The 239,582-nt window shown below is 42.7% G+C and overlaps 2 protein-coding genes across 15 annotated transcripts; both read right to left on the bottom strand.

The window, feature by feature from the left end:
• Positions 1-15,173: 15,173 nt before the first annotated feature.
• Positions 15,174-126,817, bottom strand: FGD3 (FYVE, RhoGEF and PH domain containing 3). Of its 7 annotated transcripts, none has more exons than XM_056337109.1 (19): positions 126,435-126,810; positions 66,211-66,381; positions 60,291-60,459; positions 58,530-59,127; positions 50,862-50,951; positions 49,497-49,633; positions 47,632-47,788; positions 43,490-43,628; positions 42,590-42,648; positions 39,464-39,610; positions 38,806-38,898; positions 38,284-38,363; positions 37,828-37,858; positions 37,219-37,320; positions 33,149-33,211; positions 27,091-27,213; positions 24,953-25,105; positions 22,327-22,467; positions 15,174-16,153 (listed from the first exon to the last, which is right to left on the bottom strand). In XM_056337109.1, exons 1-19 carry the CDS (start codon positions 126,580-126,582, stop codon positions 15,929-15,931), a joined length of 2,826 nt encoding a protein of 941 aa, XP_056193084.1. In that variant the 5' UTR covers positions 126,583-126,810; the 3' UTR covers positions 15,174-15,928. The 7 variants fall into 7 exon arrangements, with proteins under 7 accessions (XP_056193084.1, XP_056193091.1, XP_056193086.1 ...); XM_056337116.1 differs by lacking the exon at positions 126,435-126,810 and adding an exon at positions 95,945-95,963; XM_056337111.1 differs by lacking the exon at positions 126,435-126,810 and adding an exon at positions 95,491-95,509.
• Positions 126,818-142,975: 16,158 nt separating this feature from the next.
• Positions 142,976-239,320, bottom strand: BICD2 (BICD cargo adaptor 2). Of its 8 annotated transcripts, none has more exons than XM_056335479.1 (9): positions 238,825-239,320; positions 189,248-189,460; positions 167,087-167,239; positions 163,890-164,342; positions 161,890-162,909; positions 160,668-160,819; positions 148,382-148,592; positions 146,699-146,774; positions 142,976-145,165 (listed from the first exon to the last, which is right to left on the bottom strand). In XM_056335479.1, the coding sequence occupies exons 1-8, from the start codon at positions 239,062-239,064 to the stop codon at positions 146,727-146,729; spliced, it is 2,490 nt and encodes an 829-aa protein (XP_056191454.1). In that variant the 5' UTR covers positions 239,065-239,320; the 3' UTR covers positions 142,976-145,165; positions 146,699-146,726. The 8 variants fall into 8 exon arrangements, 7 of the variants coding, with proteins under 7 accessions (XP_056191454.1, XP_056191457.1, XP_056191453.1 ...); XM_056335482.1 differs by having other exon boundaries at positions 148,427-148,592; XR_008821348.1 differs by having other exon boundaries at positions 146,699-148,592.
• Between the last annotated feature and the right edge of the window lie 262 nt (positions 239,321-239,582).

Here is a 239,582-nt window from a genome sequence, read left to right as displayed (position 1 = left end):
GGACATACAGTGTATTACACATCCCCTACATTAGTGACTTAACCTGAATTTACGGCTAGATTTGAATTTATATGCACTAGCACCAAAAGACCCTACCCAAGAGTCTAGACCAGGCATGCTTGGTGCTGTTGAGGCACGTACATAAGGGTAGACAGCCCAGCGACAGAGGCAAACCAGAGGGTCCGTGTTCAAAAACAAAGAGGTGAAAGAGAAGTAAAGACTAGAAGAGTTGTCATAAGTCACCGAGCAGGCTGGAAACATGCAGAGAAACTGGCACTCTCTGGCCTCTTTCTCCAACCTCCTCCACTACACCACGCCAACTCTCCAGTTGAGCAACACCTGCTTAGACCCACCTTAAGGCTTTGTGCTGTTACCAGAGTGATTTGTTTCCAAAGACGTTGCCTAAACCAAAGTTAACTCATAATCAAGTACTTCCCCTTCCAAAATGCTTTGAATACTTATTCCAACTGAAAAATCTACATATTAAAAAAAGCTGTTTCTTCGAGCTTGCAATTATAAAATGAATGGGGTTTCTGCATCAGCAAAGCAGCACAAATGATGCTCTACCTTGGTCAACTCCTGTGAAAACTGGTGAAACTCATCTTCTTTCTTTGGAGTAGTTTTCTGAAAAGATACAACTACCCTCACAAAAATACCTGACAGTGCAGCAGGCTGTAGGAAAGCTTAATGAAAAAGGCACTGCCTGTTCTTCTTAGCTGGAGTCATACTGACATGAGATATATTTGGTGATAGAGTTCAATTTCAGTAGCATGGTTTTGAGATAAGAAGAGACATTATTAACAACGGTGAAGACAATAACATAAGGGAAACCAAATCTCTTGTCTAACAGTTTGCCACAATGTCCTGAATATTTAGTATTTATTTTAAATATGTATGCGTTGCTTCAGTTCAAGTTTACCCCAAAGAAAAGAATTGCTTTAATCCTGTAATTTCAAATGCAGATGTCTTAGAGCCAGCTATAGAAATAAAAGTCATAAAATAAACAAATAAAAATCAGATGTAAAAGTTCTGTAGTTTAGGACTTGGGTTTATATGAAGAAAACCTCAGCAATATTGTTCCTATCACATTTATCCCGCTGTAACTTCTTCACAGTCTTCCACACTGGCACGCAGTGCAAGTGGTAGATGGAACTGGGTTTTCCTGCAGGTCTAAATGTAGCAGATGCTGTTAGGAGGAACCGCTCTTTGCTTGATTAGAGGACACAGAAAGATCTTCCTTTTTGCGGTGGTGTTCAGATAAATATTATAAAGAAAGAGAAAGGCATGCAGTGGTGGGGAGGGCTGGACCCGCTGGAGCTCTGCTGTGCCGCAGCCCCCTCCTGCTAGTGCTGCAGCCCCGGCTCTGCTGAGGAGAGGGAATGAGGAGCAGATGCAGTAACACTGCACTTGAGTTGCTACAGCCAGAAGTTTGGGTTCATACATGGGGAGCAGACATGCCGAGAAAGAGGAGGCAATACATCCCCTACCCCCCCCTTAATTTTTCAGAGTACAGCTGCACTGTCAAGGAAAGAAAAATGACATGAAAAAGAACCCAAGTTTCGTTGTGCCCACCACTACAACGTCTGCTCTGCTGCTGAAGGTCTGAGATGAGTGCTGCGTTCACCAACTTGTTCTTCAAGCCCGGGGGGCCACGAACACTGGATGCGGAAGCACCATTCCTATCGCTTGGCTGTGCCCAAGAGAGTGGGGGTGAATTCAGGCAGAGATCATGGTGTGGTGCTCTGTAACCCACCACCTGAGCTGGGCTGGGGCACCTCCAAAACACCTCCAGAGGTACCTGAGAATAAGGTTGCTCGGGTTCAACCCAAAGGCACAAGCCAGGGGCAACCTCTGGAGGGCAATTCACCGTCCTTCCTGCACCTCGGTGCTGGGGGGCCGCTGCGGGAGGGGGGCTGCCGGCAGAAGGCTGTCGTGTACGACACGAAGAGGTAGAGTTGACAAGATTTACTCCCCTGCATTTCTCTAGATCCAGCTGACCCAGTTTTCTTCCTGAAAAAAAACTGGCATTATAGAATTGTTGAATCAGAATCATTTGGGTTGGAAAGGACCTTGAAGATCGAGTCCAACCGTTAACCCAGCACTGCCAAGGCCACCACTGAACCACGTCCCTCAGCACCGCATCTACACAGGCTTTAAACACCCCCAGGGATGGTGACCCCGCCGCCTCCCTGGGCAGCCAGTTATCATTCGAACAAACCTGGGCAGCAGATGTCTACTGCAAGTGCTGGTGAGGACGTCACAAAATGCCCATTTCAGTGCTGCAGAGAAGAAACGAAGCTTAAAATCCATAACCCCTCCCCAGCTACAGAAGAACACTGGAGATGAGTTCCTGTTGGTCATTTCATAGAGTTTTAACTCCAGAGTTGCACAGAAGCACCTTTGTAAAACAATGAATTGTATTATTAATTTACCCATCAGCACTTTTTTCCCCTTTTGATCATATGCTTCCCCCTTGGGCTTGTTCAGTCGAACAAACTCCTGTTCCCCATGGGACAAAACCGAACTTTCTTCCTTACTGGGCAAGTCAAAAGCACACTTGGAAGGCTGCGTGCTGAGGAAGGCTGCTGACCCAAGGCCGGGTCGCACAGCCCAGAGCCGTGCCGTGTGAAGGCACGGGAGGACGCACACCGTGTCCGACCCTGCTGCGTGACCACGGGGTCTGCCATCGTGTCGTTCCCACCCCGCGGTGCCAACTGCCTTGCTCCTGTGAACGCACCCTCTTATTTCTAGTGGAGATAAGAGGGAAGGGGACAGCTGGGGGTCTTTTGGAGGGGCTGCTAGATAGCCACTGGAGAGAGTATCTCTGAGGTTTTGTTTCTATATTTTTGTTTGAACTGGTAATAAATTCAGTCCCAAAGGGTGGTGTAAATCTGTGGGATGTACAACGCTCAGATCAGGGCTTGTGCTTCGTATGTGAAAGAAACATGAAAGGCAAATTGTCCAAGGATCTCAGCTTCAGCCTCACGCTGCATTTCATACATCTCACAGGTTATTACAGGCACATACAGAATATGCAGGATTATTTGGGCTGCTCTTACTGCAACTGTGAATTTTCCAGATTTGCAGGCAACCAGCTGAGTACATGGCTAGCTCTATGTTTCAATTCTGGCTCTGAAAGACCACCTGGGAAAATATCTACAAGTTTTTATTTTATGATTTTATGTATGAGGAAAAAGCACCAGAACCTGCCAATGAGGAAAGTGAGGTGTTTTTTTATCTTTTCAAAAGGGAAGGGGGGAAAAAAAAATAAAGTGTTCCCAGCTTACCCCATCAGAACAGAAATCTGGAATTGATGAGGGAAAGCTATATGTGGTTTTCTGCATTTATTTAACCCACACTTCACCCCCCCTGCTTGGCTCTGACCATCCCCAAGCAGACTCTCACCTATCTCCCTGGGGATGGGAAGGTGGTGGGAGCAGCCAGGGGGACTCAGCACCCCACGTCTGCTCTCCCCGTGCCAGCTCACTGGGTTTGCAAGGGAACAAATTAACATGGGATTCACTCTAAAGTTGTATGAGGGATTGAAAAGGGTAGAGAGAGAAGTTTGGGCTGTTCTTAAGGCTTGCTCATGGGCAAAACTGGCACACGGACTACTCCACAGATACTCTGAATTGTATGTTTATTCCTGTGCAGGTTAGTAGTTCTACTGCCTGAGAACATTTACCCTTACAGTTAGGCATCCACTTTGCTGGGCTGCAGAATTTAAAAGGCGCGATGAAAAAAAGAAAAAAAAACCCCAAACCCAACTCTATAAAACTAGGGAAGAAAAAAATTGTATTTGACAAAAGAAAAATAGGTCCAAAGGGAGGTCAATGAGAATTTTACCACTAGATTTCTAAGCAGCCAGGGTATGGTTTCAAACTGTGAAAACATAAGTAAGGGAAATACCTCTATTTCCCCCTATTTCAGAAAACAAAGCCATTATTTTAACCTGAACCACAGGGTTCATAGTGACTGCTTCCTCTCCCAGGCCGGTCTGTTATCACTGTGAGCAGCCTGCACAACCCCCTGCATTCTGCATTAACCAAAAGCAGCGTTACATTGATGCATTTCTTAATAATAGGCAATTGGGTCTACTGGAAATGTTATTAAACATACTATTTGCAGCATTCTCCGGAAGAATACCAACTATTTGTGATTAAAGCAGCCTGTATAGATCTTATTTTAACTTTACTGTAGTTGTGACCTAATCCACCCAAGCCCAAATCTCCCTGCAACAACCTTCATGCACAAAAGGAAACTTGAACAGAGACATGGAATACTGAATTCAAGGTCTTACTGTAGACAAGATCAGCATGTTCTTTGCACAAATGCAAAAACACTACAAAACTGGTGAGGCTAAACTACAGACTGAATCCTAGCTCTGTTCATGAAAATATGGTACTCATTTCTTCTAGGCTACTGAAAATAAATTCAACCTAAATTGCATTCTAAATTAGTGTTTCATTATGCACAGTGTATACAGCAAACTCTTCTAGAAAAAGAATGTAATGAAGAGCTTCACGCTTCTCAATTATGGCTATTATCCTTCCATTGCTAGCTCTTTCCTTTCTTTCTTTCTTTTTTTTTTTTTTAAATATATCTGATGCTTGTGCAGAACTCTCTACTAAGTCTGCCATTACAGAAAGTGCTAATGCTGGCAATTAAACCTAAAGATTGTTGACAGTTACTAGAAATCACCGTTTAGATTCTTGGCAATTCCTGTACTGAGATATCATTATTGGTGAGCTCGTAAGACGGCAACATTCAAGAACATAGCCTGGTAGAAAACGAAGAAAATACCAGCACCTGAAACAACTTTATGACTCATAAATAAGTAATACGCTGGATATCTTACACTTGTTCATTTATTATTCACTTCTGTGATGATTCTCCTCTCCCTAGTACAGCACACCAAAGATGAGCACTACAACAAGCTGCGCAGAGGGTGCCCAAGTGCTCGCTGCCCCTCTGGTGACAGAGGTGGTGGCCGAGGGACACGGCAAGGATGGCAGTGCCAGCTCCCCAGCTTGGTCCAGTCCTGTCGGCGGCGCTCCCGGTACGCACCAAGAGCATCATAGCCTGCATCCAAGGCTGGTTTAATTAGTGGACCAAATCGTATACAATTTTAGGACATAAGCCAAGTGAGTGAGCTTATATAAACGGTGTCACCAATCGGGCGTGTGAATTTGCAGGAGCTGCAGGAAATGCTCCAGGCAGACAGAAGGGAGATGCACACACTCACCCCTACACATCCCACTGTCTCCCACACCGCTCCCAGCTGCAGCCAGGGTTTCTCATTTTCTCTTTATTCATTGTCCCTTCAGCCCCCAGCAGGGTTTAGTAACTGGCTGAACTGCAGCCAGTTGCTTTCAACTTGACTATGTAGAAACGGCACGCGTATGATGTATTTTCATAGGCATTGGTGATTGAAACAACAATAAAAGAGGTTGAGCTTAAACAGCCTGTCACAGTCTGTATGGTGGGTTGGTTGTGATTAATATCCAAACAACGCGTTGTTGGTTCTCACTAGATAAAAGTAGGATAAATCCATAAGTTCGAAAAAATGAATCCACTGTCAAAACACAAACCCAGCAACTACTCATTTTCAAGGATGACACTGCTGAATAATAAATGACTTACAGGCATCCAGTGGGAATTCTTCAGAGTTACTGTAATTATGGGTGTGAATATCACAGCACTGAGATGGGGAGTACCACTTAGCACCAGTTAAAAGCTGCCAGCTTCACAAGCACATCTTGCTTTTGGCCACAGGTACCCAAGTCAAGTACACCGTCAAGGTTCTTCCTTCAGCCAGGTGCTGCCAAGCAGCTCAGTCTTCCAGGGCGAGTTCATTAACAATCTCTTATCAATTTGCAAGCGATTATTTTGTGGGTGTAGACACAAAAGATGTGGGAAGGGAACCAGCACGGCATTTAAGGCTCTGGAGACAGACCTCAGGAAGATGCACGTGGTTGCAGCAGATGAAGTTACGGCCACTGCCCACCCCAGCGGAAGGTTACCATCTCCACAGCCTATTCAAGGTAGCAGAGAAAAAAGCCCCAAAGTACAAAACCCCAAAGCTTTCTGCCCTCCTTTCAGCCTGTGTCTGAAGTGTGCTGGCTCAGCTGTGCCAGGGATGGGCACAGGTTTTATCTAACTGCTGGCTTTTGCATCACTGTGGCTGCAAGGTGGTTAATAGCTCCCTGCTGGCAAGTAAAACTTTCAGATGTTGCGCTACGATCCACAACAGCTCAGCTGCCTATGGCCCATAAAACACTAACACCCTGCAGAGCTCAGCCACATGTTCCTCCTTCCTATGCAGCGTTGCTGGGAGAGCAGGAGTCAATAGAAGAATGCTTGGTGGCAGCATCAGGCGCAAAGTAACACAGGTCAAAAGAGAAAAAAGGTATTTTTCAACGGGAAGAGTTCCTGTTTTACAACATGGTTAAGCATTTGTGTTGGCATGAGGCAGGGAGCAGCATCATGTATTTGTCACCAGGATGTTGATTTGAGACCTCATTAGCAGTGACAGAGCACGTTTAATGAACAGGGGTTCATTTCTTATTTAAGATGCTAAAGCAGCACTTTACCGTTTGAATCTATCACCCTGAGGAGCAGTCACTGCCCCATGGGGGGCAGCTCTGGAAGATCTCTGAGGACATTCACTTGTCAGCAAGTGCAGGAGCGGTAAACGAGCGACTCGCTGATGGGGAGAGGGTAGACAAAAAGAAAGGAGGCTTGGTAAGCAGTTAGCAGCAATGGGGGAAAGAACTGAGACAAAGCAGATGGAAAATAAAAGTGAGGAAAAGCGGGTGGCCGGAAGGGGATAGAAGCATTCTTCTCTTTCTGTGTGCTCCTGCTTATCCTGAAGATGTTTATTGCGTCTTCTCCACTGATTTGTTGCTAGAATGCTGTTTTCTTCTCCACTTGGCAGCCTAGCAAGAATGTGGCATGGTTTAGGGACCTCTTTGTCATCATCTTTGTTTCCTTTTTTGTCTCATCAGCAAGTTTACATTTTTTTATATTTGTTCAGATTGCTGTGACTGACTTATTTTTAAAGGAACCAAGTTTTGCCTAGGGAAGCACCAGTTTTATCAGTCTCTGCACAGACAATCTTGCCCTTCAGAGAGGGCTCCAGCTCTTAGCTCAGCAAGGCGCCATCTTCCTCGTTTGCCTTCACTTTATATTTAGAAAGATCTTCTTAAAAGTCAGTCACCATCACCACATGTGGCCCCTATTTAGGCAACAATAGCAAAGGGCAGCAAAGGATAAACAGGAAAGGGCAGATGGGGAAAGGTGAAGGAGGAGTAAGATCAGAGGCTGCTTTTGAGGAACCCAGTGAACACCAGTCCCTGAAAGCTGGCCCCTGGGCACAGAAATCCAACAGATCCCAGCCCCTGGGCACAGAAATCAAACAGATCCCAGCACCAGCTGCCACACGTGCCTGAGCCGATGGCAGTGTATTTAAGGAGGTGATTAAAATTGTGCTGCTCCACCAGAAGACAGGTTGCATCTCCCTGCACAACGCTGCAGTCACAGAGTCCAGGCACATTCTGATGTGACTTTGTGCACCCACTGCACGTCAAACGCTACTTTGTGAGTGAGTGTTTTAATGTGGGTACACTTCTGAAGGCTTAAATTCAGCCCCAGCTCCGAGTAAATATGTCTTGCTCCCACTTCCAGCCGGTATTTTTCCCTTCAACCCAACAGGCAAATAAGGTGACGCAACTTATTTCCTTTAAAGTAGAATTTTTAAGGGAGGAAAGGCAATCCAAAGATGTAGGAGAAAGGATGAGCTGGAAAAACACAAAAACTATTAAGTGCATCCAAAGGATGGGGCAGGAAAGGTGGCAGGAAAATGGAAATTCTTCAGGAATTGCCATGTTCCTCTAAATGGTTTTGTGTGTCTAATTAACCTTCAACTGCATTACTTGGTGCCTACCACCTTAATGCCCACTCCCCCAATGAAAACAGCTAGTAAAACACACCTTAGGAGATTGCGGTGAGATTTACAATTTGCTCGGGGCCAGACTTGCCCCCCCTTTCCCCAGGGCACCACCGGGCTGAAGCAGCTCTTCCCAACGCCTTTCAACAAAGAGGAAAAGCTTCTTCATGGGCAAATACACTCTTTGTATTTTTCAGTAAGCATCTGTCCTCAGGAGCACTCTCTTTTTTTTTTTTTTCTTTTCCTTCCCTGTTCAACTTAACTCAGTTCTTCTGTAGCTCTTTCTTTCCGTGAGTATTATTTATTGACCCTTCTTTCACATCCCCCGGGACTTGCTGCTTTAAAAGTCACGCGTGGTTCTAGTAATGGCAGATGATCACCAGACTACAGGAAAGGACACAGTCATGGTGTGGTTTCTTACCCTGCATTATATTCTCTAACGTTACGCTCAAACGTGTGCCTGGGGACTCGGGCTGTGCGTTAGCACCAGCTCGCGCACCCTCCCTCCTCTGACTGCCTTGAAGCCCCAACTGTGGGCACAACGGCTCCATGAAGACTCTTTCCTTCTGGTTTATTTAGGCACCGACTACTGCAGCAGCTCCAGACGCAGTGTGACAATTGGCAAAAGTAAGGACAGGGGAAGGGCAGCTGCTAGTGCAGAGTTATCGCAGCGAGCCTGCTCCTGCTTGTGCCCTGTGAATTGCAGCCACAGTCCTGCATGGGCATGGATTTGGGAATTCCTCCGCGGGCCGTGTGTTACCAGGTCCCGATCCCTCCTCAGTTCTGGAGTCACGCACAAGTACACAACCAGTAATTCAGCAAAACCACTTGCCTACTCCCCTCTCTCAAATCCCTACCTGCAATTTATTTGATTACATCCTATAACAACTCCATTTATTAGCTTACAGCAGAACTCTTTGCTGCTGAAACTCTTTGGGTAACCAAAGTGGGAGCAAGACAATACTTTTTTTTTTTTTTTTAGTTTTAAAATGAAATTACCTTTTCAAGCCAAAACCATTCAACCTTCTCCCACTCTCCTGAAACTACCTCAAAAAATATTACACTGCAAAACTAAAGACTTAAGAATTGGGCCATGTTCAGAATACCCATTGTCTGTAGATGTTTAATTTGATCTCCTTCCCTGCAAGTGGTGCGATACATATTCAGTGCACAGGATGAAGCCGCTCCAGGGAGGATGAGATCCATGTAACTGATGGAAGTTCCTCCCTACTTTCTCATTTTGTACGACCGTAAGATGATTACAGGTGTGTCCTATCTGCCTTGCACCAGAAACTCTTCCATTAACAGCAACAACACAGACCGGTTGCTTCTGTACAAAACGGACGCACAGGTCCCACCGCCTCACTCGCTCTCAGGCGAGCAGAGCACCATCCACTTACCTTTACGCACAAGAGCAATACGGCAAGTCCCCTTCCTACCGGTACACAACAGCACACGTGGACACAGCACTGCCGTACGCCACGACAAACCTAGGCAGACATGCCTCTTACGGCTGATTAAATCAATCCGATCTCACCCTGTCACTCAACATGAATTCAAGGAGAGCTTTTATCGCCCAACTCCAAGAATCTGATGCATCTTGACACTGGTTAACAGAGGGATTTGGAGCTTAATTACCAAAAGGGATTTCCTCACATGAATTGATGAGCACGTAGTCCGTACTCTCGCTCTGGGCACTCAGATTCTAGAAACAGGACTAGGTCCTCCCAGGTGAATTGGATGTGTGCAGGAACAGTAAATTTTTTAGCAATGGGCATATCTCTGGCACAGCCTAAGGAACAAGCTTCAGATTTTCTCTCTTCTGCAGTACACAATTTGACTATCCAAACCAGTACTTATTGCTCCATCTCCCCAGCTGCTGAAACACTACCCACCTAGCTCTGAGTTGTACAACAGATGCAATGAGTTTATTTCCCTTTCATGTTGTTTTCAGTACAAAAGTTTTCCTGTTTTAATTCTGTTGCTGAGTTATTCCCTTTTTCCATGACGTGGTTTCAACAGCATTTATTGTCATTAAAAGAGACTTCTAAAACCTCAATGTACAGTTTTCCTTGGGGAAAAAAATTAAGTGAACAATGCAATGGCACTGGAGTTCCTAAGACACCTTCCTATCTACGGATGCCTGTGGAAACATCCCAATGACTCCAGACTTGCCCAAAGCACCCAGACAACTATAACTTAACACCACAGGCAACTTGAAAGTGTTGAAAAGTAAAACTTCCTGAGATCCCTTTACAGCTCCAGTATAATCTGAGTCAATACTAGGACTTTTATCAAAGCAAAAACGTGCTGCCCAATGTGGAGAGTGACATTAACAATGCATGCACAAGGCCAATACGCAATGTTTAATTACTCTTACCCAATTCAGAAGTCAGTTGGTACTTGCTATCACCAGTTTCACACCAAACACTGCTATCTTCAGCTTGGAATCTGAGAGCACCTTCTCCAATAGAAGTGGGACAACACTGTATTTTCCAATTTAACCTCTTTTTGAAAGTTATAGAGCACTATGGCACAAGACCAATACCTGATAGAGCAAACGGCTAATTCTTGTAACACAGTGTAAATGCCTTGACGGATTCTTGCCCATTCGGAGATGCTGGAATAACTGATTATTCCTTTTCAGACTTAAATACACCAGCTACAGATCGTATGAGATCTTGATCTGACTAGACAACTAAGATACTCCCATGTCTGTAGAGTGTCTGCCTGAAACATAAGGAAGTTACTCGACATTTGCAAGGAAAACAGGTCCACCGGACAAACACATTTTGAGACTTGCAAATTAAAGCTTTCCAAAGCAGCAAGCACAGTCTAGACATAGGAACACGGAGCCTCTTTAAATTGCTGGGATTTCCATTTGCTTCCTCACCAAGCTGAACATAACTCACCACTGATCAGTGCACACTGCATGCACACGCTGCTCTGAAACAAGCTTTTAAATAAGCTTTCTTTGGGGTGGGACACCCTTGGGGTGTAGGGGGGCAAAAATACTGGGAAGAGAGAAGGCTTTTTTGAAATCTACTGTCAGTCAAACCCAAACCAACACTGTAGGCCAGATCTAGGTTCATTTAAATGCATCCGTGAAGTTAATACAATTTATTCCAGGTGAGGATTTGTGGTTTTGAATTTTGAACCACTTTGATAAGACCTGTCTGAGTAACAGTCTTTTACACTGTTGATACTAGCAGCAGTTCTAAGAAGGCTAAGTTTATTTTGCTGCATTTGAGCAAGTCATGCACATAAGCTGGTTACAGCTTCCCAAAACCCTATTTCAGAGACACCAAACAGAATTCTTCCTCTAGTCTAATCTCCTGTGATCACAGATCACGGAGTATCTGCAAGGACAGACAGCAACTGCTTTCTGAAAAGCCTCTTTTATTGCTATTTCATTTTACAGCAAAATGCAATTGCTCTACTCCACCAAGCTCCCCTGGGCCGCAGAGTGCCCAGCCAAGTGAAAACCCAGACAAAAGCACCAGCCCAGCGAAAGCCCTGGCCATGCTGCACATGGATTGAAGAACAGAAAAAGAGAAACGGTAGGTGTGTGAAAAGGGAAGGTGCTTGTTTACAGGATATGCAGTCATTTATATTTAGCAGCTAAACGCTCCATCCTGCTGGTGAAAGACAATGAGGGAAGTAAAGCCACAGCCAGATCGGTTAACCACCAGCTTTAATCTACACTTTCAGTATTGCGGGGCAGCTGTTTCTGGGAAACGATGCTAGGATTCATTTAAATGAAGAAGGCAAGAAACCCCCTCGTCGTTTGTTACCTCATCCCAAAGAACAAGAAACAAATACTGCTGTCTTTCGTCTGAATAAGATCTACTAAAGGAAACAGTCGTGTCTTGGAGCTCACTTTATGCCTTGAAAAGCACCTGCTAAACTGATGACTGGACTTTTTTCAAACAAACCAGATAAATGAAGAGAGATACTCTATTGATTTCAGAGCTGGATCAAAAACAAGATAACACAGTTCTTTCAGAATAAAATAACACTTTCAGCTTTATCATTTGACATTAAATTCTTTCCCATTGACAGCCAAAATGCTGGAAATCTGGTGTCCTGTACAAGAAGCAAGAGATCTTCTCCTTTCCTAAACCATTATAAAAAAAAAATCCTGACATTTACATTGTCCTCCTCCGAGCTACCCAGTTACATATGATTGAGCCATTCATGTTATTGATTTACTGGAAGGATGACCGGAGCAACAAAACTTTGTAGACATAAGAAACCTTTCTTTATATTTCATGTGGCGCTCTCTCAGAGAGAAATACACCAGATGCACCTCTGAGTTCATGAAAAACATGTTTGTATAGGAAGTTGGTCCAAACTGACATGTTAATTTCAAAACCTATGCAAATTCAACAAAAACCCCATGCGATGATCAGAGAAAGTGCTGGGAGGCTTCTGTACTATATTTGTTCTACGTTAACTCAATAGCTAAGACACAATAAAAGTTTCCCTTTTTTTTGCATATGCAATTATTTGTGGGAGTAAGTACACATTAATAGATCTCTAAGATATTACAGACAGAAATGATAGTAGAAAAAGTAAAGGTTAAAGCTATGAAGCTCTTTATAGCCACATGCTTGTAAAGTTTATTTTAATTGTTTCTTATACTAGTCCCCATACTGTGTAGGCTTTCACGCAGGCTTTGCGTTGTTCTATAGGCAGCAATGGAGATACTCCCCTAAGTTAGGTGTATGCATCCAGCTTTGCAAGATCTTTGGCTTTCCATCACTAAAGACTGATCGCCACCTCTGTCATCCCACTGACCAACATAACAAGTTTCTCAGTTGCAACCCTTCATTCAACAGGTCATTTAAGTAAAATATTCTAGTTTCATCAACAGAAACTAAGAATGAGGCTTGACTACAGCTTCATATAACCAGCACCCTGATTCTGGCAGTAATCAAACCCATGTGCTCAGGGAAGAGCATTGCGTGAGAGAAAACATTTACTGATGCTTTCCCCAGAGCACTCCAAAGCCATATCAATTTGCCAGCCAGGGACCAACTGAGGTTTAGAATTTGAGTGCACAGCTATAAAATTAAATAGGGAGAATGCAGATTTTGGAAGCTCGGGGACCCCTGCCTGGCCTAGCTGACTGCAATTTTGGCATGCCTGTTTATCATCATGTGAACTAGGCTGCCACTGTCTCAGGCTTTCTTTTGTGTTTATAAGTTAAAAAAAAAAAAAAAAAAAGGGTGTGGGGGAAAGCAGCTTATTTCCTTGGTGTGGCAGGACACATGAACTAACCAGGATTGAAGGAGGTCTGAAGTGATTATTTCCCGTATTCTTAAAAGATGTGCATTCAGATACTTTGAAAGATTCATCTCCCAGAATCACGTTCTCAGCCTTCATACCGCTGAATTCATTTATATAAATGACACACATGTCCCAAGAACAGGAAAGAATAACCCAAAGCCTGAACAACGCCTCAACACGGATGAGCGGTAACTCACCCCAACACAATGCAGCTTCAGCTGCGGCCAACAGACTGTCCTTCAGCTCCACCGGGAGCTAAATCAGGCTTTGAAAGTTGGAGAAGTACCACTAACGTTGCCAACCATGACCGAGGGAATGAGATCCCAAGCTCTGACACCATCACCCGTTTCCTTTCAGTCTCTAGGCTGGGCATTTTCATGGTGTATCAAACAAGAGCGGACAGAGCTCTGGAATCTTCTGCAAGGGACTTGTATTAGTTTTCTAGACAAGGTTTAAGTTGCTGGCTTGAAACTATAAAAGCTCTTGATTGTTTGGGGCTTAGTCATAAAGCAGAGATTCCCCAGGCACGTTCCTTGCCACAGCCCCTGAAAGTGGAAAGACAAGCTGGAAACAAGGCTGCTCCGTGAGAACCGTACCGCCAATGCCCACAGGTGCCATCATGTGTTAACACTGCAGGCACACTACAAATTATTTTTTATATTTATTTTTTTTAAAAGAAGGTGAACTGAGGAATATAAAGTCATTACATGTGTATTTTGACATAGTTAAAAAAAAGAATGGAGGAAAATTGCAAAAAATGTATGCTAAAGATTTTTTCTTGGTTAATAAAAATAGAAAATGAAAGATATATTCAGATGCATTAATTTTGTTCTGGTTTACCATTCTCCCTTCCCATTGCTCTCTTGGTAACAAAGAAAAGGAACAAAGCAAGTGGAGTAACAGAGGAAAAACTTCAAAACAAAACAAAAACCCAGCAAACAAACAAAAAACCCCAACCCTGAAAAACAAACAAAACCCAACACCAACAAAAATCCAAACCAGAAATATTACAAAATGACTAAATTTTCAAGACAAGCATTCTACATCTTTACACTTTCAGGCAAGCTTGGGGGAGAAAATAACACACACTGAGGTTTTTTTCATAAACTATATGATAAAAATTACTCTGCAAGAAATCTTTCATGCTAACTGATTCGAGAGGGCAGGTAGGGACGAGAGGGAAGATGCAAGTCTCATGAAATTTTACCAGTAGCTAATAAAATACATGGCCTCTGATTTTTAGCATCATGGACTTCAGGCATATGATGTATTTCACCAGCATAAAAAAAACCCCAAACCACCAAAGCCCAAGCAAGGAAGAAAACCAAATTCTTTTCTGTAGGTAAGAACAATACTCACTGATGCAGATCGCTAATTTTCAACAATCCTAACAAACTCTGGCTGTATGAAGCAGTTCTTTCTTTCTACCAATATCAGAAAATGTAGAAGGCTGAAGAGGAAACAAAAGTTAAACCAAACCATTTAAAAATACAGTACTGTGACAGTTTTTATTTAATTTTTATCAGTACTACATGCTTACTATCACTAGGAACAGACATGCCACTTTTTTTTTTTTTCCATGTTTGTTTTTTTTTTTGTTTGCTTTTTTTTGGTAAACCTATATTAAATGTTGACCTAAAGCTTGCTGTGCCTTGGAAATCTGGCTCAGGAGTTACCTGCACGAATGTTTATTTAATTAGATAAGCACTTAAGTCTGAAAATAAGACAAATACAGGTGAACAAAAAAAATTAAATTACAAATTCAGTTCATACAAATATCTCTTATTCTATGCACTAAATCCTGTTAATTAGCCGAGATCTTTTAAAAATTCTTGAAATACTTATGAAACATTATTTACAAATTATATAAATAAATCCTAGGTCACTTTTAAATTAACCAATACAACAAAAAAAGTCGCCTTTTTGTACTGTGTGTACTAAAAATGTTCTTGTTTATTGATCACAACCCAGTTTGCAGTATAAAATGTTTGTTCACTTACATCAAAATGGGTTCAAATAGAAGGAAGGAAGGTATTGGTTTCAAAAGAAAACAAAACAATATTATAAATGCTTAAAATCAATGAGGCTTCTTAATGTTATTTTCTGCACAGTTTGCAGTCATTTTTAGAAGTCCCTTCTACAGTATTTGTCTTGTGAACAGGTCATCTCAAAATAGCAGAGACATAGTTTTAGCAAAGAGAAAATATTCAGTACATTGCTCACATTTCACAAAGACCTTTTACCAGGAGAGAAAGGACAGAGAACGGAATGTCAGTGGCCAGCACAAGCCTTTACAACATTTAACTTAAAGGCAGCATTTATAGAACTAATCACAGACTATACACATCCTGCACTGAACAGCAATCAAAAGGACTGGAAAATATACATTTAGGAAAACAAGAGACTGATGGTTTTCCATTAGCTTTGTTAAAATTAATGCTTTTCTCCTTGTCTTTTGTTTTAAAACCAGCATCGACACCACCAACAACTACAACTACCTTTTCCTTTAACATAACACATGCCAGGTAACTACCGTATGTGAGAAATGTACAATAAAAGGAGAGAAACCACTGAATTTCCTATGCAGACACATGAAAATATAAAGCCATACAGATTCCAAAGTGCCATGAATACCAAATTCAAGTGATGGTTTATAGCGTGTAGCAAAGAAACTAAACAGAACTTGCTCTATGGGTTGCCAAGCCCTTCAGTTACATCTTCAGTTTCCCCTTTGGCTGCTTTGGTGAGAATTTCCATCCATTTCATCTGCAGTTCTTCATCTTCCGCACTGAAATACAGAGTTTGCTGGGACTGGCAAAGCTTAAAAACATGCTTCACTTCAAACTTCTCACCAGAACTTGGTAAACTGACTTCGTATCCCAGCAAAGGAATAGGACGTAGGCTCCGTCCATCCTAAAGAAGAAAAATACAAAAAGTCAGCAACAAGCAGTATTTGAAATGGGAGAAGCAGGGGTATGCTGTGCAGGAAAAAAGATTTCCTCTCCGGGGGATAAAAAAACCACCTGTTTCAAACAGTTTAGAACTACCTTCGAAGTAGTAAGACATGTCTGGAGATGCATTACCCTACACCTGGGACATGGCCAGCAGGCACACACGCTCTGGCTATGTCACAACTCTCACCAAAGTGGGGTGTCTGGGTGCGTGCCCCCGGCTGAGAGCTCCAGCCTGCCACCCTGCCCGCCGGGGGAACACGCGCGCACTTCGATAAGCACATTGATGCAGTTCCAGAGTACGTGTGCGTTCAGCTCCTCCTTCAGTACTACAGCACAGAAAACAGAGAAGAGGCAATATTGACTGCTTGACTCAAAACAATAAAAGGCAATGACTTATCGGTGCTTTTTATTCTTCTTATTTAAGAGATTCCCTTTTGCAGTAAGAATACAGATCCAGCAGTGGCATGCATGGATGGGGATTCTCCTATAATTTCACATAACTTATGCATGTTGCCTTTAACAAAAAAAATGTTGCATTAGGTACAGGCAATTCAATCCAGCTGAGAATAGTTCAGTGCAACCCCTCTTGAACCTTGTGGGACATTTGTAAGGTTGATTCAGAGGAGAGAAATAAGCAGAGCTGGACACCGAGAGACACAAAGGCCATGACCAGGGAAGTGACTATGAAATACAGAGTTATTTATGATGCCTTTCAGAGTTGTCAAGGAGGCTGAAGCTCAGATTGTGGAACACACCTCTCTAACAGTCACATCTTGAGCATCAGCCAGCCTCTACTGAGTTCTCGGGGAAGATGTACTTTAGCAAGGCAAGGTGTGCCATCACCAAGCCACTCGTTCCAACTGATGCCAGCAAAGCATTTTCAAAGGCGGGTCTCCAAACTCAAGTTTAAACCACACAGACATCAAGCATCTGTCAGAAGCTGTCGCCTGTCATAGCAGCTACTTGTGTAGCAGCCTCATACCGAAGCTAACGAGGCATCCCACAAAGAGGTGACAAAGTCACTCTTGTCGCCCCAGACCGAATTCAGATGATTTAGTAATCTGGAAGGGGACCACAGCTCTGAGAACAATGGCAAACCCCTCTACTTTTCTAACACGTCAGCTAAAGTAATTCATGTTTCAGAGCTGCTCACATCAATGCAAACACATACATTAACTAAAGGGCAAAAAAATACAGAGTCAAAAATATGTCTACAACGTTTTATGAAATCAATGCAGGGTTCCTGATTTATTAATCTATTACTTGTTATTATTACGCAAAAAATGCCAGAGTCCATCTGCTTGAAGACCAAGCACTATTCAAGGAGATTTCTGGTGGCTTTAGGTCAAACACTAAAGAATTCAGTTCCTATTTGAGTGTAAGCAGTTGTTTTCAAAGTAGTATACAAGTTCTAGATCCTGCCACCACAGCCGCATCCATATAAACAGGGAGGTCTTGCACATGCAGAAGTTTGAACTGGCATGTACAGAGTGGCTCTAGACCTGCATACATGGCAGTGCTGAAGCAAGCAAATATGGGACTGATGAACGCAAAATGCACAAGAGCACATGCAAGCTCAACCATGCCTGCTTCACCAATCTTCTTTTAGAAAAAGACACTACGACTTGTCACATGTGAAACTGGAGGCTGCCCATGACGATGAAAAATGGTATCATTTGTAGCCAAGAAGTGCAGTGCAGGAGCAAACTGATGTTTGAATTGTACACGTTACACCTACCCAACGTGTGCAGACACAGGCAAATTAAGCAGACTGCCTTTGGTCTTGCTTCCTCCCTTTTCTTAATATGATGCCTTTGCCACTTTCTCTGTACCTGCCTGATCCAAAAGGAAGGCATTTAAATTATTTCTGAAAAGCTCCACTACTGACAAATTCAGGTGAAGAACTCGGCCTCAAGTCATAGCACACACCCAAACCAGGTCACCCTGTGTGACCAGGAGCATCTCTGGACTGCCTCTGCCACCGAGCCCTTCCCCTCCTACTTGGAGTTTAGCAAATCCAGAGGCTATGCCGCACCCACAAGGAACTCAGGCCCTACGTCGAGCACATAAGTAGGATTTACAGGCCTTACGGAGAGGTAAATTTCATGTTCCATTTTCAAGAGCCTACTGGATTTGGCTGGTTGAATTGGTGGATGTTTTTTAAAAATACTTCTGTATGCAACATACTAGGGTTGCATGATGTCAGTATTTCATCAAACCAAACTACCCAGCGCTGAAAAGAGCTCCGCTTTATGGTTGATTTCAATCATTTTCTTGAGACACTGAGCGATACACAAAAGTCTACTAGATATGTGACATTGTCAGTAATCACAAGCATTACCGACTCTAAGCAGTATAATACTAATGGGTTATTTATCTAGGTAATTACAGCAGCATTTGTTTATTGCTCTAGTAGAGCCATTCCAATATCCAGGGCTTAAGATTTGGGAACGGACAGCCCAGTTCCACCATACAGGCGGTTCTATTTCATGCACCCCTCCACACAGACATCCCTCTTGCACTGGGTGTCAATTTGAGGTGTATAAGCTCTCTTAGGCAAATATACAGAACAACAGTTACCCACTGATGGACCACTACTATTTTTCCCTCCTACTTTTGAGTAGGTTTAGAAAATCCCTGGGTTTTCCACCAAACTCCCACTCAACCCACTTACGATCTAATCCCAGCCTTGCACAAATCATTGAGAGACTCCCATGACGCAACGGTGAGCCAAGATGCAAAGCTCTGCAGGACCACGTAGAAGGACAGGCAGAGCTTCGTGCAGGGCCAGCTAAAGCTTCACCTAAATGTGGCCAACAGAGAAGCCGCAAAACTCTAAAACCTGAGCTCAACTTCAAACTACCAGCTACTCCCTTACTTTCTAGGAGTAACTCACCTTTACATGATGAATGAAATATTTTTCTTCAGAATTTATAAAGCAAAATCTTTTCTTGGATCAAACCTGGTAATCATTGTATACACTAGCTCTTGCTGTACTAGATTTACCCTCCGTATTTCTCCAAAATTCATTACTTCTCTAGCTAGCTGGGACTCCTTAATTGTGCCTTTCTCAGTTAGGTGTGAGTTCGTATCAGAGCTGTGGAGGTAGCTGAGCATTTTACAAGGCCAATGGGGACAGAAGGTCCAGGTGGAGCCCTTGGAAAGACACATTTCTGTAAAACTGCTGAGCCTTAAGCCTGAGGTAGTCTTTGCTTATATGCAAGCTCTTCTAATTCCACTCAGATACATGTGACAAACAGCTGCACAAATTCTGTCTCAGTTTGAGGACAGATAAAATTGGTATGATTTCCATACCTAAATAAGCTGTGAATTTTATCCTCATGCATAAAGCCTTATGCAAGACTTAAACCGTGAACACTCAGGGGATTAATTCATTCTCCTGGAACAAGGATCTAAAGCAAAAAAGCAGTTTTCTTGCTATTTCAAAGCCTGTGAGTCTTACTTATTTCCATCTGCACCGGCATCCCTTCTTCGGTGTGAGGGTTGGGGGTGCAAAGAACAGAAGCTGTGATGGCTTTTACTGTATCAGAAGCTCCAGCTTCAGCTTGGTTTACTCCTTTTTCCCAAGAGGTGCTATTCTTTCTGTTCTTTTTGAAAATAATCTCCCAACTTTCAAACTCCTACAGTCATGCTTCGCTTGGTCTGTGTTTCAAGACCTTTAATACCATTGTTGCCAGTATTTTTCCCAGAAGGCATGTCTTTTTTTAGGCACCGAAATGCTTCTTTGCAGGCCTAAAGATGTCTGTGAGATAACATCGAGGTGGCTGTACAAAACAGAACACCTGGAAAAGTAACATCCGAGCCAGAGTGGTGCCCGACTGATTCCAGATGCTCAACCACTAGGAAAGCAGCTCTGGAAGAGATTTTTCTTGGAAGCCTAGTGTATACTATGCAAACCAGAACTAACAAGAACGTTGCGTTAGTATCAAAGAATGGGATTTACTTCATATTTTTTTTTCCTTCAGTCAGATGCAAATTGAAGAAAGTATCCGAGGGAGAATGGTAGGCCCTTGAAGAAGGGATTAATTTTTGTTGTTTATAGTGTCAGCCTGCAACTGGTGACTCCCAACAGTAAATCCTGGCTTGATTATTGAATGTAAGAGCTCAGTTACTGAATGTAAGATAGATCAACCTTGCCCTGTATGCTTTCTTGCAGCTTTACTGGAAGATTTCTCTCACACCTGGAGGGCGCTAACCACTAAATTTAAGTGTCATAAAAATCAACAATCAGTGCCCAAGGCACTGCTCTCTCCTAAAAAATAGCATCTTACCAGTAATGTCAACAGAGTCTAAAGATCAAATATGGCAGGACATGGAGCAGAGAATGTAGCATCTGAAGCACAGATGCTCCTCCTGCTTCCAGCCCTAGCTTTGCATGACTGTCAGGACGGGGCCCCGGGGAGTTGAGCATCATTCTGCTATGCTCTAAATACAGCTGATCTACGTCCCATGGGTTATTATTTGTGTTGTCCCGAGACAGTTAGTTGGGCACTAGAGAAAATATCTTTCTAGGTCATACTGTGTAAGAGGCATTGCTTCCTCTCAACTCCTTGTTCTGGTCATCTCTTAGATGACACGTTGCTCCTGGGTGAGGAAGACCAAAGAATCTAGACCTCTCCCCGTTCCCACTTGCCTTCCCCAAGCTTGCCTGTGTGAGAGACTCTACTTTGTACAGGCTACGGAGCCTGCACTAGTCCTTTCCTAAGGCACAGCTTTCACATCAGTTGAAAAGTTAATGCAGCGAAGCCATTCTCTCTGCTTTGCTTTTTGAAGCTTTTTTTCCTTTCCCCAGACTCTGACTCCAGAGAGATGTAAAGATTGGGTTTGCTGCACTCAGTTTGTGCTTTGTCTGAGGCTGTTTGCTTTTCCAACTTGTAATTTCAGTCATGCATCTCCTGTTGACTAGGAGGAGAGTCAGGCAGCTCGCTGCCTGCAGGAGGAATTGGAAGCTTACCCGAGTGTGGGGTTGGAGTCCTAGATGAAGCCAAGTGGGCTGTGCCTGGAGCTCCAGATTCAGGCTTTCAGTCTCTTTGAACGCTACGCTTAAATCATTACACACGCTTGTTCAAAACCAGAGGTGTTCTTGCTGACAAGCAGCAAAATGAACACACTTCTAAGGACAACGTGTACTTCTTGTTGAACATTTGCAATGGGGTAAGCTTTACTTTGAATAGCTTTATAAAATCATTGGTAGTCTTTAGTTCCCAGACTGCCCCTAGCTACAGCCATACAAACTGAGGTTAATAAAAAGCAAACCCTTCACAGCACTACAATTATAGCAGGGTAATGGTAGGCTGAATTTGGACCCGTTTCTTTTTCTGTCTGACCCAGGAGATAAAGCTGTACACAAATGTGTCAAACACCACATAAAAAATTGGATATGGGGGATCTCATTCCAGCATTGTCATTCTTTACCTTCAGCACTGAGGAAGCATGACTGATACTTCTATTTTGCATATTCTGTCATGGAAATGGGCATTTCTGTACTGGACTTTCACCACACACAAATGCTAGTTAGCTTCAACAGCACACTTTAAAAAAAATGCTTAACGCTAATTATTTCAAATAAAGATAAAAAATCACATGATGCTATGACAAGGAGCTTTAGCAAACACAGTCCATTTTTCAGGCCGAAGAACTTCTACATTCCCACAAATTCCTCCATCCCCTTGGCCCAGAACTAGGTTTAAAAAAGAATAAAATCTTGAACCAGCAATTGTAATATTCAGACTGCTTCACAGCTCTATACATTTTAGAGGAAAGTGCTTTCCCTAACGACAAGGTAATAAAACCTTTGACTATACCTGCCTGAAACCTCAAAATAACCCCAAAACATAAGCAAATTATCCTTGTTTTGTCCTTTGTTGTTGAAAAATGGAAAAGCTAAGCTATGAACTTAAATATTTGCTCACAACCATATCAGCAGTAACTACAGATAACAAGGAAATTTGAAATCTCTGAGGCTTTGTGCTATATTCAGAATACCAAGTTAATTTCTGTTGTTGAAACCAAGCCAAATCCTTTGACCTATTTCTCAGTTTGACATATTTAAACTTAGGCTTTTTATTTTCTCTTTTTCCTGTGTGTTAACCCTCATGAATGCCATTTTACCTGGCTACTTCCTTGCAGATACAGAACAAGAGGTTCAGTCTTGGGGATGGTCACCCACATTCTGTACCAAGTCTTCCCTTTTTCAAGGAACTGGAGGTAGCTGCTGAAGAGGCTATTTTCGGCTGCTAAGATGCTTTGCTTCTGGATGAAGAAAAAAAAAAAAAAAAGAGGGAAAAGAAAAAAGAAAAAAGAAAAAAGGGCTGTTTCCACTGATGCTTACATGGGCAAAAATACTTAGAATTAAGTATGAAAAATACTTACAAGTTGTCCAGAGTCAATTAATATTGTAGGGCAAATGCTGGATAGCCCATAGCTGAACAAAAGTGTAGTCATTATTATATACCGTCAAGAAATAGCACAATTCCACATAATACAGGCAGATGCTGAGCTACTGTTCCCAGCGGACTTGAAGTTAAATTCCACCTCCACCAAGAAAATTGAGAACAGTAATTAAGATGATGCAGCTAGTTTCTTGCTTAGCAAAGTAGCCTGGGAGATGATTTCAAATTAATGCAAAAGGTGTATTAATGGATACTCTTGTGCATGGATGCAGAGAGGTGTGAGCCAAATCAGAGAGCACTAAGGCAAAAAAAAGATTGAAAGAAATTTTTGTATTCTGATAGAAAGCAAAAGAAAAGTAAAACTCCTTTTCATATCAGACTCTACACGGAAGTCTCCTGGGAATTTCTGGCATCTGCTAATAACATTTGTAAAGTGGCAATCTCCTCAGCTGCTGTTAAGCTTGTTAAGAAAGTTTAATGTAAATAGGAGGGAAAGAAAAAGACCAGCTCTCATCTTTCTTTTTTATACACCTAGTTTCTTGCATTTTACCTGATCCTTTGAAGATTTAGCAGAAGGCTAGAAGCCTGAGTGTATGAGGGAAAGATGACTCTTTTCCTTTGGTTTTTGCAGTTTTCTGCTGTAATCTGCTTTCTAAAGTAAAGCCATAGGTCACGTTTCACTGGTTTGCTTTTTGGCTTTTCAGATTAACTCTGGGCTGGGTAGCTGTAGATTTTCACTTTACTGGCAAGCAGCTCTGCTTAAACAGTGCTAGAAAGTTTATTATGAGATACCACAGACTATACTGATGCATTCTAAGCACTCATCATCTGCAGTCATAGCTGTAGTGTGTATCTGCAGTTTTTGATGGTATCGAGCTCCAGATCCAGAATCTTCTCCGCACTCTGCAGATGTGGTAGCTCAGGGAAGGGCAACGTGCATTTCTAGCTTTACCCTACTTTGTATTTCTGAGATTCTGGATGTGTTTGGGTACAAACCTGACAAAGCACCTGAGCAGCAGAGTTCACTCTGGGACACGATGCTAGTATAATTTTACCTGTGTAGGTACATTTAGTAGCCTGGAAAGAAATATAATGTGCTGGGAAGCAGAGCAGGGCAGGGTCTAAAAAGACTATTTGAGGAAGCATTTATTACAGGAGCTCTGATATGCACTGGCAGGTTTACGTTTCTTGCTCAGTCTAGCTCTTTTCCATGCAGTTTTGTTCTCATGAAGGGTATAACAAGGCTGAAGGCAGTCTGATGGCACTGAGGGGTAGCTTCCAGAAAGATGTTTTTCAAGGTAAGGTGTTTTTCAGTATAGGCCACAATTGTTCCCTAATTTTCCATGCCATGCTCAAAGCAGAATGGTGGTAGGTCAGCACATCAGGGGGAAGGACGATTTGCAATGAAGTTAAGTTCTCTGTGTCTCAGTGTGTCTTTCCAGAATTTGATGTCCCTGTGGGTCCACTTTCAACAGAGATGAATGTCCTCTTTTACATATCTGTGACTTCTGGCTGTATTTCACAGGTAAAATAAATGAAAACCTTTCTTCAAGGTGGTCCATGAAAAGCATGGCACGCAACGATACTCACAGCTCTGCCAACAGTCTAAAAAAAGCATTGGTAAGAGAAGGTTCAGTTGTGGGTGAGGATAAAACAAATCAGTTTGCCAACACGTTTCTTGTTCTTGTAAAAAATAAGGGTAGGATGTGCTGCTATCATGGTATAAAGCTTGTTGACATCTGTGTCAATTGTGAAGCAGCAGTTTACACAGCATCATTTCTGGAAGTGAAGTCTTGGAGAAAAGAGTCTGCCTTATAGCAGGTTACAGAAAGTTTCTGTGAATCCTGACAGTCTTTCAGAAGGATGCCATACTTTTGCACAATCAACTAAGAAAAAATTCCCTTCAATAATATTTTGACAGGATGTGAAATAAGGAGTGCAAAAGTATCTTCTAGATGGTGTAAAAGTGAAAAAGCAAATCTTATTTTGTCAAGTTCTGCCAGTGGTTATTGCGCACAACTCAAGATTTGAAATGCCCCACAACAAAAACAAACCAGAAGTTTTTCCTCTTTTTTTGGTTACTTTGAAAGCTGAAACCTAGCTGCAAAATCTGTGTGCATCCCTGTCTGATCAGCATCCCACAATGAACGCTTGCCATTTACAAACAGCATTCAGGATGCATGCACATTCCATACAAATTATAGGCCAGAGGGTCAAATATCATGGTGGGGGGGAAAAAGGTAATAAATTTTGTTTTAAATAATTACATTTAAAAAAAAAATAATAGAAGAGAGAGACTCACAAGGGCAGCTAGCACACCAAAAATTCTTAGCTAAATACTGTACCTCTACAGCTAGTCTTTTCTTTTGTTCTCCGACTGCTTCCACTCCAGGGCTGCATGGGCTTGCTGGTAACTGCAGAAAACACTCTTTACACACTCGATTGTGACGGCTGTTATCTGCAAGTGTTTTAAACTCAGAGCATTTTGCACAGATCACCTGTATCAGAAAGATGGTGCTTTATTAGCCATCATTAAGACATAACGCTTCTCCAAAGAAAATGGCTTGCAGAATGGTTGTTATTAAAGTTAAATCCGGAAAACTAATGTAAGCATAAGATAGAGTGACCAATATAATATTTACTTTCTTTACCTTCATCAATAATTATTTTTTTGTGAACCCATGCTGCATACCAAAATACCTAATTAAAGAAAACATACGCCTTTTGGGAAATACTTTATGATTAACACCACACAAGTATGAATTTCTTTTCTTATAAGCCTCTGTAAGTCAAAAAGGGCTTAGGATGACAAAGCAATTAGTGCTTTCTAAAGCCAATCAAAAAACGGCCTAGGAAGGGCTGATTTCCAGACTAAAGGTGGCTGACTTCCTCATCAACTAGGCATCAAGTTCAGCCTGACAGAACGGAGGAATCCAAAACTGACCGACCATTTTAAAAGCACAGTCTGATATATTATCCATTTAAAACTCTTTGTCTGATGCCAAATTAACAAGTTTTGATTCCTTTCCTCAGCTGCCAAGATCATACAAGGACACATCAGTCCCACGAAACCAGCGCTCGTGAAGAACAATGGATCTGCAGCTTGGGAACATGTTTTCACACTTAAGCTCTGACGCTACCACTCGCTATCGCACCGCTGCTCCAGGGAGAGAAGCTGCTCCCCTGGCATGCAAGGCAGGGGCAGGCAGCCTGGATCAACATCCATTCCAAATTTACTGCACAAGAATACACCTCAAACAGCCTTCAGGTACAAGTACATATAATCATACGCTTCACTGCAAGACGCTAATTACTGTACGAAGGCAACTGCCTTAGTTCAGCAAGTGTTAAGGGAAGCCGGGTTCTATGAAGAGAAGCAAGCTACCATTTTTAGAAACATGACAGTCTTTCCTCGAGAAGAATTCACTTCTTTAATTTGAATGCTATTGCCACATCACAGAACATCGCATAACCAACAAGTGTTTAACAATAAATTATTAATAAAGTAATTTTGTTATCTCACCGTCCATGGCGGGAAAGCTATTATGTAATTCCTTTAATAATACTGAGCTTTGCAATGGAATATTTTAAACCTCCAGAAATATATTTCATTATTTTAGTAGTTATTAATAAAAACAAACCCAGAAGGTTGAATAATCCCAACTCCAGTGCAAAAGTATCTCCTCCACAGTCATTTTATTTCAATTGCTGAGACTGAGTTTTCTTTAAACATCTTAACTATATATATTTGCGCCTCTCTTCAGCTGAAAATTTATCTCCACTTCAAATGAATAATGGTATTTAAATAACATTAGTTACATTAGGAACAGTGAACCATGAAACTCAAGCCGCAGAAGGCAAGTTTCACGTCATCTTACAGAAATCAATCTCATCTTGGCTGTGGTTGTGATTTGCAAAAAAACACCTGAGAATTCAGCTCTCAGCACAGGGCACTGGGGAAGAGCGGCCAAGTGCCTTCAGTAACCTGGCCTTCAATCTCTAGGACTGGGTTCTTTTGCCTTTTCAAGGAGGAGGACATCACTTTGGTGCAAGCAATTCTCAACAACTTTGCTTTAGGGAAAGAACCACCCACCCATCTTTAATATTGCATATTCAGCTGTCCACCCTAGAAAGAGCTGCTGTGTGAATGAGGCTGACAGCAGGCCATTCTGTTTCTGCAAACAAAATACAGGGGACAGCTCCCTCCCCAGATACACACACCTTCCCAGGGAAAGTACCACCTTTCTTTTTATCCACTGAGGCACCGTATTTGCCTTTAAAACAGCCCCAGACTAGGCAAAACCAGAATTTTGCTCTTTCTTCCCCTGATTCCCAGGGAGCAGAGCAAGTGGAAATATCTGCTCTGTCAATGACCTGCCACAAATGAGAACATCTTAGTTCCTGCACTGAAAAAAAAGAAATAAATTCTCTTCAACAGTCTCTGCAGAAGAAACTAGAAAGCTCAGTGCATTCTGATACTTACGGCCCCACACTGCTTACAGTGGTGTCGCCTTTTAGTGATGGAGTTGAAGCTTTCGCTGCAGCTCTTGCAGGTCTGTTTCTCCTTGTCTCGCTTGGATTTGGAAGATTTCCTACAGGAATCACTCTGAAATGAAAAGTAAAACTAGGTGATTTTTTTTTTTAAAAAAAGATTACTCAACAATTCAGAGACCTACTGACGAAGGTGGTCTTTGGGTTTCACACCATTTTAGGAAAGGATTGACATTGGTTCTGCTGGCAACCCACAACTGGCCGGCCGGCCGAGCCACCGGGGGTTTCTGGGCTTGCATTACGTGACTGCAGATTGCTAAAGCTGATGCCTCAAGTCCCTCCCTGCCCACTTGTGCCATGGACCGACCTCCCCTCACTGTCTGTTGGTGAGGATGAGGAGGAACGGGCAACGTGGGCTTCTTCAGTGCTTTCCTTCTGGCCCTCACCTCTTCCTCCCTGCTGCAGCGCGACTTGCTTAAGGTAAACGTTGACTTTGTAAGCGCGCTGTAAACTGCTGTTTGTGGGGAGAGGGTGCGAAGGTTTGGGGGGAAGCAGCTCGGTCGAGGAAGCAAGTGGTGCTGACAGTGGATTTTTGCACGACCCAACTACAAATGCTTAATTTAGGAGTTTCCTCAGGCTCCCTCCCAGCCTGTGATGATAAAGCTCCTCAGGAAGACAGAGACGCCTACGCCAGGGACCTGCTATCAGCTGCTCTTGGCAGAAGACACTTTCCATCAGCTGTCTAGAAAGCCAAGCAAGTTCAGCCTCTGAAGCTATGCACCTGAGCTGTTACATACAAGTCACTCAGTACAGCTAAACAATTGTACAATTTTCTGATAAACTGAAGACCACTAACATGACAACGTGCAGTTCACAAAAATACAGCTTCCCACAGAACTTCAAGCAGACCCTCTGTTTTGTTTTCTTTTTTGTTAAATACATAAATATTGTTCCTCATTCCTTGTCAGCATGGTATGTGCAGCTCCTGGGGGGTAAGCCCGGGCCACCCCCAGCAAGGCAGCATCTGCCGGGACACCCAGCCTGAAGGATGGGGTTGGAACACGTTCCTCTGGCACAGCTCTTCGAACACAGAGGTTCGATAACTCTTCATTTTTGTTTGCTTGACACAATCGTTCAACAGACTAGCGGGACATTTCCTCTAAACCAAAAGTGCAGAGGTATTTTACATTTTTTTCTGAAAAACCAACCAGGCAAAGATCAGGCCCATTGTAGGTTACACAGATTCTGGGCTCCTCAACACCCCCCATCTCCCTTTAAAGCACCCATGCACACTCAGTCACAGCTTAGGCCCACCTAAGACAGAACAATTGGCTCAAATTTCTCTTTTTAAGGCAGATGCAGGCACGTGAGGGTGGGAGGAAAGGCAGCAGCAATTACAATTAGCAGAGGCTGCCCACAGATCACCATGCAGGTGCCACCAGCGCCAGGGAAATGCTGTCATTTGCCCTCAGGTCTCACCTTAGTGATTCCAACTAACCTGCAGAAGTCACTATTACAGGTTTTCAAGGCCAATTAAAAAAGAAAAAAAACACTATCAAATTTTAAAAGCTGACACCACTCCCATCTTTCCTTGGGTCTCTGCCCTGCCATTCCCAGGTTACAGAGGGAAACAATTAAATTGTCTTTCAGCAGAGCAATTGAAACCACCCGGGCTTGTAATGGCATTACACAACAAAACCAGAACTAATTGCTTCTAATTGGATCGGATCTTTTAGTTTTTATTATCTTTTCTATAGCTGCAATAGCAACGTTTCAAACTTGTATACAAGTACATAGGACGTTTTGCAATTCAACTTGGTGAAGCACAGTCATACAGATTCGTTCATTCAGGAAAATCACTATTATACCACCATACATGTCCATATTAATTGCTCAGCAAAACAGAATGCTTGCAAATCCAAGTCCTCCCACACACATCAGCGGAGTGCTGTATTTCACTTTTCTTGTGAAGAACCAGATGTAACCAGTACAACATTGAATTACACCAACTGAACAATGCCTCAGATGAATCACTGGTAAAAACATTCCTTTCAGACTTTACTAGACCCCTCCAAGTAAGGCGTATAATTAGGGTGATTTGAAAAGCTGTTACTGATCAACAGCAATTTACAGAGTGACTTTTTTATTTGTATCGCATACACTGGCTAAAGTCATCTGTTTTTCACTCTGATCTTGATGCTAAAGCTATTTAATTTTTTAGAAGACTGATCTTCCTTCCACTGGCCAGGGAGGGTTCCCCTTAAGTTGTTAGATCAGAGCACTTCCTCACCAGCCAAGCTTATTTTTTTCTTAATAGTTAAAATTTGCATATAGCATAACCAGTCTTTTGATTCTTATGTTCACAACAATTTCACTAGTGTTCCTGGAATAGCAAGAGCATAAATGAAGGCCTCCTGAGCTGTGACTGGAAAATAATCTTGACAAATGTTAAACAAAACCAGTTTTTGGCTTTCAGTTGATATCTACACATGCCTGCAAAGGAAACATGCTGAAGTTCCTCTAACATGAACTGAAGGGACTGCTTGGTGTAGAAATTGGTTAATTTGATTTGTCCTTCGGCAGGAATATCCATCATCACCCATACGCATGTTGCTGTAACACAGATAAGGCTCAAGTTGAATACTTCCTCTAATGGATCTCGTATTTGGCTCCCTCCTCAATGTGAAACAGTCTGGATACTGTTCACTTTCAGAAATACATGACCCATATTTGACAAAGGAAAGAAAGCAGACTGGGTTTATATTGGGCAAGATTTGTTATGACAGTTTTGCATAAGCCGTTATTTTAGATCATTATAATTTAACTTGTGCTGTAGCACACAACAAGCATTTAATACTAACTTCACTAATCAAAAAAGGCCCTGCATAAAGAGGTCTTTAAGTGTTTGAATACCAGCAACATTTCATAATATTTCTCAACATTATGAGAATACAGTGAGAACACAAGAGTTTGAAGGATTGCTATTGCAGCTGTAGAAAAGATAATAAAATGAAAATGTATTTTCCTTATGATTTGGCAAATTCCAATGAGCGATTACAGAAGAAAGACTTATTCAATATTATGTTATTTAACCACTGACACTGGAAAAGAATTAAGTAGCCTTTTTCTTTCCACCCCTGTGAAAACCATGAGACTTCACTGCATGGGCAGTCCCCCCATCCCACCCAGCGATGGCTCAGGAAGCTGACTTTGCCATGTGCTCTTAACTGTACACCATCCGAACAGAGAGGCTTTTGTAGAAAACAAGGACGTGCATTGTAATCCACAAACCTTGTTCGTCAAAGATAAACTTAACAGTCACTTTGCAACCCTGTCCTTTCTTACACAAGCTGTGTTAAGAGGGAAGCTAATACAAAGCTGCCCCAGTTGAAGCTGGAATATCTTGGTACTAAGGCACTTGAATAATTGTCATATTTCTCATCCGTCTCGGTGTACCCAGCTCTGTTTTGAAGCTGGTTAGTCTGACAGGAAAATACTTGCATAAAATCTGTTCAGAGCCAGGATCTACAGTAAATCCTTTCAGACTGGGCTGTTTTGACCACTAATTTGCTTTTACTCCATAGCTGCATCTAACTAAATCTTGACAGTTTCCTCCAACTTTAACATTTTGGTGGAACAAGAGCCTATGCCCCAGTGAGAGGTACAGCTCACACCTAGAGCTAAGGGCCTGCAAGGCTAAGGCTGCGGCTGGCCTGCTTAGGAAAGCAGGCATCACATCATTAGTGGACCACTGGAGCCCTGGTTTGCTTCTGAAAAGCTGGGAAGAAACACCGAACAGGTGGTAGGAACCAGCACAAAACCCAATGGGCTCAGGAGACTTGTTCTGACATTTATTGCTTGCTACATATTTCATTCTGTCTGGGTCAGTAGGTAGAAATTAAGCCTCAATGCTGTACATGCAATATATACATGGTCTGATGAGACTCTTACTATGGGCGGATGCAGGAGCCACAAAGGGGTTTCAAATCTTTTTCTTCTCATGCTTATACAGCTGCGTATTTTCCATTTACAAATTACATATTTAGAGACACCCGCAATGGGGCAGAACATCAGCAGGTGTTTCTGGAAACGCTGAATATACATGATAAATTAATTTAAATTAGGTGGTATATTTTGTACTTTGTAATGCAGCAAAATTGTTTAGTTTGTTTCTCTCTATGCCAGTAGAGGTTACAAGCAAGGTTACATGCAAGACAACCTTCCACTAGCTTGCACTTTCCTGGTGCATATAGGTCGAGTATAAAGTGTGCTACCGGTGCAGCGCAGCAAACTGTTCCCACAACGCTGCACAGCAAGTAGGTTATGCTTCCTGCAGGAGGTTTTCACTGTCTGGTTACGCTAACGAGCGAGACTGAAGAAAACCCCAGCAGACTCTTCAGCAGACTCAGCAGAACCACAGGAAGATGTTCGTTTGCTGACCACCACTACCACCAAGTGGTCTGCATGGGGAAGCTGTTAAGCATAGAGTGCACTTGCTCATGCACTCATGGAGATGTTTCTACAGGGACGTCATCATTAAAAATTGATATATTCTAAAGCTGCATCCAACAGCTGAATTCACTGCTCACGCTGATGTTATCCATTTGCTACAATACAGCAGAATGAGATCCCAGAATCAATACTACACAATTTTGGATATTTTTAGTTTGTGTTTTTGATCAGCTCCGTATTTTTTTTTTTCTATCTCAGGAACTAGATTTTTTTTTTCAAATACACAACTTAAGGAAAATTACTTCATGTGTTAAGATATACCATGCGAATCACTGACACAACTATTTATAACCAACTACAAAGATCTAAAATTTATTACAACTAAAATTTACATTTCCCTAAGAAACTTCAGACCAACAGTATGTTTTATGTGTTTGTTTTTAAGTACCATATAAAACATCTTTTTCATTAAGCAGCTAGCTCACTATAGCATCTGTAACTCAGGAAAAGGGGCACTAATCACAAAACTGACTACAAATAAATAAAAAATCGCTTAGGGAAAATACGAAGTGCAAGCAGACAATTAACAGCAAGGAGTACACTAATTACAAACACTGATTTTTAATAAGCTCTGGTTTGTATAGGTTAGGTTGCTGGCTTGTTTAACAGCTTTTCATTGATGCTCTGTAAACTCTGCCAGTAGGTTACATGCTTGGCCAGAGGTCTGGAAAAGCCTGCAAAGTGGGTCCTTTGTAATTAAAAAGGCCATGTTAATACATAATATCCTATAGTAAGTCTCAGCAGGTAAGGGGGTTTTTTTAGTTGTTGTTTCTTCTTGTTGGAGCTTTTATCAGTGAACTCAGCTGACCCTAAGCCATTTCCTGAAAATCTATTATTCTTAGACAAGATTTTAGAAGGCAGAGAAAAGAATGTGAAAAAATAAACCTTATCAAGGACTCAAAATGAGTTTGCCTCAGCAGCAGTCACAGACGTTGTACAGAGCAAAATGAAAAATACCTTTGAAAGTATATTTTGCTTTTGCAGCGGCCAATCACTTACAGGCCAGAGATGTATGAAAGTACTATCATCTCCTCCTCTGTACTGGCAGAAACATGAAAAGCACGCTATGAAAGAAGTGTTAACCAAAATTTAGTTCCGCAGATGAAATCCCGAGTTACATATTATGACAGTGTTAACCAGCTAGGTTTCCTTGTTTCTCTTTGCCCTCCTCCCTGCAAGCATTCACTGTAGCTATCAGAATTGAAAACAAGCAAAAACCCCACAAAAATCCCCCAGTACCACAAATGTAACAACCAACCCCTCCACGTAGGTTCCCCATAACTAGGCTCACAACATGCCAGCAGCATTTATCTGGAAGGGGAGGATTTAAATTCACTGACGCTGCAAACACTGCAAGTAGTGGTGGGTATCACTGTGCCAAGAAGTTAAGGACAGCACAGCTGCAGCAAGGGACAGCAGAATATAAACTGCTAGACTGAAGTATCTCCGATTTTTTTCCCTGCTACAAAAGAAATACAACCCGCAACCCCCCTAGCCCCACCTTGCTCTACTGAAAGTATTAGCTTCAAATTACTTACCCCTCCAAACACACCACCACCATCTGCTCCTGGCATCGATTCCACCGAGCTGGTGCTTGCTGTCTGAGGGGAACAGAATGACACAGACCTATTTCAACACGGACACTCTTCCTAAACTATATTAAACACTGAAAAAGAAAACGCAGCATCATTTGCTTTTAGCCCCTCAACTCTTTACTTGTGAATACACTTTAATTGCACATGTGCTCAGCCACCCTCAGATACTGGGCTGACTATGAAGTGTGTGACTTTACAGATGGCACTGGGCTGCCAAGCCTGCTTCCCACGGCAGCATGTGCCTATCCCCCACAAGCACTGCAGAAAGCAAACGGCCACATTTGCTGTTACACCGCTCCGTTTGAGCCCTGCAAGCCAAACAAGCAAGTGCTTTGTGTAGTCAGCAGATTCAGAGAAGGAAGAACATTTATTCCATTCAAATACTACGCCGTTAAGCTTTTCTTAATTGCAATACATCTCTTAATCTATTAATAAATGCAAACTGGCATCTATATGTATTCACTCTCTGTACGTATTCAACACACACAGAGAGCAAACAACAAGCTTGCCTACAGTAAAATCATAGACTACATCCTAAAATGAAAACAATCTCACCTGTCATTAATTTACTGGGAGATTGCTAGTTTACCAGGGATTCTCAAAATATTAGAATCTTTAAGATACATTCTCCTGTTATTCCCATAGGTCATTCTTCCTTTGTAAATTAGACATCTCATACTTCCAGGTCATCCAAATCTCCAGTGCATTTTTGCACTCTAGCTTCATCCCATTTGAAAGTCAGAAGCTGTAATTTCTGTTACTGAAAACAACCCAAACTGCAGCTTTAAGTGGCCAAATTCAAGAGCTATTCATTCTGATACCTAGTTGTATCTATTTATATACTAATACAATCAACCAGCTCTTGAGAACAAGCAAATGAGCAAATGCATCCCCTGGGGCTAGGGCTGTGCCATCCCGGCGCATTTCCTCAGGGAATGCCACTTAATTAAAGGAAAGCATCATGGACTTGACTCTAGCCAACTATTTCTGCTTGTGCAAAAACCCAAGAACCCTAGGGTCTTCACATCAGCTATTCGCCAGTCCTGTGGAAAGGGGTTTCTTTCCAATGAAATCTCAATCAACCCAGGTATTTAGATCCTAGTAAAAGGAGCACCTGTATGCTGTGACATAAGGCTTGGGAAAGAAAATGCAAAATGTGGAGAGAAAATGGGATCTGAAGGAGAGATCGAGAAAAACCCCAGCAGGTTTAGGATAAAGAGTAAATTCTTCTAGTTGCCTGTTCAGATCCCTGTGCCCTTTTAATATTTATTTGGATTAATGTGCTAAAAATCAAGTACCCTCTACTCTTAACCTGGAAAAGATTTCCAAAGGGCTTCTCCCCCTTACGTTACCATTACTGCTCAAAACGTGTAGGATTTGGTTCGGAGGAGGACAGTTAATCACGTTTGTCAGAACCACCCCAAAGCTAGGAGGAGGAACAGAAACAGGGATGGGAAATAATAATGATTTAATGGCGTCTAAAAATCATGATCTGACTAACAGAAGCATTCACAAGTCTCAAATCTTAGGGATGCCAGTTCCACAGAACTGAGCTCGCTGTGGCACTTTTTCTTGCTGGTCTTCTAATAACGCACAAACTGCGTCCTTCCCACACACCATGAGCCTCCAGCTCCCCTGAGATCAAGGAGTGGTGAAAGAGGTCCTTTTCTTTGGGAACCTTATCAGGCAGCTTTAAAAACAAAACAAAACAAAACCTTTAAATGGCTTTGAAATGCTGCAGATGAAAACGGAAAACAGGGAAATGAGTGTCCTCTTTCTGAACGAACTAAACACAAAGGCCCACAAAGGGACCCTGAAGCTTTCTGAAAAAACTTGGAAAGACCACGGCTGCAGTCACCCTGCAGGGGAATGACTGGCAATGACTCCCCAGTCACCTCCTGACAGGTGGGAGTTTATTAACTTCTGTACATTATTACACAGGCATAATCTTAAGAATCGGGTCAAACGTCAGGTCTCTGCACCTCCAAAAAACCACAAGTCTTCTGTAGGCAAATTACAGGCTGAAGATCAACCCCTAATGCTTGTACGAGGTTATGTAAGTCAGCAGGGAAAAGAAAAGCATGGTAAGAACTGCGTGCTAAGGCACGCACTGGTCATGCAACTGCAATCAATCATAAGCACTGTAACATATCAAATGTATGGCCAAGGATGGAAGAAAAGCAATTTGGCTATTTTTCTACAGGCTTATTAGAACCAGAGTCCAATTTCTGGTAGCTGTTACAGATCCAGCCCAGAATCCATGAATGCATATCTATTTCTTGACTCATGAGAGAAAAAATAGGAAGATCGTTGTCATTTTTTCCTCTAAAGCATGCTGTCCAATATTCCATACATATGATGAGAGATGCATGGTGGATGCTGCCTACAGCAGCTTATTGCTACTAAGAACGCTCTCAGTATTTGTCCAGTTTTCCTTACAGAACTACCTTCAGGTCTTTTTAACTGGCAGCGATTTCTGCCACATTTAGCTGCGACATTCGTTTTCAAAGCTGATTATCTAGGTAAGCTAATCTCCTAAAAATGCACGTTAGCATTATGATGGAATAAAATAAATTAAGTTGCATACTGCATTTATATTACAGCCAGGAGATAAACCAGATTTCTGCTCTGCTTGACTTTTATGGCTACACCATTAACACAGAAGCAAAATAAAATGGAATTTACAAAGCAAGACAATAATAATAATAATAAAGTTGAACAGACACTGTGTCTTAATTGGATAGAAAGAAGTGTGCTTAGCAGTTTGCTTATTTGCAAAACATTTTTTTTCCATCAAAGCATCCTGGTTCTGAAGGCATCCATGAGTTAACTTAAAAATATAGGCATTAACTGATAGTTTTCCAATTTTTTCTGAGTAATTGTAGCTGATGAATAGCTCAAGATCAGTAAGCTACACCGTATTCTGAAAATGGCTCATTGCTGGCTGCTATCAACAACAGGATCCTAGACTCTGCAAAGGTTTGCAAAGATCTCTGCTGTCAGCCTGATTAATGTTGGGATGAAAGGAATATCTAGCATCTCTCCTGAGCTCCCTGGGAATCAGTCAGATAAAAATCCAGCAATACGGAGTCACTGAATCAGATCTGGGAAAGGAGAGGTTTCAAAAATGGTTAGGTACCAAACAAAAAAACAAACCAAACAAAAAGTTTAGGAAAAGTGGGGGAGGAGGAAGATAAAAGGGCGCCAAGTTTAATCTCTACAGATGGACCTTCTCTGCCTGTGCTCCAAGATTTACCACCTTTGACCACATCATCAACACACAGGCAGCTCTGCATGAAATTCCTAAAAATTTCCCCCCTTCAGGCTCTCTCCTCTTTAGCTTGTAGCAAATGACTGTGGCTAAGGTTATCACCATTATTTTCAAGTCAAATGAAGAGATATTATCATCCTTATGTGAACACTTTAAAACCAAAATTCCTATCAAACACAGCACAGAGTAATAAATTACAGTTGCAGAGAAGCAGAATAAACTTACAAAACTATTTTGTGTATTTACTTGAAAAGCATTCTTTCTCAAATGTATTTAATATCTGTAAGATAGTATTTTTGAAAGCATCAATTTTTTCCCCAACTCTTTAAAACTTTTAAAATAATTATAAAATAAAAACCAGGAAATAATCCCAAAACACAGCTCTGAGAAGATGGGGAAAAGTAATGAAGAAAACCTCCCAGGCACACAAACATCATTCCAGACAGCCAACTGCTCGTGACATTGAAGAATTACACCTGTTATGCTAAATGAGCCACTAGTCTGGAAAACATGACTGATAGATCTCTTGCACCGAATTACCCTGGGTAATTTATTCCATACCTGCATGGTTGAGTAACTATGACTGATATGCATTTGAGAGCCAGAGAAATTGAGCCAACTGTACCGTAATGTAATATAAAAATCAAGAACAAGACTACACTATTTTAGTTAGCTGTGTTAAGTCTAGCTTAACTGTTGGTAAAACTGTTATAGCAAAGGAGAACTAAGCACTCATACTTACTGAGGAATCGGGAAGATGCTCCTCCTCTTGAGAAAAAGAGCTATTGAAAGCTCTAAATGTCTCGCTGTTCTGTTTGTGCTTTTCAATTGTTGCTTGAATGACCTGAGACAAAAATTCCAGCAAAGATGAGAAGCATCACAAAGGAGGCTTGGAAAAATTCTCTCATAGGAAGATGGTTAGGATTATAATTTTAGTGAAAAATCCTTATGTAAACGAAATGGAAACTTTAAAAACCTTAATACCTACGAGTGCTGTTGTTAACTCACTACTGTTTAACTTAAAAAACTACGGTTGTTGTCAGTGTCTCTGCAAAGACAGACTGCAAGAATACAGAGGGCCAATCTCTGACATCTCAGTCTCCCCTCTCGCTGGGCTGAGGACTGCAGGGAATGGGAACCTGTTCGAAGCCCCTGTACACCACCTGGGGACAGTGGGTCTGCGGTGGGACCCTGACTGGGGCTCCACATCTCTCCATAAGCAGCTTTGCCAGACTACCCAGCTTCCTCGCACAGACTCGTTCATTCAGAACCCCCCAAAACCAACTTAAAAAACCAGAAGGTGCTGACTGCATGATGATTTCCACCCATATCGTAATGGTTTTGTATTAACCTGAATCCATTCCCTCTTCTCCTCTTCTGTTCTGTTAAAACAAAAGAAAAATACAGAAAACATCATAACTCTCCTTCCAATATTTTCAGTAAATTCAATTCACATCTGCACAGCTTTATATCATCAAGATTTTAGCTTTGCTATCCACTATTTTATAAACATTATTAATAATCATTGGCCTCAATTATTACCAAATACCAAAAATGTTTGAATTATTAATACACTGGAACCTACGAGCACTACTGTAAACACCATAAACATTCAATAAAGCAAATCAATATAACATTAACACACTCTGACTTAGGACCATCATATCCCCTTGCATACGTAAGCTATGCATCTTTGATGCTCTTCTCCTGCTTTAAAGCTATGTCATACTAGCACAGCCATATCCTCTAGATCATAAATTTCTACATAAATATTCAGAAACCTCAAAATACAGAACAAGCACCATACCTAGCTTGTAGTTCCAGTGATCTCTTTTTTCCTGTTATTGAAAATGTATGAGCCACGTTCTGCTTGGCAATTTCTTGGACCTGTAAAAAGAACACGTCAGCTTCTTGCCTAGTCTCTGTCGTCTTTCAATCATTTTTAATGACTTAAAAATACTTGAAAAGTTCACTCAGAATACAGTACAGAGGTAGAAAAACAAAGGATTGTTTACATAGTTACTTGTCTTGCTACAAAACTTCTGAATCTGTATCACCAACCAGTCCCCTACAGCAGTAGGGGAAAAAGGTATCTCCTGTGTCAGCGAAGCGACAAGGGAAGGCTTTCAATCAAAGCATGTACAGCGTCACCATTTTTTTACTTGCCTTTGGATGATGACCTCAAAATTCCAAAAAAGAGATCCAAAGCTGGATTTCAGAATTGCATTATATTCCTCCATACAGATATTGTTATATTTTTGGATTCAGAGGGGGTCTGATGCTGTCGAGTGGGGAAGCATTAAAACAAGGGAAAAGAAGAGGTGCAAACCTGTAGTCCTGCAATGTCCATCTTCTCTCGAACACTGAACTTCTGGCCTATCAGTCTCAGTTTTGGCACACAGTATAGCACCATGCTGTTAAACTGTAACAAGGGAAAGCTTGAAGTTAAGGCATCACACACCGGACAGAGCTTGCATTTTGACGGCTTAGGACTGGGGTGTGTTACTCTAAGATGTACTTCTCAAGAGGAGATTTAAGGAGCAAGCTAGGCTCACATATCGTTTGAAAGAAGTGAACAGACAGAAACATGTCAACCAGTCACTTCCCACTTCTCCCCCTCTCTCTGGTACCAATTTGGCTGCCTTGAAAGCAGACAAGGACTATTCCCCCCATGTCAGTGAGAGCTGGCCGTCTTAGGCAGCAAGGTAGCACAGCCGGACCACACTGCCTCAGGCGCTTAGCAAAACACCATCTTTGAGGAGAGACATGGGAAAGACCCCTTTGGGCCTGACCAGCCATCGGCACAGGGCACAAGCATGGGAAAAGGAAAGAAATCCTCGAGGAAAAAGCATCAAGAGAAAGCCGCTGCTCAGAGGAAGGACTAACTGGGCTCAGTTGGTGAATGCTCTTGTCTTTCAGCTTAGGAAGACAGAAATGTACATTTCAGAGCATATCTCTGAAAATAAGAGGACAACAAAAACACTCACCAGGAACAAATATCTATCCTGCGCGGTGCCATTCTTTGCTGAAAGTTTCTGAATGTGTCCTTCTTTAATGAGCTCATTGGCTGGGTTAACAATATCCTCTTCACCACCGAGTCGTTCATAGACTTCCAAAAGCTTGTGCATCTTTTCCTGCAAGTACAGAAACCCCGGCAATGTAAATGTAAAAAATTATTCCACTTGGTCTATTACCCACAGTATCATTTCTGTGGTATGTGTATGTAAGTAGGAAAGAAAAGTCTTTCACTTCTGCTATAGCTTAGCATTTTCAAAAATTGATCAATACCTGCTCCATACTCTTCAGTACTCTTCCCCTACTCTGTACTAGTCACTCACGAGTCACACTTGGATTGGGCAATTTTAATGATGTTTTGAGGTCAAGCTATTTGATATTTTTAGATATTCCTATTCAACAATAAAGATTTATCTTTGGAAGCAATGGCATCTGGTCCAATAAAATCAATGGCCAAGCTGGTGACTAGTATATTGCCCAATTGTTTCCAAATTTATTAACTCAGCTTCCACGCCACACCTCAGACTAAGATTTCTGCTACAGTATGATCGTTTCTCAGCTTCTGAGATGCTTCCCCTCTTGCATTGTTGCTGACAGAAGGGCAGGTAAGTCTCCATCAGGAAGCACGGTCATATTCTAAGCAAATTCATATTCATGGTCATTTTCTAAGCAAAGTCTAAAACTGTAGCTGTATGGGGAATGCTGCAATCCTACGCAGGGACGTCCACGGCAAAAAGCACCTCTGAAACAGGCCAGGACAAACTGCCTAACATACAGTTTTAATGTCACTCAGACATCCTTACGTCTTGTTCAAAACTCTTTATGAAGGGATTACTTTTTCTTTTTCAGCAAAGCACTCTTTCTACTTAATATTAAGTCATCCAAATATTAAAGTCCCTCTGCACGGTATTCAAATAGATAAAGGTAACTAATTCACCCACCTGCAGCTTCAACTAATTCACCCACACAAAGCACTGCAGCAGCTTCAACAAGTCAAAGTAAGGAAGGTGTGTAAATCTTGCTGCTGAGTTACAGCATTTGGAAAGGTTTGGCTTTCACCCACAGAAGCTGGACTGGGGTGCTCCAAATGGCACTGTCAGCAAATGGTCAGAAAGTGAGGCCAGAGATCTACACCGTGACACCCAAATACATGACCAAACACACCTCTAAATTGTACCTCCACCTATCTATAGATTAAGCCGGAGTTTCAGGTCTTTACACACTTTTTTTACCCCCAATGGACTTCACAATTTTCACCACAAATATACATCACACCAGTTCCTGTCCTAATCAATTCTTCTGACCAATGATTAAACAAATGAACAGCCAGAAAACCCTACCAAAAAAAGCCAATCAAACCCAAATGGTTAAAAGAAACAAACTGCAAAACAAAATGGGAGGTGGGGGCTGTGGACTGAAAACAAATAAGCAAATCACCTCAGCCCAAAAAGGCTGTAGATTTTTTCCACCAAATGGAAGATGAGCAAGAGCTCCCACTAATCTAAAAACAAATAAAAACCAGTGAACTTATCAAGTTTTTTTTTTTAAAGGAGAAGCTGTAACACGAACACCAGATCCAAAACCTGAGGGACATCTGCACCTCTAGGAAAATTCAGCTTTGGAAGCATGATTTACTACTTCTACTACACCATAACAGGAGGAAGCAGCCAACAATTAATTCTAACCTCCACTAACTTTCAGAGATTTTGCTACAGCCCTTGCTTTTCTTTTGGTTTGGCTCTGACCTCCCGCAGCCACTCGTGCCGCCGTGCGGGGCTCTGCAGAGGCACGCGTGTGGGACGGTGCTGCTCTCACACTGCACTGCTCCCCACCAACCCACCAACTGCCCCAGCACATCACGGCACCTTCTGCTGGGATGTGCCAGTTGGGAAACCACACGGTCAAACCTGAAATTCTTACTTGGGTATTTTTCCTTCAAGTCTCTGCTTAGGCAGATTAATAAAAAATTATTCATTACAGAATAATTCAATGCAATCAGAAGCTTGATTAAAGGCTTCAGGTTATTATCAGCAATAAACAGGGTGTGCAAAATTATTATAGCACCCTTTTCTAACAGCTTTTTGTGTACTAACAGAAAAAGTATCCAATGCAGAAAGCAGCTAACTGGTGGCTTCACATTCCTGCCATCACTGGAGATACTGTACACAGTCCCCAGCAACACAGTTGTTCAAGACCCCAAACCAGAAAAATTTCCACTGAAGTGTATCCTTATTGAGAGAACACACTAGACTAAAATAGAAACATACGGTTTCAAAATGGGTTTTCACTGAGACATACTGAAAATACACAGACATCAGCTGGTCACCTCCCCATTGCAGCCTCAGGAAACGTGGTCTCATGGTGTCCCCGTCAGCCAAGGGAAGGAAGTAAGGGTCTGATACAGAAGGGGATGTAAACCTTGTACCCACAAATGGTCAAGAAGCATTAAGCCTGATCTGTAGCATTTCAGATTTATTAGATACAAAAGCTCCTGAGGCACTTGGGTGCACAAAAGGGGTAATATCTGTAACTATGAAGTCCATTTACTTCAATGGTAACACACAACCTGTATATTCTGCATGTAAAGCACATGCTAACATTCAAAATCTCTATGGTCTCAGTCTGCCCAGCTTTAGAAGTACAGCTTATCAAAGCTACTGACACATGCTAAATGCACACTCTGTGCATTTAAGATGAGCCAAAATCAAACAAGAACTAACTCCAGTCTGGTAAAGACTGTAGGACTGAAAAATCAGTGTGAAAATCTGCAAGTACACCTTGCGAATGGACCTCGTTGTAACACTTTCAGTATTTCTCAATGAAAAGCAAATAACGAGTTTTATGAAGGCCTCCTTTTTCAACCCATTGGGTCCTTAAGAACAAGAAAAGTGAAATTTAGGCCCAACAAACCACGGTAACCACAACAGGACTATTTATGATAAAAAGAACTCAAGATATCCAACTGATGTTTTACTTCTGACTCACTGTATTTGAAAATTCTCCCCAGCCTACTTCACTGAGGCTATTGCAATGGGGGACCATTGGCTCAACGAAGTGTTTCAGTCAGATTACAACTCCATTATGCAATTCCTACTCACCATCTTTCGGATCGCTGCATTCGAATGGTTCGCTGCTGTAGATATGAGCTCCAGTGACTCTGCAATAAATTTAGCAACAGTTATGCATTCTCTGGGTGGTATTTGTCTATAGCACCTTGGGGTTTTTTTACACCTCACTGACTTGGTTTTCCTGCAAAATTGCTGTTGCAAAAGCAAGGACTATATTCTTTCCTTTCATAAAGTAAAAGGAATGCTTATAAGCAGTTATATATATACACAATCACTTCTGCATGTTCAACTGGCCCACATGCATCTAAATGCTTAGTCTTTCTCTCCTAAAAGTCTAGGTGAGCCAAAGCACATAGTGACACACACACACACAAAAAAAAAACCCACACTCTACCAATCAACCTACTAAAAGTTAGCTTAAGTCTCACTTGAGACTTCATAAGCACATTTTTTAGACTGTTCTCCTAAAACAGGACTTGTGTGCTTATGATAATACCAACGATGTTTTGGTCAAGATCACAAACAGAAGTCCGTTTCTCCTGTTCTTTTGAGTTAGAGTTTAACTTGCCTTCCTGGCAAGCATGTAAGACCATTCTTACTTTCTTCCTCAGGCTATGGGATGTCCTCCTGTGTTTGTCTTTGGCCATACAATGAATTAAATAAAAATGCCAGATGTTCTACCATTACAAACTTCAATACTTTGTCATTGCTTATTTGCCAAAGCTCCCTTCATTCCTAGAGCTGGCATATCAACCCTCTTCTTCTCTGCTCAAGAGCATTCAAAATCTCTTTGTACTATGTTCAGCAATAACTTGATTAATTCAAATCTCCATTTCTACCACAGCTGTAGTTGAAAGTATCTGAACATGCGAAGACAAAACTTTCCAAGATTTTATTGTGTTCATTAGACAGAGAGGAGTTTACATGTACTTTCAGCATCTTTCCTGTCTGGAGACTCTTCTGGAAGTTTCTTTAAATAGTCCTTTAGGAGAAGCTCGTAACGAGGAATCCTTTGCACTGGTTCAAGCATGTGATGCTGTAATGTCAGGTTCCCACACACCTCCTGTTTCTGTAACAGACAGAAACAAGCACAGAAGCATTTGGTTTTGCTCCTATGTTTGGTCTTAAACAGCGATGAAAAATGACTACTCACACACAGAAACAACTTCTCAAGCTATCATAGAATCATAGACTCATTCAGTTTGGAAAAGACCCTCAAGATCACAGAGTCCAACCATTAACCCAGCACTGCCGAGCCCACCACTGAACCATGTCCTTCAGCAGCTACACGTCTTTTAAGTACCCCCAGGGACGGTGACCCCACCGCTTCCCTGGGCAGCCTGTTCCAGTGCTTGACCACCCTGTCAGTGAAGACATTTTTCCTAATATCCAATATAAACCTTCACCGGCACAACCTGAGGCTGTTCCCTCTTGTCCTGTTGCTTGTTACCTGGGAGAAGAGACCGACCCCCTCCGCCTACAGCCCCTGTCAGGCAGTTGTAGGCATAAGGTCCCCCGAGCCCCCTCCTCTCTGGGCTGACCCCCCCCAGCTCCCTTGGCCGCTCCTTGTGCCCCAGCCCCTTCCCCAGCCCCATTGCCCATCCCTGGACACGCTCCCGCCCCTGTGTCCTTGCCGTGAGGGCCCAGCACTGAACGGTGTTGGAGGGGCGGCCTCACCAGTGCCGAGGGCAGGGGGACGGTCACCGCCCTGGCCCTGCTGGCCACACAGTTTCTGACACAAGCCAGGAAGCCCTTGGCCACCTGGGCACACCGCTGGCCCATGCCCAGCCGGCCGTCAGCCAGCGCCCCCCGGCCCTCCCCCGCCGGGCAGTTCCCAGCCCCCTGCCCCCAGCCCGCAGCGCTGCTGGGGCTGGTGTGACCCCCGGGCAGGGCCCGGCACTCAGCCCCCTCGAACCCCATGCGGTGGCCTCGGCCCATCGGCCCGGCCTGGCCAGGCCCCTCTGCAGAGCCCCTGCCCTCTGGCAGATACCACAGCTGCCAGGCTTCACGTGAACCTTTGCCCCATGTCTGGAATTTTCTCAGACATGCAACAATCTCCTTTTAGATTTTGCATGTCTTTTCCACAGGCTCAGAAAAACTCTGCCCATCCATGGCCCCACGCACCATTTTTCTCCCAAAAGACGACATAAAATCAGAAACCCCACAGGGGTAGGTAACTTGCTGGAGCTTACTGTATGAGCAGCAGACACACTGTTCACATACCGCTTCTGAAGAAGGAGCTGCCTCAAATTCTTTTTTTTTTTTAACTTGACAAGGAGTGGGGTAGGTTTGAGACTGATTACACTAAATATGACCCCAAAAGGCACTGATTTGCTCTGCCTGCAATGGTGCTGAGTGTTGCAGTGTGCTTATTTTCATAGGATCCCTATGAAGTGAAAGGGTATTTCTAGTTAAAAGAGGGACGGAGAAATGAGAAACACATTAAGCGAAAGTAACGTGTTTTAAAGCACACAGGAAGTTTCTGTTAGCGAGGTAACTTGACTCCTGAATCCCACATCACCCTGCAGACCTCATATATACACACGTGTGCTCTTCTCCACAGCATTATTTTCCCATCAGCTCAGCAATGCCTTGTCTTGGTCTGCTCTAGCGTAAGCAACCCCTCAACAACCACACTAATTTCAGTATGCTTTTCTTAGAGAAAGGTGCTTGTTTCAAGTATTTGCAATTTTCTTCATAAATATTACAGCCCACAACACACTGCTGACACTCGCCCGATTCTCCAAGCAAAGCCTGGAGATGAAACGAATGTCTGATAGAAAAATACTAACTATCCTTCCAGAAATTCAAAGATGTAAATCTGTTTTTAGAAATAACTTGTCACAGTACAGGAGGATGAAATATATTTCTGTTTATAGGAGATGGAGAGAATTTCTTATCTCACAGTTCTACAGCACCATGTTTCCCAGAAAATACAACTGGGATAGAAAGAATCAGAGATTCCGGGAAGAACTAAAAGGGGCACAGAATTGCACTACTGCATATTAGCACTTGTTTTGTATTCCCAGATCCATTTACTATAACCTTCTCCACTGTCTTTTCATTCCTGCAACAGGATGAACCTTATCACTGAAGAGCAATAGGGAAGCAGAGGAGGAAGTCTCTTCAAGGCTCACGTCAGTTGTAGCCACATGCCAAGTGTTCCTCTCTAAAAAGTGAGCAGTAAAAAATAAACTGTTCCAAATAGGAAAAGTTTAATGCTATGCAATTTTTAAAAGTTTACAGAACTTATACTGTAATTCAAATGACTTTACTAGAGGAAGGATAAATGTTTATTTCTGTGTTTAATTAATGTGACAATCCAAAACCCAGAAATATATATTAAAAAGTACTTAAGTGATGTAAATTTTCTCCTCATTCCAAAAGAAAACCCCTAATAAACTCACCAGCTACCAAGTTTTGGCGCCAGTAGGTAGATGTGAACCGAAAAGAAAGTACGTGTATCTTCAAGGTCAGCTAAAGTAAACTTAGTAAGTCACAGTCCTTCAATTAAAAGTAGTATTTTATTTCTGTTTTCTGTTTTCCCTAGTTTAGCGCAATTAATAATTGTCAATGCCTTAAGCTGTGTAACTTGCATTAGCAGCTTTGGGGGTTACTGCAGGATCACAACAGACTTCAACCAGTATTTTGAAAAGTAACTGTGGCATTTGATGGCAGAGATAGGTCAGATGACCGGACTAAGTTTTCTGGGAGAAATCTTTGCCTCCCACAGCTATGGTCATTGACAGAAGTGACAGATGCTGTCATGTTGCCGCTAAAATAACCTACAGTGAAACACTGTCATCAGTAGGCTTCAGAACTGCATCTCCGATATGCACTGTGTTCATGCTGCCTGCCAGAAAGTTTTGCTCAAGCAACAGCAGGAATGCTCACCGTCTCGGACAGCTGCAGAGCCGTTCTGCAGGCTGGCAGCTACCACAAATCATTTGTTGTAGCTCGGCAGCGAGAGGAAACAGATGAATTTTAGGGTGGGTAGATGCCCGTGCTGCAGGGAAAACAGTCGCAAACTGTCGCAAAACACTTCAGAAAGCCACATCTGCGGCTGAGCACAAACCAAAGACAGCAAAATGCCTGTGTGCTTTTTTTTTTTTATGTTCTTTGCTTGCTACGAAGCAGCTCAGTGAAAGCATGCTGGGTTCAGGCAGAAAAAGGTTAAGAAAAGGCCACGTGGAGTGACAGCCTGGTAGGAGAGGACCTTCCCCAGTTGCTGCTTCTTCAAGCTTCTGCCTGAGTCACCGGCTGGCAGCCCTGACCCTGCAGGCAGGGCCTCTCCTCTCCCAGCTTGCTGGGGGATTACTTGATTCCCGACAGCTGGCCCAGCCACAATCCTCCCATTTAGGGCAGGCAGCTGTGCTCCTTCCCCAGCTTAACCCGCTCCCCGCCAGCCCTCCCCTCCCGAAGGACCTTAGCTGCTTTCCCAGCACCCGTGGAGGGATGCTTGCAAGTGTGCTGGAACCTGCTGCATCCCGTCAGCTGGCCCGGGGCCTGAGAGCAAGAGAGAGGTTTCAGGGACTTGCCAGTACAAGCAGAGCTCTTCCCCACTCCCCACGCAGCTTTCTGTATAATTAAAACACATGAAAATCCAGGCTAAGCATCCTCCCGCAGAGCTGCAAACCATGAGCTGCATGCCACTTTGTGACCCTCAGAAAAATCAGAGCAACAGCAGATGCTGCCAGTGACATGCCCAAACCCAAACAGACACACCTCGGAATGAAAATGTATTTATTCAAAAGCAATTAAAAGAGGAAGAGAAATACAAAAGTTTATAAAAGGATATGTTCACTGTTAGAACTGCTGGGCCAATGGCGAACTTCCGTTCTGTGACTTTTGATTACTCTTAAATATGTGAGCAGAGAAAAACCTAGCTATGTGAAAAATCCGTGTCATGTAGTAAAAGAAGAAAGGACTGCCACTAAAATAGTATATTTTTAGCATTAAAGGCCTATTATCTTGTAGCTAAATACTGTGTGTCATGCACTGGCAAAACCCCCTCAACTCTCACACAACAAATGAGGATTCTCCAAGCTGTATTATGCCAATTAACAACATACCTGTATGTTCTGAACAACATCTTTGAACGGAGAGGACCTCTGCATACATGTGTTCACCATGTCCATTGCCCTGTCAAAGTTCTTTACATATTCTCCATACATCTTCAGAAAAGGAGCAAGTTTCTGTAGGATATCTCCTAGTCGTGGGTTGATGTTCCTATAGGAAAGAGACAAGTAAGTACTGAAATCTCTGTAACTCAATACTATTTTCTGAGAGAAAACACAACTGTAAGTCTTTCTCGCATGTGCACAAGCACTTACACACACACGCTACTAAGATATTTTAGGATAAGTTCAGTGTGATCTACATGGTACCCCAGACTAAGCCTTAAACATTTAATCTGCATGCACCAAGGCTGATATTTCTACCCCCACCGTCACTCTCTTCTGCGAGGATCAGATTCAAACTGACTATGTGCTGTTAAAGAAACTTCTATATCTCTCTGCTGTTCAGCACAAAATCTTGTGGGAAACTTACTTTTACAAAATCATCTTTTCCATCACAGCCAAACATCTGAAGAGGTTTTAACGCAAAGAGATTGCCGAGTTCAGCTGAGCAGCCCCAGAGGCCAGACACACGTACGCCTAGAGGAGCCCCCAGGCTGGGCACAGTGGCAGCCACACATCTTCGTCACCACATTCATGGGCAGGCAGAGCACCAGCCACCGTCCCCCCAGCTTTTCCCTCCTGCTGAACTCGTGACTTGCAGTCTGGCCATTTAGACCCTCTTTAGCCATTTCACAGGCCCTCTTCTGACTTCCAGACTCTCCAGTTTTCCTCCCCTTGTATTACACCTGTCCCTGTCAATGCAAGTCAGGCGCAAAGGTGCTGAGACTCATTTATTCCTGGTCATTGATGAACTACATGAAAACTGGGCTCAGCCCAGAGAGGTGCGACCTCTGGTCTTGTCTTTGTCATTTGGGGTACCTGGAAAGAAGCAGAATCAGCACTATCTGCACCTTCCACCGCAGGACGTTCTTTGCAGCCCCTGTGTCACCTCAAATCAAGTTCCCTAGATCTGCTTTACAATTAACCTTTCTGCCCATTGCTGCATCTCTGCCCTGTCTACAGCTTATTACAGTTGCCAAATTTTAATTGGTATTTGACCTTTATTAGTCATTGGAAACAAAGAAAACCCAACTAAAACCAAAACCTACACCTATGTGCTTAAAGAAAGTACCTATACACTGTAACCAATAATATTAAACAGAAGGCCAACAAATTCTGGAGTAAAAACTTATGCAATGCTGTGGTGCCCAACAGAAGTGATTGCATAACAGACATAAGCAGATTTATAGATATGAAGTCATCTATCTTATCTGTCCAGATTTTCCATTGGATGGCTGCTATGATGCTGATTTTAACATTAAATTAAATTGTATATAACCATAATAAAATTCATTAAATATAAAATAGATGTTTCTCATGATGTCTCCAACATGGCATGCAAAGTCTAGACTGTGACATGATGATGCATTTTCCTTCTTTTAGAAGTAACTGCGTTTTTTTAATACTGCACACTGGGCCAAAATACTTCATCTATGGGCCAAAATAAGCAATTTCCTTCCTTCCTAGTACTGCAATTTCATAGTTCTGCAATAATAGAGAGAGTGGAAATACAGTCAGGAAAACAGCTCTGGCAACACTTGGGAGTGAAAAAAATTCTCACAACGTACTCTGGAAATTTTGAGTGCTCAGGTCTATTCCAGTAGTCCTAAATGCTTAAGAGACTCCACACTAATGTATTAAATAATAAGTGAACTACTGTACTAAACAATTAAAAATTTGGAATTAGACTAGGCCTTGCAGTTACTGTACTTCCCTGAAAATGTATTTTTTAAAAAATTATAACGACAGTTACCCACCATTCTTGTGTAATTCTTGCTTTGAGCTCAGGAAGAAGAAATTGTCCATGGAAACAATAGATGGAAGAAATATTTGAAAAGATGCCCGTTATCACTTCAGATGAAATACCCGCTTCTGACAACTTAGTGCAAAAAACCTGTGTAAGACAACAAGACAGTACCAAGATATATTTACAAAAAGCAATGCTAGACACGCTGGCTTTAGATTGCAGTATTACAAAGCTGACTGCCTTGGAACAGAGCTACAATTATTGACTTCTGGTAGTCAGTCCTTGGGGTCTTTCAGGAGGTTTACAGAACCTAAGCCCACTGTCAATTAGGGTTAGATTTATAACTATGGGCCACAGTCATAAATTAGAAAACTCTGAGGGGTAAGTCAAAAAAGATCGAAACTACTGAGAAGATCAGACATCTCTTCTTTGGAAGTGCAAGTTGCAAAGAACAACCAGTCCCTGAAGAGCACTTACTCCTATTTATGTGAAGCAAAATAAACCATGTGATTATTTTGTTTCTCTGTGGGAAAAATTACACTGTACTGAACAAAAGGGAAAGACACTCCCTAGATTACTAAGGTCTTGAAACAGCCTCTGCTTATCCAAAGCAAACACTGGAAAGTCTTCCATAGATGTCCCAGTGTTGGAGGGTAGAGGACTCTGCAAGTTACAGCTTCTAACAAGATCTCGAGCAAGGTACAATTTTCTCTCCCCGCCCCCCCCCCCCCCCCCCCCCCCCCCCCCCCCCCCCCCGGCCTTGTTTTTAAAAAGGACTTCATTAGCAATGTGAGACATCCTCATTTTTACTTCTTCCCGGCACGTTCATGTGTTTGTTTTTTTCCTTGGAGATAATTATAGAAATGCCTGAACTGTGTAGACTCACCCTAATACTTATGAGGAAAAAAGTTCAGGCTCATCACACCAGTTTTACTTTATCCCCACGTGTAAACATGATGGTCAAACAATTATGAAAGACAGTGGGTGAAAAAAAAATATAAAATAATTATTCCCTGTGAGCATGGGGCTCACCCATGTGGCAATCACAGATTTCATAATTTCCCAGTGCCTTCAGGGTCCCTGTGATTTCCTCTCCATGCACACCCAGGCAGGAACCAAATGCTGATGGTGTCTCTACCCTGGGCTGCTGCTTTCCCATTCCTCTTTCTGCCATCCTAATCCTCGGGTTCCAGCTCAGGGAACTCTCTTGCCAGAAGTTCACCTCTGGGACCCACGGCACACAGGCTGGCAAGCAAACTCCATCTCCCACGTACAAACAGCGTTTTCACACTATTGGGCTATAGGTTAGGGGATGAACAGGAACATCACTGCTGCTCATAGAAATGAAAGCTGAGTTTAATCAAAATTGAATTACCTGGTCCAACAGATGGAGTCTTTTAACATATGCTTCTTCGGTATGGAGCAGTTCATTTGCAATGTTGAATAGCTTTTGGGGCTCTGTACACTGAAAAAAAGTTACAAATAACAGAATGCATCTGCATCTACAAACCTAAGTTTCATCAGCTGTTCTCTTTTCCATTTTCTCAGTGGGCCAAATTCCCTGCCCGTAGAGAAGCTTGAAGTGAAGGGGGTTAACGCATTTCAGAATCAGCTCTGCACCACTCAAAAGGATCAGTTTTCTTCAGAGACATTTTTAAAGCTATTTTCTGAAAAGAGCAATTAATAATGCAGTCCATGACTGGTCAGGACACCACTCTAGTTCATTATGGTTTTGTGTAAAGAACCAGAAACAGCCTCCAAATCTGGAAATAAGTCTAGTGCATTTAGTAACTAAGGCACTGGAGTGCAAATCAACAGTTCTACTTTTTGGATTCAGGTCCTCTGACTGAAAAGAGAACTAGTAACCAGACCCGTCTGGCCCCAGGTTTCTCTCCATGGCCAGCACAGCACTGCTCTCTACGGCATATTTCTAAGATTTTTATGCAGCTTTAAACGCTGGCCCATTCCCTGGAAAGAGTTTTTGGCAATCTGACCCATGTCACTCAGTGAAAGTCTTTCATTAAGCTCATTTAAAAAAAATAAAATGAGAAAGGAATAATTAAAAAACCCAAACGCAATTATGAAGCACCGACTTTATTCACAGTTTAGCCAAAAGCTACATAGACTCTTCGTTCTCCGAGTGCTTAGAAGTACTTGAATTATTAGGGTACCAGCTTTAGCTTTCTGACAAACTCTAGATACCTTCTCAAGGCTCTAGACTTCAAATACCAGGCTTACATATAACCCAACCAGTCCAGAACTGAGGGCTGGCTGTTTTGTGTTTGGGAATACAGGTATGCAGAAGAGGCAGTAAGGATGATTAAATGCAGGGAAATTTTACTGGGCCAGATTGGCGGGGGGACGGCAGGGGGAAGACAACTGCGATGAAGGTTAGAGGGATGTATAAATGATTAATGGCATACAGAGCACCAGCTGGGTGCAATTACTCACTATTCCTTCCATGGGAACACTAAAGGGCATCAAATAAAATTACCAAGGTGCTGCTTCAAGACCAAGACCTGCTTCCTGAAATGACATGTCACTGTAGAAAGTAAACCTGCAGGCAGGTTCACAAAAGGACTGGACAAACCCATGGGGCACAAGTCCAGCTGGTGTCTATTAAAAAGGCAGGGCTGTTTCCAGCTCAGGAAGCACCTGGGCCCCTCACCAGCAGTAGCGTTTTCCATCCCAAGTGCCTGTCTCTGTGCGCTCACCAGCATTTGTGGCCGGCATTTCTAGACACAACCCTGCAGAAGCCACCATCAGATTGTTAGAAAACGACAAATGCTCTCTTTTAAGATTATTCCACATAATCTTATTTTGTTTCCCAACAAAGTTGTCAAGAAATACTTAAATACCCTCCCGCACATTTAGGCAAACTGCAATACAGCTGAAAGACCTCCAGGACTTTCCAAAGCCAGCCATGTATGTGAACAAATCAGATCCACAGTTATCTGACGAGAATGCATGAAGTTCAAATGCATGAACACACGACATTTAGCTTAGCATGAAGTACCCACAGTTCCGTGATGCAAGTATTAGCTGAAGGAAGGGGAACAGCTTTTCTGGATTTGAAACAGCGTTAGCCTTTCCTTGAAGCAATCCCTCTCTTCCTAGGCACAAACCGGGAGCCAGGCAACCACACCATGAATAAGGCTTTGACAGGTACTCTGCCGATTCCCCTACTCAAATTACTTCAAACCAACTCAAATACTCTTTTAAGCTATTCTAACATGCCACACAACATCCTGATCCATCCATTCACATGATATATGTATATATATTTGGGGGAGGGGCACGGAATTCACAGCACAACAAAGCTTTGAATTTGTTACAAGAAAACACAACGTATTACAGCTTAGAACGAAATGCACTGCTGGCTGTTCAAACTCCAATAACGATGAGGATCTCTCACTGAGAAAGAATTCATCCGGCAGTTTTGCTGGGCACAGAAGAGCGCCTGAATGAAAGGCCCTTACGTAACCAGCCGGCTCGCCAGCTGCCAAGAGCATCCTTTCATTTGTTTGAATTCAGAATCTGAAAAATAATTATTTCCAACCAAATACATTTGTTCTCAGAAGTAAATCTTTACACAGTGTAGGCACTTTTTAACCTCCTGACCTTCACCATCTGCAAATCAGTTTATATTTCCAAGAAACTTGCTGACATCTGTTTAAATACCAAACAACGGCTGAACAGAGTCTCAGCTTGGGCTCGGTTTTAAAGAGCAACTCTGTCTTCAATTGCTGTCTGCTAGGGACAGATAGGCATGGGTTTTAGGCTAATTTGCAACATACTTGCCTTTCGATGGACATATTATTTTAAATGAAACAGTAGATTAATTAATTAAATGTGAGGCAGTCCCATTCTTCTAATCTTCTTTTGTGCCATGGCAGGGCAGCTTTGACAAAGCCAGAATCATTCGGTTCACTATGAACGAGGTATTTAATGGTCTACCTTTCTAAAGGAAAACAAATTTGCAAACCCAAACGCGGATTACATCCTGCTTCGCCCAACGCACTTATTGACCGACTTGCTTGGTGCAACTGTTGCGTGTTACGACTGTCCTCTGCTCCCGTGTTACAGCTGCACACCTCCTGCAGAGCCCTGCTGAATCAGCTTGGCTGGCAGGGCCACCAGGAGGAGGAGAAAAGGGAAGCGGTAGGTGTTGGCTTCACGACACAGGAAGCTCACCCCAGCGCTCAAAGCGGCAGTAGCAGGATGCTCTTTCACTTCTTTTCGGAAGGCTCAAAAATTCATTTCCAGATGTAACTGTCCATAAAACGTTTTAAAGCAAAATGAAACACCCAGCCTGAAAACAAACAGAACCAGCGTCTCATACAGGTCAGACTCCCAGCTGTGAGTGTGCGGGGGATGCATTTGCTCTTCAGGTACCCCATCACAGATACCAACTGTGGAATAGCAATGATTTGTGCAATGAAGTGGCCACAAGCCCATCACCGCTGCCTGTGAACCCACTTGCTGAGCTGGCCAGACACCCACCGAGTAAAAACCAAAGGCTTGATGTGAGAAAACTCGGGCAATACCCTTCAGCAACCATTTTTCACACAGTTGGTGGTGCACAACCATATTCAGTCAGCATCTCTATCACAAGGGGCTTTCAGCAAATCTTGTGACAAAGCTGCTGAGATACAGCTCAGGTTAAAATCATATACAGTTACGCTTTAAAACCCCACCAGTCACCCTTACAAAGAACACTGAAAGTCTCAGAAAGATCACAGAAAACTTCATACTCAAAAATGCTGAAAGCAATAATGGAAAGTTGTCCTATGCTTGGTTGTCATCTCTGTTGCACTGATATCTCATTTTCCTTAGGATATTAAAAAAAAAAAAAAAAAAAAAAAGGATGATGAGAACATATCTGATTTTTCTTAACCAGCATTACGGCTACAACATTGACCTACGCAAATTGTTTTCAGACTATACACAGAGATAATCTTACCCAAATGTCTGATTTACAGGACTGCAGGTCACATTTTCCAACACAAACTGTACAATGAAATCAGAAGTGAAACTCCAGCCACGTACAGGCAGAATGGAAGTGTGTGTTGGTGACTGTACAGGGCCCATGTGGGACTTCATTATTACTATTTTACACAGCAGGAAGCAGGACAGATGGAGAAAGGCATTTTTTGGTGATTACTAGCAAGCACATATTACTCTTAGTGAAAAATACCCAAATAAAAATATATGAAGAAGTGTTAGCCGTCTCAGAAGCATTACTCTGTTGCTGCCAAGCAGCTGGCAGAAGCCTTCGGTATATGACTACAGAGCATGACAGCCCCCCAGTCTCACTTTTATGTCACTTTTTTTTTTTTTTGTAACCATCAAGGCTAACATGCTTCAGTTCCTGGAGCTCCTGACATTTTCTGAGACATTATCAAAACGAATAAGCTCCCCTTGTTCATTTTCATTTTGATAAAAGATAACTGGAAATACCAGTAAGTCACTCCTGAGATTTTAAAACATATTCCAATAATTTTGTGCTAATAGTGAGACCTGTTAGACTGTGCTGCAGACTCCCAAAGGAAGCCACATCACACTGCAGAGCTAAACCTAGACTAAATAAAACAATGCGAGTCATATATCAGGCAACGTTACTCCTCTGGCCATGGGATGTGTGAAAGTTTGAGTAGTAGACAGAGAGATATCTGAAGTAGAAAATTAGAGAAGTAAAAAGCAAATCTGATTTCTCTTTCCTACTTATGTTTATTCATAAGCTTCACTTAACTTGATATCCTAGGAGTTACTGAGCCATCATTAAATCATTCTGCAGCTGTACTTCTTATGCATCCTCCTCCAAATATAACAAAGCTTTCTGGAAACCTGCATATTGAATGAGTGCTGGTCACCTCCATCGTGCAGCTGCAAAGCCTGGTACTAGGGGTAGGAAGGGGGAAGCCGGAAAAAGATGGTGGCTCCCGACACAAAGCTTTCTGGAGGAGCTGGGGCCTCCCCAGTTCTCAAGCCAGCAATTGATGGCAACCAAACACTCCTCTCTTCCTTCAGGTAGGGAAGATACCTTGCTTTCTGGAAAATTTTTGGTGAGGGTGATGTGAACTTCCAGCCTAAGAATAACTACTGAACAAGTCAACTTCAAATGGCACTGGCTCTCCTTGCTGGAGGTTCCAGCCCTTAACCCTAATCCTTAGTCCATAGTGCCCCAAACCTGCAACAGAATCAACGAGGAGAGCAGGAGGATGATGTGGACACCTAACACATAAATTGGCTTCACGTGACACATCCCTAGAAGAGGGCACAGTCCTTCCTTACACTACAGAAGAGGCAGCGCATCTCTAAGCCTTCCCCCTCCACGTGGCTGCAAAAGCAAGCTAACCCAGTGCGGCTTGGTCAGTGTCAAAACAGCCTTTTGGATGGTGAAACCAACTCAAAATTCAAGGGAGAACCTGAAAAGCATCACATAAATGCACTTGAGGAAGAAGAGTAACACAAGAAAACAAACAAAAAAACCCCCAAAATCTTCCCCTAGAGATATGTCTCTCATAAATTCACCAAGCATACTACAGAGAATTATAACCTCACAACTGTGTTTTGTCAGCATTATTTCTTACTATCTGGATACTTAACCCAAGGAACAAGACTTAACAACAGCCATCAAAACTCGTGATGTTTTAGAAAACATTGGTATTTGTCAGTAAAGCACTTCTTAATCATATGGTAAAGTCTTCTGCTTGGGATTGCCACACTTGTTTTGATACTGCATTCCTAGTCCAAACAGTAAATTTAACTCTCAGATGAAAGATTTTCTTAATTTAATGCATTACTTTCTTGCTGGCATGTTGCAACTAATAAACAATCTTTTAAATAGCACTTCAGTTGCACACATGCACATACATACATACTATGAACATAAAGTAACTGAGGTATGTCACAGTGTGTGTGTGTACGTATAAACACACGCACAAGGGAAAACCAACAGCAGCAGGCAAGAAGCCTTGCACCACGATGGTGGTGCTGCCCATCTGAGAGGTAAACAAGCTTTCGCTGCAGACTACTGGAGACACCAGATGTCAATGGATGCATTAGATGATGTGTTAACACGTGCTAATAGACAGATGTTTGTTCACTGGGTTCTCCATCACTAAGATGTTTCCTGCGGAACCCCACATTAAATTCTTGCACAGGAGATAAAAGACAGAGGTCTCCTTCGGCAGCACAGACCCTCCATTCCTGCTGGATCCCCTGACCCATACTGCCATGGATTTATTCCTCCACAAGCCCAAGGCAGTCGGCACCACAGCCTTCCACGCCCAGGGTGGTCACGTCCGATACATGCAGTGCCTCCCTGCATCTCGTGGAGGTGGGACAGGCCACCGGGTTCCTCCTCTGGAATCCACAGCAGCTGCCAAGTGGGACTGTGGACTCACAGAGAGGTGAACGAGATCACGTCCTCCCTGTCTACAGAAAGCAGCTGGGTTTGGGAAACAGCCCTTACTGCTGCTGGCTCTGCTGGGTCCTTCCCGGTCCCCTCTGCCTGAGCCTGGGCCAGCACCCGGTGGATTTGCCATCCATCACACCTGCAGAAAGAGCAGCACGGCAATGCCGTATGGAAGAGCCACCGGCTACAAAGGCAGCATCTGAACCACAGGAACGGGAGGCCAGTCGCACCAGCCTGAGATAAAGCAGCAGGAGGAATGGCAGCATAAAGCAATGCACCCATCAGAGAAAGTCTGGGGCTTTTTCATGCCTTCCTGTAGGTATGTTTGCCTCAGCAGGCTGCCTCCTGTTCTTGGAGAAAAAGGGGACACTGCGGAGACGTAACTGTGCTCTGAAACAGCACCCGTTTGCTTGGAGAGACAGAGCTTCTTGTGCACTACATACCCACATGCCACCTCCACCACCCTTCAATGGACCCTGGCTAGTTTGACCCAGAAGCTAGTGAATGAGTTTTAACTGCCGTAGTTCCCAAGGGACAAGCTCTTGCCATATACAAATTGGGATATATTTGGTGATTTCAGCAGAACCACACGATTCGCACAAACCAAGGTCTGAATGCTACAGTTCACTAGTTGCTAGTACTCATCACAGTCTCTAAAAAACAGAAAAATCCAGTATATTAACTTTACAGTCATGATGGCGGGGGGGGGGGGGGGGGGGGGGGGACGGACGGACGACAACGACGGGGGACAGGGGACGGGACATGGACATGGAGATGGACAGATGGACCACACAACACCCCCAAACCCACCAACCAAAAAGTGGAATCTTTTGCAGACAGTTTGCTCAAAACATCTTCTGTTTTCTTTTTCTGGAAGAAACTAACCCATTTTATCATCACTATTTCTAAAAATAACTGTCTTGATTAACAGATAATCAGAGGAATCTGTCATTAATTTTATACAGCTGCAGCAAATACACAACAGCCTGGACTACATCACTCTGGATTCAAAGAGAATCTCTTTTAGCTGCAGCTTCCTAAAGAGTAATTTGATATATCTACCCTCCAAAAAACTTCTTTGCACTCAAGAAATAGTCACACCTGTAGAAGCACAGACTTTATGTAAAAAAAAAAAAAAAAAAAAAAAAAATGCTGTTAGAAGAGAGTTCCATCCTGCATGTCCTACTAGGATGCAAGGCCCTGACCTTGCGAAAGGCACTGTCAAGCCAGCCCCAGCCCTCTGCACATCATGCAGCCCCACTGAAAACAACGTGACCTAACAACCAGGAGCTGAGCCTATCCAAACCCAAACAGAACCACAAGGTGGGAATTTCTACTTAGAAAAGCGCTCAAAGTTTTAACAACTTGCCTCTGGCTATGATGGACGCTCTTATATGAAACCTTTTAAATTAAGACTGGGAACCTTTCTAAAAGACAGTAGCTAGGTCAGGAACAAGTTGTGTCCTGCATCAAGCAGGAAATTATGACGACTGTCATGATCCTTTGACGTAAGACCAACCAAACAAAAAAACCCAAACAACGTATGACAGCGATGCAAGGGATCTCTGGCCAGAGTCAGGAACTGTTTCAGAGCAATGAAGAGCCACGCACAAGCTACCTTACCTTGTTTACATCCAAATACTCTAACTTTGGTGCTTCTGCCGTCTCTTGCTCCTCGCTGCTTCCCTCGTCAATGTCACTGTCTTCATCCTGCATAGAGTCTCTCTTCTGTTCGGCAGAGGCAGGTTTGGTGCCTTTTTTGTCAGGTTCCATCTCCCCTGGGTTCCCAGCTACACTGGGCTTCTTCTGCTCGGCACCTTCTTCGCTGGGGAAAGTCTCCCCTGCCACGCTACAAGAAGGACTGTCAATGCCACTGTCTCTGTTGGGAATTTTACCATTACCGTTCAGTTCTGCAGTTGAGTCTTTATTGCCAAGCTCTCCAGAGGGCTCTTTGCTCACAGTCACAGCAGTGCAGTCTTCATGGCTTTTGTTATCGCCTATGCTTAGCTCTTTAATTTTCATTATGTCTGTGTTAGACAGATCCACGCTGCACAGTACGTCTGGCTCATTTTCATCCGGTTCACTTTTTTCGTTTGTGGAAGAGCTGCTGGAAGCCACCGTATCACAGTCACACGAGCTCGGCTGTTTGGATGAGTCTAGGCCAGGTTCCATCTTAAGAGCTAAATTTAGCTGGTTTCTTTGAAGAATATGCACAGGTTGCCTGCGGGTGAAGACAAAGCACCACAGTCACTCCCATTAACATTCAGAGGTTTCAAGAGTGCCCCAAAAGACAGAGGGCCTGATTATCGTTTGATTCAAGTTATATATCTGGCACCCCCCCGACAATCCTAGGAGGCAAGCGTGCGCACACTGCTGCAATAATATTCACCCAACAACCTCTGAAAAAACCCAGCACCTCTAGCCGTAAGTTTTACTGAAATGGCCCCACTAGAATCCTGGGCCTTTAACGCTCCCAATGCTGCCCTGAAGAACACTCCGGTTTGAAGGTTTGGGGAGGGAGGAATCATCATCTTTTAAAAGAAGCGTTTTGTGGTGGGTCCGTTTAAACAGGAACTCACGTTCTTCAACAGAACAAAGCCTTTGGGGCACAGTATTTTCTGCTAGAGAGAGGATGTTTTTGAAGCACAAGAAGGCACCGCTTTTGCAGATTGAAAGACACTCCACCAGATTCACCCAGGTGGTAACATGCTCCATGGCACAGCGTGGTGCCTCTGTCTCCACCTCCCTCTTCACAAAAAAAAAAATAATAATAAAAAAAAAAAATAAAAATCACTCCATCAGGCAGATCTGGTCTTCAGAGAGATCTGCCTGATGAGCTAAGTGATTTTTTTTCATGTGTTTGCAAAATACATATATTTTGTCCTATTTAATGCCTCATATATAAAGTCTCAGAGGAAATGCTGTTCTGTGTGACATTGTTTCACAGTACGTTGCGATTTAACTCTCCTCTGTCCCCAAGAAGCAAGTTAACAGTATGGCTGACACTCGCTGAATCTTAGCAGAAAACTCAATCCCGATAATCAAGTTCATATAATGCAAAAACCTAACCTGACATTAAATCAACTTTCTGAAAGCAGACTCTGGGCCACTTATGTCTGGTAGAACACTTACCAGATTCAGCAGGGCTTAAGCTCCTTAAGAACAACTGTACGTTACAAACTAAAAGTCATTGAAATACATGCTTTTATAAGAAAAGAAATAAAAAAATCATTGTGTAGTCAGTCAAGTTTTGCACTTCCAGTAGAAAACATCCCAAGAGGAGCTTCTACGCGACAATTACAATTAATGTTTTCTATTGTTATATTCTAAGTTAAAGACGCAGAAGATGGAGATTAAAAGCAGATCTCGCAAAGCCATATTTACCTAATACTTTCAAATTTCTCAATGAGTGTGTTGACTCCTGCTGATACTGGTATTTCTTCCTCTCCAGGTGCTAAGCTCCTCGACGACTTGGGATCAGCTGGCAAAGGCCGAGAAGGTGCAGGAGGAATTCTTTCCTGCCCAGGTTTGAGATGGACAGGCTTAGGAGGTACTAGTAAAAGAGAGGGGAAAAAGTAGGAGGATGAATCTCCATCTTCTTTACCCTACTGGGAACAAAATCCAAGCGCTCAATGCACAACGAGGGGTATCCTTCTTTCACCATCCCTTATAAATGGCACAGGTGCAGTCCCAAAGTATTTTGTACACCAAAGCAAGCTGCTGAAGAAAAACGACAGGGTTCTATTTTGTATTTCTACAGCTGTATCGGATGTGTTAGCAAACCAAGAGGCTCACAGAACTTTACCGCTTCCTTGTTACCAAACAGGATGCGCAGCTCACACTTCATTTTTGCAAATGTGCTCACCATCTCAATCACACCAACAAGTTTCCCCTCCCATGACCTTTCAAAAACTCAGGCACTCTGTTGAATCTCTTACACTGGGAAAAAAAAAAAAAAAGGGGTGGACACACACACATACACAACTCTTAACCCAAAACAAATCCCCCATAAACAATCCCACCATGGATTCCAGTGCCTTGGTCAAAAATGTCACAGGCAGAACGTAACAGCTTTTCTTCCTTTCATTCTCCCTCCCCCTTCTCTTCTGTGGTACAGTCTTCACAAATTTCCTTCCTCTTTTGGTTCTACACTGAGTTATACACGATATAAATAAAACACATTGTAAGAATGTATATGCTCTTCTTAAGGATTCACTAGGAGGTAAAGGCACCAAGTTTAATACAGGACTTAAAAAAAACCCCAGAATTTAAATGTAAAGTAATTTTTTAAAAAAATGATTCAGACCTTATATTGATTGCAGAGTAAATGGGTTTGGAAATACGCAAGCAGTAACCCATGGTAACAGGTTCACGTGTCGCTATAGTTTCATACAGTGAAAGCAACCTCGCACTAGAAGGTAGGAAAAACAACTGCGTGGTTACTCCCAAAGTACAGGCTACTGGCAGGGTGCTGCCAAGTACCCCAGCCAGTCTAGACTATCCAAAGCGTGAACGTATTACATGAGGAAACTCTAAATATGCGTTTTATTAAACAACACGTCAGGAACAATTTATTTCAAGCATTTCCAATTTTTAAATGGTCCATATGGCGCATCAGCATAACGTGATTAGCTTTGTAATAGAACTTTAATTAGTAACTGTTCTGAATGTTAATTTCAGAGTTATTTTCTTTATGGGGCTAAATGGAGGCATATGTACTCAAAAAGCCAATTCCTGTTGTCCCTGCCCTGCAGAAGGCTCTGCATCTGTTGTGAGCTCCACATCAGCCCAGACGTCCTCCCTGCTCCAGCTGATGCTGAGCTGCTACGGACGGTCATTGTCTCAGGTCAGTGATGAAGACTGTTCAAGAGGTTTCGAGCTCTGAGTATAGGTCAGGTTTTAAACTACCCATATTACTGAGTTTATTTCTGCACCAAAGAATAAAATCACATCTTCTAAGGATCTGAGATTTAATGGGACACATCCTGTAAAAGGACTGATTCGCCCAGTCCCCAAAAATATCTGGAATTCCTGTCTTAAAATAAAGGCGTTACAGTTCAATTTTGAAACCACCATCACAAAACCTATTTTACACTGGAACAACAAACAAGCAAGCAGGGAAAGAAAATCATCTCTCATATAAACGGGATGGTGGAGCTCTACATTTTGCTCACCAGGTTTTCACTTGTACGCTGTGGGATCAGTGAGTGCCCGGCCACATTTCTCCTTGTAAAAACCAAAAAAACCCCCAACTTAAAAAGAAAAAAGTATCCACACAGCCATTTGGCATGTCTAGTGAGAAAAGGCAAGCTCTAGGCTCTGTACAGAAGGTGCACAAGGCAGGCAAGACCCGCGCCCCCCCCCCCCCCCCCCCCATCCCCCGTCAGGCCCCTCATACAGCTTCAGATCAGTCCACAGCCCCCAGCCCACTGCCAGAGCGTGTGCGCTAACGGCAGCATCGCTGCCGACCACGGAAGCGCTTTCATCCCGGGCAGCACACGCTGCGCTGGGCAAAAAGGGAGGAGGAAAAAACACTGCTGTTAGTCACTGGTTTTTTATTTACTGAAATAACTTCGAGAAACTGAGACATCAGCAGGGAGACAAAGCTGCTGACCTGATCAAGCAATACTTACCAAGCAAAATCCTAAGCTGTCTACTCCAGCACTGACACAGAAAGCCTACCTTCAGAACTTACAAGGCAGCAGTTACACAGCACAACACAGACTTGTGAACCCCAAGCCGTTTTAGGCTTCCACAAGAGACTGAATGAAAGATCTGCACAGTAAAACCAAACAATACTAGATGAGCTCCTCTTACACGTGCCGTTAGCAGCAGCACCGAGTGCACAGTCAGCCCTGGAAAAAAAAAGAGTAGGTGATGCTTGTAGGTGGGGATTCGGGATCCGAAGTGGAAGCCCAAGCAGAACTCCTGGCTGCCCTCTGAAGCCACCTCCCACCAGTCCCAGCCCACACAGGAACCAGTGCTGCTATTTTCTCGCGCCAGGTCCCAGCCACAAAGCAGCAGGACCTTGGATGCAGCTTCCAGCGCCCGTCCTGCGCACCAACAAGTAAAGTGGTGAAGAAAGCAACCCAGCTGCATGGAAGGGATATTAGTATCGCTGAGCACGTTTCAGGTGGCACCTGAAGGCTGAAGCCACTCACTGGAATGGTGTTTTCCCAGTCCTCCTCCTGCTGAAGGTTTTACACAGCAGCTCACGGCTCTTTGGAAGAAGCAGAAACCAAGATGTGGAATCTTTTGTTGCAGAAGGAACAATTGAAATAACAAGAAGCAGCAGGACAGAATGAGAAAAGAGAAAGGCATGGTTAAATAACCAGGGGGAAGTTACAGCCCAAGCTTGGCCCTGGGTCTGTAAAGCAGCCGGGAGTAAGGACCCTTCCCTCACTGCAAAACAAGCACCTCAGCCACCACATTAATTCAGCCCCCCAGCCCATGAAGTGCTCTCTCAGAACTGCCTCCTCTACAGTAAAGCAAACAGTCAAAACACATTTATTAGCGACTTGATGGAGGCGTCCCCATCAATCATCCCAGTGGTGGCAGGTCTGTCGTGACTCACTGGGAAAGCTGGGAGGACCTAATAAAAAGCAATGCAAGCGGTGTGAGTCACACTTGCACATTTACTTATTTCAGTTAATGTCCCTTGACAAGAGACTTAAAAAAATAGACGTGATGAAGCAGGTTATGAAGGGTTATCCCCTGGGAAGTGAATACACTCAAAAAAGAATAAATGACCCAACAGCACAGCCTTGGGTAGGGGCAGAGACCTGCTCCTGGAGTTTCAGGTGGTGATACCAGCACATCCCACCAAACAAACCAAACAGAAACAGGCCTTAAGGAGGGATCACTGTAGCTCTAGGGAGAGAAAGCCCTAGGAAGAAAGGCTGCTGCATAAAAATACTAATCAGAAACTGAGGAAAGATTTATGTCTGCTGCAAGAAAATCACCACACTCTCACAACCACTTTTTCTGAACACGGCCACTAAGAGGAAGCAAAGATGGTTTACAGGAGAAATGTCAACTTCAATAAAAACAACTTATTTTTTTAGTACTATTTTTATGATTTAATTTTCCTGGAGAGGCGTGAACTGTTTTTCTCTCTTTACTGGGTATATAACAGGAGATTAATGAACTATACAAAGGAGAAAAGCCATTTCAAATTTACAAACTCAATAAAAGTGAAGAGAAAACCCCCTGTGACATCTTCCCTTCCTTGCAAAGTTATCGTTACCTATTGTTCTCTACTGTCATAGGTAAGCTAACTGCAGATACTTTTAAAAAGTAATTTTATTATAAAGAAGTGAAATAATAAAATCATCATTTAAAATTTATGACAAAGAAGTATCTTTCAAGAAGATGACTGGCACATCCAAGACTTGTAAGACTGACTTGTAGCTTTGGCTAACCTGGCTTAGTCTAAGACAACACGAGGTGGCCTGATTTTTGACTGTTGGGTACTTCTCAACAGTCTCTCATGGGAATTTTCACTGGGACTCCTGTTCTTCTTGGGCTACTTTTTACAGTGACATCAAGAAGCCCAACAAACCGAGTCCTGCCAAAAAAAAAAAAGTATCAGCAAGAGTAACTAGTCAAGAAAGCATTTTACCCTTGGGTGTTTATTTCACCTCAACAACCACCTTAAAAATTTCCCTCCTTTCAGAGCATTAACCAGTAAGATATGCTGGCTTCTTTGGTTCTTTTCAGGGCATTAACCAGTAAGATACACTGGCTTCCTTGGTTCTAAGCTTATGGCTGTAATGGGAGAGAGAGCTTGGATGGGTGTGAACAGCAGAAGGAAGAAGCAGTACCTATCTCGGTGATGGAAAGAGATTACACTAACCTACATGGCTAATTTTAAGCATGATTTGAATCAAGCTAAGTAGGCTCCCTCCAACTTTTCTGAGATACCTATGTATAAAAAGCAAGCTACGTCCTCAGTAACTGGAAATCAGTACAATCAGAACAACAGCAAAGGATCTGCACCAGATGAATTAATTCCATTTCCTACTGAACAGACACTTCTGCCATTCCTTTTTATTGTTAGTATTAACAACACTCATGGAACACCCACCAGTTAAACAACCAAGACCTCAAGGTGAAAGCTCCATAAATACACAGACTTCATGAGACGTTTCAAGAATGAACTCATACACCAATTTAACATTCAAGGACTACTTTCAGAGTCAGAAAATACAAAGTTTTCTTTGTAGTTGTTTAATGAACGTGTATCAGAGAACTACTTTTGTATAGGCATTTGAACGGGAGGGGTGGTGGTGCAGAGGCTCAGTTTGCACAGCACACCCACCCTGACAGTGACCAAAATACCTTCTCTCTTCTTACATGACAATGGCCACCTATCGGACAGGCATGCTTCTTAAAAAATTTTTGGTTTACAAACTTATTCTCTTCTTTGGGGTCACGCTCCTTTGTTCCAAACACCTCTGAAATTATACGCTTTCTGCACCTGCAACTACCTTAAGGCAGGTGCCCATTACATACAGTATTTTAACCAATTCTGCAAAGCAGAGGGTGGTGGCAGTGGAGGCGCTTGACAAACATTACAGAGACCACACGTCATTGCACTGATGGAGAAACATGGAAACAATTTATCCTCCACCAAGAAATTTACTGCAGTCTTTTTCTAGTGTTCAGAAGTTTTAGGGAGAAAAGCCTGGGGAGACCTGAAGACCTGCCTGGAGCCCAGCTGGAAGATGCTTCTTCCTGGCTGCTCTTCCACAACACCTTGGGATTGCCACCTATTTGCTGTGAGTCTGGCAGGTCTGTGGAATTACTGCAGCCCACGTGCTACCCCTGCACGTGACTGGTTTAGCTTCCATTTCTCACTTTTAAAATACATTCACTCCATTTAGGCATTTCCTGTTGCTATGCATAGTTCTTAAAATAAATGGAAAACAGACCAGGTTTAAACAATGAGCTATTCTTAACTAAATACTTTTGAAAAAAAAAAATTATTAAAGAATGAAAACAATATTGTTAAATTAATCTTAAACTTTGCAGCTGCATGAGGCATATAAACAGTACAGGAAACACAATTTGACAAGTTAAGTAATCTGTTCCTGAATCAATTCCTTCTTGAAGGCTTCCCTAAGAGGTTATGTAACGTTTGAAAAAAATGAAGATAATAAAACCCTACCAGCTGTAATTGAACCTCAGAACATAAAAATACCTATTTTGCTGTGACCTAAAAATTAAAGCTATTCATTTTAAATTATTACACTCCACGTGCGATAGAAGCTTGCACAATCGCTAGAAGGACAAAGCCACTTGCCTTGGGGTTTCTGCAGAGGATGCATTTTGGCCAGCGGAGTTTTGGTTTTGGGCTTCCTTCCAGTTTGATGGATACATTGCGCTGGGCTGATGTGCTGCAGCTCCCCGCACGCTTCCAACACCGGATTTGAGTCAATGTGACATTTGATTTGAAAAGGAGAGCAAGCGCAACCTGAGGGAGAGTGGGGGGAAAAAAAAGTCAGTATTTATTTCATGCTGTTAATCCCAAAGAAAATTTGTGCTATTTCATCTAAGTTCCCGAGGAAAGGGAGGGAGGGTAGATGAGGGGTGAGCCATTCACTCACAAGTTATTACAAGCAATATATCCAGCCTTAATAATCACGTCAAATTAGCTGACTGACAAGAGAGGTGGAATCTTGGCAATCCTATCTTTAATTAATTACTTGCTTCTTTACTATGGACACTCAAAATAAAAGAGTAAATACAAAAATTAAATTTTTTTCAGAAGGATTCCTCCAAACAGAAATGCAAGTGCCCCAGTATACCACATCATGTTATTTGGCAAAATACACCTAAGTTACTGTGAATTAGAAATGTGTCCCACGTGGCAGGAACAGTACAAGCACCATTCCTTCAGGAGATTTAATCATTCAAGCTGCATTTTACTGCTATTTATTAATCCTCCTTACATAAAATATTAATGTCCCTTGAAAAGGCTCCAGTCTACAAGATGCCATTAAGATATGATCCAGTGGGAAAACAAAGAAAGAAGTGATTAATTTTTTTGTTTGTCTTTTAATTTAGCATTCTTGATTAATTTCTGTGGGGACTGTGGAAATAAAGCCATATATCCACTTGCACACAGTGGATACTGCATTTTTGTATTTAGGGTTTTTTTGGACTTGTGGCAAGCCTACAGCTACATGAAATCCTCATGCCAGCTTTACCTGTGTGTCCTAAGGCAGCAAAAAAGAAAGAGGTAAGAAACCCCTGCGGTTTGAAATTGCTGCGTATGAACACATGAATATATATACTTCTGGCAGTAGTGAGAAGCGGAAAATGTATCAAATGTAGAAATTTGAATGCTAATCCATTAAAAAAAGGCAAAGTAAACGTGAAAAACATTCTTTCCAAATATCCATCTTAAAGTGGACCAACAGAAAATACCAGCATCTTGCTGGAGTGAGAGGTGACCTGCATCATGTAGAAAGGATTCATCTAAATGTGAAAAATCAATATTCGCCTCCCTGTGATAGGCTCAAGAACACGGCCTTAGCTTCACAAAGGCAACCTGCTCTGGGCCAGATTTATATTCAGATCAAAACCCTGAAATGACAAGCACCTCCATCCACATCAACTAAATTATCCTGGGTTTATACTAATGGTATTAAATCAGGATGTGACCTTTTGAATGAAGACTTTGAAATCTGAGCTGTACAGACTGCTAGGGAAGATTAGCTGAGAGCTGGCCTCAAAATGCAGAAGCTTGCACATCAATTCAGATTTATTTATTTTTTTAAATGAGCATAAAATATTAAAGTCAATTTTGCTGACCAAAATAGATTCAGATGGCACAAATCTGATCCCTGCCACACAAATACACAACCCCCGAATTCCTCCGAATGGCTGCCAGTTGTTGCTGTTGAAGCTTCATTAGCATTTCCACCATAAAATCTGCTTTTCAGCAGATTTGAGACAAACTATTAAAACATCTTTCCAGCTGAAACCAGAAATTTTTAAGTACTAGGTTTTATTCAAACATAATTTCACTTATCAGGAAAATGCAGTGAAAGTAGAGGAGATTATTAGAGCAGATTAATAGATTATTGCAAACACATCATCACAGAAAGAGCTTACACAGCTGCCTGGGCTCTGGGTACCGAGGCTCCCTCTGACAGCGGCAGTGCCGCAGCGTGCCGGCTCTCTAGGGGAAGGCCTAAAACTTCATTATTCGCAGTAGCTTGACACAGCAAGAAATTAAAACAGTCCACAAGGGAGAAGCTCTAATTCCAGAAAATAAAAAGGGCGGCATACAGACGACAGAACTCAGTGTCTCGCCAGTGCCTGCGACTGAAAGGCAACCTGGCCACGTTGTATTTTCCCAAGAATTACTTCCGCGATCCAGTTCTCAGTGGACAAACCTCTGTACCTTTATCAGCTCTAGAAGAGATGAGAAGACACCTCTAACCACGCGGTGCTGTCTGGCCACTGAAGCGTGGCACCAGCCCCAGCCCCGGCGAGTGCCGAAGCCTGTGGGAGCTGTGGGACGCGGCCGGTCCCCGCGTGCAGCGGGAGGAGGAAAGCCACAGCTCCTCCTGCACTCGGGAGCTGCATCCCTGGGCACCCTCAGCCGGGCACCCTGAGCCCACCCAGCTACCCCTGCGTGACTTGGGATGAGGTTACCAGCTGCCCCAAGCGTTCCCTGCTCCGCCCCAGCCACTGCCACGGAAGAGAACTGTCTTGTTGGTATCATTTGTAAAGTTGCAAAAGGAACTAAACCCCAGCTCCTTGCTCTTCCCTACCGAGATTCATCACTGTGAAAGCTGGTCCAACCACCTTTCTTACTGATAAAAATAAGAGCTAGTGCTTACTTGCTGGCTTTCAAGTAAGCACTAGACAACTCTTTCATGTCTAGGCTAAAAGCTCTTGCAAACCTGCTTATGTTACTGAAAAGTAGAGCGCTTTGATCCTTTTTTTATAAATCCACAGACAGGTTTTTCACTTCTACTGCATAATCCTGTCAAACAATCAAGGCAAAAGAACGTCCACTGGTAATTACTGAAAAACCATGTCCATCTTGCCTGAAACAAGCTCTGAGCTTGGCTCCGAATGCTCTAGGACTTGTGCTCAGAGGCATTTGCAGAGTAAATACTTAGTGAAGCCTTACGCCACTTCCCATTAAGCAAGACCCGATACTAAACAAAAACAAAAGAAAAAAAAAACAAACCAAAAGAAACCATTGTCTTCTAAAAAGACAGCATTTTATATCATGTTACGTATTGCATATATAGGTTACTGCTGAGAACATATTGCTGTTCACCTACTGCCTGCACTTCACCCATGCATTTATCGATGGCACATCCAAAGAGCAAGTGGGCACAAAGAAGAAAATAAAATCAGTAAGTAGTTGGAAAGAGGAGGAACTTGGAAAGCCACAAGTGCTTTAAATACCAAATGTAGTGCTGGCCCTAAATCAAGAAAAATATGCATGGGTGAAACCACAGAAGTGGCTTTCATTCTTTTTTATTTAATTTAAGCCAAGATGGTTCTTCTCTATTCATCTCTAATGTGGCCCCTAAGGGCAGCTTTTTGCACACAAGACAAAAATCCACTTTCCTTACATATTTTTTCAAGTGCCATAAAATGATCTGTGAAAACAAGATTTCCTGGATTATTTCACAAGGAATTCTCTGAAAGTAAAACCCACTGTCTGCCCAGCATGCTCCAGGGTGCCCCTGGGAATGCAAAAGACGAGGGACAACCATCAGGAAGATCCAGGGGCAGCCCAGGTAGCCACCCCCAAGACGTCCGTGGTTCTGCCAGAAGCTTCCAGAGGAGGGAGTGGGTGCCGGCCCCCCCTGCCTGCCCTTCTGCACCCACTGAGCGGGCAGGAGCCGACACAGAACCCACCTCCTCTTCGCCCTCTGGTCCAGCGCCGGACTGTGCAAACCCTCCCTAGACAGATCAGCCGTAACTGCCACGGAAGCACGTGAGCAGAGTACCAGCACGTGCATACTGACAAAAAATGTTTACGCGAACAGCCAAACCTTATAATGGGCTAATAATAAGAATAAACGGTTATTCCCAGAGAGCCTGGCTGACTTGACTTCTCACCTGATCCCTGGTTACCTGCGACGGCTCTGGGCAGAAAGTCACAGCCTGCCTGGACGTGGAGCGTGCCCATGCCTCCCAAGCATGCACAACAGGCAGAGCTCTAAAAACCTGAGCACACACTTCCAAACGTGTAAAACTCTGCTTTCCTATGCACAGTCCTTGTGTCTCTACCCTACTTAAGCTTAAGTACTTCACAGCCTGTTTGTAATGGTACTCACAGGAACAATGCTGCTTACAATTTCTCTGTTCAAAACCAATCCAAGCAGAGGACACAGGTGATGCTTTCCAGAGATAATTTTTGCATTATATTAATAAAATAATACGCATTTAAAGCTCCTACTAAGGTAAAACTTAGTGGGAACTTCTGAAAATGTCTAAGACCACGCACAATTTTCATTAAAATGGAAAAATAACTTCAGACTTTCTGATAGAATTCAGCACCGCCGGGAAGCTCTTTCATGGCACAGAGAAATTGTTCAAGTATCTCCCCTTACCCTCACGAACCTGTCTGCACCCAGAAGCAAGCCTGTATTTTTGAGGAATTTCTCTTAGACGCCGTCACAGTCTTGAAGGGTGTGATACATTTTTCTATTAAGGCTAAGATAAAATATAAGGATTGTGGGTGCTCCACTGAGTGTAGTACTAAAGAGACCAGTTGACCCCAAGAATCCGAACTTCAGTTCTCAAGCTTTTCTCCCAGTGCACCTGCCAGATTCAGACCTTGTGCTTGGCACCTGGTCTCCAGGTAGCAGGTTCAAAAATAATCCCAGTTTAAAATAAAATGTATCCTGGAGGCCTGTGATAGACAGCAGCAAGAACCCGAACTGTTATGACAAGGTACTGATTTGGCGCATCCTGCGTTTGCTGCTCCGATGGAAGGACTCCTCACCCAGCCCTCTTTTAGGGGAGGAGATTTTTGCAGTATTCTGCTGAAACAAAGAAAGCCTACACCTCAACAGACGAGCCCACCTCCTGTACCCCCACACAAGGCACGGAGAGTGTAAAAGGAGTAAAAGCGATGACAAATGCTGGACTAAAAGAAAAACACTCTACAGGCTAGACACACTGGAAAGGCATTGATAAACAACGTCTACTTTGTAAGTTTGCTTTCACCAAGAATTAATACCTTGGGGGATTTCTCCATCCATCCAGAACGACGAACGTGACTTTGAATGCCTGCTCAAGGGGGGCTTGCTCAGGGGCAGTTCTCAAGCCCTCTGCCATGCCTAAACCTGATACCCCTAGGCAAAGGCAGGCTCTCCCCAGGGCTCCGGCTGTCCTGCAGGCAGCACGACCCCAGCCATGGAGCCCTTGCTGCTTTTCCTTGGGGCAATCTTCCCTGCCATCTCCAGGGAAGAGAAAACAGTCTTAGCAAGCAGTGGAAGGGCATTCCTACTCCCGCCATCACTGCCATCACTCACCCATTCCCGTTGTCCACCAGTTAAACAAGCTCTGGGAGCTTTCATTTTATTAATTCTTTAGTGTTTTAGGCTCTCTGCAACATCAGAGAAGTCAACAGCTCCAAAAGGCTGTGACGTACCATCAGGTAATGTGACCCATCAGGTCCAACTCAAGCGTGGGAAAACATAATTTTCTAATCTTTCTTCAAGCATCTAAATGTGAAACTATTCCAGATGCAAACTGGTTATTGCATCCAGAAATGCACCCAGTAGTGGTGTCTCCATTTCTAATGCTGTCTTGTAATATGCGTCATGAACATCAAATGGAAAAGCAACCATCACCAGTCTGGTTAAAAACCTGTCTGCAGGAAAACACACAAAGGTAAGTGAACTAGAATCTGTGTAATGGTAAAGGACATTTTTGCAGCTAACAGGAGTCTGGACAATTAAGTGTGTGCCCAGAACCAACCAATTTAAAACAACAACAACAAAACCCTCGGGTGTTAACATGTAGAGCTACTTTGAAAGCTATTCCTTGCCCAGGCATCTTAATACAATCCTTAGCAGGAATATGGCTCTTCCCAACATCTGGCTGCGAACTGGGCACATGCCATGCACCTCTAACCTCTGCTAACAGGTTTCATTATGCCCAGTGCGAGCATCACTGTATTTCCAACTGGAACAGCCACTTGGGCATTCCCTAATGCTGTCACCAACAGTGAAATTCTCTCTCTCTCTTCACCCCTTCCACCCTTAGAAAAAGCCTTTCCAGGAGAAGGGGTTGCTCTTAAGGCAGAAACCTACTGCTCGAAAGCAAAGAGCTTCAAGGGCAGAGCTAATGTATGTATGTGAATTTAAAACCCACAACCTGCTAAGAGGAACTCTAACATGAGTTAAAAGGTGCTGATTATGTCTCTCTTGTGTCAGCAGGAAGCTGGCAAGTAGTGTAACCCTCTGTCCTTCATGCTCAGGCTGTGTTACAGACACAGCTGGGTGAGGGTGTCTTTAAAGAAGCTACAGCACCCACTACGCTGCAGGAAAACCCAGGGTGACAGCTTTACCTGCCACACACTGCAATGGAATTTATCTCCTTTTGTCAGCTCCAGTAATGGCATGTTATCCTGCTTGTTAGTCAGGTACAAACACCCAACACCATCCTTAGAGTGGTCCACAACCAACGGCTCCAGTGCCTGTTTCTCCTCACGTCTCCAGTTTCACACGTTGCCCTGCACCAGACTGCCTCCCAACCCTCTCCTGCTAGGCAGGAGGGAGCAAAGCCTTTCCCATCCTGCCACCAGACATACCCTTCTTTTCCCTCTTACACTGCTTCACTAACTCCAGCATCTTCCTCAAATCCACCTAAAACCTCTCCTCTCCCTCCTGCCCACAGCCCACCAGGCTCCCCAGCAGGGATGTAAAGCAGTGTGCGCCGGGGCTCAATGCACGCCCTTCCATAAAACCCAGCTCAATGACACTGACAACAGTTATTTCACACCACGTCTATTTTTCTGATATTCCCAAACATCAACTTCAGTAAAAGCAGTGACACCAAAAATTATCACCATAAGCTTTCAGAAACAGATTAAATCAAGAAAACATTATGTTAGAAAGCAAGCGAGAATCTGGCATGGACTGCAGTTCTGTATCGGAAGAGATGTGTATCACTTACTTGTGTTCGAGCAGAGACCCCCACATTTTTTCTTATTTTCTCAAGCTATAAGAAAACCAAAAATAAGGGAGACCAGCTCCTGCTGCAGCTCTTATTTCATGGCTTAAAATGCCATGCTCACAGGAACTGACCATCCCCCTTCCCACTTCCTACCATCAGTGCGGTTAGGTGACTCAAAGAATATAAACGTGGCAAATGTGAGCAGAGGAGCTTTACTAAGCAGAAGTTACAGGAGATTGCTGCGAGTCTGCAGAAAAACTCTTTGGTTTTAAGTTTCATATGCGTCTGAAACACTATACATAGGATGCAGATGGTTTATAAGCCTGAATCTTTCTGAAGCAGAAAAGAAGGGAAAGCCAGTTCTCTTTTAAAAGCTTTCTGCGTTTCAATATTATTATTAAAGTTCAATATTAATGCAAGACCAGTCAGTAACAGCAGTGACATGCCATGGAAACCAACCAAGTCCCAGTTCCCAGCACTCAAACTCTCACGCTGCTTCACAGCTCCTCTGGGAAATGAAGGGCCTCAGTGGTCTCACCAAAAGTGTTGAACTGGGGTGTCTGAAGAGCTTTCTGAAGATAAAGGTGCCAAGTTTGGCACAAAACAGCCTCTAGAAGTGAAAATAAATGCAATTCAGCAGGCACGGGATGGAGCTGGTTAGATCTCAATCAAAAATCCTGAAAATTTTCAGTGCTCCTTCTCCCTCTCCTCCTCTCTTCCAGCAGAATCCTACCACAGGAAACGATAAAGGAAGAAACATAACGTCAAGTTTTTGAATGAAACGCTTCATTTCAGTGCAAGCGCCATCCCTGGGGAGCCGCAGAAGGGCTGCTGGTTTGTTTCCTTACGAGAAAAACACAAAGCCTGCAAACCACGCCAAACCGTTTAGTCTGAGGATCGAGAGAAATTTGGTATATGCAGTTTAACGCACTTACACCACCACAGAAACACATCCAGGGGGAAGGGGAAGAAAAAAAAAAAAAAAAAAAAAAGGATTTTTCAGAGAAAGAACCAAATAGCTAAAATAAACACACTTGTGCATATAAAGCACAAGGACCACTAGTTTCCCCAGACCTGCAGTGCTAGGATTTGGGATTCTGGGGATGTGGTATACTTCTATCCTGTTCTGACTACTATTCAGTGCCTTAAGTGAGGATGCTTCCTTCAACAGACACTGCTACAGCATCCCAAGGGTCACTGATGAACATCACTGTCAGTGTTTTCCATAAACTTGCATCAAGATTTCCCACCTTTGACCTCATCAGACCCTTTTAAAGCAAGCTCCTGCCCTCATCCGAGTGATTCAAGGCTGCGCTTCACTGGCCCTGGCACACACCTTACAGCCCTCATCATCAGAATCACAACAGGCATATTATTGAGAAAAGTTTTCAGCTTTCACTGTCTCTGTTCTTCTCAAAACAGGTCCCAAAAGCCTGTTGCTCTGCTGAGTACCGCTCCCAGCACTGAGCTCCCCAAGAACAGCCACCCCGTGCGCTCACGCTGAGAGCCGCCAGCGTAGCTCCACGCAGCTTCCATTGAAACGAAGGGTACTTGTCTGATCACTGACTATTTCACTACTGTCTTCAGAGGGGGCTGAGGTTTCCCTCGTGATTTGTAACTCCTTTTAGTGCTTCTCCATTTTTACATGCCCGTTTTGGTGCAGTCTCTGTATCTCTCATTACAATCTTGTTTTTATTGCCCCAGCCAGAACAGCATCTAATCCAGATGCCTGTGCAAGGCCACTCAAACCCTCCTCTGCCTCTGGGATATTTCACCCTTGATCATGCAGCCAGAGATTACTCCACAACTGCTTTAAGGAAATCATTACAGAATTCTAATGATTCTTTCAATCTTACTTAATTTGACTCAGAGAATTAGCTTTTCAACAGACCTACATCAGCCCTTTCGCCGCAACACTAAAGCACGCTGCCTGTCCCACTCGGTGCCGCCCAGGCAGGGCACTGCAGCACAGTCCCTGCTTTCTCTCCTGCACATCAATTAAAAAACCTCACATCCCAGATCCGCACCTGTCCAGCAAGAAACGCTGCTGGCATGGCCAGTTCAGCACAGAAAGCAGGACTGCAGGTGCCAGCACACCTCTTATGTTTTTTTTATATATATATATATATAATATATATATATATAACACACAGGCGATCTTACCTCCCAGGCCCGCTGGGTGCAGCTGGGTCACTAGGGCTTCTCCCTTAGATATGGGTTAGCTGGCAAACCGCTATTAAAAACTGGCTATAAAAATGAGTCTCAAGTGTTTGCTCTACACTTATATGCATGTATATAATGTATATACATTTATATAATGTATAACAGTCAGGAGAAGATCTCTGAGTGACAGCGACGAGCCTCACACCTAATTCTGTATTACAGCACTACTCAACGTAGGTGTGTAAACCAAACCCCTACTGAGATCTTTATACTTATTACGTGGCAAGGTAAAGAAAAGGCAGAAACAAGCATCTCTCAGAACTTCTGCTGCTAGAAAGTCATTACACACAACCTCACACTGGGGCAAGGGGGAAAAAAAAATACCAAAACAAAAACCCAAGCAGGCACGCACTTCTAGTTTTAGGCTTGTTATGTTGCTCCAAATACAACTGGCCACCACATCACCCCCAGGCAACACAAAGCAAGGACGCTTAAAAGGCTGCTCAGATATTCCACATTCCCACCAAAGCGGGAATGACAGGATCTGCTGAGGTGTAACACAGGATCAACTCAACTTGCTGCCAACAGAGAACATTTAAACTACTTTACAGGAGAAAAAGACAGAATCTAGCACTAACTGTACAGAAGGTAATTTTTTCCTAACAAAAACCTGATATTTCTTATTTTATAGCAGGCCGCCAAGCCAATTCTTGCTGAAAATGAGGCAAAGGGATAAAACCCAGCTGAAAGGGAGCAAGGACTAGCTCCCGACACTGGTATCGTGGTTTAACCCCGGCTAGTAACTAAGTGCCACGCAGCCGCCCGCTCGCTCACTCCTCCTCACCCAGAGGGATGGGGAGGAGAATTGGAAAGGAATGTAAACCTCGAGGGCTGAGATAAGAACAATTTAATAGTTGAGATAAAACAAAACCACCACCACCAATAATAATAACAACAGTCATAACGAAAAGGACAGAGAAGGGGAGAGGAACGCAATCCAAAGGGAAAGGAGAGAAGAGAGCAAGTGATGCAGAACACAACCGCTCACCTCCCACCGACCCATGCCTGGCCAGTCCCCCAGCAGCCATCAGTAGCCCTGGCCAACCTCCCCAGGGTTAGACACCGAGCGTGACGTCCCATGGCACGGAACATCCCTTTGGCTAGTTCGAGTCAGCTGTCCTGGCTGTGTCCCCCTCCCGATTTCCCATGCCCCTCCAGCCTTCTCGCTGACAGAGCCTGAGAAATGGAGAAGTCCTTGATTTGGTATAAACGTTACCTAGATAGAACCAAACCCATCAGAGTGCTGTCGACATTGCTCTCACACCAAAGCCAACACCCTGCACTGCACCAGCTACTGCGGAGCAAATGAACTGTGTCCCAGCCGAGACCAGGACGCTTGGCGACTCCAAGGGAGCTGCAGGGGTGGAAGGAGTGACCAGAAAAACCATACTGAGAACAGAATAAAAATATGCTCACTTAAAAGGAAAATGCGAAAGAAACCAAAGTAAAGCCCCACAGAATACATTCTCTGTCAGAACCAACAATGAGCGCATTAAAGCCGCAAAACAAAAATATTTTCTTTTCCTGTACAAAACAGGATGCGGTACCACAGACGGCAAGCGCTTACCTTCGCCTCCTGAGGTTATTAGTGACACGAAAAAAAGAAACAAAAGCCTTGTTGTCTTTTTAAACCAAACTGAGCCCTACGCTAGCATCCGCAGGGATGCCGAGGACCCGGCTGCCACGCCGCGTGGCCCCAGCCTCCGTTTCTTCCGTCACAAGAGTCGGCCCCACATATCAGGGTGGCACCAGAAGCTCCCACAGGAGGCACGCAGCTCTCCCAGTCTGGCACCCCAGGGACACCCTCCAGCCTCACCACACCTTGCTCGGAGGATGGGGGACTGTAGGGAAGCAGCTCCTGACCATGCACCGCCGTCACCCAAGCACTGGATGGATGCAAGTCTCCAGAGTGGAAAAATCCACAGGTAATCATCTCTTGGCTAATAAACTTTTAAGTGAATTTAATTTAAACCCTGCTGGAGTTGAGGTGGGGGTTGATGAATTTTTGGGGGTTTCTGGGGCTTTTTTTTAAGTCGTCATGCGTGTTCTCTCTTGTAATTTAATTCTGGTATTTCAGTTTCTAGCTCTGATTTCTGTTCCTGTGTCGATAACACTGCTGGCTATGACAATGACCCGACCAATGCCAACGGTAAAATGTGTGATCCTTCACATTCTCTAAATGGCAACCCTCGAGCTTTTTTCTTCCCATTTTGTGAGAAACCTGTACCGAAGTAATTCTTTCTTATTTTGCTTATATTTTGTACCCCTCTGGGAAGTACCAGTCTGCGTCCTATCATCTCTGCAGCTGGCTCCGACACAAGCACCCGCCAGCAACCTGTGCAGTGCAATAGCATTGCTATCGCATCTCGGCATCCGGACGCATCTTCCCAGATATGGTCCCAAACTTTGGCAATATAATTTCAAGCCTGCAGTGACATTCACACAGAAAATAGTTTTTCAATTTAAAAAAAATATTTTTAATCTCACATTCTAGTGTGGGACAGTATTCACAGGTAAGTCAATTCTTGACTTTAGCTACAGTTTTCTCAAAATTTTCACTCAGCCTGCTTTCCACATAGGTATATGGAAAGTAAACACTGGGGGATACTGAACATCAAATCTCCACAACTGGAAGGCAAAGTTATGAACTTTTATGATTTAACAAAGTAAACCAGACAGGCTATGAAAAACTCATTCTTCTGGGAGAAGCCCTTAGCTGACTTTTCCCCCTGGATGACACAATAGAATTACTGTAGGCTAAAATAATAAGCACAGTAACTTCCAGTGACACCAAGGCCAAAGGTAGAAGAAAAAAAAACAACCCTGAGATTCTTCAGTCTAGCAAGGAAAGCAGGTTAAATGACATAGAAAGATTGTGGCATAAAGAGCAACAAAGTAAAGGAGAAGTAGCTTGGGGCAGACCTCAGTCATGATGCTGCAGGTAACGAAAGCCCTGCCAGTAACAGGGCTCAGAGTGCACCTCAGGAGATCGGCCACCAAGCAGGGACGCCAAACAACATTCCTCTGCACCAGGCAGGTTGGCAAGGAGAGAAGACTCGCCAGACTCATCAATGTGCTGCAACCAAGTCTTACTTTTGTGTTCTGAAGAGCAATTTACTTAACTTCAGTGCTAGATTTCAGACTTAATTCCTACACAGGCAAGATCCAGATACCAAAAGTCCAGCTTGAGTTGTTGCAGGTGCCTAATTTAGAAGACGGCGGGAGACTGGAGTTTCATTCATATATTTCATTACAATTATAATTAAACCCAGAATTCATAAAACTTTGTTTTGCTTTGTTTTTCTCTTTTGCAAAAAGATTAATTGAAGATGGCAGGTAATGCTCCCTTCTCTCTAATTTGCTCCTGTTTTCCTATTACAAAAAAATTTAGTGGTATTATATAGTATTGGGCAGACAACATGACTGGAGAGAAAAAAAAAAAAGCACTTGACATAGACTAGAACGCTCTATAAGGAAGTCTTACTGATAGACAAGCATTTCTCATCAGAATTTTACCATCATACTCCTCATTCTAGCAAGCTGACAAGGAGAAGGGGCATTTCTCTTTCTCTTGGGCTGAGTCCTGCACACCACCACCGCGGTGTCCTGCAGCACAGCAGCTGTGTTTCAACTGACCTTTCCCTCCCTCTCCCTCTCTACAGTTCAGACTGGCTTCTCATCCCATCTTTTTCTGGTTAACTCTGTTTAGCTCTGGTCTCCAGATTCAGCCTGGCCGTTCCTCGCACAACACAAGATGCTCACCCAGGGACTGCCCCGGCCACCCAGAAAGGCACACCCCATAAAGAACTGTATTTTTTTATAGAGAGAGTCTGTGATTCCTATACGCAGTGTCCTCAGAGAACAGCTGAAAGGCCACCAAGGGCAAAGTGCAGCATGTAGCTGCAACTATTGCGCTTTCTCTACAGATTTCCTAAGTTAAAGCGATCACTTTGTCTATCTGGCAACCTCAGGGCCATCACTGATGCCAGATGTCTGCAACCCAGCGCATCGGCCCCGGCTGAGCCCCGCAGCACCCTCACGGTGCTGTGCTTGTACTGTAGCCAGAAAGGTGGTGATAGCACACCAGTGCTTCGGCTCCTGCCGAGCAGCGCTCCCACAGCATCAGGGCTGCATCCCAACCTTCCCCCCAGCCTCACCGGCAGGCTGGGGGTGGGCACGGTCCTGGGAGGGGACACAGCCAGGACAGCAGACCCAAACCCACCAAAGGGATGTTCCATACTGTGTGACATCTGCTCAGATATAAAAGCTAAGGGAAAGGAGAAGGAAGAGGGGGGGCATTCGTTATTTATGACGTTTCCCTTCCAGAGCAACTACGATGCGCACTGCAGCCCTGCTTCCCAGGAAGGGGCCGAGCATCACCTGCTGATGGGAAGCAGAGTGTATCGTCTTTTCTTTTCCTTTGCTTCCACGCGTGTGTGACTTTTGCTTCATTAAACTGCCTTTATCTTGACCCACAAGTTTGGTTTTTATTTTTTTCCCCATCCTCTTTTCTCCCATCCTGTTCTGATGAGGAGCGGAGTGACAGAGCGGCTTGGTGGGCACCTGCTGTCCAGCCCAGGTCAACCCACCACACACAGCCTCTTGGAGAAGATGCACACGTTGGGCCTCTGATGAAGGGATGCAGGCAGAAACATTACTCAGTGTTCCTGAGACTCTCCTCTTAGATGAGCAGACATTATTATTATTTTTTCTTTTCCCCTTGACAGGTAACATGTTTTTCATTATGATGAAAGAGACCTGATTTATAATTACACTGATTATGCAAATCAAAGAACATATTTCAAGCAAATAACACTCTTGGGACTTCACATCTCTACTGCTTTAACACAGGAATCGTAACATCAGAGCAATCCATTACTGTAAAAACCTAAAGAGATTTCATACTGCTAAGACACAAACAAATTACCCCAGCCAAAGCCATTTCAATTTGTTCCTTTCAGATTACCTGTATCTGGGTGATTTACAGTCTTGGGGATTCTCTCCCAAGAACAAAAGAGGAAGATGGCAGACCTGCAATTCCCAGAATTGTTCGTATGGTGTGAAGTGGGGTGGAGGGAGGGGGAAGCATTACATTGCTCACCTTCCAATGATTTAAAAGACTATTCTACACAAAGTCAAGAAACATCCAGATGCTAGTGCCTATAAGCGAGATTCCAGCCTTCGTTTGAAACTGACATAAAAGAAAAGCTTCATGTGCTTCATTTCTCCTTTTACTAGAAGCATATTAAATTTTTTTGCTAATGACAACAGCACCGTGCGAGAGACTGCCACACAATTCAGTTGCTGTGCTTGTGAATCTTCTTAATGGCACACATCACAATGAGTGAGCTCTCATTTAACCAACAGGGAGAGTAAATTTTGAATTGTTTTATTAGTTTTACTAAAACAAATAATTAGCCCCTGCTCATTTAAGGGCCTGTTTAGGTACTAAATACATGTAGGTAAAACTGAGCTCAACTTTTTTGCTAAAAATTTTTTTTGCTAAAAAAGCTTTGCAGGAGAGGACTACTTTTTCTGTGTTACCGCAAGGCGCTGTCACTCCATACCACAGAAGTCAAGAAAATTCAACTTCATCATGGAAAATTATAGTAACTTTACACCGATAGACTATTTTGGTAGCAGAGCTGCACATCTGCAAAATACAGAACAGTTTCACAACAGTGTGTTTCCAGTAGTTCACAATAATCATTAAAGGAGAACATACTTCAGCTCTGAGTGCCACTTGGCAACTCTCTGCTTGAAGTTTAATGCCTTTACAGAAAATGACCAAGCCACAGTCTCTGAGGCTGGAAGCAGCTTCTGGAGATTGTCCAGTCCAACCCCTCTGCTCAAAGCAGGATCACACAGAGCAGGTTGTTCAGGAGCTGGTTTGACAGTCTCCAAGGATGGACACACATATAATGGTACGTCATCTATAATAATATTTTTTTTTCCTATTTAATACAAACATGATGAAAGATAAACATTTTATTGAGAAAATGAGTCAAGAGAAAGCAGTGTCTTTCTGTCTGATGAGGTTGAACATGGGCAGGAACCGGAGAGGAGCGAGCAGGTCACTGTGGTAGCCTCTGCTGCGCATCGCAAGACTGAGAGCCACGCAAGGCCACAACGGTAATTGCAGTTTCAAGAAGCCTTTATAAAAGCCTGTCCAGCACTGAGAGGCTAAAAGCAAAAGCATCCTTAGTGCTGCGTCACTAACGAAGCGATCTAACACGGTTACTGCAAAGCCATCACAGTGGAAGCCTTGGAGTTGTCCAGCCACCAAGAGCCTAGATGCCCCTTTTGGGAGACTCTGGGCAGCCTACAATGACGCCCAAAGGTCCATGCTACGCTGCACTCGTTTCTCAGCTAACTAGAAAATGCAGTCCTTGCCACGACCTTTGTAGCCCCAGGCTCTGCACGCTGCTTCCCTAAGAGACTCGCGCAGCAGATACAACCCTGCCAGGTTATGCCACAGCTGCTTTACAATGGGTGCTCCTGGTGTGCAACTCCACCTGGCTTCCACCTCCAAGGGGATACACAACCATGTTCTGTACTTTGCAGACGAAGGAAATGAGAGCAAAGCCTTACTAACATCTCTGGAGCCCAGATCAATGCTGTTTCAACCTGAGATCCGCAGTCTCTACGGAATAAAACAAGAAAAAGAACCTGGAAAGGTTAAAGGTGTTCTTCAGAAACAACTTGTGGATAAATAAATTGGATGAGACTGAAACCACTGAACCCGCTCCAGTATTTTGGATGCCAGAACAAACACGGGATAGTATAAAGCATCCTTTACGTTTATTTCAGCCTGGCAAGCTCCAAAGAAAGTAACACCAGCTCTAAGGCCTGTGACACAGACTATAGAAAAAAGCTGCACTAAAAGGAACTATTATGAGTTTTCCCAACAACACTCCACTTAATTTACTGTATCTGTAGCAACCATTTCATCTCTCCTGTTATCTATAATTGCGCTTTCATCAAATCAGTAGCTAGAAGACATGAAAATTAGGACATTTTGTAAGCACCTAGGTGATTATTTGGGACAACAGTTATAAATCAGAAATAACAAAACCTTTTGACTGACTGCTAAATCTTCATTCTAAAAAAAAAAAAAAAAAAAAAATCATACCTCATCTCAACACTGCATTACAACTCTGCCAGTAATAATTTTCAAGAAACTTTGAAGTAAATTGAAGCTCAAGATGAACGTAAATCAGGTAGAAATTTCAGAATCAGGTCCTTAACCCAAAACGTATGTTCAAATTAATACCTTGAAAATAGTATACATTTTCTCTTGCTTAGGTGATAGCTTTCAATCCTGAAATAAACTAAGAAAGAGATCGGTCTATCATTATATAAAATGTAACCAGCAACTAGCATCTTCAAATCTGAATGCATAGCTAATGAGGAGGATTATTAACCATGTTACTTGCACAGGACACATCTGAATATTAGTGTTTAAAATTATATTTAATAAAATAGCATTTCCTGTATGGCAGTCACTGTTTCAATAATTACTGGTTTTAATGAAATTTATGCATCATTATTCCATATTGTCCTTTTATTGATGAAGAATACTCAACGCACACAATGTATGCTTGCTGGCATAGCTGCATTATTAAGGAGAAAGGATGACTGCAAATAATGGAGGGATTTAAAAATAGAAGTGATCGCAGAAATTTAGAAGTTATTAAGAAAAATGCAAAGAATTTTCATTGTAGAAGAAAAACAGTAAAAAAAGATCATTACAAGATTATGTCAGATAATGACTCTTGCAATGAATTTATAAATTTGAGCTCTTACAACAATTAACAGCATAAGTATAATTTATTGATATCATCACAATTGCATTGGTTCCTTTAGAATGGGTTATGGATAAATAATTTTTGTTTGGTTTGAGTTTTTTCAGATCTATTATTGCATATTGGCTTCAGCTAGCCTTAACTGCTGTGAACGTCACATCACAAGGAGATGAATGAGACACCTTTTAGAGCAGCATCTTTACACTTGAAGCGAGGACCTGAGTCAGCATCAACCAATAAACAATAAATAGTAATACAAGAACATCTCCAAATTCCCTAGCACACTTTCTGCTTCCTTGGCAGCACACTGCTCAGTGTCAGCAAACACTGCCAGCCCTCCAAAGCCCTGCCAAAAAAATCAAGCCAAAACAAACAAAAAAGAACCACTAAAAAAAAAACCAAAAACCAACACCAAAACAAAAAGACAAAAAACCAAATACACACCAAAAAACACCCCAAAAGGCAAAGCACATGCATACATGAATTGCAATAAATTCTGATTATACCCGTATGCTTGCTCCAGCCCCTCTTGCTCCACTTCGCAACTGACTGACATCACCTTGCCACACGGCCGCTTACCCACCTCTGACCTGCGGCACTACAGGTCTGCTTTTGCAGGCGATGAGCAACCCCCCCCCAGAATACATGATAATTGTCACCAAACAAAGTTAGTGCTCAGAAGGCGCCTTATGCCATGTTATCCTGCTCATAAAAGAACTGGGGGTAATTAGGAAGTGTTCACAGCTGAGGTGTCACACCCCCATATGCACCGCAGAAACAAACCCAGAGCGAGCGACCCTGATACCCAGGTTCCCTTAGCTGAAGCCGTGCTCTCAAAATCGCAAAACTCTGGTTAGGTTTTATTATGGACTGTGGTAAAAGAAAACCCGTAACTGCCAAGCAAAATAATTGCTTGGAGGTGGTTTCCAGTTCAGAATATCATTTGCACTAACGATCAGGAAGGATCCCATATTTTGTTCAACTGCAAGATGTATGGTTGCTGACAAAACAACCAGAATAAAACTAGAGACAACTGGAAAAAAATCTAGTCAATCTCTCCCATTTTCTGGTCCCAGATCAGAGTGGAGGATGTCTTCTTTCTCACTGAGGTGCACCTTCTCCGCCTGGCTAGGTATGGGAATGTAACTTCTGCAGCCTTATTTTCCTAACCAGGTACCCAGGAAAACTGTTCTTTGACTGAACAGATACTTTTTCCCCCTGACAAAGCAGCTGGTTTTGGATTCTCAGATGCACAAAAAGGCAACGTGCCTTGCAACAGGTTTATGTTAACAGAAAGGCATAGAGGGCAAGATGTACAGCTGAGGAATACTACCGCACTCTTCCATTTCCTGAAATAAGGAGATGCATTTGATAAAAGAAAAGCATGACTGGCTTAAGTGTAGCAAACATTGTGTTTGTGATCACTTCTTTTTGCATCGACATGTTTAATTTAGTGGACACCCAATACATGTTTAAGTCAATACACATTTAATTCTTTTTAAGTCAATTTAGAATTCTGTACATGTCATTTAAAAACATTAAGTAATATTTAAATGCCAGAGTGCAGAGCATACACAATATGTCCAGTTTTCAAAATAAGTGACCCAACCAGAGATGTTCCCCAAATATTTCAGTTCACTGATCTCATTTGATGATGGAATTACAAGGGTTAAATTACAGTTAAATCAAATAATTCATTCTAGACATGAAAACTATATAAAGTTTTCATATCAACTTAAATTCAATTTATCACATATTCTACACCATATTATATCCTGGGATTCCTCATTCTTCTATAGAGCAAGGTATATTTTATTTCAAAACATTTTCAGAACTACAAATCTAAAAGCTAGAGCCATAAAAATTACAATAGTTTCTTTGAACGTAGAACTTAAATTGTAATTACATTTAACAGCATAACATTCCAATCCACTCAGTGATTGGTTGGAAATTCAGACGATAACGTTAAACTAAAATTACTGAGCTTTGGCATTTGGAGAGGGAAAAAAAAAAAGTCATGCTTAAACATAATAATAATTAAAAAAAATCGCCTGAAAGGCAGATTGCAGGATTCATAAAGACTGCATACAAAGTGGCAAAGGCTGCCACATCAACTAGTCTTGGTGTTCGAAGGGGATGCAAACAAGTCTATTAAGAGTCAGCACCATCAGGGCTGGGAACGGTGGGGCAGGAGTCGCTGCCGTCCCCAGGGAAACATACCACAGCGCTAGAGCATCATTCGCGTTATTATGTACGCCACACCATACAAGTTCACTGACATTTTACAGACAGATAAAAGACTAGAAAGCCCTGCCCTTGGGAATCAAAATCTACTAGGACAGAGCAAAGCTGTATGAGCAGAACTTGCATAAGCCGTTTTGAGGAAGCACAGACACACCACACACACACTGCAATCCATCCTTTTGGCACACCTGCAGCAGCAAGCACAGAGGACACTGTCAGGACGCTTATTCCTACCTTGTTTGACTCACTGTGCAATGCAAAATGCTTGGGCTGTGTTGGGAAGATGAACAGAGAAAGTACTTGGCTGCATGGTCCTCCCTGTGATCTGGGGTCAGCAGTGATGGCAGGGAGAATTTGGAATGAAGAGGTCCAGAAATTTATTCTAGATTGAACTGAAGGTCATTTTTTTCCCCCCACGTCTAATTTTTCCTTGTTTGATAAAGGAAGGAGACCACAAAGCTGAGACCCCTCTGGAATAAGCAGATGATGCATTGGACACACTCAGGTACTACCATGACAGCCACAATGTCAAACAATAATCACAAGTTACAACAGGGTATCAAATGGGGGAGGAGGAAGTCACTCTGTGACTAACAAGAGGAGCACGAGTAGGTAAGAACCACCACCAACATGAAATACTCTGCTCCTGTTTAATGGCCTTTATTTTCACTTGCACGATGGCTGTAGAAATGAGTATTTTCATTTGCCCATGGGTGGCACTTTACATCATTTCACAGAGACCCAGTCACCCCAGCATGGCACCACCTACTGAGCAGTCATTTTTTTCATTCCGTTTTCATGAGGTACAAATCCATATGCCACCTAATACTGCATCATAAAAAGGCTATCAGCGATAAGCGCTCCAGAAGCGGGCAAGCAATGGGAAGAAATGCCTGTAAACGTGTAACACCACGACACAACTGCCTGCCTTCCCCTCGGGTGCTGACTCCAGGTGGGAGGGATGCAGCACCCGCCTCACCCAGACTAACCTGGCACCCCCCGACACTGCAGCTTAGCAAATTCCTGCCTCCTCCAAAGAGCTGCCATCACTGCCTGTGTGACCACAGAGAACATGAAACCTCAAACTGACACATTTTATCTCAAAATTGGGGCAAGCTAAAAGCTCGCATGTTGCCCACTAAGGATCTGAGCTAATGGATGGTAACTTACTGTTCTGACATAATTTGGTCGCAAACAGTTGTATTCCTGGATACTTACAAGGTTAAAATTCTTATTTTGGTTTATCCCATTCCTTTATTTAGGGCAAAAGAAAAAGAACAAAAAAAAACCCCAAAATAACAACCCAAACCTTCAACAGACGCATACCAAAGGCCAGTACTGATCCCTTAACTGCTTCAAATCAATTAACATTTTCAGGCTACCTGAGAACAGATCCAAGGTCTAACAGCACAAAAGGATTCTGTATCTTGCACTGCAGAAATTGCATTTAATCCTCTTTTCTCACTTGACTCAAGAGGTTGAACTGGGAGGGTGGGGTGAAAATAACGCCTGGAGATTTTTCAGATGTTAAGTTCTCCAAGAAAAAAAAAGATAATGTCTTTTAAAAACTTAACAGAGGAAAGTCTCATTAAGCCAAAATAAAACTCCCATCAGCAGCCCTCAGCCACAATCAAAAGACAATCAATACCTCGTAATTTCTAAATCTATTTTACTTTGTAGGTACTTGGATGAGGGAGCAGATCAGATTAAGCAAGACAACATGGACAGCAAGACGGCTTGGTAAAAACGTATTCCTAAATAATTCAGCTCCAAATGTTTGGCTAGTAAACCATAAAGGGTAATAGTCAAAATGGCTTAAGGATCTTGCACGTATCACACAACCAATCCCACGCATTTCTTAGATGGACAAACTTTTGAAATTGTGTTAGAAAACGTCTCAGGCAAGAATGCAGTCATTAGCTGTGAAGCAACACAAGGCATTGTTAAGTCAAAACCCTATTTTATATGTGCCTTCACTTCCTTTCTCACAATCGGAATAAATCTGTGTGCTTGTGCATTGCTGTTGTTACCATAGCTTAAACATTGTGTGCACACACATATACACAACTGTTCCCCCAACCCTACATAAATCAACTCCCAAACTTGTTCCAACACCCAGTTCTGAGCACCGACTTCCCGCCTCGCCAACACTTCTTGTACAGCACAAAATCATGAACGCAGATACTGAAATCAGTGACACTTTTGAGGAGGACCGCAAGATTCAGGCCAAGTTTTAATTAGCTTGTTTTTGTTTGTTTGTTTTTACAGAAGCACATGACGAATTTTGCTTTTGTCTTTTAATATCAAGGAAGAAATAGGCTAGTATTCAGATGTACTACGGGTCATTATCTCAAAAAGCTCAGCTCATCTTTCCGCACAGTGCTTTCAAAGCTAGACAGACAAATTATAGCAGATAGTATCAGTACTATTCACGATGCCGTATTTTGCAGGAGCTATTTATTCTTCGCTTTGTCCTTAACAATGCTTTAAACCAATTGCTGATTTGTCTGGATAATTAACATCCAAAATCCAGTTCTTCACAGATGAATTGGAGCGAGTTTGAGTACCACAGAATGCAGCTATTAATCAGCAGACAGTCCTCAACGGGTGGACAATGGCTTAAATTTCACCGCCCATTGTAGACAATGTAAATCCCAAGCTTGGAAGCAACGTAATCTATACCACCAAAGGAAGTATTAATAGTGGTATGATCAGTGAAGGACAAACAAGAAAGCAATATTTTGTCATTGAATGAAAAAATACTATTGATTCACAAAACCCAACTGCCTACATTATGTATAGCTGTGTTGAGAAACAGTACTTGGGTGAAAACCTCATTATGAGGGGACCTGGATCGTCCAGGGCTTAATAAAACCACATGAAATCTGGTATCCTTCAGCAGCTATCATTAGTCCACTCAATCCTATCACTCTAATTCTCATTACGATTGTTATTACAAGCAAACCTGTAGCAAAGGTATTTTTATCCAAAAGATACATCTGAATTCTTCCTCGGTTTCGACTTCCCTCATCAAAATTTTAACTCAAACTCTGCAGATCTGGCAGCACGGAACCCACTCTGGGCTAACACAATCCTGCAATTCGCAGCCAGTGGCCCCGTAACAACCACTAGCTAGCCCTGCTGGTGGAAAAACGTTTTAACTACTGCAGGTTCTATCTAAGATCGTCCTTTTGTTGATGGCAAACTTCTCTACTCAATGAGAATTGATGGTCACACCTGCCACATTTCACACATTGAATATGCTTCTATTTTTTCCCCTAATTATGATTTACAGTATTATTAGGAGCAACTTTACATGTAGCAATGGGTCTGTCCATATCCATCAGAGGAATTATTCTCCCACCAGTAGATGTCTTCTTTTGGCATCACCGCTGATGCCATTTTGATAAGCTGTTGATGACATGTTAAACTTGTGTTCTTGGTCCTTACTTTCCTTTTCTCTGCTTTCCCCAGCTGAACTCCAGGCACACCATATGGGCACACGCCACAGATCATGGGAACAGGGGCAGGAGGGCAGGTGCCACTGCTTTCAGGAGGACAGCTCTTTTTGTCCACGGAACTGTGCTTTCGATCCATAAACACAACAACAATTATGCAAGGATGGAAAACACCCACTTTAAATGGAGGCTCTGCATCAGTTATTCTGAAGAATTCCTTAAAACCACAAGCAACACCATGGAAACAACATGATGTAGTGAATTTTTTTTTGTTTAAATGATGCTGAAGTCAGCAAAGAGGGCACATTATACTGTTTTCCCTCTGTTCGCTCCATTCAGTAACTGAGCCAACAGGTAAACTAATGTTGGACACCACTGTTTTAAGCGGAGAATGTGTCTGTGGAAGGCTCCCAGTATACATAACTTCATTTCTTAAACACTTCTGACATTTTTCAGTATCTTTTTCTTTAAAGTCAAGACAACTTTCTCCCCACAGGTATCCTACCCAAAGCACCCCACACGGCTGCCTGACCCCGCAGGGCTCGCCCCTCCTCTCTGGGCATCCAAGCTGGCAGCAAAAGCGTAGCCTGGAAAGACTTGCACGTCGCTCTAGATTTAATTAAGTGGCTTAGAAAAAAACACATTTCACATTAATTTAATAAATAGATTCGCATACTATTTGAGAGAGCTCTTTAGTCGGTTTCCGAGTACACAAGGATGAAGAAAAACCCAAGGATTTTCCTGTTTCCCTCACCCTGCCTTAGCACAAAACCAAACATTTATCTGAACTGCTGTACTTTGGGCACACAACATAGGACAAGTGCAGGAATAAATGAGGATGTATCAGTTAGATAATTTAGCCGTCAACTCAATACTTTAGGACACCAGACTATCCGATTCTATTTCTTTTTTAAAATAATAATAGAAAAAAAGTAAATTAAATGTTGCCATCAGAATAACTTGCTCAGAACAGGCACAAGGGACTACTGCTCAGAAAATGCATCTAGTAGAAATTACTTATTTTCATGTGAAAGACAGAACAATCTTTCAAATCAAGGTTACAGATACTCTCTCAAAGCTCTTTGTTTCAAGAGCGCTAGATAGAACTACATTTAAATTTTGTGAGCACCCTGTCTCTCTCAATCGCAAAGATGTCACTATTTAATCTAACCACCAATGCCCCTGCCTTGATCTACTACGCTAAAAATCATTGCCAAACAAAATTATTATGAAAGTAGGAAGACATGAAAGTTCCATTGTACGTAGCAAGGCATATGCTATCCATTCTTACCTCAAAGTTTAAAAAGACATGTAATTCCACCTCTGTGGAAATATAAGAAACCATGAAAAAATACCGTATTAACGGGAACGTTTGTCTGTCTTCCCCTGACATTTTAAAGTTATGTTTCTAATGAATGCAGGGGGTGTGGGGCTACTCAGGGTTTGTACCTATACTACATTTTGCTTTCATTTCCAATGAGCATTGATGATAATAGCATAGTTTGAGCAATTCTCAACAACGCCAAGCAAAGAACCCAATTGATTCCAAGATACAGACAATCCTCGCCTTGAAGCAGACAAGAAACTAACAAGATACACCAAGTCCAGTGATAAGAAAAAAAAATTAATTACTGAGAGTTATTTTCACTGAATGACAATTTACAAATCACAGCATCATGAGCAAAGGCATGAAAGAAACCTATTTCCAGAACCAAATCTTACCCTTTCGGACACGTGGCTGATTTTTTGCTACAGCAGCAAGTGTTCCAGCATCCCTTACTCATTCCCACACTGCTTTTCCCATGTAAATACAGACACTAGCCATAAAAGAACTCCTACTAACACAGCATTTTCAGTGAGCTTTATTCAGTGGATTCCTCTCCAAACCAGAGACCCAGCCCTCTCACCACACACACAATTAATACAATTTGATGCTAATCCAACTTCCTTTCTTTTCCAGCCATATTAGCATGGCTGTGCCTGGATGAACGTGTCACCGAGAAGAACCGCTTCACCCATGTACAGCAGCCGGCAAGCACCATTCGACCCGGCTTCCACGCTGCGTCTGGCTCAGAGGCGGAGAGAGGACAGACCAGACCAGACCGAACTCTTGCAGACCTTACCCGGGATGCTAAATTAAAGTTTTTCAATCCTGAACGTGGACATGGCTGGAGGCATGAGCAATCCCATGGATTTCAGGGGGGCTGCTCACAGCCACAACACATACCATGCAAACACTCACCCGGCGGTTTGCAGGACAGAGCCCTGCAGAAAGTCAGGAAGACACTGAATTTTGTAAGCATTGCTTCAGAAAAGGCAACAAATTACCCATGTTTAATCTTCAAAACATCTACAATTACTAGGAAGACAACTCCAGCTAGGGCTGTTTGACATGATGAAAGACACAAGTAATGGATCTAGAAAGCCCATGTAGACACACACTGCACACCTAACCTCTTGCAAAGCAACAGAAACGCAGCTAAGCACACAAACACAACAGAAAGCACAACTAGAAACTCTGAATCTAGCGTTAATATTAGAGAAGAGATTTTCCAGTCTCTCTGTTAGCAACATAAACCCCACCAGCTGCCAGTAATGTTCAGTCTTTCTCCAGTGCCTCAGTCTTCTACAACCTAACTACTCACCGATTAGTACTTCTGTGCATTTGACTCTTTACAGGCTCAGTCCTGAAGCCTCTGTGTATTTCTCTGTCCAGGATGCTCAGAGGGAACACAAGAGCCCTGGGCAGCTCCTTTGGAAGGGTTACTCAGCACCTCACAGCATCAGCCCAGGAGCTCCATTAGCCCTCTGTGTGTCCTATTCATTTCCATGCTGGCATACCAAGTTAAAGGCATTTTGCTTCTCTCAGCGATGTTTCCAGAAAAGGCCATTCTAGCAAACCAGCTCAAGCATCCAACAGCAGAAGAAATGGTATATCCCGTGCTACAGGACACGAGTTAACACAGGTGCAAGACACAGACGGTGGGACTAACGGTGCAGTTTTACACCACACTTCTGCCGAAGGCGTCCTCCTGCCCTGCTCCCTCAGGCACTGCCCTGGTCTTGGTTAGAAGGTTTTTGTCCGGTCAGTAAACTGACTCAACGATGAACTGATTCAGCAACTCAGCTGGCCAGTAAGCAGAAGCACTGCATCTCAATTATTTTTGTCTAATGGCATGGAAAAAAAAAAAAAATAGAAACCTCTTGTTCTGCAACAAAATACTTTCACTGGGAATGAGCAGTATTGAAAGTATCATCCAACATTGCTACTTTTATTTCTTCTTAAAAACCAACTCACCTTTACAAGCGAAATAAACAGTTTCATCTTCCCACCTTCTCAGACCACAGTATTTTGGCCAGTCATTCAATTAATTTAACCCAAGTTAAAACCAGTTCATCTTTAATAACTAAAGAGGTTGAGACCTTTAGCTTTTTCGGGGAAGTGTTTTTTCAAGACCTCTATCATTTTTGTGGCAAGGTTTTTTTAATGCCACATCTGCATTTATAGGGGAAATGAAACTTCAACTGATCCCATGCTTAAGTGAAAATGTTCAATTTTGGTTTCCTGTTGGAACTTGTAAATACAGAAAGCTGGTGGGGTTTTGGTTGGGTTTGTTTCTTTTTTTGGAGGGGGGGCAGGCAAAGAACAACAACTCTATAAAAACAAGCTTTAACAATGAATTGTGGATGTAGCAACTATGGTGATTCTTCACTTTTTTGGAGGGGCTGGGGGAAGAGGCCTACCCTAGAAGCTGGAAAGGGTTTTTGGACCTTGGATGCAGTTCTTCATGGCAGTCTGTATGACAGCACTCCCCATGTGCTGCAAAAGAGCAAGAAGAAGGATTATACTGCAGGCTAGCACCAGCCTCTGACACAGCGCAACGCCAGGCTGTTCCTAATAAAATACTGCAAATTAATAGGATCCTATTCTGTAGGACTGAAATTAAGTCTCTCCTTTCCCCGTTTAGAAATGGAAAAAATTATTAGAAAAAAAACCAGACACAAATGCCTTGATTTCAGGTGAGTGTCAGTGAGCTCTTAAAGCACCACTGTTAACACCAATCAGATGGAGTAAAAAGCGTAATTTCAATCTCCAGGACCCTTAAGCATCAAGAATGTTACAATGCCACCTTCATTCTCGATATGTTCTGTCCCCATTGGGTCTTCATACATCTACAGGGATTTCCTTTGGTTTGGATTTCCTTACAGAAGACCTTGGGAATAAGAGAGATTTTGTTTTGTTGTGGTTGGGTGTTTGTGTTTGTTTTTTGTTTTTTTGTTTGTTTTTTTCTTGGGGGGTGGGGATGGGGTTGGTTTAGGTTTGTTTTGTGGGTGTTGGTTTTTTTTTTAACTACTCCAGAATCCATGACTTTCCAGTTTTTGCCTCTAGCATTTACGGTATCTTTCCTACCTTTAAGGATCTTGAAAGCAAAGTACGTAACCACAAAAATCTATATAACCTAACTCCATCCGACTCTTGCTCTTACTTGCTGTTCTCATCACTGATGTATCTCATTGTTTTGAATCTCTGGCTCAAATGAAGTTGTTGTTTTCAGGTAGCCAAGATGAATTTCCAAAAGGACTGCATTTTCTGCACAGTTCCTACACTCAAAATGATAGCATCAGGTAATGGAGAAGGGGAAACAGGCTGTGTTACGCAGACATGCAGTTCTTCAAAGGACATGATCCTACCCAGCAGCAGGTAATTCCCGTTAAACACTGCTTGGAACCTCAGCCCCCAGCACGTGACAGAACTCAACACTTTTCCAAATTAAAGAAAGTAATTATATTATTCACGTGGCAGCAAGTAAAACATCAGGTTGATGGGAGTGGACAGGAAAACATCCAGATCTTCACTTTCTCATGCCAAGCATGCAGGGTATTAAGACAAAGACAAAAGTCACCGTCATGCTGTATTTACTTTCCAATTGCCTCTATATTGAAATCTGCTTACAACCCTGCCACAAGGGCAAGTAAATCTGTATGTTCTCTGAAAATGTCACAGAACTACACTTCTCCAGGTTTACATAGGCACAGGTGACAACTGCAATGATTTTCACTTCCATTTACCCAAATTACAGTGGGTTTTTTCCATCGAGAAGTATGATGATAACTTGTAAGTATATAATTACCCTTCTCTGCTGACATTGAAATGTCACCTCCACAGAACACCTACTACTACTCATTTTTCCTCTAGATTCACTATAAATTACACAGGTTGCTGCTACAAGTGTGAAATAAACACCTTCCCTCCTCCCATCCTATAAACTCTGCCAAGAGGAGGTGCAAGATGACACCAGGGAGAGATCTCCAGGTAAGACACCTGCTTCCCGAAGTAAATGCTCACCTAGAAGATTCCTGAGTTGGGTTGCCCCAAAGCACGAACCACAAAGTAAGCACCCAAGTGTAACTCCACGCACCTGCCTGCAGCTGTGGGAGTGGAGACTAGCAGCCCGATGCTCTCCCACCACCACTCCCCAACAAAGCCTCCTAACCTCTGTGCTGCAGCCGCTGCCTTTCTTGCACGCCCTCTCTAACCTGGTCTGTCAATCCCTTCTGACCAGTGCCAACACTTCATAAGAGCTTGAAGCACCTTGTACAGTCTAACCCTTGGCAGGCTGGTAAAATCTGTGAGTGGTGAAACTTGAGTGCCTCAGACCAAGAGGGGAACTGAAGACAAATCTTGCTCCACCCTGGGCAGCACATCTTTAGTGAGTCCCAACAAGTGGGAAGGAACAGCTAGCACATCTTGCAAAAGCCTCTACCCTCTTTCCACCTGGGAGGTACATTCAGCATCCCTTAGCAAAGAAGGGTGTTTGTTTCTTGACCGCAATCAAGACTTTTTTTCTTGCCATCTCCGAGCTGGTCCCAAACTCCAGCCATGCCTGAACGAAGATGCTCTTACACCTCAGCTTGTGCATAACTTCCAAAAGTCCCCAGGCTCCACATCCCACAGGGCAATTCCACGAGAACGTGGGAGGCCCCAGGACCAAGCAAGAGCTCAGCAGAAGTTTTCAGGGCTGCAACCCCAGAATCGCAGGAACGGCAGACCCTCAACTCCGGCTGGAGGTGCTCGTGTCCTTGTTTAGATCCCACTTTAGCTGAACAGCAAATTATATACGTGGGACTATGCTTAATCAAGACAACCCTGCAAACATAATTTACTTTAAGAGCTAGATATCATTAAAAGTCCTGTACCAACAGAAGCCCGAAGCCCTAAGATACTCCCTCAAAAATCTCAGAGAAGGCATAAATAAATATTTAGAAAACAACAAAACAGAGAAGGGGTGGAGAGAAAATCTGACCCAGGTCCCCCTGTTGTCATGGTGACTTCCAGCCATTATGTACTCAGGCACATTTAGAAGAAAGCTACATTTTCACCCCTCCCCAGCCAAATAATGCCATGAAGGAAACCCAAAAATCCTGACAGCTTGTCACAAGCCAAGCAAACGGCAATCCGACCCTTTGATCAGGCAGCACTCCTGAAATATTTTAATCGATACTATTGCTGCACTGTGATTCACGTACTCAAGACAACACGGAAACAGACATAAGCAGAAAATTCAAAATAATAATCTGCCCAATTAATTGATGATAGAAGATGAGGATACCGTTTGAAATATTTCTGACCATGCTTACATCAGACAGGTTTCTGCTTTCAGAATAATTGAAAAAATAATTACTTACATCATTTCATTCTTCCCCGTTTGCAGATACTGTCTGCATGCAGTTGGTTTTCTTTCACCAAGTACTACCAGTTCCACATGTTACTCTTATCACACATAGCAATCAAATAGCCTTAGCCTGCTCAAATATAATAAAATCCTCTCAACATCTACACGCAAATGCTGCATAAATAGGGATTTTAGAAAGCATGCACCACAGAGATCATAAAATCAATCCAGCTCATTACAGCAAGAAACACAGCAAACGCTTTACTACCAGCTTTTAAATTGCTCACACAGAGCACACACTGCGGACTGCTAAACATCCCCACTTCTGCACCAATAAAAGGCAAACGCATAACACAGTCAAAGAGGAGGCATCTGCTAAGACACCATTTCCTAAACGATACCTGAAAAGACATTAAAGACTCCATGAGAAAGCAAGATTTGCAACAGATCACAGCATGCAAGCTTACCAGTGCCTCGCCAGCACAGCCTGGCCAGCCATCTGCCCCGTTCCCCCCCCGCCACAAAGCCGTTGCAGGAAATTGCCGCATTCGCTTCACAGAAGGGTAATTCTGATAACCCCCACCCTCCAAGTTAATCAATTAATGAAGCAAGACTGTTTTTTTCCTTACTAAGCAATGTATGGACACTAGGTCACTTCAAGGTTGCCTGTTCTTTCCTGCTGTAGGGCCTCCCAAATAACAACTGCCCATCCAAATTCAGCCTTTTTTTTTTTTTTTTTTTTTATATATTCATTCAAAGCTGTAGGAATACACTCAGCCCTTGACAATGCCAGCTTGCATGATGAAAGAGCAAAAGTAGTTTTGAGGCTGCAGAATGCCTTCCTCAGGTTACCATGGAAATAAATGTGGGAAGAGGAGGGGGCTTCGCTGATGGTAATGCTGCTACTCAGCGGAGATGCTTTAAAGCCAGGCTGCACAGGACTGTACGCCCAGAGAAGAAAACGGGATTTACTACTACCACTGTTGTTTTACCTGCACTTATTTTCATTTTCACCAAATTTTGTATAGTTGAAAAGCATGAAACTTCTCTGGGACGCTGGGGGAACGCTGAAACAAGTGAGGTATAAGAGCCCTCCAAAGAGGAGCTGGAGAGCTGGAACTTTATTTACATATTTGAATTTGCACAGATGGGAATTAATGCTCGATTGCAATTAACAGTAGGTTGACAAGGATGAACCTGTTGCAGAGCTGAGGCTGTAGCAAGGATGACTAGTTTCAGGAAGGCTTGATAAGGTGCATCAGCCTATCATTAAAATGCAGGGTAGCATTGCTGTTACAGACAATTATCACGCACAGTATGAAACAGATCACCTCAATGACTTTGCTGCCATTTGTAGAACTGAAGAAAGCCCATCAGCAGAAGCAGCGTGGGCACTGACACACACTGCTCCACGGCTGCTCCTCTGGCGAGACCCTGACTTCACACCAGTGCTGTCCTCCCCCTCCCTGGGTCTTGCCAGAGTTCCCATTAAAAGTCAACAAAAATAATCCATGGTAGGTTGAAGCCGGCAAAAGAATCCCATTGAGGATGGCCAACAACATTTCATCAAACCAATCTTATTAAATTTCATACGAATTTAATTTTTATCAATACAAGGGCTGCTAGGTACAGCAACATTAATGTGATGTTCCTGACCAAAGGACAATACTCTGTCCAGTATTTGCCACAAAGCCACAGCAACGTCCACCGACATCAGTTTACCATTAACTTTACTGATGTATTGACATTTTGCATGTGATGAAAGTCCCCACACACTCTCTCTGAACACACTGGAATTGCTAAAGGTGTTTTAACAATAGTTATTAAGTAGAGAGCTCCACCTTGGCACATAGCACTCCTCAGCTGCCCTGCAGAGGACACCAAGAAGCCAACAGACCGCGCTGGGTTTGCAGGCACAGCACTACAGGCAATCCACTCGGAATTCCATATGCTCACCTAGCATTTCCAGCAGGCTCGTTTAAAAAGTTAAGGAGAGAGAAGGGAACTGAGCTGTGGGCCGTACAGAAGGCCACACGCGGAATAAAGCCGAGGTGAAGACACTGTGAGAGCAGTTACAAGCCAGCTGGGCACAGGCTGGAAGGACCCGTCAGGCTGCAGCCTCTGCAGAGACAGTGGTGGCTGCTCCAGCAGCAGCTGCCTTCACCCTGCAGCACCCGCCTCACCCCCCCGGTCCCATGTGGCGGAAAAGGAGACACCACTGGGGTCCCAGTGCTCCTAAAGAGGTGGCTGACATCTCCCACCCACGCAGGGCCAGGGTAGAACTGGTGGGAGAAAGAGTGTAAACCAGGTTCCTTTCTGACCTCTCTCACTGCAGCAATTTCTGCCTCAGTTTGGAGCTGACAACACGCAGCTTGTGCAAGAGCATCTTTTCTTTGAGAAAAGGGGGAATGGGGGTAGGGGTGGGAAGAGTATGAAAAAATGTTTTCCTCAACAACATCTCACAGCACGAAGATGAAGTAATACTGTATTTATACATATACCGTCCCTAGAAGACATACTGCTGGAGTGGAGAAACCCCAGAGAGAAGGCAGACCATCTTTCCGCGAAGCGGAGAGCAAACAGCCTAATCCACATATTTCTACCCATTTTTCCAAAAAGGATTTCAACACTTCTTTACTAGGCCACAAATGAAAAAGCCTAATACAAATAAAATGCAAATCTTACTTATTTCGTGACAGCACAATGAAAATCAGTTTTGCTGATTGCACGGGACCCACAGCACACAGCGCGTGATTCTCCATGCTTTCCTGCGCCCCCACCAACACTCTTTATAACCACTAATAGCAAAGTTTCACTCAAAGCAAAATCCCAGTTCCTACACAAACTCAAGGAAGAGCAGAATGAAATCTGCCAACGCATACACAGCAAAAAAGCACCATAAAACACCAGCTGCTGCAAACAAGCAATGGGGCAGGGCTAAGAAGGTTTAAAAATCCAAACAGCCAGAAACCAGAGCGGCCCACCTGGAGCCAAAAGCCAGGCAGCAGCCCTGCAGGGCTCAGCTAGCCCAGCCCGGCACAGTGCTGGCCGTATGCCCTTACACCAGCGCCAGCTTTCCACTGTGCCCCTCACAGCCCCAGCAGGCACCGACCAGTGCAGCATGGGGCTGGGCTGGAACAACTCCCGTGCCCACTGCCCAGCTGGCTGCTGTCAACCTGATGGTCTTGCCCACTTGTCTCCTCCTCTCTCGGGACCTGTCTATCTGGCTGAGGAATTGTAGAAAAAAGAAAAAAAAAAATATTCCAGAGCTCTTTACCCCTTTTATCAACCTGCTCTGAAGTGAGCCCGTAGTCTCAAGAGCAATGAGGGACACGGCAGCACAATGCATAAACCTCACTTCCTCAGGAAACCAGATTAAAAAGCCACTGTTGACTACCAAGGAAGCTCAGCAAGATCAGGGGAATTCACATGGGAGCAGCTCAGACGTATCACCCTCTTCTTTAAAAGGCAGCCCACCAGGGAGAGACTAAGGTAATAAATGAGGCACAGTAGAAGGCCAAGAAATCGCAGGAATAGCATATATTGATTATCAAAAGTCAAAGAATATACATATTTCTATATGGCTATAAAAATCACACATATCCAGGTATGTCTGGAAAGGATAGCCAGGAGGTTTCTTCAAAGGCTTCCTGAACAAATAAAAAATCATCACTGTTCTTGGCTTCCAAACACTGAAACAGCAACAGACTCTTACCAGCCATTCCTGTGATGGAGTGGCTAATACCACTGTGCTCGAGGAAAGTAACATACATATCATACCATGTCTCCTAGTAACAAGGCAAGATATCAGATGTGCAAAGCCGATGCGAAAAAAGAACAACTTTAATCTTTTATCGAGAAAGAATAAATGGAACAAAAGTGACAAGTGAATGGCTATTTATTACTATGTGATCCTCCTGTAATCTTCTTAAGCTTTTTACTAGGATTGTTCACAAGCAAAGAAGAAAAGAATTAATCTCTCATTTGCTGGTAGCTTTTAGATTATCAATAACCTCTTGCTGGAAGAAAAAAATAGAGATATAATTTAAAAAAAAAAAACACAAATGCCATTATTAAGGATAAACTAACGCTTCAAATCATGTACACAGCAAAACAGGGAACAAGGAGATACCTGTTATGTGTTTATCCTTTATTTAATACTCTGACAACTACATTCACCTGTGAATGAAACAAAGGAAGACACTGTCAGCTTGCTGAACTCCAACACTACATATCTGGCTGATATAAACACCTGATATATACTTGAATTGCTGTGTATTAATAGTATCAGTAGTTGCATGCAGCAAAAATCACAAAAAAACCCAGAAGATGCAACTAATCACTCAAGCCATTATGCAAAAGAACCATTTTTTTTAATGTCGTCTTAAATTTAAATACCTAACAAAAAATTTACAATTATTAATTTGGCAGAGAGCTACACAAGAACACTTTGTGAATATATTACAGCTTCCTGATAAAACAACTAGGAGCAAACCAGTACACCAGCTCAGGAAAATGAAGATTTATAGAAGTATCTGTTATATATGAGGATGGCCTGTGGTTTGCAATATGTATTTTTATAATTTTCTCCCGCACAGTGCTGACTGTGTGGGTAGACAGACAACCCAGGATGCTTTTTGTGAGTTATACAGGTTTTCTACATATTCTAACCTCATCCAAGCCACTAGAAAGGAAGCTGAAGTGATTTTTTTAAAAAAGATGCCTTTTCACAAGGCTCCTTAAGTTTTCAACATTTTAAAACCCATCTCTGCTGATAGCCAGCATTTCCTTCTCATACAACAGCAGAAAAATTCCTCATATGCACTTACAGATGCTTCCCTAAGAACAAAGGCTGGTTTAAAATGTCAATAAAAAAAATATGGAACAGTGTTTATCAATTTAAGTTTTGTTTTCCCCTGAATCTGCAATTACTGCAGAGGCACTGCAACTTGAAGGCATGATTGTTCCAATCCACTTGGAGTTTCCTTGGAAGCATTAAGCCATCAATGGGGTTTTAGCACTGTTTAGGTGCAAGGTAGATTCTTGAAAACCAAATAAATTTTAAGAAAATGGAACTAGCCTCTCTGTCAGTCACCTCTGCTGTCAAAACACATTCCTTTGAGGACTGAACATCTTTGCTTTATTATGCTTAAACAAACTAAACAGAAAATTTTGCCTTCTTCAGATGAATTTCTGGAACTCGTTTAGACACTGCCCCCTAAGATACTGCAGGAAAAAGAAAGAGAGAGGTTTAAATCACTTGCAGGGTGCAACTGGTGTCAAAAGAATGTTAAACACCCAAATAACTTCAGCCACTTAAGTCTGCTAATTTTTCTAAAATGAAAAAATCATTTAGCAACAAAACTAGAAAAATGGGTCTTTATATAAGAGATTTTTGATACCGTTTCATACCACGCATTCAATAAGGGTATTAAATTTCATTGTACTAGTAAAGACATTATTATCATCAGCAGCAGCAACAGGCAGTGTTGATAAGCAACCTAAGCAGCAAACACTTGGCCTGCAAGTCTCTGGAGCACCCAGAGCACCCTAGTCTGGAAACACGTCAGGGGAACGTCTGAAGAAAACCAAGAACTGAGCCTGCGAGAAGTGGGGAAAGGAGGTTAGTCCTGGAAGCACAATTCAATGAAATCTGTCAGAAACAAATAGGAAAGGTGTGAAGTGCCTTTTTCCATTCTCATTTTATTTCCATGGTCAGTATATGCTTTGAAAACAAGTAGAAATTACTTTGATGGAGTCACTGATGTGAACTTTACAATTTCTTCCAAAACATTTACAAAAGAGGAACAAAACTGGAAAGCAGAAACAATAAAATGACATGCATATTTATTCACAGTTGACTCTGCAATTTCCAGTTTGGTTTTTATCAGGACAAACCCCCATGGTCTCATTTCCTCCAGTTTCCAGTGAAACTCATTATTAAAACACAGAGTTTTAAATAGACCATGACTTCACACAAAAAACAAAGATAGCCTTTGTACAAGGGGAACCACAGTTGTGTACTTTGAACGGTGCGTAACATTGAACAGCCTTAGCAAGAGCACAAGCCAGGCCAACTCTTTTTAAATTTTTTATATACATAATTTTTGATTTTATATATACATACACATGCTCTCACATATTTTTTATATATATATACATATATACACACCTTGACAATCATTCCCTGTAATAACCACAAACTCACAAAGAGGTAGTTTGCTGCTGTTACAGTAATTTTTCATGATTAATTTTATGCATCATCCCTTTAAGAGCAATAGAAATAAAAACTCATTCACAACACATCAACAAACAATTTTCTTTCAAAAACTCCAATCTCTGCAGCCAATGTGTGAGAGCAGCACATGGTTAGTGCTCAGGTCTGTCAAGCTCTGGTATCACCCTCGTACTAGAAAAAAGTCCAGAAGTAAAGACAGGCTGAAAAATGGTCACATTCGCTTATTTTGCCAAGTAAGGAGAGAGGCACTTAATCCATGGACCCTTCCCAAAACAGCTCATGGGGCAAACTGCAAGCAGACACCTTCAGTAGAGGCTGCATTTTCTACATCTGCTTTTATTCATCCTCCTCCCAAATCCCAGACAGTCAGTCTTGCCGGATCTCATGGGCATATCATCCTCTCTACACACAAAAAAGAACAGCCCATGACCACCAAAACACAGAGGGGGTCTCCACAGGGGTACACTAGTGGTTATGGTCTCCTCCACTCAGCACTAATTTGAGTGCAGAAGGATGTGGGGATGGGGGGGAAGGGAAGGGGCAGTGAAGAGAATGAACCTCTGCAATTAGCTGAACATGTGTATATGCATGATGCAGGTAACCCATCGTCTGCATTTCTGTGGATTCCACACATTTTTTGGAATACCTGAGGTGTGGAACGCCAGCCTTTGCTCTTGGTGATAGCGCCCTGAGTGCAGCTTGTTTGACCAGTGCCTAGTTTTAATTTTATTATGACTGCAAAAGTACCTAAAAATCCCAAAGGAAAGCAGAGCCCAGCCAGATAGGCATTGTACAAATACTTACTAAAATCAGTCTTTGTTCACAGTCTAAACAAAGAATGCTTGAAAATGAAAGAAAAGGAAAGGGAAAAAAAGGAAAGTGTTGCCAAGGTTTCACAGCAGGAACCGAACTGGAGCATGGACTCCTGGTCAGTGGTTGTCCTACCCAGCTCCCGTGACAAGAGCTGCCTCCCCCTCTGGCACCAGCTATTAAACTAGCAGCATCATTTCAGGAAAAAAAAAAAAAGAAGAAAAAAAGTAAATGGGAGCCTTTATTTTCCCACTCCCCGAAGTAAATAAATAAAGTACATGTATTCTTGATGCACACAACTCCTCACTGGCACATGGGAAAAGCAGGCAAATTCTTATGGGAATCCCCTGCTCAAACACTGGCAGAACATCACCGGTGCTACAGAAAGCAAATTTGTACATTAGTCACAGTCCAATGCAAACAGCATATGCAACTGTGCAGAAAAAAAAAACCCAAACCATAAAGGAACATGCAGGGAATAGACACCATGCAAAGAAGTTAGCACCATAACAGCATTTCATGCAAGAAGTGGCAAAAAGAACACTATTCTACCATATGGATTCATTTGCACTAAGCAGTAAGTGTATTTGCAAATAAATAATTTCCTGAAAAGATTTAAATCAGTGCTTCCAAGCAAAACTTCACGTCTTTCAAAGAACGTGCTTCCTCTTCATGACGCACTGAAGCAGAGTCATTGGCAGCCACCATTACAAGGTTTAATGTTTGAAAGGTCTTGTCCTCCACTAGTGGAAGAGCACTGGATTTACTTTCACAATTCTATTAAATATTGCTTTTAAAGGTATCCATTGGCAGATGGAAACAGGCAGGTGGACTCATACATAGATTTATATCAAAGTAATATCATACAGAACAGAAACCTTATTTTTATAAGGATCTATATGTAAATACGTGATGGTCTAAGGAGAGGCCAATTCTCACCCACATGCTAAAACACAGCAAGCTTAACCAAAGAAATTGAAAGGCTTAATTCAATGAATTTCATTGAATTCACAGCTATTTTCCCATGAGTAAAGGTGACAGAACCCCGCAATATGAGAGTCTTCTCCCCTGCGCTGGTTTCAGGCTCAGTGCAAGTATCCCCCACTGGCACAGGCAGATCCTGACACTGCTTTCCTCTAAATACCCAACTGGACCCAGAGGTCTTCTGCTTTCTCTTACTCTGTTTTCAAATGGATTCAGAAACACCAAAAATGGTGTTAGACAAATTACTCCGTGGAAATTTGCACAGTAACAAAGAGACCATGATTATATTAGCAATTTTAGTATGGACTATTACTCCTGATTTATGAAAAAGGCTTTTGCATTCAAAGCTTTATTCTGCAGCTTTTGCAATTATCTGCACATGTGTATGCTTTCATGTAAAACAAAGCAAAGGTCTTTTTTTAATTTTCCCCTTCATTTTATCCTTTGCTGTAAAGAGAAAGGTTACAATTCACTCAATTGCTCATTTCTCTACCATGCTTAAGAGCCACAAATGACCTAGTTTCCCTGCCAGGAACCAGCAGCAACACACTTGCCTGGCATGGCAAATCAGTGCATCTTGCTACACCAAGGGAAAAGTTGAAACTTGTATCGATACAAATTAAAAAAAGCCAACAAAACAACAACAGACAACTGGGCATTCCTACTAATTTCTGTATTGCACCCATCAAAAACCAGTGGCTATACAAGGATCTGTAAAATTACAACCAACTCAAGCCTGTTGTTTCTAGAGCCTTCATCTTGGATTCTGGAATGTGTTCAATCATAATTAATCAGGCTTAATGATAATCTTATTACACAAAAGACTTTTAAAAAAATTATAATCCCAAAGCACTTTATGAAGTAACATTTCTATTGACATGGAATAATATATCAATTACAGAAATTCAATTACCTCCCAGCTGAGATTTAGCAGGTTTTTCTTAAGGGAACCAGATAAAGAAAAACAAATCAATGGATTTGTTTCTTTGATTTTTGCCAGCCGCTGTTTTGCAGTATCCTTATGGGGCACGAAGCACAGCTATCTGGAGGAGTGCTGCTCCGTAACCAGAGCCCAGCCAAACCAGAAATGCTCTGGACCCATAACAAGCCCAGTATTTTGCAGGAGAAGGATCTGCTTTTGTTCGTGGGTATTTCAAATAGCCATGGAAGTACACACTGGCTTGAGGAACAAAGTTACCAGGCCCTCTTGTCTTGCACTAACTTGCCCATTTTATGGCACCCAGGGCTTCTATTTTGAATGTTGTTCTTTTAAGCACAGTTTTTTGCATGCGTTTAAATGGCTGGCACAAGACAGTCAAAAGAGTTCTTTGTTCTAGTTTGCTGCCAAGAGGTTTGGATTTGGGCTGGTTATCGTTTGTTTCATCCACGCTAATGACATGCTTTAGACAAACATTTGGCAATGTATTCTTGGCTCGAGAAACCCATTTTCTGGAGGAAATATCTTTCCATATTGCTAAATGAATACGAAAAAAAAGGATCCCTGTATGGAAAAGGTGGAAAACTGCTGTACCAGTTACAAAAAAAATCACAATTTGGAGCTGTTGGACTACAGGGGAAAAAAAAGTAGGGCACAAGTGAAGCAAGGAAAGGCAAAACACCATATTCAAGAAGTACCCAGGTTTCCCACAGCGAGAAAATGTGTGTGCTGTGGAGTCAAACAAATTACCCTTGCCCCTGGATTATTTCCAACAGTACGAAACTGGAGCCTCACTGAACCACCTCTTGACTATTGTCCTGCTATACTCTCCTCCAACCTGTAAAACATGATTTTCTGCACAAGCAAGCTCAAACTTCTATTAAGCTAAATAACTTTATTGCCTTTGGAACTTGACAGTCTTCTGCCTGCCTTCAGGATCTGTTCAAATCCTTTAAGAAAATTTGTATGTGCTATCTTTTGTCCCCTTCAGTAGTACACCTTGAGAAGATTTTAGATTTTTTTTTTCTTTTTTTTTTTAAAGGAAACAAGTTGCTTTAAGAAGGACAAGAGACTTCCTTAACCCTTGCAGCAAGCCTCACACAGCAGACAGAAGCCCAAGATTGCTCTTACTGGTCCTACAAAACGTATCGAGATGCAGCTCCTCCAGTGCCCCACAAACACCCCATAACTGCATCTCAGGCAGCAATAATCTGCTGTAATTTATTAAGTGGGGCTTCAACAGATGTTTAATCAAGGCTGAGGTTTATAATCAATAAATTCGTCATGCTCACTTAGCTTTGCTTCTAATTAGGGATGCATAAACTCCCATTGCCTAATTTGAAAAGTCCTTTCAACACTCAGTTTAAAAGTTCAGCTTGTCTGAGAATTACTGCTTTGTTTTCAGTGTAACTCCTTCACAGGGTTTTGAGACAAAACTGAAGAAAAAGAGTAACAAAGGAGTTGACCATAAGCATTACAAGAAAAGGAAAAAAAGGAAAAAAGTGAAAATGAAAACCAAAGGATTTGGGTAACAGAGGGAAAGAGAAGAGGGATGGCAGCAGGGACCATGACAAGTGCATACCATGGCCTGTAAACTATTTCATCCCAGCTTAGTTTTTGTGCAATCAGACATGGAATTCCTCTATTTTAACATACTGCACAGGTGTAAGGGCTGGAGGTAGACAGAAGGGGAAGAGAGATGAGGACGTGGTTTTAGTCTGTGCATATGATAAAAGACAAAGAAAAACTCAGATTCAAATCACAAAGGGTACCAACTATTGAATTCAATTTTGCCAGCCCTCCAAACACAAACTTTAATGTTCCCTCTGACATTTAAGAACTTTCCAAGCTGTGTTTAGGGTTGTCCACTTCTCATCTAAATGGAGATACCCTGACAGTCAGGTCTTGTAAAGTTCAGTCTGTCTGGGTGAGATGCTACAAGCGACTCATTCTTAACCATCCTTCCAAACTGATCCCAGACTGACCCTTTGACTGAATCAGACAACATTTCAACTTCTGCCTGGGCTAAAGACAATGTATATCACCCCAAAAATGTAGAACCGCAGACTTGCAAAAGTCAGCTTAAATCCTGCATCCATAAATAAAATACTGTTCATTTATGTTGAACACTGCAAACCTGGACCTTAACTACAGAACTACCCATGCACGCCTGCCTTCAGCTCCAGCAGCTCTTAATCTACCCCTGAGAAGCAGCTCTCCAGAAGTCACCCATCCTGCCACTCTGGTCTGCTCTCAGGAGATGCCTGCAGCTCCACACTCCACTCTTTCCACCTCCTTCCCCACCCCCACCCCCCACCCCCCCCAATCATTTAGAAAGAAACCTATCACTAGGCCAGGTCATGAGCAACTCTCCAAGCCTTCTCTGTATTCTCTTCAACTTAAGGAAAGAGAGGAAAAAAAAGAAAAGAAAAAAAAAGAAAAAGACAGTGGAAACCTACAGGGTGGGCCACGTAGCATAAATCTGCAGCTCCTTAAAATTAGCAGTCGTGAACAGACAAGCAACCCAACCTTTCCAGCTGTGCAGACTGAAACTAAATTCCTGAGCAAGGGTCCACTAATGAAAATGACCGATCCTCAATTTTCCCAAGATGAATGTCAGGAGAGATTTGAAACTTGGCAACAAGTGAACGTGCCAACACATAAACTGCAACGTCACTAGCTGATCATGGATTTTATCAGGGGAACTCAGTCTTTCTATCAAGAATGTGCATATATCCATAAGCTACACACACACACACACACATCTATAAGCGGAATAGTTGCAAGACTTATTTTAAACATCTGCTAAGCAGATGATTTCCACATCTTCAAGAAATATCATTCCTCTTCACTTCTCCTGTTCTGCATTTTTGCCGTTTACCAGTTGTGCCGAGAAACAGTAACAGGTTACATTGCATTAAAATAGAGAAGGTAGACTAGGTTTATCAGCTGGGGTGGGTGAAATGGTGGTGATTCATTTTTACTAAAATAGTAAAAAATACTGGCACTGAATTTGTGATTTCAAAATTCCATGATAAAACACTAAGCCCTTCACACTTTGTACTGCTCATCAGAAAAGGTAATTTCAAAGAGCAAAATCCAGCACTGAGCACTCGGGACTGCGAGGACATCTCACTGTGTGCAACCTCTCAGGTCCAGCAGCGAAGCCAGCAGCCAGGGCACACCTCAACTCTGGTCCCCCTGCCTGGCGGGTCTGCAGAGACTTCCAGGGGTGCTGCCACCAGCCCCTTGCCTGCATCTTGGATGCTGAGCACGTTTAAATGCAAAGTGTTCCAGAGGAATTATATCAGGTGCCATGATTTGGTATTTTCCAACCAGGAAAAAAGAAAAAAAAAAAAAAAATCACTGGGGAAATGACCAATCTTCACTTCAGTCAATCCAGGACAATTCCCAAATCCTGGCACCATACCCCAGTGCATCAGATTGAAAATGCCTGTGTTAAACACTGCTCCTTTAATCAACACGAATAGCATCAAGGACAGAGAAACAAGAACGTCAAGTGTCTCAGAGAAAGTCACTTGAACCACTAATGCCAGGTCACAGCCACATAAAGCAAAAGTGCTTTCCGGGACCGAGGGCCTCAGAGCAGACACTCTGCTGAGCTGTGCAAACCAGCTGCTTAATAAAATAAAAAGGAAATACAAGTAAGTTACCTTGGAAAACAAGGAAGGCACAGCCATGGATTTATGTTTTCCATCGGTAGAAGAAACACAGTTCATGTGCTAGCTACTTATGCTGTATTATTTCAAAGGTAATATCAATAAAATGTTAGATTAATCTTAAAGCTTTTGATTAAAAACCACCAGTGAGGCACGTTACTTCAAAAATTGCAGTTTAATTGATCACATTACTTAGGCACAGTACCTTAGCAGAGTTCAGCAGAGGGTAAAGAAAAAGACATGAAGAGAGCAAAAGCTGCAACAAAAGTTATTTGACAGGAGGGGCATTACTTCATATAAAATTATGCATTTTTCTTACCAATCAGCCACTGAGCCTTTTCACACATCTATAAGCCTCCTAAAATACCACACAGTTTGACCTGGAACAGCTAAATACAACCTGTCTCGTACTTCCCTCCCTCTAATTACAAACTGCTTCTTAGGACGAACAGAAGTGAGAAACTGTGACAGAGGTACAAAAGTATTGCTGAGATAAATACGGTACAAGCACGAAGCTGCAGGTGTACATGGCTCCAGCATCTCTCACAAAGGGACTGCGCCCCACTTCTTCCATCACTGCGTTCCTCCTGGTGCTCACCCCAAGGTCGGTATCTCCCAAGTTCGGTATCTGATGGCATGAGTCCAGGCTGATAAAAAACATCACCCAGAACTCTTTACAACATAATATTTGATATACTTAAGAAAAAAAAAAAATATCGCTACAGCAAAGTGTTCTGGCTCATTGGTCTACTCTGTTTTCTAAAATTTTACAAGGACCATATGAAAACATTTTGGAAATAAGTTGTGAATTTTACTCTTTTTCTGAATCAACAAAGGAATACAGAATTTTTAATGCAAGTCCACTCATCTTTCCATCTTTAAGCATCAAGTGTCATCTGGTGGATTGACACAGAACTGCACTGAAAGTAACCTTTCCTTAGGGCAAATTTTACTAGGGAAGTAAAAATAAACAAACTGAGCAAAGATAATATTTACCTATTACCTTAGAGATGCAAATAATAGTAGTACAAACTTCTATCAGGTGCAGGTGTTTAGAAGAAGATCAGCCATAAGACTCCCATGACACATCTAAGGATTTGAGGTACCTACTGAAATTCAGGAAACTTGACTTATTTACGACTTACTGTCCAAAAGCTATCAAAAAGCATTCAGAAATCTACTAAAACCCCATATGTCTCCAGCAAAGACATCAAAAGAACCTTAGGCAAATTACTTTTTTTTAATGTAATCTGAGATCCATATGTAACTACTGAATCCGGAACTGAGGCTTTAAAGGAAAAAAGTCACCTTTGGTGATCCATCAAACTGTTTTCCCTCATGGGGAAAAAAGAAAAAGAATAAAAAAAATCAGACAACTTAATCAAGGCCAACAGTTATGCTGCAATGCTTTAAATAAAAGAGCAAACACTTAACTAGAAAACAAATCTCCTATTTCTTTCTGTGCCTTTTCAACACGTATTCTGGTCTCCTCCCTCTAAACCAAGATTAACTACCTCTGACATCATAATGTTAAAAAAATATTTCTTTTTTTTTATCTCTTTCTTATCAATGAAGGGAAGAAACCGAGCCAAGAAGAGAAGACAGACTGTAACAGACTTCTAATGAAGCTAGAAAGAGAAAAGAAAAAAAAAAAAGAAAAAAAAAAGCCTTTGCCAGGATCACGACCAAAAGATTAACTTCTATCACTTTTAATGCTTCAACTCTAAAAGTAACCCAACACACACACACACCCCACTCCCCAAACGCATCACATTAAAGGCATTGATTTTAAAATACGTTATTTAGCAAACCTGGTAAGTAAACCACAGGGCAGCCACCTTTGGAGAACACTCAAGTTTTCAGAAAGGCGATGACTGTTTAGAAAGAAGATGACTGCTAATCAAGGTTGAAAAATCAGCAGCATCTTCCTGGCCTTTCAAACAATTTCACCTCTGCTGTGGAAGACCATGGCTATTGATGGCACTAAAGCGACTTGTAACTGCTTGAAACCACGGCAAAATCTGACTGCTGGAGAAAGCAGCCCAGCCTCCGCAACGTGGCTGTGTTTGTGAAGGTCTACAGAAGAAAGACCACATCAAGTTCAAGCATTACTCCGAAGTTAATTTGATGAGAAAAATACACCTTTTGGATACAGCATCAGTTCACTCTTTGATGCTCCTTTCCTGCGTGGGATCAGAGGTTTGGGCAGAGGACACTGGCCAAGGCCACGTTTGAGCTCGGGAGCACGGCCCCACCAAGCTGGCTGTTCCAGCCCCTGCACAGGGCTGGTGGGTCACCGTCCCCATCTCAGCTCTGACCAGAGGCTCCTCTGAAGCCAGACTCACCCGACCGTATTCTGGTTTGTAGCTCAGCCCAGCCTCGGAGCATATGACCTTCAGAGGGACTGGAACGAGAAGAGGCGCTGAGCGCGCACGCCCAGCACACCCCAGCAGCCAAAAGGCACTCGGGCTGCCGGGCCCACCTGGAGCTCATCTGATGTAAAAGCCCTTCAAACACACACCGGGCAGACGTACAGTCCTCAGCGCCAGCTCCCTTCCATAGATCCATTTCTATAGGCTGCATTTATTGCTGATGTAGACATAGGCGACATCAGCTATTTTTCTTTTCTTTGATGGTTTTAACCTAAAAGTCAATGTTTTACCCAAGCACAACTTACTGCTAAACATCAAAACCTAAGAATACATCCTAACAGTGAAAACACCAACTGGAACTGTTTCTCACTTCTGAAGCCATAATAAAAATTCTTCCAGAATTGCTTATGTGCCTCCTCGACTAGCCAAACCCAGTCTTCCCCCAAACCCGACACAAGAGAGAAGCCAACTACTGCAGCATTTTTATTATTATTATTATTATTATTTTTAACAATGTCTGGGCTACTCAGGAGGAGGTGAGAGCAAGATTCTCTGCAGGGATTTCTAACAAGCAGCACCCACTGGAAAAACATTTCTTAGGGACTGCTCACCTCTGCATCCCAAGTGACAGCTGCTGTTGACAGATGCCAATGCCACAGACAGAGCGCTGATCCATCTGTCTGCAAGGGAGACTATGTGTTTACACACTTTACACCAAGCTGAAACCTTAAAGGTTATCCAAAACACCAACGGATGCAGTTCTTCGTGCAAAGAGCTGCCTTGCTGGTAACAAGCCGCCTAGATCCAACCCAAGCTTTTGGGCATCCTTAAAGCCGAAACTCCCCACTCCAGCAGGGTTTTCCAATTCAAATAACCTAACCCTCTTTTTTTCAGACTCCAAATAAAGTCCTCAACTGCACCAGCTGAAGTAAGGAAGAAACAAAAAGTTTCAACAGATCAGAGGAAATGAAGCCAATCCTCTTCCCGACTTTCTCAATAGCTGTCAGAAGTCCAAATGAGCTGACAAAGACCGAAAAGCATTACCTCGAGGCTCAGTACAAAGATAGCTGATTCACAGTCGGGCTGAAGTGCAATACTGCATACTAACATCTAAAGGGTCCGTTGTTTAAAGTGTAGACTGTAACTCAGTACCTGAAACGGGACAAGTTTCTGGTTTCTCCTGATTAAAAACTGTCAAGTGACTTCGTGCAAAACATGGTCTGCCCAACCGCAGGAAAAGCTGAAACAGTTGTCACTCGAGCAGCACCTTACCTCCCAGTACCTCCTAATTCCACATCCAGTTGTTTTGGGTGAAATCTAAAAATACTTAAGGTAGCTAAGGAGGAGAAAATATTTATTTTTTAAAAAGTAATAATGATCAGTACACTGCCCCATGCATATACCTCTGGTGCTTCACGGTGAAGACACAGTCTTGCTATTAGTCCTAGAGGAATAAAAAGCTCCTCGCTCTGCACATATGATAAGAAGAGCCCTCCTCTATGAACTGCAGTGCAGCGACGGTGCCAGAATCAAGCTGTGTTACGGCTCAAGGCACCAGAAAGTCTTAGCACAGTGCCAAGTAAAGCCACTTCAATGCGGTGTCTTCATACCCCATTAGGGATTGCAAACCCTATGTTTAGGGGCATGGAAAGAAGCTGAGAGATTTACGAGAATTAGCATGGCTATATCTAGAGTTCCTACAACACCCATTTTTTCCAGTAGAGAACTGTGGTCTTCCGAGGACTCAATTAAATTCCTGTTTATTCAATACAAACAGATGTAACTCCATTATGGCACCAGCTTCCAGCTAAAGAACTCTTCTCCTGACATACATCTTAGAGATTCCTTAAATACACATCTTTCTAGCACTGCCTTTATTGTTGGTGCCAAGTATGCCGCCTGCCAGCACAGTAGTAACTCAGGCTTGCAACGTGAGGGGGGTGGGGAGGGGGCAGTGAAGCATTCCTAACAATATTAGGAACTAGGAGTTTCCTGCAGCACCAGTGGAGCACTGGCAAACAGCTGCAGAAATGCAGAAAATGCTTTTCTTCTCTTAGACTTGGTTAGCCATTACAAGATGCCAAGGCGATCTCCGCTCCCACTGTGACACCCAGTTATTCCAGAGCCTCAACAGTTTAGAGTGTTCCCCATTAAATAAGATCATTGCAAAGCTCCTTCCTTTAACAGACCCCCCCACACCTTTTCAGCATCCAGCATTTTACTTTTCCCACTGCCCCAAGTATATATGTAACACCCTAAGCCACCAATCATAAAATATCCTATATCCACCATGAGAACGACAGATACCTTTGACTGCTGCAACGTTTCCTCATCTCCCAGGTTCAAAGAAATCTAGTCTTTCTAGACATCCCCAAGTTCTTCATAAGCAGAATCCCATGTGGAGCCTCTTCAACTAATTTCCCTTGTAATGAGCTCGCACCCATCCAACAAAGAGGAACATGAAGGGAAAAAAATAAAATAGTTTTGTTCCTACTTTTATTTTCCTATTGGAACAGAGGGGTGTAGCAGACAGTAAACATTTGTCCCTGTCATTTCCTACTCTTACTGACCAAAGTCCGTCATGCTGCCTAAATGATAAAATCCATATCAAGCCTGCAATTAGAGAGTGGAAAAGAGAGTAGAAAAACAACTTATAATAGCCTGGTTTTTTCCTAATGACACTGGTATGTTGAGGAAAATCATTAACTGTTAAGCATCCTAGATCTTAAGACACTGACATTACTTTACAATCTGTATCTTCAAAACACTCTTTAAAATAATCTAAGGATTACCCAACGTTTGAACACTAAGGAGAGAAAACTCATGCCATGACTTGCAGGGAACTCTCAAGCTTGGTTCAGATCTCTGAGTATAATTATGGCCTAAACCTGAGCAAAATAAATACCGATTTTCTTACAAAGCTGGAAGTAATTGCAAGGGGATATATTGAATCCCTATAAACTCAGAAGAATCTGGTTTCCCTGACAAGACACTGGTAACTGTTTTATCTTCTGCTGTACTGGGTCTGCTTAGCATCGTAGGGTGCCTACCACACGAAAAGTCAAGGATCAGTGCTTGGTTTTGAAGTCTCATCCCCAAACCCATGAAACTAAACGTGACCGTGCAGACAGAGCAAAGCATTTCACTGTTTATAATAATCCTGGCTATATGATACAAGACTATGACATGGCCTAGCTTACAAACATTGCGAGACCACTTTTAGTAGAGGGTTAGCCAACCGAATTCAAAAGATAACGTTCCTTTTCTACTGGGAAATTCATCCCCGGATCTGGCAACTCGCAACGCAACCTAAAGCTGAGCTCACATTACCAAGGATCAGCTGTTTGCCTCAACTGGGACAGAGGTATTGTGTCATGTGTACAGCACGCCATGTAATTTTTGAAGATCTTAAGAAAAACACACACACACACACAAAAACTGAACCAAACAACCCCCCACCCCCCAAACACCAACTGCAACAAATATTTTGCTGCCTTCCCAGCCAGCAGACCCTCAGCTGCCCTGGTTGTACCTCAGCCTAGCGTACGGGTTCAGCCCCAACAAGCCAGGTCCTGACACCTCCAAGCTGGCTTAGCAGAAGATCGCTTAAGGAGCACGCCTAATTCGGAGACTAGCAAAAGGAAACAATTCAAATTTAAACACAAATAGTTATTTTTACATGGTCAGTATGACAGAAGGTGAGGGAAGGAAGAAACTGTAAGTGTTTGTGTTCCTTCTGGAAAAGTTACTGCGCCAGGAATGATTCGGAAGCAGGTCTCTCTGATGGAGCATGAAACTGCCAGTTTGGACCAAATATTTAGAAGACAATTCTCAGTGCTGAAAAACAGCCTGGAAGGAAGGAAGTCATAATCCTGACTGCTCTCAAGAAGTGAGTGCACTGCAATTAGTATTAAAAAAAAACCAAACACACACCACCCTACAAAACCAAACCCAAACCAAAACCCACGTGAGATTTAATTTCAATAGTCCACAAAAGAAACCCTGAAAATGCATTTATCTTGATTTTAGCCCTTATAGTCCAACTACATGGAGAACAGACTTAATGGGTGGGCCCGAAGAGAGAGCAGCAACACTGACCCACATAGTCCAGCTCCACAAAAGAGACCATGTATGTTGGTATCTTGACTTTACAAGCCACATATTTCAGCCAGGGCGCAGCACCAAATATTGTCATTGTCTAACTTCTACAAACACTTAAAGCTCTCTACAATTCTGCTTGTAGAAAACCACAGCTGAGTCTATGCTACAAACCCTACATAAATCAGACTTTATCATGACTGCCATTAAATAAATGTAAAAACAACAATGCAGAAAAAATGCAGACTTCCAGTTTTTGTCGGGGTTTTTTTGTTTAAACAAACTAACTCGAATCCTGCAATTGTGACATCCAGCATGGAGCTCTTAAAAATACATAGAACATATTTTAAAATGAGAAAGAAGAAAAAAAAAAATCTACAGTTTAATCAATACCAGCAAGTCTAATCGAAGACTCTACACACCATTTTGAATAGACCAGCAGGGTGCAGGGAGCGGGGACAAATCCAGAGTCAGTTGAAGAGTCAGCTAAAGACACGGTAACACTTTTTCATCACTAAAACCCAAAAGCAGTAAGAGTCAAAGCCAAAACATGAAAGTGAAACAATCCAACAATCCACATCCAGTTTCTACACGTTCGCAACGTAGGAAAATCAAGCCTATTTGCTAAATGCAGTCCTTATGAAGAACAATCTTGAGAACTACAGTTCTTTTATTCCCAACATACTATACAGCATTAATTACACAGCCATTCAACAGACGCATTTCCATGAGTCTATTACCCAGCTGTTACACCATCTAAAAATACATATAATAAAGCAGCATCATTTTAAGCAGAACTCTGCATATAAATCTAACAGTAACTTGTACATCACCACCAATATTTCCAGCCCAGGCTCTATTTTGGATAAGCATTTTTCAGATTCCTTTTCTCTAGGAGTCCCTAGGTATGCAATATGGCTGATCGACTGTTTAACCACTGACATTGTAAGACGTCCAAGCAGAATCAATACCCATGCAAAGCACTGCTTGCTCAGGCTGTTCAGACAAGGTTTTATCTTGTTCCATCCTCTGTTAATCCTTTTAAGTGTGACCTCCCCTCAATACCTGGTAGCAGAAGTGTCAGGCGTAAAAATGCAAAATTCCTTCAGGTCATGTCTTTTAACACCAAAGTGGCTGAAAAACTAAAAAATGGAGCACGGTGCATACTCTCCTTCAGCGAACTAAATGACAGCCTTCTCTTTTGCACCATCGTGCCAGAAATCTTGATTTTCAGGTCTGCCATAAGCCTTTTCAGCAAGAGGACACCACTGCAGTCACAATCATCAATTAAAAAAACCCTTAAACTACCACCAGATTTTCAAGTCTTAAAAAAATAAAACCAAAATGGAAGTTACAGATTCAAGTTACATTTGAACTGCTCCCCTTTTATAACTGTGCTCCCTTTGAAAATCCTAACCAACATTTTAAAAATAAAAACTTAAAATATATTCCAAAAAGAGTATATTAAGGCCTTCAGTGCAAATGATGATTTTGCAGTATTTTTAGAAACTAAAGTAGATGGCATTTAGACATCTCTAATGCATTTCAAAAGACAGATCAATATGACATACTAATTTACTAATCAAACGGGTATTACATGAAGCCTCATCTTTTTTTCGCCCTCTACATGGTGAAATAAAAAAACCAGTTTTTAGTGCAAAGTGCCTCCTCTGTAGGGCGCTGAGGGAGTCCCTGTAGGATGCACATTTCTAGGGGATGACAACAATGATCAATTTTGTTATTTATTGTATCACCACACCCAGAATTCTGCAAGTTACACCCAGAGTCTACATGCTGAAAAGTCTGATTTAATACATAAGATTGTTTTTTCCATTGCAAGATAGAGGAACACAAATTCTGAAGGAAAAAAAACCAACCAAAACAAACAAACAAACAATAAAACCCCCAAACCCCAAAACAGCAACACAACAGCACAATTATGCAGTTCTCAAAACTGCATGCACACGATCAAACCTCAACGTTTTGAATTTAAAACCAAAAGTTTCAGAAGGCTGAAAGTACAAACATGCATTTTAGCAATCTGGCCACCAGAAGGACGTGAAGATCAATGCTGTTAGCTTGTAACTGTAGCAACTTGGGTTTTATTAATTTTTATTACAGACTGTCAGCCAAGCAGATGCCACAACAGAAACGTATCTTGGAAAGAGATGTCGTTCAGGAATATCCTGAAGGTACCACAGAACTACAAGATGTCAGGAGAGGTGAGAGACCAAGAACAGAGAAATGGAAAAAGCAAGTGAGAGGCTGGCATTTGGCAGCACATGAGGGTTCCTCGGTTATCCTGGAGTGGGACAAACAGGTGCCCAGGGCTCAACAGGAGTTTGAGGTTCATCTGGTGAAGCTGATGGAATCAATCATGAAACAGGACAATCTAATGTGTTTGGGAGGTTTGGAATACACTCTTAGCAGTTGATATGTGTGTGCCTGGGACAGCCAAGCAATGTAGGTACAAAAGCACGTGTAGTGGAAATCAAAAAGCCAAGTTTAAAACCTACGCTCTCAAGCTTTAACACCTGTAACAGCATTTCACCAAGGCTTTCCCAAATTCCAGGCACCACCTGTAGGCTGCTGGGTTTCCAACCATAACCTAAAACAAAACATCACCCTATGGCTCTGCTGCCATAGATAATCATTAAGTAAGATCCTGCTCAATTTTCAACAGCGGTTTTGTTTGAAGCCTTATTCAACAGCTGAGAGAAAAGGGAGCATCAGAGCGGCACGCGCTGTGCTCCAGCTGGGGGCACCTTACCAGCACCTTATCCCTGCTTTGGGAGCATCAGCTTAAATTCAAAATGCAGCATTCTGCTGGACAAGCGGCTGTGCACAAGCTGAACGTCCCCCACCTCCCCAAGTTTATTGTTAAAATACTTTTTGAACATACAAGTAGAACAAAACAAGTAAAACATACCACAAGAAGTAAAAAAGACACCACTCCTACGTATTTTCTCAACAACTAGAAATGAACATTTGTTCATTATGTACCAACAATAATACATACCAACAACCCTAAATCTGTTACCAGCCGTAAGAAAATTTCTATTTCAGTGGAGGCCATGAGTTCTCTGAGTTTATGAATCCTCCTGCTTTAAGACACAATCCAATTTTTAAATGATTGGGCATAGAGGGGGGAAGAAAAAAAAAACAAAAGCACCTCTTAGTGCCAGCTGTTCCGTAACCATTTGCTACAAAGTTTTTCCACAGCTGAAGTAGTGGCTGTGGCCAGGGGCAGAGCTTGAACCCAGGACTAGATGGACAACTAACACAACAGTTCTCTTACCCTCAGAATTAGCTTTCCACAGTTTCTTTGTCCTAACGAGGATTAGCAAATTTTAAAATAACTTCTGGGACTTGCATGGTCTGGGAAATAAAAAAGAAAAGAAAAAAAAAAAAAAATCAGACTACCCTTTCAAGTGAATAAGAAAAGCATCTGTTCTGCATTCCGAGTGAAGCAACTTCTTTTTTGACTGCACAACCATCAAAATCAAGCAGCCGTAACTCAGAGCAATGACCCAATTCCAACAGCTCCAGAGAGTATGGATGAGACAGACTTTTTCTATTATTATTTTTTTATTTTACTATTTTGAGGAAATCTTCGTCTCCCCCAGCTGTGAACACTTGGCACTTCCATTAGTAAACTAGGAATGGTAAGGCAAGGCATGTATTTGCTTTAAGTTGAATTTTTTTTTTTAAGAAATTCATTTCTCAGCTGCACCATAATTGAGGAGGGACTGTTCCCCTCAACTTGGATATTCGGATCTGCATTTTTACAACTGAGAAACAGGTTGTAAGGGTTTCAATAGCAATCAGTAAAACAGATCCAGGAGGGCTCAGCAGGCAGCACCGTTTGCTCCTCCATGGGAAACTCAACTACCAGTGACTGACTCCCGCAGCCAGTGGGAGCGACGCACGGAGGTGGCACACCTGGCCCCAACAGGAAATTGGAACGGCTCAGATGTTCCTCCAGGAAAAATTCATCCACCCCCAACCTGGGGCTTTGCAGATATTCAACAAACAGAAAAAAAAAAAAAGGGGGGGGGGGCGGGAGAGGGAAATCAAATAGAAAAACCACACATGCTACTTCAATGCAAACCTTAAGAGTTCCAACATGTAGCTATACGCTGTTGCAGCCTGGGGGCTAGACCTTTGATCAGCGTAAGTTTGTGCGGATTCAGCCACGGCTCCAGTAGAACCATGTCAACCAACACTATAAATTTAGCTGCAGGGGCACGATTCCTTTTTCTGTCAAATTTAAGATGGACTACAACACGCAGTTTGCACTGGCTTGCGAGTTCAGCCTTCCTATGCGAGTGCATGTGCTCCTGCGCTGCCGGCAGCTTGCCCACACCAAGCCTGCAGCTGGGCTTTGTAGCCCAAGGGCCAGAGCGCTCCTGTAGGGCTCCCAGTTTGTAGCCCAAGGGCCAGAGCGCTCCTGTAGGGCTCCCAGTTTGTAGCCCAAGGGCCAGAGCGCTCCTGTAGGGCTCCCAGTTCGTAGCCCAAGGGCCAGAGCGCTCCTGTAGGGCTCCCAACATCACCCTGAGCAGCACCCCAGAGAAGGGCTCAGGAGAGGAAGCTACATCCATGTTCAGCCTCTGCTGGGAGCGGCCACAAGCAGCCTGCCTATTTCTCCCAGAAAAGGTGGGAAACCGAGTTCACTGCCATCCTCTTTCTTTCACAGAAAGGGTGCGGCCAGCGGCAAAATCTAGGAAAAAAAATAAACGCAGGAGGCTGAGATCTGGTGGTATTTTCATCCACTGGTTTTGGGGGGAGATCTCTCCCTTATTTATTCAGTTCTCCGTTGTTCTGTACCCTGGAGAACCTTTTCTTTATTTCTGCACAGTCCACAGGTTGATTTTGTACATGTTTGCTCTTTTACAAATTTCAGATTTCTTAACTAATTTTAACTTCAAAAACCGCTTTCTCCAGAATCTCTTCCTACATCCCTTTCAATGTTTTTTGCATTATACTCACCGATATTACCTTCTTTTCCATCTCACTCTTCCCTTCTACTACTCCAATCACTACAGTTCTTACACAAACATTATTTATTTGAAGATGCATGTGAAATTCAAACCACAAGCACCCACCAGATGCATAGGGCCAGTGGTAGGAAACGCAGTGTCTGCACATCTCAGTCTGGAGTTCGGCAATGTTTGTGTGGAGTGACAACCAAGATACACCAAACAGGTGATTCCCACCAAACATGGTAAAAGTGTATTGGGAGGCTTCTTCAGGCTTCCTTTCCCTGCTCCCTCCCCAGCCCCAGTGTTTGGTACAGTAACTTTCACCCTGTTCCAACCTCAAGGCCCAAAATGATTGCTGAAGTAGCAAGAATCTCATGAATGTAAATATTTGCTCAGGGTTAAGTTACCAAGAGAGAATTTCTGCTCAGAGCCTGCAAGCTCAAAGTGAAAGAATAAAAAGAGGCCAAGAGTTTAAGAAAACTAAACCCAGTGTTAAATTCCTTCATTATAGTTAGACACCTGCCTGCTTTTCAGAAGTCTAAAATAAACAGGAGAAACCTCGGACACTCAAGTGATATTTAAATGTCTCTCTGCCTTCCAAAAAATACCAGTACTACTGGGCTCTTTGGACTTTCAGAAATCAGATTCTTCAACACGAAGGTTGGTAGCCTCCAAAAACCTGCATCCACATTGCTGCGATGATGTGTACAGACATGCCTGCTGCACACGTACATGGTACCCAAATGCTCCATCCATAGAGGCTGGGCTTCCAGAAACAGGCTGACATCTAACCAGAGTCCAAAGTATCAGTGTTTCAGCCTTTCACGTTAATTAACCGGTTCAATGAGTACCATAAATTAACAGTAGAGGTACTTACACTTAAAGCAGTGCCTCTATATACTTCAGCAACAGAATATTCAAAATGCTTGAAGATAGAAAAATGGCAGATACGCAAAATTGATTCATTCAGCAATTCAGCATAAAAATACGCTCTCCTTGAATCTTCATCGGGCCAAAGAATTTCTAAGAAGCAGCATCAAATCAATCTTTGAAAAAATTCAAGAACTAGAATCACCTTTCAAAAAGCAACGCTTCAGCATTTTAAAATATAACAGTAATATAATTACAGCCATATTCACAAGGATCTACAAAGTTTAGCAGTTCCTCGCCTCTCACAGCAGTTGCCAGCGGTCTGCTCCATCCCTCTCTGTTGATGCCTTGAAGATTCTATCATCCCAAGAGATACTTTTGCTACTACTGCTACTACCAACAGATTTGAAGATCATGAATTGCACATTACTCCATCCTCTGCCTGATGACAGCTTCTTAGCAACGTCAGGAGCTTGGTCCAGAACAGCAATCCATACTTCCAACACATTTCGATGTTGTGCCTGTGCAATTTAAAACCTTAGAAATGGTTATTCTTGCTCTTAATAACATTGACCTCTCTAGCTCACCAGCATTCAAGCCAGACACAAAAGTTGGTAGCGCTTGATACATTTCTTCAAGACAAAAAAGCTCCTTCTCCAGGCTGTTACGGCCTGCCATGAGGACAGAGTAGGACTCGCCAACGTTCACCTGACCAGCCCCTCAGGGATGCCATGAGAAAGTAAGCCCGGACCTCCCAGTCCCACCACCAACGCACGCTGCATCATTCAGGCGGTATCAAGCGTCTTAACACAGGAGAAAAATCCCATCTTAGCATTTCTGCAACTTTTTTTCTGCTGACAGTTGACTGTCAAAGAGTCACGGGGTTTTAGAGTTCATAGCCGCAACACTGATCATGCTAAGAGGGAGAGAAGAAAGACAGAGGGAGGAAAGTATTCTGATGATATCTGAAGGTTATCCAGACAGCCCAGCTCTGAGGTAGGAACCTCAGCCCCGTGTTAATGGAGCTTCTGGAGGTGATGAGTTGATGAGATCACCTCTCTGAGCCCCCTACGAGCCCTGCAGGGAATCCTGCGTGACAGGACCCAGGTTATACTACACCACCAGCCTCCTCTCCCCAACCTCCCTGTCCAGCTCCCTGCCCAGTCCTCCCACAGTAACTGAATCAGGGGCTTTCGCTCCCACACCAGGGTCCTAAGCCTGGATAAACTGTAAGAAAAGTGCAACCTGGAAAACAAGGAAGCAGGTAATACCAATAACCTCTGAAATACAACTGCATTTCACAGAAAGACGAAAACAGCACCAGAAGTCAGCGACACCGCCAGAAAACGCAGGCAGAAGAGCGATTTGAGAGGCAGCGGTCAGGGACCGCAGAGGCAACGCGCTTTCAGTAATGCCACTTAAACTCAGTAACTGAACTCTAAGTAGCCAGGTCACAACTGCACGCCCTGGGTATTTCTCATAGAAGTACACTGTGAGTGCCACCAGAAAAAGCCGTGGCCTTACCAACGAAGGAAGGGAGGCGAACGTGGGGCCGTCGCTCCACTCAGCACTGCAGGAGCACGCGCTGCGCACCGGCGCTTCTTGCCTGCACGGGTAGTGCAGCATTCGCCCAGTACCCAGGTAAAGTGACCGCGCAGTAGTACTTTGGTACCAGAAACTCCTAATGATAGCCAGTACAGATAAAGTGAAAAGACACAAACTGAAATAAAATTAAAATACATAAAATTTTAAGACATTGCAAAGTGTAAAATGCAAATACAGTTATACTAAACCTGGCTTTTAGGAGATAGCTGGGGAATGGGAGAGGGGAGAGTGGAGGGAGGGGCAAACAGCTTTACTGGAAGACTTTCCAGCCTACCTCCACTATTGTTCCACCAACAAAGGCCTTCTCAAATTTCACGACTCATAACCTCCAAACCAGCCGGAATTCTGTGCCGTGACCGCCTGCTTCCAACTACCCTGTGCTCCTGAGAACACAGCACTCATCTGCAAACATCTATCCCCAATTTCACATGGATTTTCACGGTGGAGGTCCAGGGTGCTGTGCTCGGGGAAAGTGGGCTCAGTGCTCAGCGGGGTGTTCGAAGGGGTTGGCAGAGGACAAGAAAACAGAGACCGAGGGCTGGCGGCAGGTATGCAGCGTGGCCTGGGAGCTGCCACATCATGGAAAGAGCTAGCAGAGTTCAACGATGCTCCCTTGAATTTTCTCTCTCCTCTCTCCCACTTGTACCTTAGTCCACCTTACCTCAAGCTATCTCAAATTCTGGTTCCATATCTGAAACATACGTGAAGTTGTTTTTTACTTAAAAGGAACTTTCAACTAGTTCAGAGAATTTGGAACCAGAGACGTATTTTGCAAAAGGTTATCAATATTGATTATTATGCAAGAATCGTAAACCAAGGCCTCTCAAGTGAAACATTCATTTTCACATTAAAATTTGGTAATGCCAACTCAAATGAATACCAAAGCAGTTGCTGCTAATTTTAATCTGCCACACCATTTCCTCCATTCAGACACATTAACATCCACATAATCAACAACTCAAACCTAACATATCTGCATCCAGCCCTGCAAAGTAGAAGCATTTATTACCTTTTACCAGCCACCTTTAAACAGTTTCAAATTCTTCAAGCTCTGAGTATTTACTAAATGAAAAATATTTTAAATGTTTACAAAACTGCTTGAAGAAAATGAATCTTACTCAAAAGGATTTTACAAGTTTATAGCTTTAGCAGAAACCGGTGTACAGTCAAAGAAGAAAAAGCATTAAGCAAATCATTGCTGTGTTTATACTCTCTGCCCTTTCAATTCTCATACAGACCACTCAGTCACACTCAGTAACCAAAGCAGGATCATTTAGACCAATATTGCTCACATCTGATAATCTTAACAAGATCCCTAAAACAAAAAAAGGTAATAATTCGAATACAAATAATTAGAAAAATACATTCATTATTATTGATCTGTGTCAGTAGTAAAAGACAAGCTTCGGTCAGTGTCCATTGAGCCGGATACTTTACAGACACACAGGAAGACAAAGCTGTTTCCAAAGACCTCCTACAGAAGTTAGCTCATTTTTCTTTTAAAAACAGTGGAAAACACCTGGATTTTAGATAGCATTTCAGAGAGCAGCAGTCTCCAAATCACCCCATCACACACGGTCGGTTTGAGAAGGCGGCTTCCCCAAACACATAGCAATAGCAACCTGGTCAGGGAGCTCTGGGTACAAACCCCTTGAGATGCTTTGAAAAATCCCAGCCAGAAAGCCTGTCTTGAAAACACTGCCATGCCAACAACGCACAAATAAAAAGTCATCGCCTTGGACTCTGACTTCCCAAGTCTTTCCCTCCCACTGTCCCAGGGTTTCGACAAACTGCTTCCACTGCTACTGACCTAAGACAGTCTCCCTTGTTCCGGACCATGCTATGGAACCTCACCTCACACAAAAAGCCACGAGGACCATCACCACTCTATTTTGATTCCACCATTTTTATTTGTTTGAACGTAACATCCTCTCTTGCATCTCTGAGGCACTTCAAGACCAAACGAGCTCTGAAGTCCCAACCTCCTTGCACAGTATCACCTCAGTCGATGTCTGGAGTCTGGGAGCCATCCACAAGAACTCTCTGGGTCAGTATGGCATTACTACACTGGGTTTCCTTTAGGAAAGAGCAACCCAGTATCAGCCCCATCTCTCTTCCCCACCTCTGCAGAAGATAGCTGACAGGGCTTGCATCTGCATCTTTGGAAAGAGGCTGAGCTCCTCTAGCAAGAAAGAGTCCCGGCTTCATTTTCATCAAGAGTTTTAGACATACATTTAAATGCAAGGAACTGCACCAACAGGGACTGGACAACAGCAATTCCAGCTCCATTCAGGAATGATTCAAGCCAGGACTATGCAAGCAGGGCGCATATGATCAAAGAAGAGCAAGCCAGCTTAGCCTCTACAGACTTCCATGAGATCACCATACTCCAGGTGCCACAGCTCTGAGAACAGATATAATCTCTCACTCAAGACAGCCACAGCCAAGAACACCACACACTCACGCATACAGTGGGATATGCACAGCACCTGTCTACAAGCATCTAACTTGAGAATCTGTCTCCTTCCATGACTAATGGCAGGAGAGGCTGCTAACAGAGGTATTCCAGCTCCTGCAGGCTCCAATCCTCATGGGAGGACCCATCTCCAATCTTAACATACCGAAGACTGCTACCCACGCAGTTTAGGAGATGTCAGAAGTCAAATTGTCTGAATATCCCTGAATCCGGGGCAGACTGGGAACCTTGGCAGATCTGCAACTCGCCACCATAATCCTTCTTGGGTTGAGGCAGCCTTTTCTACCTGAGAAGCAGGGTGGATAAGTTCCATTTTTTTAAAAAGGATTTATTTCTTCAAAGGAAGGAATTCCTTTAAGGTCCATTTAATTTTTATCATTTTTGTCTAGCTTCATTAAAGTAAGGAGACACGACACACAATATGGTCACAAACAATCTAAATCAGGAACAGAACCAGCTTGCTTATTTCAGGGTATGATTTTATACACACAGCTCTGCTAGTCTGAATATGAACTCTGTAACTAAAACATCCTAATAACAATGCGAAACTAGCTTTCTATCAAAAATAAACTTCCTACAAAGAACGCAAGAATACATTTATCAATGTATTTCTTGCCACATGTATCCCATTTACATTCTGTATACTTCTCCACTTGGACAACAGAACCAATTCTGGTCAGTAACAATCGCCAACAGTCCTTTCCACCCTCCGGTGCTGCTGTGTATCAGGCGCTGCAAGAAGTGGTTAGTTCCAGACTCGTTTAAACTGTAAAGCCATTTTCCTTTGTGTTACAGTTCCCTAACGCTTGCAGGGGAACCAAGGTAGAGTATATCCCTTTAACATAGTTTAACCACTCTCAATATTTGGAATGGAAAATGTGACTTAGGTACTGAGGTTTAAAAAACAGCTACGATGTATGCAGCCAATTTTCTAAACGTGAATCTCATAAGGTTTTCGTTCTAGGTGGTTCCCCCCCCCCCCCTTTTTTTTTTTCATGAGAATGTACAGCTTACAAGAGGCAGCCAGCTAAATGCAACAGACCATTATGGCTCAGAGGTTTCCAATTTGCAACAAGAAATGGTTTACATTATAAGCACTAACAGCTCCAAAAGGTATTTAAAAAGGAGAGCGGAGAAAAACTTTGCACTTCATAAGTGCCTAAATATGGATTGGCAGGAAATAAATTTAATCCATGCAGTTAATAATAGTCTTACGAAAATAAGTGTTTCACAGAACCGGTTTTATGTGGTTTAGGAGAACTAAAGATGTATTTACACAGCTCAGTGCTACATTTACCCCAACGTGCAGCCCCGGCGCGCGGGCAGGGCAGGCCCCGGTGCCCGCGGGGGGCCCGGCGCGGCGGGGGGCGGCGGGGGGCGGCCGGGGGGCGGCAGCGGGCAGCGGCGCCTTGGCTGCAGCCCCCGGGCCCAGCGAGCGCCGCCCTGCCCCCGCCGGCAGCGCCCCAGCCGCAGGGACCGGCCAGCGCGCCCGTGAGGCGAGGGGAAAAAAATGAACAAAAAAGTTACGCGGTTACGCGTCGCCCCGGCTGCTCCGCTCCAGGCCGGGCCCCCGCCCCCGCGGCTCGGGCCGTGCCCGGTGCCCGGCGCCCCGCGCAGGGGCGGGCGGAGGAGGGCCCTGACCCGGCAGCGCCGCAGGGACGGCGCGGAGCAGCGCCCGCCGGCCGGCGAGGGATGGGGCGGGCGGGGAGGGCGCCGCGCTGCCCCCCGCACACCTGGAGCGGGGCCGGCCCGGGCTCCGCGCTCCCCCCGCGCCCGCCGGGGAGACCCGCCGCCCCCACCCCGCCCAGGCGCCCCCGGCCCCCGCCGAGCCGAGAGGAGGCGACGCGGGGGCAGCGGCTGGGGCGGGCAGCGGGGCCCGGCGCGGCGCGGGGGGCTCAGCCTTACCCTCCGGCTCCATCTGCTCCCGCCGCCGCGCTCCGGCGCTCCCCGAGCTGCTGCGCGTTGGGCCGGGCGGCGCGCCGGGCTGAGCGGTTACAAAGGCGGCCGCCGAGCGAGGGGGGTGGGTTTCCTCTCCCTCCCACTGCAGCTGCATCGCGCCATGCGGCGCCGCGAGCGGGACGAGGCGCCCCCAAAGGCGGCGGAGGCGTGACGGGCTCCGCCGCCCCTCGGCCCCGCGCCGCCCGCCCCGGCCCGGCCCCGGCGGCCAGTGGGACCGCGCCGGCTGCCGCGGGACCAGGTGCGGCCGCGGCCCTGGGGAGGAACGCGCCCGGCCGGCCCGTCGCTCCTGGCGGCCGGGAGGCGGGGGCCCCGCTGCAGGCCGCGGCGGCGGGGAGGGGAAGACACCGCCGCCTCCTTCCCGCCCGGCCGCTCCTAGGAAAGCGGCTCCCCGCCTGCGCGGCCCCGGGGGCTTGCGAGGGGCTCCCGCCGGGCAGGACGGGGCCCGCGCCCCCTCACGGCAGCCGGGTGGGCTCCGCCGGCGGCCGGGCCCGCTGCAGGCAGGGCCCTGGGGCCGCCCGCGCCGCAGAGGGGCTCTCCCCGCTCCCGGTTCAGGGCACAGGGGTCAGGGAACCGCGTCCCCGGGGCGAAGCCCGAAGTCACGCCAGAAGCCGCGGGCAGGGCGGGGCCTGCGGGGCGGGCTCCGCGCCAGCTGCTGCCCGCGGCCGGGGCTGGGGCCGCGGTGGGCCCCCCGGCCCCGTCCTTCCCGCGGGGGGAGCGCAGCCACGGCCGCGGAGCGGCTGGGCGACGCGCACCTTGGCGGGTGGCGGGTGGCGATGTCGGCGCTGGGGTGCACCCCTGGCGCTGGGGGTGCGGCGGGCGAGGCAGAGCCCGGCCCGTGCAGCGAGGTGCGATGGGCTCCCTGGGAGAACAGGCCGCTCAGCCCTGAGCAACACGCGCGTGTTAGGCCCAAAACGTGCATCAAGCAATCTGTCTCTGAAAGAATGAAACCACGTAAAACTGCCTTGAATAAGGCATTTACCTTCAGGAAAAAATCCAAACCAGTACATTCAGAAGTGAACTACTTTAAAGTTGAGCTTTAGTCCATTTTTTATTACCCAGTAACTGGCCGTTGCTCCTTATCCCTGAAACGTCTGGCTTTGATGTAGGCCGCATTACGGAAATACACTTTTGCGTAACTTCAATAGTGCAGTGGAATGGAAACGTATTTTTGTAATGAAATTCATATAATGGATTTCCTCGGACTAGCTATTCCAGAATAAAAGGAGTTGCTGTTCTAGAGTAACTCTGTGAGTAGGGTCTAGTTAAACCAGCGTAAGAGAACAGATTTCTCAGTAATGAACCAACCCAGATTTCTTGATGTTCCTTTTGAAATCATATCTGTTACTTTCAAAATCCTACCTGTTACTTTCAAAATCCTACCTCAAAGCATTAATATGCAGACACAGATTCAACACACAACTACCCATTTCAGAGGTTAGGCTCCTCGCAGTCGTAGCCATGTGCGATGGTTATGGCTCCCTGACGTCAGTCCTGTGCTTCAGGCCAACGAGGCGGCTCATCGCTGAAGTACTTTCACCAGAGCAGACCTGAGCTTACCGGCTATTGCTGCATGGTGGCTACATAGGACAGGCGCTCAGCAGCAGAAACCAACTCAAACATTGTAAAAAATTACCCAGGTTCTTTGCTCTCAAGAAAGCAAGGTCCATGCTATGAAGTATAAAGCTGAGACAAAAACCTGTTTATTTTAAGCATTTAAGCCTACTCGATATGGTACCAGAACATCACATAACCAGCATTCTTTAAAAAAATCATTTTATTTCCTGTCCGGTTCTTTCCCCACCCTAGCCAGCATTTTGCTTTGCTTTGTGTTTCTTCTAGAGAATTAGAGCATTTTTCATCGAAGGTGCTCTCAACTCTTACAGTCTGGGCAATCACAGTATATAATTTGTATTTCTGACCAGAATCAGTTCATTAATTCTGGAGGGAGTTTACAATTTAAGCAAACATCAAATTGCAGCCGTTGCCGTTAGCCAGCTAAGGTTGTAACAAAGGGCCAATACAAGTTTCTTCACATCTAAGACATTTCTTCAACCAAGGTAAGTAACTTGGACTCAGACAGTGATTCCAGTAGATAAGGAACAAATAAAAGAAGGTCTCTTTTTGAAGCTTTGCTAGGGATTTGAAGGAATAAAGGCTACTGGGAAGGTAGGCAGATGCTACCAGCAAAAAAGCAAAACAGTACAGATTTGGTGTTAGAACAGGGAGGTGCTTGCTGGAACACTTCCTCTGAATATTTTAAATCCCCCCCCCCCCCCCCCCCCCCCCGCCACTGAAAGGCATCCAATCCTTTAAAACTGTGAGGAGCAAAACCTGGCATTGTGCTTTTCAGCACAGTTTATGACTCCTGAGTAAAAATACAGGACTCGACCTTTTATTGAGTTGCAGGTATCCAGCTCTGTTAAGCCCCTTCCGCCTAAACCTATCTCAGGCACCCAAGCTGTTCGCCTTCACTGTGTCACGAAGGAAGTCGTAATAGGAACAAGTCTGCCTTGTCAACATTTCTGTCTCTTCTGCTTTTCTGAGGCTTAATCTCAGAGTCAAAGCTTCTATTAAATAGAGCAGAAACTGGTTGGCAATCTTCTGCACTGAACTGGATCTTGCTGAGCACCTTAAGGTCTTAGCTTTATTAAATCTTATTTGCAAATGCAAATTGCACTTTGTACACAGTACAATATACTTCTTTAAGCTTTGAAGCATTGGGCAACGTCTACTGCATGTGGTCTTTACTGTGGGATTTTTTTTATTGTTTTCAAAACCTTGATGTCTAATGCACGTGTATGCAAGGGTAAGAGAGAAGGGTCAATAAATGCAAAGTCAAAGTGTAAGCGGTTAGCAAAGTTCACACAAATACTTGCTCTTTCTACCCCCAAAAGAAAAAAAGTTGCCTGTCATATGGCATTAATGTTCTTTTACAAGAAAAGTGCTCTCAACACGAATTAATTCTCCCTCATGGTAGGCTTTGCAGTTAAATAAGGATTACCACTGCATGCCCAGGAAAGATAAATCTAAAGAGGGTAAAAATAACCTCTTACAAATTTAATGAGACAATGAAGACCAAGAAGCTATGGCTTTGCAAATACATGGGTTTTGTCTGACATGCTCTTCATGTAAGAGATGCATGTTGTGTTCTCTTCCGGATGATGTAATCCTCAGGGTGACCCTCATGTGCTTTTGCCATCATATGACACTCTGCTGAATATACAAAGTTCCTTTGTGTACAGAGTCCTTATTTGTAAGTCTCTGAATTTTGATCAGAGCTTTTTTTTTTTTTCCTTTCTGAAGAGACTACTTTTCATTTGAAGATCACTGCAACATGTCTTTTGAGTATTTATGCAATCTCATTTTCGTGAATTTGAAACTGAGCCTTTTTAATTGCAGAGAAAGATGTACTGCTTTATTTCCCATTCACAAGTAGATGAAACCAGCAATTGCAATAAAAAAATTAAAATTTATGGTAGCACTGAAATCTATTCTGTCACTTTAAATTCACAAAAAAGTGGGAAAAGATGATGCATCAAAGGTAGCTTTCAAGGGGAAATATTTCTAAACTGAAACCCTACTGAGGTAAGGTTGGTTGTTTTTTTTAATGATACCTTGGGCAAAAGCAAGTTTATTCCACATTCACCAACACCAGTTACCAGAGCAGCCAGGAATCCAGAGGAAAAAAAAAAAAAGAAACAAACCACAGAACAGAGAGACACAAATAAGGAACTGCAGATAAAAGTAAAGCAGTTCTCCAGTCAAGACACAAATCCTGTAGCAGCTTTTATGCTATAGCGTAAGATTTTTATAGCAGAGTGGAATAGTCTGTATTTTATCCCCACTTCATAAAGGAGCTGAACTTAAAATAACTACTAAGGCTTATATTTTGAATCAAGTTAATTCTCCTCAGCATCGAGGCATTTCAAACCCTGGTCTTTCTCATTTCACAGGTATAATTTATACGCTGATTTAACTTTTTTTTTTTTTCCTCATATAAATTGATTCAGATCTTCTTAAGGTAATATACAGCAGAATTTTTATCTGGACTCTCTGAAAGCAGCAGTAGATTCATATCACAGATAAATGATCAGAGCTTGTCACCTCTTTCCTGAGCCTGATCTTCACAACTGAAAATGTTCTTTGTGGAGTCCCTAAGGAAGGCAACAGGGCCATTCTTAATCTTTTAAATGCTGGGCTGGGGAAAACAATAATCGCATTGCCCTTACTGGACAAATAATGAGCTATATATATATATAAATACATATATTACCGGACAAATAACTAATGAGCAAAAGGGTGGTGGATCCGCTCGCTTTCTTTGTGTCTCTGGTGTAAAATGAGGGTAGGACCCTATTAGAGGACTCCTAATATCCTGACCAGAAAAGCTACACTTAACGTGTGACTATCCACACGCACAGGAGAGTGTGACAAGCATGAGGAGGTGTTACTGACCGGTTTAGCTAAAAGCCAACATGTGTGGCAGCCACCAGACTCTCGAGTTCTTAGTGGGTGTCTCCATTTGCTAGCTGCAACCAGAACGCCAAGGCTAAACTTACAACAGAACACAGCAGTGTTACAGAAACCTCTGTGCACGTACCGGATTCTGTTTACTGTGGGTTTGCATTTATATTTTTAGATTACTGAAAGCTGTCAGAGATGTACATTCATCTGCAGAATTGGGGGATGAACTCAGCGACCCAGAAAGTTTTTTCAACTCTCATGTTTGTAACTTGTTTTCTATCACATTATAAAGTAGATGAGGAGTTACAGCTTGTCACCATTCGATTAAACATTTCCAATTTTGCACTACCCTCAAAAACAAGATATGCTTTACGAATTGAGTCATCTGACATGGCACACATGCATCAAGGGTGGTATTTTTCAAAAGCAACGCCTTTCAGGAATATAAACTAGTACTTGAAAGGAGGAGAGGTACCTAAACACTCTTGACGTTGAGAAGGAATTAGGTTAAGCCTTTTCTGAAATTATTAGTTAGATATTAAAACAATCTAAAGGGCATCATAGATTTTACCCTCAACTTTTCAGTAACCTAAAATCAGCCACACTGAGATTCTGTCAGTTTGTTGCTTTGATTGGAGCGGTACTAAAACTAGAATCTCTTGTCATACAATAGAGTGAAATACTGTTTTTCTGGGCACCATTAGATTAGAAATTTACTCCAGCTTTGGCCTGAAAGAGGCCAGAAATGGCAAGACACGCCAGTGATCCGGCAGACGGTAAGGCTTAGCTTTTAAGCAGGAAGAGAGAATTACAGCACTTGATTTTTGTCATCCTGGTCACAGTTAATTCGGGCTTAGAAACAAACACTGACTTCTTTTGAATTTTGATTCGAAAAATTTATCATCCTCATCTCTTTTTTATGTTACTCAAAATATATCCCATCGATTAAGTAATTATTCTGTGACATGGGTGACCCCGCAAATCAGCTGAAACCAAAATATTTAGTAGAATTTCTTTACTCTGAAAAAAGATCACCAAAATGGTGATTAGTTAGTACAATATTTATGTAATCTATAATCTATTACTAAAACATCCAGAATACAAACGTACATCCTTTGAAAACAGATTGTATTTGACCCTTCATGAAACTGCTAGAAGGTTCTCATACAGCAACATTCTGAAACGATCATTTATAAAAGTTTCAAACCAGCCATCATCAATTGCTTTTCTCACAGACCTGGTCTATGTGTTACCAGGATCTTGATGAACGCAATAGTATCAAGAATTACCCACAGCTTACTCCTGCAGCCCTCAAAGCTGCCCTTACAACTACAATTTAACATGGTGATAATTACAGTCCTGCCCAGTCCGTGATTTGGCTGAGCTAAGTCACAAAGCAGAGGGAAAGAAAGGTCTCCGTAGAGCTCCTGCCCTGCAACCATGTGCCTGCTCGCTGTCACACAGGGGATCTGGTGCCACATCTGCCCCCAGGAAAGCAGGAAAATAAACCCGATTTATTAAAGTGCAGGCAATTTGCATCTTCTGTCTTCAAGGAGTCAAGAGGGCCAGCCCCCTCATAGAATTTATTGGGTAGGCTGAATCTGCGTAAGCATCTTACGTGACTTCTTCAAAAATCTAATGCAATTTATGTACTTGTATAAAGCTTGAACTTCCTTGGAAGTCAGAACCTGTGAGTGGCATTTTAGCTAAAGGGCTTTTATTTCTAGATCTTTATCTACTGAATTATATAGCAGATGTAATTTTTACCTTGTGCATACATTTTGGATACACTTAATAGACAACAGATGTTAGATTCTAGTTTTCTTTATACTTGTATTTTCTTAGATGTCGCTCTAATGAATAAAGGCAGGCTTTAAGTAGCATGGTCTTAACTACGGATCTGTTTGTGAGGCTTACACGCACCAGCTACTCTACCACGACTTCACTTGTGAGGGAAAAAACACAACTGAAGATTAATTACATAGCCAGGATGGAGTTTCTTTAAATCTCAAGAGAAAACTAAAGTCTTTCCTGGAATGCTATCAGCCTTTAATTGTCAATTAACTATAGAAATATTTACTACTTTTGATGTAGCAGGTCCATCTCCTATTGAGAAAGGACACCAGCTGTAGCAGGCAGCCACTGGAATTCATTCCTGTAGTTTCTACATCGGCACTAGGCAGCAGAACTTTATAAACAAATCAAACCAGGCTTTTCATTTTGACAATTAGAATTCGGTCACCTGCAGCTCAGTTTGCTCAACTTGTTTTTTTTTTCCCCCCGTTATTATTAATAACTGAATAACCTGTCTCAGACTTTTCTCCACCAGTGTCCAGAATGGAACAAAACATGTCTGTGTGTAAATACTTTCTGCAAAAAGAGAGGAAGACTCTACCTCTGTGAAGAATGCGACATTAAAAAAGGGAAAGGTGGCAGTGGTAGTGCAAGCCATTACATCCAGGCCCTTTCTGTGTACTTATCAAATTTGCTTGAAACACTCTTGGGCCAATTTTTGCCCACATCTCTATGGATATCAACACCTTACCATGATTCACATCTCTATGGATATCCACATCTTACCATGATTCAGTAGCAAAGTTCCATCCTCTTTTTTTTGCCTTCATACCTTGATGCTCCCCACTAAAGTCTATGTTTTTATTCAGTCTTATCACAGACACAGGCTGTTTGGCACTGGGGGTTGGTTTTTTACCAGGTGGTAAAAGCATCGATGGCATTATTTCTGTGAAGAGTGATCGTAACCAAAAAGGTACACCATGAGTTCAGGTCCAGTGCAGAAGGGAGCCATCAGCTAGACACATCTTCGTAACTTTTCAGACTAGTTGATCGTGTTGTGACTAGACACTGGATTTTCCTGCAGTCATTGAAAAGGGGGAAAAAGATCTGTAAGTAAGGAAATTGCCATTGAAGGCATAATGAGTAGGACACACAACCAAAGCCAAAGCACAAAGCATTCCATAAGCAAAGCTATCCTGACTCTGAATGATTCAGTACATGGCAGAGTCCTGAGCGGGCAGGTACACCTACCCAAAATGTGTGCTGAAGCAAGCCAGAACAGAAACAGCAAGAAACGACGAATGAAGAGACGAGAGATGCAGAATTCACCATTGCTCCTTAATGGAAAGTAGCTTGGCGGTGGCAGGAAGCACAGCATACACTCATCAGCATTAAATCTTTTCCCGATCAGTTGCAAAGCAAGAGCAGATTTCTAGTTCTCTGACTTCTAAAAATAGGGTGAGATCCCAAACACTGAAGGCATGACGGGGAAGAGAGCCGAAGCGCAACACCTTCTATAAAAGTCCGTGTTTGAGTTTCCTCTACCTGCCATGCACGTGTGGCCACGCGATCCATTAGGTAACGAGACTTATGTCTCTCGATAGCTTTGGCTTTGTTCCTCTCTGTACAACGGGCCTGGATGTCTGGTGCAAGCCCCCCTGCAGCGCTTGCCTAGCTTTTTACCTTTCGCAAAGCCCCCGTGCAAACTGGTAGTGCTGGAAAGTGGTGAGCTGGAAATCCGTACAAGTACTCACTGGCCGGCAGCCGCCTGCCCCAGGACCGGGCACCGCCTGCCCCAGGACCGGGCACCGCCTGCCCCAGGACCGGCCACCGCCTGCCGCAGGACCGGCCACCGCCTGCTGTACTGACCCGGGGTGAAGCCTGGGCCATGCTGTTCTGAGACGGTGCTCTCAACCGCGCGGTGAGGGGCGGGCGAGGCGGAGGGTGCAGGCTGAAGCCTTGCTGGCTGGCAGCTGCTCTGGCAGGCCTGCTGACCTAATGCGCTGCTTTCGCTGGCTCACAACCCATTCCTACCAGCCGTTAAAATCAGCAGGCAGAGCAGGGTCCTGGTCCCAGCAGGTCCAGCACAAGCCCACAGTAGTTGATTATGTGGCATACACTCAAGAACCGAGCTGAGTTACCCGAGGGATCCAAAAAACGAAGCAGAAAAACGTCTTTGCACTTGTGGTTCCATTTATTGTCTATCGCGTGACTCTTCGGGTAATCGGTTGCAGCCACTGTAACCATCCGTGAAGCTTGACGGGCCAAACCTGCCAAGCCAGCGACTTGTCACAAGGGCAAGAAACACGTTCAAGACGAACTGCGAAAAGCCACGGGGAACACTGGCAAAACTAAAGAGAGGACGAAGCGGAGGGGAATGGAGGAATTACTGAGACCAAAGTCAGGGTCCCAGCGCGGAGGGGACGCGGCGCCGCTCGCCTGGCGCCCGCCCCGTGGCGCTGTGTCGCGCTGCCACCTGGCGGCCGCCTGCCGGAACTGCGCCCCAGCGACACGGCCGAGGAGCTGCAGGCGATGCTGCTGCTGCACGGTCAAGCATAATTTATTTCACAATTTTTTTACCGTGTAGTTATAAGCGGAAGGTTTTTTTTCTATCTTATTCCCTTTTATTTATTTATTTATTTTTTCACAAAGCTGCAAACTGGATGCAAAGCTTTTAAAGTCCTGGTTGCAGCAACATACCCTTAACCTCAGTTAACGGATGAAACAATCCTTTACAAGACTGCCAAACACTAGAGAGAAGGAAAGAATTACCAGGGCATCCAGTCTTTTCCCAGCAAGCTTCAGTAAACTTATTCATGGTTTTTGCCTTTGAAAATGTTTTCATCTTCTATAGGCAAGACCTCAAAGCCAGTCACTGGTGCTAAATTTAAGCATTGGTGTTTGAGCGTCTATATTTTGTTGTTGTTTTTTTTTTTCTGTATCCTCACATCTGGAAAAGAGTTCTTGGAAAGATGGGAACAATATTTATCTCCCATTCTGGATTCTCTTCCCTTCTCTTAGACCACAGCTGTTCTTATTTCACAGAACTGAGATTACAAAGAGAGCTGGTCCAGACATTCAGCAGTTCCCTAATTAGCAGAGCGTGAGGGGGCTGAACTGGAAATTTGGCGCTTTCTGCACAAATGCCACATAGAAGAAAAAACAGCTCTGATCTTCAGTGATGGCCAGACTTGTAAAGAATACAATTTAAAAGGCACCTTCATATTGGCCAGATCCTCCAGCCATGCTGCATAAATTGATTTGCTCGTACAAATTTTAACGCATCTGTCCAGACTTATGCCTTGATTTGCTGGGCACTAACAATAAAAAACAGCCAGCAAGGACAACGCACAAGCATTCCCATCAAGCCTTCAACAGGCAGGTGTCCTGCCTATCAAAGACTTGCGCTCTTCCCTCCCCTCTAGTCTCTTGCAGCTCACTTGGCGCAAAAAAAAAAAAAAAAAAAAAAAAAAAAATCACACTACTTAAACCAGTTTTGGACTCCCCAGTATAAACAACTACACATGAGAATAGCTGTATTTTGTGTCAGGAGCCCTAGTAGCCTGTGACTGCACAAACCCTGCAAACTTTATGCGCACACCACCACAGGAGACTCACACCAGCATCGGCACTTACACATTTTAGCAGGGTGCACCGAATGCGGGCTAAAGGAGTGACTTCTACCGAGGATGTTGCAGAGATAATAAGCTAGAGATGGTTATCACAGCGATATCCCAGCTGTGAATATGAAGTTCTAAAACATGCAGGGACTGACGGCCACATAACCCATACCAGCCGTGTGGCTCCCTCTCTGTGGACCCGTCCAGCACTGCCGGGCTTTCTTGCCTCTCTGCCTAATCATCCTTCTGTTTCTCTCTGCCCATGATTTTCTGCACAATTTCCAGACAGTACTGCAACTCACGGATTCCCCAGCCCTCCCAGGAGCATGTCCATCGCTAGGATAAAGTATCGCAGTGTTTGGGCTATTTTAGCTTTGGAAGCTGGTACGACACAGACACTGACTTGGCTGGTAGTTTTCCACAGGCAGCTGGGGTAGCAAACTTAGTTCTCTTTATATAACAACACAGAAACTAATTTAGTTAAAACCACGTCTAAAAACAATCTAACCAAGGCTAGTCAGATGTACCTGCTTACACTTGATATTGATATTCAGGTAAGTATAGCTGCACTTAGATTGACTCTGATATTAATGAGAAGAAATACCTTGATATACTTTAATAGGAAATCATTCTATGAAGTGAAGCTTAAAGAAAGAGGATTGCTGCAGCCCAGGAGACTTGCACGAGACATTCCGAAACCACACAAAAAAGCATTCAAATATGCCAGAAAACATATTCCTCTCCCACATGTTCTCCTCATTTTCTTGCACTGTTCCCTCTTTCTGTAGTCTCGTGTGCCTCCTTCTCGCCCCTGATGGCTAATAAATGTGCCAGCTGATGCATTTAAGATGGAGAAACGCACACTATGCAGTCTGTACGACCAGACTACTCTACATTGCCAGCTGCTTTCTTGGAATTGAGTTGTTCCTAGGCTTTGTGCCAAACAATCCCTGCCCACAGCAGATCCAGCTGCTCCGAGCTGCTCAACAGTCCATCCTAATCCATTGCTGCCATTTTTCCCTTGCTGCCTCTTTCATATTCTTGCATACCTCCCTCTCCTTTGTCATTGTTCTTTTTAGATCTGCCCCAATGCTTACACCCTTTCCCCCCACTTCCTCCATTCTCCCCTTGCCACTTCCCCTTCCCCTCATGCCCACAGGAACACACCAATTTTTCTACAAATAGGTATTTGGCATTTGACCAGTATCTGCCTTCTGCTAGTTTTCTGCCTCCAGGAAAGTAACAACCCTTCTGAGACAGGAACTGGTGATAACTGGCCTTCAGAGAAATGGCAGAAGCAGCAATAACAATTTTGTCTCCTACAATTGACACAGAGATAGAAGAAGATGTATTTGTTGATGCTTTGCTAGCAGATCATCTGTCAGGTTTCCTAAAAGAACCCTGAGCTCCACAGATATAACGAAGCAGCAAAAATGACAGTCCCACTTTACATCGCTGGGAAGAGCCTTATAAATGAGAATGAAGAGTATAACCCAAGTCAGGAAAGGCATCAGGAGAGCTCATGATAACAACACTCTAAAGGCAATAAGAAACAACAGGGAAGAGCAGAAGGCATGTATTCTTACCATTCTTTCCATGACCCAACCATCTTCTGCAATGAGAAGTGTTGCAGAACGCAAACATCACCATTAGCTCTCAGCCCTTCTCTGGAGCTGCAGCTCTGGTCCTGCTGTGGACTGCTGGTAACTTCGGGGGGTTGTGAACATCACCAAGAGCCTAACTGCGTATTTCACTGAGGTGACGAAAGATATTTTAGCCTCTGCATAACAGCTCTTAGAAGACATTTTCTCAGCTATTCTGTGCCCTCCTTGTTCCAATTAAAGGCTCAACAAGCTTTTAGCAACTATTTTTTTACAGAAAGTAAACATTCAGTCAGAAAAGATAGATATCTCTATCTCATGTTATTTAAAGGGGGGAAAAAATACCCAGGCTTTCATCCATATAGCACAAAGGAGAAAAGGTAAAAGTCAAAGATGCAACCTGTTTCTCTTCCTCTACCGTTCTAGTATTGTACCTAAAAGCAGTAACTTAAGAAACCCACAAAACCTAAAAACCACGATCAGTGATGCAAAGTCAGACAAGTAGTTTCACTGGCAGCGTACAGGAAGGTGCAACTCGGCCACATCCCGAAGGTGCCCCTCTCCCCACGCACTGCCAGCAGCGTAACCGCAGGTGCCAGCCACAGTGAACAGCCCTGTGGAACAGTCGGGTCTTCCTGAGTAAGGTGTCTTTGTTTCTGCAACTGAAAAACAAATTACATGGTGCCTGAAAATGGGGTTCATTCTCGTTCCAGCTGGTTTCTAAAGCAACAGCAGCAAAGACCCAACCTGATACCTCCTGGCTGCTCGGCAGCTTGCACAAACCCAGGCGCAAGACAAGAGCCTGCGAGAGAACAGCAGCGCTCACGCTCGCAGCGGGATCTGAGCACAACAGATCTGAAGGCCAAAGACAACCTTAGCAGGGAGAACAGATGGAAGATGAGGGCTTGGCCTGACAACAGCGGTGACGCAGCGGTCAGTTTTCTTTGACCCAGCTCCCCGAGCACAGTCAGACGCGTTAGTTTATCTCCAGCTCAGCGGGGTAGCTGCTTCACCCTCCAACACGGCAGCATCTTCAGACAGGCTGACAGAATTGCACACTGCTCTGAATCTGCCCAGTTACCCGATTTATTCAAACTAAAGCATCTGGAGTCAGGCAAGAGTAAGCAGCGACTTTTTGCCAATAGACACGAAGCACAGCAAACCTCTGGCATATCAGGCTGTACTGGTGAGCTAAACCAGCGCTAAACCAACCAGCAGCACCTGCAGCTTCCACCCGGCAGGTGACTAGTGGCTGTCCCAACAGGTGCTGGCTGTTCTGCTCACGCTCGAGCTTTCTGCTGTTTGACTGGTATTTGCACTAACCAAAAAACCCTTGCCACCCCAAGCATGAAAAGCATGCGTATACCGGCGATAACCGATAGCTAGGAATTCCATCCCTATGGAAAAAGACAAAACCACAAGGAACTTGCATTTGCAAAGGGAATGTTATTTTTCAAAGCTGCTACTAGATAACCACGACTATCAGCTAAAAAGAATTAATGCTTTCCTCATCCTCACAAGGCAGAAGTTCAAGCTGTTCTTTAGATGCAGGGAAGATGACACTCCAAAATGTTCTACCAAAGCCTTCAGTAGCACGGGCCCAACGGTCTTCCCCTAACGGAGATGCCAGTCTTCTAAATGGACAGATACAAACTCTCAGTCTCTAAGACTTTGATAATTGGCTTAATAAAGGCTCATTGTTTACTTGGTGGTAACAGGAAGCTAATGTTCTGCTGCTGGATCAAATACTTTACTCTTGATCCCTTGAGAAAGCCTTGAGCTGCATTAATTCAAATTCCAGGGTAGAAGCCGTACAGGAAAATAAGCTAAGTAACATTTGAGATTAGTAGAAGCTGCCTGAATGCTTACTCAATATAATCTGAAGTAAGGATACAAACTGTCCTAACTAGGAACAGTCTCACCACCAGAAGTCGAGGGAAAATTGTTAGCGATTATGAAATTGCCAAACTGAGTGTCTTCCTTGGCTTTGAGTTAGCATGTACCTGAATACTGGGAGACTGCTTTAACCTAAAAATTCTGTGTAAAAAAAAAATAGGGAGCAATGTTTCAAGGAGAAGATTAAAGGAGAGAGTTTTTTTTAATATCAAGCAATAGAAAGCACCACATACTAAAATGAACATTTTTCCTTCACTCCTTGAACGCAGAGATTTGTGAATCCTCAAATACATTACTGCTTGAAAAGCAGAAATAATCAATCAGCTTCAAAAAAGATAAAAAAATATTACTGAGAATGGATTATGCCAGCACTTGCAAGAACTTATTTTACAAAACTCTCTTATTTTAATACATATGATCTCTTTAGAACCACATACTAAAAAATCATCAGTTCTAAAGTTTCTCCCACCTGTTAAGAATGTCACAGTATTTTAGCATAGCACATTCACAACTCAAAAGTTCACCTGCTGACATTTTTAAAAGTAAAATGACAAAGACTTTTTAGAAGCATAAAGTTGTTCAAAGTTCTTGCAACATAAAGAGAATGGGGCAGGCACATTTTTGGCCATCACAGGGTGTCCTCACCTGACATCTGATTCAATAAAAAAACCCACAGTATTTGTGGGTTCCGCCCATAAAGTAATTTTCAGCTTAGTTAACCAACTCTATCTCTTACTTGCCAAGCTGGTGGAAATCTGGGTGTGTATGCTTATAACTTACTTCAGCCTAGCTTAAATTCATTTAATTTATATGTGGCTAGCTCAAGTTTTGCTTATGTACGTACCCTTAATCAGCACATAGTACATTACATGTATCATCCTGTTTAAATTACCAGCATGGATCAGGAATTAAGTACATTTTAAACTTACCTTCATGTTTTCTCCAATGTAATCACAAAAAGCAGCTTTCATTACACTGCTCCCACCTGGTACAGTATCTTTATTTCAGAAACAGTGTAATATCTAGAAGCAGAACCAGCTTGTTTGTTGGCTTTTTTTTTTTTTTTTTAATATATATATAGTTACTGGATCTAAGGCATTTTACAACCACTTCACTTGATAATTATCCCATCTGATGGCTTGGCTACGAGCCATGTCCAAGTCACAGGGCTGGATAAGGTAAGGCTGGCTGATGCAGATTCAGTGTACGAGACCAGGTCCCAGATTACCTCGGACATACCAAGTTCAGTATACAAGGGAAAAAACCGTTCACTCTGCAGCTGTGATAGCTCCTTCTTGTGGAAATTTGCCTTTGCACTGAGAAGCAGCAACACCCCCTCCTTTACTGGGAAAGGACAGCAACTCTCTTGGAAGAAAAGAAAGGAAGAGGATGAAGTCAGCTTTTGAGTAGTTTGTACACGAGTGTTTTTCCCACCAACCGCTAATGAATGTTTGCTTGCAGCTTTCATACATAAACATTCAATATAAGACTCAAAATCACATACTCAAAATAATATTAATCACATACTTAAAATAATCATATTAACTAGATGCTTTGCTTGGTTTTGAGCTCACAGAGATGACCTTTATAGTTTTTCATTGTTTTTGCTAAGCCCTTGGGTGGAAAAATAGCCCTTCCTGGTCCTGTAGGTCAATCTAGCTCATCAACCCTTAAAAACCACAAGAATGTAAATATATTTTTGAAACTGTAACTTCAGTAAATAATTGCGTAGCTGAGTTTTAGCATGTTATCCAGTGGGATCTCCAGAAGGCACCTATGTCTTAATTTTCTTCGCCTTCATCCTGCAAGACTAGGTACATGGGGTCTTTCAGGTCCGCTTCTCCATCCTTAGGCACCCAAGCACTTCTGAAAATCTGCCCTGTTCCTCCTCCGAGAAGTTCGTTAGTAGCTTGTTTTCAAGTCTTACTTGCAAGAAACAAATGGTTGCTACTGAAATACTGAATCCAAGGCAAGCAGGAGCGTTACATTAGCTGGCAGATTCCTTTCCAGGAGATTAAATACAGGAACATCTGCAGCCTGGAATGTAGCTGGTGACCCACCCTCCCAACTCGGCACAGGCTACGTTCCCTCCAGGCACTGGATTTTTTGCTACACAGAAAAGTCTCAAAGACATGGATGTTTTAATTAATAGTTATTCACTAGACAAGCTTTTAAGGTAAATATTCTCCTTCTCTTCTTATTTTCTTACTAAAGCATTTTTGAATCACACTGTTTCGCTATTTCAACAGATCTCTTCCTGTTCTGTCACTTGCATGCGTATTTATAAAATATTTCTCCTTTAGACCACTCTCCCAATAAAGTTCCCACTATAGCAAATGAGAAACTATACAATCAGGGCAAGTGTCCTAGCAAATACGGTCTGCTCGTTTACTGCACCCAATTCAACAAGTATTTTCAATGCCTATGTAAAAATTGTCACATTGCTGTCCAGTTACGCTACAAATGATGCTAATTAGCTGGTGTAATGCACCGGACTGTTACCAGGTATATAAACAATAAGCAGAATAGTTTTAGGAGCCCTACCTGGGGACATAAGAGGTTTTAAACTATGGTATAAACCTGTATTTAATATTTCTATGGGCCAAGATAAATTCAATGATCTAGGAAAATCCTTGTACTGATGGGGCACGCCTTAGCCTCGCCCTCAGACTTTAAGCATATTCTCAGGTTGTTCAGGGGTTTTTGAGAGTTTGTTAATTCTACTGGATAAACATCATCTTAACATGTTTCTGAGAGTATATGAGAAACTGAGGTGTAGTTTTAGGAAGACCTGTCACCACTACCACCAAAAGCATTAGCCCTACCCTCCCGTTTCCTGCGCTAGTACAGCTGTTTGCATGCCTGTCCGGTGAGATACACTGAACCAGTCTGATCAAGGCTCCAGGGAAATCTCATGGAACAGCAGAGGGGATGGCGCTCCCCAAACAGGAGCACAAATAATCCATTTTCTAGTACTGCAGCAAATGTAGTTTTAAGTTTTCACTTTCTCTCAGATAAAAGTTAGTATCTATTCAGCCCCAATCCAAAAAGAGCTCAGGAAGACTAACTAAAACGGTGCCTTTCTTAAAATACAAACACAACAAGCAGAAAACATGATTCCTTTTCTTTTTTATTGATACTGCCAATGTGACTACCTTTACGCAGGCAGATTGTTTCCTACATTAAACACCTTTTTTAATTAATTTGAAAGTAACATTTTGTCCTCTATAGTTCCTAAGGTTATCCAATTAACACACAGTTATGCTTTTAAGAAGTTTCCACATTTTCTCTTTAATTCCCCCCCGCCCCCACCCCAGATCTGTGTAAAGGTTACTTGGCAAGAATACATGCATATGACGTTAAATGGAGACCAATCCACCACTAAAAGGTAATGCACATTAAACATAATAATACAGTACTTTGACATCATTTCAAATAAATACCCACATACAAATGTAGTAATTTTAAATGCAACAATATTTCTTATGAATCAATACTGTAATAGGAGATGGAAATATAAGTCCCCCACATCTAGGAATAATAATGCTTTTTCCAGCAAACAGAAATCTTTTCTCCGCTGTCAATATTATTTTAATTTGTACTTTTTTTGAGGAGTGAGAAGGCTCCCTCACATCAAGTACCAATTTAATCATTCATGTGAGCCTCAACAAACAGTAGAGACAGGTACAGTTTGTTGATGCACTTCTGTTTCTGTTTCCTGAAATTTCCATGATTAGATACAACATGCAAGAGAATATATCCATGTGTTGTTGTTCACATTTGCAATCAATACTATGGTTAACTGCATCCACCACCATACAAAGCTAACATAACATCAATATTCCTGATACATTCTCTGTACTGTTACCACAAATGTGTTAATACATCTTGCTCATTTGTTCAACATGAGTCCATTTAGTTCCCAAAGCGTATTCGGGTTTGTTTACGGTTTTTTTGTGGTGTTTTGTTTGTTCGTTTGTTGTTTCTTTTTTTCCTCTATACCCCTGAATTTGCAAGGATTTCCATGATGAAATATCATTGACTAACAGAATTTTTTACAATTCCTTGAATATATAATCTCTATAGTAAGACTACCCATTAAAAATGTGCGAAAGGGGAGTTCACTTTGCACTTATTGCTCCATATCTTTAATAAATTCCAAACCAGCCGTTCCATTTCTTCTAAGTTACAGGACTTAGACTAAACTATTCTAAGAGTCTCCCTTAAAATGATTAAAGGCACTACTGGCAATAATTAATGACAGAAAGGCGCTGATATATAACACCCTATCATTGACAACTTTAGAATTTTTCTTTCTAAATGTACCATAATTTGGCACAATAAAATGAAAAAGTAACAAAACAATTCCAATTTGGAATTTAACTGGTATAGTTGTATAAAATTCTGTTAATCAATAATACTTCAACTTCCCAAAACCCAGGAATTCTGGAATTTATAGGTAATACTACTTCTTTCATATTTTTCAAGTGCCTATTACTGTTTTAACCAGAGCAAAGTCAAGTTTTCTTCTTGTTACATTGAACTATTCCTAAGAATAATAATACAATATGAAAAAAACCCCAGAATTTGAATACCCTGGATTTCTTAATGAACATGGCAGTTAAAAGAACCAAAAATCAGTAATTTAAACATATAAAGCTTAACATTTTATAATAATAAAAAAGCTGCTGAAGCACAGCACACAGTTTAGCAGAGCTCCTGGTTTTTCTTGAAACTCTTTTCTAATCACAATCTAAAGCCTCCCAAAAAATCTCTGCCACATGCTGATGTAGAATTCAAAAATCACAACCCCAAACTGGAGAGAGACTATGAGCGCAAACCACTGCATTTACATGAACTCTTCTACATAAGGAATTAAAGAAGCTAAAGAAAAATATCAAAAGTGCACAGGTTTAACAATCGGATAAAAAAAATTAGCATCTGCAATGAAATAAGAAATTCCGCCCCCCCCCCCCCATCCAAATAAGAAATTCCCCCCATCCAAACATTTCTAGTAGATCATAAACTAATATGGTGATCATTACATTTGAAGTAGGTTTCTTCAGCACTTGTAAGTTTTCTTACTGCAGCAGCACTTACAGGTAAAGCTTGTTTGTTTTATAGCTTCAGACATAAAAGGGAAGTTTCAGGTAGTATATAGGAAAAGATGTTTTCAAAAGTTAGGATCAGGTCAGTGGTTTCCATTCTTTGTGCAATGGGCTACCACTTTGAACTATAATGACAGAGGCTAAGAAATGCTGTTGCACTGTTGGAAAGGCCTTCTCCAGGGACTACTCTACAGCTGAAAAATGGAAAAATAAAATAGCATTAGAAAAGAAAAAAAAAAAGTGTTTACTTCTCAATTAAAGAACTGAAAACTTAAACCAGTGTGCTGCAAAAGCAGGTTAGTTGGTTGAGGGTGTCTGTTAGCTTACTGGGGTAGAAGCAGCCGTTTTAGCTCGCAGATGCTTCCCAAGCCAACGGAACAATGCTTATGGGTTCAGCCTGGAAGCATAGCTTTGCAGAAAGAAGGTTTCTTACAAGTACTGAATAAAGCTTTGCTGTTTAATCACAAGTTAACAGCAATGAATGTGCAAGAAACATTTTCAGTGAAGCTTTAGGTTCTCCAGAAACATGCAGGTCAGTATATCATGCAGGCCAATGCAAAGAATATCATTCAGAAGAGCCTGCTTGCAGAGGTAGGTGATGGCTTAAGGAATTTTCCATGCTTTATCCCAACCCATTGAAAGTGATATGAAAGACTTACAGCAAACGTACGTTTCAAGAAATTATTAATCAAAAATTACAAGACTCAGTCTTAAATATTATCTAAAAATACAAACAGCAGGATCAACTCACCTTACCACCATTCCTCATTTCTTTTTATAACAGGTGCTACAAGAACTTAAACCGTAACCTTGACAAGCTCCAACAGCAGTCAGGTTGGCTTTTTTGTTTTTTTTAAAGATTCACAGAAATGAATGAAGATGGAAACTACTACTAAGACTATCCGGTCAATAGCAAAATTGTTCATACTTGGAGCTGAAAGTGTGAGCCAAGACTGATAGTAATAGTCACTGTCCAATAACATTGAATTCTTTACAGAAAGTTCCAGTTAATTTGAAAAAAAAACCCTAACAATGCATTCAATTATCAGTTTCTCCAGTTTACCATTTTGCCATTAGTATTTTGCAAAAATACTGCCATTAGAGACACGGAAGCAGTGAAAACTGCATTAAAGCTCCCTACCATAGTGGAAGCAAAATTGTAACTGTTTCTATTGGAGCAGAGAAAGTTAGCACTCAAATGCCTGCTTTTACAAAGTATTTTAAAATTATACTCTAATGCAGGAATGAGAAGAATAAAGGCCTTTTGGAAGATTGTGCAGCAAAGAAGAGAAAAGCAGGATTGAAAACTGTTGAAAGATGACTTGCTTCTAAAATATCAAACCTGCTATTTAGCAATATTAAAGCTCAAATTCAGGAGAATTCAGTGTTTTCTAAAAAAAGTAATAACAGATGCACAGGGCCTAGTTTCTAAAGCCAGAATTACTATTTGCTTAAACTTCTCAAGCAGTGATGTTTGAGCAACATATTAGACTTAAATCGCTGGGGTTTTTTTTTTCCTCCTCTTAGCATTGGTAAATGCAATTCTGGCACTGGACTGTGGCGTCCTGATGTTTCCCAGCTTTGCAGCAAGGTTTCTGCATTCCATTTGTCCGAAGTCTCACTGTACGAATTTAGAAGTTTTCTCCCACCCCGCCACTAATATCTGGGAAGCCAAGATCCCATGTGGTTTCCCCTCACTGGGAAAAATAAGCTGTGCTCCTTATTACCTTATATTAGTACTGTGATATCTCCTGACTACTTATAGGCAGAGCGGCAATGCACAGGAAGCAAGCTGCTGATCATCTATAAGAAATGGTAGTGAGATGAGGCAGTACCACATCAGGAATATTAGAATGGCTTTATAAAACATCACTATCAAGCAGACAACCGTGCAGTCTCGCATTGCTTTTAGTAATACTATAGGCATACAAAATTATTTGAAAGAGTACAAAATGAACAGGGCTTTACATTAAAATAAAGTTTGAGGCTAGGCACTTTAAAACTCCGGTTTCAAGAAAAAAAGCGTGCCTTGTTGTGCTCCACAAATTTTCCACAATTTTAGAAGCAATTATTTTCAATCTTTTTCTCTTAAGTAGGCACCAATTATGAAGTACACTTTCATATTATCAAACATTATTGTAATTAAGTGGCTAAAAAGGCCCCTTAAAAGTTCGAAAGCAGACAAAGGTTTACTTGTTTTTAAAGATTAACATGTATACTAAACTACTTCATAAATAATTATTAGCAGGACGATCTGGTTCGATTCCCCGTGCCTATAATGTAGAGCCCTGTAAAACGTGTGCTTGCATAAGGAATGCAGTATCTTCTGTGTATTTAAAAAAAATGATCAGAGCTCTGAAATACTATCCTATTTAGGTTAATACTGAAAGCTGAGGAAAAAATGTTTTGTGACTGACAATACTAGACCATAGTCACATTAACTCTACACATACATGTTGTGTGGCTACAGTAATATATAAAACAGATTCTTTCCAGAGTGTTATGCTTGCAAGGAGCAACATGAGACCACAAAGACCCCTTCAGGACATGACACTTTTCCACAGCATAACTTCTTAAAATGGAACTGTCTACCAGGTAGGATCCCAATTTTTAAAATTTTAAGTTTTATAACAGATGGGTAAATATTGCATATTTTTTATACGAATGTGCAAGTTTCTTCTGATTAACCCTCTGAAAAGAGGGAAGCAAACTGTAAATTATGTAGCCTACCGAGGTTTTTTTCTAGCTTTTATAGCCTATAAAAGCTTTAGGCCTTTGGTCAGTGGTGATTTGACAGCAAGTTCTTAATATCTGCCACAATGAGCAAACTAAGTTTGGTTCCAGTTTCAAAATGCTCTGCATTTTCAAGACATATCTTTAATTTTAACATTTGCTTTTCACCACTTCTTCAGCCACAATAACAAGGAAGGTTTTCTGTTTGTTTCTGCCTGTGAAAGCATTTATTGAAGTATGCCGCAACCCTGGAGAAAGGATCACATTTGTGCTATACAACCTACAATTAGCAGCACCAGATATACTACATCAGGTGTACTCTTTAAACACTTACCATAAACAGCAAAACCCATACATGTTAATTGTGGAAAAAGCCAATTCCTTTCCACTATTAACTAGTTAATAGCATCCCCATACTTACGAATTAGTTACAGTTAAGACCACCATAATACAATTTGTATTACCTGGTTCAACAACATACTAATACAAGTCAACTCACTGCGACATTAGACAGTGGGGATTTATGCTGACAGTTACAGCATAAAGTAAGATGCATAACATGATTTTTCTACACACCTGTCCTAGTCACAATAGATTTTATATTTCTCACTACAAAAAACCTGGTTGTTAAGGACAGATCCTTCGGACCTGTCTCCACAAGATCGAATATGACTTACACTAGGGTTACTGCTCTTGGCTTTGGAAGCAGATTTTGTGCGCACCCTTTTGGACTGCTCGTGGTCTAGCTCCAAATGTTCCAGGCGCTGGGTCAATGCCAGTTTCTGCTGGATAGCCATCCGAAGCAAGGAGTTCAGAGTCTTCTTCTCATCCTCAGCCGCTGCAAGCTGCCGCTGCATTTCATCCAGCTGTGTGACATATTCGTCACATCTGCAATGAAATATATCAATCTTTAGCAATCCTGTTTCCATCTACAGAACATGAATCCTTTGTGTCCAGCTCATACTAGCAGAACAATAATTTTGCAGTTGCTTGCTTATACGCTCTTTTAACTAGGAGCTTCAATCAAACCTGTAGAAAACCACAATTGTTCTTCACTGGGGTTCTTAGAATCCCACACTCAGCACTTACATTCATGCCTTTCAAGGTATAGTATAATGAACAGCATCCTCGGATAATGAAAGTATGAAGCCTGATACAAAAATCCTCATGTGTAAAGATCAGTAAGATGTCCTTCCATAGCGAGCAGACAAAATACAGTGAAATTAACTTTTGTCTCTACTTACAGAGACCACAATGGTTCTAACTTTTAGGCTGGAAAGGGAGTCTGAGGGGAACAGCAGGAGCGCACTAAAATGACCGTTACTAAAATGACTATTAATGCCATTTGAGGAGTACCCGAACTTCATAGTTTGTTACTTTACACATGGAGTCCAAATAAATTTCCAGCGGTGACTGAACAGCATTGTTAAAAACAAGCATCTTTCCCAATTCTACTTTAACCTACTCCAATTCCTGATGTAAACATTCTATAAATAGTGGTTTATTACTATTTTCTCTATAGCAAGTGGCCTTTATGTAATCATTTTCACCATCAAAATTAATCAATCTATAAACAATTAAACAAAGGAACCGAGTGTTACTGGGAACTCTGTGGGAGAAGCTATATGAATGCCTGCAAACCGTTTCATCTACAGTCATTTTCACTGAGCTTGAAAGCTACTTAACTTGCACAGCACATCATGAACAATTTGTAAAATTAATGTCTCTACATGTAGATGCATATTTACTGCACATAGAAGACCAATTATGCGTATGGGTAGAAAAATAAATATTCATAGCTACCAGCTGGAATTTACAATGGCCACATCTGTAAAATAGAGCTTTTTCATAAAAGCAAAATATCAGCAGAGAAGTTCCTTTTAACATCAAAATGGAAAAGCCCCTGACTTTAAGGGACATTTATCATCATTAAGTAATATAAAGCAGACCAGGGAAAAAACTGCATTCACATGCAGATTTGTCAGCTGTGCTTATATCAGGTCCCAAATTCTGCCCTCCCTGTCTTCAAATAGCAGGATTCGGCTTATATTCCTAATTCTATTTGCTTGGAAAGAGAAAAAAGGGGAAAGAAAAAGTCAGAATTTTGAATACGTATGGAGATTAAACAATAACACAGAAATATTAATATAAAACCGGCACAAACTACAACTGCAAGGCGGCTTAGCATAGCAGAAGGTTTTGAGTTTAGGGCCACTGAGTGGGAATCGATCCTCTCAAATCTCTGCGGACCCTGCTCTCAAGTTCATCGCAGTCTCTCTCGTACTGTGGAGCACAACGGGAAAGTCGCGTGTGAGGGGTTTCTCCCAAACCAGGAACCCTCCATTGGCTGGAAGCCTAGCGCCTGCCCTCCTTCCAGCTGGATGGACCTTACACAGCAAAGCCAACCCATCCACCGCAGCGAGGCGGAGGCAGGACGAGGGCCCGATGGCATTCAGTTCACTAGCAGCGCTGGGGGCCACACGGACTGGAATGGCCCGAGGAAGTCTGAAAAGACAAAGATAAACCTTGTGGGCATAACGGTCCTCCCCTCTTATGGAAGGGGACACCAGCTCCCAGGCGTGGGCACGGCTCCCGAAACGAACAGCTCACAGCTTCGCTGCTAACCCCGTGCCCTGCTGCTCTAGATTATCAGAGACTGATTTTCTTCACTTGGGGGTGGGAGCAAAGCACAAACTAAAGATTACTGGGAGGCCTGAGGGCTGTGGGGTTCCCCTCCAGTTTTCAAACACACTCGTGACATCTGAGGTGAAAAAGTGCAAGTTTGCTTATATCACAAATTACCTTTCTGCTTTCTTTTCTACCTGCGGCTCAAACGTGATTTCTTCAAAGCTCCACTACTGCAAACCAGGAGAATGTCCAGAAAGTGTTACCAATTCCTTGAGGAGCGTAATGCGATTGCTTTAGCAAAATATGATCTGGCACTGAAGTGACCTGTCCTTAATTACCCTTGTCTTATTCCCAGCATTACACTCCCAAGAGGTCTGGGCAAGGTGAAATTATGGGGAGGTTTTCCCCCTCCCTTTCCCAGCTCCTTTCTTGTGACTCAAAACATATAAATATATTTCTATTTTTTTTAATTACAGAACAGAAAGTCCTGAAATTTTCAGTTCAGTGAAGCAGTGTCAAGATTGCTGCAGTCTATTCATTTGACTTCCACCAGAGAGATGCTAATCAAAGCCAGACACAGCAAGGCAGATTTCTCCCCCCGCCCCATTTAGAAAAGGGGATGATGAAAAGAGAACAAAACCATCGCAGTAAAGCAGAGTAGGGACATCCCACACAGTCTTGCTGATGTCCCTTAATCTTCTTCTCTAAATATTTCTGGTATTACTCAAATGCCTCTTGATCAAACACAGTCTGTTGTGCCAAACCTGATAGCTGACTGGTAACAGACAAATGCTTGTCAGAGTCTAAAAGGCTGTAAAGTTGTTCACGCATGAGCCAAGCTATAATTAAAGCCATGATTTTGACTCCAAAAGGTTCCTTGGCAAGTTATTATCTCATCAAGCCTTCCGTTAGCACAAAGGTTTAAAACATCAAATGACTACTTAGAAATTACAAGGCATTCACTATTTCAAATTTCCAACAAAAAGGGAGTGTTACCAGTAGTACACATGCAGCTGCAGTTTTTACTGTACCTGAATAACTGTTCTCTCCTACGTAGGAGAGGCCTGGGGAGAGGCAGGAGTGTTAACTACTACGACTACACACAGCCATGCATCCTAAACCTGCTTTCCTGATCTTTAAGTCAAATGAAATGATACAGCCTCAAAACCGAACCTTCTCCTAGTGCCAGCATGGCTCCAGGGCCAGAGGAACACTACGCTATGCAAAGTACCGCAATTGTTCACCTCAACAGAACAAGCGAGGATTAAAATGTTCTTAGAAGTTGATGTAGATGTTGCACGCGCAGGTGGACTGGGATCTGCCCTACTTACCTTCTTCCTTCCTGCTGTTTGATGACTCCCAATTTAATTTTCTCAAGGGAAAAAAAAAAAAAATTGCCTCCCTAAGCACATAAGATGACACACCCTCTGGCTCTACTTCAGCTAGTAGCAGTAGCTATGGCAGCACATTTTGGTGGTATGTGTATCTATATTTTGCTGCTTTGCAGATACAAAAGATCTTTCCCTTTTAGAATTTTTTAAAATGTCATTTGCCACCTGCTGAGCTACTTCCCAGCTGTATATTCAACACAAAACCCATTAGAAGTCATAACAGAAAATGTATTTGTTTTAAAAACACCTTTGAAAGAAAAATAATTGAGCTTTCATACTTTAAAGAAGAATATGAAATTAGCATAAGCCTGTTGTACATTTACACATTCACAGTTTTAAGTGGACAGAAGGCTTTGATGTTGCTGATTTTTTTATGACTAGTAATTCACAACAACAAAAAAAGGAGCTTAAGGAAACATCAACTAGACTTTTAAAAACACCAGCTAAAACAAACATCTACATAGAGGAAATAAATACCCTGAACGTTAAATACAATGATGAGAATTAAAACCCAAACCCTCTAAAACATTCTCTGAAGCCAAGCTATTGAAAAATCTAGCAACGGGTTGTCTCACTTTCAAAAGCTGCATACCACTACAAATGTCAGCTGTGCCTTATTTCTACATACCATTTTATTTAAGCTTTAGTGTATACTATATTAAATAACATTTAGAGCCAAATTCACTACTGAATCAAGATCTGTTCCAGAAAAAAATGCCATGTAACCAAATGCACCTGGGTATAATTATACTTTTTCCCCTCCTCTGCAATCAGTATGAGGACCACATGACAACCTCCAAGAAAGCAAGACAGATGTGATTGAAGGAGGCCTTTTGAAAGGAGCAACAACTATTTTAACTTCTACCTGGAGAGATTAAATTGTCAACCTACATAAGAAAGGAAAATATGGAGTATTAAAATCACGATTTTTCAGCTTTCTTAAACACTGGAAACATCAGAGCAGCAGTCAAAATGACATGTAAATGGGCATTGACTGCGCTTGGCTATAAGGGATAATAGCCACCTCCTATTTCAGACTGAATATCTTAGAAATTGGTATTAAAGACTGAATTTTACCACCTTCCCTCCATCTCCTCCAACCCCTGGTGAAAACCAGCTCATCTGCAGAGAAAGCGACAACTTTGTATTACCAAAGGAGGAACACGGGGAAGAAGATTACGGCACAAATAAAGCTGAATCTCCTGTCACAGGGTGGCCTTCCTCTGGGTTCTGTGGCAAATGCTGCAAAGCCCCACGATGTACCACAGGGCTGTGCTCCTCAGCATGAAGGGGAAGGTTCAGAGCCAGTCTATACATAATTTGGATTTTTAAGTGGAAGAAATGGAAGACTGTTACTAAGGTCTGACAGCAGAAAACAGGCATGCCTTCAGAAACTGGATCGTAACTACGGTCTTACCCAATCTGAGATGGCCTCCTCTGAAGGAACTCACACTGGATGGAATTTTGCATAGCCATATACCCAAATGCATTTGTTTTTAAAAAACTGTTGAAACAGAAGTATTAAAAAGCTTAACCCCACAGAAGCATGCTCCAGGCAGACGAGCCTGCCATGTGCAGTAGCCCAAATGCAGCTGCACCACAACTCAGAAAGACGTGGCTGCAGGACCAAGGCCCTCTGCTACCTCAGCAGCCTTCAGACATTTTTAGGAAGTATACTAAGCCCATCTCTTGCTTTGGTTTGCACAATATAAACCATGCAGATCCACACGCCGGGGATTCTTGAAGAACACATCACTGAAGAACAAGATAAAGCACAAATCCTGAAGAATGCAGAAGAAAGAACACCCCAGATTTAGGCAGTTTATGATTACTGATAAGCCAATTCAGGGGAGTATCTATGGAAACCTTAGCGAAGTGCTAATTTGAAATTACTTCCTCAATATCGTGCAGTGAAAACTCATCCGAGTTGTGTATCTGAAAGGACTAAACGCTGTGGCCTTTACTTGTATAAATAAATCATTGAGATTTTCACTAAGAACAAAGAACAGTTTATAACCAGCTATAGTTTTCCAGAATGCTCATAATCAGCCATGTGTAATCAATATCCATTAGTAAAAGCTATTAAAGAAAATAATCAGACCACAAATCTCTCTCGTAGTTGGAAACATATGGGAAGAACAATCTCCTGCACTGAGATGGAACAATCAGACCGACACTGCTAGGCACTACAGCTCTTCTAAATTTCCACCAATAAAAACCCTGAAGGAGAGATCATAAACTTTTATGAGAAATTCCCTTCCCTTAGAATTCAAAATTAAACTCCTTTCTTACTTAAAGGTTGAAATTAACAATCCTATGCCACTAGATTAGATGCAAGTTTAAAGCTGTCGCACAGGCAGGACATTTTTCGCAGTTCTTCACAGAAGGTGTAGCAAGGGGTGGACGATCTAACACTGAACTCTCCATCCCTCTCCACCCTATACCACTGAAGCTGTGTGTACATGCTTTATTTTTTACTGACTATGAGCCCTGACAGTTCCTATTAACTGCCAAATGAAACCAAGACTCGCCTATATAAAACACTACAGATATAAACAACTGTTGCTGCGGTAATCGCCCACGTAAGGTATTTTGAGGTAACTCACTTGACATTTTGATTATGAGCATACAAGTTAGACAGGAAGACTTGGCATTGCCTCTCCCCTGAATATTTCTACTGCACCCACTACCCTATCACAGAACACCCCTGTGTTGTGCTCCCCTTAGCAGCAGGCATCCAAAGCAAGCACCCCGGCTCACAGAATTCGTGGTGTGGGCACAGCCACCTCGAAAAGTACCTGGGAGGAGGGCGAAGTCACTGCTGCAACCCAGATCCTGGGTCTATCTACAGGGGGCACCTTCACCAAGGTTGAGTCTCAATGTATCCAGCATTACTTCTAGCAGGTATTTTAATTGCCAGGCATTTAGAGCCTAGAGCAGGCACAACAGTGTTAGAAACATGACTACGTGCAAGACATCGCACATGGGGTTTTGTAGCATGTCTGTAAGGTAGCCAAACGCCTTCGTCCTGCCTGGAAGTCTCCTTGCTTTCATGTGGGTGCTGGTGGCCCAGACATTTTTTGCTCCAGACACCGTTCACCATCTCTAGATCTCGCACCAGGAACAGGAGCCAAATACTGTTACTCCCATCTGGGAATCCCATTCTGGAAATTTTCAAGGTCACATTTTCTGTCTGGCTCCTCTGAGCGTTTATCCTACAAGATATTTTTAGAGAAGTTGAATACTTCTACTGTGTGGAGGCCAGTATGAAGACCCTTTAGCTACAATTCTCAGTCCTGTGAGGACTGCAGCATCCTCTGCATGAACTTGAACTCCTTTATATTCTGCAGGCCTTTGATGTCTGTGAACACAAGAATATTCTCCCAGGTGCTTTGGATACTTAGAAAACTGACAGAGCTTGTACCATTCTGAACTGACATGTATTCATTTGAAACACTCTTTCTCGATTAATGAACAATAGCTAGCTGCTAGTTTCTTATGTGTAATCATGGCTTGGTTTCTTTATCACAAGCACTATCTTGTAATTTTAATCTCATGTTACATGCGGTCAGTCTTTCCAGTATGTTCTAACACTTGCCACTTGTCCCCTTCCTGACTTGTTCCAGAGTTTGTGCCTCCCTTTATTTGCAGTTTATGAAACACTGGGACATGGGGATAGCCATTAATTACAACTAGGCACATTTGTTCTCTGATTTTCAAAGCCTTCTGCTTCTACTAGATTTCTGAATTACTGTTCTACCTTTATTTTAGAGGGATGAGAAATGCCTGTTCTCTTACTGTCCTTGCTTGTTCTCAGGTTCTGGAAAAGAAATGGAAAATACATGAACAGCAAAGCTGAGAAACCTGTGAGGAGATAAGATATATCCTAAATCGTCTCAGAACCGCTTTAAGTCTGTCAGAGTTTATTAGGACAAATGCAACCTCATATGAATAGAACTCTTGGGTTTTGTTGCCTGACCTTGAGCAAATAAGCCAGCTTGGCTGTTTTTACTCTATCCACCACAAGAGTTTGGCTGTAACCTGTCACACAGGAGGCACTTCTAGACAGAAGAGATTATGGTGTCCTCCTCCCATGAGTGCACATAGTACTCAACATGCAAATTAAAGAGACAAGAAACTCGCAGGCTGTAACAAAAGACAGAAAACAAGCAGAAAAATAACACTGGGAGAAGAAAGGTGAATAACCATGTTATGCTTCCGTTACGTATGGTTTCTGCTGTTTTCAATATTTAGTGGAATTTTTGGAAGGATGCTTACTCAAATTCTAGCAAATCAAACTCAAGGAAGACCAGCGCAACAAAACAAGATAACCTTTGCTTTTTAAAATGCAAAACTGTGTTTAAACTGCCTTCTCGTCCAGTCCATGACAGGTTTTTCCCAGTGCATTCTTTTCTTGGTGTGAAGTGATGGTCATACTGTCCTGTTCTTCATCTAACCATCCATTAAGGACTTTAACCTGAATTGCTAGTTGATGAATCTATGTACCTGTGCTTCATTATTACTTGCAGCATACTCTGGAAATTGCAGATTCAGAGGTGTTCCCCAAACAGCTAGCAGAAATTATAGTCTTCTTACTCTCTCCTTCCGTACTGAAAAGTTAACCTAAACAAGCCTCAAACTTAAATTCCAAGCTGGATTTTTCTCATCTGTTTTAATACAGTATTTTTGCCCCTGTAATCAATTTTAAGAAACCGAGCTCTAAGGTGCTACCAAGTTTGAATAACGAATTGCTTACATGCAATCTGGAAACATATCTTGACCTACAAAGACAAGGAAACCATGTTTTACTCCCACCCCCAACCATCAGAAAACAGGACATATTCAATTCAGGTTCCCTCAGAGCACTTGGGGGAAGCTCTTTGTCTCGCAAAGAAAGGAATCAGTGTTTCTTCTGACAGTATTTTAGAGGAAGATGAAATAATTTATCACAGATTTGCCATTAACACCCACACACACAAGTAGGGATTTATATTGTTCTGTATATTAAAAAAAATCTTTCCATTTTCTTAACCTAGTTAATGAGAGTTAAAACCAATATATAATTCAAGCCTACCATAAAATGTTTTTGGAAGTTAAATGTTTTTGCCAGGAAAAAACAGTAGCCTTGATTCATACATACTTGAACAAAGACCTGAGTGAAATGAGTTAACTGCAAATATTTGCTCTTTATACTTTTTTGTTATAGAGATGCAATTAAAACCCAAAAGACAGTTCAAACTGAGGGTAAACACTGTATTTTAAAGACTTATTCTGCTTTTTGGAAATTTTCATTGAAGATTTTATTCAAAAACAAATTAGTTATTAGTTTATACTGTCTAAGGTAAAATTCCAATACGAGTGGTTTGTGTGAAGCCATATTTTCATTTGCCAGTTTGCAAGGATTTCTTGTTTAAAATACAGAACAACCCAACCCAGGTATTACTGTAGTTCAATGCTGCAAGTGTACTGTAAAAGTGACTGCTTTCTTTACAACGTTCAGTCGCACCACGTGAACACAAGCTATTTTGTTTTAAATTCCTCAGTAAATACATTCACAACCCTCTCAAAACAGTAACCATAGTAGTGCATGTTGTGCAATGAATTTTGAGAAAGATTATTTTGGGAAATATTCTTTCAAACAGCTGCTACAGATAGCAGGTAAAGTACAGGAGCCAGATGGTATCCATAAAGAGAAAGAAGTACCACTTCATATCTTGTAATAAAACCGAAGGCTGCACCCTAATGAATGTTTGCTGCATCATTGTCAGGCCTTGTTTATTTAAATTTTGCAGCACCCAAGCTGCCCGTTAGCAAGCGCAAACCTATTTGACAAAGTAAATAAAATAAAAATGTTCAGCTTCTCTTTGGATTTTAAATGGAGGGCTGCATCTTCTTTTCCTGGTGAAGAGAGAGTTTACTAACGAATCAAGAAAATGTTTGATTGTAATACAGTGATATGTAAGCACCTATCACAGTCTAATTAAGCAGATAAATTCAATTTTCAGCTCTACAGGGCAGATTTTCATCTGGCTGCCAGTGCTTTCATTCTGTTTGTACATACAACAGGGATAAATGTGTTGATTAAGAAAATCTGGACTTTAACAGACAGCGATTGCATGTATGTCTATACTCCATTATGCATATCTTGATTTATTCCATTGTACGACAGCTTAATTTTAGGTGTATAGTGTTGTCTAGAGTGCTGCCGCAGTCCTTCAGTGCTGGAAGCTGTTAATCTGTGTTTTGCAAGCCTGCCTTTGTCTTCAGGCTGAGGTCTTATTGTATTTTCATTACTTATTAAAAATAGCTGGTACTATTGTCAAGTTAGTGGGATTAACCTACTTTAAAAAGGAAATTATGTCAGTTACTATACTGATGCCCAGTCTTCAACTCTCACATATTGTTACAGCTCTCTTGCACCCTACAAAATGTGCATCTTGCTGTGGACAATACATATCTATGTACAGCAGATACATGCTTCATCCTGCACTCAAACACAACACTGAAACAACCATGGTGGGGTAAAGGCCCGATCACTTGTTATTAACCTCTTGGCCAGAGAAGAAACATGACTTGCTGTAGGGAGTTAATAGGTCCATTAGCAGGTTGTTTGTGACTGTGAAGACAAATCAGGCTGTTACATACTTCTGATATTTGAAACACACCTAAAAATCAGACTCCGGAACAGTTTTTGAGGTTATCTTCACCAAAGCACCTAGGAACACCCCTTCCAAACCTACCTTACCTGAAATTCAGATGAAACAACCACTGACAGCGGAACGCGCTCTGGAGCCAACCAAGCTACCGATCCCCTCTGACCCAAGATCAGGGAGGGAAGGGGTGACAGCACCCTACCTGCAGTAACAGGTCTTGACAGCTATCCTGGCATCTGCAACACCAGGCACACGGGGAGAAAGCAGCAATTCTTCATGCTCCGTGCAACTGCCCCTGTCCTAGGCTAGGTGTGAAATGCAAGGGCCCAGCTGCTTATCTGCCATGCAACCATCAGGAATGCAAGTGCTCACAAGCGGAGGGCTCAGCAGAACATGCACCCACTCACTCCATCCGCAGCTTGAGTCCTCCTTTGCTCTTGGCCTTTTTTTTTTTTTTTTTCACTACAGTTACTAAGTAAAGCGTAAGTTCTGAAATGACAATTGTTCATTTAGGCAGGGGAGTCTGTTGTGCAACCCCAGACAGAGCTCACTCCTGCCTCTGATCACCCCAATCCCTGTGAGAGCTCCAAGACAGAGCTCTTCAGTCTGTTGCTTTCATAAAAACCTTTATTCTGCCTCCAATTTCCCCATGCCATGAAATCCTCATTATTGTCTTCGCAGTAAAAGGACAAGATTGACCTCTAGATAATAAAATACACCAAGAGAAAGGCAGGGAGACAACTACCCCTCTGGCATTTCTGTGACAATTCTTCCTCTCCAAACCAGTCCACTCTCACTTTCACAGAGGCAGGAAAATCAACGTGCAGGGAGAACATACTGCGGTTACATGTAATTTAGACAGCCAGCTATTTGCAGCTAAGAAAAGTAATTGAACGTTAACAGTATGCCTTTTCTCCTTCCTCTCAGCTTCAAGCTGATCTACAACTAACAAAGAGATTGCAATTTCTGCACATTAATTCCACTCCAGAAAAGGAGAGAGAGAACGAGAGAGAGAGAGGAAATAAGTAGGACAGATCCAGACTGTACAGGGTATTCCTTACTTCAGCATAACAAGCTGCCACAATTCAACCTCTGGCATTCCGTGGTATCCATTTCTCCTTTGCATGCTCACCCACATGCACAGATACTGCTGAGAAAGGCTTCCTGGTGATTCAGCCTAAGATTACTCAAGGAACATGAGAGCTGCCACAAAACCACCCCCACAAAAGACCATACAGAAAAGCGTCAGGAATCCCCATAAGCACCCTTGAGATTGCTTACTACGGTACTTTTTAGCTGATGACAGAAAGAAAATCTTTTCTGCTTTGGGTTTTTTTGTTGATTTTGGTTCAAAATCAAGTGTCCAGAGAAGGCAGAGAACAAAGCAGCACATACTACACACATTCTCCCATCGCCCTGGGTTAGCTTAAAAGCAAGTGTCTAGGTTACATTAAACAACATTCTTTACAGTGTCTCTTCTCCATCTTCTTTAGGCAATGCATGGAATATGCAGGCAAATGAGCATTACCAGGAGTGTCTCTCTGAACCCCACCAAGCTGGGACTGACAACTTCTGGATAAACATTTTTCATTTCCTGTTTTCCAGGATCATCTCTGCATAGGGGCTAACTGAACATGCCTTAGTTGTGAAGCAGATCTGGATTTTGCAACATGATATTGCTGCCTTGACATTCCTAAAAAGAAATGCTCAGACTTAAAGAAGAGATCAGTGACAGCAGCAGTAAGCAACATGCAGACCAAAACAGCATTTATCACTTCTACAGCACCTGACATGTCAGCAGGTATTTTTGTCTGTTAACACCACAAAAAGCCCATCTAAGAAGCAGAAGCAATTCCAAAGGCATATGCAACCCAAATGAGCTCACACAGGTAAATGAAATGACAAAGATGCCAACTACAGGACAGACAACCTGAGAATAATAAGATATTTGCCACATCTTTACTTTTTCGTCAGTCACATCTTCATTGCATAATAAATGTTCATTTTGCATTGTTAAATGTCACTCCTCCTCAGAGTTAATGACTTCAAGAATCTCACACCTGAATTAAATAAACACCACCACAACGACTTCTTGTTTTGTAGAAACATTACTGCATGCCTGGCATTATCCTCATCAATCAGAAAACTTACTGCAGACAAACACCGTAAGCAACGAACTTGGAAAAAGGCCCTTCACCCCACCACTCTCTGCATGGGTAGGTGGGCAGGCCATTCAGCTCTTCCCCACACTAGCAAGCAATGACATTTTGCAGGGCTCACACATTCCTTACCTTGTAGCAAACATTGCTCTCAGGGAGGAGAAGGTAGCAGCATCTTCTTTCAAAGCCTTCAGCTCATTTCGCAGCTTCATCATCGTCTCCGTAACCATAGCTTTCTCATTTTCATATTTGCTTTTTAAGTTGGCAAGGGCTACCTCTGCAGTCTATTTACAAAGAAGAACAGAAACATACCAGTTAATGAAACTGCACAAAGTGGCTGGCTAAGAGATTTCTAATCCCTATTCACATAATTAAACATTTACTTTGTACTGGAACGTTAAACTTCTGGTCAACTTTTCTTGCACAGATTAAATAAAACTTCATTTTTGAACACTGGAAACAGATCAGACATATGGATCTCCTACTCCCATTAATCATGCAGCAGCATCTGGGAAGTTACAGAATATATATTTCGTGACACCTATCTCCAACTACTAAAAGAAATTAAACTTTACATACTTCAATACAAAGAACAAAATAGTCATAATCTCTAGATATAAACACATTCATCAACACTTGCATAGTTCTCTAATCCTTACAGAATTTTGCCTATCTTATGTGCAAAAGAAAACTTAAAGTACGTGTATTTCTTTGAAACAACACTACATTTTTTTTTAAAGCCAACTTCCATTCGCACTGCTTTAACTTTAGAGGAGACATGAAGCATGTCATGCGGTGTCTTAATGGCAGTTATTTTCATCTACCGCACTGCTAGTATGTATCAAATAGTACAGCCCAATCCCCAGAGACTCATTTTACTGTTCACCCGTTATTTTGACCATGTTCTTGTATCACGTCCTCATCTTGGACGGCTTTCTTTTGTTTTGTGATTTGAGATAGAAGAGTACGTATGTTTAAGAACATTTTCAAGGGTAAGGCCTAGAATTCTTTCAAGTATAAGGTAAGATTTACCTCTTCATTTTAGGTGTCTTAGATTAATCACAATCTGATATAATTCAGACAGGTAATAGAAGAAAGCTACCTTAAGCTTCATAAGAAGTCTCATGAGTATGTGACAAGCAAAAGTCAGTTAAAGCCCCAGCGCTCAGCTTTACAGTAGGACATGAACAAAACGGCCTGCTTCAAACCAAACAAGTTTGTACCAAACAAGTCCCAGCAACAAAAGCCCCAATGAGTTGAGGGTATGGCAGTATGACTTCAAAGATAAAATTCTCTTGTGTTTGTGACCTAATTCCCTGACACTGTAACATTCACATCTTTAAGACCTGGTTACCTGTTTGTTGGCCTTCAGCACAGTTCTCAGAGTTGCTATCTGTTCTCTCTTGGTGCTCAGCAGGGACTTCAACTTCAGGATTTCCTCCATGAGAGCTTCCTTGTCTTTGTCCACCACTGGCCCCAGTTCTTGAGTGGCAACACGCTGCCTGGACAACTCAGTTGTTCTGTCCACAGCAGCCTGCAGGTGTTTGATCTGATCCCGGATTATAGCAATCAAGTTGTAAATGTTCATTGGTTCCTTACGAGGATCTGACACAGGAGACGGAAGAGATGACACTGGAGATGGACTGCTGTCACCACTTCCACTCTCTGCCTTTCCTAGCTCTATAGTTAACAGCCCTTTAGAAAGAAGGATGGGAGACCTTCTTCCCTTCGTCTCTGGACTACTGCGTCCACCTTTATCTTCCTTGTAGTAATCCAGCATCACTCTGTTTGGAGTTTCGTTGTTGCACATGCAGACATGGTGGTATAAATTGGCCAGTTCTTCACTGAAGGTGACTAGTTCATCTTGGGCCACACTAAGACTGCCCTGTGTTTCTCCAGCAACATCACTGACTTTCTTCAGCTCCTTCTCCAGTCTGGTCACCTGTTCTCTATCATGCCGGCTAGATTTTTCTAGCGAGGTGATCTTTTCAGTGAGAGCTTGGCTCTCCGTCTCGTATCTACTCTTCTCTTCCTCATACTTAGACTCACATTCTTTGTATTTAGCCTTAAGATTTTTGAGCTCTTCTTTTAGGTCACTGATCTCTGCCACAGCCACTTTGTACTTGCACTCCAAGATCTCTGGCCCATTGATGTCAACTTCATAATAGTCTCCATCTTCGTGGCTGTCTCGGTCCTTCTCATTGTCAAGGGCAGACTGACGTTCCTTGCTGACCTGAAGCTTCTTCATCGCGTTCAGGTTTTCTGTGAGTCTGCCAACCTTCTCATGCTGCTCTGAGAGGGCCCCCCGTGTATTTTCCAGTTGCTTCTGAGATTCCTGTAGTGTTGTTAACAAGTTCATCTTTTCTCTTTCCATCTGAAATGCATGAACACAGACATCTACGTAAAGGGAACTTTACCACTTAAGTGGTTTTATTACAAAAGACAGCAATTTAGCCAAGGTCCGTATGTTTACAGAAATCCAATCACTTGCACGTTATGGGAAAAGGCAATTTAATGTATTCTAAAACTACCTCAAGCACAGTGTTCCTTGCCAATTCTTTCTCATTTCCACTTCAAAATGCAAGTTTTCACACATTTCTTGCATAGCTGATGGTTTCGTGAAAACATCCTTTCAGCTGGAGATAAGCTAAATTTTACTGATATCTTGCAAATTATCAAGTTAATATTAGAAAACATGCAGCTAGTCTATAGTGGAAGCTTGGAGCTTCGTGAAAGACTCAGAAATGCTGAAACTTCTAAAGTTTCTCCTCTGAATATTCTCATTCTAAAAAAATCCAGCTACTTGTTCCACAAAGGCTTTTGGTTACAGAACACTTAAGAAATGCTTACTAAAGTAACTTTAAAATATTTCTAGGCAACACAAATATGTACCTTCTTTCAAACTCTTCAACCTTTGAATAGCACAAATATAACACAGAAATGCTTGGTACTGATTAAAACTTCATGTTCTTTGAATTACAGAAAACAGTTATGGTGTACAAAACTCCTTTTGATGAAAATAACTGGAGTAACTATCAGTTTTGAATAAAACACTATATTTCTTGCTAGTGACATAATGAAGTAGACAGAGCATGTCCTGCACAGACGATGCATTACAACTTTCCTACAAACATAGGACATGACTAGCTTTTTTTTTTTTAAAAAAAAAAAAAAAAGCAAGCTGTAGTTTTCCACTAACAAACATTTCACATCCTCAAATTCTAAATCAATCAGAGCCTTTACAAATATAGTTTATACTGTATAGTGGTCACATGAGATGTTGAAAAGACTGAGATTACAACCCAAAAACTCTAGCAGCTATCTAGAAGTACACGATTTAGGAAACCCATTCACCTGTACAAGCTGTTGTTTCAGCTTCTGGATTTCAGAAATGTTTAATTCACTCAGCAGATCTGAAACCAGACTGGGGGCTGGAGGGAAGCTTTCATTTTTCTTGGGCGTTGATGTATTATTCTTGCCATTGCTGAGTTTGCTGAGGCAGTTTTGTTCAAATCCATTCATGATTTCATCATTATTGGGCTCTGTGGCTTCATCACTGAACTTCAGTCCATCCAAAGAGATGTTCAGGTGGCTGTTGTACATGGAGTCATTAATGTTCATGTAGTGAGAGAGCTCCTTACGAAGATTGTTCTTCTGCTCTCTCTCTGTCTTCAGCGTCTCTAAGGCCTCCTCAAGCTGGCGTTCGGAGATCTCCTTCAGCCGTATGGCATCTTCTAGCTGGCTGTTGAGAAATTCTGTTTCCTCTTCGAGCCTTTTGATTTCATGTTTCAGGCCTTCAAACTCCACCTGGAGATACACAAATGGAGAGGAAAAAAAATCCCTAATGAAAATGCCCGCCTGCAAGGCACCAAGTCATTTTACTTTTGAATGTATGATTTCACAAAATATGGTGAGACTAAACTATTTTTTTTTTCAGTTCCAGAGTCTAGCTTTGGCACTATGACTGTGAACACTGCTTACATAATTTACCTTCAGAGACTATGGGACAAAATTTCTATGCAAACTGTCAAATGAGCTGATCTACTCCAGCCTAATTAAGACAGGTGGAAGATAGAGCGGCACCACAAAACGGGCTTTCCTAACACATTATGCATTCTCTGATTAAAAAATTCCCTGGCCAACCTTCCCACAAATTCAAGCTCAACATTCCCAAAATCCAGCTTTGCAAAGTTATGCTTCTGATGCTCTGCTGCACTGCTGTTAGAATGTGCGCCACTGGGCTTAAAACTGTGGGGATGCACCTAGCAATCAAATTCTGCTTTTATAAATTCAAAATAAAAGGTTTTATCATTTCAGCACATCTCAGGAGCTACAATTCAGACCCTACACCTCACCAGCTCACAGTCACAGTCTGCTACAGTTTGAAGGCCGGCATGCTGCAAGTTTTTACCTATAAAACTGTATTTTTTTAAACCTCTCTTGCACTGAAATTAGGAACACCAATGATTAGTATAAAATTTTGAATCCACTGAGGGGGAACCCCCACCCCCCTGAGAGAATATCTTTTCCTTACCTTGAAAGAAAGGAAAACTTGCCACGTGATATATGACTCTATTTATTTTTGCCAACTGCTAAAGGAATTTTAGATGCCATCATACACCAGTATAGCAGTGCTGAACCACACCCAGTTTAAAAACCATGAACCAATCACTTTAACTCTGTTTTGCAAGTTAAGACTGGGAAAACCTGATGGTTTCTTCTAGTTATGTCAGTAGAATAATGAAAGCTTAATTAAATTCATTAAGTAGGCTTAGGACAAGGTAGAAAATGAAATAATCCATTGCCATGAAAAGAATTAGCTCTCGGTTCTATGTATGTTAACCGAACTCAAATGTTTAAGATTGCAGTCTATTTTCCAAGGTTGCAGAACACAAACACAGTACTCAATAATTAGTAGCAACCGAGAGATTGCATCTGGGATTACATTTGGCTTAACCCAGGATGACAACATTCTGGAATATCATTATTTTAGAATACAAACATGGAGCTGGGAACTTTCACCTAACCCTCTGAATACAATGAATGAGACCAAAAAACATGAAAAACAAAAGTAACCAACTACATTGAGGCTGGATTTTACCAGATCACTATCTCTTCCAGTCTATCCAGAGCCCTTTCATCCCTACTGCATGATGTCAGGGCAACCAAAAGAGCCTAATTAGATCAAATATATTATTCAGGTGAGAATAGTTCCAACCTGGAACCCCATTTTGGGCACCTTAGTGAGGCCAGTGATAAACATTAACATGGAGTTTCACCTGGAGATAAACAAAATACATTCCATATCCCAAATACTTTGCTTTGTAGTGCAGCTTTCATTCAGCACTGAAGGAGTTCTGAAGCAAACGCTAATAAGCTTTTTCTATGTGCTCACTACAACAGATGGTATTGATTTAAAGAATCACTTTACCAATACATGAGCGAGCGGAGGTTATCTGTATTCGGCAGCGCTGGGTGCATGGGGGATCGCTCCCCCAAAATCATGCACCCCAAGGGAACCTTCCAGCTCCCTCTTTATACAAGTCACTCGTGTCTATTCATTAACCTTCCGGGAACTCATTAACATATCTCGTACCTAGACAATTAGTACAACATTCCTATGTCACCCATCCAAGGACTTAGTACATCCTCAAGTCAACAATAAGGGTCTCCTCAGACAAACATGAGCACATCGTTCTCTCAATAAATCGTATATGGCCCATTATTCAGTATTACCTTTACTGTTTTTTTCAAGAGCTTTTATTTCAGGAATATTATACTATTTTCTCAATTGAAATCTTGACTTTTATTTATACAAAGAGACTGACAGGAACCCAAAGAATAAAAATAGCAAATCCCCAATAGACAGATGAAGATAGGTAAATAGGTAAACCAAAGACCACATCTAATCTAATTACCTCCGCCAATGATAACTCAGGGAAATTCTCGAGTTGTTCCAAAAACACAGTTTTCTAAAATTCTGAAAAAGCTGCAATTGTGCAATTAAACATAACTTCTCAGATTAGCAGTCACACAGGTCTAACGGTATAGAACAACTGTAACAATACTCCACGTTTAACGAAAGAAGCTAGAATAGAGGAGCAGAGAACTGGAGAGATAATAATATAAGCACTAAGTAGCAATAAACACATACGTTCTGAAATATACCTAGTTACAGATACTTTAGAAGAGGATGGATGGATGGATGGAGGGAGGGAGGGAGGGGAGAGTATTGCAAAGAGACACTGAAAAACTAGCATAGCAAAAAGACTAAACCAAGTAACAAAGCAGGCTGTTAAGAGACTTCACTTCCACCAGAGAGAGAGAAGGCAATGGAAACACTTGGAGGTCAAAGCAGAAGCAATAAAGTCCTATGGCTGTGTATAAACAGGGTCAGAAAGAACTTAATTTTGGAACAACTCCTGGTAATAAACACCTGGTAAGATAGACCTTATAGCCTCAAAAGCATGTCCAAATGAGACAGAACCATGCCATAACGCAGGAATTAACTGGTGTTACCAAAGCAACGCTCATTATTTTGAAAAACTTACCTGATTCTGCTTCAGGACAGATACTTGTTTCTGGAGACAGATGTTTTCCTCTTCAAGCTCAGTGTAGTCTTGCAGCAAACGCGCTTCTCGGAATTTATATTCCTTAATATCATCTCGCAGTCTGGCCCTTTGGATGTCCACATTCTGATTGACCTGGAAAAACAAACCAATCCCAAAATGATGGTGATTTGGTCAGATACAATTAAACTTCAAAAATTTATCTTTTCTTATGTGCACTAATCAACTAGATTTCATTCAAACAGACACTCTTCCCCCTACCCCTCAAAATGAAATTACCAAAACCCAAGCCATTTACACAATAATCAGATTTTGTTTTCTTGCTTCTCTCACAAATTCTCACCCTCGACTCAAAGGAAAGTTAATGAGCAAGCAGGATAAGCAACATTCACACCTATGTTGTCTCACTGGCTGCGGGCTGTAAGCAACAGACAAGAAGTTTTCCAGATCAGAAGTCAATGCCTGAATCTATTAACCTGCCTTTTCTCAAGAGGAAGACAGATTCAGATGACCCCAGATGTTCTTATTTGGACATGTATTTGCTGCTGCTTTTCAACAAACTTTTCTTTATGCCCAGTGCTGTAATTTGGAAATATGTTCTAATGAATCCTTTTGGAGCTATACATGGAGCTAAAGCTCAAATGAAATCCAAGATGCCAGGTAGAAAGAAATAGCAACTGTGGTTCCCTTTCATTCCCCTCAGCCTCAAGACTTATGCAAAAGCTTAAAGAAAGGCTTTAAAAAAAAATTAAAATCACCATTGTTGTTTTGGGATAGGTAAGAAGTAAAAATCAATATATCGGTGTAGTATGATCTTTAGATCTTTGGTGGTTATACAAAGACACTTAAATAAATTGAACTAGCACATATACAGGTATGTGAATGGCTCACTGGACTTAGCTCTTATTTTTTCCAACATTATTATTTTCCTTCAAGCCTCATCTTTAAATACTTAATTAAAACAAAACAAAAAATATGTTCTAAGTATTATTATAATATTAGCAGAAATATCTTTGTTAGATGGGCAAATAGGCAATATAGTTACCGATAAAAGTAGTATCAGCTATTTTAGCAGCCATACCTGTGAAGTGTCAGGATGGTTTTCCAAACAGCTCTAAATCGGGGCAAAACAAACACAAGCTCATAAAAGAGGCAGCCTATCGATTCAGCTAGGTAGGTTATCGTATCTTATTTCTGTTTTCAACTATTCAGCATCCTAGACAATAAAGCTTCATCCTTTAGTATACACGCTCAGATTCCCTTAGTGCTCTCCACTTCTGGTGAAAGATAATGTCAGCAATGAATAAAATACAGCCTCAGTCCTCTTGCAAGTGTGCAGCAGGAATATACAGAACTAACACAGCACAGGTATCAACAGGCACCTACAGAAAGCTAAGAGATAAAGAAAATGTTTGTGGCAGGAGCATATGCCAAGACTTGAGAATCTGGCACGTTCTGAACACAAACACAGAATCACCTGCAACTGTTAAGACCAATAAATTTAAATTATAGCTCCCTCACATGTCAGGTAACAATTAAGACTACATAAACTAGTCTGCTTATTTTTAGGAATGAAGAGCACTACTTCTCAGCACACCGAGAAACTGAAACTAGACACTACATTTCATTTTCATTGTTAAAATGTTGCTACATTCCATATTCCATGCCTAAGCCAGCGTTGGCTCTACTACAGACTGACATGAATTCTTATGTTAACTTCTCAACAACTGCATTGAAGACCTCTTGCCTTTGGCAGAAAGAGCCTCCAGCCAGATAAACCAAACTGCCCAACAGTTAGGGCTGCAAAAGGCTCTTTGCATGAAACCCAGTTTTCTACAAATTAGGAGATTTTATCTGTGATTTTCTCCATTCCCAAGTAAGTGAAATGCAATGGAAGACCTCCCACAAAGCTACTGGTGAGCTTCTTTCCCCACCATTCAGGTTGCTTTACTCCTCTCTTCCTCCCTGGATGATCTAATCTTTGCAGAGGTCAATGCCTGGAGAAATCTTTAGAGTCAGTCTTTTTTGAAGACAGACTGGTTTCTGCCCAGTCCTGCCAGGTTAATTCAGAGCAACAGTAAGAGCTCATTATTTAATGGGAAAGTATTGTCGTGCCCTGTCTAGCACAAGAATAATCACTCTATTTCAGTACGTACAGGAAGGAAAGATTTAAAAATAGCTCCCTTGTTTCCTGACCAGGGAAGGAAGATATAACCTAGATTTATTGGCTGTTTAGCAAGCTGTACATTCAGTTTGCTCTCAGCATTTTCTCATCAAAACCTCATGCTTACAAGCTGCAAGGTTAAATTGGGTGACGTTATCTCATGTAGCTGACCAAATGGTGGGACTTTTGCTGCAGGGAAGCGAAGCTACTGCATCCTTCCTTGATCAGGTTTTTTTATTACCCATACAGAAAGCGGTATTCATGCTTTTTTAAGACACACATACATTGCACATGTTTTACAATTCTTCAAGTCTACAGAAAAAGTGAGCTGACCTACCGATGAGTTTGAACCTTTTGGTGAGTCTTTCTGCTTCAGTGGCTTCATGGCTTCTTCCTCCCTTCTCTGCCTTGAGCAACCCTGAGCACAGGGCAGATGGGGAGCTGGAACACCACACTCAACTATACAAAGTCACACCTCCACCCAAAGTGAATCATATAGCCCTTTAAAACATCATTACCACTGTGTGGAGGGTTGATGGCCATAAAATCCCCTTGAGTGTTCATCCACCCAAAAAAACCCTCAGCTTCTCAACCTAGAGAATAATCCTGCTACACAGAAGCCTCCCAATTCATCCTGCCCAGGCAAAGACTGTGATCTGGAAGTGATTTTGTCTGATCTAAAGGCCACAGACCGCTCTGCTCCTGCTGCTAGAGCCCTCCTGCTGCTAGAGCCTGTCCTCAGCTTTTTCATCCTCTCAGCTTTGCCTCAGCAGAGTTCTGCAAGTTCTCCGAACAGCACCAATGCTAGAAATAGCAGGAACCTCCTCAGGACCAATTTAAGCCCACCCTTGCCTGCATGTCAAAACCACAACTACTGTCCTTCACACTGCCAAAAGCCTGCTGCTTAGAACATACTTTTCTAGTACACCCCAGCATATAACGTTACATATAATCTGACCTTAAGAATTAAAATAATTGGGGGGGGGGGGGGGGGGGGAATCTCAGAGAGCCAATTGCCTCCCTTGTTTTGGGCTGACCAGAGTTCAGCCTCCAGGTCACCAGGCAGAGGCTGATCTTGGAAGCAAAGCTTTGTCACTAGCATGGCTCCTGTTTCCTTGAATTCCACCAGCTCTTGAGGTCACAATTCAGTTCAAGTTCCCCACTGTAGTAAACATACTCACACCTCATTTTACATGTCATTATCATCATCCAGAGTCAGTCTGCCCAAATTTATTACTAATTCTAGGATTAGTTTTCATGCTTCATGCAACAAATCTTTATAGATATGATCATTCCCCTTCTTGTGTTTTCCACAGGAAGGATTCACAAAAAAAGTCTTTGGAAGAAATGCAGTACAGTCAGAAAGGACAGAAACTCATATATATTCTGCTGCTGTAGGGAGAAGAAAATCATAGAATCATTTAGGTTGGAAAAGACCTCTAAGATCATAGAGTCCAACCGTTAATGTAACAGTACCAAGTCCACCAAAATAATCAGTCAACACATCATCTCGTTGACATTTTATTAAATATCAGCATGAAAATTGGGAAGACTAGTCCTCAGACACAAAACTTAGCAAAACTCCTTGACACTTTTTTGAAGGAGGCACTTCAACCAATGTTTTCCTGAATGCTGCCTTCATACCCACAGCTGCCAGTCCAGAACCACCAACCTCAAAGCTACATTATCTACCCCAGGTACCAAAGGTGAAATTACAAACTCAAAATATGGACCATAAAGCTTTTCTATGAACAAAAAGAAAACCTCAGGTCAATCACTAGAAATTAACACAACTAAGAAGTTACATTATTTATGCCTCAAAGATCAGCAGTTGCAAGCTGTGTGCAAAATTGACAGCTGCCCATCAGATTTCAATTGTATTTCCTTTGCACATGTGAGAACTGGGGTCCTGTGGCAAAGTATCACATCACTGTGTAATTAAGGGCTGGGATATAAAATATTCCTAGAACAGAGCTAAACTAAGAAACCAAAAATAACCACCCCCTAGTTCTCAAGTTGCAGGCTCTTAAATATTTTCTTTGTATTACAGGTATTAAACAAAACACTAATATTTGAGAGGAAAAAAATTATTGAAAGTTCCATTAGATCCAACTGTTTACTATAAATCAGCAAAAGGTTTGGAAACCTGATCTTTCACTATTGCAATAAAGATCACCTGTGTGACAATGCCATTTGCAGTCCCTGGCGATGGGCAAATGCCATCAGGGTGGAGAGGCCGAGCAGCAGCCACACATGGCCAGCAGCACCTCCAGATGATGGCTGCCTGCCTCTCATCTTTCTCAGATGCAGGAGAAGATACAAGAGCTTCTTGGGTTTAAAACTTTGCTCACTTTGGCCTTACAATATAAGAACTATAAAATAGTATAAAATCATTTATTTATTTATGCAAAGGAGAAATACCACTGTAGCCTGGCGCTGCTTCTTCGTTTCACAGCAGAAACTTCCCTCAGTCACACCTGCACCTATATTATCATGTGTGGACACATACTGGTACAGCATAAGATGCTTCTTGTATGAGGAAAGACTTATAAATAAAACACCTGTAGGTATATGACCCAGGCAACCTCAAGTTGGGAAAATAAATAATTTCATTTCCCATACAACCCCTGCATAAAATTAATTCTGTATCACAAAGGCACACGTATCTTGCACACTGAGTGCTGGGAAATGAAAACAAGTCTGATGGAGGCTGGCAGTCAGGCACCTATAGCTATTGCTATACCTATAGTATATACATACTTATAGCTGTTTCCTCTCTATACAAAAACACCTAACAACTACCACTCCAAATCTGTGTTTATGGCATTTATTCAGCATTCAACTATTCTCACTGACACAGGACAGTCACCAAGTTACTCAAATGTATCAAAATGTATAAAAAATGTATTTTAAAAAATTATAAAAAATATCATAGCTTTTATACTTCCCTTCAGTTTATGAGCCACAGACGTGCCTCTCCAGCCCTACACATCAGAAATGGACAGTCCTTTGGATACAAATCTTTGGTTTTCCCATTGTATCCAGCACCTGTGTCCTCTTTTCCAAACACTGCGTGGGAAACTACTAAGAAACAGTTCTTTTAAATGACATAAAAATCTGCATGCCGGCATTGTTTTCCAACACAAATACATTCAAAAGAAATACCACACAACCACCAGAGGAAGTAATAGTCTGCATCAGTCGGACTGTATTTTCCAGAATTTATAGCAAGTGGGTTTTGTGTCTTGTTCACAAAAGCTGACTGGAGAAAAATAAAGTAGATACTATGCTAAGCTGTAGTTTGGACTCTTCTCCACTCTTTTGCTGCAATTCAGCTCTGGGGCCCCCAACATACGAACAACATGCACCTGTTGGAGCAAGTTCAGAGGCGGCCACAAAAATTATCAGAGGGTTGGAGCACCTCTCCTACGAAAATAGGTTGAGAGAGTTGGGGTTGTTCAGCCTGGAGAAGAGAAGAATCCGGGGAGACATTACAGCAGCTGGCAGTGCCTAAAGGGGGTGACAAGAAGCTGGGGAGGGACTTTTTACAAGGGCAGGCAGCATTACAAGGGGGAATGGCGTTAACTGGAAAAAGGTAGATTTAGATTAGGTATTGGGAAGAAATTCTTCCCTGAGGGCGGCGAGGCGCTGGCCCAGGCTGCCCAGGGCAGCTGTGGGTGCCCCATCCCTGGCAGTGCCCAAGGCCAGGCTGGACGGGGCTGGGAGCAGCCTGGGCTGGGGGGAGGTGGCCCTGTCCATGGCAGGGAGGGGGGGAACTGGGTGGGCTTTAGGGTCCCTTCCAACCCAAAGCATCTGATGATTCTATCATTCTATGACATGATCTATCTGCTGAAAAGCTGCTCAACTTTGTAAGCCTTGGTGTGACTGCAGACAGAGGTAGATATAAATAGGGAAGCAAAGGGAAGGCGGAGCACCGTGGTCACTTAAAAGCAGAAGAAATAGTGCTTTTGTTTGTCTGTTTTCAAAAGCAAAGTTAAGCTTTAACCACATTTCATATAGAAAAAAAAAATTACTGAACCAAAAAAAAAACACCAACCAACCAAAACCACCCAACCCCAAGAGACAGGTTACACACATCCCAGTCAGAGTCTCCCTTTCCAAGTGTGCCTCTGAAATATCATTTCATTCTGGGAAATTGCAGGGCTGGGGGCTGGGGGCCGGGGGGAAGGTGTGGTAGGGGAAAGGGGTGAGAAAACACCCAAACAGCAAACCAGCAGTGGCAAAAGCAAGTAAGAAGCTCCAAGCCCACCAGCACAGCACTCTATGCTCTCATGAAAATCCAAACTGCGCTCAGACGCCAGTGCAGGCAGCTCTGCCCCCCTAACACAGCTGAGCAGCGTGGTAAGAGCTCCTCACCTCACCCCTTTCAAGGTTTTCCCTATACCTGGGCCAGGTGTACAGCTTTTTATGCACTTGGAGCCACTGAGTGAATCTGACCTGATTTTTCTTTCCTAGCAGAAGTTGCAGTCTTACTTTTTATTTTTTGGACTAGGAGGCATAATCTGAAGAGCTCCGATTCATGTGAGACATGCCCCATGTTCCCAAGCACAGATGGGTTGAACTCCATGACAAATATCCTGCAAGGCACAAAAATCAAGGTGGCAGGGAAGAAGAGGTAGAATATGTGCAACTCACATTTGTTCTCCTGCATAAAGTGCAGAAAACAGCATACTAGCTATTTATCATAACTTATACATAACGCTCCCAATAGCTCTGAAGCATTAATGGAAGAGACACAGCTACACTGAAACTCTGGTAACAAATGTGCAGAGTTGTGTGGGTTCTAGTTGTTTTGTTTTTTTGTTTGGTGGGGTTTTTTTACCTGTCCTTTCATTATCCAAACACCTACCCCTTGACAAAGCATCTTACTACGTATACATGTCTCAGGATTTTCTTTACCTGTGATTAATGCCGGGACACCACCCTATTAATGTACTCAGCTCAAAAATTAGTGATTTTTTTTTTTTTTTTTTTTTTTTGGTAAACCATTACATAAAAGCTTTGTGAAGCTATGACATTAAGGATGGGTTTATTGCAACACTGGAGAACAAAGAAATACACTGTCATGAATTTCTTTTTGCACTATATTAGAGAAACCTGAGCTGAGACTCAGTTTCCACAGCATATTCTGGAGCCATTTAAATCTCTTAAAACTGCTTAACCAGCATTGAGTCTTGCTACAATATCTATGTCCTATCACTTAACGTGTTGCTTGCTAGCTACCTGTTCAAACATTTGAGTGTCAAATCCAGAGCACATCCTCCAAACCCCTTCTTAGTTGTGGGGAGGGTTAACACCTGAGCACATATGGCAATTCACAACTTACACTTGTTTAAGTTCCTTGCAGAAGGATCCAGCCCTCTCTAGCCACGCTCTCCAGCTGCAAGTGTACAACCCAGATACGGATAAATACACCTCCCCTCAACCCACAGGCTTTAGCTGTCCAGCCATAGGGGTGGTCTTTCTCCAGTACTCTGCTGGGCACTGAACACAAGGTGTCTGGCACTGGTGCAAGCCCCCACAGGCAGCAGCAGTGGTGCGATGTCTTCACAGGAACAAACAGATCAATGGTGTAGAAGAAGCTGGAAGGACTGGAATGAGCCTTGAGATCACAAGCTGGGGGCACTGATAAGCCTCCAAGATCAGAGGATGACTTTCTAAAGCCATCCAAAATAACCTGTTTTAAAACTGGACTAAGCCAGTTACTGTTAGCGGTCTCATTTCCAAACGCTGATCTCATCACCTGTAGAACAGAGCCATTTTTGTGCACCAGGAGCACAAGAGGGGACGCTGTTCACCCTGTGTGTTCCCAGCTGCCCTTCTTCTTCGGACACCTGGGCTTGTCCTCCTGCGGCGCTGGGGCAGGGGGTGGGCCTGGGCTCTGCACCTCAACTTCAGCCGAGCAAGGGAGTCTGGATGGAAAACGCTGACCCAAACTTAACAACAGTGTTATGACCGGCACTTTGTAACGTTATTACTGAGGTCTCCCCCTTCCTGCACCGAATTGCTTGCTAAGAGCAATTAAACTCCAGCTGCTTTTCAAACCTCAAATCTAAATGCTTGGCAGTTTTCCATGTCCTTCACCATCACAAAGAAAACATTTAACCCTTCTAAGGCATGCCAATAGACTTAAGTAGCTGTCAGCTGTCATCTTTTACTTCCAGAAGGGCTGGCGGAACCAAGACCAGCTCTAAGGGTCAGTGCCACCCAAAGTGTCCCCAAGCAACCACTTGCAGAGATTGGTGATGCTCAACAGCAGCCTTGCTCACCGCTGCACCCAGCAAAAACGCCTGCAGCCTCAGCTAGCAGGTTTTGAAGGGTTTTACTGTGTGCTGTGTTTGTATTTTCAGATGCTAACGAAACAAGCTTGAGGTTGTTTCAACAAACCTCCCTCAAGGTGAAAGGAGAAGGAAGAAAAGAGTTCAGTAACTGAGACAACAGCCCTCTGCATTCAATGGCTTGCCCATCATTCCAGCTTTGGGAGGGCGCAGGGATGTCACTCCCCAGGGGATAGCTGAACTTGGGATATACCTCAGGAATATCTGAACGCAAGCTCCAACTGCAGTGATTCTCCCTAGAGATGCAAACTAATAAGGGTCTGGAAAGATGAAGCACACTTCCAGGAAAATAAAATGAACAATAAACCAGCTGAACTTACACAAGAAGCATAAAGAACCTTTGCTGCCTGCTCTGCAGTTTTGTCTACAGCCCACGCTTAGGGGAATAAAGTAGTGCCAGAGATGTATTTCAATTAGTAGCTCTTAAGTCACATGTAATTAAAAAAAAATAAAATATTGCAGCATCAAACATAAGGGTTTTTATATTTCAGATTGAGACTGCTTATGAAGTGCTAATAACCACAACCAGTCATACCCTACATCTGCGCTCCTTAACAGAACACAGCTAAAAAACCTACAAGTGAGATTACTGCTCTGCCTGGAGAAGCTGAGGTGGCTCTAAGGAGTTACAGAACAAGAGATCACAAAGTAAACTTTGAAACAGTTAATTTGCTTAAAGTGATTTCAGATCCTTGAAAGCTCTCAGGGTTTCATTTCCCAGCTGAAGCATATATAATCTCGATTCTTCTAATGCACCAGGTGTCTTAGGAGAGTCTAACACATGCAATTCACTGCGATCATCTGGTAGCGAACTCAAACCAGACCATTCCCCTATCTAGAAATTGGCCACATCTCTGGTTTCGGGAAGACACTCCTCCTCTCAAGAGCAACCATGCTGCTGGAATACAGCTTGCAATATATCCCGAACAGCCCTCGTCAGAACAGGGACTGCTTTTGGTGAGGTGCCAGCCACTGGCTGCTGGACCTGCATGTTCTGATTCTTCCACTGAGTTGACCCAGATCTGGCCCCATGCAGGTGCCAGAGGGGCCACTGAGCTGTGGGCGAGCCTGCTGCACCCACACGCCCCAGCCCCTGCCCCTGCCAAGCTGCGAAAGTCTTGTGGAGCAATTGCTGCTGATGCTCCCAGCTACGGCACAGCCCCAGGACGGCAGCAGTGACCGAGCTGGCGACCCTGAAGGGGAAGCGCAGGGAATCCCTTCTAATGCCATCGGACCTCTCCTGGTCATCATGGCAGTAGATGTCCCCAATAGTCTTGCTTGTCCCTAACCAAGCTAAAACAAGTCCAATGTTTTAGTATTTCCATAAACTACTTTTTCTAGCCCACTGATAATTTCTAAATACTTTTCTCCCTGGTGACTTTTTGTTGTTGTTGTTACTTTTGGGTTTTTATTTTAACATCCTTCTGTTAATCTGAGATAATTATTGACCAAAAACCTCCCACTTCAATGATACTAGAGAACTACTCTGTGCTGTGCTCTGTGCTTTGTGCCTGCAGACCAAAACTGCAGTTTCACTCGGCTGTTATGTCCCTTTGCAAATCCATTTAAAGTCTGCCTTATCAGAAATGTCCACAAACCACTGATTTTCAGTAATCGTAAGCAGAGGTAACCCTTGTTAATTAAAGCCTGACCTCCTCTGTTACAAGGTCTGTTGGAGGCTCATTCGTTTTCTTACTCATACTTCTTACTCTAATATTAAAGGTCTATTTTAAAGTTTCCATTAAAGACTTCCAGTGGTGACTTTCTCGGGCAGATTTAACACTAGCATACTGTGGCAGCAGGCCCGCAGCAAGTTTATGGTACTTCAGCACAAGCCACCACAAATCTGTCAGACTGACAAGAGTTTACCATTAAAATAATATTGATAAAAAGTAAAAGTTAGTACAGCTATCAAAGATTAGAGGTCTGCTACTGACTTAATTTGGCTATAACTAATTTATATGCAAAATATGAGATGAAAGATTTGGCTAAATTTATACTCCCAGTATTAGTGGCCCATTTTCACAAGATGCCACACCTCCTGGATGTCTGGAAAGTGCTTAGTTTACAACTACCCAGTCCTACCAAGATACAATCACCTCAAAACCACTGGCTTAGAGCTCCATTGCTACTTACAATTTTAATGAACTAAATCCCAAAAGAGTTATCTATCTAAATTAATGATACCTATGATACCACTTTATAAGTAGCAGAGGCGTATGAAAGGTTTTGCTTTCATTTAGATTATAGTAGTGGTACTACTTTACAGAAAATGCCATGGAATAAAGGAAAACACAGTAATATTAAACTGAAGTTCTCTGCTGGAGTACAGTAGAGGCAGAGATGATGTTTGATAGCTTCGAAGGACAAGAGGTACATGGCCACATGGTACAAGTCATGAAGTGACGCCCATCCCTGGTCCAACTCGCAGGAACACCCACCAGGTCCACCCTTGCGTTTGGAAGCGCCAGCCTTCCCTCTGCTGCCTGGGCAGTCAGAAACATTCAAGCACTCGTCAGCTGCAGGAAACCATGCCAATGAAGGATGTAGTTAAGTTCTATACTGTGATTCAGGATAAAACACATGACCTTAACTCTTCTTCCTGAGCAGGATCTACTAATGGCATAGTCCTACCAGTCTTCACTCCCATGAACAGCCAACTTCAGCCAGGGTCTTCATGTGTTTGTCTGCAGGAACAGTTACTCAGGTGCTAGCATGGTCCATGCTGCCAGGCTGGGAAGGCTCAGCATTCCCAATTCAAAGTTATTGTTTTCTAATCTAGCAGCAACACCTTCTAGTAACACTTCACATGCAGCACCGACCTGCACACAGACTGCACAAATTGCAAGTGTCCCTAGTGCAAATTTTTTCAATGAACTTTCTGTGCACAACTTGCATTAAACTAAAGACAGAACCTCTGGTGAGAGAAAAGGATCAAGTGAAAAGGGACAGAAAGCAAGGACAGAGTAGAAGGAGATCAGTACGGGCATAACCCCAGCGTCACAGCCCACACTTCTGTTTTCCAGCAGACATTGTAGGTTACAACAGGAGCAGGACCCAAGCAGCTGGGATTTTCTTTCAGCATTTACCACTTAGCAGGGCAGATTTTAATAACTTTGTGATGACTTAATACAATTACTTCATATATACTATGACTAAATGATGAAATCTCCTTCCCCTTTCACAGTTGTACTTCAGATAGTGTGTTACATCTAGTTTGTATTCTACAGAAATAAACAGATGTGGGGACACAGCAAATGGATCTTCATCAAACAATGACTAAATGCTGTTTCCACATATTTCCTTTGCCAAGAGACTGTTATCTTACAGCTACAAGAGGCTTCGAAAAGCCAAAACCACCATAGGGTCAATTCTTAATGTATTTATGCCACGGCAGCCTCTTCCTTGCAGGACATGCTTTGGAGGGAGCAGGCAAGTTCTGCACACAGACTATGGTACACTGAAGTTGTGTGCCAGTAATTAGCAAGATACTGTTTTGTCTACTTGCAAAATGCCTCTGTGCCTGTTATAAGGCCACTGACCCATATTTCCAGAAAGCGGGGGTGAGGGTGGTGATCAATTTTCAGCCACGTAAGAGTAACACACTGCCCTCTTTCTATAAAAAAAAGGGTTATTTTCCTCTAAGAACTGTTTTGATAAATCACACTAAAATCATACTGTATAAAAATCTACATGTAGGCAAAACTGGCAGCAGCAAAACAGAAGAGTCCCTTTGTCATGAGCAAAGCTACGTTCATTGACCTCGCGCTAGGTTCTTCCTCCCACAAGAGCTTTCGTCCAACTTCCTCTGAATCTGAATGGCTGACACATTGTGAAGATCAAACAGCTCTGTCAGAATAACCACCATGACATCATTAAGACACAGGAAGGGCAAGTCTCCATTCTAGAGTCTGCATTTTAGGACAAAATACCACGACAGTGGAAGTGGTGTCACCAAATTCCTGGAACCAGTTGTCGGTGCCAGTGCCGACACAACCATCTATATTACTAGTTAGCCATAAGCTGCCCCAACAGGTGTCACTTCTAGAGCTGCTGACTGTTTTCACATTGGCCGTTAACACCATGAAATTCCTTAGATATTCTCAAAAATTAGATCCAAACCAGTTATTTCTCAGGTTGAAATCAGATGTCTTTTCAGTCTTTGCAGCCACAGAAGGTCACGATAACCCAGATAAGAAAAACCAAGGATACCTCTCCAGCTTCCAGACGTAAGCTACCCCATGCAGAAGCAGCTTGGATTTGACTGCATGTGATTACTCAGTACCTGGTTATTCCATTCCGTATTTCCCCTCCAGTCCTAGCTACGTCAGGAACAGCTCAGACCAGCACCAGTCCGGCACACAAAGGACAAGCAGCTTTGGCTCAGGGAAATGCCAGCTCCCCTGGGTTTCTCTCATCTGCTCAACTTTTAGAGCAGCAGACACCTCCCTGTGGGCAATCAAATGATAAAGTGTAGCAGAGGTTAATGAGTTAGCTACACTCACTAATGAAATAAAGGGAGAGAACAGTAAGCAATGCCAATTAAAAAATCTGGACCCCCTCTCCTTCATCGTTACCCTAGGATAAAGAGGAATATTAGTAAGGTACATCAAAACTAAACTTGAAAACCAAAACGCGTGTGTGTATGTACAAAGAATAGATTTTGATACCATCTCAAGGGCAGCAACAGCACAGCAATATTATTTCTGATACTACAGGCACATCCCCTAGCTGGCTCTTTCTGCTTCTGCCCAAGCAATGTTTTGTCACAAGCCATGTCCTTGAAACCTGTGGTATGAGACTTGAAAATAAATCTCAGGGTGCAGTTCTGAGTCAGCCTATCAGCACAGGACGAGTAGTGTGAAACAAAGGAATTTTTTTCCCAAGCATATTGCAGCACTGCTTTGAGGCATAACTGTAGTACACGCTCTTTCCTATTTTCAAAAAAATGCCAGTCTGACCCAAACAAATCTTGCTTGGATAGACTGCTAAGGGTCATCTACTTTAACGGCAGCAGTGCCAAGCACAGGCGAAACAAAGCAATCTCCCTGCTTCTGCATCCTAAAATTACAGTACCAGCAAAGTGGAAGTTTTCACTTGGCAGGGCGGAAGGAAGGGGGAAAAAAAAAATAAAAATCAAACATCTTTAATTAACAGTTTGCAAAATAACTTCAAGCCATTGTTTTACTGATTAGAGCACTTCCTGCTACTCCTTAAATTATGCACATGGATTTTACATCTGTTAAAAGATTACAGCTGCATTCAAGAGACTTTCTCCCTCCACTGCTTGAGGTGCTAGTCAGAAAGCCTGGGCAGACTAAAGGTCGTAATGAAGGTCACAGGGAACAGTGACTGAAGAGAAAGCCTCATCCTGCTGTTACCGCAGCACCGACAGGCACCCAGCTACTCAATTAGAACAATGAGAAGATCCCTCACAAGTTTGCAACTGGGTAAATTCCCAAACAATAGAGTATCATGGATTCTTAACTATCAATTGAAACTTTGAGAATCATATTAAGAGTTTCATAATGTCAAAAGAACAACGATTTATTTTAATATTTCTTTAAAATCTGAAATTACACAGTGTTTAAAGGGTGACTTTCAATGCCCCTATTTTCAGTATTGATCCATTTTTGGACATTTAGTTTATAAGCAGCAGCCATTACAGCAAGAGAAACACTATTGTTAACATCTTTCCTCTGAATATATCAGTGCACAACAATATTAGAGAAATCACGAGCAGATGCCTCCTTGAATACGTGCAAAGCATATTAACTAAATTTCCATGACAATTCATCTGTTTTGGAACGGATTTTTATTATGTTTCAAACGGATACAAACAACACACAGTACTTTCTTTTTGTAAAACTACTCAGCTCTCATAATTAAAAAAAAAAAAACCAAAACAAAACCCAACCAAAAACCACGTCAGTAAAAGAATTATAAAAATCAACTTCAATGAAAATAAAAAGGTGGGCAGAAAACAGCTGCCATCTGCAATGTGCTGAGTCAGCATGCAGCAGCGCACTGTTACACTGTTATCACCACCTTTGAACTTCCTGCGCTGGACAAAAGATAGACTTTTTTAGAATAAAACAAAACTGTTCACATTCTGACCTTTCTAATTCTTTGAACACATGAGAGCACAAGAAATCCAGTCCTGCACATTAAATATGATGGGCTCAGTGTGCCTTCAAGAAACAGGCTTGTCACTGCTTTGCTTTTAAAAATGGAGCTTTATCAATGCACAAACAGCCACTTCTATGTTTGGAGCTTGTTTAGCAGCTTATTTCCAGCCATGCTGTTCACGTCACACTTAAATCTCTCAGTGTATTTTAGTATTATCTAAACATGCCTCTGTATGCACAGTTCAAAAAACCAGCAGTGGATCAAAGAATACTATCTTCTATACATTGCTGTGGGGTATTCGAGCATTATACCTGGGCCCAGAAGGGACATAAAAATCCACAGGTAATCAGCTCTGCAAGAGCCCTAGTGTTCAGAGGCTTTTCCATTAGAACTTCAGGGTTGCCACAGGGTCCTTGAACAAGGAGAAATGGGGAAGAGCCATCTTTATCCCCAGAGCGTTACACTGAAAGGCCTGTCTCACTGCTGCCTTACTCCCAAATTCAGTGCTGATAAAACACAATGTCTACGAGCCCTCAGGGTGAAAAAGACAATGTGCAAATGCACCCACCTCCTGCAGCCTTTCCTGTACGACACATGGGAACAGCATTAAGTGATGTGCAATATCAACCCCGCAGCCACTCCTGCAGACTAGACAATCACAACATGACAGAGCAGAGTGACCCTCGGAAAGCCACCCTTTGCAACTCACCAGGCAGAGCAGGGGAAACGCTGTGCTTTTTAGGTCGTCTTTAAAAAAAAAAAAAAAAAAAAAAAACAACCAAAAAACCCCCCAAACACACAACAAATACAACAAAACTACACACAAAACCCCTCAAAGTATCCTTTTCTTCACAACTCACCAGCCTGCAATCTGGTTTTATAGAAGTTTATTTAAAGCACTCAGCTCTCTTACACAATTCTGCTTGTTTGTATTAATTTTTCTCAGCATCTTGACCATGTAACTGGTCCACCTGCCCTGCGTCCACCTCTCCTGATCTGGCTGCCTCTGGATTGCACTAGTAAGTTACACCAGCACTCAGGCAGCTTCATTTGGTATGTAAGACCGAAGCATAAAGCCGCCCCTACAAAGCCCAGCTCCAGAGGCTTTCTAGCAAAGCTCACCATATTCTGCAATGAAAAGGTAACTTTTTTGTTTTAGCTCCTTCAACTAAAGGAGCTCGATCCTTGCTCTGTCAACATCCCATCCCAGTCCTTTGTTTTCATCTTCCTCTAGATCAACAAACCTGCTCCTGTTTCTTTAGTGACCATGATGAGTTTCTCTCTCAACTCACTGCCCCCATGGGGTCTCTGACACTCTGTACCTCCTAGAGGCCATGTTTCTACAAAACCCTTATTTACACCTTCCTCCAGTGTGACCAAAACTCTTACACTGCCAAAACTTCAAGCTCTGTGCCTCCACAACAACCAATTCTACCACTAACTTTCAGAGCATTTCAGTCTCCTTCACTCTAATTAAGCCAAATATTACCACTACAGTCATCTTCCTTTCCCCTGCTCCAAGTCATATTCTCCATGAAAAATGTGCCTTCTCCTCACTTTCTGCCTTTGACACCTTTCCAATGCTATTCACACCTCTGACCACCTTTTCCATTCTTCACACTTCTGCTTCCAAAATCTCTATATCCTCCTCTAATACTCTCCTTTCTGATGGGAAAGAACTAGAATCAAGTAATTTTTTCTTCTTTTCTTCTCCAAGATTCTTATAATGAAAGACAATGTACCTTTCAGCACTCTCCCGTCTCTAACCTGCTCCCCTATACGTGCAGCACTAAGATTAGGTGTGATTCAGAAGGGGAAAGGTGGTTTACACCATGCAAGTGTGTACAGAAGCATACAGTGTTCTACAAGCATATTTTTGCTATATGATTAACATTACCTCAAGTTTCTTTGACTTTTGCAATATGTTCAGAAATATTACAGCAATAACATGAAGAATTACAGATTATTTTGTTGCATCAAAAATGTATCCCCCCTTCCTCCATTTATTTAAAAAGGGAATAACGAGCCCTCTTGATTTGATACTGAAATACGGGTCTGACTACATGAACCATAGGACTTCAAACCTAGAATACACTGTAATAAGCTAGGCAAACGCAATAAAACGTTGTTTCCACTTACTCTCTGCTACAATAAAACCCAAGCCGCCTTTAAGCTCCTGATACATGGCTTTATGGCTCCTGATAAAGCTTGTAGAGAACCCAGAACACGGAGGCTTTCCTTCCTGGGTTGCAGTGGAGATCTCTCGTGTAATTTCCTGCACAGGTTACTAGTGTGTTCAAGAGGGAGAAACAGAAAGCAACATGAAAGACCATTCAGCTTCTTAGCTATAAATCCTGGTGGAAAAGAGAAGTGTCATCATAGGTTTAGGAATACTCTTCCTTCACTGATGTTGTTAAGTAAACCTGGAGAACTTCAGCAATCAGATTACTGTGTATTTATAGAAGAACAGTCAGCCAACATCGCTGTGAGCAGACAAGGTTACATTTAACAAGCAACTTAACGGCCTATCATGGTGAAAACACTGGCTCCAAAAAATAAACAATTGCTAGCCATTAAAACAGTCAGATATTGTGAACAGACTGTGTCTGAGACTTTCCAGCAATGTCTTGTCCACTTCTGTTCACCTATTTTAACTGCAAGGCCCAGAAAGCTGGTAACAAACACCTGTAACATCGCGATGTCCAAGGATACGGAGAGATGACTGCAAGCCACTGCATCACTGTCTGTGTAAGGCAGTCGTGGTGGAAGAGGCCACACCTAATACAGCCCATCTTACGTGTCCAGTGACTGAAGATCAGCTTCCACTTGAAGCTGTTCTGATCAGAGCGCTGGCAATTACCTGTGTGCCTTTTAGCAAAGCGTTCGGCTACCCACAACCAGAGACCAAGTTCTAGGTCTTCACTGAAGAATAAAGATGTCAGGGCTGGTTGATGAGGGTTTTTTTTAGGTTTACTCCGAGAGTACGGATGAGCTTCATAAGCTGTAAACTTCGCTAAGGAAATTATTTACAGGATTTGACTAGAGCATAAGAGTTGTCAGAGTAACTTGAGACTCTGGAAAAACAAACTCATGACCAGTTCCTCCAATGAGAGGCAAGGGAATAGGACAGAGGCATAAAACTGATAGATCTTTACTGAGGTCTACATGCTAGGCATGCCTTTTCTCTAGGGTTAAAGACAAACAAAAAAAATACCCTAACAGGATAAACAATTGTGTGGATGTATTCAATACAGACCTGGAAGTCCCAGATAGATCTTTACAGAGGTCTACATGCTAGGCATGCCATTTCTCTAGGGTTAAAAAAAAAAAACAAAACAGGAAAAAAAACCCCAAACAGGATAAAACAATTGTGTGGATGTATTCAACACAGACCTGAAAGTCCCAGCATTATCAAAAGGAAAAAAAAGAGGGAGAATGTCCGCTGTGCACAGCAGGGCCAGGTTAACTGCATGGCACTCATTATCCTTCAGCTTGACACACACTCCCTCGATAAAGCCGACTAGACAACAATGCAGAACAAGAGGGTTTCCTCAGAGCAAAGCTCAGAAAAACAGCTTCCATTGTACAGCCCTGGAGGAATAAAATCACTTGTATGTTGCTGATAACATCCGAGTTTTTTAAAACATGTTATTTAGCACATATTATATTGTACCACGTCACGTCAGCTATTTCTCATAGCGTATAAAAGCACATACATTAAACTAGATTTCCTTCTTTAGCTTATATAATCAGACCATCTTTTACTTCCCTGGGAAAGAACCACTTATTTATTTTTCAGCTTCTCTATACTGGGCATGGCTATCTCATGACTTCACAGCCAAATCACCCTATGAAATCTGTTTTGGTGCCACTAAAACACAGGAGAGATGAAAGAATATTAAAAAGGAATAGCAATCAGCAATTACTCAGGAGCAATTACTCCTTCCAGTGACTCCTCCAGGACACAGAAGGTGCTGAGCTAGCTAATGACAGCAGTAAAACTCATAATTGGTAACCACCCTGTCAGCCTGTCTCAACAGGCCAGAGTTAGATAATTCAACTGAAAGCGTTAAAACCACTTGCATCTGCTACAGCAACTCCAGGTGTACCAAATGTCACTTTTTCTCCTTCCAAAAACAACTCACTGCTTCTGTGCAAGTGTCCTGAGAAGACACCAAAGGAATGATGGCATCTTAAACACACAGTCTTGAATGTGCTTCCAAGTGATGCAGAGCTGCTGCGTGATGCACTCAACCATCTTCCTGCGCTACTACTGAGGACTGAACAGATTTTTTTCAAAAAAAGCCCCATCAACAGTAAAAATCTGTGTCTATCAGATAACTATAAAACAGTAAATGCAAACATTTTGCAGCCAGCCCTGACAAGCAAATCTCCCTTAAACATAAAGCAGAGATTCAGCTTCGGTTGACTTCCTGAGGATTTGGATATGGTGGGAGTTTTTTGTTTCTTTTTTTGTTTCATTGTGGGTTTTTTTGCTTTCAAACTCCCTTTTGGTATTGACAGGAGGAGCCCTCTGTCTGGCCAGAGGACACCCAGTCAAGCATTTTCCACATCCTTCCTCTTATCCGGATCAAATCCAGTATGGCTGCAATGGGATTAGTTTCCTGCTCCCCCAGACATCTTGCAAGTCAGTTCTCTGGACAGGTAGTAATACAGGACTTCCAAAATGCACACTATAAAGACTATATCTGCCTACAAACATTCTCTACAACAAGACAGAGAAGAGCCACAGTATTTTTTTCTTTCATCAGCAGTCAGAAAAAATGCAGGAAGGAATTTTCACTACGTCTCTATGGTATACAACAGTAGATCATATTCCACCTTCATCCCAACACTTTTAGACTATGGCAGCATTCTTCACAGCACGGTCTCCCTGGACTAATACCAACATAAAACTTACTATGAGACAGACTAAAGCTAAGCATGGCAACAGGGACTAAGCAAAACCATACTGCTCATCTTGCTCACTGGCTTTCAACGGCCACAACACATTCTCCTTGACTTCTCTCACACAACACTTTCAAATTGAATTTCCCATTGGATCTATAAATCATCACAGGAAGCCTGTGCATATCCTCCTGTTTCCACTTACCTGGACAACAGCAGCAAAATAGCAACTATTTGAACTTCTGCCACTTTCTGATGCATTACAGAAGAGAAAAGCCAAGTCTCTCAAGCTGTTCACGTTGACTTGGCTTTTTTGTGGGTCTGGAGAAGGCCAGTATCTCTGTTGACACACCTTGCTTCACAGTTCCTTACCAGTAATTATAAAGGTAATTCAAAATGCAATGCACAGGTAAGTATCTTCAGAGGAAAAGAACCCCAAACCACATATGGTCAATTGGCCCAGATGATTTCCTTTTAACACTAAAGCTTTCGTGCCATTTCTCTTTCTCCTCCTCACCTGTTTACCCCACCACGATTTACCAGCAGAAGAAGAAACAGCCAGGCAAAAAAGAAGTAAGGAAAGAAGAGCACCCACACTGAGATGACACAACAGGCAGAGAAACCCCTAACTGCAAGGTTCCAGTTATTTATCACATTAGGTATTAAATTTTATTTTTCTTTAACCGAGTTTGGTTTCCACTCAAAGTTTAAAATCTGTCATATCCAGTGAATTACTGTCAGCCTTTGTTTCTAAGCAAGTAAGTAAATGCATCTTCCCCCATTCAGCAGAAGAGAGCTTAAAAAAACCCCAAAAAACAAACACATACTTTAAAAAAAATTAAAATCTTCACAGGAAACCTGACATCACCCACTTCCTCTTCCTGCACTCTTCAGTTCTTACTAGGGCCCACCTCACACAAGCATGGTTGTGCAAAAGGGTGCGTGAGTGAACTGGAAGGACAAAGCACAAGAAAAAACACAGCCTAAAACCTTGCAAACTGACAACTCGTCTGAGGATCGTATAAAACAAAACACAGCTCCAGACAAAGGTGGCCGAAACATGGCAGTATCTAGAAGGAAAGAATCCCCTTCAGCTGCAGTGACACAGGGAGCTGGATTGCAATCTGCCCATCAGCACTGCTTTTGAGTGGCATGTAGAACCAGTTACAGACACATAACCTTCCTCCAGGGTGGGGGGCTTTTCTTTGAAGCTGTTCTTAAAGGCCAGGAAATAAAGACGAGTTGTGTGTGTGCTTGCAGGGACTGGTTCCTTGCCTAAGCAGAGTGCGTGGCCCGATTCCAGTTCTGTTATCCCACAGCCAGGACCCATGCAAAGGAGAGCTTGACCGGCCTGTTTGATCACCTGTGACAGTCTGCCCCACAAATCTCCTTCTCTGCCATACCCCAAGGAGAGGTACTAGTGAACCCCCCATCTCCACTGAAGTAAGCCACATTTCCTCACTAATTTTACCACCAAATATTATCCATGTATTTGTTACTATGTCCTAAAGAAATTAAATGAGACACTTCTGATTTTCAGCTGTGGTCACGTAGAGTATGCTGAATTAAAACGTGGGCTCTTAGATAACCTTCCCACCCGGCACGAGAGGCCGGTCAATTACCTCAGGGCTAATGAGACTTGTACCAAATGTTTCAAAGGAAGGTGCAAGACAGCTCAAGAGTAGTAATTGCTGATTGTTTACCACATCCATCTGTGGTTTACAGTCTCTAACTTAGTCTAAATTTAAGCAATGGTTAAGAGTTATTAAAACGATCTTCTGCATCAGTGCCACAGTGACTCCTGCTGAGCTACAAATTTCATACGTAATTAAACTTAAGTTAGTTTCTCAGCAATTATTTCCCCTCGCAAATAGTCAGTTTCAATACTGAAACAAGAAAAGGTCAAAAGCCCTTTGAGGCAGTAAGTTAAGCAACCTATGACAAAGTAAAAGGCATCACTCATGAGAGAAAACACAAGACACTAAACTTTCCTGTTATTCCTTTTATGCAATTCAGTGTTCTGTTACACTCCCACATTTTTAGAAGGTAGGGTGGAAAAAGTGACAAAAGGGGAAATCATGCAGCAAGAAAATCTGCATTGGGAGTGAGGCAGAAAAGGTACATTCACAGCATCTCTGTGCTTGGACTAAACAGATTCCTCTGCTTTTTAAGGCAGCAGTTCTTGGGCTGAGGGAACTGATGTGCAGTACCTACAGCAACACCGTGGCTCAGACACACAGTCACACGTCTGTCAGATCACCTGGGACACAATGCAATGATTACTGCAGAATTAGTAGGTATCTGAACAAGGCCAGAGTGAATTTGTACTAGATCAGGACCACTGTGGCCACAACAGGCTGGCTCAGTGGATGGAACCAGAAAGCTGGATTTACTGCACTGTTGAATTACAGCTTCAACTGGATGTAACACTTCACTGAAGTCTCAGAGAGACAACCCACCTTAGCAGCTGCCAGCGTTAAGCACGTATCGATCAGCTCAAGAATCTTCCTTATTTTGGTTAGACAGCACAAGCAAGCGTGACTACAATGCAAGCTGTTATGCACGCTGAGCACCTTCACTCACCTCTTTCAGTTCCTGTGCAACAGAATTAAGGCGTTCATTTTCAGACTGAGTGTTGGCAAGGACGTTTCTGAGCTGCTTCAGTTCTGTCTGCAACTCCATAACCTTCTTCATGTAGTACTCTTCCTTGGTAGCCGATTCCTGAATCAAGGTCTCCTCTCTACTCTCTCCATCTGCTGCTACCTTCTTGTGGTTAGTATGGGCCTGCCCAAAAGCCTAGGACAACCAGAAAACAAATACTTCATTAGTAAATCCATAATTTTCCGTAAGTAACTTCGATTTTAAATAGTTGAAAATATTTATCCTCATATTTCTTCGACGCAAAACAGTGTAAGCTTTTCCCACACCTTCCTCTTCTGGGATCACACCTTTAAATGTTATCAAGTGGCCAACAGGGCTCTTGGAAGTAGCATGCAGCACCTAAATAGTGTTTTGTGATGCATAGGATACTCGGGTAGAACCTCAAATAAACCCTTGTAGGAGGGAAGAACAATGTCTTGACTTGAGCCTGCTATTAAAACAAGGCTTTGGTTTTCAACAAGACGACTGCAAGATGACCAGACACTTCTACGTGGGCAATATTCTCTATAGTCAGGTCAGACTTACTTTTGCAAAAACTAAATCACTGAAAACAGATCTAGTATTAGCAGCCTGTTCCACTTCTTAGGCTGGGAGCGCACTTACTCTTCCTGATGGAGCTATACCAAAGACACCTATCACCACCATCAGGTGCTCATTGCTGGTGATTACTGCCCTCTCAAACCTGCTAACCCACTGCAGCCATACGCGAGGGAGGTTAGCAGGGCGACTCCATAACCAGGTTAAGCCAGCGTGGGTCATTCTGGCTGAAGTAGGTCAGCGGACACTCACCCAGCCAGCTCTGCTGCCTACTCTCCGAGACGTCATCTCTAGTAGCATGCCAGCGAGGGATTTAGAGGCATGTCACAGAGATCTAACCTCTACAGCACAGCAGGGCTGTTTAGACCTGACATTCTCATTTTTTACCTCCTCCTGCATCTTTTTTTGGAGGGGTTAATTTTGCTTGAAACTCTACCAGGTGATGCTCCTAGCAGCAAAGTTCTCCAACACACAAGCAAGCAGCCCATACAGGCACCCCAACTGCTGCATTTAAGAAACCCGTCAGTGGCTTTCAGTAGTAGATATTATAAAACAAAGGATTTAACATTTTAAGTAGGTATGTATTTGTGACAAACACTGCCTGGAAGACGGACCAAAGTCAATGACATTAATGAATGCTACCTTTTAACTGCTGCATGTGCATGCACCACAATCCAACCCAAGATGTACTTGGAGCTTTCAGGTGCCACAGCATCTTTTGGGATGCCAGCATCCATACAGCAGGTTTTCATAGCCAACCTTAATATCAGGCATTAAGTGAGGTCAAGGACAGATCAGCATCTCGTGAAACTCCTTGTCTAGTCATGCATTACATTTTCAATTAATCATCTTCTGCTAGCTCTTCAGAAATACATTATCAGCGCAGAAAAAAAATCTGCTTTGAAGAGAAGATTCCAGTATTTTATTACTTCTGTATAGCAGATCAGACACATTAATAGTACAGTAATTACTGAATATACCAGGGCCGAAACAGATGACTGAATGTGCTAGCTCTGTCTACAGTTAAAGACATCCGCATATTGCTCATATCAGACTAAATTTTATTTCAGATATGCAAGTCAGAAATACAGGAGACAAACATCCATTGAAGAAATTCTAGCCAGATTCACTGAGATGACCCAAGGGAAATTAAAAAGTGTCACATTTCAGACAGAAAGTAAAGCACCATCTGTGCAAGCCCTTGTCAAATGAGTTTTATCAAAGCAGCTTAAAAGCCTAATACCCCAAGATCTCCATAAATGTTAAAGGGATAAAAAACCATGCACATTTCTCAAATACGCAATCTTTTTTCCATAAAGAATTAAGATCCACCCTTTTACAGGCCTCCATTTACTACAGATCTCTGACACAGAGAAAGGGACTGGGCACCCATTTGCCCAGTGAAGTGGCACCGTTTTCTTTGGTAGCAGGATGCCAACACAGAGCACACTGAAGCTCAGGATACTCAAAGCCATACCTGACCAGCCAGACAGCAGAATCCAAGCATGATTCAATTGAGGAACTCAATAATACTGCTAAGAGAGAAATTATTGAGAATAATTACCAACTTTCTCTTTAAAGTTTTGATGCAAATGCTAGGCCTTGGGTTTCTTTAGCAAAACTGAAAAGGTAGTATCGTTTTGCAGAAGCCACTATTGACAGGGAGTTATTTCAATACAGAAACTGGCATAATGGCTGAAACTGGGCTTTTTTGTTTCGTTTTATTTTAAGCCAATATCCTGTCTTCTATGGAGGCTAATGCCAGATGCTTCAGAGAAAGGTGCAAGAAACCCCATAATCTCCCGGAGCTGGGGATTGCCATAAGCCTTGAAGCAGAATGCTTAATGTAAATTTGGAAAAGCTATTAGCATATAGTTACCCATGTAAAATATGCTCTTATTTTTCATGGGTTTCTGCATTTTTGGCCTCAATGAAATCCTACAGCAGTAAATTCTATATTTTAATTCATACTCTTACATGGCAGGTTTTTGTCAGTTTACAAGCTTTCCATGCTTTCATACAGCAGAACGTATCTTTGTTCAGAGACTTGAAGGCATGTTGTTATTCCATGATCCTCCGTCAATCAGCTTCTAGAGACTTCCATCACACCCCTCTATTCCCTGGTGAAGGCATGGTGAAGTTCAGTTAAGTTTTCTATGCCCTAAGACAGTCATATTCCCTTTTTAGAAAATGACTTTTATTACAGCTTGTCCCAAATGGCATGACAAATGGGAACTGAAGACATCAGCTCATGCAGACCAACTGCAGAAACAAGCTCATGGATCACCTCCACCAAAAGATGCTGCTATTCTTTATGGGCTCCAGTTATTTCTGCACAGCAAGGGTGTTATTTGCTCTCAACCAGCAAGCTTGTGGAGTTTCAGCAGAAACCCTATCATTAGCTGGACGGCATTACTGTCTGGGGTTGGGAAGCTGGGTTCAGAACCGTGAGTAAATGGACTCTGACACTACACAGAACACATGAAACCTTCTTAACAGATGTGGTCATCTGGACAGGCAGCCTGGAACAATTCCACCTGGGTAGATTTATAAGGGAACACTTAAAGTACCTCCCTTCTAACCAAGCTTCATTATCTCTCTTGTATGTACTTAGAAACGTCCTCATACATTCATGTTACAAGCCATTTTCATAATTGGATCAGGCTGTGTGGAATAGGAAATTTAACTTCAACAAAATTGTGCAGAATTACAGGGCAATGCAATTACCTTTCATAGCTACAGCCCAGGCCTGTTTTATATCAAGCCATTAAAAGGAAAACTGACTTTTTACTGATGTGCATGAAACTCAAACTTTCAGATACCCAGAAGTCCAGGGTCTACCCATCCACTTCTGTTTTAACATTATACAAGACACAGAAACAGAAGTCACTCTGATCTTCCTCCTCTTCCAAACCCTTTATTTCTATCCACTGAGGTACCAAAATAGGTAATAAAACTGTTCACAGTTATATCAGAATGATACTCATTAGAGTGAAATAAATTAGTTTCTGACAACTCGTTTGCACACACCTTGCTGGATGTTGAGGGCTGCAAAGCATCACGTTCTGCTGAACAGCTGCGTCAAGGAAATACAAGACGCTAATGTTAAGAGGCTATCAATGTTCCCTTCTTCCAGATTTCCCAAGGTCAGGTCAAAAGCAAAATCAAAGAGATCATGAACCAAAATGCTATCTTGCTATTTGCTTTGCTAAATGCGCTCATCAGTACATTGGAAAGCACTTTACACCGCCGGACAACGGTATGATTAGCTTCCATCTATCTCTTCAGAAAGCTGCGTAAGAGACAGATTGAAATCCCTCCTTTGGTTTTAACGCTATCTGAACCTAATCAAAACTAACCTCCACCTGAAACACACACAACCTCAAATTCTGTACAGCCATTTCTCTCTGGACCAAGTGAACATGAACATTTCCCAGCCAAGGTGATCACGATTGTGTGGTATGAGGGCAGTGCGTCCATGCACCCTGCAAGGCAGCAAGGACCATATGCTGAGCCCCGATAAATGCACCACATCATTCCAATGTTAATTATCAGTTATCGCTGATAACCTGCTGCAAAGCTGCAGATCAACTGAAATCCTGACAAGTTTTCTCTTGTCAAGCTGCCATCCCCTACCAGCCATACATACCAGTACACTCGTCCTTCAGCCCTCCCCCCCAAATACAGTCAGGAATGCTGCCCAAAGGCTAATTAAGGCACCGTGAAGCCAATGGGAAATTTATCATAATGAGCTGATGTTTACCAAAATAAGTATCATCAACAAAACCGCTATTAAATTAGCTTTTGTGTTTACAGCATTACTTACATCAGCAGACTCAAAGCAATCAGAAAACACATGCTATCATATGCTTAAATAGCCCAGAAAAATAAATTGCTAAACATAAAGGAGATTGCTACAAATTTAATCTTCAGCTGACGATGTCTTAAATCTCAAGAATTCAAAACTCTCCACAGTAATTACAAATGTGAAAAGGAATGTGGACAGCAAACGGATGAGGCAGACTCATCCAATAACTGAGATGTTATAACAAATGGTCAAAACCAGGTCACTTCAAATAAAGCCCAGGATCAAATTTAAAGTGCATTTAAACTGGGTTTAAAGTACCAATATCCAAAAGACAGGCTCAGTAAGAGGTGAAGTTTCCTCTAGATTTGATGATTACACAAATTCATCTGTGTATTTTGCAGGAGGAATCTGATCTCAGTTATCTTATAGATGAGCAGACAGTTTTTGCATGAAATCCATCACACTGAAGAGACTTCCATATAAAACTTCCACGCTTTGAGAAGAAAGTATTCCTTAGTCCTTGACGATCAGCATACTTCTTAACAAGATGGTTAATATTTTAAACTTAACCTTTTTGAAAAGGTTCGTTCCCCCATGCACAGATGTTCACTGATCACGTGAAATGGGAAGAATCTCTCAAATGCATTTCTTGGAGAGATTCAAACGCTGTGCCTCTCTCGGGAGAGCTACTGTGATAGAGGACGTGGAAAAAAAAATTGTCTCAGTCATGCTCAAAAGCAAGAGTCTAGGCCTTGCGTAAATTCAGAACAGCGCTGCCTTCTTTGCCTCTTTCTTTGGTCTGTCACTCCAGACCTCTACTTAGCCAGAAGCAGGTCCTAAAAATCATGAAATTCACCCATATTATGGTGTTATGCTTCCGTATTTTCTGGGAGTTCCTGAATTACACTGCTGAAAACAAGAGGTTCACAAACTACCTGGAGCCTGGTCAGTTTAGCACAAGACAAAACACTATCAAAAAACCAGAAGCGATGCTGGGAAGACCTCTTTCTGCAAAACCAGTACCATCTCAAATCCTCTACCAATGTCTGCCAAGAGCTGATGTCCTGTGACACTAGCCCACATGCTGCACAGGGACCATTCCAAGCTTCAGAGGCTGCCCTGTGCTGCCTCCCTGGGCACTCCACTTCAGTCTCTACCTGTCCTCATACCCAACACCCACTCAGACCCTCCGAGATGACCTTACAGCAGAAGTCACCTCTCCTTCCTACTTGGTCAAAATGTTGGGGAAGTTCCTACGCCATGAAAGAACACAACCAAGAAAACAGGAAACAACAAAAATGTTTCAGTGAAGGAGTTTCGAAAGAAAAGTTGCTTACAAATTCATTTGTCACCTAAAACCGAACTAAAATATTCTCCATTTAAAGAAGCTGGGAGGCAGAAAAAGACAACCGCTAACACATGATCTGAAGGTTTAAGAAAGATGGAGAAAAATCTTGAAGGTGCTCAGGGCTCCACAATATAAATCAACCTCTGGAGAGTATGTGTCATCCTAGAAACATTCAAGATTTGATTCCTTCAGATTAAAAAGAAAAGAAAAAAAGAAAATGTACTTCAGCTTGTAACAAACATGAAAAACTTCAAAACAAATGTATAATTATTTTATGTCTGCAGAAAATTATTTTGATGGTGTAATTCCTCAGCATAAACACAAGCCAAAGTGATCTTTTGATCTTTCAAAAAAAAAAAAAAAAAAAAAATCTATCCTTTATTTTTCCTTTGGTCAGCTTATCTCACATTCTTTGGCCGCTGTGTCGGAAACAGTTGAGAATTAAAAAAAAAAAGAAAACCCAAGCATATTCTAAAACATGCATCAGAAAACAAGGTTAGATTTTCAAAGAGATGCAGGTACAGGCTTAACCAGTTTTTACATAGCCTAGAGCCAAGTACTGGGCATTGGTTACCATTCTGAGACAACCCCACTGAGCTTGCTAATGCCTCTTCACACACAGGACAAGAAAGGATCATTCCGTCCTTTCTGAAACAAGCTGCCTGCTGTTTCATCTCAGCTCTGAAGTACACGGTTTATTCTTTGGAAAAAATAAAAGTCACATACTGATTGCTCACCCCAGTCAGTCATGAGTTTCTAAACAGCCATCTCAGCAGCAGCTGTGGGGGGGGGGAGGGGGAGGAAGCATTACAACTATCAAATGATTTTAACATCTACTCCATAATGGCTTAAAAAATGCACTTAAATATATTCGTGAAGTGAAAGCACTTCATTTTCAAAAGTCCTAGCAAGGGTCCATAAGAAACCCCACATATAACAGGAAATTGCTTTTAAGTTTTAAGTGAATGCTAGCCAAGAGTATTTTCAACGTCTAAGTGGCTTTAACACTGTGCCCAATTTGCATCATCTGACTGAAAAACAGCTCCTAGGAGGGAGCCAGGGACACCCCATGCATCACCCCATCATCTCCCAGACAAGTTAAAGCTAGAACTTGCAAAACAAGCTCTTTTAATACACCCTCCTGGGTTAGCATGCCTCTCTTCCTCAGCATGTCAAGAATGTCAGACCTTCCTTCGATAACCACAGGTTTTGAATGTTTCTAAAATTTTCCTCTCCATCTCCAGGTAGAGAGAAGAGCAGATGCCTTGGTGAACAGGGACAGTACGACATCTTCCAGTGAGTGACACTTATGCTGCCACATTTTCCTGCTGTGAACCCAGTTGTTTCCTTAAATGAAAACAGTTCAAGGACAAAGAAAAAGTGGGATAAGACAAAATTAAAATAAATCATAAGATTTTTCCCCTGGAAACAGCTCCTGCTTACTTGCAGTTCTGGGAGCACATGGATTTATTTCCATGTTGGTGAAAACCGACACTGAGCAGAGTCTGACCAGTGGGGTTGTTTTTTTTGGTCTTGGGGGGAACTTTGCATTACAGCATTTACAAAATCCTTAGGTGCTCCACAATCACATACATCCTGCACATGTTCACCACTGAGAAGCAGGACGCTCCTCGCAGCCAAGCTGCACACACCCACCAAGGGGAAAGAGGAATAAAATAGTGTGGGTTTGTTACTGATGCTTCACCAACCTAAAACCAAAACTGCTGTTTCTCATTAAGGATAAAGAAAGCTTGAAAAATACCACCACAGAAAATATAAATTAATTTTGGATCAAGAACATCAGAACATCAGAAATGGCAAAGTGGCAATACTTGAGCTTAATGTCATTAGCAGGTGGGCAGAGACGGAATTCAACTCAGCTAAGGGGTCTGAGTCCTGGGCTTTGGAGACAGACTCCTACAGGCTCCAAACACAAACTCCCAGGATAGAGGGTTATGTGCAAGCAAGTGACCCTGCATCCCAGTGACAGAGATGGAGCATATGGTAATGTCACTAAAAATCAGAAAGCCATGCAAAACGTTGCACTTCAAAAACCTTCACTAGTTTACAAATACATGTTTCAGTAGGCTTTAGCTACAAAAAGACTTCCAAGGAAAGGTGATAGGGCATGTCACAGCATCAAAACAGAGAGAGTAAGTAAGAAGCAGCATCAAAAGGTAAATGGTGGCCGTCCAGCTAATGCCTGGCCTCTTAATCAATCACAGACCTGGTCAGAACTGAGGGTGCACAGCTCACCTTCCATAAGGGATAAAGGAAACAGGCACCTGTGTGGCACTTGGTGTCCTCTTAACAATTTGCTGCCCAAAGCAGTAAGTCTGTCGCATTGCCAGTCCAGAACTACATCTGCCTAGGCCAAAGGGTTCAGTAATACCGAGTATAAATACAAGATGTAAAAGGTATCACTGCTTGCAGCTGCTTATCTACCTGTAGACATATGGAAGAAATGGGAAAATAAGATTCTGAGCATAACGCTGAGAGCAGAGGACAGGCAGTGGTTTTACAGTTGCAATGCTCCAAGTTGGACAGAAACAACAAAGAAGTCAATAGGAAAATAAGACTGTGCCAAGGAGCACTAATATTGTCTCCAGATTATCTCAGACAGGGAAAAAAAACATCTAATGGAAAGCCTTTACATACCAATTAGGATGAGGGACTCAGAAGGAGCCTCACAAATGAAATTACCTGAAACTTCTGGGGACAAAACAACACTGTCGTTTTTGGATTCATATTATTTTTCTAAATCTTGGGTAACTGGATGCATTTGTTACTAATAAAAGTTCACATTTCCCTTCTTTTATAGTGTAATAGTAATAATGCCTGGCCCCTATCATCCCCCACCGACGGGCAGGGTGCTACCTCTAGCAGTCCTGGTTTTTCAAACCACCTTCATGGACATGCATTACCAACAGCATCCAGATTACAAACCATCCAGCACCTACAAGCTCCAGCTTGCTTTAAGCATGACAAAACTCTCACGTTGCAGTTTTCAATATTATACACTTCAGAGGCCAAGACGTAATTTTCCCTACTATAGAGAGCCTAAACCTGGAGGTGCCCAACCTTCCTTCGTTCCCCAGACTGCGGTTTGAGCCTTCTCCTTTGTACTATAGGTTATTTTGCTGTCTTGAGGGGTCAGATTGCTTTACTCACATAAATATGGAACTAGGAAAGCAGATACAGTTTTATGCTGTCTGCTTATCACAGATTCCCAGCCATCCATAATGCCTGGTATACAAGTTCTGGGTAAGATCAACAGCATATAAAAATCGTTAAGGCTCTGGCAGATATTTCTTGCTATTTATATTGAATGTTGAGGATGGTTCTTGGCTTAATCCACAAACCTGGTATAATAACAAAAAAAAGACAAAGAGATACTTTTTTTTTTTTTTTTTTTTTTTTGGGGGGGGGGGAAGGTCAAAGATCAAGTTTCCAATCATGTCAGTTATCTGTAACTCAAAAAAAATCAATCAGTGAAAACAAAACTATCACTGCAATGGGAAAGAAAAAGAAATGCTAACTTCAAGTGAATGCTTAACCACAAATCCTTCAATTGAAGGACAGTCAAGATGTTAGTAATATATCTGCAATATACCAATTAATATTTTGTATCTAGCTTGGAATGAGTTATGTGCACTTCTGAAGTGACTACATCACTTGTAGTATCTATATCTGTATCACAGGTATCAAATGCCTAACAAAAACCCCACAAGTATTTCAATAAAAATATAAAAAATAAACCATAGTACATGGCAACAGGACAAAAATCAGATCACTGGAATGAAAATACCAGCAAGATATTAGCCATTTTTGCACATAAAACACAGTAACAACGTGCGAGTGCAGAAGCAAGGGTCAAGACACTTTGGAAAAGCTGTTAAAAGTTCAAGTTTTAGGGCTTAAGATGGTCTCTGGCCGTTAGGGATTGCTACCTTGTGCTGGCAGCATAATTCTGCATGTTCCTAATGCCTTTTTTTCAGATGCTGGTCACTGGCAGAAACATGCGGGACCGAAGAGAGGACAAGACCTGGTTCAATACGGCAATTTACTCATACTCACTCACCCCCTCCCACACTCAACAGCAACCTTGGCTATTTTGTCAGTGACCAGATGCTCTTCAAATCTCATACCCAAGTGCCATGCAAATAAAAAACACCAACCAAACCCACAATAAGCACGAGAGAGCACAAGAGGAGAGAGGCTTGTATCAAGCTACCCTGCTGGCAAACAGGCCCATGGTGACAACAGCCACTGAACGGCATCGTCCTCACGACAAGTTACCGCTCAGTCCCCACCTCTACCCAGCCTCTAGCCCCCTCTGCCCCTTCCCCCCTTTTTGTGATTTGGGGGGTCGGGTATCTGTGCGGGCAGTTTTACCTTCAGAAGTGCAGACTGAAGCTTTTCTGAAGAGTTGTGTATAAACCCAACTTGCAATTTTCATTTAAATATGCTTCTCAATCTTATTCCGAAAAGCACTCCTCACCAGGAGAGCTGGCCAGGTAACAGAAAACTACAATTACTTTGGCAAACAGTTCTCAAATGGTACCATGCGATAAATACTGGTATTCTCTTCCCCCTATGCGACAATCTCACATTTTCATATTTTGCTCCTAGCCAACCTCATTTTAATTATCAATATATCTCATCAACATTAAGCTAATCAGGACATGTTAGTATGCATCAGAAGATTAATTAGCACTAAAAGCCACTCAAATTTTTGTTCGTGTTTCTGCACTGTCAGTCTGAATTTAATTACAAAATTTTATCACCAGTTCAGCTCCTAATTCTTTCTGCTTATCAGATTCAAAACAAAATATATTTTCCATGGCTTCACCAAGCATTGCAAATTTTTCATAACAACAAATTTATAATGACCATAATGGTCTAAAATAGTGACAGCAAAGTGCACAAACATGGTTCTGAAGAGATTGACACCTCTCTACAGAGAGCAAGGAATTTAATAAAAGGAGGTATATTCCTCTTGTGCATTGCATTCATCTATTTTCATTTTAAACTTTCTTGTAAAGTGGCCATTCATGCGTTCCTCAGTAAACAGACCAGCACTTTGATTAACAGTTTCTCAGCAAAGTCCTTAAATGAGTAAGTACACTAGATATGTATCAGAAGCCTAAAGCTGCAGTGACACAAGCATTTTCATGTGCTCCCATAAACACCATAATCCTTTGAGCATGTCCTAATCCTGCACTCCCACTGACTGAGTCCCTCTCTGTTCCTACCTCCTTTGGCTGGGTGAGCGGGCTGGCAGCAGCACTGGCATGACAGAGGGAATGGATGGAGGTGCACGAACTGGGGCCAGAAGACAGTCATCCCTCCCGCCAGCAGCAGCCAGCTCAGCTGCACCACTAAGACTTAAGTCCTTAATGGCAGCAAGGCCAATGAACTCCTTCCCATTCCTCCTAAATCGCTCCAGTACCTTTAACTGGAGCCTCGCTTCATCTCACAGACCCCAGCAGCACCAGGGAAGCTGCAGCCCGAACAGAACAGGCACTTTGTGCCATTATATCACTAGAAGAAAGCACCCTACGGGAGCTGATGCTTTCAAGAGTCTGGAATTTGAGAGGAAAAAAGAAAACCTCCCCCAAAAAAATACGAGGTGTTGAGACACAATACAAGGTTCAGATGACTTCTGGTCTTGTGTTGCATGAATTACCCCCACGCAGACTCCTATTTGTTCTCCTCAGGTACAAGGACAGCGTGGCAGAAGAGAAGTCAGTGGTACACTTGCCGTGTCCCAAACCCCCAGCAGGCCAGAAGGGATGCTCTGGCAATGCCAGGGGACAGGCCAGGAGGGCAAAAGGCTAGCAGCGGTGTGGTCAAGCTTCAGCGCTCCTTTGCTTGCATCTGAGCTGAGCCAGTGGGATCATCAGACTTACACGAGATGTAATAGGTCTCAGGTTCAGCAGGAAAAATGCAAATGCCTTACAAGATCACAAGGTTTTCCCTGACAGATTAGAGGGACATTCCACAGATGATTTAGAGGGATGATTTTTTTTTTTCCTTCCTAAATGGTAAACACACACTAGAGCCTATATTTAGAATATATTGCTTCAGTGCACTGCCACTAGGATGAAAAGATTTGATGATAAAAGTCTAATTTAGCCTGTCGGCTTAGTTAGCTGGACACTTAAACTGCATTAACTTGCACGCTCTGGAGGGCTACGTGCGATTGTGCCAAAATCAATAGCTAAGCAGCAACTCTACATACTGTTACAAGAGCTTTTGGCCAGACGTTGGCCATACCGGGCACAGCTGGGAAGGGGCTGTAGCCTCCTCTCCTCCTTCAATAAATTTGCCGAGGAAAGAGAGGAAAGAGAGGAAAGAGAGGAAAGAGAGGAAAGAGAGGAAAGAGAGGAAAGAGAGGAAAGAGAGGAAAGAGAGGAAAGAGAGGAAAGAGAGGAAAGAGAGGAAAGAGAGGAAAGAGAGGAAAGAGAGGAAAGAGAGGAAAGAGAGGAAAGAGAGGAAAGAGAGGAAAGAGAAATAAAACACTGGCTAAATGAAGGCAGTAGAAATGGCTCGGAGCAATGCAGGAGACACTCCACGTAAAATCACCAGCACTTCCCTGTTCGAAGGCACGAGTGCTCCATTTCCATTGCTTTTGTGTCGTGATACATAGAATCCTTGTACAGCATGAACCAAGGGGTCTAGAGGCTCCAACAGGATTACAGAAACTGAGAGTTTGGCTTCAGGTGTGGAAATTGCTGAAGCAGCTAAGAATCAGTTTGCTTCCGAAGTGAATTCATCTGAGGAGTTGTTAACGTGACAGTTCCTGAGTCAGGAGATTTAGAAACACACACAAGACCCAGCATGAGGGTGCACATCATGACAGCATCAGTTTCTCCCAGCACCCTAACCCTCGCCCTTCCTTATCTGCCCATGCAGATCGCTGCTCAGCCCTGACAAAGCTGCTCCTCTGCCCTCTCTCTTCTCATCAATGCTAGCAGCCTCACCAGTGAGTCAATCTGGAAATTATCCTTAGCCATTTCAATTCTTGCCCTTCAGCTCCCTCATTCAGCAACAAAGCTAGGACTGATTAGCTAGCGAATCATTAGAATCGGGATCACCCTAATAGGCACAGGCAAATCAGAGAGCAAGAAATAAGCAAGGGCAGGCAGCAGCAGTGAAGGCACAACCTTTTCCTAAAACATTCCTCCCCCCATACAGACATTCAAGCTGACAGCTGCTTGGAGAAAAATAAATTAAACCCAAACCCACAATGCAAAATTTATGAGGGGCGGGGCGGGGGCGGGGAAGATAGTGAAGATTGCATTGCAGGACAACCCACTCATGCTTTTCCTGTGTTTTTTAGGCAAAAAAGAGTGTATTACTTCAGGACTAGAAAAATGCTGTTTTATGATCTTTTTCCCTGGAAAAAGAAACAAACGATTTCTTTGGACACTTGTAGCTGTGCTCTTTTGGCACTGATTCCTCACTAGTCTCAGATATTCAAATTGCTTCCTTCATTTCAAAGTTTTCATGATATGGACACCTGCCCACGCCAAAACCATCCCTTTGTTTCCTAAATGCCCCACACCAGGCATGAAGTAGCAAGTATTTCTGGACACCCTTGACCCAAGGTGAAATTTCTTGGGCTGTCCCATCCCATTACCCCACTGTCAAGTTAAAAATTTGAAGCAGCTTCTACCCTCTTCATGTGATAGAGATATAACATGCCAATGATGGGGAAAGGTTGCTCTCTGTCATCTAAAACATCCACTTCTCATGTCATCCCACAAAATGGCCCCACTAGCATCACCGGGGGGTGGGGGTGGGGGCGGGGGGAGGTCAACAGACCAACACTTTTGCTCAGGCGCAAAAAGAAAAACAAGCAAACAAGCATCAACTATTTTAAACTACCCCTAGATTCACCACACGTCCTGCTCAAATTGTACCCTCAGACCAGCAGGACCATGCAATCTGAAAATGTGTGAAGACCTTCCCCCTTCCCTACGCCAGTTCCCAGCGTGGACCCAGAAGGCAGGCTAGCACGGCAAGCCACGCAGGACCACCACTGGGAGCAGCCACCAGCCTTGACGGCAAAGGCAACACCGCAGGCTGCGCGCGACCTGCCGCGCGTCGCAAACAGATTGGCCTGCAAATGGGTCAGGCTACCGTGCATAATTCATAGGAGCTTCCCAATGGTTTGTTATGATGAAGCCACGCACTGCTAGCCAAGAGCTCTGTTAGGCAGAGTAAGATCAAAAAATTGGTCACCGACTCATCACACTGTACCATCCCACCCGCAACACATACACCCCTATACAGCCTGCAAGGGACTGGATTAGGTATGACGCATGCTAAACCGAGCGGGAAGTAATGAAACACATTTTAAGAAAACGCTTTTGCATTTCATGCAAGGTAAGAGACTTCAGGAGCATTAAGTGTCCCTGAGATGGCACAGGGAAGGAAACCATGATAGCTGAAGTTAAATTCATGCTGCAGACTTTAGTACCACAGGTCTGTTTCTTGAGAGAAGACCTGCATGATCAAGGCTTGGCATGAAGCTACCAAAGGGTCTCCATTTACTGTAACAAACACACGTAACACTAAGTAACGATTTACACATGTCTTGGATTTCTGCTGCTCTCAGGAGCTGCTGGAACACGTAAAGTGACAAGCAATTTACTGAGGCTTTGTATGTTACCTATAAAATTTCTACACTCTTTCTCATCCTGAAAAATTCAACTCTCACAGAAAAGAAGTGTTACAGCCCTTTTTTCATGAGGGAAACTGACACAGAAAGAGGTTTAAGGCCTTATCCAAGGTTAACCATCAGTAACATGAGAGAAGGAATAAACCCAAAGGCTGCAGAGTCTCCAAGACCAGGCAACCTTCACTACTCTGCCTCCCTACAAGTCAATACATGCACTGACGGCAGCATCCAGCCATCCTGCCCATGCCGAGTCACCACAGCACTGAACAGTGTGCAAGATGCAGAAAAGGTGATCTATATCAGGGTATCTGTGAGGAAGTATCAAAACAAATGTCTTCAAAATTAAATCTATACGCTTCAAAAACAAAACAAAAAACACACAAAAAACCCCACAAAAACAAAAAAAACACGGGGGGGGGGGAGGAATCCCCTGATCTGACAACAATAGTAGTAACATACAATGTACATGGCAATGCAAATTTGGATACAAACCAAAAAAGTCCTTTCCAAAAGAGCTTGATAAAGAGGGGGGAGGGGGGGGGGAAACCACCAAGGGAAAAAAAACCCAAATATTTCTTCCTATACACACTGTCCCTGTGTGACCTAGTTCAGTCATATCTTATTTGCTTTGGGGGCCTTTTTTTTGGCCTTCCTTGTTCATCAAATCTTATGCTGAAGAACAAAGAATTAGAGAATGATTCCAGGAGGACGATTTCTTTATAGAGGTCAAAAGGCTGGTCAATAATGTGACAACTCCATCTTGCATAAAACAAGACCCCCAACACAAATCTAACCCCAAATTAGCACAGGTACAAAGATCTACACTGGAAAAGGAAAGTGTGAGCCAAAAGGCACCAAGAGAAAAATCCTCCTATGCTGGTCATGCTGTGTGCTCAGGTACCGCCTTTTCCCAGCCTGGTCTGTTGCAGGCACAGAGTAAACCCACAACATCTTCATCTGTTCTGCCTGAAAACAAACAAATTTTCTTGTCCTCGTCCCAACTTCATCCCTCCCAAAGGTTAAAAGAAAGCATGTCTCAGAAAAAATAAAGAAGAAAAAAGAAAAAACAACCAACCAAAAAAACCCACCCTTCCTCATAAAACTGTGTGCTAATATTAAACGTGGAATCTAATTTTTGCAATTGCTTCCCTTCAGACAGTCTTTGTTAAGTAAGAAAATTAAGTTTTAACAACTACGAATCTCCAGGAGGCTGGTTTTATTCCCAGCTCTTCAGTAAACATCCCCGTATGACTGTTTGGATAACCGTTTCGTGACTTCCTGCTTCATCTTCCTGCCCTACAGTAGGAAAATGACAGTCCCAATGCCCTGGGAAGTACAGGATAGCAGTAAATCCACAAAAAAAGAGGGCAGCAACACAATAAACAAGTTTCAGTTTTATACTTCATCTATTGCAGCCTTCCATTATATGAAGAAGCAGGTGAAACCAACCTAAGCACTAGTCCAAAAATGTACTTATCTCAAGAAAAGATTTATAAAGCCAGTACAGGAGGAAGGACAAACTTCATCCATGATAATGCCCCAGCACTTCTATGCTTTGCAGCAGTTTTCAAAAGCAATCTCATTTAACTTTGTTATAAACTCAGTTTGCCAGGAAGAAAGCTTAATTGTGGACTTCATAATGAATGTGAAAAACTCGTGCTCTTCCCAACTTGCACCCCCAGTCACAATTAGTATTTCCTATATGTTTCCATATGATCACACCACTGGCCAAGGGCCATCTCTTCAGAAGCATAATCTATAGAAGGAGCACGTTTATGTTATTACATCCAGAACCAGACAACAGAATAGAAAGCAGATACACAAGACAGTATTTTTTTATTCCAGTTTGATTTTCTGTCCTGCAAACAGCACCTTGATGCTCATGAACACCAATGCATTTATTTCTGCTATTCATCGGCCTCCCTAAACTCCTCAGTCAATTACTTTAATAACCAGTCTTCTGAGATTAAATGGTAATCTTCAAAAGTATAAAAGGGGTTTGAAAAACATAATGAAAACTGAATCAGTCCACCACCATAAAGTATGCTGCCAACGAACTAACCAACTCCTGCCTAACCACAAATGCCCCGCAGTCAGAAGGGCTCATCACAGCAGGCTCTAATTAAGTTGGAAGTCAGCGACAGGGCATCGCTGACTACCTGTGGCCTACACACCCAAGCATACATACTTTTCTCCTTTAACCTTTTCATAAAGGAACCGTGCAGGAAAATAGGACACCAGTGTCCCTCATGCTCATTTCTGCTCAAGTGAAAACTACATCGTCTGTGCATGTCCCCCAGCGGTGCTCATCCAGCCAAGAAGTGCATTCCTCCCCGTTTTCCAGGCTGTGCATCCAGTCGCACGTGATGCTGAAATGTCAAGCAGCAAGGGGCAGTCCTTAATAAATGCCACGCTGCCCTTTCCTCAGTGCTGAACAATGCTATATGAAACTAATTGTACTCAACAGATGAACCAACATTAACCCTTGCTTTCATGCATCCAGAGATGTCCAAGGGCTGCTTCAAGACCTTCTTGTTACCAGAGTCACATTACCATGTACAGTGCACCGCCACAGACAGACTGGAACGAGCACAATGTGTTCCTTCAAGAGGCATATTAAGAAGAGGAGGAATTAGTTTAAAATTCACTGAATAGAAAAGCAGGCACAGACACAGGAGAAAGGTGATACAAGAAAGCTTGTCTGAAAACATCCCTTGCCTTTCTCAATGAAAAGTGCAGCCATGCCTCTGTGCATGCACCAGTAGAGCAGTATCACGTACATACTCATCACCATGTTCGCCACCAGAATAAACATACAACAGAGGTGCCTGTTCACAGTTTGGGAGCACTCCAGTAGATGCCTTTCAGCTTCTCTGCTGAAAATCAAGCAGGATTTGCAGAAACTGCCCCTTTTAGGAGGCTATCATTAGTTACCCTTCCAGTGAAAAAGGGGTTTATCCACCAAAATTTAAATAGAACCCAAACCCCAATTAAAAAAAAAAAAGTGTAGTTAATTAAGATTATTTTTTTTTTTACATATGGATAAAAGTCACAAGATCAAAAATCAAACAGGGCATTTTCCTTCAGTTGTTCTTTACAACAACTCAGAGAGATTCAAGGCTTTTCTCCCTTCAGAAGGCTTTGTAGCGATTAGCAAAGAATACCACACGCCCTACTCTCCTTCAACAACAGGCACTGAAATGTACTCAGGGTACATGTGCTCTCCTTTTGGTGTCAGTGAGCAAAGCCAGCCTTGCAGCCCTCATTACTGTTCGCTCTGACTTCCAAGGGGAGTGGCTGGAGAGCTTGGAGTTAAAAGCCAAAGGACATTAGTCACAAGGTATTTCATTCATTCCTGTTCCCTCTTTCTTCAAGGGAGGGTGGGCATCGCCTTCACAGCAACACCCTGCTCCTGAAAGAACGCTAGTTTTGTTTCACAGCTCGTGCTATAAATCAGCATTCATTCATATCCTTCTAAAACGTGTCCTCTGTCACTCATAAGCACACACAACTGACTTCAAAAAATACATTTACTGACAGTGTGGAGTGTTTCCTCAGCCCCCAGTGTCCTGCCCTGGGGATAATTAGCAGGATGGTGCCCCCATGACCACAACGCAACCTACTGCTGTCTCCACCATTAGTCATTTTCCTGGGAAAGCCACCCAGCGAGAGCCAGCTTCAAAGCCTGCGAGTAAGTGGCTAACCAGCAGCTGCTCTAGTTGTTCTCAGCGACCGGAACGGGCATTCATCCAAGGTCTGGGTTTTCTTTTTGAAAAAATTGCTGTAACTGTAGCAGGGAAGGAAAATTAGAAGGCCCCAAATGCATTTTGCTGAGTTTAAATTAGAGACAAAGAGATATTTTGGTGTGTGTATATTTGTGCTTTCTTATAAATAAAGAAAAGGAGAGCATGTGGGGGCAGGAAGGCAAAGGGGAGCAACACAGCAGTCAACATAAAAAAGTCCTCCTGTCAGGATAAATTTCAAGCCTGATGGGTGAGGGAATAAAATAAAATAAGCTGTCCTGAGGCTCTCCTCTGCATCATAACAGATCAATGAACTAATGGTCTTGTCTGCTGCAAGTAGATATCCACACAGCTCAAGACCAGGCCTTAAAGAAAAGAAAGATGCTGCCAGAGATGGAGATGAGCAGGATAAGGAGTTAATGCTGCTGATCATCAGCACAATTTAGTAGTTTGAGAGCAGGAGAAACTATAGACTTCTACTCATGAGTGCAAAGGGTGCACTTCACTGCCCAATGGGGCATCAAAGCACAGCTAAAACTCACTCTTTCCAGAATCCCGTTGCAGAAATTTTGATTATCAATTGCTGGCTTTTAAACCCTCTGCTAAATTTTACAGAATGCTTTATTTGTACAGACCAGTTCACAAGGTCAATTTGATCCTGTTGAGCAGGCCCATTGGATCTTCATCTTCTCCTGTGTACAAATCAAGAAAAGACTGCAAACAGAGTAGTGTCCTGTTAAGACAGTCGCTCTTCTGCAGGCACTTGAACTCAGCAACTATCAGGCCTAGCATAAAAAGTGAAAGTGCAGAAATTTGATGTAGGTTATTACCTACAATGACATATTTTTTCAACACTGAAAACCAAGATCAGTGATCTATAAATACTACACTAGATCTCTGGCAGCTGACCATGAAGCGTAACTAAAGCCCATCAATAGGCCTGAGAAGGTACGTGATGAACCTTCAAAGGATGTCACTAGACACTAGAAATGTTAGAAGCAGCCCATTCCTTCTTAAAATGTTAGCCCTTTACTTAAAACTCAACAAGATCATACTGAAATTACACATTTCATAAAAGACAATGTAGGGTTATCTTAAGCTCATGCCTCACACAGCCTGTGTTATAAAAATTCATAGAAGAGAAATCTTTCATCTAGTGCTATTAAAAACATAGATAGCCAGTGCTGTTCAGCAAGCGCCTGATCAATCAGTCGCGGGAAACTGAGCAAATACATCATGGAGTATTTGCAGACAGTACTGCATTCCTTCCATCTTTACCTTCAACCTATGAATGTAACTTGACAGTGAGATAAGCATTAGCTAATATTCAATACCATTAGCACCAGCATCAGCAAAACCCGCCCCCCCGTACATGTGCCATTTTATTCTTTTACATTTAACGTTACGTATCATACCATGATGCTATTCCCACAGAGTCAGTTCAATTTTTGTTATTACTAAGGACTTATTTATGAAGATGAAAGAAAAATCAGATGAGATCTTGGTCCTCTAAACACACACGTGACTGTATTTTAAGTTAGGAGGAGTTATACTTAGCTGACCAAGCGAATAGATGCATTATGTCCTCTGCATTGGACCAAAATGGAAATAGTGTAATTTCCCCCAAGCCCCCCTTCTCATCCCTAAGAAAAATCTTGTTTATATTTCAACATATGCAAACGGTTTGACTGCAGTCTGGGGCGTACACAATGAGAACATGTGTGGCCTTGCTAGGAGCAGGTGTGGCCGAATCCTCCCCAGGGCAACCTCTGATCTCCAACCCGGCACCAACACCAGTTCCCTCCAGAGCCCAGCCCATGCTCAGGCTACAGCCATTCACCACGTGGGTGTCAGTACAACTATATGAATTTCTGCTCCTCATCATTGTGAAAGCTCTCACTTTTTCACCAGCTTGGGACCAAGCTCTTTCTTCTGTGCTCAAATATCTCCAGTGGCCATACACAAACCTTTAGCTAAGCGGCGGGACTAGATTCACAGACACCAGCTCACCATGGAACTGGTACCTACAGAGGAGTCACAAGGCTTTTCGAAATGATACATCCCTTCCTACCATGCCAGCCTACCCCACACGGGATCACCAAACTCATCTTCCAAGAGGTGATGAAACAGTGAAGATTTCTGCACACTCTAGGAAAGAGTCCAGCCTTTGATGCAGCTTTGATTTTGTTAAAAAAATGGTTTACACTTTCTTTGGTAAAAGCCCAATTAATAGACAAAATAATTCTAGATTGCACTTCCATAAAATGTTGTGGTTTGAGTTGGAGCAGGATTAGTCCTTCTGGAGCAACAGGGCAGCCCAACCCTGTAGCAGAGCTCCCTTATTAGGTGTCTGTTAAGTAATAGATCACAAAGTGACATTGCAGAACCTACTCTTACAAAAGCCGGCTGAATGTCTTTTGATGTGATGGGTTAACTTCACTGTTAACATCTTTAACACTGTTAACACTGTAACACATCAGAGACATGTTGCTGCAATATTATAAACTACTTTTCTATAAAGTTAGCATAAAAATAAAATACAAGCTATAACACCTCATTTGCACACAAGAAAGATTACTTACAAAAGATGAACACAATCCACTCATGCAACCGATGTTTAATTGCAGGCTTCTACAAGGCTGACCAAATTTAAGTCAGCACCGAGGGAAATGCTCCCCAGCTCAGCACCCAGTCCCCAAAAATTAAGACTAAACCTCCCTCTCACCTCCTCTGCCTCAACCCAGCATCTGCAATTACAGAACCAAGAAAACTGTTGTTTTAACTGGGATCAAGTTTGAGCATTTAGGGATGAAGAGACACAGCTTCCACTCACTCCTTAATTACTGGTAACCAAAGGACCACCCACATGCACAGAGTACAGCATCAGAAGCCTCGTTCCATTCTCTTCAGTACCGGGACTAGTGCACTGTGGAAGGTTTTAATCCCCAAAAAATCATCTTTCATGTTCACTGTTAGCCATATTGATAAAATCCTGCAATAATACTCCTGTAACTTTTTTTTTTTTTTTAATACAACAGTTAATGGGCATTAGCATGTCATGTCATGAGGAATCCTCCTGACCAAGAACATCGCTTGCCTTCTGAGGGGGCACACCCAGTAAAGAAACAATAAAAGGAAGTTGCATCCTGCAAAACCTATTTAATATAGAGCTCATTACCCTGCTGCTTGTTGAACAGGGTAGTGGCTTCCTCTGTTGTGGCAATAACAGATGGTTTTGTGAACAAACCCTGGTCCACAAGGAGTCAGAAATATGGTTGTGTAAACACAGTCCAGTATCAGAATGAACCAAGACATGAGGCACTTTGGGGGGAAATAAGAGAAAGAAAAACACCTCAGACTAATTATTTTAAACACCTAAGCACACTTTTAATCATTTAAGTAGTATAGAAGAGATGGAATGATAACTGTGGAACCACTTACTGCATATGTTGAAGTTACCTGTGCTTATGGGAGCTCAGCTGCGCATTTACCTTGTACACACGCAGCTTTATAAAAACTACAGTTTTTTTGGTCCTAGTGGCCTTTAAACAGTCTGACACATATACACACAAGACTGCACAAAGCATATTATCAGATATACCATTAGTAGCAATTTCCGCATTGCAAAAGCAGACTTTTTCTTGTTATCTTAATAGCTTTTTCATTAAAAAATCCTTACATGTGAATAGCATATTTATTTTCCACTTAGAACTGAAGCAAAGGCCCAGATAATTTAATCCAACTACAACTGCATGGTCTTTTGTGTCCAGCTAGCACAGTATTTATAACCAACTCCAGATGAGTCTCTTGATTCCATTTCATTTTCTGCTTGCAGCCTACATCCAGACTTTACACTGAACTCCAGCACGTCCACTTACCATTGCCCATTATGGTTGTGTATTGCTTAAAACAATAAACATAAGACATGGGCACATTTGGGCCTTTATTTTAACGTTTGAGTTAAAAAGCAAGAAGGGAAAGTGAAAAAAAAAACCAGCCTTCTCCTTGTAACACAATTTCTACATCAGGCAGTACAGAGCAACTGCCAACCACGACAGCACACGTGGTGAAGTCACTGGTGTGCACTGTTTAATCTGAAACAATACTTGATACAGCTAAAGGGAGTGCTGTTGGGGTAGTTGCCACTGTGCTCAGGTGTCTAGCCACTAGTGATACCACTGTCGGAAAAGATTCAAGGATCGTCTTTTGCCATCATTAAAAAAAGGGAAGACAAATACATTTCAATCTACATGACTCCACGAGACACCTTCTGGGGGAAAGGGAAGGATTAAGGAAGAGAGAACTACAAATGCAGGAGAAAATGAAGCACTGGTGCATTACTTACACACCAGCAAACAGGAAGCAAAGGCTTCCGTCACAGCCACATCGCCCGCCGTGGGTCCCACCAGTGAGCCGCGCAGGCAAGGAGGAAGCAGCCCCATCACATGATATCCCAAACACGCTGGTAGCTATTTTTATGTAGCCCCGTCCGGGTTACAGCAGTCACTCACTGCTTGTTTCTGAGCTGAAGGCCTGTCAAAAGGAAGAAGTAACATACGCTGCCCTCACAGGCAGACAGAATGAGCAAGAGGTTTTGCTAAACTGGATAGCTAAAGCGCAGAGCTGCATACAATCACGGACATGCTGAAGCCATTCCGGATCCCACCCCTTCAGTCAAGCCCACTCCAAATAGCATCCACGGAATCCAAAGAGACTGTGCCCAGGCCCAGTTATCCTGGGATGTGTTGCTGCTCTGCAGCTATCCGAGGGGTCCTGAATCACCACATTCTCATGACACTATATCAGAAGCAAAGCAAGTGCCTCTTTCTCTCCAAACATTCAAATATTTCTCATACTTCTTATGATTTAAGTTCATTTTTGTCTCCCACCTTAGGAGCAAACCCACAGCCTCCAAAGCCCACACTTCTCAGTACTATGGGCTGCTCTGGCACCTCTTATGTAGGTTCTTTCAAGTCCCATATTGTTTTAATAACTAGAGAATGCTGGCAATTACTATCATCAGAAAGATTCCTGCTTGCTTTTTATGCCCCTGGGCCATTCCCTGGAATAGCTAGAAAGTAAATACTCTATACTATAAATAGTAATTAAAAAATCATTATATCAGTTTCACATTCATTTTCCTCCCTTCTGTAGCTACACGATCACTGTATTTCCAGATACCCATTTTCCAGCTACCTGAGGAATGATAATCAGGTAGCCAAGCCACCTACCTTGTGTGCAGATCTCGACTTTATTACACGCTCCACTTGAATAATAAAGACGTCCACATTTGGCACCAAGTAACAAGAGGTGGCTTAATTCCTGTTATCACACAGGCAACTACAAGCAATCCAACCTTCCAGCACTGGGCTTTGCTCATTAACATTAGGTTATTCAGTTATGACAAACAACTGCAGTTCTCTAGAATTTTAAGTAATTGTTTAGGAGCACCAAGACACTGTAACACATTGATGAAATCTGCATTAACACAAGCCCATTCTTTTATTTCCCTGACATCAAGGCTTGACACGTAAGGCATCAAAAGGAGCCACAAAATTCCACATAGAACAAAAGGCATTCACAACATTAACCACCTTGACATTCCCACACTAAACCTGAGGTCTTCCTTTAAAGCATGGATAGTCTGCCTTCATTCTTTGAGAATTCCTAACATATGTCAGAGCCACGCATTAACTAGTGTCATGGTATGAGAGAAAGGCATTTTTCCTCTGCCTACTGAGTAACTCCAAAGCTCACAGGAGCAATTTAAGGACCTCTGTCATTAACTATTGACAAATAACATTCTTGGCAATTCCAGCCATAACTCTGGGCTCAAAAAATTGCAGCTTTAGAACAAAGTCTTTCCTGTTCCTATTACCTGCCCTAAATTTTATACCAAGGGCTTAAGGTCTGCTTTATGTATGTGGAAAATAGTACAGATTTAGACTGATAAAAACAAGTATGGAAAAAAAACTGTATCAGAAGAGATAACCAAGTCTTCATACATGCTACGCAGCTAGATACTGTTTGTATCACAGAAAGAAAAAAGCACGCAGTACATTTGAAACCTTTCTAGGATTGACAAAAAGACCCACTACCAGGATGGTGTATTTGCAACTTTTTTGTACCATTGCTGGTTTTAGTAAAACTTAAACACACCCAGGAAGCCTCACTCAACATAGATGCTAGTTCTTTCCAAGGTCAAAGATAAAAAGTCTTCATTCTTCAGATCTTAATGATTTTCATAAGCCTCATGTGCTGTTCAGAATTACAAAAAATTACCACTTCTAGGCTGTGAATGCAGAGATCCTGCTGCTATAAATTAAAGATCTCCATTAAAAGCATCGATCCTTTAGTGCCTGCCACTCTTCCAGCTATGTATGGCCTTTGTGTTTAAAACACTGAGCATTCTTTAAATTAGGAGTCTCCAAACAACCGAAACCATGTCGCTTTACAGAATCTTGCAGCTCCTCTGGCCAATTCATGTTTCTTCAATCAGATCTAAATTTAATACAGAGTCCAACGAATTTTCAATTTATTACCCTTAAAAGTAGAGCTGTCCTCACAAGGTTTTAGCCTAACACACACAAAAAACTGCCATTGTTAATACAAGGGAATCTTCACTAGCCCAGAGCTGCCGCAGAAGCAAAGCTGAAGCAACATGAAGTCACCCACTACAGACAAATGTCCAGCTTGTGCTCTGCACGCAGGATGCCTGTGACAGGAGTCCAGGCTGACCAGTGAGATCAGCAGCCAAATACAGCCCAAAGGCGACCAGTCTTCCTACTGCTGTAGGTGCTCCTCCCTGACAATACAACGGAATGGCATTCATTGATCCAAAGACATTAAAGCTGATATTATTTTATGCACTCTGCCTGAACTGCAAGGTAAAAGGTTGTTGGAAACACAAACAGGTCAGAGTAAGAAGAGCTGTGAACAGCCAAGGAAGCTACAAGCTAGAATGCAAAACACACAACAAAACATGCAGACAGGTACAGGATGCACAGTATAGTAAAGCATTTATTAGTCGGTATTGGATTTCTATTTATGAAATACAGTTACACCAGGAATAATCTTGTGTAACAGCGATCAGCTGGCGATCATCAAAAGTACAAAGCCCTTCAACATCAATCCTGAAAGTCTTAAGCCCCTGTTAAATGAGCAAGAAAAAAAGGAGACAGACAAGTTGGCATGGAAACAAGGAAAAAAGGAGAAGGTAAATTAAAATCAACGCACTCATAGAAATTCCATGACAGAGACTGCACAGTCTTGATTTCAAGAGGAATTAAACAGTGCATGCCAGCACAAAGATCACTAGAGCTGTGATTACTCTTGGTAGCTGTTTTTCAGAGCTTCTATTCCCCGTATTTACAAAGAAGGACATGTCTTCCTGAAGTTCAGTCCCGTAAATACAATCAGCAAATAACAGAAGCGACTTCTGCCACTTCAGCTGGAAATAATGGCCTTTGCTTGAACTGCACTGAACACCGTAATTAAAACTGATGAGAAAAAACAGACCCCATTCCTCAAAATTGGCCAATTTCACCAAATAAGTGTTACAATGTCTACATGAGTTGCATGGCAAAATTAGTTAATTTAGATACTTCCCCCTTACACTAAATGATGTCAGTGGAAAAAAACACATCTTCCCAATGGCTTTCCAAATTTCTTTTAATTATTTTGAAAAAAAGAGACAGACCAGTCAGCATGATCCACACATTGAAAGTCTGATTCTCAGAGTTTACTCAGCACAGTTTGTTTACGTGGATGTGACCCCACTGATCACACCAGACACACTGCAGCTTTGCCCTCACACAAGTAAACGCCAGATCATATATGTAATCGTAGAATACCAGGTTGGAAGGCACCTCAAGGATCATCTGGTCCAACCTTTCTTGGCAAAAGCAGTCTAGACAAGACTGCCCAGCACCCTGTCCAGCTAAATCTTAATGTGTCCAATGTTGGAAAATCCACCACTTCCCTGGGAAGATTTTTCTAACGGCTGATTGTTCTCATTGTGAAAAATTTTCCTCTTGCATCCAATTGGAATATCCCCAGGAGTAACTAGTCACTTGCACCCATTACTTCTTGTCTTTTCCATGTGATTCCTCCTAAAAACAGAGTCTCCATGTTCTTTGTAGCTACCTTTTAAATACTGGAACATGGTGATAAGGTCTCTCCTAAGCCTTCTCTTCTCAAGGCTGAATAAACACAGTTCTCAGCCTTTCCTCATGTGGCAGGCTTCCCAGTCCTCTGATCATCTTTGCGGCCCTTCTCCGGACCCTCTCCAGCCTGTCCACATCTTTTTTGTATAGCGTAACACATCTGTTTTGTATAGTAAGAGAGTGCACACCTTTCATCCTACGGGCTCCTATGGCAAACATGCCATGGGATTGGCAATGAGGACATTGCAGTTTCCACTCCTAGCAAAACAGTGCCACTTCCATTGCCACTACTAAGTGGATAACTAGGAGAATGTGATTTAAGGACAGACACAGGCAAGGATTTATATGTCCACATCTACGTTTGTGGGTGCCCAGAATTAGAGTCCGGTTCAAGCAGATTGTGGAAGAACGGGAAGAGAACTGAATGGTAAACTACTTCTATAACAAGTGAGGTGTGGTCTATGCTTCTGACAGCAGCTACAGCTCTAACAAAATTGAGAGCCTGTTATGTTTGAAGATCTCCAAAAAGAGCAGTTTAAAACACAGACATTTTTTCATACAGCAGCTTCTCAGTTCTACCAGGACAGATTTAAGACTTGCCCAGAGGGGACGAAGCAAATGAGTCTCATCATTTGCAAGTGCAGCAGGAGACTCCTTTTCTAGCTACCTTATCACACCAAGGCCCAGGGTCTGAAATCAGGATAAACTCTGAATTCTCCAAATTGCAAGTAATCTGAGAAATCCAAAGTTGGCCTGTGAACATGGTCTATTCCTGACTTCAAAAAAGATTTCAGAGGAATTTTCATTTAAAAAACCACACCAAAACACAAAATCAGTCCTCAGGCGTAGGAAAAAAAAGGAAGAATGGAAGAAAGAAAGAAAGAGAAAACAAAAAAATCCTCACAACAGTCAGTAGTTTGTCATTGCCAGCAAGGCAGCAGCAAGCAAGCGACAGGAAAGAGTCAAGAAAAAGCTGTCTTCAGGCTGCAAATTAGTTATACACAATCAGAGGCTACTGAAGAGAGACCAGAATTCTTTAAAATACATGCCTGAATGATAACAGGACAAGAGCCTGATTATTTCTGGTAATGCCAAGCTTTTTTTTTTTTTTTAATTAAAAGACTATGAAGAAAAGAAAATGTATGTAGATTTTTAAATTATTGGCTGAACTGTAAAGCACCTCAACAGAAAAGGAAATCATTAAAAAAAAAAAATCTTCATTGCTAACAGATGCATCAAGACTTCCATGACTCAACACAGAAAATATGGAATTACTAAACGCTTCAGAGAATTGTTCAGCAGACATTTAATAAACAGAAAGAGCAGTTTAACTACCATTAGGAATCAACAAAATTTACATCATTACAAGTTCTAGAAGTGTCTTGAAAACCTCCGTCTTGAGAGTTCAAAGCCAATGTCTGAAACCTGAAATGACATTAGTGCCTCGGAAGATCCAATGAAAAGCAATAAAGATGTTCAAACAGCATGAGAGATTTATACACAATGAGAAATCGCAAAAAACATTACAAAGGGAAGTAGTGGATCAAGCTTCAGCAATCTGTTCAAGATTATCAAAGACAAGAAACCTGAATAACGTATGTCATTACTTTCTTCCAAAGCTCCAGACGTTCAGAAATAAAAGGCAGTAAATTAAGTCTGTGAATTTTGGAGTCTTTGAAAGCAGATCACACTTAGAGCTCCTAAAATAGCTAGTGGAATACACCTGTTTATAGCTAAGTCAAAACATAAATATATCTAGTATTGCACTAAAGAATTAGTTTCCAACTAAGAATGAGACTTCATACGTACATCTAGTGAACTGTTTTTCTCCCTCCTCCAGACAAGTTTAAAAATAATTACATGTGTTTCATCATTTCAGGAGATGAGAATCTCATTTTTGCTGCCTTGCTCCGTGGGTAATTGTTTCCCACTATAAAGTTAGGTATGAAGTGCTACTTACACAGATCCAGTATGATTGTACATCCACTGTGTAAAGGTGTGCAGAACTCCAGTTTGCATGGCAGACAGTAAATTCAGCCATGATGGTAAATGTAAAATCCTGACCACAAAGGGTTAAGTTCAGGCTATCTCTTTTTAAGCATTACTGATGAAATGATGGCAAGGTATTGTTTAGAAATAAAAAGGAAGGATTTTTTTCTTCCTCTGAATGGATCTAATTTTATTTTATTGTGCTCACAAGTTCATCACACCCCTGACTTCGGCAGGGCAGGGGACTGCAGCAAAGCAGAGGAGCAGGAAGCAGGGAGGAATGTTTACATTCCTCAGCAGTGCTCTCACCGACTTCCATAGCCACTGAAAAGAAACAAATGTCATTATCAACTTTGAAAAAAAATGCACAGAGGAATCTTCGGTTATGATTTTGGACATGTGAGGGAACTTCACTTTTTAAATGCTGCAAGAACTAATTCAAAGGCCGCTTCTCATCAGCACAGCTGTTCCACCAGCTCTTCAGTTTTGCTTGTGTTTTTGTTTTGCAAGACAGGGGATGTCTGTTAAAGATTTCTGTCCTGTCTCCAGCCAGAGGCCCTTCACGTGGGTGCAGCAGCCTGCTTTCTAAATACTTGCTGCAGACGGTAGCTGCTAATTGAAAACCCACCTTTCAACAAGTAAACACATCTTGACCCAAGTTCTGAACTCACATTTAGTAGGAACACAATGCAGGCTTCATTGCTGTTAAATCTAATCCAAACACATCCATAAAGGTTCAGCTGCACAAGGTCACCTGCTTGAGGGGGTTATGCATTTGAACCCGTCTGCCAGCACCCTAGCAAGAACCACCAGCTCTTACACCTTGGCGAGACCAGACTGTTTCGGGTATCATCCAGTCCTGGAGCCTGTATACATATTAAGAAAGCCAAAAACCGGGTCTGATCTTTGTAGGAATATTACAGATTTTTATATACCTGGTCATAAGTGAACAGGAAGAAGAAAAAAAACCAAACCACATAACAATAGAGGAATTTATATAATAATACTTCTAATGCTACAGGATTTCAGATTCTATCGCTACAATCATCACACCGGAATTCCCGAGTGATCCCCCTCAAAGAGTATGTGTTAAAACATGGAATAAATGCAAGTTTCTGGATACATTTTACAATGGCACATTCACTGATGAGTTGGGCACCAATTTGTGTCCCCGTTTTTGCCCCCTCCTTTCTTACTATTCAGTTGCATTTCCTTTTTAGAAACAAATCCACATGTTTTTAAGCAAATAACGTTTTGATTGCAGCTTGCCCTACAGACATAAAAAAAAAAAAAAAGTCATAAAAGCCTAGTGTTAACAAGGGATCAGAAGTCATCATTCCCCTCCTTTTCCCAAGAGTGAAATCTGTTGCCTATCATGTTTATTAATCCAGATCAGCAATCCCAAAAGAGAGGTCAAAAGTTAACCCCCCTCCTCACCAATTTTTGTGCAGCAGTAGCCTTGCATTACAGAACACTAATTTAAGCCACGCTTTTATGCACACAGTTGCCTTGATTCAAACAAACCAAGCCATGCTGCCAGGACTGTTTTCTTCAGTGTAACACGTCGTGCACAGCCAGTGGCTGATGAGCTGATGGCTTCCAGCACGACCCCAGCGCACAGTCACTGGGAGAGTCAGCTCCCCACGGTCACCACAGCCAGGACAAGGTCTTCAGCGAGCAGAAACTTCTCCCAAGTTTCAAACCAAACGCAACCCAAGGAAGTGGTAAATAACTCCTCGACTTCTCCATATTCCCCCATAGGGGATTTCTGAGTAGGATCTACACAGACAGACAGATCAAAAAGTTTGAGTCCTCTCAACAGACAAATTATCCAGACCATTGTTGTACAGGTCCGTTGGGCAGTGGCCCAAACAATAAGCTGTTTTTAGAAAACCAGGGATTCATCCTCTTACGTGGCATGAGGGAGGGATTTAGCCTTAATTTAGCACCATTTAGAAAAGATTACCCTTTAATTGCAATAGGAGTTGGCAGACACTGGCAGCAATGAATAGCCTTTATCCTGCAAAGCTTCCAACCGGCCAGTGACAGCTCCATGGCCAGCTGCAGAGCGCGCCGGGCTGTGCCCACCAGCCTGGCCAGGACAGCCACCCAGGCCAGAAGGACCCCCGGGGCTGGGCAGGAGCAGCGGGAGCAGCCGGTGGCATGGCAGCTGCAGAGGCACCTGCCCTCCTTCAGCCGCATGCGGCCCAGGAGGAGCCTGTGCTGAGGGGCAGAGGAGCTGCCACAACACATGGCCCAGAGGAGCCGCAGCACTGCGAAGGGCTCAGAGGGAAATGCAACAGGACGGGCAGTGGCTCGGCTCGGGGTCCCAGATGGTTCTGGCAGAGATCGGGTGTGAGGGGAGATGTCCATTTCTTCCACTGGCATCAGCCTGGCCCGGTCAGCAGAGGCACCCCCTGCCACACCACTCCGCCATTCCCTGGTGACAGGGCAAGAGGCACTGGCTGCATTTTGGGGCAGCGAGAGCCCTGCCAGAGCAGATGCGCGACATGCCTCAGGTGTAGTTGCCAGATCCCAACCAGTCTCCAGTAGCTCATAGCCACTCAGGAGCCCAGTACAAACGTCATCCAATTTGGATCAATTCTAATGCTCTTCCAGATGGGGTCCAGGGAAATTTAATTCCTGTTCAAACTGATTTTGCTGCAGCAGTAGCACCTGCCTTACACCTGTGCTCAAACAATAAACCGGAATAATCCCAGCTTATGCTGGCATAGGACAACCCAGAGCCTACTGCACACTTAAACTCAACCCAGCTTTCTTTTTAAAAGGTCAATGCAAAGTGGTAATTTCTATGCACAGACAAGGCTTTAAGCCAAGGTTATCCTCTCCCCCCTCCACTTCTTACCCATCCTTGGCAGCGCCTGGCATTTCTGATGGCCTCAGGCCTGAAAGATAATGCCACTAGCCCAGCTGGCTGAGCCACGGGAACATACCAACCGGGGAGAGGAGAAAGAGGCTCTTCAGCCGGGAAGCTGGGAGCTTGGAAATGAGAAGCGTCCAGAAAGGCCTGATGAGACGAGGAGCCAGAGAACTACTAGTGTCAAGGGAGAAAGTAGATCTTATAAAGAGGAGGCAAAGAGCATGCATCCACAGGAAAGGGTAAGACAGTCAAAACAGTGGCACAGGGTAACAGCAGCAGGGAGATCAAGGGAACCTGCACAGCAGAAACTATAGTGCAGTTCACGAGGAAACCAAGGAAGAGGAACAAAACCAAGGGCAGGAAGGAAACAAGTAGGAGTGGGAAGAAGAGACAAAACCCTGTAGATGACTGACTGCTCTGCCCTTGCAGCCAAGCCTCCTCCTCTCCTTTGTGCAGTAACTGCTTCCAACTTCCTAGCCTAACACTAACTTTTGCCTTCCACGCTGGCCCCCAAGGTAAAGATCAAAAACCAGGCCTCCAACAGAGCTGCAGAAGAGTCCCTAAAAAAATATCACACATTAAGCAAATCTAGCCAAACAGCAGCTGTCAGAAACACAAGTCAATTCAAGACATTATTTCAGTCTAAGTCATTACATAGAATAGAGAAATCATCCTAGCCAGGACAAGGAACAGTGCTGTTGTATTGGCGTGTAAGAACAAGACTTCTTGTCTAGTTTTCATACAAGCAGGCAGACTACTCTGACTTTCCTTCAGCTGTGGCAGAAGCTACAGAAGAGAAAAAGGATGACCAAACTTCAGTTTCAGCAAGTAAGCACATACTAGTCTGAAGTACTGTGGGTTGAGAACTTGAATAATTGCGTCATTTGCCCAGGATATTCTTCCCCAAACATTTACATTCCCTTCAACACCAAGTAAGCCCAGCACCGCACTCAAAAATGCCTTGGAAAATACTTTAGAGGAATGAACAGTAGTGGGATTAGCTTGGTTTTGTTTTTCAATGAGGGATACATTTTTGCAGTTATATATTCAGAGTACTTGTAAAATATTATCTGACTGAATAAACCACTGCAAAGTATCACGCTGTTGGCATGCTGATAAAAGTTAATCGCTCTGCCTCTCTCCCCAGGACCAAATGTGAAGCAATTCCGCATCCTCTGATGCAATTGTATGGATGCTGAAGTTACTGCCAACAGATCACTGGAAGTATCTAACTGCATTTAAGATGTAGCGTGCTAAGAGACATGCATTACATGTAGACAGTGGGCCTGGAAGGAAACCAGACCCCAAATATGCAATATGTATTTAATGCAGCCACACAGCAGATGCACTCCATGGCACCGTAAACATCTCAGTGTATTAAGCTACATCTCTGCGTTCAGCTTCATGAGTTGCTGTAGCACATCTCCAACCATGTTTGTCCTACTCTGGTCACAAATGGGTAATTGATGAAAAGTACATTTTCCCAGATTTAGGAGAGTAAGCAAGGGACTGCAGTAAAGAGCAAAGTCAGGACTGAAGTAAACCGACGTTCTTCAGCCTTTCAGAATCAAACACATGGCTCTTCTTAAGGGTGTGCTTAATAGCATGCTACCCACCCCACCATTTTCTTGCATATTATTACACTTTTTTTGCATTCACTGCCACTGCTGCCCTTACTGCTCGTTCTCAAACGAAACACTGGGTACATCTATACAGGACTAATGTCTAAATCATTATTACTTCAAAACCAAACCATGATCCCCACACAGAACTGGGAGAAGCAGAGAGCCCCATCTTGTACTCAGTGACATATTGAAGCAGATCAGTTTTATTTTTTTAAGACTACAATGAAGAATTCTGTCTCTCCAAGAGCTCGTTTCACATTTAAAGCTAGAATTTGCATAAGCTGACTTGTTCCATTATAGACAGTGCTTTTAGGCACATGAAAGCCTCAACATTGAAGAAAAACTAAAGAAATGGAGGAAAAGGAATTCTACCTGTCCCCCACGTTACTCAAATTCCCCAAACGTAACTGAAAAGAGAAATAGAAATATACACATTATCTACAATCCTGGAATTTCAAGACACTAGATCTGTAAGTCCAATGGAAAAACACTGTAAACCATGCTCTGCTGCAACACCAGCTCCAAACACAGCATTAAGTCTGATCTTAAAACACAAGAGGAAAAGTCAAACCATCCAAGCCTGTGCACTGGAGAGCATTCACGTGCACACAGGCACCAATCAGGAATAGTTCTAGCAATCTTTTATAAGTAAAACCTAGCTTTAGAGACTCATTGAATCAAGAAGCAATGGAACAAAACTCAGATATGCATAAACTCCACATCTTGTGGAGGCTCTGTTCCCTTGTACAGCAGTACTCACTGAAGATTAAGGCCACATTCTTCATACAAAGCCTAATATTATGTGCTGTAAGACAAAGCCAACACATGACTAACACAGCATGGTACCAGGCAGCAAATAGAGGACCCCAAGGCAAAAGAAATACTTTCATCAAATTAATCACTTTCTATGGAGATGACCTTGCCACAGAGAAGAACGATAATAAGCTGAGAAAATACATTCCTTGTCAAGTACACATAGAAATACAGTGTCAACCTTAATGCTATTTCAGGCCTATTGTAAGTACAGGACAGGCCTGTTGTGAAAATAAGAGCATACACAACCACGCTGATCAAGAGCAGGCACAGTAGACCACAGGGTCGATAAATGCATAAACGCTCTTTGAGGCTGGTTCCCACAATTCCCAGAACCAAGAACCTTAAAAGTTAACAGATGCCTCACAGGGGCTTTGCCAGCCGAAAATGCCTCCCCGGATGAGCTAAATTCCAAGAGACGTTCCCCAGCTGCAGTCCGACACACTGAGGAGCATGAAAGGAATGAATGCCATACTATGCTCCCCACAAACCCTAACAATGGGGAGGTCAGAGGGAACATCAGACCAATTTTGATGTTAACAGGCTTTGTGTCATGTTAAAAAGGTCCATTTGCTTCAGTCCCAATAACTCACTTATAATTTAGAGCACTTGGCCACACTGGTTAGATTAGAGCAACCAGCTACAAACCAGTGGAGTAGCTAATGTAAATCCACAGTTTTTGTTCTGTGCAGATGTACCTACAAATATTAGCAGCTCTCTGTCACCACATTTCTCACTGTACTCCCGTTGTTTGGTTTCTACCTGTTTCACAGCAGCCCTCACACAAAGCCCACATCCCAGCCCTCAGAGGCTCTCACCTTCCTAACAACCTCCCAAAATTCAGAAGAGAGGAGTCACAAGCATCCATGCTTCAAGCCTGACTCTACTGGCCACGGACAATCCTAGGTACAGTTTCCCTCCAGTTCCCCATGTGCCTACCTCCACTGGGGACCCAGGAGGACAGGAACATATTGTCAATGGCTCATTTGAGTCAAAATTAATCCTGGAATACAGGATTTTTCCCATCCCCAAAAACCACAGAAGTTAAAGGTGACCACAATCCATGCACATCACTCTAGAAGTTAAACAGCAGTTTGCAAGGATAGAGCGTAGAATCATGCCAAATATATGCAGAGGTGAAGGAGGGCTTCAAAATTCCTGAACGTGAGCATGATTAGTAGGATCACCACAAAAACCTAAATGCAGCAGCAGAACTATAAAGCTTGTGAAACGCTTGACACTGAGAAAAGACAACCCATCTCTGCATTCCTTTCCTAAGAGGTAACGCTGCAAGTGTCACAGCAATCGGCATTCCTTCAGTCCTCCTGAAACCCAGTCAAACAACTAACATAACTCACATGCTCCACTTGCTAAAATCTAGATTCAGCTACTCAATCCTTCAGCAAGAATTCACTGCCTAAATATAGCTGGGAGTGGGGCGGGGGGGGGGGGGGGGGGGGGAGTGGATCACAAAAATTAGTTCAAACTTTTTAACTGTTGTAAGTGTATGCCAAACTAGGGGCATATTACAAAGCACAGTATGTAAAAACCATACATATATAAGCAGCAGAATAACTGAACCGCAGAATAGTTGAGGCTGGAAAAGATCTCTGGAGATCATCTAGTCCAACTTCCCTGCTTAAAGTAGAGCCAGCCTACAGCAGGTTACTCAGGATATTGCCCAGTAGGGTTTTGAATGCCTCTAAAGATTACAGGGAAAGAACAGAAAATGAGAAAATAAGTTAAGCATGGCACACACTGTTTGTGGTTACTTATGTACGTACTACGGTTCAGTCTTTAGTTTTTATGGACTTCTCTGCAGGAACACAAATACACTAGAGGCTAGAGCTGAACAACTCCACAGCTAGATTTGTTCCAAGTGACTCAAATGTGCTCTTAAAATATTTCTATGATTACCGAAGGATCTTAGAACAAAACTGCATTGTAACTGGTGATGGTGGGGGGCAGATGTTTTAAAACACCCCTGCTCCCCAAACAGTGCTCTAATTTAGCCAATTAAGTGCAAGGGGTCTCATTTCCCAGGGATTAGATTGGGTATTTTGGCTTCAGCCCACCTTTAAATAGCTTTTGAATTGGACTCTGTACAAAACATAGGCTGCCCTCATGTAAAAAAAAAAAGGACTTACTACTCCTAAAAGAAGAAACTTACAGAAATAGCTGCCTTGTATTTTGCCTAATTGTGTCCAAGTCAAATGTGGCTGCAATGAAGCCACTGACAAGCGGCAGGTGAGAACGGGCAGTTACATTCCCTCAAACTGCACCCAAACACCAGAGGAACCTAATGCACACACAGTGCTACCAGTGGATGCTCTTAACCAGCACGTCCTGAGCCCTTTCCATCTATCCTGGCCCGAAACCACTGTGAAGCAAACTTCACTTGTTCTCACACAGAAAGTAGTCTCACATTGCTAAGTTAGCTGTGGCAGCTTCCCAGTGGAATACCCCCTCTTGCACTGCTCGTCATAGCACCCAGCATGCTCACCCCACTTACCAGCTGATCAAGAAAAGACTCGAGCACCAAGCTATTAATACGCAAATCTGCCGTGAAATCACCATCAGCTCTCCACCACTGACAAACTTACTTGTCCTGCAAAAATAAACTTTCAGTTGAAATTTTCTAGTATTTATAGATGGTCACTGGACATACTTGTCCCAGGGCAGAACACCCTCATTCCTGCTGACTATGCTTTAGATAAAGTAGCCTGGGGCCAAAGCTTATAATTTTATTTTTAAGCCAACTGTGCATATACTTGTACACCTGGCATTGCTATAATATTAATATAGTGAATACATGAATTATCACGTAATGTTTAATACATAAATACACCCATGCAAGAAAAGAAAATGGCATACATGCACAACCAAAAGCAAATTACACATGGTAACTGCTAACATTTTAAGAAAGATGACAGGCTTGTAAGAGATTAGCAAAGTTAAATTTCAAATAAAACGCCTGATGTTTTTTATGCTACTCTAAGCCTTCACTTTTGAAGACCTTTTGGTAAAAATTCTTCATGAACAGAAAAAGGAAGAACTTTATAAAGGTTATGCAAAATACTCTGCTCTCCAACTGCAGCAATTTCACAATCAGCAATAGTAACAAAACAAAACCAAAGCCCTGTGGGCTTAGAGAGGAACACAGGACCAAAGCCAGGAAGGAAGCTGGAGTTGGCTGATGTCTGCTGAATCAAGCCACTGCAGTTTCTCCTCATTCCTGTGGGGAGTGGGGAGCTCAGACAGACCTGCCTGCCACCTACCCAGCTGTCCAACCTGTCCAGCTTAGATCACCTCCAGCCTCAGAGATTCCTTTTCAAGTCTATGAAGACTGTGGCTCTTGAGCGCAAAATACATATAGGGACAGGCGGACAGGCACAAGGAACAGCGCCCTTTGAAGGGAAAAAAAAAAGTACAAAAAATATTTCTTGTCTTCTCCATGTATTACCTCTTATCTTCTGAACACAAAGAAATTTCAAGACCAAACCGAATTACCAAAAAGATACATATTAGGAGACTGAATAAAGCAACTGTAATCAGAAGGGATCCGAACAAAAAGTTCCAACCTTCATGCAGTGGCAAGAATGGAATGACTACAAGCCAGAAAACAAGAGAGGCAGCTCTACAACTACCCAACTCACTTTTGGGGAAGATGCCTTCAAAAATCCTTTCACAGACCCACTGAAACTCTCCAGGAAAGTTTATCTGGAAAGCAGACACAAAATCCTTTTCAAAACTTTTAAAGGGGGAGGTGGGGAAGGAAAAAAATGTGGACATTTTGTGACAAAGTGAAAGGTGTCAGACAAGGCTGCAACATCCTCCACCACCAAAGCTCCAGGAAGGAGGTTTCAGTTGAACACAGTGCTTGGGCAGTCATAAGGAATGTTTTGACAATGCTTAGCATAAACAAGGATTTAAAGTTACAAGCTCAGTCCCTAGCTTGTATCTCTTTTTTGCTCTCCTTACCACTTCCCCCCACTCAACTGATAGCTGCCAAGATCTGCGCAAGAGAATGATTTACACATCCTTTCATTATATATATGTAAACAAGTGAGCAGTCACAAACATCTTTCAAAATACATTCTTAAAAAGAACAGTAGCTTGAAGGCCTTCTCTTCTTGTGTTTAGCTATTGTATGCAAAAAAGAAAGACTTGAGCTTTTTCAGTCTTCTCATAATGCTAGAATTTGCAGATGTGCATAGGTACACCCAGAAAGTAAGGAATAAAAATCCAAGTAACTGCCTCTTCTTGCAAGATACTCAACACACATCCATGCTTTATTAACTTCCAATGGGATACAGAAATCTACATTGTGTTAGTTGTGTGTCATGGGGGAAATCTGTGTTTACAATAAGGTCTGAGGCGTCCAAAGAGATTTCTCAATGCAATTCACCAAGGTCATATTACATTAGCCAAGTCCATCCATTCAGTATTTCATTCCCTGTACCGTAGCGTAAATGTAAGAGAAAGCGCTATTTCATGAACTGTATTTAAGGGAGTTCTATCAAGAATTGCTTAAGTACATTAAGTTTTACTTGAAAACACATTTTTGAATTTCATGATTTTCATGAAATTTCATGACCCTTTCTCAACAGGGTCAACAAGAATTAGAAACCCTAAACAGAACTAAAGAAGGAATTAATGTTAATTTAAGATTAAACTCCAGTAGTAAAGCATAAAATCTAAAATCCTCTTCCTCCCATTTACTTTCTTATTAATTTAATGAGGGAAACATCTTTAACAGCCTCCTTGACACAGCAAGGAAACTTGTGATGCTGTAAACTAAGGATGCAAGAGGACAGTTTAAAAGCTAAGTTTGCTGTTTCAAAAAGCAAATGAGCTATTCCAATTCCATGAGCTTTTTGGCTGTTTCTGAAAGGAGAGAGTTCAACACTCTTCCACTAGTTTACTTAAAAGAGCTGTGCTCACAGAACAGCCATTCCCATTTCCTGCCCATAAAACATTCCCAACCCACTTAAAATAAAGGAGGGAGAAAAACAAGACAAAAATCCAGTGCTGCAACTGCAAATCAAAATCCAAGTACTTATGAGTGTCTTGCTGAACTTCCACGCTGCAGCGTGCCTGCTTTCCAACCAAACACTGAGGCACAGCTCCAAGGAAATGCTAGCACATGATTTTCCTGTTGTCGGTGAAGAAAGGTCACTGCAGTCCTGGACATTAAGTTGCAGGGTCTGTCTGCATTCCCATTAAATCTCCCATTTTTTAAGTAATTAAAACACAATAGAGACTACACTTTGCTGTTTTAGAAAATCTGTAACAAAGGCCCTTTGAAGGCACAAGCCTTAACTCACATTAAACACAGAGCAGCTACAGTTAAGGGGATGACTGTATGCATTGCATTTGTTTATATTAGGGGCTTAGGAGTACAAACATCTGTACAAGGTTAGATGCTCAATTAACACTTCAGATGTGCAAATACAAAACCATCTCATGAGGATCAGAGTCTTAAATTATTTTGCCATTTAAAATGCAACTACTGGAGTCATGGAATTGGTCCTCTTTGGGAGAGGAGGGGAAAACGCAAGGGCAGTTCAGAGTTTCTAGCCTCTGCGGCTGCACAAAAGAAACATGTTAACCTAACTCTCAATTCCTCCTTCTATGCTCGCTTAAAAAAAAAAAAAAAAAAACCACAAACATTACACCTATCATTTTCTTAAGGCACAATTCCTGGTATCTTGGCATATAAGACTGGCAACACTGCCAAAACATAGGCAGTGCACAAAGCCAAAATTTTGTCTATGAAAAACTGTGTTTGAGACTAGAGGGGCAGCTTTCTCACATTTGTCTCTCCGGAACAGATTTGCCGCACAAGGGCGGGCACAGATCTTGGCACATCCCGTGCGAGCCCAGCACATAGCAGAAAAGAGGCCTTAATGTTTTCTTAAGTCCCACTCACTTTAATTAGCTTATCTGGCAAGACTGTCATAACTCACCTATGCAACAAAGTCATACTGGACTGGTCTCTGTTCCCACTGAAGTCCCAGAGGATCTTGTCACAACTGAATAATCAGATGTTAGAGTGATCTTACTAATTAGAAAAAGGAAATTACAGTTCTGCCCTTGTCAGCTCTCTGCAGCCTTTGCAGTTGCCATGAAGGGACAGGTAAGTGCCTTCCTGCCCACCTGAAATGGTTTTGATCACAAAAATGCCAGGAGGAAAAGGCCATTATATCCTAATACAAGGAGACAGAAAAATTCAGAAATGTTTGCCAAAACCAATGACACAAAAATCAGAGAAGTTTGGATTTAAAGTAAAATTCTTATTAAAGATACACAAGGAAAGAAATTGTGAGGCAAGAGTAAAAATAAGCCCACTGTAATACTTAAAACTGTAATCTACTGTACCTATCTTCTCCTACCCACCCAGAAGAAAAAGGCCTCCACAAATACAAGCAATGCCTAATAAACCTGCCATAGCAAGGGGATTTTCCAACTTAACAAAATGTTCTGGTTTTCATACACTTGAAGTTAACTCATTTACACTATTTAAATGCAGATTTTGTGTAGCTATACAGTATGCTAAAGATGCCACTTTCACATTAGGCTTACTTGTTACGTACACGCAAGACGGATTTTTATATGCCAGGATCTCATTCATTTCAAAAACCAACCACCCATTCGGATTTAAAAACAACCATCCACATTGTTATGAAAGACCAGAAAGCTGGCCGACAAAAGCTAGAGCAGTTGGATTTATTTAAGATCACAAAGCTTATCGTTCCATTATTAATTGGGAGAAAAGAAAATCAGCCTATTTTTCTAGAGGACAAAGCCAGGACAAAGCCTTCTTAAGGGTACTAGCATTTCAGAGGGTGCACAAAGGTTTGCATTTTCTTATACGTTTCATCACACTAAATATGTTGCTGTATTCGAAATGCAAATTCTTCTTTAAAACCCTCTGCCTACCACAACTGTAAGACGCCTGGGAATATCCCAGTACTGCTGAGTGACAGAATGAAAACCATTACGAAATGTGTAAAATAGACTTTTGCAATGAGAAGTGTCAGACACCGAAGCCACAGAAGTTTGAGGAAAAAAAGAACCACGTGGAAGAAGAGGTATTTGATGAAGGGAGAAATGACACCTCTTGCTATAGGTCAAGCCTCACTGTTACAGATGATACGGTTGTTACATAGTTTTATGCAAAATTTAAAGCAATAGAAGAAAATTTGAGCTGGAAATGAATAGATCAATCCCTGCCCCTCACTTCTAGAGAAAGTATTTATGTGAAAAATTATTAGCTGAGAGATTAAAGCTGAGAATATTTTATTTATACTACTTCTTGGTTAAAACACTTTATGAAAGCATCACTAAAAAGCAGTCGAGTGGAACTGCTTGCACAGCTGTTGAACACAGTGAACTAAGATGAGAGTCAGACTGGAGCCTTTATTCACATAGATACAAGTTGCAGAAAGCTACTGGATTAAACAGTGCCAGAAAAAAAGTTTAAATCAGGACCACTGCTGAATGATTTCAGCTAATTTTATTTAGATCAACATTTATTTAGGGAGGTATATTTTGGAAAAAACATTCTTTCTTCTTTTGCTAGTATGTACCAAAACTGGGGGCACATGTTCCGTGACACTGCTTTTTTCTGCTCATCACCTCTTGGGGACAGTCACATTCATCCTACAGATTCCCATTTCAAAGGCCAAATGCCCCCTCCAAATGACATCAGAGAAAACCACAAAATAATTAGAATACATTTTCAGTCAGTCTGTATATGTTTCCTTCCTAACGTAGTGTTGAAAAGTTTCATTCACAGCTACTGGCAGGGCACCCACTGCTGAGCTCTACAAGAGCTAGAGGGCTGGGCTGGGCTACAGACTTGTCATGATATTCAGCCACGCTGGGCATGACAACCAAATACCTCCCCCAAAACACACACAGCCTTGTGTGCAGGGACTGCAAGAAAATCCCTTCTACTTTAAAGTCATCTGTTCACGCACCACAGTAAGTTCCAAATAAACATCATTCACTGGTCATTTGAAAACAAAAAGGATTCTGACCTTGGAAACAGACTAAAATCAGATGTAACCAACTCTGTATGCATAGGAAGTAATGAAACTTGCTTGGTTTTGACACATTAGATGGCAGCTCAAACGTCTTTTTAGTTTGTAGCAACAACGGGGCAGTAAATTGATTCACCCATTAGGCCAACACACTTCTCCACCTTGGAGCCAGAGCTAAACTACATGGCCAGTTCTGTTCAGCACTGATAGACAGGACACCTGGAGAATCTTCCTAATTTATTTACCATAATACTGCCTCGTTGCCTACAGCATAGTGCTCAGCACCAGTCCATAAGCTTGCTAAGATCCAGACTGTGTGCTGGCAGCAATTAAGGGGTGAAAACAAAAGATTTAAGGGAACAAAGGACTGCAGCATATTGAGAGGCTGGGCAGAGTGCTGTACACCACCAGACATACCACTCTTCCTACGAGAACCGTGGAGGTCCTAATACGGCATGGCTGCTCCCCAACCCCAGTGCCGAATATGGCCACAGGACCGCAGAGAAACCATATCCCTTCCCTTTGGGCCAAACATTCCCAGTTAGGCCCATGTCCAGGCACACGGACCCCAGAGCCATGCAGTTTTCTGTGTAAAGGACTCTCTAGACACTACGTGAGTTCCTGCCTCTCCAGAGCTCTGGTGGCAAACCCATCTGTTTGAAGACAGACCACAGCTTTTAGCAGACCCTTCAGGTGGGTCCCCATCTACCCACTCTGTAGTGATGCCTGTCTGCAGGGCAAGCCTGACACGCATGGGGATGTAGAGGCAGGCTCCACTGCTTGGTATGTATTTCAGCCAGAATAAGGAAAACAGCTGGGAAGAGAAGATGGGAAGGAAAGCAGGAGGTGAAAAGAAGAGCTGGAGGAAGGGGAAAATAAGAAAAGTCCCAGTTCTGCAGTTATTACACTTAAAACTTGAGCTATTCTCCAAAACAGAGGCTTCTGCATTCATTTGAATGGCAAAGTTTATTTATGTCACTTCCCTCTGCTAAGGTTTTGTAGATCATATTTCAAACCCACCGTTATATTCCTCTGTTGCTGGGTTACCAGATCTGAACAAACAATTCTCTGCAGTCTGCCAAAAGCAGAGAAAGAAAGCAAATGAATGCCTGGAGGATGCATCACCCTCTGGAAGTCATCTTATGGCCCCACGCTGCTACAGATTAGTCACAACCTCACATACAGTAGAGCAAAAAAGGAAATGGTGAATCCATTAACTCCAGCACAGTGCACAGATCTGAGCACTGTTATTCCCACCCACTAGCCCCCCTCCTAAGGAAACCAGGCAATTTTCCAAATCATTAGAATTTTCTTTCAGATTAGAAGAAAAATGGTCCTAAATTCAAAGGGATAAATTGGGTATTAACACCCCTGAAACTAGCAAGTTTGTTTCAGCAGATGCTGAAATGGCAAGCAAGAATTATGACTTGAAATGAGTAAATGGCAGGTATCATCACAGCAGAGCTGCACAAAAACCTTCATGTGATACACCATTGATGACTGTAGGTTTGAGACTTTCAGTTTCCAGGCAGGACATCTGCCACATCACCGGCTGCACAAACTTTGGCCAGAGATGTAGGAATACACAGCCATCACCCACACAGGGGTGCCCATCAGAAGCCCTCCAGGTTTGCTCACGCCCTCAGCAGTATCACTTTGAAGAAATGTTCCCCTGCAGCATCTGCAGAGAGAGGCTGCCAGCCTGCAGTAGTTGATCTGGTGTTTCTCCTGTCGGGACTGCTTGTCCCCTGCTGCTGACCCTATCGCCATGCTCTCTCCATCCTACATGCAGAGCCTCAGCCCTCAAGTGCCCTCAATCCAGGACTGAACGCTGAAGGTTCTAAGTCTCAAACAGGAACAGCTCCTCAGCGTTGCAGGACACTACATCCCAGTACAGACCCCTGTTGGGATATAACCAACCAGCATGACAATGCTGTTGCCACTGCAGCATCCCCAAGACTGCCAGTTCCCAGCAGTCAGACAAGATGGACTCACGCACGCTGTGCAGGCGATGGTTTGTGCTGTTCAGGCAGCAATTTCACCATCGAGCTCAGCAGCGTGACTAGCTTAAGATGCTCCTCTCATCACTTATTTGCTGCTGCTGCTGTAACATGCTTTTGGTGAGGCAGTACCTGCACAACCACGTGCAGCAAACCTGTGACCCAAATCAGGGAAATGACTTAATTCAAAAACAGGAAGAAATCTGTTAACAACAACAACAAAAAAAAAAAAAAAAAAAAATTGGCTCAGTTCCACAGTATAGTTCACTGTATCCCCTCCAGCAGGACAGCAAACAGCCAGCACTGCCACACTTCAGGGGAAAAATGCATAGTAAATGGCACTACTGCTGCCAAAACCTTGGGTTTAATCTAATGTAGAAAATTAAAAATAAATTATCTAATGTTTGCTGAAGGGTCAGGGACTGCCCTCATTCTGGGCCGAGGCACGGACAAGCATCACAAAACAAAAATAAAACATCACCTTTCACCAAAACACACAAAACACAGCTCTCAATGAGACTACAGCATCTTAGGGAAACACACTACTCTGGAAACGTGGCAGGGGGGGTGTTAATAATTTAATTCCACTCAAAAGTCCTTACTATTCACACAAACATTTATGGATGTTTTATTACATAAGGCATATCAGAAAAAGCCCAAAAAGAAAATTCAGCAATTTCACAAGAAAATAATCTGAAATCATGGCTTTAAGAATATTACCATTTCTGATTTTTAAGAAACGGAGTTCAAGCAACACTGGAAAGAAAACTAAGCTAGCAACATGAAGCCTTACAGATTACTATTTCTAGTACAGCAGGAAAAACTGGAATGTTTAACTTTTCATGCTTTGTTTTTTCCAAAATAAGGATACGTAAGAAAAGTAGCTTTTCCAAAACACAGTACTAAGTGCCTATACCGATGCAGATAGGAGATTAAAATTACAGGTGGCTCTATTCTTAATGTAAACCAACTATGATTTATCAAAATACAAGTGGCTTAGTTTACACGGGAATATTTTGCTTATCCCATCCACAGATTCCAGAGACAGTAACTCTGTTCACTCCTACATTTCAAGTGTGGCAAGCGTTGGAGTAGAATCCACAAGGCAGGATCACAAAAGTATAACTAATTTCCATTAGTACATGCAAAACTGGTATCAGTTCCCCAACATCAATTTATAGCTGTACTTTTCTCATTCTAGATTTACATATGTATATCCAGAATTAAATTTGACCTAAGTTGGTCTATTTAAAAAAAATATTACCTCTAACCTTGCAATGCTGGTAAAACCAAAGGGTTTAGTGCACAAAATAAAGGAAATCTCAAATGTCATTCCCTTTCAGCAGGAATCAATATTATACCTGAATATTTGTTAGGAGGAGGCTGCAGAGGTGTACCTGAGGCCTTAGAGGTATTACTACTGAGCATCATTGTTTACCGTGATTAAATGGAAAGATCTGGTCAATCCAGCACTGAATTACGAGCACAGAGGATTTAATCCCAGTCTGCCACGGGCTTGTTAGGCCAACCATTTCTTACCTCTTTGCCCTTATGTTCCTACACACAAAATGAGCACAGTAGTCCAGCAGCACTATTGGTAAAATGGTTTGAAAGTAGAAAAATCCAGTGCAGAACATCACTGCTACTTAGTAACCAGCTTGTATGTCTGTCTATAAGGTATATAACATCATATAAGGCATAGGGGAAAAGGAATGATTTCTCCTCCAACTTTTGAAGGTGCACAGTTAAAGCATTAAAAGCCAGTCTTGATGAAGTATCATGTCTCCAATTAACTGTTACACATGTAAGTGAATTAAGTAAAGCAAAACTTCCATCAGTGATCACAGACAGTATACACTCTACCGGAGCAGTACATTCAAATAAACAGTCCAGGATGTACCACCTCAGTCACACAGTACACCCCACTTCGGCTTAATGGAAAATGAAGCAGCAAAGTGTTATTTGAATGTTTCTTTCAAAGACAGTTTCCAAGCCTACCCAGGAATCCTCTACAGAGAATTTATGTCATGGCATGTAGTCAATACGCAATCCTCAAAGGCAAAAACCAGAAATAAGAGTCACCGCCACGCTACAAAGAAATGAAGGGTCATGTACAGATCACTGCCACTCCTAAGCTTCCCCCCTACCCCCTCTCCATTAAAAACCATATACAACCATACAGATCACATTAACTGTGATGTACTGACACATGCTTTTAGGTTTTAAGGACAGCCACAGTCTACTTGCATACTTTTACATTATACAGAAATAAATAATTCATAATATAATGCCCATGTTTTCAGAGGGATTTCAACACAAGTCTACCACCACCAGTACAACACAAGCACCTAATCAGAAAGGAGCTTTGAACAGCAGCCACTTTCATAACTAATAAATAACTGACAACTCAAAAGCAACTGGGAAGTACTGAGTGCAGCAGATAACCCCTCTTCCAAACTAACATTCCACATCACATTCCCCTACAAATCACCACAAGCACCAGTAACCAAAGCCCCAAACACTTTCATGAGCTGAAGCACGCAAAGAGCTGATCCTGCCCATCTTCCTCAGAACCACAGAAATCCTGGCTCAGGCAGGTAGGTAGCCCTATAATTTATACAGTTAGCATCATCACAAAGGCTCACAGGATGACTTATTAGTTGAACACAGCCTACAGAAACAACTCTTTACTACTTCATCTCCTACAGAGGAAAAAACAATGGTAAAATTATATGTATACAATGTGATGCAGTATTCCACTACAAGAAAGCCACTATCTTATTTCTCTGAACCAGTGAAAACTGTATTATTTATCTATAATGTTTCATAAAAGTTTGAAATCAATTCCCTTTTACAAAAGCAAAGGAAAGACTCAAGATAACCAATAAGTTTACCTGGGGAGACAGTCTGTATTTAAATTTAGTAGTCTCAACTGAAAATTATAGAAATAATGCAGCACAAATTACCATAAAATTCATGAGATCAAATCAGTATGCAAGCAAGTACAAGGACAAACTCTGGGAAGAGCTGACAGTTTATCAGGGACCCCGACTAAAGAGGGATTGGGGTGGAGCCTCAGTGCAAGGAGGAAAGGACAGCTCCCCAGCTTCACCAGGAGGACTTGAATTGCAAATACTGGGTGTACACAGACATCTTTACAAAACGGGGTACAGCTCTGAGGATAAAACCGTGGAGGTGACGGCTATGACATTCTGCTACAATCACGCATTGGGGAAAGGTAGGAGAATCTGGCCAGAAATCTATGGAAGATCTGATAACTATAGCAGAAAAGCCTGTACTTTCAACAAATTAGTATTACAAAGTTCCCACGCTCAGAGCTCATTTACCTACAGTATGAACAGGGCCATGACACGGGGTGCTTCATAACATTAAACAAATGAAAGTATATCCAAATTTACAACACCCAGCAGGACTGGGAACTCTGCTGTGTGCCTGCACAGCTCTTAGCATAACATGGCCTTGTATTACTGAGGTCTCCAATGGAGAAGAAGAAAAAAGATCTATAGAGACCAGAAGTGCTGTATTTTAAAAGGCTGCATGAAGTCACAGCTAAGAAGCCGGAAAGCACCCACGTTCTAGTCAGACATGCCACCATCGGCCCCTGCCTTTGCAACCTAAAAGAGCAACCTCAGGTAACCCACAGTAGAATTCCTTTAGTTAGCAGCTTGACATGTGGCAAGTCTTGTACGCAACGCTCCTCTAGCTGTGCCTGGGAAAAGCAAGCAGTTACATAAAACACCAAAGGAGATAAACCTTTAGCAGATGCATGAATTATGCTCTCAAAGGAGGAGTTTACAATGTCTAATGCAGACCACATTCCTCCCCAGCATCACAAGAAGGCTAGAGGAGCAATGCTTTTTCCCTGTGTAGGCTAACCAGCAGAGTCCTCAGGCTGTTCCCAGAATTGTTTGCCTCCCAGGTTTTGACTTAATTACAATGGGACATGCACACACAAAGCAAATCCTTCAGCATATTAAGAGCAAAAAAGAGTGAATCACTGCTGATTCTGCCATTTTCCTTTTTTTTTTTTTTTTTAATCTCTTTTACAAGCTTCTGAAGCGTTGCAGCCCTAAAAGAGTGAGAAGCTGTCTCGAAGCCTTTTTCCACCTGAAAGCCAAAACAGGTAATGCCCAAGTGTACACAGCACAGCAACTAAAGCACTACCTGTGGACTGAGGCAATGTGACTTCCATTCGTGGGTCTGGCGCTGGCTTGCTGAATGAGGCTGGGGGAGTCCCTTCACCTCCTGATGCCATGTTTCCCCCCCACTCTATCAAACAGGTTTACTGACTTTTCTTTCCCTTTAGCACAACCCTATCACTCTCATCTTCTTTTCAAGACTGCCTCTACCCTTGACTTTCACATAGCATCTCTGCGGCTGTATGCTGCTTTAACTTTGTTGGCCTCAAGTGTCTTTAGTTATAGCGGTACATCAGCTCAGCTTGCACATTTAGTTAACAAGTTTATAGCCATGTAACTCAAACTAATTAACCTCTTTTCCTTATTCTTGTTTAACATAATAAAAGCAGAGTAAAGCTTTATTTACAAGACCAAAAGACACAAGGGATGCAGGACATTCAGCTGAATCTGTGAATTTGTACCAGTACATTTACAAGTACTTACTTTCCCTTTGAAAGAGCTATTTTGACGTTACTTCCAACTCCTTTTCCAACTGAATGAGCTAAACCAAAGACCCATCGGACTTGGTTTGCACTGGTCAAATAAATCTACATATATACACCTCCTAGGCTTTTGCAATCAATACAAGGCCTAAATCAGTTGAAAAAGCAGCACTGGGTTTGCCTGCACGGCAACACTCACCAAAATAACCAAGGGTACAAGCAGACAAACGAGTTCCCATGGGACATGCTATGCACACGCTGGCAGGGGCCCAGCTGTGCTCTCAGGACAGCTAACCACGGCTCTACCGATTCCGGCGAGTCGGTGCCACCCTGTGCACGGGTTCATCCCGAGGCAGCGCTTTTCCCATGTTCTAGGCCTGGACAAGACCTTGCTCGACGAAAACATATGCGCCAGCTGACCTAAGATAACAGCACTTCTTCTGACAGACCTCACTCTGCAGCACAGAGTAGATCTGAAGTTTCCTCAAAAAACCCAACAAACAAAAAACCCCCACAAGACTCCAACAACAGGGAACTGCACCAAAACAAAGCTATACGAACTAAACCCCACTGTATTGTTTTCGCGGCGGCCAGCATCACGGAAGCTACGAACATCAACGCAAGGTTTCTGCCCCAAAGGAGCGCAGGCGTGTGCAGCCGCCGGAGGGGCCGCGGCCGCAGCGAGCCCCGCTCCGCGCTCCCCGCTCCCCAGCGCCCGGGGGGCTCCTCGCCCGGCTGCAGCCCCGGGGCCGGCCGGCTGCCGCAGCCGGAGGCACAACGGGTCGGGAAGCGAGAGAAAAGCATTTACCCGCTTCCCTCCCGCATCCCCCTGGCGCAGGAGAGGGGTCAGAAGCAGAAAAGCTTCCTTTTTTTTTTTTTTTCTTTTTTTTTTTTTAACTCGCACACCCCGACCTGAAAGGCGATGGCCTCCTGTCATTTAAGAGAAGGCAAGGTTTAGCCGCGCAGCCCGCAGCAACGCCGAGGCCTGCTCGCCCTCCTCCAAATTCTGCCGGGACGGCGCGGGGGACGGCGGGCCCGGCCGCTCCGGCAGCCCCACGGTGGCCCCGGCGCCCCTCAGCCGAGCCCCCGGCACGGCCCGCGGCCCCGGCGCCGCCCTCCCCGAGCCGCCCGCCGCCCCACCACCCGCTGGGGCCGGGCGTGGGCCGCCCCGCAGGGCGGGCACCTGCGGCCTGGCCCCTCCGCCGCCTCACCTCCTTCAGCTGCTCCATCTCGGTGCGGATGGTCTCGTACTCCAGCTCCAGCTCCTCGTACTGCTGCTTCAGCTGCTGCTTCTCCTCCAGCACGGCCAGCCCGTACTCCGCCGCCTGGATCTTCTCCCGGGTGGTCTCGCCCAGCTCCTGGAACAGCCGCTTGATCTCACTCCGCAGCCACTCGGGCTCCGACTCCATCACCAGCCTGGAGTACTCCTCCTCCTCCATGGCCAACGACATGTCGGCGGCGGGGGCGGCCGGCGAGGCGAGCGGGTGAAAGGGCGAACGCGCAGCCCGTCTGCCGCCCCTAGGAGCGCCGCGGCCCGCGGGCAGCCATGGCGCGGCCCGCCCGGGCTGACATCAACGGACGAGACGCCCGCCGCCCTCCGCCGCGCTGCCCCTCACGCCGCGCCGCCGCCGCTGCGAAACTCGCCCCGAGCGCCGACCGCAGTGAAATCATTCAAAAGGAACGGCCGGCCCGGCGCCGCGCCGCACGCTGGGGGCGGTAGTTCGCGCCCGCCGCCGCCCCGCGGGGCGCGCCGCCTGCCGGACCACGACTCCCAGCATGCACCGCGAGGGGCGGCGGCGGCGAGAGCGGCCCCTGCCGGGCGCCCCTGGCCCTGCCCGCAGAGCGGCGGCGGGCGCGGCCGCCGGGGAGGGCGGGGGCGGAGCGCACCACGGCTCGCGGCCGCGGCGTCAAAAAGGCGCCGTAACGCGGCCGCGGCGGGTGTGCGGCCCTGGCGGCGGCTGCCCGTGCT

The sequence above is a fragment of the Falco biarmicus genome, chromosome 4 (genome assembly GCF_023638135.1).
Source record: "Falco biarmicus isolate bFalBia1 chromosome 4, bFalBia1.pri, whole genome shotgun sequence".
Lineage (NCBI taxonomy): Eukaryota > Metazoa > Chordata > Aves > Falconiformes > Falconidae > Falco > Falco biarmicus.
This window is presented reverse-complemented; position numbering and strand designations above follow the sequence as displayed.

What these genes read in the sequence shown, in the direction of transcription:
- BICD2 (XM_056335476.1), bottom strand. Translation starts at nt 239,064, where the DNA reads ATGTCGTTGGCCATGGAGGAGGAGGAGTACTCCAGGCTGGTGATGGAG. An exon ending in TTGCACAGGAACTGAAAGAG is followed by an intron (nt 167,240 to 189,247) that starts GTGAGTGAAGGT and finishes TTGTTTTTCCAG; the next exon opens with GTCAATCAGAATGTGGACAT. An exon ending in CTGTCCTGAAGCAGAATCAG is followed by an intron (nt 164,343 to 167,086) that starts GTAAGTTTTTCA and finishes GTGTATCTCCAG; the next exon opens with GTGGAGTTTGAAGGCCTGAA.
- FGD3 (XM_056337109.1), bottom strand. Translation starts at nt 126,582, where the DNA reads ATGCAGCTGCAGTGGGAGGGAGAGGAAACCCACCCCCCTCGCTCGGCG. An exon ending in GAGAAATTTGAAAGTATTAG is followed by an intron (nt 59,128 to 60,290) that starts GTAAATATGGCT and finishes CTTCACCCGCAG; the next exon opens with GCAACCTGTGCATATTCTTC. An exon ending in AGAAGAGGGAATGGATTCAG is followed by an intron (nt 37,321 to 37,827) that starts GTTAATACAAAA and finishes TTTTTGTCTCAG; the next exon opens with GTCATTCAAGCAACAATTGA.